At 45.1% G+C, this 288,358-nt stretch overlaps 3 protein-coding genes and 1 pseudogene across 9 annotated transcripts; all 4 read left to right on the top strand.

Moving 5' to 3' along the window:
* Window positions 1-18,255: 18,255 nt before the first annotated feature.
* Window positions 18,256-18,593, top strand: LOC125391541 (large ribosomal subunit protein P2 pseudogene; annotated as a pseudogene).
* Window positions 18,594-31,150: 12,557 nt separating this feature from the next.
* Window positions 31,151-51,619, top strand: Prxl2a (peroxiredoxin like 2A). Of its 6 annotated transcripts, none has more exons than XM_085687878.2 (7): window positions 31,169-31,304; window positions 36,610-36,859; window positions 41,494-41,656; window positions 43,393-43,484; window positions 46,741-46,881; window positions 47,752-47,916; window positions 50,799-51,619. In XM_085687878.2, the coding sequence occupies exons 2-7, from the start codon at window positions 36,857-36,859 to the stop codon at window positions 50,910-50,912; spliced, it is 678 nt and encodes a 225-aa protein (XP_085544004.1). In that variant the 5' UTR covers window positions 31,169-31,304; window positions 36,610-36,856; the 3' UTR covers window positions 50,913-51,619. The 6 variants fall into 6 exon arrangements, with proteins under 6 accessions (XP_048277032.1, XP_048277027.1, XP_085544004.1 ...); XM_048421073.3 differs by having other exon boundaries at window positions 31,174-31,304; window positions 41,477-41,656; XM_048421071.3 differs by lacking the exon at window positions 31,169-31,304 and adding an exon at window positions 33,028-33,143 and having other exon boundaries at window positions 41,477-41,656.
* A 28,366-nt stretch (window positions 51,620-79,985) lies between these two features.
* Tspan14 (tetraspanin 14) lies at window positions 79,986-137,153 on the top strand. 2 transcript variants are annotated; one of them, XM_085687876.2, is made up of 9 exons: window positions 79,986-80,122; window positions 106,814-106,911; window positions 124,614-124,664; window positions 126,413-126,559; window positions 127,845-128,015; window positions 130,296-130,421; window positions 131,972-132,016; window positions 134,127-134,246; window positions 135,545-137,153. In XM_085687876.2, exons 2-9 carry the CDS (start codon window positions 106,831-106,833, stop codon window positions 135,614-135,616), a joined length of 813 nt encoding a protein of 270 aa, XP_085544002.1. In that variant the 5' UTR covers window positions 79,986-80,122; window positions 106,814-106,830; the 3' UTR covers window positions 135,617-137,153. The 2 variants fall into 2 exon arrangements, with proteins under 2 accessions (XP_085544002.1, XP_048277010.1); XM_048421053.3 differs by lacking the exon at window positions 79,986-80,122 and adding an exon at window positions 105,252-105,368.
* A 13,622-nt stretch (window positions 137,154-150,775) lies between these two features.
* Window positions 150,776-233,610, top strand: Sh2d4b (SH2 domain containing 4B). Its single transcript, XM_087906278.1, has 8 exons — window positions 150,776-151,658; window positions 171,762-171,917; window positions 173,322-173,469; window positions 193,338-193,485; window positions 207,345-207,561; window positions 209,521-209,645; window positions 226,547-226,767; window positions 231,596-233,610. Exons 1-8 carry the CDS (start codon window positions 151,468-151,470, stop codon window positions 231,686-231,688), a joined length of 1,299 nt encoding a protein of 432 aa, XP_087762404.1. The 5' UTR covers window positions 150,776-151,467; the 3' UTR covers window positions 231,689-233,610.
* The last annotated feature ends 54,748 nt before the right edge of the window (window positions 233,611-288,358 follow it).

Raw genomic sequence — 288,358 nt, 5'->3', positions numbered from 1 at the left:
ATCGGAAGTAGCACTATTAGGAGGAACAGCTTTGCTGGAGTGTGTCACTGTGGGGATGGACTTTGAGGTTTACTATGCTCAGGATAGTTCCAAGCAAGTCAATTGACTTCCTGTCTCCTGCAAGCCAAGATATAGCCAGGAACATGTCTGCCTGCATGCTGCCATGCTCCCCATCAAGATGATAATGGACTAACCCTCTGAAACTATAAGCCAGCCTCCTTAACTAAATATTTTTCTTTTAAGAATTGCCATAGTCATGGTGTCTCCAAACTAAGATAATCCCTATCTGGGGTAGGTAGACAAATACATTGCATCTTCCCAGGGAAAACTTGGTCACACAAGCCCTCCCTCATTGTATAGCTTTTTCCTTCAATACCCAAGGTAGAAGGAAAAGACAAACTTAATTGGAGGTTGCTAACAACAACTTTGGTTGCCTCTCTCTACCACCAGGGGGCAGTCTAGAGTCATAAAGGAAGTGGTACTTACCTGATAACCATCCTCTGTAAGCATTTCAGGTTTCTAGTGGATTGAACTCTAGAATCTTGTTTTATATACCAGATTCTGACCCTCTTAGCATCCAGCCTTTTCTTAAAAGATCTGAGCATTTCCTTAAACAACCTCACAGAACAAAGGCAAAAATGCACAAATGTGAACTGAACAGATAGAGACCCATGTATAAAATAATAGTTTGACATGGCACTTAAGTTTCTTAAATATTTTAGGCATTTAGGTAGGTGGAACAGAATTCATCATAGAAATTTTCCACTAATGTAGATGAGAGAGTGATAAGTTGCTTATTGTCATACTGAATGCGTTATCTAAGAGCACAGAGAACAAACAAGAAAGATGGCCATTAGAGTGATAGGATTACTACTAAATTTGTGTTTTATCGGGCTTTTCTGCATCACCTCAAGTTCTCTATCATGATTCTGCAGCCTTTATAAAGTTCAAAACATATAAACAAAAATTTCATTTGCAGAAAATAATTTTAAGCAAACCTTGTTAATAAGAGAACGGACAACTTGGTTTCTTCTGTTGGGTCTCATGAGGCCCAGGCATGAGGCCCACTGTAACTTCCTGAGCCTACCTAGAGTTTGGAGACCTGTCTCTGGCTACCCAACCTAAGCCCACCTCTGCCCAGCCACTGCTAATGTGGCAGAATATTATTGGCCCTTGTTCCTTGCTCTGCCTTGGCCCATCCCAGGCTTCTCCACCCCCATCACAACCCTATATAAGTCCCTGCTTGATACTATTAAGTGAGATCCTGCTTTGACAGACTCCTGACTCAGTGGATGTGTTTCTCCCTGGTGCCAAGGGGAGGGGGCTGAGTCGCGACCCGCATCATCCCATTCAGGCCCAGAGAGAGTCCGGTGGGTTCAGCTCTGACCCTGCTCTTTCTGTCAGAGAGCCTGGCATTCTTCCTTTTCACCAGTGTGAATTCCCGTTTGCAGTTTAGCTCCATGGTGGCAGTTACATGGTGTAGTAGTTTGGATGAGAACGGTCCCCATGGGTTCATATGTTTGAATGCTTGGGTCCCCAGTTGGTGTAACTGTTTGGAAAAGATTTAAAGGTTTGTTCTTGCAGAAAAAGATACGTCACTGGGATCAGGTTTTGAGGTTTCAGAAACTGACACCAAACCCAGTTAGTTCCTTCCACACACACATCTCTGTGTCCCCTCATCCCCACCTCTCTGCCTCAGGACTGTGGATGAGAGAGACATGAGCTCTCACTTACTACTCCAGTTTTATGCCTTGCTGCCTGCTCCCATGCTCCCTGCCACGATGGCCATGTCTCCCCCTCTGCAACTGTAAACCCCCAGTAGGCTCTTTCTTCTATATGTTGCCTTGGTCATGGTGTTCCTCTGTTCGCAGCGATAGAAAACTCTCTAGTACGTGTCTGTCATGGGATAACCCACCTGACTGCTTCCCTTTCTGTCCTGCTCTCTGGATGCCTGGATTGGGAGAGATCTACAGTCCTGGGACCCTGTTCCTTCATGGGGCAGGACAGATGCTTTAATGCTGCACCGTAAGATTTGTCCCCTTTAGTCTTCTGAGTCTACTGGTCCTTAGCTGAGGCTCAACAGGTCTTTGGGAGCTTCATGAAGTCTTCCTACCCACAGTGCAACGGGAAAGTTAGGGTCAGAGACTGAGAGGTGAGGCTCATCATGATCATGTGATTATCCATCGTCTGAACAGGGAAGAAGCCACTGAAACGCCCCATCCCTAGCTTCTCTGTAAGTTATTCTGTGAAGAACACTTAGAAGGAGATGCCTGGATCACCAACAAGTGCCCGCAGCTGCTGGTGATGCCGTGGCTATTAACATCATGGTTATTGTGCTGGGCTCACATTTTTTGAAGTCCGTCTTGAACTGAACAACCCACCCTCCTTCCAGTGCGTCCTCGCTACGTTTTTCGTCTTGTAGCCACAAGGTGGCAGCAGTACCTCATTAACTTTAACTTTGTTCAGCTAAGCCTTTTGGGAGGGGAAGGGTGATGGTGTTTTGCTTCATTTTGTTTGGTCTTGTTTGTTTGGTGGGAGACTTATTTAACAAAAATTATATATATTTATAATATATAACATAATGATCCGAAATATGTATACATTGTGAAATGTCTAAAGAGAGATAACAAGCATATGTATTACTTATTCTTACTATTTTTCTTGTAGTGAGCTCACTTAAAATCTAGTTTCTTAGTGATTTTCCTACATGCAATACTTGATTAATGTCAAGTCCTTGGGGGTCGCGCAAGGATGGGGACAGACCACTGAAGTCTAATAAACCAGAAGCAAACTTTATTCAATAGATAGATAGATAGATAGATAGATAGATAGATAGATAGATAGATAGATAGATAAATCTCCATGGGGCTCAAAAAGTTTATCAGATACTTGAGACCACAGCCAGAGGTGGATTTGTACGGCTGTGGCAAAAGCCAGTTTTTGGACTCCTCCTTTTATAGCAAGCATTAGTCAATAACAAAAGAATTTTCACAATCTCAAGGTAAAACTCAGATACAAATTGCCCATCTTTGCAATTTTTATTAATAGGGCTTTTTTTTTTTCAGTTAAACTAGTGTTTGCATTTTGCCCACTGTTTCTCTCTAGTACTTGCTGATGGTGTTTATGGGACAATATAAAACCAAAAAGTCAAAAATCGCATACATCCCATCATTTAAAAGTTAACTCAGCTCACCTCACCTGCTGGTCATGAATGGCCGGGGGAGGGGGTTATCTCTCAGTTTGCAGAGCTGACCCTCAGTTTCTAGAGCGACTCTGAGTTTGCAGAGGGCCACTTCAGCCTCACAAATAGAGCTATGGGTTGTAAAGAGTAACTGTTAATCTCTAAGCTGCTGAGAAAGTTGCCTACAGCCTGCTTTCATTCTCCTAGGCTTACAACTTGGATTTCTTTATTTCTTCGTTCTTATTTCTGGAATCTACATTTCTATTTTCTCATTCATAGACTCTTCAATTAACTATAGTCTCCATACAGGACAACAGATCTCTTAAACTTATTCTTTCTGGCTAATGGAAATGTGTCTTTTGAGCAACTCCCTTATCTCCTACCCACCCCCTAAACTCTGGAAACTGTTCTTTGAAGTGGTTAGTTCTTAGCTCCAGAGACCAGTCAAAGGCAAGGTTCCTAGTATCAGTTCCATCCTCTTGGGCAATAGCAGAAGACAATGAACTCGTTCATGAGCTTCAAAGAGTGAGTAATTGTCTGTGGACTGCTCTGTTACAAAGGAGACATCTACAAGACACACACGCGCACACACACACACACACACACACACACATAAAGAGAGGGAGAGAGAGAGAGAGAGAGAGAGAGAGAGAGAGAGAGAGAGAGAGCCAAGGGATCGTCTCAGAAGAGAGGGTAGAAAGCTTGTAAGAGCCAGAAGTCCAGGAGGATGAATCTGCGCATTCTGGACACAGCAGGGAGATTGCATTTATAAATTCACAACTGTGGTTGTCTGCACAAGAGTAAACCAGTTTACACTCCATCATAAAGGAGGAAGAGGCTCAGGAGCCCCCACCCCTAGTTGAGTGCTAGCCACAGTCAGGACTTCTAGGAAAGAGGGTCAGATGTCTTTAAGGATAAGGCCCTGGTAAGTTGACCCCATGCTCTCCTGAATAGCCCCACGCCCATGACTATGTGGGCAACACAAACTGAACTCAATGTATTATTAAGACAAAATAAAACAGAAACAAACAACACAGGTGGACATGGGTCTGGAAGGAGTTAGGGGAGGAGTGGAGGAAAAATATGATCAAAATATATTGTGCGCATTTATGAAATCTCAGAGAATTAATAAAATGCTTTTTTGGGAGGGTTGGATTTTGTGAGACAGGATTTCTCTGTGTGTGGTCCTGCCTGTTCTAGAACTAACTCTGTAGACCAGGCTGGCCTTGAACTCACAGAAATCTGCTTGGCTCTGTCTCCCAAGTGCTGGGATTAAAGGTATGTGCCACCACACCCTACTTAAAATACATTTAAAGGTTAAAAAAAAGGGGGGGGCTTGTTGTAGGAGGCCACTTTTTTATTCCCAGTTGCTCAATCCTGAAATAACCATACAGAAACTGTATTAATTAAATCACTGATTGGCCTATTAGCTCTAGCTTCTTATTGGTTAGCTCTTACATCTTAATTTAACCCATTTCTACTAATCTGTGTATCACCACATGGCTGTGGTTTACTGGCAAGTTTTTATCCGGCATCTGTCTGTCTGGGCTGCATTTTCTTGATTCTGCCTTCTTTCTCTATAGATAGGTAGATAGATAGATAGATAGATAGATAGATAGATAGATAGATAGATAGATAGATAGATAGATATCTTCCAGCCTGGCTAAACTCTGCTAAGCCAATGGCCGAGAATAGCTTCTTTATTCATTAACCAATAAAAGCAACACATATACAGAAGGACTTCGCATACCAGGGGCTTCCTTTTGTGTTTATTTTCATGGAAATTTAATATACACACAATTTTGGGTAAAAAAAAAAATTCCCTGCTTTGGCTTCTGTAAGTCTCAGTGATTAGCTATATGAACCAAGGAACAACTCACAACTAATAGTGATTATTTATTGAGCACATACCAAGTTCAACCACGCCCTGCCATGCACTTTCCTCGTTACTGCTAAGTAATACCTTAAGAGTGTTAAGTGCTATCCGTGAAATAGAGGGCACAACGAGAAAGTCATGTTATTGTATGCTTAGTCCTGTCTGAATCCCTTTTCTATTTCTCTGATAAGAATGTTGAAGGTCACATGAATTATGGAAAGGGTTTTTGAGGTGGTGATGGTGGTGTTTTCTTTGTTTTTGGTTGGTTGTCTAGGATTTCTTTTGTTGTTCTGTTTGGGGGTAGGGGCTTGTCTATTTATTTTGGAGGCAGAGAAGAAATTTCAAGAGTGGGACATGTCCCTGGCATAAGGACATCATGCTGCATTACAACATGGTTGAAAAGCAAAAAGGGAATCAAGCATGGACAAAGTGGAGGCATGTGAGCCAGAGAAAGAACAGAGGACAGTGACTTATTTTGTACCAAACAGCTGCTGTGCAGCACTGTCCTCTGTGCAATCTGTCGCTGTCTTTATGTGGTCTTCTGTGCCTAGCGGCAAAAGACCAAGCTGGGCTTGTAGACCGTTGACTCTTCCTCATAGAAGGAGGGATTTGGGGAGTCTTTTGAGCCTCACTTGAGTATTCATCCAGACTTTCCACCTAGTCACTTGTGTACAATTCTGTCCTGATTTAATATGGCCTCGGGTTCTCAGAAGAGAGGCTAAAATATATTGTTCAAGAGGGAGTTTAGGAAGAAGGCTTCATCTGTGAGCCTATGGGAAGCCATCATTCATGCAGGGTGAAGGTTTTCCAGTGTGGCTACCTTGTGGTCACCACATTTCTATCAGTAAGACTAAAACCTCACCCATGCCCTGTAAATAAGCCCAATAAACCCACTGGTCCCCCAAGAGGAAGTTTGGTGGAATCCTACTGTGGTTTGTTATTGGAGCCTTAGAAGAAATGAGTATAGACATTGCCGAGACCCCTCCCCAACAAGGAGAAAAATTTCACACCAGCTGTCTTGGTTATCAGCCCGTTTCTTGGAGGCAGACTTAATCCTTTCCAGGGTGGTACTCTCATGACCTGATGATCCCTTTCCTCCTTTTAACGGTCCTACCACCTCATTGTTACATTAAGGACCAAGCTTTCAGCTTATAACCCATAGGGCAACTAACCACACTCAACCCACAGCCAGGCTTATGATTCATTGGAATCAACTCCTGTGGAAGGGTCAAGGTGTATATCTAGAGTTTTCTTTATTTCGTATATTCATCTGATAGTTCTAGCACAATTCATTGGAAAGACTGTCCCTTCTCCTATGAATCACCTGTGTGCATTTGTCAAAGATCAGTTGCCTGCATTTACCTGACTCTACTTCTAGCCTTCTCCACTGCACTAGCCACATGTACAGTTGTCTTAATCAGTGCCACTGTCTAGGAAGCTTTGAGATGGGGTAGTGAAAATACACCAGCACTAAATTAGTGATTCTAAATTCTTTGCATTCCATAGAAACTTAAATTCAACCTGTTGATCTCCACAAAATACCCTGCCAGAGTTTTACTGAGATTTCATTGACTCTGTAATTCAAGTTGGACACAGTTGGCATTTTAGCCATCTTGAATTTTTCAACCCATCAGCATAGAAAGGCACAGATAAGCATAAACTGATGTCACTGAGTCGCTGAAAGGCAGGCTAGGCTAGTGGCTCATTTACAACAATGATGGGTCCCAGGTTTCAGCACCAGATGAATGGGAAAAAGAAATAAAAAGAAAAGGAAGTGATGCTCCTGGGTATGGTGGAGGAGACGGTTTATTGTAGCTAAATGGAAGAGCATAGCCAGATGTAGGCACATGCGGAAGAGTTCAGAGTGGACATAACCAAACTGAGCCAGGCCATATGAGGAAGGTAGGAGGGAAAGGGAAAGAGGGGAGAGGAACTTCCAACCAAGAGGGGCAGCCTGGGCCAAGAGACTGACATAGCCAAAATTACTGGATTGTATAGGGAAGGACAGCCCAGCTCCTGGGCTGGAGAAATATAGGATACAGGGTGAGGTATATCTCCCAGAAGGGCCCTGTAGCAGGTAGAAACTGAGGGGTGCTGGGAGAATCTGGAGGCCAGTATCTACTTTGATGTGTTTAATAGGCACCTCTGCTGTTTGTCTTGGATTTGAAACCTAACACCTACCTGCATCTGATAAAGCCTTTCTTGCTGCTTCATGCCCTGGGGAAAAACAGAAGGGCAAGAAAATGAGCAGGGGTGGGAGGGACATTCTTTCATCAGAGTCCACTCCTACAATGACGAAGCTACCTGAAACTCTTCTTGATAACAGCATTCATTCACAGAGTGGAGCCTTCCTAATCTCATCCTATCTTAAATGTGTTTATCTAAGGAGCACGCACCAACAGGCTGTTAGTACTGAAGAGGGAACCTCAGGAGATTCCAACACTGCACAAAGTACAGGCCACTAAGCAATGCTGAGAGCCAGAAAAAACTGGTTATCGAACACCAACCGGTCGGTCCTGAAAACATAGATGTGCAAGTAATGTTACATTGACTGAGCAGGTTGTATTTCTGTATTTAGGAATCTCTCACAAATAAACACACACACATAGACACACATTCACATGTAACATCACTTAAAGAAAAGGCAGTCATAAGCAAAGGGAAGGGGGTTGTGAAGAGATGAAAGTGAAGGGGAATTATATAATTACATTTTTAATTAAAAATTATTTAAAATATTTTTTAATATCTCATCTAGCAATAGCGCCGGATAGTGTCTGTGTTTCTAACATGAACTTTGGGAAGAACACTTTCTACTCCAGCCCTGCAACTCTTGCCTTCTCATATGCACTTATTCCATACAAATACAAAGTCTAAACCTCTAGCACTGACTGAGGAGTTCAAAGTGCAAAGTTTCATCTGAATGAGTTCTGGGAGATGAATATGACATCTGGAAACGTTTTCTCCAGGTCTGAGCTGATGAAATGAGCAAACTAGCCAGTGTAGTGGTACACTCTGTATTCCTGACACTCCAGATGTTCAGAAGACGGAAGTCAGGGTCCTGGAGAAGTCGCACAAACGACCACTGTTAAGGTAAAAATAAAACACTGTGGGTCCCTGTGTGGCGGCAGCAGGCAACAGGCTATGGGCTGCAGGAGATGAGGGGCAGTGGGTCCCAGGCAGGGAAATGCAGGGGTGAGAGACCTCGGCGGATCAGCCAGTCTCTCACTGCTGCTGGTGAGAGATGGATAGGCACACCATGCAGAGTGAGGTTGGATATTTATTTAGTGAGTTATGGAAGGGAAGGGGAAAGGGAAAAGGGGAGAGAAGGGGGACCAGGAAAGAGAGGCACAGACAGATAGGGAAAGAGGGGAGGGAGAAGAAGAGGGGGAAGAGAGACAGAGCAGAAGTTACCTCTTCGGGAGAGAAATGGGAAAAGAAGGAGCTCAGGCTGGAAGCAGAAGGAAGATTTAGTTGGAGGAGGAGTGGATGGGGCTTGTCTCTTAAAGGGACAGGACAGACCAGTACACAGACCAGAAGCCCTGTAGTTCTGGGATCTTGGCTCCCTAATGCGGCTGTCTATGGTGGGGCACTTTTATTTAGATTACTTTTGGTATTTTCACTTCTGCTTGCATTGACCCAGCAATTAATAACGCATTTTGTTCATTTCTTCCCACTTAGGCCTTCAGAATCTTGGCCATAGTTATGTCGGAGTCCCTCACCTAGTCCAATACCTGCGTCACATCTGCTTCATCTTTTCAAATCTGCTTTGGCTTGTCCTTTAGCAGCTGTCTCGACTTTTATTGTGTGTTGTGTCAGGCCCACGGGAGCTGATCTAAGTAGACTTTGCTCTGAGGTATTCTCTCAGGAGGAGCTGTGCAGGTTTGGTGGGCACTGGTACCACAGGCGACTATCCCCAGGTCTATATTTCTGTCTCCCCTTCTATGACCATCCTCAGAAGGAGTCTGTGTCTTTGTCCATGGACACAGTAGACCTTTACAGCAATGTGCCAGTGTGTGTGTGTGTGTGTGTGTGTGTGTGTGTGTGTGTGTGTGTGTGTATGTTCTATAGGGTTGCTGTAAAAGTCTAAAGGAGTAAGGAGTTTCCAAGAGGCCTGAGAGGGGAAAACTGAGAGAATAACTGGGAAGTTAGAGACTGCAGGGGTGACATAGATGAGCCAGTCAGATTTCTCTGGAGAGCCACTGTCTGTGCTGTCACTGCTGCTACTGCCTCTGCCACCAGTAGTCACGGGTTGGAACAGAGCTGCAGCGCTGAGTCCAGCAGAAATGAGCGGGCAGGTCCAGGCCCAGACAAAGATGGAGGTAGAAGACAGACAGCAGAGGCAACTCAAGTAGCCTACGTCAGCAGCCAGAGCCAAGCTGAGCTGAAGTCCCTGTCTCAGTGAGAATCCTCTGCCTGTCTGCCCCTTGATACACTCCAGACAGATGGGGTTCACTGGCATTGCAGCGCTAGCTGTCCTCCTCTTTACGGGGTTCAGGTAAGGGATTTCTCTCCTTGTCAGCTTGCCCAGTGAGTTCTTGGGCCTGGTTTCCTTGATATAGTTTCCACATGTCTGTGTGTCATTACACCCAATTCACTGCACCCAGATGAATTTTCTGCTCCAAGGATTAAGTCATTTGTCAGCCTGTGGCACATGGGGGGGTTGGACAGACGGTGCCATTCATGTGTCCACCCAGGTGCAGCAGCATCCTCACCCTCAAAACAGGGCTAAAAGCTGCTCATGAAATAGTCTGCCGCAGCCAGGCGGTGTCTGGAAGGCCACTGTTTTACACAAGGTGGAGTAACTGAGAGCTGAGCACAGCGTGATCTCAACAATAACCGGAGATAGTGCCCATAAAGTGATGAGCATCATGCTAGGCAGATGGCAAGCATGTGGTAACTTGTAGTTATCATAATTATTAAAATAATCATATCAGCCCACAACTGTTGAGAACCTAACCGGTGCTGGCCTGTGGTGGTGCAGACCTTGAATTCCAGCACTCTGAAGGCAGAGGCAGAGGCAGATAGATCTACAGCCTAGCCAGCCTGAGCTACAGCATGAGTTCCAGACCAGCCAGGGCTACTCAGAGAAACCCTATTGGGAAGGTGGGGGTGGCGGGGAATGGGTGGGTTTAACCAGTGAGTACCAAAGCATGAGCCATGTATGCTTGACAGTTCACACCAAAGAAAAATTGGAGCCAAGAATGATAGTATACATCTGTAATCCTAGCACTTTGGAGGCTGTGCTGGGTAGATCACAGTTTGTTTAAGACCAACCTGGTCTACATAGTGACCTTTCTACAGAAACCTAAAAGAAAGAGAGATTGAGCTCGGTATGGTGAGGCAATCCTGTACACCTAGCTCTCAGGAGGCATTGCCACAACCCAAGACCTGCCTGGTCTGTATACGCATTTCCAGGCCAGTCAGTGCTATCCCAAAACAAAAAAGAAGAAAGAAAGAAAACGAAATCAGTCCAACCTAACTAACCCTTCTCACCTAGGAGAGGAGCAGTAACCACACCCATGGTGGAGGAAAGCCATACTTTAAGACAGGCACCACAGTACTGAGAGCATTTAAAGCAGGAACACTGGTTCTGGACAGCATGGGGAAGGAGGATTGTCCTGGACTTTGAGATAAAATGCAGGCAGGAAGTGTAACAGCAGAGGTCAGACCCGTTGACGCAAGAGGGAAATCAGCTACACTGTCGGAGTTTCATTTCCTGGGGTGAATTGAAACACAGTCTACAGCCCATAGAAGGGTCCAGGTGATAGTCTTCAGAGAGCCTTTTTAAGTCATGTGCTCCTCTAGGTCAAGGCTTACACTGGCCAGCAAGACTCCTGGATCATAATGGTAAAACTCTGGGGTTTCATAGACATCATTTGAAGGCAGGATCTGTGCTGTCTACACGTAGAATATTCTACCACACTCAGATGAAGCCTAAGCACTACCATGGTTTCTCCTACATTGCACAAGCACCTGTAAGGGCACTTAGCAAGACCTACCCATCCTCAGCGATTTCCTTAGAGCCCCATTACAGTCCAGTGATGCGATATTTCCTGGAGACCATAAATCAACAAAGGTGCTTCCCGTAAGGGGTGCATTAAAGCCTTCAGGAAGAAAATGGTGTTGATCTGGGCCTTGGTAGAAAGATGCTTATGTTGGGCAGAACAGAAGCAGAGGCTGGGACTAAGACTGTGTCTCAATCTAGGAAATAAGCCCATTTCTCGGTCAGCTGCATGGCTTTGGTTTTCAGGTGCTTTAAAGCATGCTCATAGCCCAGGATTCTAGGACTAAGACCTGGAAGCCAGTGTCTGCTCAGTCTCCTGAGCTATTAGTGTTCTCTGGTTTTCTTCCAAGGAAACACAGCCTTGGTGAGATAAATGACTCTCTGTGCTTACAAAGGTAAAACCTTTCATGTACAGAGGTCAGCTCTGACCCTGTGGACCGAAATTTAGTAGCTCTGTAATGCTGATTTCTAATGAGATAGGAATGGGAATGTGAATTAGCATAGAGGCAGGAAAATCATCACACCTCCAAGAGTTTGATATTCAGTGAAACCCCCCCTCCCCACTCTACAGGCAGAGCAATTCCAGGAAGGAGTCTCTAAAAGCAGGAATTCAAAGCTCAGTCCAGGCCAACTAGAAGAGCTAGAACACTGCTCTGAAATAGGGTGGTGTCTGCAGGGAATGAGACCCCTTATGCCAGGCTCAGAAAAGTCCCCAGGGGACTGCGTGTGCCTCATTCTGCCATTCTTTGGCAGCGCTCTGGGCTTCTGCCATCTTCAGAACAGAAGGCACTGCTGGATTGGCAAGTCAGTGAGATCCCAAAACCAAAACAAAAAGCAAGGAAGAAACAAAAGGAAATAAATTCATATATACATGTATATTCCAGTAAAATAAGAAGCTCAACATCATAGTAAAAAAAAAAAATGAAAACCACAAGACTAATGAGAATGTAGAGATTCTCTGACCTGTGTATATGTATGTTTATGCATACATGTGCTTATGAGTATGGGGTTGGGTAGTCACAGGTCTGTGTACATATTTATCTGTGTGTGTGTGTGTGTGTGTGTGTGTGTGTTACGATAGGGGCGTGCCCACAGAGATCAGAAGGGAGCCCAGAGTTACAAACTACAGACACTTGTGAGCCACCTCATGTGGGTGCAGGGATCTGGACTCTGGTTCTCTCACTGAGCAGTCAGTGCTTTGTTTTGTTTTTTCACCACTGACTGGGTTTCTCTGTATAACCTTGGCTGTCCTGGAATTTGCTTGTAGACCAGGCTGGCCTCGAACTCAGAAATCTGCCTGCCTCTGCCTCCTGAGTGCTAGGATTAAGCTTGGATCCACTTCTCCAGCCTGATTTTTGTTTACTTAAATGTTTTATTGTGATTTGTAGAAACCAGACCACACTTAGACAGTTCAGGAGCATAAGTATGTTTATTTACATTGCTGCACAAGACTTCCAGAAGCAGTTTGCCTTACAGAATTGAAACTCAATCCACATTAAATAACTCCCTGTTTTTCTCTTAACCCTCCAACACCGCTCTGCTTTTTGTCTGTGAATCTGACCTGATATTACACAGCCTTCATAAAAGCGGAATCCTGTAGTTATAGTTATCCCAGATAACTCAAGATATTTTGTTTTTAAAATGCCTGGAATTAATTAACTGGCTTAGGATTTTGCTTAGTGATAGAAACGTTGCCCTGCATGAGCAAGACTTCAATTCCCAGAACCACGAAAACAAGGCATTTTTACAATCATGTGAAATATTAATATATAATTTAATACGTATCAAGGACTGTTCTAAGTCTTTTTATGTGATATTCAATTAAATTCTTGTTACAGCCTTTAGAAGCATCGTTATTTATTCTACAGGGAATTTTTTTCAGGGATAATAATTTGCCTGAGTCACTGTCCTAGTTAGTTTTTTTGTCAACTAACACAAGCTAGAGTTATCCAGGAAGAAGAACCCCAACTAGGAAAATGCCTCCGTAAGATGCCTCCATAAGATTGTCTATAGGTAAGTCTGTGGGACATTTTCTTGATTAATGATTGATGTGGTATCCCATGCACGGGGGCAGTGCTATCACTGAGCAGGTGGTCCTGGGTGTATACTAAAGGAGGCTGAAATGCCTGGGCGAGCAAGCCAGTAAGCAATAGTCCTCCATGGTCTTTGTTTCTGCATTTGAATCCTTCATTCCTGCTTTGAGTTTCTGCCTTGGCTTTCCTTGATGATGGATTGTAAACCGTAAGATGAAATAAACCTTTTATTCCCCAACTTTATTTTGGTCATACTGTTTTATAACAAGGATGGAAACACAATGGAAGACAGTCACACAGATTGGGTCAAGAGCAACTCTCTTCTGGTTAGATTTCATGATGCCATGTGTTGTGAAGTACCTCACATCATGGCATACCATAGCATAGAAGGGTGGCAGAACATGAGGGATTTGTGCCCACAAGTATCTGCAAATACTGAAAAAAGATTCTATTTACTATTTTCACAAACAGTTGAAAATATTTATGTGGGGTCTATATTGATCCAGAGAGATGCAACAATTATATTAAGGAAGCCCAAAAATATTATTAAAGCTCTTAAAAGAGGATCAGATCAGACAGGAATGCATATCAGTTCTCAATGAAAAACTTGAATATTATGAAAATATTAAGCCTTTTACTTATTTATTTTATTTATCTATTTATTTATTATTTCTTCATTTTGAAACAGGGTTTTTCTTTTTTGAATATTCATTTATTTATTTACTTTGTATACAATATTCTGTCTGTGTGTATGCCTGCAGGGCAGAAGAAGGCACCAGTCCCCATTACAGATGGTTGCGAGCTACCATGTGGTTGCTAGGAATTGAACTCAGGACCTTTGGAAGAGCAGGCAGTGCTCTTAACCTCTGAGTCATCTCTCCAGCCCCCGAAACAGGGTTTTTCTGTAGCTTTGGAGTCTGTCCTGGAAGTAACTCTGTAAACCAGGCTGATCTCAAACTTACAGAGATCCACCTGTCTCTGCCTCCTAAATTCTTGGATTAAAGGAGTGAGCCACCACTGCCCAGCCAAATTTATTAAGCTTTTCAAAAGAGTTTTTCTAATGTGTTTTAAAATAAAAGCCTTAAAGTACCCTTTTTTGAAAAATAAAATATTCTTCAATGTAAAAATGCGCAGGAGCTACTGTCCACTTGGCTGTTATCCCCATGGTTTCTTTCTAATAGAACCACAGTTGGGCTCAGCAATGTGTAGACAGGACTTGTTTTCAGGAAGGTTGATTACTACTTCCCAATGAGTTATGTACTTGTTACACCAACCATACACTTCTTTGCAAGTGATTTGTCCAAGAATGGATGTGTCCCACTGGCCTGGAAAGATGTCTCAGTGGTTAAGAACATGCACTGTTTGTACAAAGGACCCAAGTTTAGTTCCCAGTGTTCATATTGGGTGGTTCACAACCACCTGTAACTACAGATCTACAGGGAACCATGCCTCTAGGAGCATCTGCATTCACATTCATCCCCACACAAAGACACTTGCATGTAATTTAAAATAAAATGCACCATTTAAAAAGGGGTCTGGTGGCTGGGGGTTTATGGAGGAATGGGTTTCATGGTCTGAGTTGATGAGGACAACTGACTAGGTCTCTTCTTCTTTGTGTGGTAGCCTTTAGCCAACCACCTGGACCTCTTGTCACCCACATACTAAATTCCCCAGGTTCCCCATACACAAGAAGAAGGACAAGCAGGACTGCTCAGATTACAGGGGTATTATTTGTTGTGCCATAGCAGCAAGATCTCCTCCTCCATTATCCTGTAAAAGATCAAGGGCAGAAGAGAGGAAATCCTAGCAGAGACAGATTTAGAGCTAAGAGGAGCATGATTGATCAGATCTTCACTTTGAGTCAACTGGCAGAAAAATCCGAAGAATTAGGAAAAGACTTATATGTCTGTTATGTCGACTTCAGAAAGGTATTCGATAGCATTTAGAGGAAAGCGCTTTGGGAAACAGTGAGGTTCTACAGGTACCCAGAGAAAATCATAAAATACTAGAAAATGCCGACAGTCAATACATCGATCTTCCTGCATATATTCCCCACTAAAAGTACACCAGCTACTCGACCCTCAAAGCTACTCAAAGGTTTAGTATACTTGGCCTATAGTGATTTGAATGAGGACTGTCCCCCCATGGGCTCATATATTTGAGAACTTGGTCACCAGCTGACAGCACTCTTTGGGGAAGTTACAGAACTTTTAGTCACTTGTCTCCAGAGAAGACCACATCCATTGGGCCAAGCAGCCCCATACAATTGGCTATGGGACTGAATTCCCACAACAAACAATGGTTATAGGGAGAGGCCAGTGCAGGAGTAAAAGATGAGGAACAGGTTCCCTTTGGATCTTAGAGATGTGGAGTTGCTGGAATTTAAGCTTAAGTATTAAAAGTAACGCACTGACAATACTAAAAACTAAAAGTGTCCTCACACTCCATATGCTGGGCATCTGGGCTCTGGAAGATGGCTCTCTCTATCTCTCATTTACTCATTAGTTATTATACAGAAATCATCTATACTGCCATTGAGACTGGAAGGGCTGGGAGCTCTGAGATGAAGAGAAGCCTTGTCTAGAAAGACCAGCGGTTCCATTCACAAGATGGGTGCTCTCAGCTTTAGTCTAGAAATGCTTCCAAGAAAGAGTCATGGGGGAAGAGTCTGCATGTGTAGTCCTTTTCCTCCATCCTGTTCAGTGAGACATGTCCGAGACAGAAGGGTCTCACTGGGATGAGGGAAAGCTCTGTCTTTCAGGCCATGGCCTGCTTTGGACAGTTGGTGCGGGAGAATTGTCTGTATTCTGTCAATCATGTTTTAAATAAATGCTGATTCGCCAGGCAGGAGGTATAGGCGGGAAAACCAGACAGGAAGTGGAAATGATGCAAAGAGAGCAGGAGAATTCTGGGAAGGAGGAAGCTGATTCCTCCCACTCCTGCCCGGATCACTGAAGCAGCAAGATGTGAGCTGCCCTGCTGAAAAAGGTACTGAGCCACATGGCTAAAATAGATCAGAAAAATGGGTTAATCAAGATGTGAGAGTTAGCTAATAAGTAGCCAGATCTAATGGGCCAATCAGCTTTATAACTTATAGAGATCTCAGTGTGGTTGATTTTCTCTGGGGCCTGCTGGTTGTGGGGTACCAGGCGGAGACATAAACCCCAACAAGCAGGCAACATGTTACAGACAGTAGTATACTGCTACCAGCTACTACCTGCCTCCAGCACCCTTGCTGGGGACTTTCTTCATGATATGTCAAAGTACCAGCTGTATTTTCTCACTGGCACAGAGACAGATACCTCAGGAGTTAATGTGGAAGCGGTAGATGTTGTTCTGCTTTCAAGGGACGCTCCTAAACTTCTAGTTAGAGGTGGTGTGACTAAGACTACTTCAGGGAGAGGCTAGCAGCGGGCATTTTGTGCTCATTCTGGTATAAGACATAAGTCATAAGACATCAGCTCAAAGCTTTTGCCTCCTAGGTCTTCTCTTTGGTGATTTGGAATTCCTGTCACCCTGTCAGCTGCACAGAAGTGATCCCTGTGTGGCCTGCATGCAAGCTTTTTTTCTTCTGGAGCTCAAAGTAGTAACTGTGACTTCTCTCTGGCCAAATGCTCTGGACACAAAGGATGGCAGCCAAGGGAATGAATCTAGCCAGGGCCCTCTTCAGAAGCACTCAGATCTCACTAAGAGACCCCTATAAATCTCAACACATAGACCTGCTTCTATTTAGACACATTGCCATTCTGCCTTGCCTCCAGATGCCCAGGTGCCTTTGAACACACACTATTTCTCTTAGACTGGATTGCCCTTCCTCATGCTTGTCTGCCTATGAAAGTCTTCCTACTTCAATGCCTAGGTGTGAGATCTATTATATTTCCCCCTTATACTTTTCTTGAGTTAGTTGCGTCCCTTGAGGTTCCTAAAGTTTGTTATTGATATCAGTACCACCTTCCTTACCTCTCTCAACCCTCTCTACTTTAGTCTCTCTATAAAGGCAGAGACTTGTACATCGTATCTGTTAGATCAGGATTGATTATGGTGACATAAAAATCAAGCAAAGATATCAACCTCCTTAGACACAGAATTCTCCTTGCCATAGGAACTAGGGGTCTTATAGGGCAGAAAACAAAACTCTTGGGTGGAAAGATTGTAGAGGCCCAAAAATGTGTGCCCATTTCCACCTTGTCTGATGATCAGAGAGTTTGGAGGTTGCTCAAAATGACTGACAAACATAGCTGCAGGTCCCAACTCAGGATGTGATTGCTTAATTCTTTTAACATTAAAATAGCTCGATCAAGTAGGTTTGTCCCAAACTGACAGGTGGTCAGGATATGCAAATGTACTTCTGCCCCTTCTTTTGTAACTTTGAGGTCACCTCGGGAGGGGGGGTCTTCAGAATACATGATCTATAGTAGCATCAATACCCAGACCACAGAATGCTAATGATTTGATGTCTCAAAGTATTAAAGTGATTGACTGTTTGAGTTGTCCTACCAATCATGTTAACAAAGTCTTTTGTTATCATCCCTGCCCCCATTTACATTGGGTATTAAAGCTATGGAAAAATAAATACAGGTGATTTCAGCATTCATTGAAATGCCCTCCCAGTACTTTTCTGTCTTGTTATTGTTATTATGGTTTCTGTCTTATTATTTTTTATGCATCTTCATATTCTTTACTTATATTCCTAAATTTCCATGCCCATACCCTGGCAAGAGGTATTTTTGAAGATTTTGTTCGGAGACTGATTTTTGGTGGGGGTTCTTATGTGAGCCTTAGCACCAGGAGTTTTCCTGACATTTTGACCCCTTGACAGGAGCTCCCAGCTCCTATGACAACTCTTCCTATGGGGAGTTTCTGAGACCACCTGAGGCCTTAGGTTATTAACCCTTCATTGTCCACATCCCAGGCAAGGAAATGATGGCTTTTAGGAAGAAGAATAACGTGGTTCTCCTCCTAGTGTCACGTCCCTTGTAAGAGAGGAGAGTCTACAAATACTTCATCTGCCGAAGAAAAGTGTCATTCTTCACAAGACATGGGAAAAATGTTCAAATCTAAAAGAAGGTTAGGACAGCTCATAAAAATGTCTCTGGTACTTTCGCCACCTGACACCACAAGGTCACACGCATGAGGCCAGTCCGCAGCAGCCGTCGTGTGCTATATGGCCTCTTGTTTGCTTGCCGCCCTTGGGGGCAGCATCCCTCCTAGCACCAAAGACATTAAGAAGATACTAGACAGTGTGGGCATCGAGGTGGACAATGCCAGCTCAACAAGATCATCAGTGAGCTGAATGGGAAAAACATTGAGGATGTCATCACCCAGGGTGTTGGGAAACTTGCCAGTGTGCCTGCTGGTGGAGTCGTGGCTGTTTCTGCTGCCCCTGGCTCTGTAGCTCCTGCTGCTGGTTCTGTCCCCGCTGCGGCAGAGGAGAAGAAGAAAGAGAAGAAGAAGTCCGAAGAGTCGAATGATGACATGGGAATTTGCTTGTTTGATTAAATCTCTGCTACCCTGCAAATAAAACCGTTTTATGTATCTTGAAAAAAAATGTCTCTGGTATGAAAAGGGGACAAATTCTTCAGTTTTGATGATTTCTTCTGCTTTCTTCTCTCCTGGCTCTTGTACCACAACTTCCTAATTTTTAATACTTTTTAAATTATAAACATTATTTATTGTGTGTGATGCATGTGTGAGCACAGATACATGCTTATCACAGCATGCACATGTGGGGGTCCAAGGACAATTTTGGGGAGTCAGTTCTCCCCCTCCATCGTGGCTTCCAAAGACCGATCTCAGCTCATCTGGCTTATACAGCGAGAACTTTAACTTGCTGAGTCATCTCGTTGACCTTGGTTTCCATGTTCCCCTAAGAAGAACTGTTTGAAACTGTATTATTTAGTGTTCTCTAGTAACAGAATGTATGAGTGACTATATGGAGTTTATTGGAATGACTTCTAGGTTGCAGTCCAGCTAGTCCAACAATGACTGGCTGTGAATGGAAAGTTCAAGAATCCAGTAGTTGCTCAGTCTGCAAGCCTGGATGTCTCAAGCTGATCTTTAGTATGTGTTAGAATGCCAATGAAGTAGGCTCCAATGCCAGTGAAAGAGTGGAGGTGCTAGCAAGGCAAAGGCAAGCAGACAAAGGGCAAAAGCTTTCTTCTCTTGTATCCTTATGTAGACTTCCAGCAGGAGGCATGTCCCATAATAAAGACATATCTTCCTGCCACAGAATCCAGATCAAACGTGTGTACTTTCCTCCTGCCTCCGAGGTCCAGGCCAGAAATGGATTCACCAACTTCAAACTAAGCAGAAAATCTTTTACACATGTGTCTTCCACTTCTGGATTGTAGCTCATTCCAGATATAGTCAAATTGGCAACTGATAATAGCCATCACATAAGTAAAACATGCTTCTTTCTATAGAAATGCAAAAGAGTACTATTAGCAAACAAGGAAAGAGGGCCCTGGTGAACGTGATGACACCCAGGTGTCTCACCAGTCACTCTCCCTTTCTTAGTGTCTTTGTTTGTGTTGTTTATTTTCAGCATTAAAAAAAAATTTATTTAAAAAAATAGAGTAACTGTTTGGCCAGGTGGTGGCGGCACATTCCTTTAATCCCAGCACTTGGGAGGCAGAGGTAGGTGGATCTCTGTGAGTTCGAGGCCAGCCTGGTCTACAAGAGCTAGTTCCAGGACAGGTTACAAAGCTACAAGGCTCTAAACCCTGTCTCAAAATAACCAAAAAAAAAAGAAGAAGAAGAAGAAGATAAAACAAGAATAACTGTTTTCTTGCTGTTGTATTTGGTATGAACCAATGTGCACAACTATATACTCAAAAATCTCCGACAAATAAGAAGCCACACTGACTACATACAACCTGCTAAAGGCATAAGAGTAAGATGAAATCTTTCACATAAAACAGATTTTATAGTTATTAGTTACTATTGACAATGGAAAATACGGGGGGCAGAAAGGATTTGGTTAAGGACATTTTTATATTCTGTATTAGAAGGGCGATATTTACTTCGTGTTGTAAGAAAGAATCTGCACATGCATCAATAGCCTAAAACACAATTAGTAGTAGTATGTTTTGAGTTAGCACTCTGTATCTTCGATGGCCCTTGAGAAGAAGCACCCAGAAAATGTGGTGGGAGGATAAAAATGAGGCATAGACGTCTCGTGTCTCAGCTATGTGGCTGATCACCTGACCAGAAAGACAAGACCAAACTGCGGAATAACTGATTGCTTTCATTTCCCCATCCCTGTATAATCTGCTGGACAGAGATGAGATGTAAGACAGTTTTATTTCAGGGAACTTATTTGCTGCCTTCTCAGACTGCTGACTCACTAACGCATCATTTAAAGATTCAGTTCTTGACTCGCACATTGGTGTTTGTCATGACAGGTACCACAAACTCTGTCATCCTAGCTACAATGCCATCCAAATGAAGCGGGCATTTAGATTATGGGCATGAACCTAGAAAGTGACTGTGGATCAACACAAGCTTTTCTATAGTTCCCTCTAAAGAAGGTTCTGCGGTTAGTGATTAGTTCTTTCTGTACTTCAATCAGCAGACACACCTACACTCAAATATCAATCATCTTAATCATCTAATAGTCCCTACCGCCCCACTGAGTCACCATACTGGAGGGGTAGATTCCAATATTTATGAACCTGCTTTCAAGCCTGATCTTGGGACAGACCTTTCAACCATGCTGCCCAGGACAGAAAACTTGATCTTTCTTTCTCTGGAGAATATATAGATTCTAAATCTTTGTCCTTCCCCTTAGAGGACCACATGCATGGATACATTTAGAGGATACTTTTCTGCATACCTGGCAAATCATCTCCAATATTTTCATCAAGTCAGTTCAGGACTTATTCAGCAAATGATTTACACTGATAATATCTTAGGTAGGGTTTTTATTGTTGTGAAGAGACACCATGACCATGGCAGCTCTTATAAAGGAAACATTTAATTGGGGCAGCTTGCTTACAGTTTCAGAGGTTCACTCCATTATCATCACGGCAGGGAGCATGATTGCATGCAGGCAGACATGGTGCTTGAGTTGACAGTCCTTACATCTTGACTGAAAGGCAGTAGGAAGTTGACTGGCTCTCACACTGAGTAGAGCTTGTGAAAAAGACTTCAAAGCCCACACCCACAGTGAAACACTTCCTCCAACAAGACCACACCTCTGAATAGTGCTACTTCCTTTCCAGGCCATTTTCTTTCCAACCACCACAGGTATACAGCCATTATCATAAGGTGATTTCTGTTAGGTCATTGTAACCACCACTGGCTGTAATTGTGCCACAGACAGGGCTGTCTTTGAAAGTATCAACTCTGGCTCCTTTTGATGGTATGACTTTAAGAGTTTCAGGTAGACCAAGGGTTAGTAATCAGGGATACAGCTGTACCATTAGCAAAAAGAGGTAGTCTTCTTGCCCGAAGTGTGCACTCATTATTTGCTTTTATTAAATTTGTTTATCTTCCATGATTATGGATGCACAGAACTAGCTCTTTATATAATTAAAATTAACATCATTCTATTTATAACATTTGCTTTTTGGTCTTCCTAAAGAATCTGTTTTCAGGACCTGGGGCTATAACTCAATTGCATAAAACCCTAAGTTTGAACTCCAGCAACATACAAACCTGGTACAGTGGTACATGCCTGAAATCATGACACTTGGAAGACAGAGGCAAGAGGATCAGAAGTTCAAGGTCATTCTTGGCTACTCAGTGAGTATGAGGCCATTCTAAGATATAAAAGATCCTACTGTAGTAAGGACACGTGTTTGTTCCTGGCTGCTCAGCCCCAAAATAACCAGACAGAAACTATATTATCTGCAATACTGTTTGCCCAATAGCTTAAGCATATTTCTGGCTAACTCTTATATTTAATTTAACACATTTCCATTAACCTGTGTATCACCATGAGGCTGTGGCTTACCGGCAAAGTTTCAGCATGTCTGTCTCTGGCGGCTCCATGGCTTCTCTCTGACTCCACCTTCTTCCTCACAGCATTCAGTTTAGTTTTCCCCGCCTAGCTCTGTTCTACCCTATCAGGCAAAGCCAGTTTCTTTATTAACCAATGATATTCACAGCATACAGAGGGGAATCCCACATCAAGATCTTTTCTCACAAACAAAGTATTTAAATGAATTACTTTTATTCTTGCTTCATTTAGGGATGTTATAGGGAAAAGTTGTGATTTTTATTTTTACTAAATCCTTTTGAGCACCTATTAACATGGTAAGCAGGTTTGCCACATTTAATGGGTCCACATAGACTGATGGACAGATCTGCTGGTACTGGCACGGTTTGTATTCTTATGCTCAATCCTGATTAGTTGTTATCCTACTTTTGTTTCCTGTTGCAGTGATAAAATACCCTGAAGAAAACAACTTAAGGGAGAAAGCACCACGTCTGCCTTCACACTGCCATGCTCTGCTTCATGATCATAACAGACTGAACCTCTAAAATTGTAAGTGACCCACCCTCAATTAAATGTTTTCTTTGTAAGGGTTGCCACGGCTATGGTGTCTCTTCACAGCAATAAAAACCTAACGAAGACACATGCTCAGTCTTTGCTCCCTTTTTTCTCTATTACACAGTTCAGAGCTCAAACCCAGGACAGTTTGCACAGACATGACCAGAGGCCAACCTAACCTAGACAGCTCTTTATTAAGCCTCCCTTCCCAAAAAAGGTATGGAAAGATGGTAAGAGCCAGAGGTGACGGATACTCCAAGGAAAGTGTCCTCCAGACACACCAGGACTGTTGCTCATATAAACTCAGAGACTGTGACAGCACTCACAAGAGTTACACAGGTTTAAGCCAGGTCCAATCCCAGCGCTGAGAAGGGGAAGTGAACCTGGAGCCCTACCACTAAGAGTGAAGCTACTAGCAATAGATATATCTTGATACCTTGTGGCAGAGGGAAATCAGTTGTCTCCAATTGGGTAGCAACCATACGCCAGGCAGGCTCAAGAGCGTTGACCAGCACAAAATGAACCCCATATTTTTGTTGTTTCGTTATGTTTTGGTAGACTTTTTGTTTAGTTTTATTTTGCTTTGAAATTTTTTGTCTTATGAATATTTTTGTTTGATTTTTGTTTTATGGGGTTTTTTAGAGAAAGAGAGAAAGAGAGGGAGGGAAGTAAAAAGGGATAGAGGGAAAAAGAGAGAGAACATTAAGTTGTGTGAGCAGGGAGGTAGGGGGAACTGGGAAGAGTTGGGTAAGGGAAAAACATGACCAAATTATATTGTATTTAAAAAAAATAAATTGAAAACAAAGAAAAATGCAACGACTCCCAGATGATTCTAGGCTGTGTCAAGTGGGCAATTAACAGGAACTGTCATGGGAGCCTAAGTGATGTTGTTGAAGCACATCATGATTCAGAATACAGGGGAGAAGACATTTTTTTAAAAGCCATTGTTATAGCTTTTCATTTCTAATTTTCAAAGCTTTCCATTTCTAATTTTCATACCTCTGAAACTTTGCCATGTATTTCAGCCAGTGCTATTGTACAATTACAATTGGCTGAAAAGCAGGCATGACCTTGCTTCCATCACCCAAACACCTGTCAATGTGGTCATAACTGCTGAGATCATAGACCCTTTTGAATTGTGTACATTGTGGGATTTTAAAAACTATATGTATATGGGTGCCAGGAGCGGGGGTAGCTGGAGAATACTCATATGTGAATGCAGCTGCTTGCAGAGCCCAGAAGAGGAATTCAACTCCTATGGAGCTACAGTTGCAGGCAGTTATGAGCTGCCAAGTGTAGGTGCTAGGAACTGAACCCAGACCCTCTGCAAGAGCAGTACACACTCTTAACAATAGAGTCTTTTCTCCATCCCCCATGTATACTGTTTATAATGGTATGAATTCCATCTCATAAATCCTAAAGCATTACACTGATATGTCACTGACCTGAAGAGGTCCTTCCACGTACTTGGAATCGGAGCAGCAAAAAAAAAAAAAAAAAAAAAAAAAATTGATAACAACGAAATAAATCTTGTCATCAAAGCTGATTTAACTCCCTTAGTTTCTTGCAGAACAGCTGAAAGACTTAGAGGACTGAGGAAGAAAGGAACTCAGAACACATAAGAGTGGTCCTTTATGTTCATTGTTTGGGCATTGAGCTACAAAACAAAGAACTGTAGTAGACTGTCAAAGTTGCTGAATCTGCTGAATCTCTTAAAACGTGGAAAGAATTTCAAAGAATGAGAGGTTACAATTAGCACGCACGTGGTTTACTTTTCATGTTTGCTAGTTTTGTTGTTATTTTGGGTTCATCCCCATATGTCCACGCCAGCCTTGAACTCCTGATTTCCCCACCACTTCCTACCAATGATGTGCTGGGATTCCTGAGATGCACCAGCACCCTCAGTTATCTCTTCTGTTTTGAAAGCTTATCATTAAGATGTGATACTTGAAGAGAGTTCCACGACAGCCAGGGCTGTCACACAGAGAAACCCTGTCTCAAAGAAACAAAAGCAAACAAACAAAAAAAGATGATGTGGCACTTGTCTTTATTTCATCTAATGTTTCCACGCAAACTTTGAACAGAAGAATGCAGCAGTGGGAGCATCTTTGAAGAGATACTGTGTCAGCTGGGCCAATACTGGCTGGTTGTGACTACAGCACTGAGGAAGTAGAGGAGAAGGACCACAAGTTTCAGGTCAACCTAGGATATAGCCTGACCTGTGACTCAAAAAACCAAAAACTCGAACAAGCAAAACACATGCACACAAAGAAAGAAGAGGACATACTGGAGAACTAATCTCCTGATGGCCAACTGACAATATTGTGTGCAAACCCAGGCATCAATGACTGAGACTAAAAATAGCAAAGAAGGGTTAACTTTGGCTACAAAAAAATGTAAGGAATGCCTTAACATGTTTATTCCATTTCTATTTTTCTTCTAGATCCACAATGATACTGACTGAGACCAATCATGTTACAGCTTTATTTAGGTCACAGGACTAGACAGCACAACAAAATTCCAGTTCATTCATTGCTTAGCATGTAGTTACCCTTTCTCCCTATGCTGGGTTCTAGAAGCCATTCCAGAATGACTACAGAAGAATCAGCCTTAGTATGAAGCCAACACATAGCTAATAGAGCAGAAAAACAAACCTGATTACTTCCATACAATTTGAGGTGTTTCTTTTTTCTAAAAAAAAAATTTAATAAATAAAAAAACTTTAATAAAAGCCCTAGCTAAACACAGGTTTAGTTAATAGTTAGGCTAATAGAAAGTACACTTTAGCAGTCTTGTTTAATCTGGGGAGAATGTTCCCACTACCCAGCCTCCAATCAGTCATTGGTTCACCAGATAATCCACTGGGAAGGCTCTAGAAACAAAGCTTTACTGACTTTGCTCTGAGGCACACCATGGAAGTATGGTATCCTCGTGCTTCAAGAAGTAAGAATTAAAAAAAACAGGTATGATGTTTCACTGGCAATCCCAGCATTCAGTAGGTGCATGTAGGAATGCAAGAATTTGAGATAAAAGAGCGGAATTACGGATATTGACAAGTCAAGTAGATGCGTAGAGCTGATAAGTACTTGCTTGTTTGGGGGGTTCATAGAAAATTTTTGGTCTTAATTTAATTTTTTACTCATGCAAAGGATAGGAATATGGACATGTAGCAGTAAAGTCAGGCAGCAATTGTTTCCTGTTTTGCATTTAATGCTAGCAGCTTCTTGAACTCTTCCCCCTTGAGCCCAAATGCTGCAGGGTCATCACTTCAGAGAAGCATGTCGTGGTGCCTGCTTGGGTCACTGCTGAGCAAGCAGATGAAGCCAGCTGAGTCTAAAGATGCTGGACACTGAGTAAAGAGTCTTTATCTAGATGTGATTCTTGTTCTTAGTGCTTGCTGTCTGATCTAATGGCACTGGTGGTACAAAAAAAAAATGTGACCTAGTCCATCAAGATGGGCAAACACATGTGTTATCTAAGCGGTCACAAGGCTCCTAGTCAGCTCTGACATTTATCTCCTTGGGTTCAAATTGTAAGGCTAGCTAGGCATGATCTAATCCCAGCACTCAGGAAACAAATGCAGGAAAATTATAAATTTGAGGCAGCATAGCAACATCCTACTCAAAACAAATATGTATCTTTTGATCTACACATGTCTAGAATTACATTTCTTTTTTAAATCTTGCAGGCTATTTGAAGTTTGGAGGGATTATTTCTGGTTTAATGGGGGTTTTGTTTTGTTTTGTTTTTGCTTACTTGTTTTATTTTGAGACAGACTCTCAACATATCCAAGGTTGGTTTTGAATGCCACTTATTAGCTTAAACTTCTGGTCCATCTGCCTCTATCTTTCAAGTTTCAATTTCTAAAATTACAAGCATGTACTACTTACAAACCTGGGATCTGAAAATGAACCCAAGACTTCATGTAACCACTCTGCCAACTGAGCTACATGCCCAGCCTATTATTCAAGGGTTTTGCTTTGATCTTTTAAAAATTGCTGAACTTTACAAATAAGTTTTCCTGAGTTGGCTTTCACATAACGTATTTTTCTGGTCTGCTGGCAGTTTAATGAGTTCAGCCTGTGACTTCTTGAACAAAAAGGAATTTAGGATTGTGGGTGCATATTAATGAGCTCTCAGATCTAGCCTTCTTTTTGAGGTCCAGAGATTTGGGATCTTAAAAAAATCATAAATAGAATCATGGTATTTTATATTTGAGTAGTATGTATATCTCAACAGACTCTTAGTGTCCCCAAACCCTAGAACTTTAATGTTCCTAACCGGAACAACACTATTATTAACCACCAGGTTCTGAGTGTCCACATCTCAAGGAAACGACTTTCTGTTTTACTCACAATAGCTTCCCCTGGGACTCTGCCTCACCTTTACCCAACATTCCTATTTCAGGACAGATACATAGTGAGAAGCTAGGTACATATAAGCAAAGTCTTCTGGGGGTGGTGGAGAATTGTTGTTTCATAAGTATAACCACGCTGTACAAGAAGTATACACTGTACTCTTCTCTGCAAGATCAGGTCTGTCAGGTCTAAGACACTTCTCAGTTTAGACTTTCTTCTTTCACAAACCTTCCCAGGTACATCTGGATGCTGTTCCAGGGCCAGATTGTGAGGGACCCAGCAATGAAACAAAGATATTTACAATATGACTCGGAAGAGATCCATGAACAGAATCTCTGGGCTGGATGTTGCCATAAATATATGGAATGTGAGATTGACTACGAAGTCAGGGATGCAAATCTGGAAAGCCTTTGGACATTGTACACCTTTAGGTGCTTTCCAGGCGAACAAGGTAGGGGGCACACTGCAGACAGATGACCATATCTTGGGTTTGGGATATGTGTCAGCAGCTAACAGCACTTTCTGCTCAAGCATGAGGACCTGATTTCAAACCCTTGTTATCAGTAAAAGGCCAGATGTGATCGCAGGGATGCAGGCTTGGAGCCCTAGCGCTGTGGCGGCCAGAGACCGGAGGCTCACTGGGGCTTGCTGGCCACCGTTCAAGCTCTAAGTTTCATGAGTGTAAGAAATACGTCATTATGATCCACTAGGAGGCACAGGGGCTGATTCTGTTCATTTAGAGCTGGCAGATAGCACCCATTTGTCTAGCTCTGTTTATCTTACGGTTTGAAAGTCGGTTTACTACTGTGCTGGCTAGTTTTATGTCAACCTGACGCAAGCTAGAGTCTTTGGAGAGCTGGAAGCTCAATTGAGAAAATTCCTCTCTCTCTTAGGGTTTTCAGTTCTGTGAAGAGACACCATGACCGTGGAAACGGTTTTAATTTTTAATTGGGGTGGCTCACTTAGAGTTTCAGAAGCTCAGTTCACGATCATCACGATGGGGAGTTGGTGTGTGGGGGCAGGCAGATGAGCTGGAGCAGAGGCTGTCACATCTTGCAGGTGACTGGAAGTCAACTGATTGTCACACTGAGGGAAGTTTGAGCAAAAGAGACCTCAAAGCCCACTCACAGTGGCACACTTCCTCTAACAAGGCCACACCTACTAATAGTGCCACTCCTTTGGGGGGGGACATTTTCTTTCAAACCACCGCAGCCTCCATAAAATAGGGCTGTAGGCAAGTCACTAAGCAGCACCTTTCTCTGATCTTTACATCAGCTTCTACCTCCATGTCCCTGCCCTGTTTGAGTTCTTGCCCTGGCTTCCTTCAATGATGGACTACAGTGTGGAAGTGTAAGACAAATAAACCCTTTCCTCCCAAGCTGACTTTAACTCATGATAGTTAATCCTAGCGATAGGAATCCTAATTAATAGTAATGCTATAGGTATCAGGATAGTGGAGTATTGTTGTGGCAGACCTGACCATGTTTTGGAGAGGATTGTGGAAGGACTTTGAAACTTTGGGCTGGAAAAGCCACTGAGTGTTCAAAGATTGCTGAGCTGCTCCGTGGGAGTGCGGAAGATAAGAATGTTGAGAGATATACAGAGGATGGAGGCCTGGACTGTGAAGTTCCAAAGGGATGCTTGACACTTAAGGAGTCTATGGTGGATATTGTATATTTTGAATTAAGAATCTGTGGTCCGGATCAACTGGGGCTGACGAATCAGCTGTGAGCAATAAGAGACCAGCATCACTGAAATAACATTGGAACATTAATGCTGGCTACCTGCACTTGAGGAGTTAGGAGGATGAGAAGAAGAGAGTCCATCACTGACATGAATCAGCACACAGAAGCTGTGTTCCAGAGGCAGCCAAGGCTGTACCTCACATGGGCAGCTGAGCTCACCACGATGGTACCAGTTTTGAAGCTGTGAAGGAATCATGGAGAGCAGCCGAGGCTTGGCACTGTGGCAGGACAGGAGAAGCCACTGGTAAAGGTACAGTGTAACATGAAGGGCTGGCTTATTTGGGTTTTCTGTCCTGCCCAGTTCCCCCAGCTGTATAGTCCCAGAGAAAAATCAACCACACAGAGGACTCTTTAAGTTATAATGCTGATTGATCCATTAGGTCAGGCTACTTATTAGCTAACTCTTACAATTTATCTGATCTATTTTAGCCATGTGGCTCAGTACCTTTTTCAGTGGGGCAGCTCACATCCTGCTGCTTCAGTGATCTGGGCAGGAGTGCGAGGAATCAACTTCCTCCTCCCAAGAATTCTCCTGCTCTCCTTGCATCATTTTCACTTCCTGTCTGGTTTTCCCACCTACACCTCCTGTCTGGCGAATCAGCGTTTATTTAAAACATGATTGACAGAATACAGACAATTCTCCCACACCACTGTGGCCTTAGTTAGCTATGGAAGCCCCAGGATTGAAGAGATCATGCAAAGAAGTTGGGACTTGGCACAAGGAAGAAAGCCCAGAAGAGGCTATTGGTGAAAGTGCAGCCCAGTTGCAGCAGGAGTTTTGGAGATGTCAATACCATGGGGCAACTGCCAATAGTAGCAGCAGGAATAGGGTTGGAGCTGGCCTGAACTTGGAGACAATCTGTGTAGGCTGCAGAGGGTGGAGTCTTAGAAACTAGCCAAGGCCTTGGATGAGCCCAGAAGATCAGGAGTGGATCCCAAACCTTGGACACTGAATTATTTACACAGTGGAGTTTGGTTTTGCTTTGTTGCTTGGTTCGAATTTTGCCTGTGGCCTAGTTCTTCCTTCTTGAAGTAAGAAAGCATTTAACTTGTTTTTATAGTGCCCACAGTTGAAAGACTTTTTTTTAAGAGACTGAACTTTTAAAACATCTGAATTTGTAAGATTATGGAACTTTTTAAGTTTTTAAAATATTTTACATAATATCAATATTAATGTGAAATCTTGGGGAGGAACAAGAAAGGAAAGGGTTGTGGCTTAATAGTAATGTGTTTGAGTGTCAAATTGACAAGGTGTCACAAGCTAGAGTAACTGGGGGAAGGGAGCCTCGATTGAGAAAACGCCTTCATCAGATCAGGCTATAAGCAAGGCACTAAGCTGCACCCCTCCGTGGTCTCTGCAGCAACTCCTTTCTCCAGGTTCCTGCCCTGTTTCCGTTCTTGCCCTGACTTCCTTCAGTGATGGACTATGATGTGGAAGAGTAAGCCAAATAAACCCTTTCCTGCCCAACTTGCTTTTGGTCACGGTGTTTCATCAAAGCAACAGTAACCCTAACTAGGACAGCTCCTGACTGAGCAACATATCAGGAAAGAATGGCAGGGTCTTCAGTTCTAGGGGGATGGGGAATTTGGGGTGAGTGCTATGCTAGATAAGTGGAAAAGACTATAACTCTCCAAAGTACCTAGCTCATGGGAAAGAGGGCAAAAATATTTATGATCAAGACTGTAAAACCACTGCTTGACACCAAACTGGCAGGCAAGCCATTCTTGCCTTTGTCTACAATAACACCCAGTTCCACAGGATAAAATAAAAACTGCCTTACTTTTCCTAGCCTCTTGAATTTGTTAGTATATAGCAAGAGTCTTGTTTCTCACAGGAAGAAACGTGAGAATAAGATAAAGAGTGATAAATCAGGACACCCTTGCTGGCCGGGTGCTCAGCTCTGCACACACGCGGACACACACCAACACATGTGGAAGATGTGGCCATTTCTATCAATGTGATTGCTTCAACACTTCTTTGAAAACTGCTGTGGCACCTCTCTCTGCTTCTGTCTCCTCCACCCCTGCATTTACCTCTTCTGTATGAGTCAGTTAATCCTGTCCCTGAAACTGCATGAACACTTACAACAAGACTGAGAAAAATGGGTGAAGGTCGGGCATGGCAGTGCACGCCTGTGATCCCAGCACCTGGGAGACCACGGCAGGAGAAGGAACAATTCCAGATCAGTCTGAACCACATTAAATAAACAAACACGAAGGAGTGAAAGACAAACCGGCTCTGGGGTTGCTCAGAAGCTGAAAGGAGCTGGTATTATCCTTAGAGCTAGTTCTTAGCTGCTTTTCTTTACTCTGATAATCAGTGTTTGGGGGTGAAGAAAAATATGGAAGGGAGAGCAGAGGAGAGCCGCGCAGAGGCGACCCCAGTTCTACTGAATCCCGGGCCCTGCCAGGCAGGGCGGGGGCATGTTCGTCACGTGGAAGTGGCGTGGCGGCGTTGGGGCCGTGCTGCGCAGGCGCGGGGAGCTCTGGGTCCCTCGGCCCCCAACGCTGAGCTCCAGCGGAGGAGAAGGCGGGCGGGAGACACCTATGTCCGCTGGCACAGCTCAGTGAGGCCCGTGACGTCCACGGAGGTGGGGTCCTCGGGGCTCAGGTGAGGATCCAGGCAGGCCCGCGACCGCGGAGAGTGGTGCGGTTGAATAGAGGATGCGGCTCCACCTTCCCCTGGGGCCGCTCTCCAAGGTGCCCTCCGCCCACCGCAGAGATATTGGGACAAACTCCATGCTTGGGGCCAAGAGACCCGGTCCCGAACTGGCACTGGTGGTACCCAACTGGGTGTCTGAATTGTTGGGGCAAAGGACTGAGAAAACGCTTGTCCAACGTCGCCGGGAGGAGTTCTGGAGGCTGCCCGGGGGTGGCAGTGGCTGTCCTGTCTCGGTTTGGGTGCCCTTTGAGGAAGTCTCAGAGGCACCTGTTCCCCATCTCTTCCAAAGGTTACCAACCTTTGACTTAGAAAGCCCAGTTGTAAATTTCAAAGTACAGCTGGGGTGTGGTGAAGAGGAGTTGAGCAGAGCACCTTGGCAGCCCATCCTCCGGGTTTTTTAGGCAGTGAAGGAGTTGGTGGAAACGCCCTAAGGGAAAGCAGTGAAAGTTAAGGTGCACCCTGACAGGTATACCGAGGCACATACCCAGAGTCCTGCTGGCACCGTGCCTCCTTATGTTTTCAAAGCCCTCTTACCTAGATAGCAGTTTAATTTGGGGGTTTATTTTTATTTCAACATTTTTTTTTTTCTTGGAGCCTCGTCGATGATCTATTTGAATAGAAAACAATCACTTAGGTTTTATTTTGAAAAGCGTTGTCATGGAACCTGCTTATAGTGTCTTATATGCTCCTGCTTTAGCCCAGCCCTGGAGACAAAATTGGGGTTCACACTGCACACCCTGATTCCTGAGAAGATACTCATAAGAAAATAGTCTGTTTCATTTATTTGGGGTAGTCGTTGACTAATCCAGAAATGAGTAAGAATTAAACATCTCTGGCAGTCTTTGTAAAGAGCTTATAGCATCTTCCATGTCTTTAATCCTGATTCATCTCTGTAGAAGGTGATTCAGGAATTGTTCCCGTTTTACTGAAGCAAAACAGTGCCTGGTCCAGGTTCGTACAACTTGGAGGAATTGGACCTAGGTGTTTGTTCTTGGTCTGGCCTTTCCAGTGGTCTCCTTCCTTATAAGGGAAGCCATTTACTTGGGACTCTTTGTGTTGTTCCTGAAGGGGTTCAAAACATTCATATTCTCTCTCTCTCTCTCTCTCTCTCTCTCTCTCTCTCTCTGTCTCTCTCTCTCTCTGTCTCTCTCTCTCTCTCTATCTCTCTGTGTGTGTGTGTGTCTGTCTGTCTGTCTGTCTGTCTGTCTTCCCTTTCTCCTTCCCTCCCTCCTCCCTCCTCTTTCTTTTCTTCTTCCAGACAGGGTCTTATTATGTTGTTCGGGGTGCCTTTTAATTTTGCAGAAGCTGTCTTTGGATTTATAATGTCCCTCTTTCAGCCTTCTGAGTGCTGGGATCGTCCCAAGTTTATGTAGCACCAGAAGGTTTTCTTAGGCCTGGAATCCTAAGGCTCATGCCCAGGCTTTGTTAGTATCTCAGGTTAAAGGTAACACTCTAGCCAATTGCTAATTGGTTGTCTGCCTCTGAAATGTTAAGAGTTGGTTTGGACGGAGGTTTGTCTGGCAGGAACTGTAGAAGGTACTGTAGAAGGAGCCGTGCTCACCTTTGCACTCAGTGGCCTCTGCCGAGGGAGATTGCAACTGAGTATTGCCCTTTGCCTTTGGCACCGCCAGTTGGCACAGCCAGTGCAAAAGGCAGTGCAAAAGGCAGTGTCAGGGACCCATAGTTAAGTCAGAGTGTGTGCTGCGGAGAAGGACTCCCCCAGACCTAGAACTTCCACCTAGCAAGCAGACTTGCAGCGACATAGCTGGAAAGGTTGTTCCATGTTCGGTATGTATTTTGCCCTACTAGGACAGTGAATGGATCCGAACCCTGGAAAAGATAAAGACAATAAGACAATGCTAAAGCCAATGGGGTGGTACATGCCTAAAACCCCAGCACAAAGGAGGCTGAGGTAGGAAGGTAGCAAGTACTGGGCCATCCTGGGCTATGGATCAAGAGTTCATCTTTCTAAAAAGCGCGGGGGGGGGGGAGCCCAATGTGAAACCTTTACAGAGTGCTGCCATGTTTCATGTTGTTCTTCTCACACATTCCTTATGATAGTCCTGCAGAATGATCTCCCTCACCTTTTCTGACCTCATCAGAAATCCTCCTGCTTCAGCCTCTTGAGTGCTAGGATTACAGACATGCGCCACCACTGAGAGATAAAATGGCCTCTTGCGACCAGACTGGAAGTTAGGACTTGTTTTCTCAATTCCAGTGCATTTTGGAGGCTTGCCCTTATCTTCCTGTTCATATGCATGCAACTTGAGAGAGCAGGTCTTCTAAGCCTAGGCAGGAGACTGAAAAGGCCAGATCTTTGGAGTGAGGGGGATCATTTCTGAGAGGAAAATACTTTCTCAATCAGCTATACCCCTTACTCTTTGCTGTGCCTGTGCCTCAGTTTCCAAGTTGCTGACAGTATTATCTTTTTCTCCTCTGAGTGCCTGCTCTCAGTTCCAACCCTAGTGTCTCAGTGGAGGGCTGGGATAGAGTCAGGCATTCACCCCAGTGAACAGAGCTGAAAGTTGAAGGTTTTGGCAAATAAATGACAGCTCACTGCAGGTCGCCAATTCCAGAAGGTGGTTGTGAAGGCTCTCCTGTTGCTCACTGTGTTTTCACCCTGCTAAGCTGGCATTTATGATGGCATCTAGAAATAGCATGGCCTTGTTACTGTGTATAGGAAAAAATGCAGACCTGCTTCTCAGCAGAGAATGGGCAGAGTGATCCTAAAGAAAACATTTGGCATTGTGTTGCAAGCTGCTTGCCAGGGATTAGGCCTGGGAGAGACTGGGGTTCTCTCCAACACCAGGCCCCATCCAGGAGTCTTGCTCTCAGCTTGCCTAAGGCCAATGATCCAGTTTCAGCACTAGCTGCACTTGACTCCGATGCATGGGCATACTCTTTAAGCTTTAGGGTTCGTGGCTGCGTGTGTGGAACCTTAGGAATCCAAAGCACGATAAGCTGGCTCGGATTGGGAGTTGGGAGACCCAGACCTGAGCCCCAGCATTGACACTGATGCCCTTCTTACCCATGTGGCTTTGGGCTAGTCCGCTCCTCGTTTACTCGGTAAAGGGGTTTCTAAAGTAGAACTTTAATAGCAGAGGATGGTGGAGGAGAAATGAGCTGGGAAAATCCTTCCAGTCTGTTCACTGAGAGCCCGAGGCAAGGAAACCACTGCCTCTTCTTTCCCGTGTCTTCCCTCTCTTTCCTTTCCTCATTCTCCTGGGTCTGCCTCAGGCCAGCTTTTCCTGAGGTGGAAAGAGTCCCTGGGTGAGGCTGGGCAGGGCAGTGTTCTCTTGATGTTTAGACTGTCTTGCTGTCCCTACACGTTTCAGACATGAGTTAACCCACCCAGTGCTGACGCTCTGTTTTGTTAAGACTTTTATCGGTTCCTGCCCAGAGGCAGCTCTTTGAACCAGCGGGAGAAAGTGAGAATGTGTGCACACAGCAGGCACTGGGTAGCGCTGGGTGCCCTCAAGGCTCTCCCTGTAGAAGTAGTCATTGGTGTTGTAGAGTCTGGCTGTGAGAGTGGGGACAGAGGATTTCTAGTTTCTTCTATCTGTTCAGTGACTATACTCGGGCTCGGATGTGTCAGCTCTCCCTGCCAGTGAGCAGCAGACCTGGGACTCGACGCACAATTAGTCCTGAGTGTGAGTGTCTTCTCTAAAGCCAGGTTAGCAGTGTGCAGAATTACCTTTCACACAGAGGCGAAATTAGGCAGCAACAGGCTAGCTCCAACTTTGCTCCACTGTGAAATTTCAGAAGTAAAATTCAGATCCTTTCATTACGAATTTGATAAATTGTACGTACCTTCCATTACCTATATTACATGTAGCAGAGCCTTGGTAAGCGCTATTGGTGTAATAGTGATGATCTCCCCGTGTCCTCTGTACTGGGAAGTCAGACAAATAACCAAAAGCACAACACATGAAGCCCATTTTTCCACAGTGCACAGGGGTGTGCATATGTTAACACATGTGTGGGCACTGTAACCAGATAGAGCATTCAGTTGGCAATGCTTTCAGGGAAGGGTTTTAGCAGGATGTATTGTTTATGCTGGGTTTTACCAGCAGGTAGGCATCCATCTAGTTGGTATGCAGGGCGAGGGAATTCTCGGTAAAGGAATGACATGAACAGTAAAGAGTGTGATCTTGCAAGCAGAGTAGTGTGGTGAGGGTGCTGGAGGAGCCGGGGATGAGACCAGAATGGTGGGCTGAAGTTAAACCCTGTCAGTTCTGGGGAGACGCTCACTGTAAGAGAAGCTGAAATGGAGAGTAGGGAGTGATAAGATCACTCTGGCTAGGGACTGGAGAGACGGCTCAGGAGTTAAGAGCACTGGCTAGGCTTCCAAACTCTCTGGGTTTGTGTTCCAGTACCTACCTGGCAACTCACAACCATCTGAAACTCCAGTCCCAGGGGATCTGAAGCCCTCTACTAGCCTCACTAGCGCTAGACAGGTCTGCACATGGTACACAGACATACATGCAGGCCAAACACCCGTACACATAAGTAAAATAATAAATAAGAAAGACTACTCTGGCTACAGCGTGGAGAGTGAAGTGTAAAGAACCAAAGTAGAGGCTGCCCAAGTTCATCCGCTTCTGAGCAGTTCAGAGTAATGGGGGGTTGGGCTTAGACTGTAGCCGTGAGGTCAGAGGAGACTAACAGGCCCATGAGAGATGTACAGAACTCTGACTGATAACATGTAGGCAGTGAGAGCCAAAGGAAGGAAAATTAACGTTATGTTCCTGGCTTGAGTAGCTGTCTGGATGCCTGTGTCATTGAGTCGGGAACCCTAGGAGAGAAATCAATAGTGTACAGAGGTCAGTTTGGGATGTACTGCAACAGATCCATATAAAACGTCCTACCTGGAAACTTTGAGTCAGTAAGAAGAATGGGAAGTCGGAGGCATTGCCAGGCTAGTGGGTGAGGTGCTGGCCTTAGATGAGGTCACCCAGGAAGGGTGTAGGGATTCTGTAAATGGCAGAGAAAGGGGAAAAGAGAGGTGATGGATAGATCCCAAAGCTCCTTGGTAGTCCAGTTGACTTCCTGGATGTAGACTTAAGACGTGGATACAGAGCAAGCCACACAAAGAACCATGGACCAAAGAACTTGTCCCTCTGATGCTGTGAGTGTGCCGTGTGGCCTGTGTTAGGAGACTGACTGAGGGTGCACCCATAGCAGAGGGGAGTCTGCTGGCACTTAGGAAATGTTACAGTCCGCGTGACTGCAAGTGACTCAAATCTTTCCTCAGTTTTTTGAAGGGCTAGGGGGCCTTGGCAGCCGGCCACTTCGATGTTTTCTGGAGATTAACCACTGGCAGCTGAAGGAGCCCTAGGGTTTCTGTGTGGCCCAGCCGTGCCTGTGGAGTGGCTAAGCTTAGGGGCCTAGGCAAGCCTCCAAAGCCCCACCTCCAGCTCTCCCTGAGCCTGCTCACCCTGCCTGCACACCCTGTGGGCCAGAACCTCTTGTCAGCAGAAGCGGAGGTGTGGACGCCGCAGATGGTAAGTGCAGCTCCAGGTTTAGCCTGCTGAACGACGGATATAGGGGAGGGGGGCACCAAGCTGGGTAAAGCCTGAACGAGCAGGTGGACCAAGGTGGGGTTAATGAAGAGCAAGAATGTTGGAGCTCCAAAGAGAGCTGTTTGTGTTGATATCAGAGAACGAATGTCCCTGTGCTCTGAGGAGCTGTGGCACACCTTCATTTTCGCATTTTCGAGTTGGGAAGACGGGCCTGGGGAAGATGGCAGCCTTTGGCGTGGGGATCCAGCTGGCTTCCCTCTCCCGACTCTGAAGCTTCTCCAGACCCGAGCTGCCACTTGAGCTCTGACAGCTGCTGCTTGTTTGCCGTCTTCTCCAGCTTCACCTTCTGGGAGACAAGGGGATCAGATAAACCCCACCCTAGGGAGCTGAGTCTTATAGCTGTCAGGTGGGGCAGGCCCTTCTGTAAACAATCTGCCAGTTGTCATTTACAGAGAGGCTGGCCCCCTCCTTAAGGAAAGAGACAGAGTGGGGAAAAGAGAAGGGACAGCTGGTGTATGGTAAATTTCCTTTAGACCAGACGTAGTGACACTGTATTTGATGGCTGAAGGCAATACACTGCCTGTTTGAAATTTTCCTGGAGATGGAGGTTCATGCCCTTGACCTGGGCCCACAGACCTACATCCCGAATGTGTGGAGAGAGTCCAGGTGTGGCTGCAGGGAACAGCTTTGGCGCAGCTTCTCCTGTGTGCTACCGATGGCAGTATTGCTACCTGCTGGCCCTGTGACGGTAGGGAAATCCCTGGACTCGGAACCTTAGTGTCGGCCCCTGCAGAAAGAATATTCTTTGCTTCACAAGACAGTTAAGAGAATGAACTTGAGCCAAGTATGTCAAGTGGCGCTCAGAGAATTCGGGATGACTGGCCTCTCTGCTTCTGTGCTCAGTGGTCTTGGAGGCACATATGGAAAAGCACTGTCTGCTCCATCTAGATAGGAAAATCTCTCCCTGTGGGAGTGGGATTAACTTACTCAGGGACTAAGTCTGTGCAGCAGGTTGTCACGGTATCCCTTCCAAGGCTTGCCCGGGAGAGAAATTACTTTAAGGTCCGGAAGCTAGGTGCTTCTCCCTGCTTATCACCAGCAGAAGAGCCGTAGCTAGGGTGGGAGCAGCTTGAGCCTGGTCACAGAGAAGTCTGCCTCCCCAGGGTACTGCTGATAAAGCAGAGCCTGCACGGGTGTTCTCCCCCAGAGCAGTGGACCACAGTAGGCGTGGGCCTAAGGGAAGAAAACATCACGCCTGGCGTAGCTTTGATGCCTACATCTTGAATCCAAGTTGAGGTAGGGAGAGAGGGGAGTCTCTGGGGTATGATCAATTCCTGCAGGGGAGAGTGGAGTCTATTAGGTGGCTGATTCCTATCCTATCCTTGACCTCTTCTAAGCACACAGAATGAAATGTGTCTTAGGGAGGCCTGAGAATAAATGAGATCCTAGGATGGCATGAGAGTCGCGTGGAAACACAGGTGCTTTAGGCGACTTTCAGCAGGTGGGCTGGGTTGGTGCTGTAGGGGTGGCGGCTTCTAGGTTTCCTCTCCCCTCTGGGAGTCAGTCTTCCATGCTAGGCTCAATTATTCGTGGCCCAGCCAAACTTTTACACTGTGAACTGTGTCCCACACCAATTCCAGAGCCGCTCCCTCTGTTTCTGTGGCTGCCCAGGTTGGCTCTCTTCCTTGTGACCCACAACCTGAGTGTTCTTACTCAGCCAAGCTGCCTAGCCTTTCTACTGACTTTCCCATTACTCTGTGAACTGAGCCTATGTCTTCATAGGGATTGTGTGTCATACTTAGTTCTCCCAAATTGCCATTTAGTCAACAGGTCGGTACTAAATAAATTATGAAAATAAGTGTTCAGTCTAGTTGAATTCCGTAGATGTGATCACTGAGCAAACAAGTCAAATGTTTGTCATTAGATGGTGGGGAAATGTACTCTGGGGGCCTCTAAGAGTTCAGTAGGGTTGTGTTGTTAGGAGAGGAGGTCCCTGGACTCCCCAAATGTACTGCTGGGTTCCAGGAGTCCATTTGTAGGGTAGGTGTGATATGGCCTGTGCCTCCTCTTACAGAAATGCTTAGCACATCTGTGCACAGATGACAGCGCTCATGTGCTCCTGCGTTCTATACACTGGCTTGTAATCCAAAGCTGCTGTAAAAGGCATCCAAGCACCAACATTTTTCCAGGCTGTGTGGATGCTCCTGTTTATAGCAGGTGTCTGGGAGCTGTGATTCCCTCCTAATTATTCTGCGAGCTATAATCCAGTAATGTGTAACTTTGCCAAAGAAATATTGGAAGCAAGCCTGTGGAGCATTCTTTCCGGCTTCGCCCAAGAGCTTGATTGTACATAAGTCATGTTCATCACTCAACTGCATTGAATTCATTTCAGCACTTGTCTGTGGTGAGCTATTGACCATAGACCACACTTCATGTGGTTCTAAGGAAGCCTTCCCTCCCACTTGAAATCCCTTCTTGCATCAGCGATACAGTGCCAGCCACCACTCCTTCAAACACCCACACTGGCCTCCTCTGCTTTCCCTTTTTCCAAGTGTATCAGTACCAGATTCCTCTTTTTTCTTAAAGGTCATATTTATTTGGCCATCCCTTACCTGGATTTATCTTTTAATTAATTAGTTGGTTGATTTAATTTTAATGGTACTGAGGATTAAGCCTAGGACCTTGTTCGTGCTAGACAAGTTTTTTTACCAAGAGCTAGTCCCATCCTCTTTTTACTTTGAGACAGCGACTCAATAAATTTCCCAGGATGACCATGACCTTGATAGTATCCTCCTGTCTCATCCTGCTGAAGAGCTGAGATACAGGCCTGTGCCACTAGACCTGGCCTCTCTTTTATTTCATAACTCAAATTTGAACTTTTGAAGCTGGCTTCAGTACTGGCCTGGTCTACCCTTTCCTTCCCAAAGTCACCACCATGGCTCAGTTCTGCCCTCCTTAAAGACCCTTCTCATTGCTGAGATGTGGATTTCCCAACCTTCACTTGGTCTTTGAGAAATTTCCAGGTCAAAATTTGCAGGGTAGAATAAGTGTTTGAGGGTGATTACTGTCCCTGTCCTGTCCCCAGTCATCCAAGCATACAGAGAGTCAAGCTGGGAGAAGAATGTGGGGAAGTATCGGGATAAGTGAGAACTTAGGGTGGTATGAGAGCCAGCAGAAACACTGGGGCTACAGGGAGTAGCCCCTGTCAGGAGAAGGCAGGCTGAATGGAGTCCTGCTGTTTCGGGATGGGATGTGTAGTCTGATTTTTCTTTGGGCTGCCAGCTCATGAGTAACAACATGGAGACTTACTATTAATTATGAAAGCTTGGCCTTAGTTTAGGCTTGTCCCACTAGCTCTTGTAACTTAAATTTGACCTACTTTTATTAATCTATATTTTATCATGTGGCTTTTTAGCTTTCTTTTATTCTGTATGTCCGACTCCCTCCACGTCTCCTTGGCGGCTCCTCTGTGCCTTGATCATCAGCTACTTCCTCTCTCTCTGCCCAGAAGTCCCGCCTGTACCTTCTGCCCTAATGGCTATTGGCCGTTCAGCTCTTTATTAAACCAATCACAGCAATTTATCTTCACACAGTGTACAAATATTCCACAACAGGGATGATTCTGGATTTGCCACCCAGAGACAAAAGGATACCCCGCTGCAGAGAGCCTTACTAGGCCCCAGCTGGGAATAAAGGCTAGATTCCGTAGGGTCCCCTTCTCTATGCAGACACCTTTGATTCAGCCTTCTCTGAAGAATTTTGCTCCTTCTAAGGTGACACAGACCCTACTCCCTGCTCTCCCATTCATTCAGCAAATATCACTGCAGTTATGGTCTCGTGCGTGTGCTTGGGGGCAGGGCTGTGGGAAGGGTGCCCTCTTAGATACCCGTGTTTTTAACAGTGGCCATCTCTAGCTGGTAGGCTTCGGGGAGTATTGACTTTCCCGTCTGCTGTGGTTTTTATGCACTGGTGCAGTTGAAACTGGTTTTTGTTTTGTTTTTAATGGAAGCCTGTTTCATTTCTATAATGAGTGAGAAAGCTATTCTCAGCTGGGAGAAATTGGCTGATATTATCTGTCTACCCTGAGTGAGGCCCTGCTGGGCAGTGGCTGGGGCTTTGATGAGTAGAATGTTGCCCTTGTTCCTGGGAGATTCTTAAACTCAAGAGGAAGACGGGGTAACAAAACAGGAATCCTCTGATCGCAGCTGAGAAAGCTGTCCCTACCCAGAGGGGTGACAGCTGCATCACTTACTACCCGGGCCGAGAAAGAGAATGAGGCTTGGTGAGGAGAAGACTATGGGACAGGCTCAGTGCGGCAGAGGTGCAGAGAGGCTCCTAGAAGGCTGTCATTTCTCTAATTACTCGTGACGCCTGAGTGAGCTTCTTGGGGCACAAACCTGCAGGTGTCTGTGGTTTTCCCACGCTCTTACAACGGGGCTGAGACAAGCGGCTGAGCAGTTCTGACCAGTCTCGTGTTTCCCTGCTTCAGGCCCTCCTCCGCTGGGCCCCTGGCTTGTTGCCCACTGGAGTGTTGGGCAGGAGGTCAGATTCCAGCTGTCCTGTGGGAGCAGTAACATCTTCCTTCTTCTCAATCTCCAGACATGTCTTTCCTCCAGGACGCAAGTTTCTTCACCATGGGCATGTGGTCCATTGGTGCCGGAGCCCTGGGGGCCGCTGGACTGGCACTACTCCTGGCCAACACGGATGTGTTTCTGTCCAAGCCCCGGAAAGCAGAGCTGGAATATCTGGAAGACATAGACCTGAAAACGCTGGGAAAGGGTAAGGAGTGACTGCCAGCCTCGGTACTTTTCCAGGGTGCTGGGATGCATGTTTAACCTCTTTAGTTTCTTTCCTAAAATTGTTCCTTCTTCTTAAAGCAATATTAGAGGAAAATCTAATAACAGTTTTTAAATTATCAATAGTTATACCACCCTAACGCAGTCATTTTTACTTTGCTGTATTCCTTTCCATGCTTACATATAGTCGCATAAATGTAACCTGGATATTATTGTCTAATTTATCTTTTTCTTATCAAAGTTATTTTTCACTCTCTATTACTGTTGCCTTAACTGCGATGATAAATTACTCCATAATATTTAGTAATATTTTACCATCACTTAATAAGCCAGAGAGTATTCTGAGGAATTCCAAGTCTTCTGATAATGTCATAAAGGATAAAATAAAATAAATAGGGTTGTCTGAGTTGAATGAGCTCAAGAAACACTGCTTATCCAGTTCTGTGCTCCTGATGCTTGACGCTGGGCCTGCTGCTGCGTAGTAAGGATTTGCACATTGTAAGTGCGGGATCTGGGGAGCCACTGGTACTTCGTGGTTATCCTGCCTGTGATGAAGCTGCAGACAGGGCCCTCTGTACTTGTCCTCAGGGGCCCACCTGGAATTCATGGCAAGAGCTGTGAGCCTCACTCCGCCACGCCAGCTCAAGCCCTGCCAGATGCATTCCACACAGAGCTAAGGCTCAGTGGGCTTCAGTTGTGTCCAGCTGTGGCAGGAATTTTTTGGTACACATGAGGGCTCACTGTTGGGTGGGCCTCTGTTTAGTACCCCCAGAGAGAAACCATCATGATTCTCTGTCAGTGAGGGAACTGGCCTCGGGAGGCAGGAGTGTGGAGGTTCTGACGTAGGTAACCTTAAGACAGGACAGAGAGACACCTGCAAGTTTTGTTCACTCTTTAAAACCTCACATGACTGCAGCCTCCCTCCTCCTGTTTTTGTTCACACTGCATCCCACAGGTGCTTGGGTACCTCTGGAGAATACTAGAACAATTAAGACTCACCCATAATGAGTCCTCACTAACCCCCCCCCCAAGCATCTCCTTGTTGGGTATCTTCTACTTTATTCTGTTTACAGTAGTGCAAGCATTGGAGTTAACATGTTTAGACTAATTTAAATTTTAAAAATGTTGATTTTGCTGGGTGATCATGGCTCACACTTTTGTTCGCAGCACTTAGGAGGCAGAGGCAGGCTGATCTCGAAGTTTGAGGCCAGCCTGGTGTATAGAATGAGTTCCAGGATAGCTGGGTCAACACAGAGAAACCCTGTCTTGAAAAATTATAAAAAGAAAGACAACAATTTTTAAAATATTGTTCATTTCTTTTAGTATGCTTTTAAGAGTACTTTTGGGAGGGGTATCAAAACATAAAACTTAGTTTGGGCTCCACAGAATTATTACAGAGTCTAATGCTACTAGCCACAAGTGGAATTTGCCAATTTTGCTAGAAATTAGTGCAATTTGGATGTTCTAGTTGAACACTGAATTTTGTGGGAGAGGTGCCTTAGGAGTGTACGGTGGGATCCTTAAGCCTTATTAGTGTTCTTTAGGAAGGTGAGTCTTTCCTTTCAGTGCTTGCCTTCTTCTTCTCCCAGGTGTAGAGTACTCGTCCTGGCCCCCTCTAGGCTGGGTTCTGGTGCGAGCTTGGCTCAGTGTAGTTCAGGAGCATCTAGGCCTTCTAGGCAGGCCTAGGAGGAGATAGTAACTCTCCTTCTTTTCCTTCAGAATCAAGGACATTCAAAGCAAAGGAGCTATGGGAGAAGAATGGGGCTGTAATTATGGCTGTGCGGAGGCCTGGCTGTTTCCTCTGTCGAGCGGTGAGTGCCTTTGAGGATCTCTTGGAAGGGAAGCATTCTGACAGTGGGGTCTGGAGTATTTCCAGCCAAGACCAAGCTTATGTGTGCTTCTGAGCCTTCTGTCGATTCTGGATGCTTCTGTTATTTGCTCTATGCATTTGTTTTGACATTTGCTCTGTTGGTTTTTTCCCCCTAAAAACTCTGTATATCCTGGTGGGGTTAGTAACAAATCTGCTTGCTTTCTTTGTCCTTCAGACGTTTTGCCCAGTATGGTAGCAGCCATGCCCTGCCCTGCCTTTTCATTAGATCCAAGACAGCAACAGGTGCAAATTTTGAGTTCCTATTGATCAGCATAGATGCACACTTGTCAAAATAATGGTCTGGAGAGCTGAGGAACCCTCAAGGTCAGCCATCAGCTGCTGCAAAGATGCTGCAGTATGCAGGGACCTCCTCAAGGGGGCACTGTAGGGCATTTCTGTATGTGAACCTCTTCTTGGGACCCACTGGAGTCCGTTTCCACTGGAGATCATGACAGCTCTTCCCTCTGTGCTCTCACACAGAGGAAATTGAGCAGGATTTCCGTCATACCATTAGTGTGGATGCCTTTGGCCTGTAGGCTTGAGTAAGGTTCAGGCTCCCTTACACGGTGGTTCCAGGTTGCCCAGTCAAATGGAAGCCATCCCAGTAATGGAGAACACATACCAGAAGCTACAATAATTGAGGCACAAAACGCTAGTGCAAGAAGGGATTTTGCAGTGGCCCAAGCCTGGCCTTGTCAGTCTATGAATGAGTAAAAAGAGGGCCAGGGTAGCTTTGGTGGCCTGCCTAGGTGGCACAACAAGCCCCAATTTCTTTGATAACTGCTTTAACTAGGAGAAAATGTACTGGGGTTCTCTTGCCCTTGAAACCACTTGGCTCCTCACATAGCCCCTTTGTCCCTGTCAGGGTCATCACTCTCGTTTCTCTGGAAGCCTGGCCCACCACTGTGAGATTCCTTTCTGTTGTGTATGTGTGATACAGAATCCACAGATGTTGCTGAGTACACAGCCTTTGCAGCTCCTTACCTGCAAGGCCCCTCTTTTCCAGTTTTTTAAAAGACAGGTTCTCATGTGGCCCAGACTGACTCCACTTGCTAGGTAGCCCGTGAATTTCTGGTCTTCCCATCTCCACCTCCCGAGTGCTGGGATTTCAGACATGTACCACCATGTCCAATTTTCTGTGATGCTGGGGATTGAATCCAGGGCTTCGTGCATGCTAGACAAGCACTCTACCAACTGAGCCACGTCCCCCAGCCTGTGCAGGGCTTCTCAAGAGCATCTTAGCAATGCAACCTGTTGTCACCATTCTCATTCTACAGAGGATCGTGGTACAGAGGTTGTCACAAAGCCAAGCTGCCTGCTTATTGTGTGTTCACTTATTGCTGCTGTAGCAAAATGCCACACATTTGGTGGCTTTCACAGCAGTTAGCTTACAGACTGGAGGTCAGAATTCCCAGAAGGAATCTGGTTGCATTCCCCTAGAAGCTGCAGTGGGAAGTCCATTTCCTTTCTTTCCTACCCTTCCAGAGCACACCACTTTTCTTCGCTTGTGATTTCTCCCTGTGTTTCTAACACTGTTGTTGTGTCAGCAACAGCTGCTTACCCTTTGTCGCATCACATCCCTAAATACCAACTTTCTTTCCCTCCTCCATCTAAGACCCCAGTGATGGCCTTGGCCCCATCCAGTTAGCATAGGACCTCCCTCCTTTAAGGCCAGGTGATAGGTTCCCAGTTCCTTCTGGCCATGTGACAGGTCACAGGCATTCAGAGCTGGCCATCTTTAAAGGTTCATTATTTTCTTTCATCTTGGAAGTGTAGGATAAACTCAGGGCTCTTGATTCCCAATCTGAGATGCCTCCAGACACCAGCAGAGAAGCTGTTCTGACATGATCTGTTGAAGCAGTGACATCGAGGGGGTCCCAGGAGCCGCAGCTCTTGGTCACTGCAGCCAGTTTTCCTGTGTTCTGCTCTGTGCCCTGGAAAAGCATTCAGTGGAAACTTCCAGTGTCCAGAATGTTGGGTGAATAGAAACGAGTGACTCAACAGACACATGGGCAGGAGTTACAGGACTCTGTTTCCTCTCAAGGGCTTTAGATGATGACATACGCAGAGGAAATAGCTAGGAAAAGCAGCGAACCTCATTTCCAACTGGTGGTCTTCAACCATATCAGAAACAACAGCCCCTCTTTTCTGCTCCAGTCAAAATTTGCTACTCAGTAGAGTTCCTGATGAAATTATGTTTTTATCAATCCTGTTTTGTCTAGCTATGCTTTCATTTCTTTCTTTTTTTCTTATTCTAGGATACATAGTTGCTTTCATGTTACATTGTATTTGTATCAGAGGTGGCTGAGCTACATTTAAAAGAACTTCCTGATGATTCTTTAATTACAGCATCTTTTGTGAAAAATGAAGTGGTTCTTCAGGTTGAAGCTTTTCCATAATTTATGCAGTATTGTTTATTCTTCCAGCACATGGTTCATGAGGGTCAAAGATGTGTGTACCAACTCAACTCTGCCACATCTTCCCATTGTCCATCTTCAGCTCTTCCTGCCATACATTCAGGACATTTGAACATCCAGGCATGTTCTAGACACTATGAAACAAAAGACAGAGTGTCTAACAGTGAGACATAGTTAGGAATCCAAGTGGTAGTGCATGATCATGACATGAAGGCTTAGCACAAATAAAAAACCACATATTCACACACACATACAAACAGAAGGCAGAGAACATGCTTGAGAAGTAGAGACAGGTCCAGGAGACCTGTCTAGAACAAGGATACCTTTCCAGTAGTTTACATTAGAGCTGGAAAGAGAAGGAATTATTTAGGAGGAAATGGGGGGCTTGCCTTGCATTGAAGCCTGGAGGCCACAGTCACATGGCCTTCACACATATGTCTGATGGGTCCTTGAGCTAGTATACAAGGTAAGAAAACTTGTCTTGGCTGAGCATAAAGGGCATGTTTGGGACAGCCACTGTTCCAGAAACTCCCTGGGCACATTTTACTTTCCCACTTTGGGAAGATAAGAAGCCTAGGCTGGGAGTCCACCTGAAACCCTGTCCTGAGACCTGGTGTCTAACACATGCTGGGCTACAAGGCCTGACTTGTCTCTGGGATTTTTGTCATCTTTCTTCCTCTGCTCAGTGTCATCCTTTCCCTGGATCGTGGTTTGTTTTTTGTTTGTTTGAACAGCACAGCTCCAAGTGCTCATGTCCCTGAACTTTGCTGTCTTCTATAGGAGGCAGCAGACCTGTCCTCCCTGAAGCCCAAGTTGGATGAACTAGGTGTCCCTCTCTATGCGGTGGTGAAGGAGCAGGTTAAGGCAGAAGTGACGGATTTCCAGCCTTACTTCAAAGGGGAAATCTTCCTGGATGAAAAGGTGAGTGTGTGTGGCTGGAGAGAAACCTCAGTGTGTAGAGTCCTTCCTGTTCTTCCAAAGGCCCCTCATTCCGTTTCCAGCACCACAGCCTGCAACGCCAGCTCCAGGGGGTCCAGTGCCCTCTTCTGGCCTCTGTGAGCACTGCACACACTCACACACAAATGCATGTATAAACCCAGTTAGAAATAAAATTCAGAAAGACAGAGTGTGTTACGGGCTTGTGGGCCCTAGGCTTGGAGGTATGGTACTTATCTGGGAGATGTCACTGGCCTGGGACTGGAGGAGGGCCTTCCCCTTCTGTTTGTCTCAACTGGCAGGGTCCCCCTGCTCTCTGAGCACAGCACAGGCAGAGTCAGGAAGGTTGTTCGCTGTTATTTCTAAAGCCTTTCTTTTTAATTGACCCAGGAAGGTGGAAATAGCAGCAAACTCCAGCCCCTTGGTATGAGCCCCTGCCCCTTAATTTATGCAGTTGTGCCTCCCTTCTCTTCTCTTGCACAGTGTTGTAAGGAGACAGTGGGGGCAGAGTTGTTTCCCTAGCTTGGAGCTACCTTGAGACCTAAAGTTGATCTCAGTGGTATAGTGCTTCACTGACAAATACAAGGCCCTGGGTTCTATCCCTGCATCACAAAAATAGCATAAAGTTTTTGTTGTTTTTTTTTCTTTTTTTTCTTTCTTCTTTCTTTTTTTTCCTTTTTTCCTTAAGTCAGAGCTGACCAATTTTTATTTCCCTAGGCTGTTTAGTATGTCCCCAAGTGGAGTGATGTGTTAGGCTGGAGAAAGAGCATATAGTTGCCGGCTCTGGGGCTTTGGCATCCTTCCTGGGGATGAAAGACATACAGACTGCTCACACAGGATCTTCTTGCTCCCTAGAAAAAATTCTACGGTCCAGAGAGGAGGAAGATGATGTTCATGGGCCTCATCCGTTTGGGTGTGTGGTACAACTCCTTCCGGGCCTGGATTGGAGGTTTCTCTGGAAACCTAGAAGGCGAAGGCTTCATCCTCGGAGGGGTTTTTGTGATAGGACCTGGAAAACAGGTATGATCTGTGTTTCGGAAGACCTGTGGAACTGAGGCCAGCCCCAGAGGGGGGCTGGCATTGGATGTGGGGTCTCCATGTCTAGAGTTTCCCATCCTTTCTCCTAGCAGTTGTCACAGTTGGTCACACGTCTACCGTATGCTGACCTCTCCTACACTTTCCAGTCATGCTAGGAGACAGTCACACTGCTCACACTGCAGATGGCGACTTGACTGAGAGGAAGTAAGCAGCTATACCAATGTGCTTGGTCCAGCGTGGCACTGCAGGGCTCTGAGCCCAGGTTTCCTCATTTCAAGTTGTGTTTCTATTCTCAGCCAGATATCTCGCTTTTGTTCTATTTGTGAATATACTCAGTTGGGATATTCCCAAACCATCCAGGATGAATAAAGAGAAAAGCAAAGAGGAGAAGGAATAAATAAAAGCTGTCTGGCTGAGCGGTGGCAGCACATGCCTTTAATCCCAGCACTTGGGAGGCAGGCAGTTCTCTGTGAGTTCGAGGCCAGTCTGGTCTACAGAGCTAGGGCCAGGACAGGCTCCAAAGCTACAGAAAAACCCTGTCTTGAAAAACAACAACCAAAAAAAGCAACCTGATGAGAGAGGGTGGCAAGGAGGTGTGAGAGAGACCACCACGCTTTTCCTGTGGAGATCTTAGCGCCAGGGCTGTGCCTAAAGAGAAAACCTATTCCTCTATGGATAGGGTGTTAGGAGTCCTGGTAGTGAGGACCCAGAATCAATGTGCGGACCCTGAGGAAGAGTAGGGAAAAGAGAGATGAGGACCCTGAAGGCCTGGGAGGCAGGTGGACACTCCACATTGGGTCTTGGGGCTTCCAGTGCACATATAACAGGCATGGGTCATAGAAGGAAGACCTGGTTATGACATGCACATGTGTATGGAGTTGTTGGATCTTTAGTGTTTTGTTTCTGTAGAAAAGGAGCCTTAGTCTGCATTGTTGGACCTCACAATATAAGAGAAATAAGAATGAGAACCGAAATCTTTGAGTGTTAATCTTTATTTCTAATCTTTTAAAAATGGCATTGGTAATTGTTCTTACTTACTCGTGTTAGAATTTAGTATTAAATAGTGTATAATTTGGCCTAGTTCTGTCTGTTGATTTCTAGTAAACATACCAACTGTCTTAATGACAACGGCTGCAAAGCACCTGCCTGTCGTGTCTTCCGTATGACCAGTCTGGGATGTTAGCTTTTCTCATTTCCATCTCCGTGTAAGGAAGTTGGCCTAGAGATAGCAAACGAGTCAGCCAGAGGCATGGCTGGTAAAGCAGCACAGAAGGTTACCGCCTACAGAAGGTCTACAATTGTCCTCAGCTGTGGTCCTCAGTGACCTGGCCCACATGACCTTCCACGATGCCCTCCCTGCCCACTCTGGGCCCTGTGGGGTTTCATTGTCCTCCCTCTGCCTCCTGTGGTGGCCTCTAGGGCAGGGTTTGGCACAGCTGCTAGCCTTTTCTTGCCTGGTGATGACTCACTTGGTACTCATAGCTGGGCTCGCACATTCCTGGTGTCCTTAGGTGGGGTGTTGGTTCTCCGTAGAGTTTCTGGAAAGGTGGAGGGTGAACCAGGATGGCGGGCAGCAGGGCTCACCTGGGTTCTTAGTGGAGGTGGCTGCTGCCTCCCTGTTATGCCAAGTGCCTCTAGGTATGGATATTTTTAAATAATGATTTGTGATTCCTACTTCAAAGAAATGCATATATCAGGCAGAGATTCTAAAAAGAATTAAACAGTGGAAGGTAGGTGGAGCCTTCCTGTCAGCTGCTGAAAACAACCCACGGGGACAGAACTGATGGCAGTGGGTTTGCTTCCCGCGCCATTATATATTCTTCCCCGAATTTTCACTGCCTGCATTTGGCTTATTGAGCAAGTAATTGCAATTTCCTCATTCACTTCCCAATAGTCAACTCAGCATGATGGGGTTTTAATTATTGTTTATTTGTTTGTTTGTGTCTGTGTGTGTGAACATGGTGCATATGTGGAGGTCAAAGGACAACTCTCAGGAGTCAGTTCTCACCTCCCTTTACAAGATCTGGGGACTAAACTGCATATTGCAAGTGCCTCTACTGGACAAGCCTTCTTCTGGACCCAACTTCTTTTTTTCTTTTTGCTTTGTTTTTGTTGTTATTGTTTTTATAATGATAGAACACCTTACAGATCATTTTAAATTTAAGGCTAGTGTCCAGATACAGTTAGTTAGAGAACTCTGAGAATTCCTGATATCATTTTCCTACTTCAGAGAAACTGGGATGTCCTATGTCCTATGTGTTATTGTGTTTGCTTCACAGTATTGGAAGTGTGACCCCAGTTTGATTTCTTTTCTTTTCTTTTTTTTGTGGTTGTTTTGTTTTGTTTTTGTTTTTCGGGACAGGGTTCCTCTATATAGCTTTGTTACCTATCCTGGAACTCATTCTGTAGAGCAGGGTGGCCTCTAACTCACAGAGATCTGCCTGCCTCTGCCTTTCGAGTGCTGGGGTTAAAGGTGTGCGCCACCACCACCCAGCTGTGACCCCAGTTTCAGAGGATTAAAGGAAGGAGTGGAGTCTGCCATCGCAGGTGGTCATTTAGCACCCATCAAAGACTCTGAGCTCTCCTTTGTAGGATTTTTCTGTTTTCATTCTCTTCTCTCCCAGTGTGATACACTTTTATCTGCCTGCCATCCAGGAAGTCTTACACACCCTGGCTTCATGTGTCCCAAATACTGGGGTGTAGATCCCTCAGTCCCTTCCTCAGAAGCCTGGCCTCCTCAAGGGCAGGTGTGGGTTTCCTTAAGCACTGGGCTCGGCTGCCCAATCACAGGACTTGATGGACAGCTGAAGTTCAGAGTCCGTGTCATGATTGAAAACTGACATCCCTTCCCGTTTCTGCTGTAGGGCGTCCTTCTTGAGCACCGAGAAAAAGAATTTGGAGACAAAGTGAACCCACTCTCTGTTCTGGAAGCTGTAAAGAAGATCAAGCCACAGACTCCAGCCTCGGGGAAAAGCTGATCATGTACAGCAGCTGACTGGGGGAGAACAGGGCCTTCACACTGAATTCTTCACACATTCTTCACTGAATGAGCTGTGCTTCCAAGAGCTAGGAACTGCTGTACCATATTCACTAGGGATTGGTGATATATTAGTATCGTCTTCTGTGTAGGCCCAGAGTAATTCCCAGAGAAAAGTGATTAAAATCTGGCAAATAAGTCTGAGTTTGTTTGAGGAAAGATCTAGAAAATCCAAGACTTACAGTTGACTGTTCCACCTCCTTTCAAATGATATAGCCTGATTGCTAGTATTTGAAGTGAATTTTATTATCATATATAAGAAAAAATCTGAAATCTAAGAAAAGTGGGGCTAAGAAACAGCTCAATGGTAGAACATTTACCTAACACGCACAAGGCACTTGGATTGGATACACACACACACACACACACACACACACACACACCTAAGAAAAGTTGGTGATTAACTTGACAATTAGAGAATATAAGGCTTTTGGTTTGGTGTGTTTTCTGTTAACAGCTTGCTATGTAATGCCAATGGACCACATACAGCAATTGTTGTGTTCCTGGATAGTTTGATAAAGGTAAATTACAAAGGGAAGTTTCTGTGATCTTCTCTTCTGAACTCAGAAATTTGTTTCAGTGGACAAACTGTCCACTGTCACCCTTGGCTCTAATAAAGCTTGCATCAGAAATCTCCTCTATACACAAGTTTTCCTTTTCCTTGTTCCTCTTGCTTCAGCTTCATGTTCTGGTCTTACAGACACAAGCCACCACAGCTATCAAGTCACAAGATTTTTCATTGATGAGTAACAAAAAAAAGTATCACCATATTGTTGGCTAACAGTGAAAACTCAGTATTCTCCTGGGAGAGAGTAAGGAAGGGCAGCTCACATAGCCGTGACCTAATGGGGTTGAAAATGGTCGGAAAGATGCATCCCACCATGCTTGCTAGTAGTTATGCTGTCTTCTCGGGAGGAATGAGCTCAGCAGTGAAATTTGACAACTCCCTTCATATTGTTCTTATGGCCTAATCTGGTAAACCAGAAAAAGAAGGACATCCTGAAGATGAAGTGTAACTCCACCCATTTGCTGTGTTTGACTTTTGTCTCAGAAGTATAAGGTCGGAGCCCGGCAGTAGTGGCATTTGCCTTTAATCCCGGCACTCAGAGGTAAAGGCAGACAGATCTCTGTGATTTCAAGGACAGCCTAGTCTACAGATTGTCCCAGGACAACCAGGGCTACATAGAGAAACCCTGTCTTGAAGCAAACAAACCAAAAGAAGTATAAGTTCAGCAAAGCCCCAAGGAGAGCCTTCCTGCCTTCCTCCACTAAGACACCAAGTGGTCCAGTGGCAGAGAGGTGGGTGTGGGAGTCAGAGGAGGACCAGGCTAGAATTTGCCTTCTAGGAAAATAGGGGAGCAGTCAGGCCAGCAGTCAAGGGAAGGAGACAAGGTGGGATTGCGTGTGCAGACTGAATGAGGGGGACGGCATAGGACCAAGATCAAACAGGGGTCTGACTTTGGTGGAGATGGCTACATGGAGTGTGCACAGCCCGTGCTGTTCAGGATTCTGAAGTCTGAGGCGACATCTTTCCAGTCCTTGCATGGGGTTGATATGACTTCTTTCCCAGAAGCTGTATTTCCTGGGCCTCTGGTACTTGATAAGATAAGTAAATAAGTTCTTTGGAGGCCCCAAAGACACCGGAGGGCTCAAAAACAGTTCTCTCTTGCACCCAAAAGCAAAAGGAAGACGGCTCGTGGGCAGAATGTTTGTTGTGCTTGCCTAAGGATCTAGATTCCCAGCACTCATGAGAAAAGCTGGGTGTGGCAGTGACTGCCCATAAATTAATGAAAGGTGGAACCTGGAGGGCTGGAGTAGGGGAGGGGGAGGGAGGGGAAGGCTCTTGGCCAGCCAGTCTACCCAGTAGGTGAGCTCTGCCTTCGATGAGTTTTGGGAGACCTGCTTGAAAAATAAGGTGAAAGCTGGGGGTGGTGGTGCATGCCTTTATTCCCAGCACTTGGGAGACAGGCAGATCTCTGTGAGTTCGAGGCCCTCCTGGTCTACAAAGTGAGTTCCAGGACAGTCAGAGCTGTTACACAGAGAAACCCTGTCTCAAAAAACAAACAAAAACAAAACAGCAGCAGAAAGAAAAAGAAGAAAGGAAGGAAGGAAGGAAGGAAGGAAGGAAGGAAGGAAGGAAGGAAGGAAAGAAGGAAGGAAGGAAGGAAAGTGGAGAGTGGTAGAGGAAGGCACCTAGCCTCCACCTTTAGCCTCTACACACACACAGTAATGCACACATCCACCAGCTGTGTGCTCTTGGTCCTCAGTTTCCACACAGTCCTCTCTCCAGTTAGTGTGGCCTTGTGAAAACCACCCGAGGATGAGTGGAGAGGGCCCTAGTCCTTGTTTGTGCCTTTAAGCAAAGCTGCATCCTCCACGCTGGTAAAGAGGGTGTGAAAATTGCACTTATCATTCGGAAGTATTTATGAAGAATCCCGGAGGCACTGGCGAGTAGGATGCCAGCACTCCACTGGAGCATCTCGTTGAGAGAGAGACGTGAAGCTAGATGCTTAGGCAGTAGAGGTCTATTTCCTTCTCCTTATAGGACAGTGAGCACAGTCACAGCTACAGACCCACATTCAACACTGATCTGCATAGACATTACTGGGAATTTTATTTACTCTGTGTGTGTGTGTGTGTGTGTGTGTGCAGGTATGTTGATGTGGTGTCTGATGTATGAAGAGGCCAGAAGAGAGTGTTGAATTCCTTGGAACTGAAGTTACAGGTGGTTATCAGCTACCACGTGGATGCTAGAAACTAAATTTAAGTCCTCTGGAAGAGCAGCAGGTGCTCTTAACCAATTAGCCACTTTTCCAGTCCCTTATTTTTTTAATTATTATTTTACATGTATGATTGTTTTACCTTCATGAATGTCTGTGTGCCATGTGTGTACAGTACCTAAGGAGGTCAGGAGACAGCATCAGATCCCCTGTCATTGTAATTACAAAAACTGGTCCCAGGTTAATGTGATCAGGCTATGTTTGGTGATGGGCATGTATTTGAAGCTAGACTTCTGGCCTCTCATGGGTCTAAGAATTAGCACACCTTTCTTGATAACTATACTTTGATTGTGTGGCTCTCAGGTCCTTACAGACACTTTGTAAGGTGTCTCAAAGAGATAAGGGACTGACAACTATAAATTTTAAGTGATTTTTTTTCTTGAGACCGGGTCTCATGTATTCTAGGCTAGCCTCAAACTCCCTATTGAATGATAAATTAGGACATAACGGCTTCTAGGTATGATGGAGGAGATGCCTTATTGTAGATATGAGAGGGAGAGCAGACCCAGAGTCAGCTGGGAGGGTCTAGACTGAACCAGGCCATGAGAGGAGAGAGAGTGTCGGGGGTGGGGAGCACGGGAGGAAGATACGAGAGAGTGGGGATGACAGGGCAAAAGAAGCCAAGAGTGAGGCAGGAGACCAAGACACCTCATATCTAAAATGGCTGGGTTGTCTGGGGATCAGGCTAGGAGAAGGGAAGGGAAGTGCAGCCCCTGGGAGGGAGAGGTTTAGGGAAGGGGGAGGGTGAGAAGTGCTGGGTGGAGACACAAGCAGATACTGGGTGGGACTTGTCCCCAGTTTCTTTGAGACCTAAAAACTGTGTAGCTGAAGATGACCTTAAGCTCCTGCTCTCCTCCTGCCTCTGCCTCCCAAGTGATGAGAGGCCTGTGCTACTATACCTAGTTTATTTGGTGCTAGGGTTGGAACCCAGTGTTTCATGTGTGCTAAGCAAACATGCTACTGACTGAGTTGCTTCACTCTACCCTAACAATTGTAAGTCTTATAAAAAATATTTTGCCTAGGGATATATAGTTCAGTAGTAGAGTCCTTGCTTAAAACAAATCTCCTATGAAAAGGGACTTTAGCTGCCTATAGTTAATGTGTTGGCGGGGACAAATGCTAAATTGTCTTGGCAACCTTGATCTCTCCCAGGTTGAGGGGAAATCCAGCTTTGAGCTGCAGGGGACTGCGTAGTGTTTGTTTAATTCTCTTGCTGGGCATTAAGTGACAGAACCCTTTGAGCTATTAAGATTTGGCACTGTTAAGATTTCTGTATAGCAAGGTAGGGCAGGCAGTTTTGAATAGTTAACAAGAGCAAGGTGATCTTGATGTTAAACTCTTCCATGGGCCACACTTGGAGCAGCAAGGCTCTAATGAAAACCATGGAAAAGTATTCACTTTCGTGGACGCCAAGCTGGAAGCTTCAGCAGTCCGTCCAAATGCCAACAGACTTCCCTTTCATTTATCTGATAAGTCAAGGAGAATCCACAGTGGAAATGGAGAGAGAATCCGACAACATCTCCTTGCTGTAAAACCAATGGAGATATTAATTTCCTTCCTTTTTCACTTTCTAAAACAACTTCGGATGCTGAAACTGCTGGTTACTCCAGAATCTCTGGGGTGGGACCCAGAAGACTTTCCCACCCCACTCCTGAGATAGAGGGTCTCTGTGTAACAGCCCCAGCTGTCCTGGAACTTGCCCTGTAGACCAGGCTGGCCTCAAACTCACAGAGATCTGCATGCCTCTGCCTCCCGGGTGCTGGGATTAAAGGCATGTGCTGCCTGGCAACATTTTTTAAACTTTTATTCTTCTCTCATATATTACATCCAAAACCCAGTTTCCCCTCCCTCCACTTCTTCCAGTCCCTCTGTCCCCCCTCCCTCCTTCTACCTTTCCTCTTCCTCAGATCAACTCCCCCTCTGTTTCCCTTTAAAAAAAAATATAAAGCAGGTCTCCCAGGAATATCCAATGAACATGGCCTATGAAGATACAATAAGATTGAACACAAACTCTCATTTCAAGACTGGATGAGGCAACTCAGGAGGAGGAAAAGGGTTCCAAGTGCCAGCAAAAGAATCAGAGACACCCTCCACTTCTATTTTTGGGAGTCCCACAAGAACCCCAAGCTACACAGTCATAAAGTATACGTAGAGAACCTAGCTCAGACCCATGCAGGGTCTATGCTTGTTGCTTCACTCTCTGTGAACCCCTAGGAGCCCCACTTAGTTGATCCTGTGGGTCATATTCTCGTAGTGTACTCAACACCTCTGGCTCCTGCAAGCCTTCTTCCCCCTCTTCTGCTGTGTTCCCCTAGCTCTGCCTAGTGTTTGGCTGTGGGTCTCTGCATCTTCTCCCATCAGTTTCTGGATGACACCCCTCTGATGACAATTGGGCTGGACACTGATCTATGAATAGCAGACTATCATTAGGAATCATTTCATTGACTTATTTACTTAGTTATTTGCCAGTCATGTTTGGTTCCATACTGGGACTCCGGGCTGTTCTGTCTCTGGCTCCTGGCCATCCAGGCAATGTCAGACATTCCTGTAGAATGGAGGGCACAGGAGGCACAAGAGATAGATTCCTGAACAGACTATCAGAGCACAGGCTCTAAGAACAGCAATGAATAAGTGGGACCTAGTGAAACTGAGAAGCTTCTGTAAGGCAAAGGACACCATCAACCAGACAAAAGGGCAGCAGACAGAATGGGAGAAAATTTTCACCAACTCCAAATCCAATAAACGGCTAATATCTAAAATATATTTTTAAAAAAACTCAGGAAACTAGACATCAACAAACCAAATAATCTTATTTTAAAAAAATAGGGTACAGATCTAAACAGAAAATTTTCAACAGAGGAATCTCAAATGGCTGGGAAACACTGAAAGAAATATTTGATGTCCTTAGCCATCAGGGAAATGTCAACCAAAACTACTTTGAGATTCCATCTCCACTTCTTTTATTGTTTAGGACAGTTTGTTATTCTCTCACTCTCTCTCTCTCTCTCTCTCTCTCTCTCTCTCTCTCTCTCTCTCTCTCGTGTGTGTGTGTGGCAAGCGTGTGGAAGATGTGGAGGTAAGAATATAAGCTTTGGGAGTGGATTTTCTCCTTCTGCCATGGGCTCTGGGAACCAGATCAAACTTGGGTTGTCATGTTTAGGTAAGAAGCACTTTTTCCTTCTGAACCATCTTGTTGGCTTCCAACTTGAGTGTTCTTGCGACCAAGATAGGAGTCTATGGCAGGATTCTAAGAAAAGGAGAGACAAGAGCCAACGTCCAGTATTCTGGCTGCTTGGATAGGACAGTCCATAGAAGCTAAAAAGCAGGCAGATCACTGGCGAATGGGGGTTGGGATCCAGGGACAGATTCTAGTGGCAGGAGCAACACGCAGACAGGACGGCACTGAAAACTGTCAGAAACCTAGAGGATCCTGGATGTGGGATCTGAGATCGAGGAATCATGGATGACCCCACAATTTTTCCTCAACAGCTAAAGCTTTGTGTGATTTGCAATAAGGAAGAGCAGAAGGCAGCAGAGCAGTGGAAATTTTTGATTTGCTGCCACAGTGACAAGGAATGAGTTAGAAGAGTAGCAACTTGTTCCCATTGTAACAACGCTAGTGATGCTTAGAAGAATGATAGCTAATAGGATTTCACTTACACACATAGTAAGACATATGTAAGCTCCATCCAGGAGCTCGGCCCTTTAAAATCCCGCTCCAGGCCTAGAGATGGCTCACAGGTAAGGATACTTGTGGTACAGGGATAAGGACTTGATCTCAGACCTCTAGTTGCACATAAAAGCCAGGTATAGCTATGTACACTTATAAACACTAGAGGGTGGGGATGGGGGAGACGAAGGATCTTTGGGACTTGCTGGCCATCCAGCCTAACCAAAGAAATGGCAAATGGTAAGTTCACTGAGAGATCGTGAAAGGCAGATAAGACACAGAGTGGTGGAGCCGTAAATCCTAACGTCCTGCTCTGACTTCTGAACACACACACACACACACACACACACACACACACACACATGCACGCACGCACACACTGTTGCTCAGAGAAGACCCTAGTCCAGTTAAACAAAATTAAACAAAGAACTTAGAATATATTTGGGCATTTGTATTTACAGAAACTCCTCTAGGGGATTCTAGTATGTAGCAAGGTGGAAAACCACTGATCTAAATTGAGAAACAATTGCAAAATCTTTGACAAACAAAGGAATTTTCCTCTTTGTAGCAAAACCTTTGTCAGTGTCTGTTTTGGATTTAGACAAGAGATGCCCATGTCCTAAATCCCATGATGTTCATCCAAGAAATCTGGGTAAACTTTGCTGGAGGCGGTTGGACCCAGACCGTGGCTTTGCAGTATTAGTCTCTACAAAAAAGGAACTCGTTGGGGAGGTGCCTGATGGCTGGTCACCAGAGAAGCTTGTCTTTTCAGATGTCAACCAGGCTCTCAAAGACTCTGAGGGCTGTGCAGGGGACAGACTCCAGAGGATCTCCCGTGGCAAAGACTGGATGATTTGAGTATCAATAAGCATAACTATGACTTGGATGGTGCTTAACACAGAAGCTCATGACTCGTCAATCAGTGTTAGTGAACTTCATCTATACCACATGCATTGCTCCTCCCTCAACTTCAGGGAGCATCGTGGAAGAAGGGGTTATAAAGATAGCAAGAGCCTGAGGTTGGGGAGGACCAAAGCCAAACAAGGGCTGCTGGAAAAGACAGAACTGCTACACTCATGAACTCAGAGCAGCCATGGTTACCCACATAAGATCAAGTCAGTCAACATTCTAGCATGGAGAATAAAGAGAGGTGCTCCTAACCTAACTGCTATGTGCAGTTGATAGCTTCTGGGGGGCATCTGTTTTATTTAGGGGTGTGTCTACTGGGTAGACCAAGCATGCTCCAGTAGGTGTCCCACACCCAGGAGTATGAGAAACACACGTACAACTGAGAATGGGCCACAGATCAAACATATCTGCTAGACTTTATTTTAGAGCAGGTGGGAGGAATGTCTGATAATGCTAACCTCGCTACGGCAACTCATAAACTCCCTGGGTACCACTGAGGTAGAAATGAAGGAGATACAGAGGCAGGTCTACCACAGTAGAAACCGCTGCAGGATTCTTTGCTTTCTTTGGCAGTGAGTGCTCTGAATTCCTGAGTCCGGGGCAATGGAACTGGACCATGTGAACAGGGCATTCGATGGTTATTCTCTTCCCGGACTTAGCGAGATAGATTCTAGTTAGATTCATGCCTTCATGCCCTCCATTGAGATGATATCAAGATGTCATAAAGCAAGTGACACGAAGTTCTGCCTCCACGTCCTTAGAGGTTGTTGTGCGTAGGAAGCAGATTAGCAGGCTAGGTAGATGGTTCTGTGATCCAACAACGTGCTGCCCAGTATAGGAGCCTGCCCATCTAACACCGATGGTGGCACACACCTGCAAGTCCAGTTCTCTTGTAGCAAAATAGGAAGCGGAAATATAATTCCCGGGAACACATGGAGCAGCTAGCCTGGCTTCTATGCAGCAGTCAAAAACAAAAGAAACACTGTCTCGAACAATCAGAAGAGAAAGGACTAACAGTGGAGAGAATCATTTGACCTCCACACAGTAGCTGCACTTACACGGCACATGCGTGTGTGCGTGCACACACATGTTTTCAAAAGATTTTGAAAAAGCTAGCTTTTCTAAGTGGGGGGCGGGAGGGTGTCATTCAGGTCAAGGAAAGAGGCTACAGAATAATTCTCCACGTGACTTTGAACACTCAGTTCCCTACTCTTTGTTTCTTTGGGCCTGCTGAGCATCTTGAGGTCTTGAAATAAGGAGGAATTGGGGAAAACAGATGGGGTCTCTTTTCCCGCTACACCTACAGGAAGGATATTAATGCTTTAGCCCAATTAGTCAGTCGTTTTGCTTTGAGACATAACACCCAGGGTTGACTAATTTCTAGGGTCTGTTGGCTGCAATGCAGGCAGGGCACAAAGAGACCAAACACTACCCACCCTCAGCCTTGCCAAGCCTTGTAGGACCTGTTCATAATTGATTCTAGGCTTCTATTGTTTCTCGCTACTTATCTGTAAATAATAAACCTGATTTACGTACTTGGTTTTGTGTATCCTATGTCAGGCAAGTTAGTGAGCAGGTCACAACGAACCTGCTTCCCAGAGAAGGAGTAAACCATTTAAACCTGCTGGAATCCTATCAAAGCCTCCCTGACAAAGTAGGGAGTGAAATGTCTATATTCAGCTGTTTTTACCATTCTTGTCCCACCAAAGGAGGAGGGAAAAGGAAACAGAAAAGGCCTTGTGAAGCTCACATTCCAGAAGTACAAGCTTCCTAGAATATTAAGGATTAGTCATGGACCTAAGAATGCCTCTTCTTTGTCCTATTACTGAATTTTATCACAAGATCACAACAGAGCAATTTATAGGAGCTTTCTTTATCTGCTACATTGTGCCCAACTATCAGGAAAAAAGACACGAGACACAGTAAAGCTCCAAAGGTACAGTCTGAGCACACAAAGTAAGCGTCACCACCAGATTCAGACATGGAGTGGGGCTGACACAATCAGACTGAGACGCTGAACACCTCTGGGGCTGGGAAATAACTCGCTTGAGAGAGCACTTGCCTAGTGTGAAAAAGCCCTGGGTTTGTTTCCCAGCACCACATAAACTAGCTATGTCTGAAATCCCAGGACTCAGGAGGTAGAGGCAGGAGGACCAAGGGTTGAAAGTCATCCTTGAGTAGGCAAGGTTTAAGTTCAGCTGGCAGTGCATGATGGAAAGACAAGTCTAGACAGACGGGTCTAGACAGACAGACAGATAGGGAGGTAGGAGGTAGGTGTGTATACATATTTAAATATGTAAATATCTAAACACAGGTAGATATTTAGATAGATAGACAGACAGAGTTAATAAATCAGTAAATTAAATAAAAAAAATCATTCTATGCTAAAACTCAACGACTAAAACAGACAAGCAGGAAATGTCAACTGATGGAAATTCCGAGAGAGAATGAACGACGGACTAGAGATGGAAAGTGTGAAGACGTAAGGAAACTGCTGAAACAGATAGGAAGGAAGGAAGGCTAGAAGATGAAAGAACATACTGGGAGACGACTATAAACAGGACAAACACTGAAGGACGAGAATAGGTAGTAACGGGAGACCCTCGAAGTAACAAGGAGTGTGAATTTACCCTAATTTATAAGGGTGATAAACTGTTGATCTGAGCTCAGAGAATGCCACACAGGACAGTGTTTGTGCATGCATACGCACACATGTAAACACACATGCAAGCACACACACACACACAAGCACACACACGTATATTATTATCATATGCACCCAGGCATATTATCATGTTACTTTTGTTTATGTTACTGTGACCAATTTGCCTGACAGAAATGACTACGGGAGGAAAGGTTATCGGGGCTCTGATTTTTGGAGGGATTTGGGCTCACCATCCTGGGAAAGATGTGATGGGGACAGTTCTAGCCATTATGGTGGGAGCATGTGGATTCCTCCAATGCTGCTAGACCAGCAAGTAGAGAATGGCTACAACCAGGTAATTGTCTTCAGATGCTTGTATTACTCTCACCAGCCAGGCCCAACTTGTAAGGGTCCCACATGCGTCTGTGGGGGGCATATTTCAAATCCATATCATTTTTAAAAAGATTTATTTATTATGTGTACAGCGTTCTGCCTTCATGTATGTCTACAGGCCAGAAGAGGGCACCAGATCTCACTACAGATGGGTGTGAGCCACCATGTGGTTGCTGGGAATTGAACTTAGGACCTCTTGAAGAACAGCCAGTGCTTTTAACTGCTGAGTCATCTCTCCAGCCCTCAAATTCATATCTTAACAGTACATCATTATCCAAACTGAAAAGAATCTTAAAAGAAATCACAGAGGGGAAAAACACTTTTAGAAAAGCAAATAATTGCATCCAGTTTTTCCTCAGAGAGCATGAAAGGAAGAAAGAAAAAGCTGTGCATAGTTGATGGCACATGCCATACTCTCCCTAATAGGGAGGCTGGGGCATTAACGTTTCAAGTTCAAGTCCAAACAGGCTGCATAGTGAGACAATGTCTCAAAAACACAAAACAAAGGCTAGCAAAATAGCTCAGAGACTGAAAATACTAGCCACACAAGCATTGCGATCTGAGTTCAATTCCAAGAATTCATATAAACTCAGGAGAGAACCAACTCTGCACAGTCTTCTGTACATGTGCACAGCACCCACCCCCCACCCCCCCACACACAAATACTAATAGTGAAATAATAAATACAATATTCTTAAATTATAGTTTCTGAGAATCTAAGGAAACTGTAGTAGGTACTTCAGAACAAGGCTATTTTTGTTAAAGTATTGGTATTAACCTCTTCATAAGTAATTGCACAAAATCTGTGACTTTTTTGTATCATTAGAGCTTGAATAAATACATCATTTAGCTTGATTTTTCTCATGAAAAGCTCTAACTTTTCAGATAGGATATTTGAAACTTCAGAAGTCATCTCTGAAAGGAGCTCTTTGTATCACCCCCTTTCAGAGTGTGCTCACGGATACAAACCGCAGCATCTGTGGCTTCCTAACACTCCATTCAGACTGTTTTTCAACTTCCAAATTGATGTTATAAAAAACTAATGATTTGTGTAATTTAATATTCACAAAGTCAAGCTGGAGAGATGGCTCAGTGGTTAAGAAAGAGCACTGGTTGCTCTCCCAGAGGTCCTGAGTTCAATTCCCAGCAACTACATGGTGGCTCACAACCATCTGGAATGAGATCTGGTGCCCTTTTCTGGCCTGCAGGAATGTATGAAGGCAGAATGATGTAAACATAATAAATAAATAAATCTTTTAAAAAATAAAGTTTGATTTAAAAAAATTCACAAAGTCGTGTCTAACATGGATGGGAAAACATATATCAGATATATATTTAACTGTGTATTGTTATGAAACTGTATAATTTAAAAATGTGCCCATATGTCTCTTTCTTTAGGTACACTAGTTCCTACTAGTAAGTGAATACTTATTGCAATGTACTTTTACAGTATGTTAAAACACAGCTAATTTGGTAATAGTTTGGTGTGTGAAATATGTTATAGGCTACCTTGTCTTTCACTTTTTCAATAAAAGTTTTAGAGGTCAAGACAGTAGAAGTTGCTTTTGTGGAGTTGATTCTTATAAAAATAAAACTGTACTTTAAAAGCCATGGCTTCTATTAGATGTCGTTCCCACTTACAATCCCAGTAACTAGGCAACAAAGGCAGGCGTATGACCACAATTTAGAGGCAAGGCTAGTGTATACAGGAAGTTCCAGCCAGCAAGGGCTTCACAGATATGTTTCAAAATAGCAACAGCATAGCAAAGCAAGATTCTGACTTCCTATAATTTGATAGATATGTTAATTAGGTTGATTATTTCAACAAGAGGGAAATAGTTCAAGTATTCCATACATCCTGTTACTATACATGGTTATCAATTTAAAAATGTTTAAAAAAGAATTTCAGTCTGAAAGATGCAAATAATTCTTAAAACTCTATCATAGCAAAATGAGTGCATGGATTCATATATGCATGTATTTTAAGATATTTTGTGTGGGTATGTGCATGCAGGTGTGAACGTGTGTGTGTATGTGTGTGTGTGTGTGTGTGTGTGTGTGTGTGTGTGACTTCCAGAGGACAGCTCAAGGCATGAACCTCAAGAATATCACCCACCTCTTTTGAGACAGCGTTTCCTATTGACTTGGGGCTCACTATATTAGTGGTTTTTATCTGCCAATAGAGGGTCATTAGTCGTAACAAACCTAGGCACAGGATATCAGCAATGGGTGGAGTTGTGCAGGTATGAAGTGGGGGATACAAAGAGAAGTCTTTTCCTTCCATTCTGTTTTATTGTGACCCTAAGACTGCTATAAGCCACAAAAATTTGGGGGTTTGTTCTGTTGTTGTTTGTTTTGTTTTGTTTTTGGCTAACAACTCAAATCAACTGGGCAGAGTTATGAACAGAACTCAAGAGAACAGGAAATAAAATTTAAGTCATAAAACTCCCTGATTTTATTCATAATTATTGCATGTTAATAAATTAGTCATTATATATATGAATGCATATATATTAGCACAAATATCTGCTGATGCCAAATAACATGTAGCCATCATTAAAGTGAAGGTTTTTGTTTGTTTGCTTGTTTTGTTTAGAAAGAGGGTCTCTCTCTACATAACCCTGGGTATACTGAAACACACTTTGTAAACTAGGCTGTCCTCAAACTCACAGAGATCTGCCTATCTTTTCTTCCCAAGTGCTGGGATTGAAGGCATGCTCTTCCATGCTCAGAAAAAGCAAAGAAAGAATGTTTCGTGGGTTTGGTAAATATGTCATATATTATATATCAATATATTTGAGGTGTGTTTTTGATGCAGGATCTTACACTGTTACTCAAGTTGGCCATGAACTCTTGGGCACAGGTAATCCTACTGCCTCAGTTTCCTAAGTAGCTGGGACTATGGGCATATACCACCATATTTAGCCTATCAGGTATTTGTAATATTAACTATGTTGACAAAACAAATTGGTACATGAAAAAACTGAAGGATATAGAATTCCACGTAATTTGTCTAGATTTACCTATATATTGTTATCTAAGGTTAAACACAGTTGGTATTTCTCTTGGATGTAATAATCTGTACATAAGCAACCCAGGCTGAGAAGGTCAGGGACCAGTTTTCTCTGTACTATCACTACACCATCCTAGGCTTGTGTCTTCTGTCTGAAAGATCCCCATGTTCACCAGAGCTGGTGTAGATGGGTACCTTTTCCTCTTAAGGCCTGCCTTAGAAATTGCACATCTCACTTTAGCTCACAGCCTACTGGCCAAGACTCAGGGATGTAGTTAACTGCAATAACAGCAAGAAAAGCCATCCTTCCTTCTTCCCTCCTTCCTCCCTCTTCCCTTTCTTTACCCCACCTCTGTGATTCTCTCTGGAGCCAGGGTCTCTAAGATTCGTCCCTAGTCCCAGAAATGTAGTCTTTCTCATAAATGGCTTTGGTCTTGTATACTTCAGTGGTTATCGCTGATCCCTTTGTGCCTCCCACTTCCTCTCAAAAGAATGAATTTCAGGTGAAATCAACTGTATGTGCCCTGATACATGCGCAGAAAAAACTAGATGAAAACCTGGTAATAGCATTTGTCTCTCAGACAAGGTGCTAGTAGTTGAGGGCATGGGTGGGAGGAGAACATTCCACTTAATACTCTTTTGTGCATTTAAAATTTTCCCCATATGGCTCTATTAACTAGCCACACATTTTAAACAAAGCTAGAGTGAATACTAGCAAATTTTGTGCTCAGTAAACTTTCTGCCTGGCTCACTGACAAGGAGTTGGCTTTTTTTTTTTTTCCACTTCAGCCCCCTCAGAGAGGGTTATAGATAGATGTGGTGTGAAACACGGGCCACATGAACTGCACAAAATCCATATGGTTCGAGGAGCCTGAAAACCCCTGTGGGCAGCATGGGCAGGGGCCTGGAAAACAACACAAGTCCCGATAAGGGTCTGGGAGAGCCAGGCTTCCTGAGCCAGTGGGCCCAAGTGGCCCCCGCCATTCTTCCAGATCATGATTAGCTTTAGCTTGTTAGAGAGACAGGAGGCCTGCTGTTGCGGAGCCCGCCTCCAGTGAAGCTCAAACCGAACACAGCTGGGGGATGCTGGAGTTCTTCAGGCAGGGTCAGGGGCACTGAGAGAGGGATCTGGAAACCAAGGTATACATTGAGGGAGGGGCCTGGAAACTGAGGCACAGCCAGTTCTTCGTAAGGCAGAGGGTGTTTCTTGCCCTTTGAGCCCAGAGCCTTTGAAGTCTCTGCCAGACTTCCCTTATCTGACTCTTGTTTCCTTTACAGCTTTTGTGGCTCATGAGAACATTGAGGCAAACCACTGGGCTGCACAGGGTGGGGCCTAAGAGACCCTAGTGCAGGAGGACATTCCTTCCCCCACCCCACTGGGCTGCGGAGAGATCACAGGACCCACTCCCCTCTCCCCAGGCGGGATGCTCAGGCCTGCTTTCTGGCCTGGTTCCCAGCACCTCTGAGGGTGTCCATGGGGTTGTGTGCACACTGAGAGGGACATAGCTCCCTCCACATTTTGCCTAACTTTCAGGGAAGGAAAACAGAAACAGTCCCTCCCACCGCCCCGTATCCACATACTACTACAGTGAATAGATTGGGGTTTTATAATTTGAACTCAATAGATTTCCCCAAACACTTAAGCATTAAATGTGATCATCTTCCAGATTCTAAATACCTTTTAAATATCGAAAACAACAGCACAAGTATTGCAAGACTGCATCAGCGCACACGCTAAATATGCTTACAAGTGCTAGCTAGCGTGCACTTCTATAGCAGCTTCATTATGTCTCGTCATCGGCAGTCTTAGGAGCAGGAGGCTCGCATGTTGCTCATCACTGCCCTCTCCCGGCAACACAACTATGTCACCCCCACTTAGATTGTTCATGATCTAATATGCCAGGGCTTCTTCTTTGTACTTGCAGCCCCTTCAACCTGAAAATATTTTAGAAGACCTCAGGCAAATTGCTATATAAAAATCAAATTGGGAGCTGACTAGATGGTTCGATGGGTGAAGATGTTTTCCACGTCTTAGGGTTTCTATTTCTGTGAAGAGACACCATGACCACGAGAATGCTTATAAAGGAAAACATTTAATTGAGGTCGTGGCATACAATTTCAGAGATTTAGTCCATTACCATCATGGTGGCGAGTATGGTGGTGTGCAGGCCGAGCTGGTGATGGAGAGGGAGCTGACACTCCCACATCTTGCATGCAACAGGAAGCAATCTGAGTTTCCTCCCAGCCTGAGCAGCAGGAGACCTCAAAGCCCACCCCCACAATGACACACTTCCTCCAACAAGGCCACACCTCCTAATAGTGCCCCTCCCCTTGGGGGCCATTTTCTTTCAAACCACCACACCATACAAGCCTGCCAACTTGAGTTTGCTCCCCAGAACCCACATACATAGCCTGATACAATAACACACTTCTTAGCCCAGCACTCCTGTAGCAAGATGGGAGGTGCCGTCTGAAGAGCCTCCCAGAGCTCATGGGTCTTCTAGCCTGGGGTATGCAGCATGGTGGAAACAAAAAAGACTCTGCCCCAACAGGGTGGAAGTTAAAAATAGACTCCGAAAAAGTGTCCTCTGACCACCACACACACACCCAAGTGTGCATTGCGCACTAATATACACACTAATACTGCATTTTTAAAAAGCAAGGTGGGCACTGGTAGGATGGTGCACCTGTCTATTTTTATGTAATTAACTGAATCTTGGCTGCAGGATGTAGAGCATCGTTGATGCTTTTCAAAGTTGATCAACACTGTGGTTTTATAGTCACCAATGCTGAGGACGGTTCAGCACATTTAGAGCCATTTCAGAAGTTGTTGGAAATTCTGTCCTAATCACAAACCAAAATTTACCTCGTGACTTACTTTATGAAATTCAAGTCACTAAATTCCAACAATTCTTCAAATCAAACAGTGAATCTTCCCCAGTCACAGGGTAACTCTATTTAAACTCCTTTTATTTATGTATATGTTTAGGAGATATATATATTAGGATGCTTCTAAGTGGTAGGTTTCCATATTGGAATGTCTTTAGTATTAATTAGCCTTCTCTGTTTACCCTCTTCTGCCCTGCCCTTTTACACTGACTCCATTTAACCCTTCCTGTTCGTGGTTCTCATTTTCCTTCTTATATCACTGCATGTTGTCTCGCTGCCACTAAAAGACACCTCGTAGCCCCTTACTAGCTTCCTCATCTCTGTGTATTCCAAATGAAACATGCATATTCTAAAAATCCAAATCAGCATCCACATATGATTTTAAAAAATGTGTTATTTGTCTTTCTGGGTCTGACTTACTACACTCAGGATAATTCTTTCCAGTTCCATTTAGCTCCAAATTTTATAGTTTAATCTTTCTTGTTTCTTTTATAATTTTTTAATTATTTGAGAATTTGATACAATATATTTTGATCATATTCATCCCCAACTTATTTTGTTGATTCCTCCCCATTTCCCTTCTCCCCCAGTTTTGTACCCTCTTTTTATAATGTTAATAAACTACTCCTCTGTTATACTATAAGCTAGCTAATAAGAAGTCCAGTGCCATGAATGGGCTACTTCCTTTGATCTTCGTGGGCAGTGGGGTCCCAAAGACACCCCCAGACACTGTAGACTATTGCCATTGCTCTTGGTTACCCTCTGGAACTTGACAATAGGGCCCTGTTACTGAAGATGCCATATCCTTGAGTCATAGAATGTAGAGAAATCAAGCTGGTGCTGGCCTGGTCGCTTCTTCCCTACTGCTTAGCTTTCATAGTACTGGAAGATGCAAGGCATATTACCAGAGTTAACCATCAGGGGCAGCGGACCCTGTGAGCCACAGTGATGGCTGCCTTGCCCAGATAATGCCTACTGGTGCAGTAATAGCACAGGTATCATGGGAGTAATTCAAACACTTTGCGATTGGTTTTAAGGTCCAATCTACAATACGGAATTCCATATTTGATATTGGTATCAGGGCCAAGAGCCTGTGGCGAGCTGGTTATAGGCCCTAGGGGAGAATCTACTTTGTCATTCTTCCTCCAGCACCTCTTATACCTACCCAAACAGCAGGACCAACTGAGGAACAAGCGTCCAAAAGCTGGAGACTGTGGAGTATATCTCATTCAAACCACCAGAGATCTTGGAAAGCAAGTTGACAACAACTGAAGAAGACACTGAATGTTGACCTCTAGCCTACACACACACACAAACACACACATACACACACATACACCACACAAACACACTACACACACATACATACACACACATATACACACATGCACCACACACATACACAAACACACACACACCACACACACATAAACACACACAAACACACATACACCACACACACAAACACATACACACATACATACACACCATGCACACATTCACACACATACACACACATACATACACATACAAACACCACACACATACACCACACAACATACACACACACCACATTCACACACATACACACACAGCATACTCACACTCATACACATACATACATACTCAAACATCCACACACTCATACACACACATACATACTCAAACATACACACACATACGCCATACATACACATACACTCACACACACATACAAACACACCACACACACCCATACACACACATACACCACACACACAAACACACACAGATAAATTCCGAGATTCAGAGAATGACCCCTAGGTGGCAGTGTGCACTAGAGAAATCTGCTACTACCATCTATTGCTCCCAAGAGGATTGTCCTAAGAGACCCTAAGAGACCCTAAGAGACCAGCTATGCCCCACTCCCTAACTGTGAGAGGAACCGAGAAGGACACCTGTGATGCCTAGAACATCTGTTTATGCCCCTCTTTGGGGGATTCAAGGTGAGCCTCCTCTGCCTCTAAGGTGGGAGCTGGGTCTCTCCTTCTGGCAGGGTCTGAACATGGAGATCTTTAAATCCTTGAGCAGGAGATGGAGGGGATTTCATTCCAGACCTAAAGTTGGCATCCTGGTTCTGCCACTTGTGGGCTGGGTGAGTCCTCAGAGCCTCCTATCCACATTTAACTTACTGATGCAGAGCTTTGGAAAGTCATAACATATGAGACTGTCCAGTGGCTTTCACATCTGAGCGTATCCCATAGTTCCGTTGACTCAAGCTAGAATGAGCACAGCCTTTTAGAATCACAACTGGAACTTAGCCAGGAAGTCTGACTCCTAGGCCCTTCTTTTTAACCTTTACGACTTATCTCCCTACGGTGTTTTATAAGATCATATCTGTCATTTTGTTGTTGTTTGTTTGTTTGTTTTATTTGTTTTTTTAACCATATTCTCCCATTTGAAGTAGCTATGATTGGGTCAAAGAGAGGGCTGGAAGGATACTGAGAGACAGCCTAATAAACAAGCTCTATTTCCCCTGCCCATAGTTTGTAGATGGGATAAGAAGTGATGGACTACTTGTTACCAATCTGCTAGCCTTCCAGCCTCTACCATTACATCGCATTCCCACTATGCTCAGGTACGGTCTCCTATCACAGACACCGTGTCTGTCTTGTACGGACACCTACAAGACACCTTCCCTGAGAGAGCAGAAGTCTCATGGCTAAGTTTGCAGTTATCCATCAGAGTAAGAGGTGCTTAGATTAGCTGGGTGGTGTGGCTCACACCTTTAATCCCAGCTGTACTCAGGAGGTAGAGGCAGATGGATGTCTGTGAGTTTGAGGCCAGCCTGATTTACAAAGCAAGTTCCAGGACAGCCAGGGCTGTTACACAGAAACCCTGCCTCAAAAAACATAAACAAACAAACAAAAAAGGTACTCGGATATTTGAAGTTTTTATTTATTTATTCATTTATTTATTTTTTGGATCATTCTAGAATAAATGGGGTAGAGACTGTATGACAGAATGACAGGTTAAAATAAATTTCTCTTTTTTTCTCATTTTCTTCAGGTACTCTTATTTTAAGAATGGCTGCACCAATTCAAAACTGATCTCGGAGTGAAAGATCTATCAAAGCTGTTGACCCTTGGCAACTGCCATTTGCATCCATTGGTAAGGTAGCTCTCACTCGTCCTCAAACTGGCCTCTTGGCCTCTCCGCATTCTCCGACCACTGACCTCCTCCTCCTGCTCTTCTTGGTCACCCACTCCTATGGATTCAAGCCTCTGCCTGACCAAGGCCTCAAGTCACCCCTTTTGACGTTTTCACATACCGCAGCCTCCAGCCCCACCCAACTCTAGCAGCCCCTACTGCGGATCCTTCTCCCCACTAGCCAATACTCATTACACGGGCTGGTTAGTGTGAGGATAGCTAAGTTGGTAAAGGGCTTGGCATCTAACTGTGAGCACCTGAGTTTAATCCCAAGGACCATACTGGGAATGTTGCTAGTCCTGTACTTTTGGTTTTTCTATCACGCCCTTTTGGCACAAACCCAAACCTTGGCTACTGTCTGCTCTCCACGCTCCCTGCAGTTGTACTGACACCAGCTGCTGAGGGCCGGTGGAGCAGGCCACACGTTCTGGGATGGACACCACTCTGGGTCCAAGTATCCATCTCAGTCAGGCTCACAGTCCTTCCGGAAACATTTTTGCCTGCCTATTCTCACAAGCGTATCTCTTTTGTGCCTCCGTTTCTCTGATATGCTTGGAGTTTTGTCGACTGCCTTCTGTGGACCTTTCCTCCTTGGCCTTCCAGGAGCCTAAACATTGACATCTGCATCCTCATCCCGTCTCACCTTCTTCCAGGCGGCATGAACGTCCAGCCCTCTTCCAGTCTGTGGTTAAAACTACCCCTCCCACCTGTCCCAGAAGCGTCCTCTGGGGCTTCCTTCCCCATGCTCTTTACTCTTTTGCCTCTTCCTGTCATCATTTATGCATATCCATGACCTTCTTTTGAAGCAGATTATCCCACAGCAGGGGCTCCCTTCCAGACCCAAGATTAGGTACAAATCACCCAAACACCCATTTCACAGAAAGAGCCTTTATTAAGGGGAGGGGAGAAATGTTAAAGTGGCTGCTTTCTGACTCAGGCAGATAAACAGCAGCAAATGACCTAGAAGGTGTCAGTCATTCTTAAGAAGAGAAAAAGGGGAGGTCTGTTGACTGAGGTTTCTGTTCTGCCCAGTCCTACAGTCATTAAGTCCCAAACAATCACACAGAGGTCTACATTAGTTATAAACTGATTGGCCCATTAGCTCAGGTTACTTATTAACTCTTATAACTTATATTAGCCCATTATTCTTGTCCATGTTAGCCACATGGCTTGGTACCTTTTTTGGCGAGGCAAACACATCTTGCTCCCTCTGAGGCTGGGTCACAACTGTGGACTGCAGAATCCTCCTCCCAGAATTCTCTTGTTCTCATTGCCCCACCTCTACTTCTTGCATGGTCTCCCTGCTTATACTTCCTGCCTGGCTACTGGCCAATCAGACTTTATTTAAAATATAAGTGACATGGTACAGACCATTGTCCCACAACAGAGGTCTGTGTTATAATAGGCTGGGTGCGGTGGTAAAGGAGATAGGGGACAAGGGAGAGGGGCTGAGATATTGGTCCCGGAGAGACAAAGGACTACCTTTGGATAGAGAGGAGACAGATGGGGCACACAGGCAAATGGTGGTTTATAAGGGTAAAGGGGTAAACCCTGTGATAGGATGAGGTGTTTGATTATAAGTGGGCATGTTAATTAGGTGAACCAAAGGGGGCTTCTGATTGTTGGACCTTGGTAGTCAACCTCAGGAAAAATAAGTGGTCAAATAAGGAAATAGACCTTGATGGCTAGCTTTAGGAATTGAATATAACAGGTTGTTTGTTTGTTTGTTTTTTGTTTTGTTTTTTGTGTTTTGGTGTTTTTTTTTTGTTTTTTGTTTTTGGTTTTTTGTTTTGTTTTGTTTTTTGGCAAGGCAGAGGGATTGGGGCAAAGGACAGGGCCTGCCAATGCCACATGTTCAAATGGGCTAGTGTCCCTTTATTTTTCAAGACATATTTTCCCTTCATCATTTTCCAGCTAATGTCTCTTGTATTGCCCACTGTCAACTGGCTTTGGATCACTGACTCCATTGAAACAGATCTCCCACCCACCCCAGCCATCATGTCCTTTTCAGCCTGTCTTACTGGCTCCTCTGGACTCAATCTCACCTCCCCCAAACCTCATTTCCTCTTGCCTTTCATACAGACCATTTTCCTGGCTCCCTTCCTACCTCAATTGCCACTCTTCCTTTTTCTCTGGGTCACTCTTATTTCTCTAGATTTTGTCATTGAACCTTCTTCCTTTTTCACGGCCGTCTGTTGTGTTTTGAGACAGGCTCTTGCCACATAACCAGTCTTGGCCAATGACCCACAAGTCTGTAGGGCTTTCTGGGGGAAGTACTGCTTTCCTGAGATAGATCGGAGCAGCCTTGTCTTTTCTCTTTCTCTTCTTAGTAGAGAAACTGAAGCCAGCATAACCAGTTTATCACCACAAGCCAACTCTGAGGATGAAGTCTGCCTATTGTCCAGGACCAGAATAGACCAGCCCAGCTGATCTGTAACCAGAGTAACATTGCAGAGATGTCAAACAGCTCCGTTTTGTTTACCTTTAAATGTCTTACTGTGTCATGAAAGAGTCGTTTTTAACAACTGTAGTGACCACCAGCAACAAAAACCATTTAGTTAGTTGCTGAGTCATTGTTACAAAAAGGAAGGCTAATTCTGGGGCTGAAGAGAGGGCTCAGTCTGGAAGTCTGAGTTTTACCCCCCAGAATCCATGATTTAAAAATAAAAAAGCTAGACAAGGTGGCATGGGTTTTTAATTCCACTGCTAGGGAGACAGAGACAAGTTAATATCTGGGGCTTGCCTAATCAGAGAGCCAAAGTCAATGAAAGAGCCCCTATCAAAAAAAAAAAAGGTGGATGACATCTGAATAAAAATAATACATAGGGTTGTCCTCTGGCATGAACATAACACATAGACATACATGCGTATCCTTGCACACATGCATATAAACACATGGTGTGGTGATTTGAAAGAAAATGGCCCCTAAAGGGAGTGGAAGTTATTAGGAGGTGTGACCTTGTTGGAGAAAGTGTGTCATTGTGGGGGCAGGTTTTGAGATCTCTTTTGCTCAAACTTCTTTCAATGTGACAGTCAGTTGCCTTCCTGCCATCTCTGAGTCAAGATGTAAGGACTGTCTTCTCCAGCACCATGTCTGCCTGCATGCCTCCATGCTCCCTGCCATGATGATAACGGACTGAACCTCTGAAACTGTAAGCAAGCCACGCTGATTAGATGTTTTCTTTAAATCATTGCCATGGTCATGGTGTTTTCACAGCAATGAAAACCCTAAGATACAACTACACAAAAAAGGGAGCACAATTCCCCAACTGACACAAAATTCCCAAAGTTAGAGATTCTGTTGAGGTATCAATTCTAAACTCTATAGAGCAATGGACTACTTTCCTCTGTTCAAGGAGCACTTCAAATGGAAGAAGGCTAAGCCACCACTTCTCATCATACACACACACACACACACACACGCACACACACACACACACACACAGAGAGAGAGAGAGAGACAGAGAGAGAGAGAGAGAGAGAGAGAGAGAGAGAGAGAGAGAGAGAGAGGGAGGGAGAGGAGGCATACACAGCCACTTAGTGACTAATGCTACTATCATGCAGTATAATATAGCATCTCCTTTTTCCTCACTTTCCTATCCAAATGGTCCCTATCAGTTCTGTCTCCTAAATGTATTCTGTGTCTGCTCTCTTCTTTCCACTTCCTCCTCATCTTCTTCCTAAACCACTGCAGTAGTTTCCTTCATAACCAACCACATGTAGTTTTGCTTCTTTGTGAACCGCTCTTCTTACTTCAGCCATAGAGAGCTTCTGAAAGCACAAATGTGTCACTATGCCATCTAAAACTTTTCAGCCAGTGTCCAGGACCTCAGGACATCTGGTAGATCAGACTGTATCAGGAATTACGATGAGAGTCTTGTATACACTATTCCTTTCCATGACATAGCCCGGTGCCAGGAACCATTGGCTTGGACACAGGACAAGGACATGTGTAAATTCAGCAGCCTATCCTTCACAGTGATTGGTTCGAGAGTGGGCATGTGACCTGAGCTGGACCAATTATAATTCTCTCTTGGATTTATTCACACCAGCCCCATTTCTGGCTTCAAGCTCTTTCAGCACTGTCAGTGATCCGAATGTAGCATCTTCCATCTGTATTTGTATAAAGCAGTTTAAGTGGGGTCCCTGTGTTTGCCACCAAAATGTCCTCAGTATTGTGGAAAGAGCTGGGAATTTGGTCCTAAGAAGACATAATTTATAGTCAAAGGATTTCTTTATAGCTTTCCCAATGTTTTTCAAAGCTTTGTAAACTTCGTTTGTGGTAGTGTTAGGGATTGAACTAAAGGTTTTACACATGGTAGACAAGTATTCTACCACTGGAGTAGGTGGGCCTTCTGTCCATGTGTTACTTTCATTGGTTAATAAAGGAACTGTCTTGGCTTTTTGACAGGACAGAATTCAGATAGGTGGAGTAGACTGAACAGAATGCTGGAAGAAAGAAAGCAGAGTCAGGCAGATGCCATGATTCCCCTTCCAGAGAAGGACATTGGCTAGACTCATGCCAGTAAGCCACGACCTCGTGGTGGCATACAGATTATTAGATATAGGTTAGTTAAGATGTGAGAGTTAGCCAATAAGAGGCTAGAACTAATGGGCCAGGCAGTGTTTAAATGAATACAGTTTCCATGCAATTATTTCGGGTGTAAATTAGCCAGGGAGCTGGGATCCTGGTGGGAATACAGCCCACCCCTCCTTTTGCCACATACCACTGAACTATTCCTTCATCTGTGGTCACTTTGTATTATGAGATTATAAAATAGACATGTTTATGGTCTTGACCTTATAGGGAAGAACACTAGTATTCAGAGATGTGACACAGTTTGCTTAAGGTTAAGAAGGAATGAATGGCCTGGTAGTGCTGGCGCACGCCTTTAATCCCAGCGCTCAGGAGGCAGAGGCAGGCGGATCTCTGAGGGTTCAAGACCAGCCTGGTCTACAAGAGCTAGCTCCAGGACAGGCTCCAAAGCTACAGAGAAACCCTGTGTCAAAAAACTAAAACAAAACAAAAAGTTATGAATAAGCAGAGCTAGTCACCAAATGTCTCTTTAACCCAAGGCACCACCAGCTCATTCCTGCTTCTGTACACAGAGGTTCTGTAAAGTAAGCCCAGGATGACCACAGCAGCCTCAGGACAGGCCACTGCAGATAAGGACAGAGGAAGACAAAGACCAACTTCTACCCAAAGCTTTATTTATAGCAAGGACAAAAGAGGAAACCTCTCAGCTTCTTTGCTTTCTTCTTTCCACTCCTGTTTCCTGTTCCTGTAATCCATGTCAAGCTTGTAGGCTACACTATAATTCAGTCATATTCTAGGCAATTACAGATTGAAGAGCTAGCTTGCAAAGTAAATCACTATATAACTCTTTCACCAGACACAAATTGTACAACCCTTTTACAACATAGGGCCACCTTCATTCTAATTCCTTTTACTTTTTTTAATAAGTGAAAACAAAACAGATATATACCCCCATGCTATGTTACTATAAAAAATCTCATGAGGTACCTGAGGCTAGCAGGTACGTGTTAGTTACCCCTGTCCATTGAAGCCTACTGAGGGTGGGCTGAGCTATGTTGGCTTTGTGAACATCCCACCCTCTTTACATCTAGCAGCACTGTGGCCCAGTGGCCCAGAGAGAAATGTCCCTAGAGGCTGCTCAGTCTGCAGGACCTAACATTACCCAGTCCTTGATTCACAGCGCTGGTTTTACTTTCTTCCCATCTGATCCTACGTCCACAACCTTCTTCACCAGCAGGAAATCATCAGGAGAGAAGAACATCCCCGCTCCCCGGAAACATCTTCGTGGCCTCCCACCCTCTCCTTCCAGGGGTGGAGATAACTTCATTCCTCCAACAGAGGGGCCGCTATCCCCACCTCTGATCATCTGCTGCTCAGAATCATCACTCCGCCCCCCATCAATCAATCTCATCCCTGTACAAACCTGTGGCTTTCCCATAGTCTAACCTGCCCTCCCCATAGGCTAACACAAAGGAAAGAAAGAGTGGGCTGCACGTATCTTTAACCCTAGCACTGGGTGAGCAGAGACAGGCAAATCTCTGTTGAGTTTGAGGCCAGTCTGATCTGCATATCAAGTTTAAGGCCAGCCAGGGCTACAGAGACGTTGCCTCTAAATTAATTAAAATGGATATCGTTACAAGCAGTAGAAAGTTGAAAGTAAGTGTGAACAATATAATTTTCTTCCTTTCATGCTCCTAGTAAATAGGTAGATAGCTTAGAATGGGTGACTCCCTAGACCTTGGGAATCCAGTTATCCTAATTTGTTTCATCAACATGCTATGGACACGCATGGCTACTGGAGCCATGGTCTTCAGCACATTCCTGCAAAGAATGCTGGTGAATGAAAAGTACATTTCTTCCCTATAAAGCCAGTTTAGAATTGCACACTTTCACTTCTTACCGGCTGGGACTGAGTCACATGATCACATGTAGTAGGCCACTGAAGCCTCCAGTGTGCCCCATTCTTAGTGCGGTCACCATGGTTCTCTGTTCCCTATTGGGTTACTTGCTTGCAATAGGTCTAATGCCATCTGGTGTAGTGAGGGGCTGTGGGCAGGCCTGCTTTTCGCCTCACCCGGCTCCCGCATGGCTAGCTTAGTCCCAGAAATAACAACACACAAATTGTATTCATTTAAGCACTGCCTGGCCCATTATCTCTAGAGAGTTAGTTACTGACTAACTCTCATATCTTGATATTAACCCATTTCTAATAATCTGTGTAGCACCACGAGGTGGTGGCTTACCGGGAAAGATTCAGCATGTCTGACCTGGTGGCTGGCTCCATGGCTTCTGCCTCATAGCCCTCTTCCCAGCATTTTGTTCTGTTTACTCCGCCTACCTAATTTCCTGTCCTATCAAGGGGCCAAGGCAGTCTCTTTATTGACCAATGAAAATAACACAATAGACAGATAACCCTCCTCCATCAATCTGGCTTCCATCCCACTGTCCCAGGAACACTGCCCTTAGCATGTTTAGCAATGGTTTCATGCTGCTAAGTGCAAGGGACACTTCTCTGTCCTTACCTTACCTGAGCCCCGAGCAGCATCTAACACAGCTAACAGGTTTCTCAATCTTGGGCACAGGCATATTGACTCCTTTGTTCTCCTCTGGACTCCAGGCTGTCTCTCACTGTTCTTTCCTGCCTCCTATCCAGTCTCATTCCCTGGGTCCCACTAAACCTTCTCTTTTGCATCTGCCTTTCCTCCCTTTAAGTGTTCTCAGCGCCTATGGTCTTTACCACCGGAATGCACCTCAGAATGCACCTTCACTCCAGACCTTTCTCCTGTGCTCTTAGTGATTGAGCAACCCTGCGTATCTAACAGGCATCTTCAAGTCAGTATGGCTAGAACAAGATTGTTGATGGTTCTCGTGGCAGCAGTTGTTATCCTCCAGGCCACACCACCCTATAAATGAGGCACTGTACCCCTTCATTTCTACATTTCGTTCTCTCACATGCATCTTCCTGGTCTTAAATCCAAAACAGTTTCTCTCAAGTACTCGTCTTAACACATCTACCTCGTTAGTTCAAACTCTCCACATACTTGGCTCAGATTAGGGCAAAGTTTAATTGGGTCCCTGCTTTGCACTTTTGCCCGACAACTGCTACACCTACTCTTCCCACGGCAGCAAATCAGAATGTTAGTGTTTTCCAAAAACCCTTCGATGGAACAAAACAGAAAGGCTCGATCCTTTGGCACGATCCGTAAGGCCCTCTTCTTCCTGGTCTCTACTTTGTCCCCAAACTTTTACAAACCAGGCTCCAAATGATAGCCATCCAATTCTCCTTCAGTTCCTTGACAGCTCCAGAGTGTGCCCCTTTCAAGGCCTTGGCACCTTCTGCCCTCAACCTGCACTTTCTGTATTACCCACCGCTTTTCCAGAAGGCTAACTCTACATTCTTTGGCTTTCAGTTTCGACATCACCTTCTCAGCTCTCCTGACCATGCCCACTTTTATTCTCTATCCCAGGCCCTTGTCTTTGTCTCAGCATTGACTTCAACTTGAAATTTGTCTCTTCTACTAAAAGTCACTGCATGAGCCGGGCTGTGGTGGTGCATGCCTTTGATTCCAGCACTCGGGAGGCAGAGGCAGACTGATCTCTGTGAGTTCAAGGCCAGCCTGGTCTATAAGAGCTAGCTCCAGGGCAGGCACCAAAACTACAGAGAAACTTTGCCAAAAAAAAAAAAGTCACTGTGTGGAGGGAGAGGTTTCCGTTGCACCATCCCCACCATAAACACAAGGCCCACTCACACATTGGACACCCAATCACACATTTTGGCCAAATAGAGGTGACAATGTGGACAGGTTTCCTTGCCAGGGACAGTTCCTTGTGCTGTCTGGGGTATTTTAGAGACAGGCAGCCTCCCCCTTGTTAATAACCACAACAAGCAGTGCAAAGGAATACAGTCCATTTCTAGATTTTTCTCTTTACAATGAACTTAACCTGTTGGCTACGTGTGTAAAAACATGGTTCCAGTCTCATGCCACTTTTGTGGCATGAGGAGCAGACCTGGCCCTCAGCTTTCCCAAACCCACTAGAGTTTACCAAGAAGGAACAAGGTTGTGCTTTGCTCTACAGGCACGCAGGCAGAGGCAGGGACCAGGTCGCCTTTTTCATCACAGCCATGTGGATACCATTGTACATCTACCTGACTGTCCTTGTGGCCTTCCACTTCCAAGAATTATCCCAGCCAACTCCTCAGCATAAAGGAGATGTACAAATCACAGCAGGCTATCCAAAGGAAGCTTGGTATTTTTAGCCCCGAGACTGGAAGGGGAGAGTCTCTAAAGACAGGCCACCTCTTTCTAGAGGACTACCCCCACCTCTGGCTCCCAAGGCTAGGCAGGAACGCCTTCCATCTTAAAACTAGCCTTTTTTTTCCCCCAATCTTTTTCCACCTCCAAGTCACCCCGAGCCATCCCTTGAGACAAGGAATCTCGCAACTCGCATTTCTTCCCGGCTCAGCTCCCGCCGGGTCAGGGGCTCAGGCCGGAGGAGCATTTGCATAGCTTAACTCGGCCAAGCGCTCAACTGGCCGCCACAAGTGACTGGCCGGAATCCAATCTCCGCCAGCGTCGTGCTGCCACCGAGAGGGAGGATCCGGGTAAATACCGTTTGGGGCACCGCCCAGAGCCGGACAAAGGGGCGGGCCAGCGATCCGCTCCACTACCCAAGGCAAGCAGCTTTCAGGGTGGGGTGAGCAGTGGGGGCGGGGTGAGCAGTGGGGGCGGGGCACAGGCGGGGCGTGGAGAGGGCGGGGAGCTCAAGGTGGGAGGGGTAGCCGGCGGTGGGAGTGCGGGTTGATGGCCGAGGGGGCGGGGCGAGCGGCGGGAGCCCCGCCCGGTCGCGGGGGAGGAGCGAGTGATGGGGCGGTGTCTGTGTGTGGGCGGAGCAAGCGTGGGGGCGGGGCCCGGGTGGGCAGGACGCGTGGGGCGGCAGAGCTGCTCAGGGAAGCGGCGCCTCTTTCTCCGCCGCGGCCCCGCCCCTCCGCGCCCCGCCCCCGCCGCTCGGACGGCCCGAGTCGCGCCCTCCCGCTCGGCGCCGCCGAACTTGGTCTAACTTCCTCGGCCGACCGGGCCGTGCCGCCGCCGCCGCCGCCACCGCTGCCGCCGCCGCTGCCGCGCCCGGGTAAGTAGACCGCGCGGCCCCGCTGCTGCGTCGGGCCTGTCCTCATTGTCTCGGGCTGGTCCTCGTGAGCGTCCCCTCGGGACGGCGGCGGCTGCTCCCTGCGTCTCCGCTCGGCCCCGGGACTCTCTTGCCTGGCGGGGGGCGGCCCGGCAGGCGGCGCGGGCTTTGTCTGCTAAGACCGCCCGCGAGCTTTGGAGGCCGCCGCCGGGACCCTGCTGAGCCCAACTCGGGCGCTGTGTGGAGTGGGAGGCTCGGCGGGCGCCCCGGAAGGTGTGGCTGCACCCTGCTGCCGCCTGGACTCTGCCGCTCCTCACCTGTGAGCCCAGCGGAGGGCGCCTTCTTCAGCTCGGGTCCCGGGTGAGGGGGACGGTCGCCCAGCCCCCACCCACCCTGAGTGTGCTCCCAGCCTCCGGGTCCCACGCTGTCCTGCCGGAGTTTGAGGAGGTGGCGACCCCGGCATTTCGGTGCTGGTGGCTAGAGGCTGTGTTTGGAAGTAGAGCCCGATCCCTGACCGAACCCGAGCTTTGGACAAGTTTTGGTTCTAGCTGTACCTTTGCACGGCCCAGGTTGCAACCCCTATTCCTTCCCTGTTAGGCTTGTAGTGCAGAGGGTGGGGAAAGTGTGCGAATGGGGACTTCGGTTCTTGAACCCCAGAAACTGCTGTCTAGAGGAGTGAAACTCGTTCTCCGGTGAGAGGCGGTCAGTATTCCCAAAACTCAGTGTCTTAAGCCAGTGCTTGTCTGGAACTGGTTGCAGAGCCGTGGTGAACATTTAATGGCTGTATAAGGACGGTGGTGTTTGGGGACATCTAGATGTATTGGGCAGCCTGTGCAGGACGCTGGGTTGGAGCCTGTAGCAGGTGTGTTCCCAGCTCTCTAGGAGGTTGCCCCTAGGATTGGTGGTTGTGGGTCAGTTGCCTGCCAAATATTGGACAGTTTCTACACAGCCCCTTGACTTCTAAGTAGAAGTTGATGCCTGCGAGTGCTTCCTTCTTTCTGGGGAAATCTGGGGCCCCACATTCTAACAGCTCAGAGGTTGCAAGGAGACACCCTTCCTTTCAAAACTCCTGGGTTCTGGAACCCTTAGAATGAAGCGTAGACTTCTGCTGTCCCCAAGCCTTGTAGCCTATTCTGAGAATGTTTTTCTTTTTGGAGTCAAGGTCTTGTGTAAGCCAGGGTTGCCTTGAATTCATAATTCTTCTGCCCTGCTTTCCTCATTTGTACATTCTGCAACCTTTCTACATTTTTGAACCTTCTTTGGACCACCTAATGTGTTTCAGAGACTGGGGTGTCCTGTGCTATAGCGGGACACTCCTGGGCTCATACCTCCTGACCAGTAGGTGGTCAGTGGTGTTTATTGATATGAGCTTGACCTAGGCTTCGTTGCTTCATTCAGTCAAACCATCTGAGCCACTGATCCTCCAAAGGTTTTGGTTGCTTCCAAGAAGAAAAGGCACCAAAGGGGAAGGGTTGTGTGCCCTGGGAAGACTTTCCCCTTGCCCTCTTCTTTAGGGCAACTGGCAACTGTGCTTGCTTGTCTCTGAGAACAGGTGAGGGCATCTCCCTTGCTGTGTTTCTGATGGAGGCTGAAACTCATGCCTTCTGTGGGTGGGGAGGAGCCTGCCCTGCAGGTTATAGAAATGAGACAAAATTACAAAGAGGCCAGGGTGCAGGGAAGCCCTGGGTTCTTTAACCACTTCCGGGGCCTTACCCTGGGCCACCATGTGCCTAGGGATTTGACCTTGTTTAACTTTAGCAGAGAAGTTAAACAGCATTATTTTTTACAACACCTAAAAATGCCAGTATGCCAGTCCTGAGAACTCTTGGCTTGTTTAAAATCTAGTGAACTTATGATCAAATGTACAGCTTTTACATGGCATAACAGTGAGATTGTTAAGGCTTAGTAGTTATGGAGACTTATATTAAGCCACTGTCTCAGCCTTCCTTTAATTGTTTAATCCCTGAAACAACTCAATGTGGTAGACATTAACTACCTGATTTTACAAATGAGCAAACTATGGTCCAGAAAAGTCGGAGTGATTTCCTTGTGGTCTCTACCTGAGACCGGGAGCCTCTCATTAAGAGATGCCTTCCTCCTGGAGTTGCTTAAACGTAATGCGAAAGCCTGGCCCAAGGCGGAACCACTGAGTCCTTCAGTACAGGTTCCCTTAAGGCCCAGCGTCCATGTATCTCAACTGTCTACCAAGATTAGTTAGTATATACCACCTCTAAATCCCTGATGGTTTGCCTTACTGTAGTGTCCACCCTATGAGGCCAGAGCATTGCAAGCATGGCGGGAGAGTCAGTGCCTTCTGTAGAGATCAGGGTTTAATGTGCTTATTTAATGTGCTTAATACCAAAGTCTTTTTTTTCCGTCTCCACATTTACATCACATCACTTTTCTGCTTTATGATGCCGTTATTGTAGACCAGTTCCCAGTTCATAGCCCCAGCCTCTTAGATATAGCCCAATGAGTCTTGACTCATATAGTTTCTGCCCATTTGTGGCAGATGTGGTAGAATGAAGTGGCCTTTCATTGGCTGCACCAAGTAACACGTCCGTAGTCACCCTTAGTGTGGGGGTGGGGTTGGGGGTTGAAGTCAGAAACAATGAATGGCAGGAAGCCTATACTTGGCTGCCACTTGTTTCTCCTCAAGCTCTGGGTCCTAGTTTCGTTCTTTGTCTCTGTGCCACCAAGAACGCTCTTGTAAACTAGGCAAAGAAATGCTTTTTAAAGATGGGCTTGCCCCATTTGAAAGGTAGACGCTTAATCAACACGACTGAACCCTTGGGATGGAGAGACAGTCTTTAAAGGCCTTGCGTTCTTCTTTCCTCTGACCCTTCGGAAGCTACTGGAGCGCCTGCAGTGAGTGCCCTTTTCCTCATTACCTAATTCCTACACTTATTCTAAAGCAGGAAGTCCCAGCCTAGAGACTGCAATGGAGGTGACAATCCCTGTTTCCTGCTGCTGGCTGTTAGTGTCTGTAGAGAGATAATCCTGCCTGTGGCCTGTGGGCAGGAAAACAGGCTTGGCCGCCCTTCTCTTGTGGCCAGTGACTGTTGAGTGTGTTGTACTTCCCATCCTTGCCTGGATGTGAAGTTACTTTTCCTAGAAGCCAAGCAGGTAGAGGTGCCCTTCGTTTCCATGCTCTAAGATTTGCCCATGTGACTGGGGCCACGCTTGGGAGGGTGCCTGGAGGGAAGTTTCCGCAGAAGGACAGGATAGAGACCTGTTGGATGCTTTTCTCTAGTGACACTGGTTTTTGCTATGTGTCCTGTCACCTGTCCGCCAATCCAGTCAGGGGCCATGAGTAGAAGTGGGAGACCTTGGGTTATTCTTTGTGAAGGTTGGTTCGCCATTGGTTCTTAGGCATGGGTACTGCTTTTTCGGGGCCTCTGTTTCCCCTCTGTGCAATGGCAGGAGACATAAAGGCCTGTTGCAGCTCCTGGTTGGTCACCGGTGACCAGAATAGACTGTGCTTGGTTGTTTTCGGAGTCTGGCCTGGTGAATGGGCAGTGTTTCCATTTGCCTTTTCCGGCAGTATAGCAGTGCCGCCTCCATCTATAAATTACTTCGGGTTTCATGGTCTCCTGGCCACTTTCTTCCATCTCTCTGCTTTGATTCAGGTTCAGGACAGGACCTGGCCTGTGTGCAACAGTTGATGCATCTGCCGGCTCAGCATGAAGATGCCCAGCATAGTCCAGCTTGCAGACGGGCAGTCAGGAGGCCAGCCTTTGGCTGATGTCTCATTTCTCATTGCTAGCTGTGTAACCTAGACTGGGGTTGCTTCTTTTCTCCTCCTTGAAGGGAGCTGAATCAGACCTGCCCTGCCTGTCTTGGCTGCTGAGAACCCAGTACACACTTCAGGTTTGAGGAACCACAGTCTTAGGCTTCTGGGTTGGGCCTGACACTGTTTGGGGACAGCTGCTATCTTTCTGGCAGTTCCCAGCAAGTGCTTACCAACAGCTGATTCTGGGAACTCTGCTTCCTCCACCCTTGAGGGTTGGGTGGGGCTGGGTGGGGCTGGGTAGGGCTGTGGGTTTTCTCTTTGGAAGTAGTAGGTCTGGTAATCAGTGTACTTGGGCTTGGACGGACTGCAGGTGACATCTTCATCTCATCTGTTCTGCCTCCCTCTTTAAGCAGTCAGAGCCCACATCTGTCAGCTAGATAGACTCCTTCTTGGGGTCTCCTGGTCTGTATACTGTGTCTAAGGACCAGAATAAATGTCTAAAGTGGCTGTTAGCATACTGGTAGGCGGTAAGCTAATGGTGTTCTCTAGACTCTTGAGTTCTCATTCATCTTGCAGAGCTGAGGTGGTGGGTAAGATTTGGGAAAGACCCAGGTCAAAGGCTGGAAAACCTCTCTCTGGGTTTTTTTCTGGCTGTGTGCCGCAGCCATTGGGTCTGTGATCTTGTATGTTACAGAGCCCAACAAACACTCAAAAACAGGGACTTTGAGGATGTTGTAGCTCTGACATCCAACCAGGGTCCTTACAGCAACTAGAAGGGAATGAGTGTCCCCTGAGATAAATCTCTTTTGTCTGTTTCTGAAGTTGGTGTGGTGGGGGAACAGGGAGTCCTCAGCAGGGTCTCCTTCAAAGTTTCAGAGGACAAGGAAAATACCTACCTCAGCTTTAGTGCCCAAACCCGCTGCACTGCTCTTGCTGTGTGGGACTCCAGCATTGGCACTGTGTAGTCTCAATATGGTTGATGTCCAGCTTTGCTTCTCTGCTTCCCAGGCTGACCACAAACACCCTCTCCGTGGCTTCTCTGTTTCTTGACCAGCCTGTACTCCTGGGCCTCGTGGAACCTGTCTTCTGAGGCTTGTAGGAGGTGACCAACTCTATACCCAAGTGTTGGTGATACTCTGGGTGAGGGTTGGGGCCTTGAGTCCTGGAGCACTGAGGGACTCCATGTTTAAAGAAGAAAATCATTCTGGCACTTGTTAACGTGGGAAGGTGAACTATTCAAGACGGCTGCAACAGGGTTTTTAAGTAGGGGAGAGGGACTGGGCTCAATTCCAGAACCCTAGGAAAGTCGGAGCTTACAGCCAGGGAGCAGTATGCCAGGATCCTAGAGAATTTTTGAGGGTAGGAGACACTTTCAGCTGAATGGACCTCACGGGATTCTTCCTCAAGGCGAGCCAAGTGGCCAGATATTATGTGGGGGCTAAAGAAGGATGAGGAATTTGATAATAAGTTGGGGGATAAATTGACTTAGCAGGATTCATGAGAGAACGGGCCCCCACAAATCTGAGATGGGACAGAGCTGATTGAACAGAGGGTTCAGAGCACTTGGCTAAAGTTTGGTGACCAGGCCTGAATCCTTTCAGTATCCTTTGTTCCGTTTTGTGAGCTTTTACACCGGCTAGGCCCATGATCACCCACATTTGTTTCTCAGGAGTGACATTTTCTCCCGTGGGGGCTTCCTGACCAGTATCATTCCCTCTAACACTGTCAGTAAGGCTCCAGAACTAAAGGTGGTCACCACTGAAACCTTAGTCTTTTTGTTGCAGCATGTACTGGTTCCTTGTGTCTCAGTCTCCTTCCCCTCTGCAACAGGACCTCGTGTTTCTGCAGCCCCCATCTCCAAACTTTGGGCTTCTGGGTCTCTTGGTTATCCGATCACGGGCATTCTCTTTTCTGAAATCCTCTACAGCTGCAGAGGGGCTTCTGTCTTGTGCTTTCCACGGCCTACACAAACCAGTAGAACCACTCTGCAGTCGCTACCAGCCTAGGACTTTCTTCTTTTCTCTGCTCTGGGTCCTGGAGGGGCCATGGGTGGTCCCTTCCATTCCCTGGGTCCACACAGTAGAGGGACCATATTTGGTCCCTTCCATTCCCAGGGTCTGCACAATGGAGGGGCCATAGGTGCCCCCTTCCATTCCCTGGGTCTACCCAGTTGTCTTTCTGATTTGCATGTTTTTCCCTTCTCGAAGAGGGAGGCTTCTCTGGTTTTCTGTCTGTCCCCTCTTTCATTGGTCATCCCTGTGTCCCTGGTGCAGGTGACCTACTGATTTGTCTGCCTGAAGCTCTTCTCATCTCAGCCATCTAGGAGCGAGGCTCCCTTCTGCCCTGAGGAAACTTGCGGGGGAGGGGGGGCAGGTAGGGCTTACTCACTTCTCCAAAGGGAAGGCCCCATGGCCCAGTAGCCGTTCCTGCAGAGGCAGACTGGAAAGCCTGCCTGTTCTCTGCAGTCACCCTGCCTCTCCACAGGCATTGCCTCTTGCTGTCCTAGTTGCTTCCTGTGGAATACAAGCCGTGGTGTAAACAGGATAAGTTGCGGGGGGGGGGGGGGGTTGCCAAGAAAAGAGTCTGTGGTAGTGAAAAGTGTTTGTGTCCCTGACTGGCCACAAGCATAGGAAAAGGTCTAGGTACCAAGGTGATGGCAGGTTCTCCACAGAACCCCCTCTGAATTCTGAAGTTTTCCCCCTGAGAAGACCAGTATGGTGAAACAGGATATGCCCTGGAGACTCAGAGCCTCCCTGAGGTGGGGAACCTTGAAGAAATAATAAAAGGTTGTGGGGTTCCTGGTAGGAGTGCCTTGACCTTGCACTGGGCCCTGTCAAGGGAGCAGGAAGTGTTTCCAGCTTTTAGGTTTGTTGCTAGTGTGGTCCTAGTAGCTTTGAGATCCCATTTGTGCTTGTTTTGGGGAGAGTCATTTGTTGACTACTTCACAGTCAGGAAAGCATTTGAGAGAGAGGGGCACCAAGCATACTTGTCCCCTCCCTGGTCTCGTTCTCTGAGCACTGGGCAGTTGTGAGCTCGAGGCCATTATGAAACAGCCAGCTGTATTGTTCCTGAGGTTGAAGTTGTCTGCAGCCAGGGCTGTGCTCATGGACCACTCCCTGTTGTTCAGGTCTCTCCCTATACGGGGCCCTCACTTGCTCTAATGGCCATTGTGTCATCCCCTAGGCAGCAAGAGAGACTGGGATGGTTTTTGAATTATTCCTTAGGGGCAAAATCACGTGAAGGAAGTACATCAGTGCTTTTTAGTGCAGAGTACTTATTGACACGCCCATTAAAGGGGGGCTTTTAGACCATATGTGTAACCCTTTAGCAAGAATAGACACAGGAATGCATCTCTCAACCCTATGCTATGGTTCCGTTTCTTGAAAGGTACGTGTGGCTTCGTGGCTAAGGGTTGGGGTTTTAAGCTGAGATTTTGGAGAAACTGTTTTTTAGCTTGTCCTTGGAGTGGGGCCAGGCCTAGAAATCTGTTGAAATAGCTTTCTTTAGCTGCTAAAATGGGGATGGGCTCATAACGCTAAGACTTGGAGCCTTGCTGGCGACTGGGGAGGCCCCTGGAGAAGGATCTGCAGGATGCCTTGCTTTCAGCCTCCCTTGGACAGACAGACAGACGCTGTTAGACAGACAAACACCTTGGATCTTGGAATCTTGTAGGTGGCCGTTGGTGTTGGGTAGCCTAGTTTCCTTCCTGCCACTGTCAGAATCTGTTTGCTTTTCTTCGATAGGAAAACTTTCTGCTTGTGGGCTTAGGGTGAGTGAAGTTAGCAGGGAGTGGAGTGGGCTCCCAGGCCTGTACTCCCTCCCTGGCTGACTTAGTGTCTTCTCCTTCACCTCCCCCACAGCATCTTGTCTTAGGGAGATGCCAGATGCTGCCTAAAGAGAGCTATTCATGAAATATTTTCCCTCCCCCTCTGCCCGCTCCTCTCTCTCTTTGTTTCTTTCTTTTTCTTAGACAAAATCTTCCTACATAGCCTAGGCTGACTCTTAAATTGTTCTCTTGCCTCAGTCCTCTGAGTATTGGGATTATAGGTATATGCAAGTACACGTGGCTATGGTACCTTTAGCCACAAATCTTAGGCAAACACATTGAATTGAGTTTCACCTTTTTTTTTTATCATAAAACAACACAGAAGAAATAATAGAAATGCATACTTTTGACTTCTTTAGCTGCATCACCCCCAAGCCCAAAGCCTCTACCACCAGATGTTCAGAGCCAAGTCAATTGTGACAACCCCCATGCACACACCCCTCTCTCTTTCTCTCTTGCTTATTCCCACAGTGGCATGTAGCTGACATTGCTCTGTCCTTACTGAGGCTCCCTGAGGTTTATCCTGGGATTGTCCCATTTTAGCACACATACATGAAAAGACTGTACTCCATTCTTGTTAGCAGCAGCAGGTCATCCTGCTGCAGAGCGAGCCTTGACTGACTTACTCTTCCAGCCCCCTTGATGGACATTGAGGTTGCTTTCAGTGTTTGCTTTCACAAGCCTGGTTGTCAGGTGCCTTGAACATACAGGTGGGTCTGAGGTACCTGCTGTGGAGTTGAAGCATTGAGGGGATTGTTAGAAACATGGCTGCTTTGATTCCAAGAGGAAGGGAAGTTTCTAAGGAGTGAAGCTGAGGGGGATCTTCTATTTTTGCTGTCGGGGGCTGAGTTGGCAGGAGGCTGCGTGTGCTGCTTTCCTTCCTTTTCTTCTTATGGCTCAGCTCAGACCATGCTCTTTCCATGAGCACGTGCAGAGCTCTTGGCTGTGTTGTGACCACGAGGCCTATGCACCCACAAGTGTGCCATGGAGGCTGAGGAGGAGGCTGGTGAGGTGAGGTGTGCAGGGAGGTCGCTTCTCACAGTGTGCGCTTAGTTGGAGCTGCCTACGCTCTGGGTAGTGTGAAAGCAAGCTGGAACTGGTCGGTCTCAGACAAGCTAGAGGGACTGATCAGGTCTCCCAACGCTGCTGTGGGAGCCCTGATGTCTTGCCTGTTTTGCAGCTGGGTCTGACTGGCTTGGTGTAAAACTCCCTATGCAGACCTCCAGGTAAATGGTAGATGGTTTTTCTGTTTTGAGTGGGTCCTTCCTGAGTAGAGAGGAGGGGTTGGGGTGGGAGAGGGGATTGTGGGAGAGGGCACAGGCTTCCTAAAGTTTTCTTGTTTACTGAAGCCTGTGTCCCCCGGAAATAGCCAACCATAGCTGTCTCCCCGTGTAGCTGTGGCTGCTCCATACAAGGTCATTGCAAGACAAGAAACAGGGAGATCTTAGGGGGACTCCTTTCTATGCCCCAACCTAGTGATTTTGTGAACTGTGCCCTACTAACCTCCCATACAGAGGACTCCTAACCACTGCAGTCACATGCAGTCCCCATGAGGAGCCCAGACCTATCAATGCTGGAGGCTCTGCTGTTGGAAGCTTTGGCCCTTTGTAGCACAGAGGTTTCTATTGTGGCCTAGTGACAGCTAGGCCTGACCTGTGAGGCTAAGGAGGCGGGGCCTAGTGATGACAGTGGAGCCATTCATGGTCTCTGCCCTGGTTTTCCTGCTGCCTCCCAGCGTGGATTTGTGTGTGGGAGGGGAGTGGGGGGGTGGAGAAGGAGGGGCCAGGGCTGCTATTGTTAATGACTGCTGGAGGCCATTGTGCTTAGTGGAGGTCTGCTGACAGCCCTGAGTCACTGGCCTTACCATTCTCAGATTCCAGCTCTGCCTTCTCTCTCCCTGTGACTTTTGTGGGCACCTGTGTGAAGATCCCTGTCTTCTTTCATGTCATGTGATCTGCTTGGCGCTCCTTGAGTTGTAATCAAAACAGCTGGGAAGGAGCAGGATGCCCAGGCTGGCTCGTCAGCCGCCTGCCCACCACCTTGGGAAGCTTGTCCACAGAGCTCTCGATGCCCAGCTGCACCCTTGGGTGGGGGCCAGGCACGTGCCCCAGCTGCTGTTAGTCTTGTAGGCGCCCCCATCTGCCTTTGTGCTCACCCTGTATCATGTCCCTCAACCCTCCTTGAGCTCTCAGCTACAGAAAAGCCTGCTTTCCAGCAACCCAGCCAGCAACCACCCCCGCTGCCGAGCACAGCTCTTCTCCTTTGTTTAGCCATCTCTGCGTTCTTGAAGGCCGGCACAGAACCAGTGGAAGCTTTCATGGTGCAAGTCTACCTACTGGGCCAAAGGCTTGGTGACTCCCTAGATGTACCTCTATCTCCCAGGAAGGCCAAGCATTCCCTTTGTTCTGTCTTCCCTCTTACCAGATTGTGTAGTGACTCTTAGAGCCAAGACAGGGGTGCTCAGTAGGTTTCGGCCATTGCTCTGTGTGTGTGTGTCTGCGTGCACATGCATGGTCATGAGAAAGGGTGGGAACTGGCCACTTGGTCCTAAGAAGAAGCACCTTCTGACAGTATAGTAAGCTTGCCTTTGAAGGCCTGTCAGAACAGCTCCTGCTTATCAGTGTCTGGGTGCCGGAGAAACGGAGGAATCATTTATTTTGCTTTTATGGTGGTAATGATTTTTCTCCAACCTAAGGGAAGCAGTCCCTGCTCTGTCACTCTCAATGTCTCTCTTTTTCCCCATTCCCAGTTTTGTTGGTCACAAGAAGCATTCTCTTTGGAGGATGACTTTCACTGCAGGGTTAGGTATTTCTCCCTGGGGGTGGATCTGCCCCAGCCATTTCTGTCTCCTGTCTAAACCACACCAGGAGCCGTTACCCTTTGAAATGTAAGGGTAGGTTTTTTGTCCAGAAAAAACTGATTCTTTCAGAAGTCACTATCTTGTCTTCTTGTCAGCAAATGTAGAATACTCAGATCAGAAAGGGCTGGAGTTCACTGTTACACGTGTAAAATATGGACCCCATTTTGGAGTTATCCAAGTGATCTGCGGAACACAGGGTCACAGTGCAGGCTGCTCGGTTGTCCTGGCTAGTGTCTTACCAACTTAACACGTTAGGGCATGTGGCAGAGGGAACCGCAGCTGAGAAAAATGCCTCCATCAAAGTGTTCTGTGGGGGCATTTTCTTGGTTAGTGATTGACATGGAAGGGTCCAGCCCCCCTGTGGGTGGTGCTCTCCCTGGGCTGGTGGTTCTAGGCTGTATGGGAAAGCAAGCTGAGCAAACCGTGAAGGTAAGCTGGTAAGAGCGTAAGCCTCTGCTTCAGTTCCTGCCCCAACTTCCCTGTGTGGTGGACAAATGCATGGAAGTGTAAGATGGAACAAACCCCTTTCTCCCCAAGTTGCTTCCGTCATGGTGTTGTGTCACAGCAGTAGAAACCGTACTGTTGCTGTGCTCAGGATAAAGCACAGGGATGGGAGGCAGGGGCTGGAGTCCTGGAGGTGCACTTTCTGGCCACTGACATTTCTCTTCCTTGAATGTAGGCCTTTGACTGGATAATGGAGGGAGGGGTTGTTTGGACAAACCTGGGCAAGGTTCTAGCTGTAACCTTTATAGTTTTGTTGAGTCTTAACTCCCAAAGAGTGGGTCACTATCTTAAAGGCTCCTTGTTCTTTTAGGATCTTGTGGAAGAAAATGACTTTAGATAGGTATGTTGGATAAAGGGTTTTTCTCTTCAGGCCGTTTCTCCTCTTCCGGGTTGGTGGCCCTAATGAGTGTCTGTGGTTCCCCATTGGAGCTGCACTGCCCTGTGCCCCAATGTGCACTGCCACCCTGACTGGTCGTGGGGACTCTTCAGAGCACAGGGCCAGTGACTCCTGGTGAGGTCCTGAGTGGACATGGACGTGGTTCCTCCCCTGTACTGGTCTAGTTCCTCTCTTGTTGGATCTGGGGAGAAGAAATAAAGCTTTCTTTGTGTTTTACCTCTCCTGAAAGTGAGGTCATACCAGGAAAGTTAAATCCGAAAATGTAGAGATACAACTCATATATCCTCCCCCCAACTTCTCAGCTTCTTACTCTGTGTGTGTGTGTGTGTGTGTGTTTAAATTTTGTGTCTATTTTATTAAGAAGAGGCAAAATATTCTTTCCTTGGCATCTTTTCAGGGTGGGATTGTGGCCCTTTATCTGCCTTTGACCACCCAGCCTCACCGCTTGGTCCTTGTGCCCAATCAACCCTGGCTTCTCCCTGTCCCATCTCCTGTCCTGCTGTCTCCTTCCTTGAGGACAGGAGAGGTACAGATTGTCACTGGACTTTCTCATGTATCTCCCCAAATAACAGCTCCCCAACCCTGGAAGAAGTCTAAAGGCCTCACAGGAGGCAGGCTTCGCTCATTTGCTTAGAGTAGCTCTCACAGCTGTGAAATGGAGGGCTGGGTGGGGCCCAGTGGAAAAGGGCTTACCCACTGCTCAGGAGTCTATCTAGCTTCTCTCAGTGCACAAAAACAAAGAAAAATCCCATGATCATCAGGTGGGCTACACTAAAATACCAATTAATTCCACAGTGGAAGCGTTTCTCCAGGAAAGTGGAGCAGATCCCTGCAAGTTCCTAGGCAGTGAGGATGCGGGTCCCCCATGGTGACTTGCCCTCCAGGCACCTCTGTTTGACTGACCTGCCCACTCTGGCTGCTCAGCCTCCCTTTTGAGCAGCATCAGCATCACCTGGGAGCCTTTGAGATGCAGAGCCTTGTGGGAGAAGGTTGACCTCAGAGCAGCCAATCAGAGCTGTCTTCTCAGAGATTCCCAGGCTCTGTGTGCACTTTCAAGTCTGAGAGGCGCTGACCCTGACGCCTGCCCTGTTATTTTCACACCTCGCCAGTGTTTTGTGGTTTTGCTGTCTACCCTCTGGTCTCCTGTAAAGTTGTGTAGTACTTTTAATCGACCTGAAACTCCGGCTTTGTGTCCCCCTTCTCAGGTGTGCAGTGTGTTGCAGGTGTGCTGGTTGTCTGGAGGTTCAGCTGAGACCTGGTGAGCCCCTTTAGTCTGCTGGTGAGGTCATCTGTAGGGCAGGGAGCTGAGTGGGTAATTGGAGCCTCCGTGGACCATCTGGTACCATTTACCCCACCCCATCTGTCTGTCTCAGCTTTTACCAGCTGGAGGACAGAGTCAGAATCAGGCTGTAGATGTGGTTTGCATTTTGGGGGAAACACAAAGCATTCTGAACGAAGATCCTTTAGTATATATTGGTGTTCAAGTAAATAGCTCAGGAGAGCGACTACAAATCGATATTTTCTCTTTATTTTTTAAAGGGATAGTAATAAAATAAACAAAAACTAATACATCAGAATTGGACAAAACTGATAGAGAGTCCAAGAGAAGACACAAGAAACTGAGACCCACTCCATTTGCACACTCAGGAATCCCATAGAAACACTAAACTGGAAGCCATAAAATATATGCAAAGGACATGTAGGGTAAAAAGACAAATAAAAGATGAATAATAAAAAAATTAAAAAAAAAGGAAAAGCCCCAATGTGACATTGTGAGACAAGAGCCTCCAATGCCATTGAGTTTGTTTTCTGTTGGCCATGTACTGCCGGGCATGCAGCCTGTCTTTAAGAGTAGTGTGTTTCTCCAGGGAGACTCCCTTTGGAAGAAATAAATTTTCATTTGCAAGTGGTTATACATTGGAGATTGCTTCTGGGTTAGGGATTGAGGCACATGGCCACATCTCGTCTCGCTTCAGCTCTAGGAACCCGTTGGTGCAGACCTGCGCAGGCCCTGGGAACGCCGCCTCCGTCTCTGAGGGGTCATGTGTAGACTAGTCACATGATTTAGAGGGCTTTCTTTCCTTGGTGTCCTCCATCCCCTCTCGCTCTTACACTCTTTCTGTCTCCTCTGCTTTGGGGTTTCTTGAGCCCTGAGGAGAGGGATTTGATGGAGACCTCCTGTTTAGGACTCAGTGTTTCAATGTCCTTTTACTCTCTGCATAAATGTGTGACTGCGGGTCTCTGTGTTTGTCCACATCTGCTGCAGGAGGGTGGCTGAGCAGGGCACTGACCTGATTCCCTGGCTGAAGTTCTGTTTTCCAAGAGCATGTTTGAGGTGGCTCTGCACCACTTGCTAGCTTCTGTGTTCTGGTCTCGGGCTTTGGGGAAAGAGTTCATCTTTATCCCACCTGCCCCACTGCTGCCTGCAACCTCCCACCCCTTCTGCTAACCCTGCCCACAGTTTCCCACCCTTGAGTCTCAGTTTTTCAAGGAGCTCCTCTTTATTCCTCTTCTCATTTGATAGTCTTGAGTACTTACCTTTATTTAGTTTTCCCCAGCAAGCTTCTTGTCTCCAAGCTTCTGCAAGGCTTTGTTACTTGTTTTGTCCTTAGTCTTATTTGTTGCTTCCCTCAGTAGCTTTGCTTTGCTTGAGGAAGGCCCAGACTCAGGCCTTTCTCTGGGCTGAAAGTGAATCAACTCAGCTCTCTCAGAAAGCAGGAAAAGGTTGGAGGAGTTGTCCAGAATACCGTATTGGAGAGGGGATAGTGGGGTTATGTCTCAAAACATAGTATTCTGTACATACCATGCAGTTTTGGATGCACCAAGGTTTAAACATCTCAGAACCATAATCGTTCTGCCTTTTAGGCAAGAAGGAAATGGAGATAAGGAGTAAATATATGTCATTCAGAATTCTCTCATGTAGCTTCCTTGTGTTAGAGAAACAGGGTGGGGTGGGGGGGTGGGAGCAGCCCAGACAAAAGAGAACATTTCATATCCCCATTAGGCATGCAGGTCGAGTTCTGGCAGCTCTGCAGAGCTCTGGACTGGCCAGCAGAAATCTCATTATTGGAGCAAAGTCCTCTTTTCCAGAGTTGGCTCTTTCTTCATTGGGAGTAACTGTAGAGTTTAAGAGTGACTCTCACCCTAGTGTTGGTCTTTCCAAGGTGGTCGTGTGGTTCTGTCTTGATATTGTCCACAGTACCCAGCCTATAGCTGGGGGTTTACAGGGAGCTCTGCTGATAAAATGCATTTGAGGGTACGTCTGGTTCGATGGTTTGTCTGCTACTAGCTTAGTTGCTGCATGTCAGCATGTATGCATGAGTCAGTACTGTTGCTCTCACGGCTGTGTGCCTGTAGAACTTGTGTCCTCACCCACCTGACACCTAAACCAGCTGCTCTGGGAGCACGTTCAGGTCCACATTCTGCCTTCCAGTGCTGGCTTGCTGTCTTCAGGAGCTGGAATCTGAGTCCCCGTGTCATGCCCAGCTCTGCATTGGAGTTATTTGCGCTGTGCCCTTATGAGGCAGAAGCAAGTCATGAAGTGTCCTCTCCCACAGCAAAGGGGTCACTTACTGAGCTAGCCTGTGCAACGAGGGGATACCAAGCAGGCTGTCTTCAGCCCTGTTGGTCTGGAAACCATTGGTCGTATGGCTCCCACTGGAGAATGTCTGAATTGGCACAGGGCCTGGTCTATGTCTCCAGAGTTCTGGGGATACAACTAGCCTCCTGAGTTCTTATCACCCTCCTCCAAGTGCAGTGAGCTGGCCCAGATACTCCACATTGTGTGCAACTGACCAGTGCTCTTGCCAGAGTAGATTCTCTGTCAGGACTTAACATTTTCAGATTATCAGGTATACAACACTGTGACAGTGTCAACCCTGCGTCATGTGTGTGGGTGGCTTTGCCTTTGATTGCAGAGGGGAAAATGCCATGGGAAATGAACTACAGGGTTTCTCTGTAGCTCTGGCTGTCCTGGAACTTGCTCTGTAGACCAGGCTGACCTCAGACTCACAGAGATCCACCTGCCTCTGCCTCTCAAGTGCTGGGATGAAAGGCGTGTGCCACTATTGACTGGCTGAAACGTGAACTTTCAGCCAGGGAGGTAGGCCATGGCAGCTGTGGGCGTCTGGGCCTGCCGCACCTGGGCCTGCAGATACTGCACCGAAGCTTTGATTGCAGTTGTATGAGGTGTGGGATGAATCATTCTGAAAACCTCTGCTTGGCCGGCAGTCTCATTGCCTTAATGTTTTGTCTGCTGGTGCTTCCCCTCCCCCCTTACTCCGTCCCTCTTCCTCCTTTCTTAAGAGAAAAAGATACAGACTGTGTTTTGACTTGAGGCCCCTTATTTTTTGGAACCACTTGTAATTTGCGTTCGGTTGATGTTTCTGCACAGTTAGAGTCAGGTCATGCACCTTCCTCAGGAACACCTCCTACAGAAGCAGTGTGGCCTAGGCGCCTCTGCTGGGGACCCACACAAGGTGCCAGGTGCATTTGACTCAGTTTGACTCATTGCTGGTGCTGTGAGCAGCAGTGTGCTGTCAGCTGGTTTCTCCACAGCTAAGTTACTAGGCTGCCCTATGTAATTAGTCAGTGCCCGTGGGGAGGTGCTTGGAGACCTACATTTGAAAATGTCGGAATCCTGACAGGATGGGTTATTCCAGTCACGGTTACTGAATGGCGATAATCTAATTTCACAATTCCCTCCATTTTTCCTTTGGCATTTTCCTGTAAGGAGCTCTTTTCTCTTTTGTTTATCTTTTTTTCCTTTCTTTTTTTCTATTTTTAATAAGTGGGTTTCCAGATCTATCCTAGTCTTTTCTATTGAAGGAACCTCTGGACACATCTGGACTAATCTGCATGTTGTGTGTGTGGGTTCAGCTGGACCAAGCTCAACATTTTCCTTCCCAGTGGGCACCCCATGGAGCCAGCTAACTGCAGAGAAAAGTGACCCACTCTGCTTGCCACCATGCAGGATTTCTGGGTCAGAGCTTTTTTGAGCAAAGACTCCTGTAGCTTTAAAAAAAGTCATAAAAAGAATAAATCTAAAAATCACTCAATTAGGTGACCTCCATTTCACACCCCGTAGTGCCCCTTCCCTGACGCATACACACCCTCCTTTAGCACCTCTCCCTATGCGGCAGCCGCTGGCACCAAAGCAGACAAAAGCTGACTCTCTGAATTAGCCAGGAGGCCTGTTGATGTTCCTGACACTCAGCCGGTTTGGGGTTGTGAGTTGTTGGTAGAAACTCTGTGTTTAATTTGTTATCTTCAGTGGTTTAACAGTAAGCCAGGCACATAGAACACTATGCCCACTGGAAAGCCTGGCAGGGTTCAGAACTGGCTGGCTAGATTCCCAGGCTATGGTGGCGAGGTCCCCACAGACTTGGGGCCTTCATCTCCTCCTGCCACAACCATCCTTTAGGGTAGTTCTTGTAATAAAGGAAGCGGCTTCCTCTAAAGCTTTATAGCTTTTTGATCCTAGTTAGTGGCTGGTAGGCCTTGGCTGTGGGGTGTTAGATAGCTAGGGACTGGGTCACCAGAGGCCATAGACATGTCTGACTTTCAGGTCTGACTCTTGAGTCAGAGAGCCAAGCCCCTTCTTCTGCTTATAGGGTGGCAGTGCCTTGGGCTAAGGCCTAAAATGGTTGCTTTGTGAGATTCCTGTGGGTAGTGAGGCAGCTCTTTTGGCATGTTATTACATGCTTCTCTTCTACTAGAACTCTTGCCCCTTCTGTACCCACTTGCATTTACCTCTCCCTAGCCTGCTCTCCAGGGCCTCCCTGTTCCTCAGTCTGTGAATGAATGTTCCTACTACCCTGTTAGCTCTAAAGCCTCTTAGTGGGAACATCCAGGGCCCAAGAGTGCTACATGGAGGCTCAGAAGGGTCCTAGCACTATGAAACAGGGCCTCCTTTGGGAAAGGCCTGGCATCAGTGCATAGGAGTCTTGGAAGCTTTGTGAAAAGGTAGATTGTTGGTTAATGGCCTGCTCTGGAGAATGAGAGGGAGGAGAGATGTCCGGGATCATTAGCTGTGTGTGCAGGGGGCCGGCAGTTGCAGTCTGGGAGTGGTAGTGAAGTCACTGAGATAGGTAGGGGGTTCAGAACAGACAGGGCGAGTGGGAGAGGGAAAGTGGATGGAGAGACCTTCAGCACTTAATGAGGGAGGAAGAGCTGAGCTCTGGTCCCCTGGAGGAAAGGAGAGGATGAGGATCAGCTGTCTCAGAGCCTGGCTGTGTACTGACTCTTAGGGACCTAGGTGAGGTGGACCTTGGCCTATTTTTTTTTCTTGAGGCTTAAGGGTCAGGCTTGAACAACAAAGCAGGAATAGAGAGAGGCTCTGAGGTTTGGAGCTACCTTACAGGAGGGCGGTAAACACACAGAGCACAGCCTACCCTAAACTGGCAAGGCCGCTGCTGCTGTATGGTTAGTCAGGTTCTGCAAGAACACTTGTAGCCACGCCTTCCCAACCCTGGTTTCCCTGTTTACTGTCCCCGGCTTCCTTTTCTCTTGGTCACATCTTCCTGCCTGTCTGTCTCTCTTGCTCTCTTCTGTCATGATTTGTCATCTGCAGCAGAGAGAGCTGTTGCTATCAGGGCCTCTCACGATTAATCTTACTAAAGTACTGATTGAGTTGAGTGGGTCGGAGATCTGCATTTCTGGCAAAGTTGAGTTCCTGGTGCTGTTATCTGATTCACGGTGTCAGTGCCTAGTGTTAAACCACACACGGTCCAAAGATGGCTAGTAAGAACGAGGAGAGAGTTGATAGCTGCTGAGAATGGAGGCCCTAGGAATGCCTGAAGGAGACTGGCCTCCCTTGTCTGTTGGGTGAACGAGGACTTGACTTCTTTGGGTGTGGCACCACCAAACACCAAACAGCATGCTCTAGACAGCTAACTCTGAGTCCCAGAGGTTAAGAACTGAAGGCAGATATGGAAATGAGTGGAGGAGACAGTGAACTTTACCCCAGATTTTTGCTTTAACGATCTGTAGCAGAATCTTCTCCTTGCTGCTTTGGGACAGAGATCCCTGTCTCATTGTTGACCGTCAGCTGGGGCTGTGCACATGTGTAACTCCTGCCGTCTCTGGTCACACGTGCCTCCCTCAAACCAGCAAGAGTAAAACAGAACCGCTTATGCTTGGTACCTGTGCATTCTGCTTTTGCCTTCAGCCGGGAAAGAGCTTTGCTTTTAAGGGCTTATGTAATTACAGGAAGACCTGCATACCCACAGGTTCTGAATCTACGTATTCAACCAACCGCAGAATAAAAATACTCAAGGAAAAGGGTGTCTGTCTGCACAGATATTTTGCCTGGACATCATTCCTTCAACAATACAGCAAGCAACAACTTACATAGTATTTATAGTGCATACAGGATTGTAAGTGATCTGGAGATGATTTAAATTTTGAGAAAATGTACGTAAGCTGCACCGTAAAGAATACCTCTTTAAAACCACATACTTCCTGTGCACGTTTGTACATGTGTATGTATGTCTGTCTATTTATATCTGTCTGTCTGTGACTGCTTGAGGCAGTTCTCTCTTTCCACCATGGGGATTCTAGAGATAGAATTCTGTCATCAGGCTTGGCGGCAGATGCCTTTACCTGCTCAGCCATCTGGCTGGCCCTACATTCTTTTGAAAGGAACTGCCTGGGTTTTGACTTCCATGCCATCCCTACAGGTGTCCAGAGACAACTGTGTGTTGTACCCACTCTTCTTCCATGTTAAGACCAGTTGATTAGTAACTGTAGTTACAGAATTTCTGTTGCTCTTCATAGTAGATTATGATTCCTGATGTTTTTACCTCACTAAATAAAAAGCGGCATCCAAAACTCCTTCCTCAGAGCGTAATGGGGGAACATGTGAATCGAGCAGACACATCTAACTTTACTTTCTCTTAAAATATCATATAAATTAAAGGAAATTTAATAAAGAAATCAGTGTGCCAGTTTGGGCATCAGTGAGTGGGTAATAGGAAGAGAAATGTAAATTATGAGTAAGTGACTGAGTGATCTGGTGTAAGAATTGATGACACCGGCTTATTCTGGGAAGAAAAAGAGGAGAGGGACACTTGTATGGAATCCTCAGATAGTGCTTTAGGAGGGAAGAGGAAGGTGGGATGAGGTCAGTAAACATGAGCGTGGGGGATGTTTTATCCTCGACTCCTTCCGCCCTCCATGATACTGCTCTGTCGCCCCCTCCCATGATAATAGAACTTTGGAAGTCATTCTCCAGTGAGCAGACCTGAGCCTAGGAGACTCAGGGATTCTTGGGGGTTCATGTCGATACCACACTGTTTCAACTCTCCAGCCCAGTTGTTTTTTAGAACACGGGTGGCTTGGTTGGGGAAACCTCACTAAATAAAAGCCAAAGGCAAACAGATAAACATTTCTAAACCCAATAATATTTGCAACATGAATTTAGCAAATGGCTCAGCCAGATCATCCTGGACAGAAATCTTCCTGCTCAAGGACACATTTTATTTGTTCTTAATTAAATATTACTGGACATATGGAAAGTACCTACCATGAGTGACAGCAGTAAAAAAAAAATCTTGAGAGAACCAGCTTATTTAGAAAGAACTATTTTGAGGAAGGCTGTTCAGACATTTCGTTTGGAGGAAGAGAAATGCAATGGTGTGAAATAAGAACAAGATTATAGCTTTAAAGGCAAATATAGAATGCAAAAAGTAATTAAAAAAACAAGAGCTGAGCAAAAATATCATAGAACTATTAAGAAACAGTAGGAGGTAATGTTAAAGTGGTCTTTGGGAGCTAGAGCTCAGAGGTGGGTGGTGGTAATAGGGTGGAAAATGTCAGGGATCTGAAGTGTTAGCTCAGGTTCCCATGTCAACTAAAAGGGGCTTCAGAGGGTGGTGGCCTCGTGGAGGGAGACACTTCATAGAAAAGAAATTGTCTTCGTGTTGGAAGCTCCTTTGCCCGTGGAACCACCTGCATGAAGGTAGACCAGTGTCAAAGTCTCAGTGTGTGTGTAGACAACCCCATAAGTTTACAGAAAGAACTTGAAGAACAAAGATTCAGGATCAAATAGATTTAGGCTTCTCCGGAATATAGACAATTGAAGAAGGGACAAATTCACTTTCTGTATGAAATTGACTCCCAGTCTAAACTTCTACTTACAGGTAAAGGTACCCCTGTACCCTATCTAGAATCTCAGGATTTCTCACAACACTAAGTATAGGCAGGACCTCCTGGGGGCAGTACCCAAAGAGAATTGTGTGTTCATCTGTCCAGTACCTTGGAAAACTCTGCTCTGAGGACAGGAATAGAATATCCAATGCATAAGAACTTACTGAGAGCAGATTTCAGCAGCTCTCATTTGAATTTGAGGTTTTTGATAAATTCACAAGATGCTAAGTCAACAAAAATAATCATTCTAGAGGGAAAAAAATTACCAGAAAAGGAAAACAGTCCTGGTTTGTGTGGCTCATTCTGCTAGCTCACATGCTCAACATAATACCAACTCTGAAAATGATCGCAGCCAGCTCTACTGCATCACTATAATTAGATGGAGATAGAACAAGCATGAGGGAGTAGCTTAGGGAAAGATGGGGTTGGTAGGGAATAGAGTTAAATCATCATCTTCCAGAGTGGGGCCTGAACAAGTAATGCTCTAAAGTAAGAGCCAGGTAGCACTAATGGAAGCATATAGAGTCATTCCAAGAGGTACTCAGATGTCAAAGATGAGAGTCAATGTCTTAGAGTTTCTGTTGCTGCCATGAAACACCATGACCAGAAAGTAAGTTGGAGAGGAGAGGGCATGCATATTTGACTTACACTTCAATAGTGTTTATCCTTGAAGAAAGCCAGGACAGAAACCTGGAGACAGGAGCTGATGCAGAGGCCACGGAGGAGTGGTGCTTACTAGCTTGCTCCTGCATGTCTTGCTCAGCCTGCTTTCTTATAGCACCCAGGACCACCAGCTAAGGGATGAAACCACATATAATGGGCTAGGCCCTCCCCCGTCAATACTAATTAAGAAAATGCTTTACAGCCGGGTCTCACTGATGCATTTTCTCAATTAAGGTTCCTCCTTTCAGATAACTCTAGTTTGTGTGTCAAGTTGACATAAGATTAGCTGGCATAGTCAGCTATAAGTTAATGCAATCTAAGTGGGAATGGCCTGAGCCCAGGGGCAAGGCTGGAGTCTTCCATTTTTCTCAACATGATTGTTGGACTCTCACGTTTTGTGACGGTTGATTCTTACATCGTATGTAGGTAAAATTAAACATTCAAAACGACAGGGAATAAGGAATGCACAGCATGTGATAAGGAGCAGAATTTCAAGAAAGTGTAAATGCAAGTGTGCACACTGCATCCATCCATCTATCCATCTATCCATCACAGCAGTACTGGAGATTGAGCCTAGGGTCATGTATGCTAGGGAAGTGCTGCCCCTATGTCTCTAGTCCCTGAAATGTCATCGCAGTGGACCATAATCAAAGAATTGGTGCATTTGTTCTCATGTTTGTGACCAAAATACCTAAGAGAAGCAACTTAATTTTCTGGGTTTATTTTGACTTATATACAGTTCAGGGAGGTCCAGTCCATCATAACAAAAAAGGTATTATTTAACTTTCTGGTAGTAGGAGCATATGCAAACAAGGAAGCTAGGTGGGATTGTAATCTTCAAACACCAATTCATAATGACCTACTCTTACCAGCCAGGCCCACCTCCTACAGACCCACAGCCTTCTCAACTGATGCTGTCCTCCAAGGGCCTGCAGGAGACATTCCAGGGTCAAATCATGCCAGTTGAAAAACCGTGGTCTACTGATCTGTCAGTTCACTTTCATTCTTCTGAATTGGAAATTTTTTTTATGAATTGGAAATATTTTATAGTTGAACAGGTGCTAATTTTTTAAATTAAGGGAAGTCAGTGGGGAAGATTGCTGCAGCATTAATATGATGGTCAGATCTGGGAGCCCTGCTAATGACGACTGTGGGCTCCCCACTCCACTCCCCCACAGTGGCCTCCATCAGTGTTTATAATGCCAAGATGGTAATGGCAAGTGTGATGGTGGAAACCGTTGTGGAAAATCACTCACAGACCCACGCCATGCAACCCTCTCGCGTGCCCTGCTTTTCCATTTGGCCTTTCTCCACATGCCTACAAATTGTTCCGTAATTGCAAACCACAATGTTCATGTTTCATACTTAATGCATGTTCATTTTCTTCTGCTGGCTTATTTTCATGAAGCAATTCTTAGTCATGAGTTTATTGGATTAGGATGTGACCAGATTTAATTTCTGTGACTGTTTGTTGACTTTCCTGAGTGTAACATCCGTCTGCTGCCTGCAGTGTGCAGACATTCTTGCCTCTAGAAGTGGTGGTGTTCTCTTAAATTTGAAAGTAGGAGCTAGTGCCCTGGATAGTCTGTAGATTTTATTTTCACTGATAGGGATGTTCGCATCTGTAAAGTATGCTGCCCTTCCATTCTGCGTACCATCCACTGTTTACTGTGAGCTTGAGTCTTTTGTTTTGTTGGGTGTGAGTCATCACCACAAACATTTACCTGCTATCAGTGCTGCACCTCCAGAAAACTTTCAAGATTTATGTTTCCATTACTATTTTAATGGGACTTAATCATATGGAAATTTGCTGCAATCTTACACTTTCCTGCACCCCACTTCCTGGATGCCTAACAAGAAAAGATGATTAAGGGGGAGATGGTTATGAACACCCTGCTCTCCAGAGTGTGTGTGCATGTGTGCTTGCATGCTAGTGTCTGAATAATTTATTGACTTTTAGGAAGCCAAAATTAGTCAGTCTCTGTCTGTCTATCCTTCCATCCATGTGTGTGTGTGTGTGTGTGTGTGTGTGTGTGTTAAGGTAAAGAGTATTGGTGTCAGCTGAATAGGGTTAGTACTTAATGTGGTATGCTCCTCTGTATGTGTGAATATGTTTTATTGCCATTGGTTAATAAAGAAGCTGACTTGGCCAATAGCCAGACAGAATGGAGCCAGATGGGAAATCTAAGCAGAGAGACAGGGATAAAGAAGGTGGAGTCAGGGAGATGCCAACACCCACTGGAGAAGCAAGATGTGAGGTAACAAGCCACGAGCCTTGGGGCAGAATGTAGAATAATAGAAATAGTTTAATTTAAGTTGTAAGAGCTAGTTAATAATAAACCTGAGCTAGTAGGCCAAACAATTTGTAATTAATATTAAGCCTCAGAGTAGTTATTTTCAAAGTGGCTATGGGACCAGGTGGGACGAGAAACCTCCAGTTATAGATACTTGGCTAAGGTCTGCCTTCACTCTTGTGTTTGCCCATGAGGTGAGATGTCAGGGACCCTGGAGACTTTGGAGTCGTTGGGGGTCAGGTCTAGTTTCTAGTGTCCTCACAGCCATGAGTGTGGGAAGAGTATGGGCAGCTGGTACATGAGTACTCGGTCCTTTTTCTGCCCCTGAAGTTTTGAGTTGCTGATTCTTAGCTTTGCTGAAGACCATTGTGCCCTGTTGTAGAGGACAAGTTTAGACTGGGCTGGAAAAGAAGTATACCTGTTGTTCTACAGTGTAAGCTGTAAAATATGTCTTTGGATTTCTCGCCAGCAGGAGACAACAGGACCCCAAAGGAGAGCCCAAGGCCACCACCATTTTTCCCTTCCTGAGACTCGTGGCAGAAAGTTGGAAAGTAGGGTGGAGAAAGGTTGAGGTTTTTATTGCCGTTGAAACGGTTTTCCTTTCTGTGAGCTGGGGATGGGGAAATAAGTACCATCAGGAGGACCCCCTACCCCAGGGTCTGAGTTGTCATTTCAGAGGAAGTGAAATGATGCTTATGCATGTTCTTGGTTTGTAAGTAGCAGGCGGGGCATGGGTGTGATACCTTGTGCCCTGGACAGTTAGGGAGTGTGTGGTCACTGCTGGCCAGACTTGCTCATCGTGAGGTGCCAAGTGTTGGGAAGTCACTGCATGCGGGGGTTTTTAATTAGGTCTCGACTTGCAGTTCTTTGATGAGGGTTTGGACCCCAGTGTTTGGTTTGTGCAGACGGAGTTGCTTCCTGTTTGGTTGTGGGGCTTGTGGGTGGAGGAGGGTGAACCAGATGGGGAGAGAAGACATCACCCTGAATAGGGAGAATGCACTACACTCCAGAATGCTATTTCCCCGTGGGGTGGTCTTCTGTGTGAGTCTGTGTTGTCCACATTGAACTGGCTAGAACTGAAGGAGACTTGAGATTTGTAATGTGATGGTCATCATGGGATAATCATGGAGGCCTGGAGCTGGGACACAGGGTGAGTCAATATTGCCAGGCCAAGCAGACAGTGTTTGCTGGTGAGAAGATAGAGGGGCTTAGAGTTATTATCCTTACTGGGCCAAACGGTGGCCATTGAGTACCGTCTAGGAGTTGTGAACACCTGGGTGCTTGTGTGACCTGTTTCCCCCGGCCTCTCCATGAGCCCTGGAAGAAGGGGTGTGGGGTGTCTTTGGTGCTCTGAGGACAGGACAGTCTTGTCTCTAAGGGACAGAGTTCCTAGCACTTGGGACATTTTGCTGTCTGAACAGCACATTTCAGTAGCTAAGTGGGTTAGAGTTAATGAACTCTAGGTTGAATTTTTTAACTCCTACAGAGGACCATCCAGTTGTCTCTGATTATCTTTCCTTCCACACAAATGCCCTCAAATGAAACAGACAACGCTGTGTTGAACGTCTTCTCTGGTTAGGTGTCTGCAGGGCTCGTTACAGCCGGCCAAGGTGCTGCACCCACACAGCCGGGCTCTTCTGTCTTCCCAGGCTCCCACAGAGACAGCGGCCCTCTGGTGTGTAATAGCTGCTCCACCAGGCGTGCATCTGGCCTCATGGCCTAGTCACCCAAGAAGCTTAATACATATTCAGAGCCCAACCAAACCTACACAGCTGGTGGGGAGGCTGGAGCCTGTAGAATGTGAGGCGGACTCCGATGATCTCAGGTGAGGCCCTCCCTCATGGTAGCACTAGGGACTGGTCACATATTCCCTGTTTCAGTTAAGGTCCCCAAGGCCTCCATGGGGCAGGGACTTGATTGGTCAGGCCATGCTGTGACGATTGGTGCCTGGGCCCTTTTCTGAAGGAGTTTGAGCTTCCCTATGTTGTTGCTTGTGTGGTTCTGTGGCCCGTGTGCCTACAACACTCGGTAGAGTGTGTTCCCACCCATCCTTAGAGGGTGGTGTCACAGAAGTGTCCTCGTAGAGGGGTGATGATGGGGTAGATGTCAGGCTGCTGTGTGCCTGTCTGCATGTATGTATGGGGTAGTGTTGAGTATGCGGAGATTGTGGTACCCCCTTATAGTCTGGTGCCTTAGATCCTGCAAACCTCCCCGCCCCCGCTTTCAGCTTGAGTACCCCACCCTGTCCCACCGTTCATCCGTGCTTTCTTCCTGAGGGTGGTGGATAAATGGAAGTAACACTGGCGGCCTGGCTCTGTGTTTTGAGCAGGCAGATAAGAAACAACATACATTGTTCACAGCTCCAAGAGTGCTCCTACAGGGACAGTATAGTCCGGATTGTTTGTCTTTGGCCAGGAGGGCAAAGTTGTGGTCATGGAGGATAGCGTAGGAGGTAGGAAGAAGGATGGAATGATGGTGAATGCTGGTTGCTGTGGGCCTCAGTGACCTCACTACTGAGACGGGGCCTTCTCACTTCTCCACACACTGAGAATGGGAGCTTGTCTTAGGCAACAGGCAAATGAACGTGGAACCTTAATTGTCTTTCTGTGCTGGCCCCATGGTTGGATCTGGCATAAGCCTGCCCATCTTTCAGCTTTCTTCCCTCTGTGCCTCCTGTGATCCAACTCTTTATTTCCTTGTTGGCTATGGTGGATAAAATATGGACAGTGGAATCTTCTATGGTACAGATTCTGGGCTCTGCCCTTTCCCTCGTATTTATGAATTTATTTTTATAGGTGGGTCTCACTGTGTAGCCTAAGTTGGCCTGATACAGCAGCCCTCATATCTCAGTTTCCCAAAGGTTAGGATTACAGTGCGAGCCACTGTGTTTATCCCCCTTGTCTTGGGACAGTCACATGGCCTTTCTGTACTCCACTGTCCTTGGCCTGGAGTGGAATAATCAATATGGGCTGAGAAGATGATGAGGTAAATGGTTGAGAAGGCTCCAAGCAGAGTTTCTGGTACTTTGAAGACACTTCAAAGTTCTCATCTTCCTTTTTTTCAGATTTCTCCATTGTTTTTTGTTTTTAAATGGAAGCTAACTTAGCCGCTTGTTGTCTAGCTTCTGATCAGCACTATTAGTACATTTGTGTTTGGATGAACAAGTGGATATGAGGGAGCAGTGGAGGTTTCTGGAAGTTGAATGGGAGCCTTTGCGCTTGGGGAGCAGGTGTAAAGCTGACTGTGCCTCATCAGTCACTGTCCCCGCAGGTCCCGCCTCTCAGAAGATGCACTATTATAGATACTCGAACGCCGAGGTCAGCTGCTGGTACAAGTACCTGCTCTTCAGCTACAACATCGTCTTCTGGGTAAGTCTAGGGGCGCGGCCATGCAGTCGGAACCTTCATCACCAAATCCTGATTCTCCCTGTACTTCTGATGACCAGACTCCAGGGAGGCCTTGGGAAGATGTGGTGGGCAGGTTCCATGGTCCCTGTCCTCTTAGAACCAGCCAGGAGAAATGTCATGGGTGCACCATGGTGACTAAAAGTCAGACTAAGGGCTCCAACCAACCACCACCACCACCCACCCACCCTCACCCTACCCCCTACCCCCTACCCTCTACCCTGGGTCTGGAGGATTCAGGAAGCCTTTGGACACGGTCTTGGAGTGACGATGCTATCTTCCTAACCCAGCAATGCCTTGGCAAGACATGAACAGCCAAGTACTTTGTGGGCCAGGCTCTCTCTGTATCCTGGGAGGGGATAGTTGAGGAGGGCCAAAAAGTTATTTCCTAAGAGTGGTATTAGCAGGCTGAGCATCGGAGGGTAGGCAGGATAGCTCCTTGCTGTTGTGTATGTGTTTGGCAGAGTACGCTGAGCCGAGGGTGCAGAAAGTAACCTCGGGCGCCAAGACCCGAGTATTAATGAAGAGGCAGCCCAGTCAGTTTGAAGAGGAAAGACCCCGTCAGAATAGTAGTTGCAAAGGCTGTCTGGCTGCCTGTGTGGAGGCAGAGGTGAACTGAGCAAAGGACAGCAGGCAGCCGTGAGGCTGGAGGAAGGTGACACAGGCCAGGACAGGTATTTAGAAGCTCAGGCTGCACAGGTCTCAAGGGTTTTGAGTTATTATTTACCTCTTTTCTTCTTTTACAGTGCTGGGATTTGAGCCCAGGGCCTAATGCATGTTGGGCAAGCACTCTACCACTAAGCTACACCCCAGCCCCCTTTAGTTTTTATTTTTCAGATAATCTTAATAGTTGTCCTGGCTAGTTTAATGTTTGATACAAGCTAGAGTCCTTTGGGAAGAGCAACTGTCAGTTGAGAAAAATGCCTCCATAAGATTTGCCTGTAGGTGGCAAATCTATAGTGATTTGGAAGGCTCAGTCCATTATAGGCGGTGCCACCTTTGGCTGGTGGTCCTGGGTGCTGTAAGAAAGCAATCTGGAAAAGCAACGAGAAGCGAGGTTCCAGTAGGCAGCATTCCTCCATAGCTCCTGCTTCAGTTCCCATCTCCAGGTTCCCATCTGCTTGAGTTTCTGCCCTGACTTCCCTCAGAAGTGAAGTCTGTAATCTTCAAGGTAAAAGAAATCTTTTTCTCCCCAAGTTACATTTGGTCATGGTGTTTCATTACAGCAATAGAGACCCTGTTTAAGATAGTTACCAAGGATGACTTTGATCCCCCTGCCGCAGCGTTCTGATTAGCTAGGATTATGATCATATGCTACCATCCCTGGCTTTCTATTCCTTTAACTTTTGGAAGGTTTTGTTTGTGTTGGGTGGTGTGATCTGGCTTCTGAGTGGCTGCAGAGGGAGGGAGAAGGCTGTTTGAGCCATGTCTGAGGTGGAACTTTGGCAGGGTGTGTGTGGAGAGCTTGAGGTTTTCCCTGACTGGCCTTATGGAAATGCCAGTGACGTCCTGGAGATGCATCTTCGGAAGGTGTGGGTGGGGAGACAGCATCAACATGAGACTGCATACTGTCTGAGGAGAGCCTCAAGTGTTTCCTGAGATGCTGAGGCTAGGTGGAAGACAAGCCTGAGGTAAAAAGGAAGTTCCATGTTGTAGAAGCTTCTCTGGTCAGAAAGAGTGGTCAGCTGTATTCCAGCAGATGGCCTTGGTTATCGAGGCTGGCTGGAGATGGGAGGGGACGGGCTACCCTGCAGAGGCTGGTCAGTGCACCCATGGAGAGTGGAGAAGTGAAATGATGGATGGCAGTTCTTTCACGTACTCTGTCCTTAAAAAGAAGCAAAGCTGGACAGTTGCTGGAGCTGGTCAGGTGTTTGGAGTTCCCGCGTGTGTGTGTCTTGTCATCAGGACTGGGCAGGCAGACCCTGGTTCTGTGTGGGAAGGTGAGGGGCAGTGATCGTGTGTAGAACCTCTTCTGTCAGCAAGCACACTGCTCCCTGTGGTCAAGTGGAGAAGGGGTGCAGAGCAGGTAGTCATTCTTTTGCTTCTAGTGTGGATTTGGTGTTTACTATCAGTGAGCTGGACAGCTGGGCGAGTTCCTTAAGTCTCTGTTCCATCCCTCTCCCGCCTTTCCCCTCTCTCCTTTCTGCCCCCTCTGCTCCCCCTTCTTTGCCGTAGTATTGGGGATAGAAACCTGGGGCCCATGGGTGCTCTACTACTAAACTCTGCACCCCTCCAATTCCTGCCTTTTCAACTTCAGCCTTACGACGTCATGTCCTGGCAATTTATCTGTGTAATTAGGATTTTCTGTCCCAGAGAAATAGGGTGGAATGCAGTGGTATGGCCGTCCAGCTCAGACATCCCTGTGCTCAGACAGTGTTTCACTAACATCTTCAGCTTGGTTCCCAACTAGGGGGGCGCTGGATATCAGTGTGTGTGCTTGCTTTCTGCCGCTGTGACAAAACACTGGATGTGGCCAACTTAAAAACAGAGAGGTTGGTTTAAGAGGCTCGGTGGTCACCTGGACTGTTGATTCCAGTCTCTGGTTGTGGTGTCAGGTGGCACTGATGTAGAGTGTGTGGCACCAAATTGCTGTCCTCATGGCCAGGATGCATAAGAGGCGAGGAGTAGATAGCCACAGTCCCCTTCATAAGCACGCGTGCTACAGTTCTCAGTCACAGAGGCCTGCACTCCATTCTTGCCATGTATTCAGGGCTTCTTAGACTGCACTTCGCTCTTTCTCTGGAGAGCCTGTGCTCCCTCTTTTCCCAAGCAAGCAAGTGCCCTGACCTTGCCTGCTTGGCTTTTGACCTGACCTTTGACTCACCCTAATTGCTGCAGGTGGCACAGTGCCCTCATTGTCAAGGCCCAGTCCCTGGTCACCTCTGTTCTTCAGATCTTTGTGACAGATCCAGGGAACACTGCACCAGCAGCACCAAACTCCAACAGGGGAGTTCACTGAGTCCAGAACTGTGACAAGCCTGCTGGGGTGAAGTATGTAGTAGTGTTTTAAGAGTTTTTGCAGACTGGGCAGTTAGTGTCTGTGGTCGAGAGTTAATCATTTTTGTTAGCGAGCAGCACTGGGGCAAAAGAGTAGGGAACAAACAGGAATACTTAGAAAATGTCCTTATGGATGGGAGTGGAAGAGGGAGGCTGGGCCCCTTGGTGTTGGCCACTGTCCCCTGTGTTCCTGGCAGGGATTCACTTACCCTGGGCAGGATGCAGCAACATGGAGGGAGGCCCAAACACTGAAACTCACAGAGACCTGGGAAGCTCCCAGTTCAGTGAGGAGAGTAAGCCAGCCTACTGTGGACACCTGGATACAGTCTGGCCTCCCTCCTGAACCTAGTGACCTCGAAAAGCCTGGTGTTGTCATTGAGAGTTGATCTCAGCTGCCTGTTGTGTCTCCCTTACGAAGTTTCAGAAAAAGTAGAAAATGGCATGCTAAGTCCACATGGCTTCCGCGTTTTCTTTTTTAGATGGAGAAAATAGAGAAATGTAACAAGCCTGGTGCTTCCATCCTCCGGCTTCAGAAATGAACTTCTTACAGCTGGGTTTGTGTCGTCTTCACCCCCACCCTCTCTTGGATTTCTTTGAATCAAAGCCTGGATCATTTTCCACATGGAGCAATTGTGTTTGCTTTGTTGTGGTGGGGAAGGACTGCTCAGTAGGCCAGCTGGAGTGTGCAGATGGCAGCCTGATGTTCCTGTGACCAGGTTGAGGTCTAGGACAGAGTAGCTGTACTGAGCCGTCGGGATAGACCTTCGTGGCACTCCCATGATGTTGTCAGTTTGCTTTTTCCCGACTTTGAGACTGGGATTCCCAGAGCCCGTCCCCCACTTGGTAAGAAGTGGGTGCTGCTCTCTGCAGGCAGAGGAGAATTGGGCTTCATGAGGTTCTTTACACGGGGTGATGCGGAAAGTAGCTTCTAGCCAGCCTACCACTTTGAGAATATTAGTACTGTTTTACTCCCTTCCCCCGCTCCCCACACACAAACTTTTCTGCTTGTGCTATACCTGTTTCTAGTTTAGAGTCTCAGTTCAACTCAAGGAAACGCATATCAAAACCACAGTATGGCGCTACCTCACACTCACTAAGGTGTGATGTGTTTTCTTTTCCTTCCTTTCTTTTTCTTTTTCTTTTTTAATCAGAAAATAAATGTTGATGTGGATGTGCAGAAATCTGTGGCCTTGTACATTGTTGTCATGGAAACACGTAATGATATATGATGGCAGTCTGATGTTACTTCAGGTTAACAATGAAATTACCATGTGCTCCAGCAACCCCACTTCTGGATATATACTCAGGAGAACTGAAAGCAGAATGTCAGATGTCTGTTCTCCAGTATGGATAAGGATATGTTCCATATACATGTCAGGAGAGCCATGGTCACTCTAGGACACATGCTATAGTGGATGAACCTTTAGAACATTATATTAAGTAAAATAACCCAGATACAAAAATAACAGTCAGCTTCCACTTCAGGGTAGATACTGACTGGATGGCTCCTCCACTCAGTATCAGGCAGACACAGAGTGGAATTCGGTTGCCAGGTGATGAGCAAATGGGAGGGTCATAGTCCATCTGTGCCACTTGTTCAGATCACCTCCAGCTGGGTCACCTCTAACCAGTAGAAGTTGATTTGGCAAATGGTTCTAGAGCAAAAGCTCCCAACTTATGTGGGTTGTGACCTCTGGGGGCTAAGCAGCCCCTTGACAGGGGTTGCCGAAGACCTTTGGAAAACACGAGTATTTACATTACAATTTATAACAGTAGCAAAATTACAGGTATCAAATAGCAGTGTAAATAAGTTTATAGTTGGGGATCACCATAACGTGAGTTGTATTAAAGGGTAGCAGTGTTTTTAGGAGGGTTGAGGACTGCTCTGGAGACTGAGAAGGGCAAGATTGGGGAAGCTGTAGCCTGGTGGAAGGATGAAAGAGTGCAAAGGGAGGCCAAATTCAGCCACTGCGCCCCCACCCCCCCAGTGCTGGGCATGAGCATGGGGCTGCGTATGTGCTGGGTATGCGCTTCGCTACTGTGCTCTATCTGCATTCTTCAAACGCAGTTTTATACCAGGCCCACTCCAGCAGTAATGAATTCATCCATTCATCCTCACGACCTACTGTCCTCCGGAAAGCCCCACTTCTCAACACTGTTGCAATGGGGACAAAGTCTCCCGCACTTGAATCTTGGGGAACGCAATCAACCCATAGCAAGGAATTATTGTTTAAGGGGTCTGGTTTCCGTTTTGTAATATAAAAAGAGCGACTGACCCTGATGTACTTTATTTCACTGAGCTGTACACTTGAACATGGTTAAAATAAATTTTATGTCATGTGTGTTTCATAGCGATTTAAGAAGAAATGTCTCATTTTAGCAGACAGAGGAAGAGAAACTGGGGGAAGCAAGGCAGGAGGAGCTGTGGACTGCCCTGTCTTTGTTCATACACAGCTCAGTTCTGTAAAGAAGGCACCCTGTCCTGGATTTGCTTCTTGAATGTTCTCCAGGAGTATGATCCACAAGTCGAAATTGCTTGCTCCCATAAGCATTGACTGTAATCTCCCCAAATTCAGATAAAGCACCTGCCTGGATCTGTTTCAGAGGCAGATTAAAAGTGGAGAGCCATCCCTTCTAAGTGCAGACATCAGGCCTGTGCTACACCACTAGGAGAACCTTCAGCATGTCTTTACTTTCAGAAAGAGCTGGAAAACACCAACACCCTGCCATTGACAACCTTAGTGAGTTTAAGTCCTAGCTTTCTAGCTTGTCAATTTTGTGAGTTTGTATCTGGTTGTAAATGGGCAACCTTCCTTCTGAGTGAGACAGTGGGGCAGGAAACTCGAACATCTCAGCCCACTCCTTCCCAGTAACTGATACCTCCTATGGGTAGGGTGAACATAATGTATAATCTGAGTCAAGAATCTCAACAAGGGAGAAGTTACTGATAGTTTTACCAGATGAGCCCCAGTCTACTCTGGCACACCTGGACTGGCGGTTGCCCTAATCCAGAGAGAGAGAGAGTAAGAAGACTTGGGGAGCAATCCCAACCCACCCCCAGTTCACGGAGAATTGGCCTTTTCTCGGTGAGCTCTGACTATGTTATATGAGACCCTGGCCTGACTGCAGTTTGTTTCCCAGCTTCCATCACCTATGTTCTCTGTCTCCCGCGTCCCCCTGCCCTTTTCCTCCCCTAAGATAAGGTCTCATGTAGCTGTAGATGACTTTGCATATCTGATGGTCCTTCCGGCTCGGACTGCTGTCTTGCCTGTTTAAGTAGTGCTGGGGTTTGAACCTAGGCCTTCATATGCATGCAAGGCAAGCGTTCTATCAGCTGAACTGCATTCTCAGCTCCTTTTTTTCCATCTTTTAAATGATGCATATGAAAAGTCTGTTTTAAGAATTAAACAATGTAGTTTTCACTGCTGAGATATGCTATCTCTTCTTTCAGTAATTATTGAGGGGCTGGAAAGATGGCTCAGCCGTTAAGGACACTGGCTGCTTTTCCAGAGGACTTGAGTTCAATTCTCAGCATCCATATGACCATCACACCTGACTGTAACTTCAGTTCCAGGGGATTTGTCACCCTCACAGACTTATATGCAGGCTGAACACCAGTGTACGAGAAGAAGGGAGGAAGGAGGGGGAGTGGGATAAAATATTTAGCTCAATAAAAACAATAAGAAAAATAAAATAAAATAACCATAAAAGTATTATTGAATGCACCTTTGCAATTGCCTGAATTCCAGAAGACTCAACAACGCATCCCTGAATAACATGCATCCCTCTCCATGCTGCAGCCGCCTGTCTGTAGATGTGTGTAGTTTAATGTACTCAGGGGCAGTATCTTCAAAACGTGGGGGCTACATATCATACCAACACACAGGCGGAGAATGTTTGGGTTGCCACACGGTCTTTCTGGTTGTATTTTTGTAGGATTCCCACATGAGGCATTTAGGTTGCTTCAGCTTTTCCCTGTCCTAGATAAGGTTGTAGAGACTGGTACAGATTTATTCAGTACGGGTTCTTCCCTGTAGGAAAGGAAGGGAGCTATTGCTCGGGTAGATTCCCAGGAGTAAGATTAGTGGGTCAGAAGGTGTGTGCATTGATTTGACCTGGCTGACACACTTACCCACTTACAGTCACAGGAAGCGAGGCTCCTTATCTCTTGGCATAAGCAGGAGTGCATGTGTTCTCAGAGTCAGCCTTGCCAAGGCAGAGGGCAAGGACTGCCATGTCAGGGACTCCCCTCGAACTAAGGTGTGGCTAGGAGTATTCACCTCCGGATGCCTCAGCCATGTGCGAAGCGAGACCACTAAGGAAGTTAAGGAGAAAGGCTGTCCTTTGTGCATGGTGGCTAGTGCCTGGCGTATGATTGTTATATATCCACAGGATGCTTGCCAAGACAAGGTGTGTGTGTGTGTGTGTGTGTGTGTGTGTGTGTGTGCGCGCGCGCGCACGTGCGAGCCAGTAGATTACTGGCATGGCAGTTCTATCAGAGAGGTCTGCCTGCCCTGTGGGATTGCCTCAGTTCCATCTTGTTTGTACTGCTTTGTTTTTTGCCTTCTTTCTTCAGAAATCGCTTTTCAAATTTCTGTTGAGCAGTGGGGGCCAGAGCTCAGTGGATAAATTGCTTCCTTGCCAAAGTGAAGACTGGAATTTAGATCCCCAGAGTCCACATAAGACCTGGGCGGGCACTCAGAAGACAGATGCCTGGGTCAAGGTGGCTGGCAAGGCTCGTTGAGTCTGTGAGCTCTGGGTTCAACAGGAGACCCTGACTCAGTAACTAAGGTGGAGAACAAAGAAAGTAACCATGACAACTTGTGGCCTCCACACTGGTACTCTTCACTGCTGTTTCCTGCAGTCTTCGTGTTGGTTTAGCCTGTGCCCTCACTCCCTTCCTTCCCGTCCCCGCCTTATCCTTCCACTCCCAGTGTCCCACTTCCCTTCATGTCACCACCCCACACCCCTTCCTTTTATTCCATCTCACCGGCCCTCTAGTTTCCTGGCCTGCATCCACACGAGATTGTGAAACCTCCACAATGATTTTCATTGTGACTGAATAGATTATACCCCACGAGCATTGTGTAAGGGCCCCTATTTCCCCAAACCCTTATCAGTCAGCGCTTGCCTTCTTCACATCTCAAAGTAGTTTTAATTTTAATTTGCATTTCTCTGATGTTGAGCACTCAAAAAAAAAAAAAAGCAAAAACCTAAAACAAAAACAAACAAAAATCCAAAAGTATTTCCTGGGGGGCAGAGGGAAGGCACATGTGTTAGTGTGTGCCTTTAATTCCAGAACTGAGGAGCCAGAGGCTTCTTGAGTTTGAGGACAGTGTGATCTACATGGTTAATTCTAGGCCAGCCAGAGCTCCACGGTGAGACTCTGTATTCTGTTCATTCGGTTCATGGTCCTATTGATTGATTGGCACTTTGAGTACTTATTTTTCTTCCTCTTCTTTTTTTGTTTGTTTTTTAGTGTTTAATTTTTGCAACTCTACATATTAACCTAAACCCCTTAGTCTAATGTAGCTGGCAAGATTTCTCTTCCATTCTGTAGGGTGTGTCTGTTCATTTAAACTGCTGCTTCCTCGAGTGTGTGTGTGTGTGATTTCTTTTTCTTGGGCCTGTTTTTTGTGCTCTTAGGGTTCTGTTGAGAAAATTCTCACCTTATTTGTGTTTCAAAGTGCACTCCCATGTTTCCTTTTTTCCATGTGAACTGTGTTTTGTGCAGAGCAAGACAAGGGGTTCCGCTATGGCCTCAGACTGCCTCCTGAGTTCTGGGGTTGGGTGCCTGCACCGTGATCCCCGCCCACAGGAGTCTTTTTGTTGTGTCTTTTGCTCCTTTCTGCATTGCCACCAGTGTTTTCCTCAGCGTGCATGGTGTCTTCAAGTCTTTGTTAATTTGCCATTATTCCTTTGTCCCTAATTTTTTTATTTCTGCCACCTTGTTACAGGGCCTCTTTTTTTTTTAAAAGAAATTTTTACCTCGGTACCAGGTAGTTTTTGATGAGAATGTTTTTCCATAACAGTATGGTGTTGTGGAGCACTTTATTATAGGCCTGTGTCGATTGGTTCTTTACGGTTGTAAGCTGTTCACATCTGCTAAAATAATACAAAAACATACCAGAGTTAGAGATACCCAGAGTTTACGTGGCTGAATTAAAGGAAATCCTGTCTTCATCCATAAGTCCAAACGGTTTTAATGTGATAGTTTAGTGCTGGGCTTGGCCGCCTGTGGCCGGCAGGTCAGACCTGGTTCTGCTTGTTTTGCACGTAATTTTCACTGGAACGCCGCCACATCTATCCATTGTCTAGCAGTTCTGGCTTCTCCCAGTGTTCACAGCCTGTGGGACAGTTGCAGCAGAGCTCAGGGAACACATAGAACTCAGAATGTTGACTGTTTGCCCTGGTATAGTAACCTGGATGTCACCCTATGTAATCTGGGACAGTGAAGGCAGAGACGGTCATGCTGAGGTGCTGTCCAGAGCCTCCCTGCGATAACTTGGTTCCTCCCTTGTCTTTCCTTAACCTTTGCTAGGTGGGGCTTAGGTTATCAGTGTCTTGGCTGAAGCTGCCCCTGGAGCAGTCCTTGCCCCTGCTCCCGGCCCCTGGCTGGGTCCCCTGCAGTGCTGCAGGACACAGCTGCTTCTCATTCACAGCAGCCTCCCGTCCGGAGAGAGGAAAAGCTGGCCTGTGATAGCTCTGTGACTCCGGGCTTGGTGCCTCCTGCCTCCGACCCATTTCCCCTGTAATGAGGAAGCTGAGGAAGCAGGCCAGCCTCCCCGTGGCTCTTCGACCTTTCAAACTTCCCTTGAGAGGTTGTTCTTTTCAGACTTTTAAAATGGGTGTTTATTTTATTTACTAGCATTGTGTGCATTGTGCGCGCGCACGTGCGTCCCATAGTGTGGAGATCAGAGGACAGTTTTCGGGAGTCTGCTTTCTCCTTCCACTGTGGGATCTGGGGATCAAATCATGTCATCAGTTTTCCATGCCTTTTCTCTTTGAGCCGTTTGATCAACCCTCAGCTAAGACTTTTGATATGGAATTGTTTGGAAAGAGATTCCCTGCCCTGTTCAGTACTTCCAGGGTCCCTATTCATAGTCGACAGGGCTGCGTAACCCCAATGGCTGTACTATGACCCAGGTGGGGCTCAGCCCACTGAGTGGACTTTCAAGACCAGGTTGGGTTAAGGGCAGCAGTTCTTAACCTGGGGTGGGGGGGGCAAATGACTTTCTCATAGGGGTAGCCTAAAACCATTGGAAAACACAGGTGTTTACATTACAATTCATAACTAGCAAAATTAGTTAATGGTGTAACAATGGAAATAATTATATGGTTGGGAATCAGTGCAACACGAGGAACTGTATGTATTAAAGGGTCGAAGCATAACGAAGGTTGAGTACTGCTGTTTTAGGGTCTGTGCCTCCTGGAGGTCAATATGACCTCAGATTTAGTTGAATCATAGGCAGTTGAAGGAGTCACAGGTATTTCCAATATTCTGTGAACCCACCCTGGGATAGTATATGACTATGATTTTGCGTCCTGCTGGCAGGACTTAGGTGTCAAAGCATAGCCATGAAGTACTTGGTTGTCAGATGGAGCCCCAGAGATGGGTGACTGCTCAGAGCCTTAGGATGTGTGAAGAACAAACTTGATAGTACAATTTCTTCAGGCTCTTGTTCTCTACCCTGCTGTCTATCTGCATCCTTCCTGGCTTGTTCTCCTGAACTCTGCATCTCTTGTTTTCTCTAGAAAAACTCTGGAGCCTCTGGAAAAGGGGCCTTTTCTTAGGACACTAGTTCTTTTGGGAAGTGCCTGGGGTAAGACTGTAATAGCTACTTTCTCCATGCTGGGACAAGAGCCCTGATGAAAGCCACTGAAGAAGAAGAAGGGAATTTTATTTCCGCTCTTGGTTTGAGGGTGCAGTTCATTGCGGTGGCGGGAGCGTTAGATGGCTGCTTACCGTCAGGATGCAGAGAGGTGAAAGCTGGTGCTTCCCTCATTTTATGTTTTTCAGTCTAGGGCCCTGGTCTGTGGAATGGTGGTCTTACCCCTCAGTTAAACCTCTTAGGAAACATCCACAGATATGTCCTTCAGTTTGGTTCTAAATTACACAAGCTGGAGATTACGCTTAACCACCACTAGGGGCATGCAATGTCTTCAGTGCAGCAGGTAGTGATGTATGAGGGTCACCTGGTGGCCCTTCAGGCTTCAGCTCTGCCTGAACCCAGGAGAGCAGGGCTCCTTGCTGTAAGCAGATTCCATTAAGAGTCTTTCCCCAGTCCTTTCAACCTAACTGTGAGTAGGGCCATCTGTGTTGAGAAGGTCCGGACTTGCAGGAGATCGACCCTGGACCCTGGACTGCATGGATTTTTAGTGTGTTCCCTTATGCTTACCTCAGATATCTATAAGGAGGCCCATGGAACTGGTTCTGAGCACCTGAGTCAGTGTAAATAGATTTACCCTGAACCAGAGGTCAGCAGTGCAGATTCTGGAAGTGTGGCCTTGCTAAGATGTGTGGAGCCTGCAAGAATTGCCTAAGCATTACACATGTGATTAGAGCAATTATGCAAGGGGCCAAGGCCATTGAGTCCTGGGTGGATGCTCTTAATTTGCCATTTAGCAGAGTTTAGATGTCCACACTTTTATTGCCACTTGATCTACTTGGGTAAAGTGTAGCAAGCTTACCCTTATGGTGAGGGGATTTTTTTTTATTAAAAAAATTTATTCATACTTTTATCATATTCTTTACTATACCTCAACTCTTCCCAGATCCTCCACTCCATACCCACCCAAGTTCATGTTCTTTCTCTCTTTAAAAAAAAAAAAAAGAAAAAAAGGTCTGGGGGTGGTAGCTCATGTCTTTGATCCCAACACTTGGGGGCAGAGGCAGAGGATCTCTGTTGTGAGTTTGTGGCCAGTCTGATCTACAGAGCAAGTTCCAGGAAAACCAGGGCTACACAGAGAAACGCTGTCTCGAAAGAAACCCAGCCAACCACACAAACAAGCAAGCAAAGAAACAAACAAGAAAAAGAAACGAGAAAGACAGTAAATAAATACATAGAGCTGTTTCCTTCTTTGGTTTGGGATTTCCCTCTGGCTTGAACTTGTGCAGGTCTCGTTAATGCAGTCACAGTCTCCATGAGTCTAGACAATATTGTTTCCTTACAATTGTTCACTACCTCTGGCTCTTACAATCTTTCTGCCCTGGGTTAGGCATTTTTTTTTAATTTAACATTTTCCTTTTCATTTATTTTACGTATCAACCAGCTCCCCCCTCCTCTCTTCCTGGCCCCTCCCCTTTTCTATCTACCCCCCTCCCCATCCACTCCTCCTCCATCTCCATTCAGAAAGGGGCGGACCTCCCATGGGCTTGCTCAAAGCCTAGTACATCAACCTCTTCTCTTTACATTCAGGTGGGGCCAGGTAATCCAGCATGGGTTAGCAAAAGCCAGCTAAGCTTCAGGGAGAGGTCCTGCTCCCACTGTTAGAAGCCTTCCTAAGAGACCAGGCTACACAACTGTTACACACATGCAGATCCGTCTGATGCAGGCTCCCTAACTGTGTCCAGTGTACATGAACTCTCACAAGTTCAGATCTGCCGTCTCCGAAGGTGGCTCATACAATCCCCCCTCCCTTTCTTCTGCAAGACTCTCAGAGCTCAGTGCAATGCTTGTTTGAGGATTGGGGAGAACATTCTTGCAGCTTCCAGAATAAGGGAAACCCGTGCCAACTTAGGATGCTCCAGTAGGGCATCTTGTTTTTGTTTTTGGAGGGTATGATGGCTGTTCTTGGTATCAACTTGACTACATCTGGAACTAAGACCTAAGCGTCTGGGCACACTTGTCAGGATTATTTTCTTAATTAAATAATTTGAGATGGGAAGGCACACTTTTAATCCAGATCTTTTGATGTGGGAAGATCTACCTTTAATCTGGGCCACACATGGAAGAAATTGTCCATTTGTTCTCGCTGGTAAGTCCATTCCTTCCCTGGCATTAAAGCCTGCCTCTTTGGGATTATAGTGTATACTGAAGGCCAGCTGAAACATTCGGCCTTGTGGACTGAGCAACTATTGGATTCTTGGACCTTCTGTTGGTAGACAGTCATTGTTGGAGCAGCTGGGCCACAGCCTATATGACATTCTAATAAATTTCCTTTTTATGTATCTACTTATTCATCCTACCAGTTCTGTTCCCCTCCAGAGGAACCCTGACTAATGCAGTGTAGAAGGAACAGCGGGCCACTTCCCACCGCCCGCCCGTCTAACTTTACCTGAAATAATTACATGGAAACTGTATTCATTTAAACACTACCTGGCCCATTATCTGTAGCATCTTATTGGCTAACTCTCACATCTTGCTTTAACCCAAATTTAGTAATCTGTGTAGCACCACGAGGTGGTGGTTTACAGGGAAAGATGCCTCATTGCCTTCTTCCCAGCATTGTGTTCTGTCCACTCCGCCTACCTATGTTCTGACCTATCAGGCCACGCAGTTTCTTTATTAATTAACCAATGAAAGCAACAAATAGAAAGAAGACCCACCTACATCAATGCAGAGGGGGTTGTTATGTGTGGTGTATGGGGTGTGGTATAGGAGGGTATAGGGGGTGGGAGGGTTGTGGGGGGTATGGGTGTGTGCATGTGTGTGTGCATGTGTATGTAGGGGTATGGGTGTATGTGTGCATGAATGTGTATGTGGGTGTGTCTGGGGCCTTTCTGATCAATTAGCTGTAGGGAAGGTAGCCCAGAGATTTTTATTTAATAACCTTGGTCCTGGGGTTCTTGGATTGTATGCTGTGAACTTCTTTAACCCATTGTTGTAATGGAACCTCTTGCTTCTGTAATTGCTTCTGAATCTTTACAGAGACTCTCAGAGAGTCTTCTGCTCTGACAGGGTTGTAGACTCCTAGAATGTTCCTTCTTAACACAGTCATGTTGTTTGAGGGTTGTGCAGCCTAAGAACTCCTCTGTGGAGCCCTGTCTCATTGGGTCAGTCTTCTGTCAGTGCACTGTAGGGCCCATGACTCAGAGTGCTGCCCACTCTTCTGTCCCTGTGGGTAGTGAGATAATATGCTGTCAGGGATCGAGACACCCAGATGGGGTACTTAAGGCTGTCATCAGCTTGCTGTGTGACCTCGGACATGGTTGCACATTCGTTCTCTTTCTGTGGGAGTTCTGGGTAGGAAATGACAGGTCTACCATTCACTCCTGGAGCTGGTATGTGATTCAGAGGCCGATCACTTCCCTTGTCTGGTCCTCTCTCAGGTTCTTGACCATAATTGGTCTCCAAAGTTCCTGCCTCGGGCAGTATTCACTGAACCCTTGAGCAGACATGTGGTGTTAAGTTCCTGTCTTTTGGGTCTGAGTTTACTTCAGTTCTTTCTATAAGACGACAGGAGGAGGAGCCCTTCTTAGTCATTGTAAGAGAAAACGTTGTATGACTGTAACAGATCCAGCAAGCAATGTCCTTCCTGTCTTGAAGGAGGGTGCGTGCCCGTTTGTGACATGAATTGGACCCTGCCTACATCTGCACAACTTTGTAGACTTGCTTTGGCAGAGCCAACATCTTTCTTTCTGTTTAGTTACTCCAGGGAAAAATTAAAGCAGCACCTCAAAGCCGGATGTGGTGGTGCACGCTTTTCATCCCAGTGCTCTGGAGGCAGAGGCAAGAGGAGCGCTGTCACTTTAAGGCTAACCTGGTCTACATAGCAAGTTCCAGGACAACCAGGCCTATATAGAGAGACCATGTCTTAAATGAACCAAACACCTCAGCATGGGTTCAGTAACATCTCAGTGTATGTGGAGTTAAGGCTGATTTAATGTGGGGAGAAAAAAAGGGGTACTGTGGGGGAGGGAAGGGGAGTCTGAGAACCACCGATTGAGTGTTTCAATATAACCTTCTTTTTCACCTGTGCCTAGATCCCCAGAGGGCGGACTGTCTAAATGGTCAGGCAGGCCTAGTTTTGAATGGGAACACTGGACGGCAGTAGTGTCAAGATACCTTCCAGTCTTCCTGCACTAATTCTGTGTGTGTAGTGTGATTGGTCCCTCAGGAGTACGTGAGACCAGAAGTAAACCCAGAAGCATGTGTCGAGGAGAGTGTGAAGAACCCCAGGCTTGGGGCCTTCTGGTCTTGAAGCCTTGGTGGGGTTCTCACAGGGCCCAGTCTGCACCATCCTTCTCTACACGAGTGAGTTACAGCCCCGAGCAGACAGATGAGAGCACGGCTGAAGGGAGGCACCGTCCACTTGGGTTAGGATCAGGGCTGCAATGAGAACCAAGCCAGTAGGGACTAGGTTCATGTAGGGTGGCAAAGGTAGACATCTCGGGAAGATCTGGATAATGTGAAGGAGGCGGCAAGGAACTGATGCCAGGCAGTGGCAGACGGTGGTAGAATCATAATTTCACCCTAGGTGTTAGGGGAAGTGACTGCAGAGTTTTGAAGTGTGAAGTGACCTGGTCATAGTCGTGTTCCACAAGTGATAATTCTGCATCTCAATTCTCCATGATGGAAGACACTATAAAACTGCACAGAAGACTGTTTTCTCACTGTTCCCTAAACAATACAGTATAACAGCGATGTGCACGGTGCTTGCATTCCATTCAGTGTACTAAATAGTCTACCTGAGGGAGGGTGTGTAGCTTACTCCAGGGACTTTGAGGACCTGAGAATTCTGGTATGAACTGGGGGCATTCAGGCCAGTCCTTTGGATACCAAATGACAGTGGAGTTTTAAATGATGGTTCCAGTTTATTGCAGGCCTGGAAAGAGGTAGATTATGGTCAGAGGGGAGCTGAGAATCAGGAAGAAAACTGGCCACGCACACTCTTAAGTTTTGAAGGTAAAACGAGCAGAGGGTCCCAGTTGGTGAGTATGAGGCCTCTTTCAGTGAACAGATGTAGTGGTGTTTAATGAGGAAAGGAGCTGGGGAAGAAGGGCCCTGGAGTCCACAAGGAGGTGGAAGACATGAGCTGCGAGGTTGCTGGTCATGGATGTGGTAGTATTTAAAGCCATGTGAATCCTGGGTCATCATGCCCCCACCCCCAGTGCTCCAGGGGCCTTTGACTGAACCATTAGATTTACCATCATTTAGTGGGATCTGTAAGGGAAGGATGAGCAGCAGGAAAGGGAGGAAGACAGCCCCAAGCTATGTAGGTTTGATGTCTCTGAATCTGATTGAAGGAGGAGGAGGAATGACCAACAGTGACCTTACTTCTGATGAGGTCAGATGAGAAAAAGGCCTCCACTCTGCTGAACGACAAGTCAGTCACTGGTTACCTTAAGGAGTGGTAGGGTGGCCTGTTGCTTTATTTCCCATGCCCTTGTGAAACTGATGGAGAGAGGGGATACAGTGTCCCCTAAAACAAAGACCTTATTTGCTAAGAACCCAGTGTGGTGTGGGATGGCTCAGGGAACTAGTCTTCTAGCTTCAGAATGCTCACCCCGTATCTGCTTCTAAGAAGAAATAATGAACAGATGAACCAAGGCTTGGGAGGAGCTCTTTCCTCTGCCATGTCTTTTGGCCTTAGCTTTCTCTGGGTACCAGAGTTATGCTTTGTAAAATGAAAATGTTGGGGTCCTGGCCTGACTTCATCTGTGAATGCCAACTGAACCAACTGTGGTAAGCTGTGAGCCCTCAGAGAGCCACAACCAGATATTAGGCCTATGTGCCTTCCGTGACAGTGAGCTGTGATTCAGTGAGCACCGAAAGCTCCCAGGGTTTTCATCACAGGGCTTTTCCTTCCCGTTCCAGCTATATGGGTCTGGTATTGAATAAGATAGGCAGAAGCTGAATAAAATAGGCAGAAGCCACTTAAAGCTTGAAAAGTTGAGTCATAGAGAAACCTCGCACTTACTTACTGTGAGGTCCCAATAAATGGCATTGAAATGCCAGCATACTGTAAAGTAGAGAATAGGGAAAAAACAGCAACAGAACAGGCAGCTCCATTTGCAGAGCATGGGGCATCTACCTTTATATGGTAAAAGCCACTCTGCTTTAGGAGTGTGTGGTGTATTTGCATCACTGACCTATGGTAGCGGGGAGGTTGAGGTGCCTTTCTTCTGCTTAATGTGGCTTACCTTAATTTATCAGCTAAGACCCTATTTCCTGAGCACATGTGTATCTGTCTCATGCCATGTACAGTTGTGGTGAGGAGACTCCGCTCTGACCAGTGAACACGTTGAGTACCCGCTTGTCAGTGTTTGGAGTCTGAATCCTGGGCTGTGGCACTGAGATGGGGCAACAGGTGGCCTTGGGTTATGCTTTTCCTCTTAGCCTTGCCGTGCAGCTGGCCTGAGCCATGCAGACCTCAGCCGGGCCAGAGGCCTCTGATAACCCTGGCAATCGTCGGGAGTACAGGGTCTTGCACACTGAAGTGAGTTGAGGGTGAGGGTGAACAGGAAGAAGAAACAGTCTCTTGTCAGCATGAGGCCATCTCTCCAGGACTGCTTCAGCATCTTTTCCTCGCAGCCATGTCGCAGCCATGCCAGGTAGAACCCAGCCACCAGCCGTGCTGTCTGCAGTCTCCATGGCTCTTTTGTCTGCGAGATTCAGATGCCACTCTGGACAAGAGACAGCTCACCCAACTAGAATGTAGACTTTGTTCCTAGTGCTGGTTTCTGACCTCTCTCTTCTCCTCTTTCCCTCTCTCTACCCCTGCAGTTGGCTGGCGTTGTCTTCCTTGGAGTCGGGCTGTGGGCATGGAGCGAAAAGGTAGGTGGAACCCTGGTTACCAGGCAGCCAGACCTAGGGCCATTGGACTTGATTTGTTCCCTCCTCTAGCCTTACTCAGTAGGCACTAACTGTGCAGTGAAAGGTTTGTAGCATTTTAACCCTCAGAAAGAACTTGCCTCTAAAAGTTGGCTCTGCTCCTGGAGGTCATGGATAGTTAGGCCAATACTGGAAGAGTAACTGCCGGGCTTGGCAGCTGTACCCAAGGCAGGCCTAGGGCTGCCTGCTAACCCTTTCTGTTATTTCTGGGAACAAGTGAGCAGGTCCCTGAGCAGAGTCATGTTTACTCCTTAAGTGCTTGTCCTGCCTCCAGAACAAAGGGAGCAGATAGAGCCTGGCTCTATGCTCCTGAATTTCTAGGGAGGATGTCAAGAACCTGTGTACCTCTTGCTGGTATGTGAGGAAGGAAAAGCCAAGCTCTCAGTGTGTAGCTAGACAAGGGGACACTTGGTACTCTAGGGGGTCAGAGCTCCAGGGGCAAGGTGGAGTCCTGGTGCTGACCTTACCCTATGAAAGGTTGGTGCTTGTAGCTCATAGGTGGGAAAGCTAGAATTCTTCCAGGAAGGGGGAGCAAGCAGGACCCAAAGCTGAAGCACCCCTGTTCTTCTGGTGGAACCTGCTGTTGCTTCCAGAAAAAGGAAGCAGAGCACTTTGGTCTATGAGATTTCATAAGAGCAGAATTGGGCATTTCCGAATTTCAAGGAGGCCTGTGAACCCCTGGTGGCAAAAGCTGCTGTATAATACAAGGTCTCTGTCCTAGTGACCTGCAGGCGGTAACCCATGCCTAACAGCGCCACCATGTGGCCATGTTTGGAATTGCAATGGCCTTGACCTGTATGAGCCATGATCCTGGTGCTCCCTACATAGCTGTCCATTTTGACAGCTTCCCCCACTGCCCCTGCTTTGAATATCATAGAATCTGTCCATTGTGGTTGCCACTAGTTATATATAATGATTTTTAAATATTGCATAAATACATATATCTTTTTAAAATTTTTACTGCTTTTTTTGGGTGTGTGTATGTATGTACGTGTATGTGTGATGTATATGCATGGGTAGAGGTCAAAAAACAACCTACGGGAGTAGGTTCGGTGCTCTTCCTTCTACCATGTGGGTCCTAGAGATTTAACTCTTGCCAGGCAAGGTAGCAAGTGCCTTTACCTGTTGAGCCATCTCAGTAGTCCCTGACTATATGTATTTGAATAAAAATGATAAACCAATTCTTATTTGTCCCTAGCCTCCTTCCATGTGTTTATTGCAAGAACAACCAGTGGCTCTCTTTGAACCATGCTAATAGGATGGCTCTGTCATAGAAAGCTCTGCAGGCAACACCAGTCCTTCATCTCTCCTTGCTGGGTGTGTTTCCTCAAAAATGTTCATTTTGAGGCTGCTTTGTGGCCTTGACCATAGGCCACAGGACTCCACTTCTCTGAGGCCTGGCCAAGGTACCCTACGGGCCATGGAGGAATCTGGGTCTGGACTCACAGGAGCCCCTATCTTCAGTGTGGACCAGGAACTTCATGGGAAAGGTGTCTGGAGGCTGAGGTGAACAAGGATGCTAACTAGACTGGGGCCTCTTGGAAGTGTTTAGAGCACCCTCTGGCCTGGCTCTTGATGGCAGGTCTGAGCCTTGAGAAGCAGGCCCCTGTCATAGCTGCTGACAGAGTTTGCCCCAGGGCCTTGATCCCATTCTAAGGGCATTGCTACCTTGTATTCTCTGCCTCTTCCAGGGTGTGCTGTCCGACCTTACCAAGGTGACCCGGTTGCATGGAATTGACCCTGTGGTGCTGGTCTTGATGGTGGGCGTGGTGATGTTCACGCTGGGCTTCGCAGGCTGTGTGGGGGCTCTCCGGGAGAACATCTGCCTGCTCAAGTTTGTGAGTGGTCCTGGAGTTGAGGGTGGGAGATGGGAGATGTGCAGGGCTCACATCTTTTCTGACCCAGGCAGTAGAAGCAGGGAGGAGGCCTTTGAACCTCTGTCTCACTGGAGGGAAGATTTTGGGAGAAAAGCCCAGAAGATGGTTCCTCACCCTAGGAGAATGGGGTTTGCTGTGCCCCCCCATAGGATAGCCAGCTGATGCAGGGGTTCTACCTGCCTCCTTTGCCTTATAGCTCCCCTAAAGGGATTGTTTGTTGGCTGCTTGCCTTTGCCCTTCCTGGCTAAGATCAAACAATGTCGCCAGTAGCATTAAGAAACCATTTCCTTCCTCCTGGGTGTGAATCTGTTCGATGTAATGTAGAGTTCTTAATTTTCTGGCAGAATTCTGAATTACTAAGAGTTTAGTTTTATATTTAGATACGACTTCATTTTTAAATGTATTCAGTTAAAATTAAATAGCACCTGGTGAGGCAAGCACTTTTATTTTCTTCATGAGTTATTATTTGTTGAGTTTATTAGGTCAAGCTTTTTTCATCTGAAAAGCAAAGCACACATTTTTCTAGATCTCGTCCCCCTTCCAAACACTGTGTTTTGCACCTCATGTCCACGTGAACAGACTGTGTGCACATGTTTGTGCACGCTTGCGATTCCTCTCCAGTTTTCCTGGGAAGGCTCCTTCCCGTTTCCTAGATGTGACAAAGCTTCTTAGTGTCGTTTATGGCTGTAAGTCCACAGATAGCTTCATCTGTGTCCTAGTGGCTGCATGGGTCCCAGTAGAATGTCACTACTGCCTGCCTGCGCAGCCATGCTTCTAGAGAGGCCTGCATGTGGCTGGAGATCCTGCTTGCACATGCAGAGCGGGTCTTAATCATACTCTACCTCTAGAATGGTAGGGAACTCAGGTGTCCTCTGTAAGTTATGTCCTCCCAGACAAGCTCTGTGTCTTAGTCTCAGTTTTTTCATTCCTAAAAGGCAATGGAGGATTAGGATGTCTGTGTGGAGGGATGGGAGCAGATAAAGCTCCTTATGGAAGCAACTGACAAGGCTTCTTTTTCCCAGGGCGGGGGAGGGGAGTGAGGGCTGCCTCCCAGGAAATGGTGGTTTGGACTTTCCCTCCCTCTGCTCATCAAAGTTACCAGCCCAGCCGTCTGAGGCATGAGTAGTGGTGAACCCCATTTATGGAGATGAAGTGCTGTGCAGCAGGCGGTGGCTCTGGGTCTAGTGGGGTGCATGGGTTTGCCAGGCTGACGACGGCTGACTCCCTCTCTCTTGTGCCCATGCAGTTCTGTGGGGCCATTGTGCTCATTTTCTTCCTGGAACTGGCCGTGGCTGTGCTGGCCTTTCTGTTCCAGGACTGGGTGAGGGATCGGTTCCGGGAATTCTTCGAGAGCAACATCCGATCCTACCGGGACGACATTGACCTACAGAACCTCATCGACTCCCTTCAGAAAGCTGTAAGCTCTGCTCCTCACAGGCCTCCTGCTCAAGAATGCCCTTTGCCACCTCTGGTCACTCTGGGGTGCCCTGCAGCTGAGATGGGAATGAGGCCTTCCCTGCTCAGTGCCTTTTCTGCCACAGCAGGGCAGGGTGGTATGGAGCATCCCCTCTACCTCTGGTCAGCTCAGTCACAATTCTCCCCAGGACCTTGGGTCCTCTGCGTGGAGAGGGGATGTAGAGGATAGAGCTCCTCCCCCAGGCTTGTGACTCACCACAGGGAGCTATTCCTGTCCCCTTCCTCTCTGGGACCTTTTCTCCTTCCTGTTCAAGAAGGGCAAACTGCCTGGAGGAAGCCTTCTCAGATGGAGGGCTGTGACCTCTCAGAAACTTTCCCCAGGGGGTTGAATAAGCAGGGCTGTGTCCCTCAGTCTTCCTGCCCCTTCCCCTTGTCTGCAGCTGCACCTGGAAGCTTGGGTCACTGGCTGCTCCAGCCCCTGGGATGAACCCATTGCCTGCCACAGTGGCCTGCCACAGTGCCTCTCCCAGAAGCTTGGCTTCCAAAATGTCTTTACTGTGGAACACTTGGTTCCAAAGAGAAACCAGAAAGCACTAAAAATAACTGACCCACTGTTATTAACCAAAACTTGTTTACCCTGCTGCATGCGGCCTGGGTGCCAGCAAAACCCGTTTATGCAAACAGAGAGGCTCCCGTGCCTTCCGACTGATGTGGGAGGATCCTGTGTTATAGCCCCCTACAGATGGCCCTGCTGCCCTCTCTTTGTTCCGTTTCTTTCTTTTTTGTTCATAAGGCGTGGCCTGCTAGTTTCTAGCACTTTCCCCTGCGCTTTCCTAAGTGATGTCTTCCTGCTGCCTGTCTGTCTCCGTCTCTTTTGAGACAGGTGGGACAGGATCTTGCAGTGTAGCCCAGGCTACTCTCAAGCTTACCCCCTGATTATTGAAATTAGAGGAACGTTTGTGCTTCTAGAAATAAGGAAGGATCCAGTAAGTTTTAGGCCTTGGGATGAAAAATTAGGTGGTCATTTGGAGCACTGGACTGAGCTCCCAAGGTCGAAATGGGGAGCAGAAGAAGGGAGAACGTGAGCAAGGAAGTCAGGATTACGAGGGAACCTTCATCCGGTGATGGATGGAGATAGAGACAGAGACCCACATTGGAGCACTGGACTGAGCCCCCAAGGTCCAAATGAGGAGCAGAAGGAGGGAGAACATGAATAAGGAAGTCAGGACCGCAAGGGGTGAGTTCACCCACTGAGACAACGGGACTGATCTAATGAGAGCTCACCAAGGCCAGCTGGACTGGGACTGAACGAGCATGTGATCCAACCGGAATCTCTGAATGTGGCTGACATGGGGGCTGACTGAGAAGCCATTGATAATGGCACTGGGACTTGTTTCTACTGCATGTACTGGCTTTTTGGGATCCTAGTCTGTTTGGATGCTCACCTTCCTAGACCTGGAGGGAGAGGGGAGGAACTTGGACTTCCCACAGGGCAGGAAACCCTGACTGCTCTTAGGACTGGAGAGGGAGGAGAAGGAGTGGGGGAAGCGGGAAGGTATTAGGAGAAGGGGAGGAAGTGGAAATTTGTATAAATAAATAAATAAATGAAAAAAAAAAGAAAAATTAGGTGGTCACTAAGTCATTAAAGCTTCTTGTATCGTGGAGGAACATGGATGGGGAAGATGGGATTTTCACTAGAAAAGTAGGATGTGAAGGAGGGAGAGATTACTCTTGGCCTTTTGGCTACTGCTGTCGCCAGGCCAGCCTCAAAGGTTAGTGTAGGAAGGGACTGGTTGAGACTGGGCCACTCCCTTCACGGGCTGCACCTCAGTAGGCTGATGAGGACTCTTTGTCAGCCGCATGCACCGTGTCTTGGGGAGTGGAGGGCGGCCCCAGGTCAAGGCAGGAGTTTAATGAGTTACTGTTGATGCTCACCCTACATATTCAGCAACTGTGACTGTTTACCAGGGAGGAAGGCGTGTCTCACAGTGCTCTCTAGATTAGGAGAGGGGTACATCATTTAAAGGGGAGGGAGTGTAGCTTGGGTGGGTCTGGCAAGTGGCCTGACTGGACGTTAGCATGCTGTGAGCTGCACAGAGGACACGGCATGGCTGCTGCTCCTTCTTAGCGGGTTGTCATTTGTTGGTGTATTCAGTGTCTCTGTGGGCCTTGGTGTCTCTCTGTCTGGTTAATGGGAACATGCTCTGCCATCCAGAGACACCTTGTGTTAGCTGAGTGACCCTGGCCCTCCTCATGTGGTTCTTGGCTTTTGCGATTTCAGAATCAGTGCTGTGGGGCCTATGGCCCTGAAGACTGGGACCTCAATGTCTACTTCAACTGCAGTGGTGCCAGCTACAGCCGAGAGAAATGTGGAGTGCCCTTCTCTTGCTGCGTACCAGATCCTGCGGTGAGTGTATGTCCCTTCCCTAGCCCAGCAGCTCCTGCCACTGCCAGAGCCCTCCAGGCTGCTGATTCCCAACACACTGGTGGAGTGTGGTGCATTCCCTCCGCTCCCTCCATCCACCTCCGGTCCTTGCAACTCTGAAATCCTGTGCACGCATTCGTGGAAACCTCTTACTGGTGCACCTTGGCTCTGTGTGGGGTAAAGGAGGAGGAAAGCTCACCGTTTCCAGGTGGTGCTCCCGGCCCTTACTGTGAAGGTGCTGTGCTCTGGTCTGCCCCCTTTTGTACTTCCTCTGCAGAGTGTACTCTGTGCCCAGAAGCCCACGGATTGTAAAGTTATATATACACCTCCCATGTGGAGGACAGCCACTTCATGGTTAATTATTTTCTAGCCTCTTCTTCACCTACTTTCATTCCTAGTCTAAGGCTTAAGTGCTCGGGGTTCTGGAAATTGAGCACTTTGGTTAACGTGTGAAGAAGGACTATGTTTTGCTGGAGTAGAAATCAGCCCTGCACAAGCTTCTGCACAGCCCTGTGATGCCTAGCCGTAGCCCCTGAGAAGCACGCCTTCACTCTGTTACTACCTGGGCAGGATCCTGGATGTGGGAGAGGCCTGTTTGCTAAGGTTGCACAGTGGCGTCAGAGGTGTCCAGGAATGTTTGAAATCCAGCAGCACAGCAAGCGCTGTGTAGCAGGTGTAATCACCGCCTCTGGCCCAAAGGTGGCCAACCGTGGCCCAAGGCCGAAATTTGCCTGGTTGCTTTGTATGACCTGTGAGCCAAGGATGCATTGCTTTTCAGTGGTTGTTGTAAGCTTTCCATCACTATAACCAGCCCTCTGAGGAAAGGTTTGTGGGATTCAGTGGTAGGGAGTATACTTATTATTCAAGAGGCCCAAAATTTAATCCCTAGAATTTAAGGAGAAAGTTACGCTGACTGACAGTGTTGGAGGTGGTCCTGATGCTTTCGGATCTGTGGTACGTGGTGGAGATGGCAAGGAGCACGTAGCAGAGGAGGCTGCCCACTACATAGCTAAAGAGCAGAACAGAATCCCCTGTCCCCTTACAGGACACAGTCCTAGAGACCTAAGGGCTTCCTTCCAGGCTCCATCTCCTAAAGACTCTACTGTCTTCCAATAGCAGCACCCTTTGGGGCGATATTCTGCATCTAACCTCAAACGTGAGTGAAGAAAAGAAATATTTTGTAATGTATAAGAATTTGTATGAAATTCCGAGCCCATTGCTCTTTGTTTCCTGAAAGTATAGCCAAGCTGATTGTTTATGTGCTGTCCGGGTCTGTACTCTTGCTGATGAGACAGATTAAGTCCTGGTTCTGCACCCCAAATCTATAAAATTCACTGCTGAACCACCATAGAGGCAGCTCACTGACCCCTCTGCTAGCGTGGAAGGGGAGCTGGCAGTTGGCTGCAGGGTGTGAGCAGTGATGGAATCTCCACAGGTGCTTCCTGGTGTTGGGCTGTGATTTCCTCGTGCCTCCCACCACACCAGGTTTTTGACAGGACAAGAGTAACTTAAGTTTTCTGCTTCTCCTACAGCAAAAAGTTGTGAACACGCAGTGTGGCTATGACGTCAGGATTCAGGTAAGATTATCAACACAGAGCTTCAAAGGGCTCTGGGGGACTGTTTCCTAGGTTTCAGTTTGTGGCCTAACCTCCTGCTTCAGCAAAAGTGCAAACTGGAGTGGGGAAACAGGAAGATTCACTTGGGTCCTATCTAAACCTGCAGTGAGCTGAGTCTGACCGAGCGCACACACAGACTTAAAGCCTTGTGACTATAAAACCCTTGTTTTGCTAACCCTCTGACTGCATTAGAAGTAGTATGGAATTGGGAACAGAAACTATGCAAGAGTTATCTACTGTACAGGAACTGAGGAGAAGGCTGGCTTGTGGGGTGTGTGACTTGCTCCAGCTTCTACATGCAGACAAGAGAAAGAGGGAGATGCCTGGATTAGGGCGGATTAAAACCCAGTGCTTCTTTCAGAACACAGGGAGTGAGGGCTTGGATGTGTTAAGATAGCCAGAAAGGCATACCCTCCCCACTGTGGTCTGTTCTCTGGCGGGTTTTGGTGATATAGATGGCTGCTGTTGTGAAAGAGGGGATGTCTGGGAATGTAGAAATCCATCTTCTTGGATACTAGGGCAGTTGATCTGCATTTTGGAAATCTGTTGACCTTACTTTCATAGGAACAGGCTGTTTGGTGGGTGTTTTATCTCCCAGAATTCACAAGGCGAAGCCAAGTCTCCAGTGAAGAGATTTCTGACCTTATTAAAAGACCCTGTATGGCCTGGAGAGATGGCTTAGACATAAGGAGCACTGCTGTTCTTGCAGAACCCAGGTTTGGTTCCTAGCACACACGTAGTGTCTCACAACCATCTGTAACTCCAGTTCCGGAGGGTAGATGCTGCCTTCTGTATACACAGGGTGCGAAGACATAGATGCAGCCAGAATGCTTACACACATAAGTAAATCTGAAAAAAGAAAAAAAAATCCCAAGAGCCTTTCGCCTCTTCAGCATGTGAGAATTCAGTGAGAAGACACTGTTTAACTGGAACGCAGCCCCAGACTGTGAGTCTGCTGGTGCCTTGGTGTTAGGCTGCAGCCTCTGCAGTGGGGCAGAAGGAACTTCCGTTGCTGCTTTGTTTTGGCATCCCGAATGGGCACAGCCAGAGAGAGGCACCTGTATGAAGCCTAGCTTTCGTGTTAAGATCTCATCTCTATGTGAAGACAGGGAGCTCAATGATAGACAGACATTTATTGTCTCATGATTCTGGAGCCTAGAAGTCCAAGATGAAGCTGTCAGCTGGGTCGACTTTTGGGGCTACATGGGAAGGAGTTGTTCCAGGCCTATCTTCTGGGTTTTCACATCCTTCCCCCTCTTCACGTGGTCTGCCTCTGTGCACACCTGTGTCCTGGTCTCATGTATGGACAGCAGTCAGTGGATCAGACCTCATTCTGACGACCTAGGCCACCTGCAAAGACCCGTTTTCAAATACAGTCATAATCTAAGGTTTGGGGAGGGGAGTCAAGTATAGCACAGTGTATTCCATAGTGCCCCTGGCATGAGTTGATGTTTCATCCATGTTGACATGGAGGGAGTTGACAGGGAGGAAACTGGGGCTGATTGCCACTCACTTATGAGGTAGTACGAGTGGGGTGTGTGCTGTTACAGGGTCCCCACACACTGATTTTCCAGGAGGATTGACTGTCAACCTAGCTGACTCTGTCTTCCAGAGCCAAGCTTACCAGTGGAAGACACAATCTAAAGAGCCCCTAACCTTTCTTCTGCCAACTTCTTTAACTGAGAAAGCTTGGGATCCCCCTTCCTCATCTGTACCTTATATTTCCTTACTAAATGTCAGCACACAGTAGCTAGAATTCAGGGACTTGAGCCTGGGTCCATCCTTCTGTCTGTCGTGTCCTTGTTGTCTCCAGGCTGGAGATGTAGACTGAGTTCCCAGAGGAGAGCTATCGTTTAGGTCAGTGATAGATAGGATAGCAGCTGGCCCTGAGAGAGGTCTAGACTGAAGCTGGAGTGTGTTTCTCGTGCAAGATTTCTCTTGTGTCTTCATTCAACCCCCCAAGACCATCATCCACTTGCGGTGCTGCCCTGCCCATCCGGAGCCAGGCTCTCTGGGGACAGGCAGGGAATGTGTATGCTCAGGCTGAGGCCACTGTGCTGTTTCTCTGCAGTTGAAGAGCAAGTGGGACGAGTTCATCTTTACAAAAGGATGCATTCAAGCCCTGGAAGGCTGGCTCCCCAGGAACATCTACATTGTGGCTGGTGTCTTTATTGCCATCTCACTACTGCAGGTATGGTTCAGGAATAGTGTCCAAGGCTAGTTGCATGTGCATGTATATGTATAGCATGGTGGCACCTGTACATGTGTGTTGGAGGGTGGACCCAGGATGGGCTGTGGCTCATCTGTCCCCACAGTCTGCTTCCTGAAGGGAGAACTTCTTTAGTTAGGGCGGGCAGACGAGACAACTGTGACCCTCTCTGGAGGGCCCAGTAAGCTTAGTATGGATTGCCTGTGTGGTAGTCAGGGTACTTGGAGTACATGGCCAGTAACTGTTGCCTCTTTGGGATCCTTCCCTTCTGGTTGATTGAAATAGCAGCATTTAAGGTGTCAGGGGCTCTAGTGAGGGAGGTGACTCTTCCTTCTAGCTGGGACAATCATCCCAGAACTATTTTGTCCTTGTGCCCTGGCTGGGCTTCCTAGAGTCATCTTCTCATCACAGAGGCCCCTTTTGTGACTTAAAGCTCTACCTGTTCACAAATATCTCATGTGAACAGACATAGGTAGCCCAGTGGTGAATGGGGTGGCTGGTGCCCAAAAGAAAATCTAGAAAAAGTCAATAACCCAGTTCTTTCGGGAAAACTCAGTTTTATTAGGGCCTGTGAGTAAGAGGCACTGGCAGACTTCAAACAGCCTCTGAGGTAGTGGAGGCTCTGTTTATGTGTCGGGTGGTTCTGCCTTGAAGAGGTGACTGGAGTGGACTTGGCTGCAGCCACACAACACTTCTTTACTCTTCTCTGTGTCGTTGAGGGACTACAGAAGAAGGCTAGAGAGAAGCTTGTGGAAAAGGAAAGAAAAAGGTTGTGAAGTGAGCAGAAAAACAACTTCAGACACTGCCTTCAGTTATGAAATGTAGAACTTAGAAGCAGGAGAAAGCAAGCACATCTCCCAAGTGTTTGTCTGTTTAGGTAGAAAAACCTCCCCCTTCCCACCCTACATTCCTGCCTGCAGATATCAGGGGCATGGCTGTGAGACTGTTCTCCTGGGAGTCAGGCCGACAGGGTGGCTGATTTGAACAGTTGGTGTGACTTTTCAGTTTGACCTAGCACTCAAATATGTGGGTCCCGCCTATGGTATGTGGCGTGTTCACTCCCTGGAGGCAGTCTGAGCATCTGTTCTGGTCTGTGGCTCCTGCTCTGACTTCTTCCATGCTTGAGGGATGCAGCAGCCTATCCTGGGCTACTTCAAGCTCTGTTGTCACTTTGCGCTTTGACCCGGTAGGGTAGGTGAGGGGAGTCCACACAGACAGTCCCCACCAGCTCCTCTGCCCCTGCCCTTGTTTACACCGCTGACCTTTGGCTTTGGTTTCAGATCTTCGGCATCTTCCTCGCGAGGACCCTGATCTCCGACATCGAGGCAGTGAAGGCAGGTCATCACTTCTGAGCAGCAGAGGCAGCAAGTGGAGCTGAGCCACATGTGGAGGTGAAGCCACCCACAGTCAGACCCCAGTCTTCGGCAGCAGTGTGATGTGACCTCTCAGTTTCTTCTTGCTGGTGCTGAAGACGATGGCCCCTTCTCATCTGCCCACGCTTGACATGGCATCTCTGAAGGGGTTTGCCCAGAGACAGAGAACGTGGGCTTCATGTGGAGTAATAACTCTGAGGACTGATGAATCCCATGGCTTCAAGGGGGGCTTGATGGCACGCTTGGAGCCCAAGAGCATCTACAGGCCCTACCCACTCAGTAAGCTTAGGTATATGCTCAACTATTACCTTCTGTGGGTGGAGTATTTGTGTTGGACCAGCAGATTGAGGACAACTTCTGGCTCCATCAGATCAAGAAGCATGCGGGCGGGGGGAGGATAAGTGGTCCAGTAGGTTCCCGAGTGCCAACAGGGTTCATGGTGGTGTAAACATGCCACGGATTTGCAGGATCCTCAGCCATGTCCAAGTGAAGTAAGCCTGAGCCAGCCATAACCAGTCCCAGGGAAGCACCTTGCCACTGCCTTCCAAGCCTACACTGCTCTCCCAGGGTAGAACAGCCTCGTGTCTCCATAGCATTAAGCCCTGCTGAGAGCCAGCTCTCCTGTTCTTAAAGCATGTAAATAGTTTATTTATAGGGGTAAGAGTGTTCCGCCATCATGTCTTCATTGCCTCTTCTCTCCAGCATTCTTTTCTCAGCAGCCTTACCCAGTGTCTGTTGCCAAGCTGTCCTTCTCCGTTCCCTGAGTATCTCAAGAACCAACTGTGACAGCCCCCCCACCCCACCCCCACACTCCCTCCATGCACCCTTGCTTGGCTTCACTGTCTTCTGGTCTCGGTGCTACTAAAACTGCCACCAGGACTTGAATCCTGATTGACCTTTCTCCCCGCTGCCCTCCGGGAAGCCCAAGTTCCTGACTGTTAGCTGGAAACCAGGTTCCTCTCACGACCACATACAGCTAGCGGCCCAAAGTCTGCTGTCCCTGGAGGGCCCTTGCAAACGGCAGACACCAGGTGCTGTACAGAAGCTCAGCGCGTCTTACTTCTAACTTCCGTGATGCCATTTTTCTGCCATTGTGTTCACTGTCAGTGCTGTTCTGGGCTGCTCTTGAAAATGATGTGTGTCTTAAGTACTGGGTACTCCTGAGGCACGCTGGGTGTCTGTCCCCCTTGGGCGGGCTCCTCTTTAATGCTTCTCTGTAGCTCACTGTCCTCACCATTCAGGGGTTGAGTGCCTACCTTCAGTTACTTGCCGGGGTGTACATTCTAGTGTGGTGTATACTGGTGATACTGGTGGGTGTGTGTTCATGATGATGATGACGTTATAGTTTTTTAAATAATTCTCTATAGACTAGAGGAAAAAGAATGCTTGTGTTTTTAGGAAGTGTGATGCTTCTCTTTGACCTGCCAAACTCTTTTATGGAATATATCTTTATATTAATGCTGTTGTTTGGGTCATTTTTTGTTTGGAATCACTATTAAAAAAACCACTTCAAGCATTTTGGTGATAAATTGAGCCACTGAGCTGACCTGAGACGTCGGGTGGGACAGTAATTAAGGCACATCCTAACAGAGTACCCATATCCTTCACGTGCACCCAACAGTTGAAACTGCGTGGCTGATGCTTTGCCACCCTCAGCTATAAGCATGAACTGTAAAAACTTCCTTTCCAGGACTTGAAGAGGCATTATTCTCAGTTCTCTCAAATCTAACCCTGGTAATGCGGCCCATACGGACAAAAGTGCGCAGAGACCATGGTTCCAGCAAGGACACTACTGTGTGAGCTTTTGGATGGTTTTCTGTGCTAGACAGTGCAGAATCAGATGCTCTCTTTTCCAAAGAGAGGCACTTTGGAGGGTCCCCAGGCAGCATGTGGGCTGCTGTCCTTGGAGGGCTCAGCAGAGGGAAGAAGCTGCAGCCTCGGCATGGGGAGCCCCTTGGTAGCTTCCTGGGGCATAGCTTCAGAGGTGAAAGAACTGTTAGGAATTCCTCCACTGACCAGTGAGGGGTAGAGAACGTGTATGCCCATGGGTGGGCCTTTGTCCCAACTGCAGCACAAAGAATAAAAACCCAGAGACAAAAATTGGGGTTCAACCCGAAAACCAGAAAAGCAAAACAGCCAAGCCACTAGAGAAGTCTTACCTCTACCAAGGCTGGGTGACCACAAACTAAACAGACTAAGCCTCTCCCTCCTCTCATTTTAGATTTTCTTCCCAAGTACTGGGATTAAAGGAGGGAGCACCACCACCTGGGTTTGTTTCTGCATTGATCTTGTGTAGCCCAGAACTACAGAGATCCACCTGTCTCTGTCTCCCGAATGCTGCTGGGATTAAATAAAGGTGTGTGCCACCATTACCTGACCTCTAGTGACTTTAGCTTTGCCTCTGGTCTTCAGGAAACATTATTAAAATACAAATAATAGACCACTATGCCCAGGGTTACATTTCTCTGTGTCCTTGAAAATCATGGGTACCACATTGTCAGCCTTGAACTGTGGGGTACCTTACCTCCCATCATGATCTTAGTTGAGATGCTTGTGTTATGTCCAGAAGGAAGCTGTCCAGCCTTTTGAGCTGAGCTTATTTGGTGGGCAGGAGCTGCCCTTCATCCTCATAAAAGGACTGTCCCTTTAGTCAGTCACTTTCAGTGTCTCCAAGAATCCTCTGGAAAATGTGAAATGAGCATTATAAAACTGGGGCCAGGGACAGGAAAGATGATGTAGCGATTAAGAGCATTTGTTGCCCTTCTAGAGGACCCAGGTGTGGTTCTCAGTACCCACATGGTAGCTTGCAACCACCTGTAACGCCAGTTCCAAGGAATCCAGCACCCTCTTCTATCTGTGGACACCAGTACACATGTGGTGCACATACGTCCAAGCAGACAAGCTGATCGTATATATAAAATAAATCTTAAAAAAGCGACAAAAAGCCCTGGGACTAAGGTGTAACTGGGGGAGAAGGAATTAAAGAATGCCCTTAAGTGGATGCTGTCTGTGTTTTGGGGACCCTTACCAGCGGTGGGGGTGCTTTCTTTAGAGTGACAGGATACAAACACTCCTGCAGAGCTCGGAGACAAAATCTTCTTCACTTGGTTTTCTTCTGTATTCTGTACCTCACATCCCAGCAGGGGCTTCAGAAACATAGCTTAATGAATACCAAACTAAATTATCACCTTAGACCATCATTTTTGTCACCTCAGACTTTTAAATTTCATTTTTAAAATTTTTAAAAATCATAAGTAAAAGCTGTCTAAATAGAGTGTGAAGTGAGAGGCATGCTTTCTATTGCCTGAAGACACCCACTCCTGTGGATCCTTCCAGAAAATGTTCTGGATCATCATCCAAATGGGGATCATTTTTTTTTTTTTTTTTTTTTTGCGGCTTTGTGTGGTTCCTTTTACTTAGGGTATTGATCCATGGTGCATTCACTTGGCCAAGCTAGCCACTGTATGATATGCCACAAGCAAGTGGATGTTGGTCTTCAGGGGATTATGTTAGCAGTCCCAGGTAACAGAAAACCCTGCTAAAGCAACCTGAACAATGAGCGGAGGGTTTTGGCTCCTGAAACTGGAAAGTCCAGAGGTGGAGTGAGTTCCAGGGTTGGCGTGATCCAAGCGACTCAGTGACATCAGCGGGATCTGGTTTCCTTTTCTCTGTCTGCCACAGGGTCTCCATTGTTGGAGGCTGAGGCAGGGCCTGCTTCCCTCGAGACAGCCTCTAGCCTCCATGATGGGAATTTGTGGTGGAGTCAAGGAGGGATGGTCCTCCTCTCCCCGTGACTGCTCACGGGGCTTCAACCACATGTTAGGAAATAACTGTCAGATGGGGCGTGAGGGGTGGGAATGCCTTTCATTTCCCTTCATCCTCCTGTGGGTATGTTTTGCTCTTAAACTGTTCATTAAAACAAAAAATTGCAGAATGGCTGGGGAGATGCTGCTGTGAGCAGAGGGGCTATTTTGTAAGCATAGAGAGCCTGTGTTTGCACACCAGCCCCTGCCAGGACATATGTGGTACAGACAGGCAAATCCACAGGAAGCTGTGAGTCAGCTCGGCTGGCCTAATCAGTAGAACAACAGAGAACCCCTGTCTGAAGAGGGAAGTCAAGGACCAACACCAGGACTTGTCCTCTGACCTCCATATATGGGATGTGCCATCCCCGCCCACATCTACAGTCACGCATAGGCATGTGTCGTGTACCTAGATACTCACACATCATGCACAAAGAGGGGGGGGGGGAACTTCAGTACTTGTTATTCAAATAACTTAATAGGATTTAAAAAATATTTTTAAGGGACTTCAGGTGTGCCTGTGTTACAACGTTCTAGGGGCTGACTGTGCCAGGTCAGGTTTGTGGATGAATGTCTCCAGCTGCCATGCCACATTCCTTCTGTTGTAACATGGGAATGGTAACTCCTTCCCTTGTGGTTAAACTTCAAGGGTTAAATGAGATGAGGTGGGGGAAGGCTTTAACATTTAACCTTGGGATGTTTCTCTGGAGCTAATTTTCCACCAGCTGAGCCCTGAGGAGTGTCCTACAGCTTGAGTTCTGTGGTAAGCTGAAAGGCAGCAGACACATGCCAAGACACTCTAGGAACGAGTCTTTGAGGTTTGCTGGGAACTTCAGCAGGACTCTGGAGCTCAAGGTCCGTTTGTTTTGTGTGCTGTAAGGATAGTGGGGGGGGGGGTGTCGGTGCTGGTTCCTACAGGAGTATGGATCCTGCCAGAAAGCCACTCAAGTAAAGGAGTTGCCCCTGGGTCCCAGAACCTTATTAGCAGTGCTTTGGGACCCAGGGTGAGAAGGTGGCAAGGACATGCTTTCTCTCTGGAGGTCAGGAGCATGGGGTCTTGGGAACCCCAGCACTCGCCCTCTCCAGGGGCTTAGAGTGCTCAGTGGGAAGAGCTGGAATGTTGGTGTAGTTGTGGAGCCTAGTGCTAGCTGATGTGTTTTGAATGCCAGGTCATCATGTTTGCATGTTTGGGAGACCCCCATCTGATCCCCGTCCTGGTAGAGAGGACAGGCCCTGGGAAGTTCTGGGTTCCAAGGAAGAGAAGGCTCCTCAACTCCAATGGGAAAACATGCTCATCCCAGCTTCCATGAATAACCAGGCTCACTGTCAAACCATGGAGTGGGTTACTCTGCACTTCCCTGGGTGCCAAGAAAAACTGGTATGAACGTATAGGGGAAAATTTACAGAGAGCCAGGAAAAGTCAGGTCAAATGGGCCACTTGTGATTGTGTTTGTCTAGAAGCAATGGGAGTGGGACATCTTCTCAAGTGTCACTTCTCCGCAGCCTCATTTCTGGGCCTGCATCCCCATCCTCCATGCCCAGCCCCTTCAGCCTTGTGCTCTTGTAAAAAAAAAAGTCTGGGTTACATGTTTATAGATTCCCTTTGTCCTAAACAGCAAGATGAATCACTGTGATGTTATCCCCATTGAGATTGTGTTTGTTACGTAAAATTAGCACAGCCGTGGGCCACATGGGACGTGTTGCAGTGGCTCTTTGAGGGCCTTAGTACCACGTCCCTGAACATGCATGAAAAGGCATGGACGCCTATCTAAGGCATGGGATTGACAGATGGTAGGGTTTTATATTTCATGGACTCAGATGAGTCTTTTCACTTCCAAGAGTCAGTGGTACTTCCCATGCCAAGGACGGTATTTTTAAAGGATTCATACATGTATGTAGATAAGCACCTGTGAAGATTGGTTTAAATTTCAGTTCATTAACTGAGGGAGGTAGAAAGCTTAACAACCAGTTCAAAGGAGGACCACAATGAAGCATCAGTCATTATGGAGTAAAGCAATACCCAAACGGTTCTTCAATAGAAAAGGTATCAGCTGAATCCCGTCTGGATGTATTATATGCACATCTATCTACAAGAATAAGTCTGCAGTAGCTCTACAGCATAGTTGTAAAATGCCTCAAAGATAATGAAAGTCTAGAGACTTGGAAAGTTGTTGAATTGTGTCCTAAATGACATAGGTTTTTATTGGTAACAGCCAGAATATTTTGCTTGTTCCAATGCGGACAGTAAGCTAATCTTGCAGAGCTCACTTTCAAATAGGACCCAGGCAGGTTATCCAAAAGGAGCTGTTGATTCATGGTGAAAAGTGAACCCTGGGTGGTTGGTGTCCCTAGCCATCCCAGGTAAATGACCATGGAAGGTGTCCGGGTGCTGGTGGTCCTGTGTATATGGATGGTTCAGGCCATGAGTGACATTCAGTGCCTGGATGTTTGCAGACACCTCGCTTGCTGCATGCCTAGCTGCTGAACTCACCTTCCCTAACCCCAAAGCCAACCCTCCATTTACCAGTGGCCAGATCCAGGAATCAGGTTTATATGACGTTGACTGAGAAGTGGTTCTGTTGGAGAACTATGGTGGTCTTGAGAACTAGGGCTCTCCAGCCGCCTAGTCTGAGAGTTCCCTCCAGAGATGTGGACACTTCTCTCTGATACCCATCAGGACACTCGAACATCCTCTGCCTGGCCCTTCTGCACCTCTTCCTGACAATTCTTCAGGATTCTTTGCACTACCCATGTTGCAATTGCTTTTTGAACATAGCTGCATTTTGAGGTGTGTTTACCTCATTTCTCTGTAGATGACAAGAATTCCTGGCCACTGTGGGCATGTAAAGACTTCGGTAGAACAGAATAGAACCTATAGTGAATGTTCTAAGAATCTGTGATGTGGGGGTTGCCAGCCCCTGGCTGGTGAACCCTCTTCCTTCCCTGCAATGTAATTCTTACAGCCAGCAAAGACTCTTATTTTAAAATATATCTTTATTCTTTGATGATTTCCTACAGTGTGTTTTGATCATATCCACCCACTCCTTCTCTTCAATCCTCCTGGATCCCCCCCACACACACACTTCTTTTAAACCCATCAAGTCTAGTTTGTGCTGCTTGTAATTCTCACGAATGTGGGGCCACCCCAATGGAGAGTGGTCAACATAGCAGGAGTGAACCCCTCCAAGAAAGCTGACCCTGGAAGGAAGAAGTCTTTAGCTGTCAGTAGTGCTTGGGTAAGGGGTGGTGCTATGCACCCCTCCCACCATGCTAGAGTGTTGATTGGCTTGATCTTGTGTAGGTGGTGTCCAGCTGCTTTGAGTTCATGAGTATGGTGGTTCAGTCATATTCAGAAGGCAATTTGCCACTCTGATCCTTCCTGACCTTTGGATCTCAGAGCCTTTATACAACCTCCCCCTCTTCCGTGATTGTTCTTGAGTTTTGAGGGAACAGGTGGAAGAGGGCACTGACATGAGACCCTCCATTTTATATAAGAGGAAGCAGATTTAGATTATGTAACTTGTGGATGTTATGACTGGAAAGTGTCATAAATGGCTTTACAGCCAGGATTTCCTCTCTAAGGAATGTCCTCTCTCCCTGTTGGTGACAGTGACTCCCAGGTCACCATCAGTGATCAAAGGGCCTCAGCAGGTGTTGGAGGGCCATGTTGACACAGCATAGAGAGTACCTTGTCCTTTGCAAAGAGGGAGGAAGTGCTGGAATTCCAAGATGGTTCTCTCAGTGTGGTTCCATTGCTAGTCACTTGAAAATTACAGACTTAGCAGTCCCCCAGGTTTATGGAATCAGATACTCTGGGGGAGCTCAGGTCTCAGGTGACAGAAAGTTTGGGAAGTTTGGAAACTGTCATATAAGATTTGAGTCAGGCCGGGAGGTGGTGGTGCACGTCTTTAATCCAGCACTCGGGAAGCAGAAGCAGGTGGATCTCCGGGAGTTCGAGGCCAGCCTGGTCTACAAGAGCTAGTTCCGGGACAGGCACCGAGAAGCCTTGTCTCAATAATAATAATAATAATAATAATAATAATAATAATAATAATAATAATAATAATAATAATAATAATAATAAAGATTTGAGTCAGAAGATTAGCCACTAAACAAACACTTCCCAAAATCAGAATGGATTTGAAGAAGTTTGTGTACTTCCTGCTGTTTTCACAGGTCCTAGTTGCTTCTCCGGGATCAGCTTGTAAATGCTGTGTTCCACTGGCTCCCAAGGACCCAGGCTCCTCTTTTGTGGCTTCACCTCCTGTATCACCTTGTTGCTGGTTAGAAACAGTGGGGGTCAGAAAGGACTAGGTTCACGTTTCACCACTTAGAGAGTCGACTTCAGGTGTGGCAGAAGTCTGACTCTGTGCAGAAAAGGAAGGGCGAGAGGCAAACATTGAATGCAGGTGGTCTGTCTTCAACTCCTGTGGTTCAAGGAAGTGAAGAAGTAGATTCCCCAAGTCCCTTTGTGAGGAACTGGAGACCCAAGCTGTTGGGGCCTCTGACCCAGCCTGGAGGCCACAAGTAGCCTCTTCACATACCGCTCAGGGCTGTGGGCTGTGTCCAGGTTGGGACAGATGGTTCACTGGCTGCAGATATGACTGAAGGGTACTGAACTCAGCGGCAGCTCTGGGGGTCTGGAAAGACTACACAGTTAAGAAGCAGAGCTGGGAATGGGAAGAGATGGGAGGGCATAGGTAGTGCCAAATCATGACTCCAGGAGACCTAGGGTTTAGTAGTGGATCCACCATTCACTTCTGCGGCCTCAAATATAAACATGAGATGATTTTTAAAAGGAAAAAGATCAGCTAGGTTGAGGACACTGGTAGCTCTTTCCTGGTTGCTGTATCCAGCAGGACCTAGATTGTGACTTCCTAACCTGAACAGGAGGGTTAGGCTGACTGTAATTCCTAGCTACTCCGAGGCAAGGACAGAGCTTGTCACTTCTGGCCAGAGTGCCCTGGATCTGGTGGGGTCTGAATTGTGCCTGTGAATCTTCTATACAGGAAAGAGCTATAGGAAGGACAGAATACTGCCTGGGCTTCAGTGAGTGCTAGGGACCAGGAAGAGCCCTGTGAAAGGCTGTCTCTAGAGCAGCCTGCTGGCTACCTAGGGCTGCTGCTAAGCCACCTCAGTTGAGGGGAGATGGGAGGGACTAGAGGTTTCTGATGAGCAGGGTTGGGGCTGCAGGAGCGGTTTATGGAGCATGGATGCAGTGGTGGCCATGTCTGTCAGACGTCAGGTAGAAAGGTGACAGCCAACTCAGTGATGCCTCTACATCGAGAACCCAGGGTTTCCTATCCCATGAGCTGGGTGCAGGCACAGAGATCACCTAGGAGCAGGTGATGTGCCTCTAAAATGAATGAATGATTCTTTCACAGTGTCTCTGGTGTCCCCCGGTAAGGAAAAGGAAAAGGACCTGGAGTACTATGTATCTCCAGTAGAACCCACATCTAGCGAGTGTGTGTATGACTGAGTTCAGGGACCTGGGGAGTGGATTTCTTGTGGGGAACGGCATCAGGAAAGGCCCAAGTTCCTGCTTCTTTGTGTCATTTCCTGCCCTTACCGGCAGCACCCATGACAAGATAATTGGATTTCCAATATCCAGCTAGGGATAGTGGTGGGGAACTGGGGTAGGGACACACTGATTGCCCAGGGCAAACTCCTGGTTAAACAAACAAAAAAATGGTTTACAGGCTTCCAATGTAGGGAAGAATAGTGGGGAGTAGGAATCTGAGGAGCCAGTGAGGGTCTTGATGTTGCTAAGGTGATCAGTTGGAATCTCTGTCTCTGCAGTGGGCCAGACTCTTTGCCTAGTGAACACAGGCCTTTGTCCTGCAAGAAAGGCTGAAGGCCATCAGCCACAGTTAGCAACCAGCAAAACAGCAACAACAAAACAAGACAGCCAACTTTCCCTAATGTTTGTAGATGAACCCCAGGCTGAAACCACAGCTAGCACACAGACTTTGGAGGACTGTGTGGAGCTTGCTTGGCAGAGAGAATTGGTCACCTCAGTCCATGGTGATTTTGATTCAGCGTGTCAAAGAGCCAGGCCCTCCATGGAGAATCAGAGGAACTGAGCTCTCGAAGTCACTATGTGTGCCTGACTTACCCACACTCTCTGTCACCAGTTAATGAGAACGAAAATGACTTGACTGTTTATGGAAACTGAGTCATGAGAGAGAGAGGACTCCCTGGACCTGTGGGCTCTGCAGCTGCATGCAAGTCTGGTTGGCTACAACTCTGAGCTTTGCTGCTGGAATCTCTCTCTCCCTTTTCCTCTCTCTCGTGTGTGTGTGTGGGGGAGGGGCAGGCGGTACACACTACAAAGTGTATATGGCTTCAAAGGATGACTTTTGGGAGTTGGCTCTCTCCTTCCACCATATGGGCACTGGGATTGAACTCAGGTAGTAAGGACTGGGCACAAATGGACAAATGCCTTTACCCACTAAGCCATCATCCCCAGTCCCAACACAGACCTTGTTTTTGAGATCTAGTGTTCCACTGGCATGGAACTCGGCAAGACAGCTAGACTGGTCAGTAAATCTCAGGGATCTGCTTGTCTCTGCCTAAAACCGGAATTACAAGTGTATCATACCTCCTTTTTTATTGTTACTTTTAATAATGTGGATTCTGGGGGGCTGGAGAGATAGCTCAGAGGTTAAGAGCGCTGACTGCTCTTCCAGAGGTCCTGAGTTCAATTCCCAGCAACCGCATGGTGGCTAACAACCATCTGTAATGAGATTTAGTGCCCTCTTCTGGCCAGAAATCAGACAGACAGACAGAGCACTATACTTAATAAATAAATCTTTAAAAAAAATAATGTGGATTCTGGGGTGTTGAGCTCAGGTCCTCATGCTTACAAGACAAACACTTTACTGACTATTCCATCTCCCCGTGGGGTAGGAGTTCCCTCTGTTTGTGTGTTGCTTTCATTGGATAATGAATAAAGAAACTGCTTTGGCCTAGTTGATAGGGCAGAACTTTGGTAGGCAAAGAAGACAACTGAGAAAGAGACCAGAGTCAGAGAGCCGCACATTCCAGCATGGTGGAGCTGCCTGAGTCTCTGAGCCATGCACACCGACCAACTTCCAGGCACACAGCTGGTCCGAGTTGCCATCAAGCAAGCCGCATGCAGCACGGTGCTCACAACCCCCATCCAAGTGCTTGGTCTCCCGAAAGAGACAGAGGTCACGCTAGCAGCATAGCCCAGTTTTTTCCTGTTGCGGCTGATGAATCAGGAAAATCTCTCCGCGGCAGGTGCCAGCAAACAGCAAAAAGCTGTGTTAAACTCTATATTTGTGTCTAGAATTCCTTTCCAAGCCCTCTTAGGTTTTATGTGGAGTTAGTTGACCACGTTGAAGCGCCAAGTATTGACGTAAGTCACAAAACAATCCCACACCAGTTTGGAATTATGATCAATAAAAGGGTTATTTATTTAAGGGGGAAACTTACAGATCGCTGTCCTAGACAACACCCCTCTGTGCGACCAGGAACAGAGTCTAGTAGCCGGAAGCAAGAGAGAGAACAGGGCTACTTATAAAGCAAAAGAGACCACGCCAAGATGGGCTGGTATCTTAAAGGCTATTGGCTGAAGGAGCTTCTGCAGCACCCACAGACCATTATTGGGTCTTACTGATAGTGAATGTGGCATATTCCCAGGCCACCTTAAAGCATAGATAGGTATCCTCCCATCAAAGAAGTCTACGTTTTGTTGCTTACCCACCCCAAGAAGTTAAATTTGTTCCTAGAGTTTTGTGTTGTATGCCTGGTTCCTATGCTGGGCAGGATCTGCTTTTTACATAGGATGTTCTAAGTGTCTACTGCCCATCCATGCAGGGACACTAATGATTTTCCTGCCTCCCCCACCTGCTGGAGACAAGGTCTTTTATGTAACCTAACTTTTGGCTCTCCGTTTCAGCCTCCTGAGTGCTGGGATTATAGTCACGTGCCCTGTTTCCTGCCTATGTTCCTCATTATTATTTTTAGTGGTAATGAGACAGAAATTGCTGTTAACTTCCACAGTTGAACCATACAACTGTGATTCCCAGTGTGCTCCTTGTCTTCCTTAAGTGAGAGTATGCTGAGGCAGGTGGATGGTATATAAGGAGAACTTGCCTATAGCTACTCTTTCAATGGTTGCTGTCATAGGCTTGGCTGTGGCTAGAATGATGGAGTCCTCTGGCCATCACTGCCTGTTGGGGACCATATGGTCAGGGATAACTGGGAAGCCTGAGCAAGTAGCTTAGGGCCGGGCCATTCATTCACCTACCGAAGCCCATCTGCCCATGACTGCTGGGTCCAAGTGGCTAGCAGCTGGACTATACAGCTCTGGTCAGTTCTTGCCTCATTATCTTTTCCCCCCTTGTTTTGAGACAGGGCCTCACGTCATTCAGGCTGGTATCAAAATTGCTAATAGCTGAGGATGACTCTGAAGTCCTGACTTTTGCTGCTCAAGGTCAGGGATGACAGCCACACACCACCACTCCTGGTACATATGGTGCTGAGGACCAAACCCAGGGTTTTCTGCGCATTAAGGAATTACAGCAGAACTGTCTCAGTCTCATTTCCGTGGGTGTTTATCCAGCATCACTTTGCAGGGTTCGTTCTTCCTGTGAAGCAGGTGAAAGCACCTGCCGCTGGTTGCTTATTACCTACCAGAGAGGCAGACAAAACACATAGTAACAAATCAGTAAGTAACATAGTCATTTACAAAGTTAAATGCCAAGGAAACACACAAGTTCAGGGGAAGGGACTGAAAGGATCAGGTGTGCAGGGAGGGAACAGATGGAGGTGGTCAGAGAAGGTGGCTCCATAGCACATCCCAGAAAGTGTAAAGCCCTGGGTTTGGTTTCCGGGATTGCAAAGAGAGGATTTGTATGAACCAAGATGGGGGGGGGGGGGGATTAGGTGAGCAGCCAAGTGGATCCTAGGCAGACTGATCAACCAGTGTTGAGGTCCTAGGAGAGGGGATTGGTGTTTCCTGAGCCCTCATGCAGTGATTGGCCCAGGCCAGCAGGCTAAAGCCACTGATACTGAGACTGGTGGGAGGGGCCATTAGTGCAGATCCGGCTATTAAGGGACTTGGGAGGACTTGAGTTTAGATCTTTGGGGCTCTTTCTAGTCGTGAGCCTCATGGGGGCTGATGTCCAGGGGTGGTGCTTGTGGAGCACATTTTAGGAATTTTGAAATACATTTAATTTTAGTCGTGAATTATATAAGACAATCTCACTCATAACAATCAACCCCTACTTTCTAAGAAGAAACCATGTAAAAAAAAAAAAAAGAAGAAGAAACCATGTAGCTGGGCTAAACAATTAGGTGTGAAAGCTTCCGTGTAATCCACTTCACACGATTCCAGACACATTTTTAAAACAAACCAGACTGTGGGCAGTATCCCACGTTTTTGCCTTTTCACTTTATTTGCCCTGGATGTTTCCCCTCCTCCAGACAGCTGATGTCTTCGTTCTTTGTGACAGGAATAATGTTGCCCAGTTGCGTGACATCCAGGTGGTTTCCAGAAACTTGCACAACAGACTTACTCCACAAGGAACTGTGTCCGTGTGCAACAGGAAACGCACCACTTGGCTACTGAAAAAATAAAACCAAATCGCAACCTGTCGGAAGATGCTCCTGCACCCTTACCACGGGATCCAAGCCTGTACTGTAGTCCAGGGCTGCGTACAGGGGACGTGCCAGGCTGGACCCTACCTGCTGGACAGGTGAATGCGGGTGCAGGTGGCACCCAGTGTGGCGGAACCGACCCCTTAGTGTTCCAGAAACCTGACCCAGTGGCTGGGTCATGTCCATAGATTTGGTGTCAATTGACCTCCTGCCCCACTGACCTAGGATTGCCAGGAAGCACCCCTCCCCCGCAGAGAGAGCCTCTGTAGCACTAGCCGGGGTCATTCTTCCTGGTCTTCGACCCTTAGAGTCCCCAACACTTTCAAAGGACTGGAACCCTGGACCTTCAAGACGGCTGGCCGATTCCACTGCTCTTAACAGTGTGTTCTGTTGCCCTCTATCCCGGGTTGGCAGGAATCTGGGGACGCAGAAAGAGGCTGGGTGCTTTTGTGTCCTTCCTGCCTTCAGTTCACCGTTGTCCTGGTTTGCTTTCGATTGCTGCAATAAAACACTGACCAAAACCAACTTGAGGGCGGGAAAGGTTTATTTCTTCTTATACCTTACATTCTATCGCCAAGGGAAGCCAACGCGGAGACTGAAGCGGAGATCCGCCAGGAAGGCTGCTTGCTGGCTGCTTGCTGGCTTTCTTCCTCGGGCTTGCTCAAGGATCTTTCTTACACAGATCAGGGCCACCTGCCTAGGGAAAATGTACCTACAGACGTGCCCAGAGCCTTGTCTGCTGGAGGCAGCTCCTCACGTGTGGTTTCTTCTTTCCAGGTGACTCTAGTTTGTGAACGTTGACCAAAAACTAATCAACGCACTCAGGGAGAAAGACAAAAATAACCACATCAGAGGCAGGGGTAGGCTGGGGAAGACGTGGGGGGGGGGGGCAGGGGGAGTGGGGTCAGTCAGGAGAAGTTGTGGTGAGGAAGAAGGGTATGTCCTGGCAGCAGTTCCTACGCGGAGGTTTCAGCTCTGAGTCACACTGCGACTCTGGGATTGACCTGAGCGAGAAGGGTGCCTTTTGGACCCTGTGGGCTTAGCTGGTAATCTGCTTTGCCCTATTTCCTTCCTTTCCGTCTTGCAGAGGGAGACTGATTCTCACTCCGTAGCCCTTCCCATCACTCTCGGTTGCCGGATCTACTACCTTAAAAACTCAAGAAAGGAGGAAACACAAAGGTCACCAATCCGACCGGCTCAGTGTCAAATCCTACTTACCTGCCTGTTTTCCCTGACAGGGTTGCAACTTTCCACTACCAACAGTATGTCCAGTTTGAACTGTGGTTGGAAAGCTGATGCAGCCACCAGCTGGATAGCTCTGGCCTGTGCACTACCTCCCCTGACTTTTCCTGTAAAGGGCCCCGGGGAGTAGCTCAGTAGGCAAGTGTAGTGGGGGAGCCTCTGGTCTCTGCAGCTCCTGCTCCTCTCTGAGCCAATCAGAGGTGGCTCCCTCAAAGAAGAAGCCAGGATGCGCCTAGTAAGGCACAAAGGCAATTTTGCTTGTGGTAATAAGGACGTGACAACAAAGATATCAACAACAACCCCCAAACAGCCCCCTATAGAGGCAGGTCTGTAAGTGTAAGCAGAACTTCAGAATTTGCTCTAGGGAAAGTGGAAATGATGTCAGCTTTACGGGCTTGAACTCTAAGATAACAACCCTTCCATTGCCTCTACTGAATGTCATTTTGTTCTCTATCTTGGAGCCAAAACAGACAGGAGGGAATTTTGTTTGTTTGTTTGTTTCTGTTTCCTTTTGTTTTTCCTTCCACAAGGCACTTTAAAAAGGAGTGTCTGAGTCTTCCAGGTGTCCTCACATGAGGAGAAAGGCCCTCTACAGTGAAGCAGAGGCAGTGTGGAGTTGGACAGCGCAGAAGCTTCTGAAAGTTCCAGAGGTCTCTGTTTGACACTGGCTCAAGCATGGAATTAGTAGGCAAAGCCCCTCCCCTCCCCCTCTGCTTATCTGCAGGGGAGGGATCAACTCTCAGCTGGCCAGGCCAGTGTCACTGATACAGCTGGTGTCATCGTTACCTTCCACTAACAGATCACTCGACACCTACTGGCCCAGGCAGGGTTGGGTCTGAGTAGAGGTAAGGACCCTTATTGTCCCAGAACCTCAGATGAAGCCACTCAGCAAGGCATGGCAGAAATGCAATGACCAGCAAGCAACCTAGGACTAGATTGCTTCCTGCCTCCAGTTCCTCTCTCAGTGCCTCAGTTATCGCTGCTTAGTTCTATATTGCTGTCCCAGCAAAGATGCTATATAAGGAAAGGACACCTGGAGTGGCCCCAAAGTGAGGACCCAGAACAGAAGTTTGACTCAGGCATCGGCCTGGATTGGGAAATCTACCTGGCCTTGCAGTTTTGACTGGCGGTGCTCCCGTGTGCATCCCCTCCAGCAGCATGCTGCAGCAGATCCTGCATGACATGTACATCGACCCGGAGCTTCTGGCTGAGCTCAGTGATGTGCAAAAGCACATCCTCTTCTACAAGATGAGAGAGGAGCAGCTTCGGCGCTGGAGGGAGCGGGAGGCATGGGACACCCTGGCCCAGGCAGAAGGCCTCAGGCCTGCAAAGGTCAAGCGAGGTATGTGGTTTGGAGTCACCCAGGAGGTAAAACTGTTAATGAGTTCAGGCTGAGTTCTTTTATATGGTCACTAATGTTATAAAAGACGAGGGATTTGAAACTCTTAAGCTGGGGGCTCTGATTCCACTTAGCTTGGGTTTTTATCTTCCAACCAGGAGTATAGATGAATGATGTGGCCAGGATTATGCCGGACCCAGATGGGCTGGGGAAATGGGAACTTGTTTTGTCTTGTTGTATACGGCTCACATTCTGAGACAACACCACTGAAACCATGCTCAGATAGTTGGCAATTACATGACAGATAATAAACAACAGTCTTTCTGTCATTCTTTTTCTGATTCTAGACATTGAATCTAAGACCTTCTGCATGCTAAGTAGACACTCTGCCATTAAGATGCATGCCCAGACCAAGGACGTATTCTGCCTCGCTACCAGTTTTAGGCATAGTGCTTTGAAGATATGTATGTCCTTCTTCCCTGCCATGTAGACTCTGGATCTCACTTCAGGCCTGTGCTCTGCATCCTGCCTCTCTGTGCATGTTAAAGGATGCTGTGGTTATATTTGGAGGTTCATTGCTCATCTGGCAGAAGGATTTAAGGAAATTTCCTTGGACGACTATTCATCATCTCCAAATGGCATTAGTAACTTCAGGCAAGAAGCAAGGGCCCAACCTATCTTCCAGGTGATTTATATTCCAAGTCATTTGTCAGTCAAAGCCATAGACAGATGCTGAATGACCTGCTTGTGACCTCTAGCTAGCCTCAGACAGGATGTAGGATCCTGTTGTGGAGAGTACCTTTTGTGTATGTTGCACTTGCTTTGCGGTCAGTTTGGATGCATTACTAGCAAATTCTGAGTTACCAATAAAATGTTGGTGTTGCACGCATTAAGGACAGCAATTTTCCTTGGTGTCATTTGATCAAGACTAAGCCCAGATTCAATGTGCTACTTCAGTCTCACTATAGCTTCCATCGTCTTCTGTCTGTTGGATGAGTCTGTATATGTGCCTGATAAGGCTGTCTTGTGAATCTGTCTGTCCCTGTCTCACCCCCTCTGTCCCTAACAAGGGGTTTTCCTCTCTCCTTTATTGAACAGTACAGAAAGCATCATTTGGGGGGAAGGGATGAAGGGTACTTTACAGAAATCTTTAACACAGTTTTATGAGAGATTAAATCACTGATCACCACTGACCCCAAGTAACCCAGATAATAAAGAGTACTATAAACACCATTGTTTACCAAGCAATATTTGTATGCTTCATTCAATATTTATGGCAGATAGTCCTTTTCTAGGATTGTTTTCATTTAATATTTGCTGGTTTGCAAGTGATTATTATGACACATGTACCAAACACATGCATTACTCTTGAGTGAGAGGCATGGGAGCTACCTTGTATGACCTTGCTTGGCTCCTGGCCCTTGCCTCAACAGTATTCCCCATGCTGATACTTGGGTCAACTGTCTGCCCTATGGTCCTTTTATTCAAAGTCTCCAAGGCTAAAACTTGGTACAGTCCACTAAAGCCAGGTGGTTTAAGATTTTGGCTGTGCATTAGTTTAGGCAGGAAAAGTTGATTACATGGGAACGCAAGGCAATTAATGTTGGTTGTTAGACTGTCTTCTTAAAGACAGATTTAACACACAGGCTGAGTCCACAGTAGGATAGCAATCTTAAGTCTTTGTAATATCTCAAGGTGTATTATTAACTCTGGCTGTGAGGTACAGTAAAAGTTCCAGTCTTTAAAAATGTAAAGGCTATTTTATCATAACACATTGCCACAACTCTACTTTGCAACACAAATATACTTGCTTTCTTTTTTGCTCCCATGACCCTCACTTGGCCTCTATTTATTCATCAAATGAAGTGTATAGCTTTGATCTGTTCAAAGTGTTCAATCCAGGCCAAATCCTGTTCCAGGGCTGGGCATATAGGCCTGTTGGTGACCTAGCTTCTGCCTTCCAATCCAGCCTCACTGTTGGTCTGCCCCAATACATACCAATTGGAATGATGGCACCACCATATTAAGTCCATGTTTTTCTTACTGTTGGCAAATGTTCCTTTGTTTTATGAGTGCCTGCCCTGCTCCTGGAGACTTGGAGGATGCCCTTGGTGTAGGAAGGACTTGTTCCTCTGTAGCTTCCTGGCACTAGGACCAACCCCAGCTGTAGTGTCTGTCACCCTGGCATTGTTATTCATCATTCACTTGTCTGGCTCTCCTAGTAGATCCCAAACTGCTAAACCTTGGAGCTTTACTTCACTGTGATCTCCTCTCTTGGGGCCCAGCATAGAACTGGGACAATGTTGAATACCTGTTTTGAACAAGAACTAGCAGAAACACCCTCCACCTGCCCCCACCCTTCCTGTAGGGTGATTGTTCCAGAGCTCTGATGTGACTGCGGGGGACCGGTGCTAAGTCTGGGCTCCATGCTCTGGCAACTGAATCGCTAGCTGGGGTCCACAGTCAAAGCTTTCCAGCCCCCCTCTGCCTGAGTCCTAAGGCCTCACACCTGTCTGGTAGCTCCTCTGGGAGAACGATAGATGCTTACAAATTTAACTGCAAAAATATTTATGTGGCGATTTATCACATGCTGACACCTACATTTTCATATATAAATTATACATTATACTCATTTGGGTTTCTGGTGCAGAAGATTCTTTTTCTGGGTAATTAGATTTGTATTTATAAAGAATAGAAAAGAGGAGGAGATTACTGAGGAATGTATGCCTCCTAGGCCAAAGTCCCATTCCGTTTTCAGTCCATGATCTCCTCAGTGCTGCCCCCTGGGAAGTGCTTGGGCCTGACTCTGGAGAATTCTTGACAAGGGACTGGCTGTGCCCCAGGAACCAAAAACTTTTTGCTGGAGGGTTGAGAGTGCATAGTGCCTGATTCCTGTCCTGGAATCGTGACAAGGGGTCTTGAAGACCCTACACCCTGTGTGTCAACTTTGTTCAGGTACAATCCTGAAGGCTCCCTATGGTCCTACTTCAGGTGAGAGTGCTGAGCCTTACAGAACAGATGCAATATAGCCAATGGTACCCAGCTACTGAGAAATGAAGTAGAAAATGCATCCCATGACTTTGACTTAGAGTCTCATGGCCGAACTTTTCCTATGCAATTCCTTCTGATCTTGGAAATCCAGTTAAATGAATAATCTATCATTTGTTCTCGTGTCTAGCCACTCACCCATACATTCACTTACCCTAAGTGCTGACTTCCATGGGGTTGTATAGTTTTAGCCTTTGAAACTTTGAATAGAAGGATCACAGGGTACACAGTTACACAAGTGCTAGGATCCAGGTATCATGCAAGGCATCTGTATGGTGGCTCAAGGTAGGAACATCCTTCCATTTTTCTTCCCTGCATGCTTGCCTTCCCTTCTCCTAACTTGTTCTGAAGGACACATCTACCGTGCCCCTATTGAGTGGTCTGCTGGCTTTTTGGGATTTCTCTACAACATTGCTCAAGCATGCTCATCCTGAAATGATCTCATGTTCTTCTGGCCATTGTCCCTACCCTTTTTATTTTTTGACCCTCTTCTTTTACTGGGAAAATTTTCCAGCTTATAGTAGACCGAGTTCACCTCCTGGGAGCTCAGGTCACACTGATAGCACTTTGAGTCAAGCTAGGGCAAAATGTCCTGGCCTATCTCTAGTTATGTCTGACAGGGCTGTGAGTAAACTCAGGGATCATGAATCATTCTAGTTCACAAACTTGGCTGACATTCTCAACTCTGGGACACATATGTGAGATCACAGAAACAAGCTAGAATGATAGCTTAGACCTCTGTTACACAGGGGAAGGACAGGACATTGGAATCAGGGATGAGCACACATTGTTTCTCTCATTATGAGACACTTCTGTCTCCACCCTGCTCTTTGGTGCAGTATCCTCACCATTACAGCAAATGGAGACACGCTGCTTGAAAATCTGCTTGTGTACCATCACGTTGACTGTTGATACTTCTGATCCTTTGTTGTTCAATGGAAAATCATATTGTCACATTGAGATAGTGTGACTCTGAGATAGTGTGGCTTAAATATGCACCTGCAAGATTTCATGCAGTTACTCCCACATTCTAAGGTCTGTGCAGATTCCTCTTCCTCTTCATTTCTCTTCGTAACACCAAGTTGGGACTCTTGCTCATGTGCACTTTCCTGGGGGCTAGCATTAAATTCTTAAAGTGTTCAATGGTAAGGAGTAACAGCATCTTAGTTCCTCTATTCTTGAGTTGAGTTGGGTTGATGCTGTTTTTTAGGGGGGAGGGTTAGAGACAGGGTTTCTCTGTGTAACAGCACTGTCTACCCTGAAACGTGCTTTGTAGACCAGGCTGTCCTTGAACTCACAGAGACCCACCTGCCTCTGCCTCCCAAGTGCTTAGGATTAAAGGCGTGTGCCACCACACTCGGCTGTTGATACAATTATAAAAATGTGTATGGCCTGGTGAATGGAACTAGATCACTTGGATTTTATCACCTGGTGGTATAACCTTGGAAATTCATCTTACAATAGGAGTAACAAAGTTTTTCTAACAATAATGGGTGGAATTCAAAAAATGTCTTCCTTTTAGAAACCTTTAACCACTCTGAGGGCACATAGCATAAGAGGCTGGTCACATTCAACTCCTCCTTTTCCTGGTACGGGAGAATTGTCTGTATTCTGTCAATCATGTTTTAAATAAACGCTGATTGTCCAGGCAGGAGGTGTAGGCAGGAAAACCAGACAGAAAGTGGAAATGATGCAAGGAGAGCAGGAATTCTAGGGAGGAGGATGTTGATTCTTCCCTCTCCTGCCCAGATCACCAAAGCAGCAGAATGTAATCTGCCCCACTGAAAAAAGGTACTGAGCCACATGGCTAACATAGATCAGAAAAATGGGTTAATCAAGATGTGAGAGTTAGCCAGTAAGAGGCCTGACCTAACGGGCCAATCAGCATTATAACTTATGGAGTCCTCTGTGTTATTTTCTTTGGGGCTAAACAGCTGGGGGTACCAGGCAGAACATAAACCCCAACCAAGCCAGCCCTACATGTTACATTTTCCTGGTGTGGTGATTTGGGAGTAGCACATCTCTGCTTGGCCTACCTCAGTTTTTCTAGATTCTGGGTGATGGAGGATAGTACAGCTTAGAGGGTGGAGCCTTTTTCTGCATCTTTCAAGTCAGCACTGCTGGTATGATTTGCAAGTTTATTTTCAATGTGTGGAATAAATGAGAGGAAATTCATTAATCCCAGAAGACTTCATTTGTTTTGGAGATGTTGATAAACATTCTTATGGGTGAAACGAAGACCTAGTTTTATGATGGGCATGGGAGATATCTACTGAGAACTGCTGAGATCTACTGACAATGGGAGACATAGCTTATAGCCTGGAATGAAGCCTAGCATGTGTCTAGGCATTTGGCTGATAGTCTGTGGCATCAAGAGAAGATCTCATGCCAGTCTCATCTGGTGTGCCCACCTATTTTGTGTGATCTAGTGAACCTTCCATCAGGTTGGCGTTCCATCTAGTTGACGTTCCATCAGGTTCATGGCCTTGAATTTAATAGAGATTGAGTTTGTGGCTCATAGTCTATCCTGAAACTAAAGGTAAGTTCCAACTCTCTGCCCTTTGGTCAGTGTGAAAATAGGCTCACATTTCCGGGCCTCCACACAGAAGTATGCATGAATATCCTGAGCATTGGTCAGGGTAGAGTGGATCTACCTGGACGTGCCATCTTAATGTCAGAAGGACCAAGTAACCACACCCTAGCTCAGGATGTGTAGCCCTGGTTGTTGTCAACAATTTTGAGAAACATCAAACTCTCTGACCTTCACACACGGTGGAAAGAGGCTCATATTTTGGGTCTCCCCACAGTCTGGCCCACATTAACCCTTTTTAACCTTGCCCTCTTAGAGACCTAGAAGCTGCACCTGTGTGCATTTTGTGAATTAAATCATGACACACTGTTGATTGTAAGACACATCCTGATTGCAGAAATGTTAAAATGTGTGTCTTTGAATTGATGAAGTGGGGAATAAGCTCTGTTTTAATTGGGCAGATGAAAAGTCTCAGGCAGGCTTAGCAACATATACTTGGAAACAAGGAGGTGAAGTAGGGTCTGAGCTTTGACCTGACTGCTAGGATTCAAGTTTCTATTCTTCCCACCTCAATATACAGCCTTCTCTTACAGTTATTTAATGATTTTTATTTACCTATTTAATATTTTTGAGATGTTACTTGTAATGGATTATTAAAAATTACTGTGGATCCCTGAGTAGCTTGCTGTGGGATCACCAGCTGCAGCGGCAGGTAGTGGGCAGGGAGTCCTGAGAGCAGCCAGTCCCAGGCAGGGACACTACACGAGACCATGCGGCAGGTCTCCAAAGGTGTCTGGTCCCCCGTGACGTTACCTGCAGCAAGCCTTGTGGCAGTGGGCAAGCGACAGATGGATAGACACACCATACAGAGTGAGGTTGAATATTTATTTAGTGGTTATGGAAGGGAGGGGAGAAAGGGAGAAGAACAGAGAGACAGAGAGAGAGAGAGAGAGAGAGAGAGAGAGAGAGAGAGAGATGGAAAAAAGAGAGAGACTAAGGCTGCAAGCAGGAAGGAAGCCGTGCCTGCCTCAGCAGATGGGGGAGGGACTGGGAGTGGCTTGTCTCTTAAAGAGACAGAACAATCATTACAGTACTTATTTTTATTTTATGTAAATGAGCATTAGTCTGAATGTATGTCTGCAGTACCATGTTGGTGTAGTATGCTTGGAGATCTGAAGAGTCACAGATGGTTGTGAGCTACCTTGTAGGAACTAAACCCAGGTCCAGCCAGTGCTTTTAATTGCTGAAGTATTTCTCCAGCCCCTAAAAAGACTTATTAAGAACAATTGAAAGCCAGAATACAAAAGAAGCAAAAGTGGTGCGGGAGAATTGTCTGTATTCTGTCAATCATGTATTTTAATAAAACGCTGATTGGCCAGGCAGGAAGTATAGGTGGGTCAACCAGACAGGAAGTAGAGGCGGGGTGATGAGAACAGGAATATTCTGGGAAGCAGGACGCTCCCTCGCCATTCCTGCGCAGACCACTGAAGAGGCAACATGTAAACTGACAGCTGAAAAAGGTACCAAGCCATATGGCTACCATAGATAATAATAATGGGTTAATATAAGTTACAAGGGTTAACATGATGCCTGAGCTAATGGGCCAATCAGTTTATAACCTAATGTAGACTCTGCGTTATTTTCTTTGGGAATTGCCGGTTGTGGGGTACCGGGCGGGACAGAAACCCCAACAAGCCGGCCCTCATGTTACATATGGTGCCCAGACGTGGATAACTGAATCCACAGAAAGCTTGAGAAAGCTTGGGAAAGAATAGAGTAAATCATGGCTTCTTGGTAGCAGCAATTTCTTGGTTCTGCTCTGCTTGCTAGAGGCAAGCAAATGCTCTCATCTAAGAGAGGCTTCCTAACTCAGCTTTAGTTGCAAAACTTTGCAGCTCATTAAGAGATCCTGCCATGAAACACTTAAACAGTGTTGATGAAAAGCTGAATGCATGCTTTTCGGGTTTTCAGCAGTAGCAGGAAAAAAGCTGTGCTGTTTTAAAATGCTGGCTTTCTGGGCCGTCCTTCCAGGGCAAACTCTGACTCTTTCAGGCAGGCAGTCCGACTGAGTGTGGTCTGTGAGCAGAATGCTGCAGCTTGCTGGCAAAGACCTTGAAATGTCATAGAGTTGTGGCAGTGAACACAGCTCTGGCTGGTATCTCAGCCATGAGGCTGGAAAGCTAAGGAATGGGCTGGATCTAACTGTCAAAGCTATGGCTTTAGTCCTACCCATTAAAGACTTGTGTGGTCAAAAAAAGAGAGATATACAGTAAAGATAGATTCAAAGATGAAGAAAACCTCTAAATGGTTTACAATGTGTTAAAAATATATGCAGGCTAAAAGTTAAAGTTCTTAAAGTAAAAAAAGAAAGAGAATAGTTGGGTGTGGTGGTATACACCTTTAATCCCAACAGTTGGGAGGCAGAGGTAAATTGACCTCTGTGACTTCAAGGTGTGATAGTACATGCCTTTAATCCCAATGCCTGGGAGGCAGAGACAGACAGATCTCTGAGTTCAAGGTGTGGTAACACACACCTTTAATCCCAGCACTGGGGAGGCAGAGACAGTGGGACTCTGTGAGTTCAAGGACAGCCTGGTCTACAGAGTTATTCCAGGACAAAGATATACAGAGAACCTGTCTCAAAAAGTAAAAGTAAAAATAAAAGAAATAGAAGTTAAAATAAAGACGCACAAAGATGGAAAATACACAGAGAATCATGATACTGTATGTTATTATGCTCTCTTTGAATTGTTTGATTGCTGAGGAAGTAGCAACAGCTGCTAAAAGATATTTGCTTATAAATGCTGCTTAATTAATCCAAGATAGATATTTTGAAAATACCTTGGCTTCAAAACTGAAGTCAAAAGGTATGTTACTTTGGAGAAGAGATTTTACTTTTGTTTCCACAGAAAATGAGAGGCTCTGGATTTATTCAGAGTTAAGAAAAATCATCTTTGACCAAGGGAGACCACCTGAAAAATCTCCAGTAGGAACAGATGGCCTGGATACAGAGTTCTACATCCAAAACAGATTCAGGATTGCTGCCTGCAGTGATCAAGACTCACAGAATACTCCAGTCAGGACTTGATGATAATTTTCTTTAGTTCCCCATAAGATTATCAGCGCCCCCAACCAGCAGGAAGTTGCCTGAAATACTATGCCCACATTCCCAACGAATGGACTATGGGTATTTTCCTATTTTTTTTTTTTAAAAAAAAGGGAAATGGTGCGGGAGAATTGTCTGTATTCTGTCAATCATGTATTTTAATAAAACGCTGATTGGCCAGGCAGGAAGTATAGGTGGGTCAACCAGACAGGAAGTAGAGGCGAGGCGATGAGAACAGGAATATTCTGGGAAGCAGGACGCTCCCTCGCCATTCCTGCGCAGACCACTGAAGAGGCAACATGTAAACTGACAGCTGAAAAAGGTACCAAGCCATATGGCTACCATAGAAAATAATAATGGGTTAATATAAGTTACAAGGGTTAGCAAGATGCCTGAGCTAATGGGCCAATCAGTTTATAACCTAATGTAGACTCTGTGTTATTTTCTTTGGGAATTGCCGGTTGTGGGGTACCGGGCAGGACAGAAACCCCAACAAGCCGGCCCTCATGTTACACAAAAGTGTAAAAAGAATTATTAGAGGAATAAAAGAGAATGCAAAGTAGAGGCATTTAAAACATAGAACAAGGAAAATAAAAACATTATTAGATAAAACACAATCTTCTTAATAAATACTTTTGTAAATGACAAAGGTCATCAAGATGGTTCAGTGGGTAAAGGGTCTTGTACAAGCCTGATGACTTGAATTTAATCACTAGGATGCACATTAAAAAGTCAGGTGCAGCAGCTTGCATGTGTAGTACATTACTCATTACTCTGCATCCAGATGGGAAACTGAGATAGGAGATTTGTCGAGAAGTTCGTGGCCAGCTGGCCTGTAGTATGCAACATGGCAGAACCATACCTCAAAGCATAGTAGGAGAGAATCAACCACCAGAAGCTGTCCTCTCTCCTTCACGCTCATGCTATGGCACATACATACATACACCTGCTCTCACATGTAAATTATACATATATGCAAGCACATGCACGCACAATAATACATTTTTTAAGGATGAAATAGGAGATAAATGGGAGGAAAAAATTTATAATATATAAAACAAACTGTTATTATTCAGCAAATATAAACAAGTTTTCCAAATCAATTTTGAAAAGACAATTAAAAGAAAAATTGAGGAAATGTCTGTACAAGCAATTTACAAGAGAGTTACTTTTTTTTTTACATCCCAGCCACAATTTCCCCTTCCTTCTCTCTTCCCAGTCCCCCCTCCTCATCCCTGTTGTTGGTCCAGTCTCTGTGTGCCCCTATGAGCTCAAGTTAGTTGATTTTGTGGGTTTTCTTATGGTGTCCTTGACCCCTCTGGCTCCTATATTCCTTTCTCCCAGTCTTCAGCAGGACTCCCTGAGCTTTGCCTAATGATTGCCTAGGGTCTCTGCGTCTGTTTCTATAAGCCACTGGATGAAGCTGTGGGGGCCAGCCATAATAAGCTAAGTATGGGCAGGTCACCCAAAGGAAGTCCTTTACTTCCAACCATTATCACCTGCCAGAGTAGAATGTGGCCATCGATAAATTTAATAGGAGGCCCGAGTCTCAGTAGTTTACCCTGAGGCAATACCTCATTTCAGAAAGAACCACAAACGGAGTTTACCTAGTACCACCCCAAAACAGACCATCCAAAGGAAATGCCCAACATTTCAACCGCTGTAGATAAAACCACCTGCCAGCACACACTCACCAGGACACCCCTAGACAAATGTCTGTCAATCAGGGGTCCTAAATCTCAAAAGCCCTCACCCCCACCTTTACTACTATAAAAATTCAACTCTAACTGAGCTCAGGGCTCTCCGTTTATTCCAATACACTGGACAGGCTGAGAGACTGAGTGTGCAAACTTGATTAAAATAAAGGCTCTTTGCTTTTACATACAGGACTTGATCTCTTTGTTGGCTTTTGCGAGGACTTCATGGATTTGGGCATAACAGAGCCTCTCTGATGACAATTGGAATACACACCAGTCTATGAGTATAGCAAAATATCATTAACAATCATTACATTGACATTATCTTTTTGTTCCAGTTGTGTTTGGTTCTATCCTTGGTCTCTGAGTCATCCAGCCCCTGGGTCCTGGTGATCCAGTCAGTGCCAGGGATGGGTTTACTCTCCTGCCTGGGTTTTAGTCTAGACCAGTCATTGATTGGCCACTCCCTCAATCTCTAGGTCACCCTTACTCCAGCGCATTCCATAGACGGGACAGACTGTGGGTCAAGGTTATGTGATTGGGTTGGTGTCTCACTCCCTCCATTAGAAGTCCCTCCTGGTCACAGGAGATGACCGGGTCAGGCTTCATATCCCCAGTTGCTAGGGGTCTTAGCTAGGATCATCCCTGTGATTCCTTGGAGATTCCCAGGTTTTAACCTGACCCGGAAATGCACCCCTTTCCAGTCATCTCTTTCAGTACGCTCTTCCACTGCCCCCCAACACCTGCTCACTCATGTTCCCATTCCGCCTCCCACAGTCCACCCATGAAATTTTAAATCACAGTTAAGATGTAAAGAGGCACTCCAGCTCACTGGTTCTGATGGCTAATCTTGATGTCGGCTTGACAGGATTCCTATCCACTTAAGAGACAAACCTCTGGGTATTTCTGTGAGGCTGATCTCACAGGGGTTTTTGCTTGTTTGTTTTGAGGTGGGAATACCACCCTGAATGTGGATAGCACCATTCCGTGGCCTGGGATCCCAGACTAAAGAAAAAAGAAAGCATGGGTCTGGAGAGATGACTCAGGTTAGGAGGACACTGTTCTTGCAGAGCGCTAGAGTTGGGTCACCTGCATGGAGGCAGGTGCCTTTCCCACTGGTACAGGGCTCCAGTGGAAGATGCTGGACTGAACTACCCAGATTTAATTTCTCTTTTCTTGTGTCAGAGACTTGTGCGCGTCACCTCCTGCTTCCCCCTCCAGCCTGGAGGTCAGCAGGGACAGTCCCTGAAAAAGGAACTAGCTATCTTGCCTTGTAATCTGATCGCAGGTCTCAGCTCCAGCTCTGCAGATGTAGCAGCTTGCAGATGGTTTCATGGCTTCTCTGTCTCAGAGCTGTGAACACGATTGCTTTCTAGTTTCTTCTCACCTAAGAATTAGCGATGCTTCTCTCTGCACACGGTTCGAACTGAAAAACTCCTCATGCTGTTTGTTTGCAAACAATGTCTCCCTAGTGCTATCCAGTATCTCCCTGTTATCTAGTCTCTTTTCCGAGTTATTCACTGTTTCCCCCATGCTATCCAGGGTCTCTGCCATGCTATCCAATTGCACTAATGTTCTCATTCCTTAACAGCTTGAATGTGGACAGGTGTGTGATGTTTGGTGGGAGTCAAAAATTCTTTTTTACATGAGTGTTCGTTTCTTGGTATTGTTTGTTGAAAAAAAAAGTCATTTTCAATTTCATTATCTTGGCACTATTGTTGAAAAACAATTGATCAATAAGTACATATGACTCTATTTCTGGACTCTATCTACTTGTCAACCAATGTGTGTATCTACCCTTACATAAATATTACTGTGGTTGTGGCTTTCTATTAAATATTGAATATGTAACTTTCTAATAAATTTAAAACTAGAACTATGTAGGTTATTCACCTTTTTGAAGATTTATTTTGTTTATTATAGCTCTTTTGTTATGCAAATATTAGAATCAGCTTTCATGCTGGGAATTTAAGGTAGCATTGAATAATTGGGTCAGTTTGTTGATCATATTAAGAACAGTCCTGGGTAGGTAGTTCAGGCTGGCATATAATGACCCTTCTGCTTCAACGTCTCAAGTAATTTTAGGTACGTGCTCCCCATCCCGCACCCCCTACCTTATGGTCATCTTTGTTTACTACTTCTTTTTATAGTGAACCTATGGTTCATTTTCTCTTTTTAGGCTATGGTGAGCAATGCTTCTAATGAATATTCATGCACAAGGATTTTTGTTTTTTAACTACTGGTTGGTTGTTTTTTGTTTGTTTGTTTGTTTTTGTTTTTGAGACGGGTTTAATATCTAGCATAGGCTGACCTCAATCTCACAGGGATCCTCCTGCCTCATCCTTCTACGTGCTGACATGTGTATGGTACTGTGCCTAGTTTCATATGTACATTTCTGTATGGAAGCGTGTTTTTCTTTCTCTTGGTTGTGATCACTAGGTTATCTTGTAACCCTACATTCCAAGCAACAGTTGCAGGGGAATTTATTTTTTCCCATATTTTTTGCCAGTTCTTATTATCAACTGTCTTGCTAATGCCTAGTGACTATGGCAAGTTGTGGTATTATGGTATTATTAATTTATGTGTGTGTGTATGGTGTGTACACGTGCCATCACATGTGTGTGGAGGTCAGTTTTCTCATTTTAATATGTGACTCTCCAGGATTGAACTCAGGTTATCAGGTTTGGTGGCAAGCACTTTTACCTACTAAGCCATTGTGCCAGCCCACATATCATGTCTTTAAAAATAATATTTTAAAAATTTTCTCATTATAATCATGTGAGTCTATAGGAATAATAAAAATAATATAAATTTCCATGGCTTTAAATACCTTTGTCCAAAGTCTATGTTTGTACTTTTTCTTTAATCTATTCTGATGTATTTCAGAGCCATTTTGATGGAATTCTAGAGTCTATAATCTTATTCTTTGATCCTCACAATATATTCAACTGTTACTCACATTCAGTGTGTATCATACTTATGTCTGTCCCTTATTTTAATATGTGCTTTGGGTCCGTAAACAATATGCTGTATAATCTGTATATAAATGGCACAATTCTATCATACAGTAACCTGAGCTGAATTTCATGGGTCTTTATTTTTTTTTAGAGATACAGTTATGTTGTTTAGCCTCTTTTTCTTGCCACACACTATGGTATCATAAAATACAGTATCATTTTCCTCTATTATTTATGTAATTTTCAATTTTTCACATTTTGAGTAACACCTCCAGGAATGATCTTGCACAGGTCTCTCTGAACACACATGCAAGACAGCTGTCAGGTTGTTTACTGGGAAGCATTACTTTCTCATCATAATGGGGACCATTTCAACTTTATTTTAAATATTGCTAATTATCTTCAAAATGGTTGTGCCTGTGTCTTCACCCTGGTGTTCTGCTGTTACACTTTTCCATGCTTTCCAGTGTCGTATGAGCGAAATGACGGTTGGTTGTTGTTTGCATTTCTTTACCTTTAATTGGTGGTGAAGTTAAGTATTTTTGGTATTTATCAGCCATTTACAGGAATTCTTTGTGTGTTCCAGGTATTAATCCTTCCCCCCCAATCAACATAATATAAGAAAATTAAGTTATAGCATTATGAAATGATCTTCAAAGTGTGGTTCCTGGATCCCTAGGACATTTTGAGACCCTTCTGGGATGGTCAGTTTATGAGGTTAAAACTGTTCTCCTTTTAACCGTATTTGTTCCAAGGCTGTAAAATCTTCAGTGGGTTCCATGGTTAGTATCTGTAATGTGTCCTAAAGCCCCACATATTGAAGGCTTGGTCTTCAGTCTGATGCTATTTGGAGGTGCTGGGACTGGTGGTCTAGTAGAAAGCCTCCTGGTCATTGGGGATATGTTCTCAGAAGGGATTGTGCGATTTCATTCTTTTCCTCTCCTGGTTAGGATGTGACCCATCTGCTCTGGTGTGTGACTCCACCATAGTGCGATATCCCTCACTAGGTAGGCCAGATCATGTTCTGAAATCCCCAAACTTTAAGCCCTGTAAAAAGGTTTAAAATAACCATTTTTTTCCTTATTGGTTGACTAGCTCAGATATTTGTCATAATGATGGAAAGCCAACTCATGCAGTGAGGAAGTCTGGTACCATACTGGTAGTGGTCAATGTATATTTCATACAAGAGACTGATGACCTCTCCACAGTGAAACAGTAAACATTTTATTGTGTGAGAAATGAGAGGGCAACGGAAAGCATTACTACAGCAGGATGCAGGAGTATTTTGAGAAAAAAAAATTCTGTGCTTTTTTCAATAATTTGATAAACCAATTTCTTTCATGGTTCTTTGTTTTTACTTAAGAGACAATTGCCAGGCATTGATTTATATTTTTCATAGGTAAGAATTTAAAATGCATAAAGAGAATCTGTTACTTCAAGAAAAGTAACTGACAGAATTTACACCAATGATAAAATTTCTGCTTTCAAGCAAAAAAGCAAGACCTTTTGGAAAATGTCTATCCATCACAAGGAGCTTACAGATCGCGGAACGTGTAACACTTTTTCTTGTAAGATCATGATTGCATTTAAAATGCATCTTTTCTGATACTGTTAAGGTAAAACCCATGTTTAGAAGATCTGTGTGCTATCTTGATCCAATGAGCAAAGTAGCAAAGTCATGCATAAGTACAAGGTCTGTTCAAAGTACAATATGAGCCAGTGGAGTTCTATTCTTAAATTAAAGTGTGTGTGTGTGTGTGTGTGTGTGTGTGTGCGTGTGTGTGTGTGTGTGTTGAGACAAGGTCTTGTTCTGTAGCCACACTGGCCTCAAGTGCTGATTCTTCCATTACTGCTTGCTCAGTAGCTGGGATCATGGACACGTACAAAATCATGCTTTCTATCCCAGCAAATGTAGGCAGACCTCTGTGAGTTCGAGGATAGCCTCATCTATACAGTAAGTTCCAGTACAAAAGACTGGGGCTAGAGAGATGGCTCAGTTCTGCTCTTCTTAAGGACCAAGGTTCGGTTCCTAGCACCCATATCAGGCCAGTCTTAACCCCCTGTAACCACAGCTGCAGGAGATCAGTGCCCTTGTTCATTACACACACACACAATACACACACTCACACACAATGCACATACTCATGCATGTGTGCATGCACACACATACACACCAAAACAAATCAAAAATAGAGTCTTACAAAAACATCGTTAGACCTTTTATTTTGAAGTAATTCAGATTTATTTCAGAAGAATTTCAAGAGTTTGGAGAATTCCTACAGCATTCCCATCAAACTTCCCCTAATGTGTAGCACCCTTATGTCATCACAATCAATGACTTTTAATGTCAAAATCTCAATGGCCTTATTGGTATGGTTTAGATTTCTATGTTGTAACTAACCTTTAGCAACCTATAACTAGCTGGACATGGTGGCGCGTGCCTACAGTCAAGCACTGGGGAGACCAAAGTGGGAGAACTATCATACATTCAAGACCACTTGGGGCCTAAGCTACATAGCAAGATTCTATCTCTAAATAAGTAAGTAAACAAAAAGAGTATCCGTTACTTATTGAATCTTACGTCAGTATCTAAGACTACCTGGGGAAAAGCTGAAATGTCTTCTCTTTCTTCCAAAACATGTTGATAATTTTTTAATGTACATCAACCAAAATTATCTACCATAAAGGGTAAAGTCGGAAGACACAAGAACCCTTTTTCCTTTTAATTAGGCTTGATAATCAATAGATTTGCAAAAGTGTAAAACAATACCCAATTTTTAAATAATAAATCATAAAGAAATATATTTTAAAACAAGTCTTGGGTATAATGTTTTTTATCATTTCTAAGGATAAGATAAAATTTGTATACTAATGTGATAAATGTACTTTATATATTTTTATTTTTGAGATTTCATTTATGCAATGGAATATTATCTTCTGTCCCTTTTTTCTCCTCCAATTCCTCCTATTGCCCAAACTTTTGTTTGTTTGTTTGTTTAAATAACCCATTGAGTCCAGTTAGTGCTGCCCATATATGCAGCTAGAGATACATGTGTTTATCCCACCATCTCTCTAATCCCGTTCCTCATTCTCTGATAACTGTAGCAAAAAGGGTTGCTTGTTGGTTCCCAGTACCTGACTAGCTTAGACTCAAAATAATCACACAGAAACTGTATTAATTAAATCACTGCGTGGCCCGTTAGCTCTAGCTTCTTATTGGCTAACTCTTAAATTAATTTAATTCATTTCTATGAATCTGTATAACGCCACATGGCTGTGGCTTACTGGCTAAAGTTCCAGAATCTGTCTCTGACTGGCGACTACATGGTGTCTGTCTGACTCCGCCCTTCTTCTTCCCAGCATTCAGCCTAACATTCCCTGTCTACCTAAGTTCTGCCCTATCAACAAGCCAAGGCAGTTTCTTTATTAATTTACCAATAAAAGCAACACATAGAAAGAAGGCACTCCCACACCAGATAACCACTTTACATTCACATATGTGTCAGTTCATATGACATTAACATTTTTGTGCCTTGCTTTTTTTACTTCACACAGTGTCCCCTCCTCCTACGTTCACCTATATGATTGAAAATAATATGAATTCCTACTTTTCCAGGCTCAAATAGTATATTCTACTGTAATATGGTATTAAATTTTCATTATTCATTCCTTTTTAATTTTTTAATTTTTATTTATTTATTTGTTTGTTTGTTTGTTTGTTTGTTTGTTTTTCGTGACCAGGATTTCTCTGTAGCTTTGGAACCTGTCCTGGAACTAGCTCTTGTAGACCAGGTTAGCCTCAAACTCACAGAGATCTGCCTGCCTCTGCCTCCTGAGTGCTGGGATTAAAGGCATGTGCCACCACGGCCCAGCTCATTCCTTAATTTTTAAAATTGTTTTTATGTGTTCATGACTCTTGGTGGACACAGGTTGACCCCGTGTCAGTTGTGCACAGTGCCATAATAAATATGTGTGTGCGCAGGTGTCTCTGTCATAACAACTTAATTTCTTTTGGATACATGTGTGTGTGTGTGTGTGTGTGTGTGTGTGTGTGTGTGTGTGTACATGTTGACCCTTTAGTCATGGTTTTCAGAGAAATTTCTGTACTGTTTTTTTTTTTTTTTTTTATAATGACTGCGTTAATTCACATTCTTACACCAGGATACAAATGTTCCTTTCTCTCTATGCTCTCCCAAGCTTTTATTTAAAACAAAAAAAGTTTTGGGCGCTGGTGGCACATGCCTTTAATCTCAGCACTTGGGAAACAGAGGCAGGCAGATCTCAGTGTGTTCAAGGTCAGCCTGGTCTACAGAGCAAATGTGAGAACAGTCAGAACTACACAGGAAAACCCTGTCTTGAAAAATAGTAAACAAAACAAAACAAAAAAACCAAATAAATAAAATGTTTTATGTGTATGGGTGTTTTGCCTGCATGTGTATCTGTGCCCACATGCATTCTGTATCCACTAGGGCAGAATAGGGTGTTGGGTCTCCTGGAACTAGAGTTCCAGGTAGTCATGAGCTGCCATCTGGGTGCTGGGAATGGAACCGAGGTCCTCTACAGGAGCAACAAGTAATGGCTGAGCATCTCTCCAGCCCAGTGGTTCTCAATCTTCCTAATGCTCCGACCCTTTAACACAGTTAGTTCCTCATGTTGTAGTGACCCCCAACCATAAAAGTATATTTGTTGCTACTTCATAACTGTAAATTTGCTACTGTTATGAATCATAATGTAAATATATGACATGTAGGATATCTGATATGCAACCCCTGAGAAAGGATTGTTTGGCCTTCCCAAAGGGATCTCGGCCCACAGGTTGAGAGCACTGCTCTAGCTCCTTCTGCCAAGAATTTCAGCTTTATATATTTGCTGCTTACCCTTCCAACAAGTGTGGAGTGATATCCCACAGTGCTTTGACTTGAGCTTCTCTGATGATTAATGAGGCTGAATGTTTTCTCTCACAGCCGGCCATTTGTATGTTTTCTTCTGAGAGGTGTCTATTCAAGTCCTGTGCCCATTTTAAAACAGAATCATTTGTTTTATTGATACTGTGTTGCTTGAGTTCCGTGTGTATTTGGATGCTAGCCCTTAATGAGGTGTATGTTTGCAAGAATTTTTTCTCTCCCCATAGGTTGCCTTTTCACTCTGATCATTGTTCTATCAACTATGCATCCAGAAGAAAGGCAGACAATGGAGCCTGGAGGGCAGTGGCTCGTTGATTGTAGCCCTAATGATAATTCTGCTGTCTTACAAATATTGATTTTTTTATGAAACAATTTTGTACAATTATGTAATGAGTTTGTCACTATTTAAAATAAATAAATATTTAAAATTTTCTCACTTGACCTTGAGTAAAGGAGAGAGGGAGGCTGGGGGCCTTACTGTAATGCAAGGAAGTTTTGGCCAGGAGTCAGATGCCTCAGTCATGAGCCTGGAATGTCAGTCAGAGAGTGGGGCAGCCTCTGGGAAATAACTGTGAGCAAACACCAGGTCCTGGAGGCTGGCGGTTTCATTTAGTGGCATCTGCTGTAGTGGAGTTAGAGAGCCCATGAGCACAGCCTCTGTGCTTTGTGTCCCAGGGCATCTCATTCACAGAGACAGCTAACTGAGTTCTGTCAGGCAAAACTCTTCAGAATTTAATCTTTTGCATTTCTCTCTCTCTCTCTCTCTCTCTCTCTCTCTCTCTCTCTCTCTCTCTCTCTGTGTGTGTGTGTGTGTGTGTGTGTGTGTGTGTGTGTGTGTGTGAGAGAGAGAGAGAGAGAGAGAGAGAGATTATCTTACCACATTGCCCTAGAATTCATAATCCTCCTGCCTCAATCTGCAGAGCACCAAGATCACAGACATTCACCACCATGGCCAGTAGTACATCTCTTACAATTTGAAACCTAGTATTTTCCCCAAATTTCTCTATTCTCTCCCTTCTCTTTCACTTCTCCCTGCAAAACACTTGATTCCTGCTTGAATTCTAGGGTTTCCCCCCCCCCCCCTCTTAACACCATGTCGAATGCTTCTAATACACACTGCTTCATTTTTTCCCCCAACTCAGAAAACAGGGTCTGCCTTTTAAGCCCTAATGAGTCTGTGGCACATTTACCCGCTGTTTTGTTCCTGCATGCCTGCATCTCCAGCTGTTTGACCTGCTAGATATCACTCACCACCCAGATGTTAAAGCCAGACGCAGGCTTTCTGTTGCTGTGGCCGCCCTGTCACTGAGGAACCTCACTGATCTAGTTAAGACAGCAGTGGAACCTGTTGTTATTGGCAGACTAAGGGCTCTCGGTGGCCGCATCCAGCAAAGGTTCATTTCTTGCTCAAACTGCAGCATGATGTGTATCACAGAGACACGAGGCTCCAGGCTGCTTCCTCTTGCAATGCTGTCATTTCTGATTCCTTCTTTCTAGTCAGTGGCTAGGCAAACAAGAGGGCAGAGGAGACTCGCTGACACCTGGTTGCCTCAGCCCGGGAGCAGCGCAAGTTGTTTCTTACCTAGCATCACACTAGCCCTCCGTATTTTTGCTGATGTAGACCTCATTAGAGCTCATTTCTGACGCTCGCCTCCGGTGCTGGCTTGGCTGTTATGTTCCTCCTCAGAGGGGATGGTGTAAGGGAATGCCTTGAATCTGCACCAGAATCTGTACTGAAGCCACTGCTGGTCTGTCGAGTTGTATGATGGCTATAATAATGTGTGCTGTGCTCCGGCTCAGCTTGTTCCTTAACTGGAAACTATGTGTTTCTTCTTTTCTCTCTCTTCTTCCTTCCACTGTGAGGCAGCAAGCAACAAGCACATCCAGTGGCTGTTGGGAGCAGATGGCGAGGTCTGGGTGTGGGTCATGGGTGAAGGCCCTGGCGACAAGCCCTATGAGGAGATCTCCGAGGAGCTGATTGCAGAGAGAGCACGCCTGCAAGCCCAGAGAGAGGCTGAGGAGCTCTGGTGAGAGGTGCTGGCTGGGAGGGTACTGGGTAGGGCCTGAGCCTAGAGCCCTGGGTATATCTAAGCTGTGGGTGGAAAGATGAGGTGCTGGTCAGCGGCTGGCTGTGCTGAGCTGACAAGATCAACTAACCAACGCACCAGAGACTCCCATCGGTAAACCTTGTGAGTTCAAGTGTTAGACCCACCAGTTAGCTAATCTGGAACCTCAGTTTTCTTTTGTTGGTGATATGACCTAAAGACCGAACACCTCTTCCTATAACCTCAAGTTTGGATTTACCTGGACAGTGTGGACTGCATGTTGTATGTGTGTGGCACTTGCTCATGTGCTCATGTGCCTATGTTTGTGTGTGCTGGTATGTGTAAAAGCCAGAGATGTGTAAATGTCAGATGTCTCCTTCTGTCACTCTCCTTGCTAGTTTTTGAGGCAGGGTCTCTCAGGGAACCGGTTAGCTCACCAATGCAGCCAGACTAGGTGGCCAGGGAATTTTAGGGTTATCCTTCTGTTTCTGTCGCCCCAGTGCTGGGATTATATTGCATCCAGATTTATATGAGAGCTCTAGAGATCTGAATTCATTTCTTGTGCTCACATGGTAAGTATTTTACCAACTGAACCATTTCTACAGCCGCAGGCACTGTGGGAACTTCTCACAGGGATGGTTTAGCAATAGTGCTTCATTGTGGCTCCCTGTTGTTCCTCTGAATATTATTTATGTGTTCACCATAGGATGGCTGAGCCCTCAGGAAAGTTTGGAGTTAGACTCTCTTCATCAATAACTTTTAACATTTTTCCAAATTAGAAACTTTGCCAAACTTAGAAATTCATACGATGGTGTTTTTAGCATCTTCCACCATCAAGTCGGAATGATGGTGTTTTAGTTATGAAGTTGTAACAATGTAAACAAGTCTAAGACTATACTGAAATAAAGAACACCCACCACCCAAGCTAACCATGAAGAATATTTAAGAGATAAAAAATATTTATTTGTATCTTGATAGATCCCATCAGTTCAAATCCTGAGGCTATTGAAGATTCTCATGTAGTAGTCTATTATAAGGAATAATAAGGAATAAGGAATGTAACTTATTTATGTTTTTGGTAGACATCTGAATTGATTTTCATTTCTTTTCCTGAAACTTCTCTGCTGACTACTATATACAGCTTTGGCTACTTGAATGATGAATGGGATTTTCATGTCTTGTTTCTTACCTTCCAGAGTGGGCCTTCTGGTTTCCCTTCCCTTCCCTATCTCTCCCTTCCTTTGCTGTCATGAATTATGTTAATCTTTGTGTTTGCTGTTCTGTGTACTAAGGCACGGTTGCTCATTGCTTTGACTTGAAGTTGCACTGTGATATGATCTTCTAGTTTTTCACCCAAGCTCACCCATGCTGCTGATCTCTTGGAAGGAAACAGAAGGAAGCAGAGATCACCAAGAAGTTCCGGGATGCCTTGGCCAATGAGAAAGCCCGGATCCTGGCAGAGAGGTGGAAAGTGGAGATGGAGGATCGTAAGGCTGCCAAAATCCTGGAGGAACGTATACATGAGGAATTCAAGGTGGGACAATGCATGGGGCACCTGTGAGGGGCACCTGGTCCAGCCTCCAAGTTTGGTGTGGCCACTGTTTGGTTTGAATCTCTTCCTGGCCATCGATCTTAGGTGTCTTATAAGACAGAAATCTGGCATGCTTGAGAAGGAAGGAAGTTGACACACCTTGGCTCATTTCTTGTTGTATAGATGAGGGAAATGAGGACCAGACAAAGGAATTGTCAAGGCCACACATAATAGTGTTTGTGTACAGATTCAGGAAAAGACTTTTGGCCTTCTTCATCCCAAATAGAGTGTCTTGTAAAATGAGGCCCCAGGAACTGGGCTTTGGACCAGATCAGCTGGTAGTGTGATGGTTGAACTGTCTGGTCACTTGGCGTTATTAACTAGGTCTAGAGCATTTTGGAATTGGTAAATGGGTTTCCCTGCTCTCTGGTAGTATGATGATTGGCTTTAATTGTCAGCTTGACACAATGCAGGCTCACCTCAGAAATGAGTCCTTCGTGAGGAACTGCCTAAATGAGTTGGCTCTCGTGGGCCTGTCTATGGGAGAGTATCTTGAGTACATTAATTGATATTGAAGACTTAGCCTACGAAAGGGAACACTATGCCCTGGGCTTGAACCCTGGACTAGAAAAGAGAAGGCGAGCTGAGTCTAAGCAGAAAGGCATCTACTTTCTCTGCTTGTGACAAGCTGCTTGAGTTCCCACTACCATGACTTCTCTTTGTGATGAACTGTAACTTGTAATTGTGAGCTGAAATCATCCCTTTCCCCGTGTTGCTGTTGTCACAGTGTTTTATCACAGCAACAACAGGTAGGAAGTTTAAATCACCTGAAAGCAATTTTTTCCATTATAGGTGAAACGCATTTATTTAATGGAAAACACACACACACACACACACACACACACACACACACACACACACAAATAAGCAGAACACAAACCAAAAAAAATCATAATCAATACCTACACTGTATTGTTTTGTAAGTTGCATTGTTGAAATCAAACACAGCTGAACTTTAGTCAAGGCAAGAAAACAGAGTTTGGGTCTGGGAGTTTAGCATGCACAGAAATATGGGTTTCATATTCAACATTTGCCAAAAACAAGGCACAAAATCAAAAAGTTTTTTTGTTGTTGTTGGTGGTGTTTTTTTTTTTTTTTTTGGTGACTCTTGACAGTGGGGGAGAGAGCTGCGATTCCTCAGCAGTGGCTGAGGTGATTTGTGGAAATGAGCACTCAGCAACAGGGCAAGGGAGAGCCTGTTCTCAGCAGAGGTAGAGGGGTGAAGAAGCTAGAAGCAGGTCAGCCTCTTATTAGTTGGTGAAGTGGGCATCTGTCCTGCATCAGAAACTGGGCGAAGGAGCCCTTCCTTGATTACAGTGCCAAGGAACAGCTCTCCAGGCATCCAGACACATGCTTCGGAGTTGAAAGAGATGTCTGCCCAACTTTAAGTTCCTTGTAGGGAGCGCCGTAAGAACAGAAAACCTCGTTGGGTGCAGGCTAGACCACATTGCACATTTTTCTGGCATTACTGAGCTTTCTGCGGGAGTCAATTTTATGGGTCTGGATTCATCCCAGGGACATGGTCTTACGAGCCGGAAGCTAAACTGGAGTTAGGTCCCATCTCCCTAGGCGCAGCTTTGGAAGGAGTTAGTTAGCCTTTGAGTTTTGTTTGACAGCATCTGCCCATTTTAAAGCCTCTTCCTTCCTCCCTAGCCACTGCAGAGTGACGTTGATACATGCTCCTCAGCAGCCATTGCTTCTCTCCCTTATGCTCATTGTGTTTTCAGATGTACAGAAGCTCAAACCACTCCTGAGCCAAGTGCATCCACCTTTTTCTTTGTCATTTCTTTTAGGCCCAGAACGCTCTCCTACACTTGTTTCTATACCTTTGATGCACTGATTTCTCAGTGCTTAATTTTCCTCCATGCTCTTGACAGTTTTCCCCCCAGCTACTCAGGCCTTACAGGAGTGGTGGAGCCTCCCCCTTTCCCTTTCTCTGTTATCTTGACTAAAGTTTACTCTTTTCTTAGCCTAGATTTCCTCAGTTTTCCTCTATGATTTATTATTCCCAAACCAGACTAATTGTTTAATTATTATAGCTTTAAAATAAGTTTTAGCATCTTCTAGGTATTTTTAGCACTGTTGAAGTAAGAGCCCCATCATTTTGCTTCATTTTCAAAATGTTTGTGACTAATAATCTCACCTATTTTTTTTTCTACCAGCAAAACTTTTAAATGATTTCCTTACTGTTCTTCCCCTCAAACAATAATTCATGTTGATTTTTTACTGGGATTGCAACATTCTGTAGCTGCGTTTGTGAAAATAGACATTTAAAAAACTATTCAATCAGCCAGGCGGTGGTGGTGCACGCCTTTAATCCCAGCACTCAGGAGGCAGAGACAGGTGGATCTCTGTGAGTTCGAGGCCAGCCTGGTATATAAGAGTTAGTTCCAGGACAGGCTCTAAAACTACAGTGAAACCCTGTCTCAGCTCTAAAACTACAGCGAAACCCTGTCTTGAAAAACCAAAACCAAACCAAACCAAAACAAAGCTATTCAATCTCGGTGTGTTCTTTGGGAATGTATTGTTTCTTTTGTTATTCAAAGCCACATTCATCTTCATGTCTTTGTTAACTTTTTATTACACACTTGTAAAAGTAAGGGTTTCCTAATTCCAAACAGTCTCAGTGACTTCCATAAACCCATAAGCTTTTCTGAACCCTGGTAAAAGATTCAAATATCTCACACTTTCTTTTTAGTTAAACCACAGGCTGAGTAATTTTTGCTGTTTTGAGTGAGGTTACTCCAGTGTGTATGTACACACACACACACACACACACACACACACACACACACACACTTTTTCTTCTGATACGGATTCTTACTATGTAGTTCAGGGTGACCTTAAACACAGACTAATCTTACCACTTCCATCTCCCAAGTATTGGAATTACAAACATCGGCTCAAACAGTATTTTTAAATCTATTGTAGTTACTGTTAGGTTTTAATTTTTGAGAATGGTATTTTAAATTTTTAAATGAAGTAATATTCACTGTCGATTTTATCAATAGGCAAAACAGTTGGAGAAAAACATGAACATTTGTACATTTTCACTTAAACTCATTAATGAATATTTGCCAAATTTTCTCTGCTTCTTTCACAAATATATGCATACATATGGATATATACATACATATACATGTCTCTACACATCTATCTGTGCATGTCTATATACTTATGTATACACATATATAAACACACATGTATAAACAGACATACATGTGTATGTGCATATATATATATACACAGATACAGATACATGTCTTTATATGTACACGTGTGCATCTTTTACCATTGTTTTGTTGAACAACTTAAAAGGTTGCATAGATTCTGACACTCTAGCCCCTGTCAGCTAAGTACTTGCTGAACATTCCCATGTAGTATTTTTAGGCTATAGGAACCTATGCCATTTATGCCACACTGCGCAGTTTGAATTGTAGTTTATTTATTTATTTATTTATTTATTTATTTTTTTTTTGAGACAGGGTTTCCCTTTAGCTTTGGAGCCTGTCCTGGAACTAGCACTTGTAGACCAGGCTGGCCTTGAACTCACAGATATCTGCCTGCCTCTGCCTCCCAAGTGCTGGGATTAAAGGCGTGTGCCACCACCTCCCGGCAGTTGTAGTATAATAGTCACTGTACACCACATGCACAAGGCTATGTTTCAAGAAGACTTCAGTTTCCGAGATAGATGGAGGTTAGTTTCCCTTATGGCCTGATAGCACTCTATGTCTTTTGGCATGCTCCTCCTCTGAGCAAGGACACTGCCCTTGAAAACCAGAGCAATTGTTATACCTATTGCACTTAAGAGCAAGACTATAAGGCATGTCCTATCTGTCAGGTCCAAAAGAAACTTGGGACAAATGGCTAACTGTGGTGACTATTAGCATACCAAAATGTCTGCTGGCTCCAGGTTCACTCGGTACCTCTGTTCTTTTTAGCTCTTCTCATCCCCCACCGCAAACTAAGCTTCCCCAGCTCCCGGGTTTCTCTTCTGCCAGCTTCTCATTCCTATGTAAACCTGCTGTTTTAGCATTGACTCTCTTGGCTCTCTCCTTGTTCTTTCCCTCTTGGTTCCCTTCTTCTCCCCAACCCCCTCATGGCCCAGTTCATTCTGCCAGCCATGTTCCGTCTACTACATTTTCTCTCTGCTCTAGATCCTTCCAGATGCCTCTGACTGTACTCTCCTTCATATCCACAATAAAAAAAACTTCTCTTTATTTATATGTTGGAGTGGTCCTGCCCTCACTTTGTACAGGTGCCAACCCCCGCACTTTATACAATATCCGACCCAAGATTGGAGAGAGGTTTGTGCAGTTCAGGTTTATATATGATTTAGCTTTAAGCTGATTGAGGAAGGAAGTATTTCTTTTTCCGTGTCTCTAACAGTGATCATGATAGGATCCGTTTGCCTCTTTTTTCCATACCGGGGGCTGAATCTAGGTGAGGTGAGAGGGGTGAGCAAGAACTGGGTCTTGGGTTCACTGCACAGAGAGATCACAGAGGGGTCATGTTTCTGGTAGAGATTCTCTGGTTGATGGTCTCCTTGAAAGCCTCGGTGATGGAAGGGTGACATTGTGGGGTGCTCTGCCAGGGCTCACAGTAATATCAGTGAGGCCACCTGGCCAGGCCTTTAGGTCACCGAAGGACTCAAAAAAGTATCTGGTGTTATATCCAAAGAAGGTTCTAGTTCTGCAGTGTGTGTCCTTGATTTAGACTTCAACTTGCTAAACATGTGTGTTTGAACTTTAATAGAAGTAGGCACCTTGTTATAGCATGGTTTTGCTTTGAGAAGCCTCAGAAATGGGAGACTATAGGAGAGGCGCTGTTTCAGGCAGTGCCCTATCAGGAACTTCAAAACGGGACACTTGGTGGCTTGTTCTAGGCTGGAGAGTTGTGTGTGTGTGTGTGTGTGTGTGTGTGTGTGTGTGTGTGTGTGGTCTTTCACACACCACTCTTCATTGTGGATTTTTTCCTTGTTAATTTGTTCTATTTTACAAATGATCCAATTGAATAAAGAGGAATTATCTTTTATCATTGGGTTTCACTACTAAAAGTAACTGATTTCTGAATAATTTTAGTAGTTTCATTTAATATTTTAAGTGCCATACTATAACATGGGGGCCTGGTTGTTGGGGTTTCTGTCTTCCCACCAGGTCCCACAGCCATTTGGCCTCAAAGAAAAATCACACAGAGAGTCTGTATTAGGTTATAAACTGATTGCTCCATTAGCTCAGGCTTCTTATTAACTCTCATGACTTATATTAACCCATTATTTTTATCTATGTTAGCCATATGGCTCAGTACCTTTTTCAGAGGGGCAGGTCACATCCTGCTTCTTTGGTGTCTGCACAGGACTGTGGAGGGAGCTTCCTGCTTCCCAGAATTCTCCTATTCTCATTGCCCCACCTCTACTTCCCATCTGGTTGTCTCACTTATACTTCCTGCCTGGCTACTGGTCAATCAGTGCTGATTCATAACATAATTGACAGAATACAGAATTGTTCCATACCACCATACAAATTGCTTGGTTTTAAAAGTTTACTTATTTTGCCATACTGCCATCCAACACAAAATCTCCATACCTTTGGATAAGAGTGCATGTGTGTGTATGCTCATATGCTTTGAATTATCTAAATTTTTAATGTTAACATGTACTAATACCATAAATTATCCTAAATCTGTAAATTAATAAAACCAGATATATACCTATGTTTTGTGTTCACTAAAAGCTTATATCCACATTTTCAACTGCTTTGTTTTAAATGTTTTATCTAGAGGCACACATTAATCCAGAGCGCTGCGCTTATTGTTATTGTGGACTTCTTCTTCTCTTCTTCTTCTTCTTCTTCTTCTTCTTCTTCTTCTTCTTCTTCTTCTTCTTCTTCTTCTTCTTCTTCCTCCTCCTCCTCTTCCTCCTTCTCCTCATCCTCCTCCTTCTTCTTTTCTCCCAGGAAGTAGTGAAGATATGCTGAAATGTTGTCTCAAAAGGGTTTACTGATGGGTTACATTTGGTTGGCAGCAAATTCTTTGCCAATTTTCCTTTTCGGGGTAGGGCATTTCTATCCCTCAAAGTCTACATTAGTTTTGAGAAAAGCTTTGATGTGTGAAACACACTAGAAACAATTCTGTATAGCTTCAATTTAAAACCCTTTTGGTAAGTAGTTGATTTAACTGATTATTTATTCTATGACATAGTCTCACTGTGTAGTCCAGGTTAGCCTAAAACTTGCTGTGTAGCCCAGCTGGCCTCAGACTCAAAAATCCTTCTACCTTAGTCTCCGCACGTACATAGAGATTATGGCTGTATAAAAACCAAGTATTGTTTTTTAAGCAAAGCATTTAAATATACAAACAAATTTAACTCAGAAGTGCAACCAACAGTATTTTCTATTTTTGCTTTGTATTTAAAGCATACCAATATTTATAAAACTACTAAGGTCCCACTTGTTCATATTGTTTCCCTTTTATTTAAAAAAAAGATTTGTTTGTATATTGTGCATTTACACCATGTGTGCAGGTACCTGCAAAGGTCAAAGGGCATCTGATCCCCTGTAACTGGATTGACAGGTGGTTGTGAACCATCATGTGGGTGCTGAAACTGAACCCAGGTTTTCTGCGAGAACAGAAAACCCTTTAACCAGCTGGGCATAGTAGCATATATCTTTAATCCTAGCTCTCAGGAGGCCTCTGTGTGTTTGAGGCAAGCCTGGTCTACATAGTGAGTTCTAGGATAGCTAGGACTACATAAAGAGACCCAGTTTCAAACAAACAAACAAACTCCATCCCCTTAGTTCCTGGGCCATCTCTGTAACCCCTCCTTTTACTTTTATTCTTTTTTTAAATTTATTTATTAAAAATTTCCACCTCTTCCCCGCCTCCCTTTTCCCTCCCCCTTCCCACCTCCCCCTCCCCACCTTCTCCTCCCTCTCTAGTCTTAAGAGCAGTCAGGGTTCCCTGCCCCATGGGAAGTCCAAGGTCCTCCCCCCTCCATACAGGTCTTTAAAGGTGAACATCCAAACAAACCAGGCTCCCACAAAGTTAGTTCATGAGTAGAATTAAATCCCAATGCCATTGTCCTTGGGTTCTCAGTCAGCCTTCATTGCCAGCCACGTTCAGAGTGTCCGTTTTGATCATATGCTCCATCACTCCCAGTCCAGTTGGCCTTGGTGAGCTCCCATTAGATCAGTCCCACCGTCTCAGTGGGTGGACGTACCCCTTGTGATCCTGATTTCCTTGCTCACATTCTCCCTCCTTCTGCTCTTCATTTGGACCTAGGGAGCTAAGTCCAGTGCTTCAATGTGGGACTCTGTCTCTATCTCCATCCATCGCCAAATGAAGATTCTATGGTGATATGCAAAATATTCATCAGTATGGTTATGGGACGAGGCCAGTTCATGCACCCTCTCCTCTGCTGCCCAGGGAACAATCTGGGGACCTCTCCTTGGACCTGGGACCCCCTCTAGAATCAAGTCTCTTACAAACCCTAAAATGGCTCCCTTAGTTGAGATATTTACTTCTCTGCTCCCATATCCATCCTTCCTCTATCCCACCCATCCCATTCCCCCAAACTATCCCGAATCCTCCCCTTCTCCCTTCTCTATACCCAACTCCCCTTACAGGGTCTTCTGTGTTCCACTCAACCCTACCCTGCCTTCATGGTTGCCCTATTGTCTCCTTTTACTTTTTACAGATTATGTTATGATCTATATAAATTGCTTAATTTGGTGCTCAATTGCTTAAAACACATTGATGGATTTATAAGTTTGAGTAGGCAGATTATATTTTAGTATTTCTTAATTTTTCCTTGTTGAATCAAGGGTATTTTCAGTTTGGGTTAGGATAAAATGAAAAGTGAGTATCTTTGGACAGCTTTTGGGTCTCTTCCATCCATGCGCCTCTTCAGGCCAGCCTGCAGTTGGTTTTCTCATAGTTTATTTGCAACAGTAGAGAACCCAAACCAGGGGTTTATGTATCTGGCTAAGGACTGGCTTGCGTTATTTTTATTGTATCTTTTGATGTTATGATTCTAATGTTCATAATGTAGAAATGCAATAACCACCTTTATTATATATATATATATATATATATATATATATATATATATATATATATATATATAAATTTCTTTTTTCTGGGAACCCAAGTATGGGTTGGATTTTGGGAAGTGAGGAAGCAGGGATAAACTCCTTTCTCTCAAAAAACCTACGGTAAGGAAGAGAATGTGAGTAACTCTTGCTTCAACCGCACCCAGACGACTGGGACAGAATGGTACATTTAGGAGTCTGGTGTGAGCAAGAGTAGAGAACAGAGGAGGGACGAGGAAGGAAGAAAAGTCAGCTGGTGCAAGTGATAAAAAGCCCATCAGAGGTGGAATCAGACATAAGCCCAGAAGGGTAGGTTGTGGAGTCTTTGGGTGCTAACAACAGTCTGTAATCCCAGTCATAGGAGGGTCTTCTGACCTCTGTGGATGCTGCCATACATGTGATACACAAACATACATGCAGGCCAAGCAAATATGCACATATAATAAGGATAATGGGAGAAAGGCACATAAAAAACCCTAAAACAAAACAACCCCATACCAATCCATTGTCTTGTGGCTGATGAGATTAGAATGCAATATACATGCATGTAAGATACTTCTTTAGTAAAAGAGAGAGGCTGGGGTCAGATACTATTTGATCCCTGCTACTCCTCAATTGTAAGGCCACTTCTAGTTGCTTCTCCTCAATATCATGGAACTTCTAGTTGCTTCTCCTGCTTCTTCTCAAGATCATGGAACTGAGAATGTGCTCTCTTCCTCTGTTTCCGTTAGTTTCCTTCTTCTTCTTCTTTTTTTTTAAAGATTTATTTATTTATTATGTCTACAGTATTTTCAGTACTCTGCCTGCAGACCAGAAGAGGGCACCAGATCTCATTACAGATGGTTGTGAGCCACCATGTGGGTGCTGGGAATTGAACTCAGGACCTTTGGAAGAGCAGACAGTGCTGTTAACCACTGAGCCATCTCTCCAGCCCCGTTAGTTTCCTTCTTGACTTCCAAATTCTTTGTCAATCCCCAACCTTATCCCATTTCCTTGATTTGAGGCTACTCTGCTTTTATTCCCCTTGTCCTTTACTTTTAGGTTAGAGTTCATTTTAGTGACACCCTTGCCAAACATCAGTACCTTGGTACCAATAAGATTATAAATGGTGGCCAACCTTCCCATTTCTCAGTTCTTTTGCCTCTTGAAAATTGTGAGCTCAGGGCTGAGACACGGTTGAGTGATTAAGAATATTGGCTCAGCCGGGCAATAATGCTGAATGCTTTTAATTCTAGGACTTAGGAGGCAGAGGCAGGTGGACCTCTGAGTTTGAGGTCAGGCTGGTCTATAGAATGAGTTCCGGGATAGCCAGGGATACACAGAGGAGAAACCTTAATTTGAACCATCACCCTTACCCCCCTCCCCACCCAGTAACAAACAAACAAACAAACAAACAAACAAACAAGTGAAAGAATTCTGACTGCTCTTACAGATCCAGGGAATTCAACCCCTTCTTCTGGCTTCTTCAGGCCCTGAACCCAAGTGATACAAAAATGTACAAGAAGACAAAATACCTATAGACATAAAATAAAAAAAAAATAAAAGTGTCAAAAACACTGTAGGCCCTTCACAAGGCTGTCAGGGATGTGTCAGCATGACCTGGCTCACCTTCTCCCTCTCATGGACCATCATAATCCCTGTTGTCTTTATTATTCTTTAATCCACTTGGAATTTAAGGACCACCTATTGCCATGCCCTGCCCTGTGACATAGAGAGGGCGGAGTGAATAACATGGCTCCCACCCTGTTTTTCTGGAATGTAGCATCTCACAGGGTGCAGTAGCACATAGGAACAGAAATACAGCAAAAACGTTGATTTCTTCCAGAAAAAGCATTTGTCTCTATGCCCTTTTCTGCTAGGGTTAGGCAGAACCAAGTCTTAGCAGTATGCTGTTACTGACAGGTTATCAGGAGAAGGGAGATTGACTAATTTCTGAGGGCCTTGGGCAGCCAGCACAAGGCAGTGTCCTACCTGGGTGGAATGTGAGTGTTTATGCAGCTGCCTCTTGACTGGGTTGGCCTTTGGCTGCTCAGCTTAGTGAGATGGACTTTTCCTCAGTGATCTTGGACTGGCCCAACAGTTCCGATGGAATGAGTATATTTTAGTGATTTTTGCTGTGAGGTGGAGTCATTTTAGTGAGTCCTCGAGGAGCAAGATGCAATCTTGTGGATTTGTGGTGGCAAACTGTTTTCTTTTGTTGTCTCGGTCTTTGAGAAGAGGTTTGCCTTTGTCACAGTGAATGGCCAGTCATTTTCCTTTGAGAAGGGAGGTTGCTATAGACCACTGGCTCCCTGCTACAGTCGCACTCTCAAGAGGGGAAGTAGCTGAACAATGACACTGTTGTTTAATGTTCTGCCTCCTGTCACCCATAGCTGGCTTGTGTAGAAATTTCACACTGTAGTTCCTATCCACATTGTAATGTGGGAAAATTAGCACACCAGTCCTGATCTTTCTCTAGAGGTCAGTCTCCTCACTTTGGGCTCGCTTGCCCCTACCCCCTTCATCTACATCTTGAAACTTCCAGTACTTCAGGACATAATTGTATTTGAAGGCAAAGTCCTTACAAAGGCAGTTTTAGCTAAAATGCAATCTTTAGTGTTGGTTAGGCTTGAATACAACATCACTGGTATCCTTCTGTCAGGATAATTTATGGTGCTAGCCCGGACCATAAATTATTTTTCTAGACCAGACCCCAACATAAACTCTCTCTCTTGACCGGTGTGGAGGAGATGGAAATAAAGACACAACTCACATGGCTTAATTGGGAGGGAGATTCTCAGTGGTCCCTCATAAAGTCCTGAGTTCACATCCAGAAGAATTCCTCTTGTTTATTCTCCGAACAGTTTTTATACCAACACACAAACTGAGTGGGAAAATACACCAGACCTGTCTCCTAGGTAACCAGGTGAATGGTGTTTTGTCACGTCCACATCTACCTGTCTGCTGTGTATGCTAGCTGTCACATAGGCTTGAATCAGCATCTCTATAAGGCATCCTCTAAATTACGAAGAAAGGAGCAACAACATCCTGACCTTTTGTTGGGGCAGTGACAACTTGTCTGCAGGGCTACGTGACCACCTCAGGTGGGCCCTGTGGCTTCAGAGCCTGGCTGACACACCATATAGAAATATGGGCCTACATCCTTCTAAGAAGAATAAATGGGACACAGTGTAAAACAGCAGGAAGGTGACCACCTGAGGGCTGAGGAGACTCTTCAGGATGAATCAACCCTGCTGATGTGTTAGGACTGGCCACCTGCAGAACTGCGAGGAAGCGCGTGCTTGTTCAAGCCATATAGGCAGTGCTACTTTATAACGGTGACACTTCATACAGTTTGGATCTGAGACTCCTGGCTCTGACAGGAGTCAGCTGTCTGCCTGGAAGGCCCTATGGGTGGGTGAAGTAACTGAAGTGCCTGTGGTCAGGTTGCTTTGGCTGGAATCTTGTGGACTCAGTGACACAGTGACTGTTGTCAGAATTCAGGGAGCCCAAAGGGAGGAAAAGGAAATGAGCTAGGTAAAGAATGGAGGGTTGTGCCAACATGAGGAGGGATACCCATTCTGCTAAGATTGTGGTGCAGGTGAAGTAGGGCTTTTGGTCAAAGCAGCTTACTATGCATTAGAGTTGGAAACATGGCTTACGATTTCCGATCAGTCAGGAACTGCCTTAGGATTTCCTGTGGCAAAGCTGCCCTTCCCATGTCTGTCTATCTCTGAGGGATCTTAGCAAAAAAGCTGAGAAGCCACTCTGTGTTGTCTACTGTAACCCCACATTTCTCTCATCTTGGATGTTCTGATGGTCATCGTTACTTCCTCCCTTAGATGACTGTCCCTCTGTTCCATGAGGGCTGCTCTTGTCACATTCTCCAGGCACCTCCAATGATCATGCCCAGCTGGCTTTAGCTTTCTGACCTTTGTGATGTCTCATTAGGCTTCATCTCGGCTCACTACTCTCTTTGCCTTAAATGCTCCCTCTTCCTGATTGTTCACAGGCATCCTTCCTTCTAGTTTATTATCCTAACCTTGGCTTTCTTTATTAGTCTTGTTTTCTGATTCCAACTCTTTGAGTTGTAAATGATAGTGTGTAATGATCTGTCCTGTCCCTTTAAGAGACAAGCCATGCCCACTCCCTCCCCCCACCCAAGGCAGGCTGATCTTCAGCTTCCAGCCTGAGTCCCTTCCTTTTTCATTTCCCTCTCAAAGAGTTAGCTTCTGTCTCTTGTCTCTCCCCACTTCTCCCCTTCCCCCACTTTGTTTTTTTCTCTCTCTCTCTCTCACTCTCTGCTCTTCTCCTTTTTCCCCTCCATAACTCACTAGATAAATATCCAACCTCACTCTGCGTGGCGTGCCTATCCATGTCTCTGTCTCTCACCCACCATGTGGTTCCCTGCCCAGGACCAGCCGCTTTTGGAGACCTGTGGCATGGTCTCATGGCATGCCCATCTGTCTGTCTTTTCTCTTGGGATTCGCTGCCCCTCATATGGCAGCCACTTGGGAACTGTGCCGTCCTTGCCTGGGACTGGCTGCTCTTGGGACCTGCTGTCCACTGTTGCCGCTTGGGGATCTGCAGCATTTCTGTCACTACAGCCACTTAAGGATCTTGCAGCATTTTTACTTAATCAATTACAGAGTGACCTGAGATGCCCTCTAAATCTGGTGTCTTTCAGTCATACCCCTAGGTCCTGTCTCTCTGTATGTAGAGGTCCCCTCAGTCAGTAAGCATGCTTGAGCTTTGCCCTAAAGCCCTGTGCTCCCTTAATCTCAGCATCTTATTGCAGCAGTCTCCTGTGTGACAGAAGGTCTCTCAAGCATATTCACTGTAGAATTCTGACTTTTCCACTCCAACCACAATGAGTTATAGGCTGATGTGTTCTGTAACACATGAACTTTTTCCTAGGCCATTCTGCTGTCTGGAAAATTTCTTCCCCTGAACTCGTTTGGTTATGTTCTGCTTGTAACTTGGGAGTCAGACCACATGCCCTCCCCTATGACAATTCTTCTGGTCACATAGCTATGGTAGTCTCCCAAACATGCTCATACACACTAGTCATTCTTTTGTGAAATTAATTGAACTTTAACTTATTTGTTTGGTTTTATCACCACGAGAAGGTAAACTCTTGAGTGAACGGGGACCCTGCTTCTCATACTACACCCACAGTAGGCCTGTGAGTCTCACAGATGCTCAGTAATTTTAATAAAGTCAGTTAGCTTATGTCTCTAAATTCTTAAAGAATGGATCACATGATGTTTTTAGATGTACAAATTGTTTACTGGAGAAAAGTTCTCAATCCAAACCATTTCAGAAGCAACAGCAGCAACAAAATGTCAGTAATTTTTTATTTTATTTTGTTTTGTTGTTTTGTTTTTCAAGACCGGGTGTCTCTGTGTAGCCTTGGCTGTCCTGGAACTTGCTCTGTATATCAGGCTGGCCTCAGAATTCAGAACCCAGAGATCCACCTGCCTTGTTTAGCAAGGTGTGGGTCACCACTACCCATTGTTATTTTATGTGTATGAGTATTTTATCTGCATGTGTATTTGTGTACCATGTGACTGTAATGCCCATGGAATCCAGAAGAGGGCATTGGGTTCCTCAGAGTTAGAGTTAAAGACTATTGTGAGCTTCCATGGAAGTTCTGGGAGTTGAACCCTGGTCCTCTGGAAGCCAGTTCTCTTATCTCTTAAGTCATTTCTCCAGCCCCCCAAAATGCTATTTTTTTTAAATAAAGGATTAAGAATTACAGTTATATTACCTTTTTCTTTTTAAGTCATTAATATAGTACCTAAACCTAGAAAAAATTTGCATACCATATGAACAGAAAAAAATGAGAGAGGAGAGAAAATATGAGAAAATCTCAAGACAGAGGCAAGACATTCAAAAATTCAGTGGAGGTGTAGGAAGGGTGCAGGCAGTGAGTGGGCCCAGTCCGGAACCCCAGAGGTCCAGGATTTGGAGGCACCAAATACTACAGAAATGGTATTAAAGACGTGAGGTTGCCTGCAGGTTCTTCTTGTGGAGCAGCTGAACCTGTCTACCATCATTTCATCTGCTTTGTCCTCATGATATTGAATCTATTCCTCCTTTCGACCAGAAGGAAGTGGGAAGTAAAAAGGGAAAGGCCTGAGCTGCCAGGCATAATGGAGAGAGATGTGTAGGAAGGAAAGATATCAAGTCAAGGTCTGAACCTGGAGCAGTGGGACGATAGATAGGGCTGCCTCCCGGGTGTGCAGGGAAGGTGAACAATCGTTTTGTCTCTATTAATAATTATAGCCACCTAAAACCAGCCTTTTAGCTCTGTCCCAGCAACTGAATCTCTTGTGAACTAGTGAAAAAAATACTATATTGGCCAGTAGTATGTCTGTTATCAGACTACTACCTTCTTGGAACCAGAGCTAAGCCACTGGGCTGCAGGCTAATCTGACTCCATGAAAATGAATTCTGGAGTTACTGGGACATCTGCTTAACCTTCTTGTCACTAATGAGCTGTGTAAGAAACATAGTGAACTTGTTTGTATCCTTCCACAAACCCACAATTTATTGAATAACAATTAATTTCAAAAGCTACATCAATTTTGTTCACTTTAATTCACCAACTACTACTATTACCAGAATTATTAAGATCAGAGCCTGGGGTCTGGCAGCTCTACCAAGTTGAACTTGGCCACTCATCCTCAATAGGCTGATTAAACAGACAACTAATAGTAATAAATAGAGACAGGAGATTTGTCTGATGTGGCTACACTGGGAAGAGGAGCAAATACAGAGTTTAGTGAAATGGTCCCCAGTCCATTCTCAGAGCCCTGACATGAGGTTTAGGTTTAATCAGAGGGTCAAGGGTATGCATAGCTAAGTAGTCCTGGTTAAGGTGTGATTTACCTGTTATTGACCCATCATTGTTGCCTTTACTCTGGTTTTTCATGCAAGGAGGTCTGACATGTTGTCAGAACTGTGTGATGGCAGACCAGTTCCTCAGTGTTTCATACCAGACTCCTTCTCCTAGTGTGAGATTCCTGACAATTCCAGTTTCTTGGGGACCATTGTTCTAAGTCTTGTAGTCAAAGGGGAGGAGCACAAATGTTTCTTCATTCCTTCAGAGAGCTCTATATATTGATTTCACTTGATAGACATGGCCAATAGCAACCCCTGGTTCTTTTGTTTTAATATTATTACTATTAACACATTGCATTTCACAAGGCAGAGTAGTAAGCATATTCTAAGACTGGCTTTGAGGAGGTCAAAGAGGCTATGTAGATGTAAGGGAAAGTTTCAGTAAAGGACCTGACTAGTAGTTTTACAAGCCCCAGCTGTAGAGCTGTTCAAAGCACAGAGTAGTCAGGTGTCAGGTAGCAGGCACTTTTGAACGTTCTTTTACAGTTGGGCACATGTCCTAGGAAAGAGAAACTGCTTTAGCTGTTCAGCCTGTGGACAAAGGCAGAAGAAGTCCTTTGCTGTAGCAATTTTTTAGGATGAAACTTGTGATAAGTGACTGGTTGGTGATCTTTATGCATCTACATCTTGGTCTTCTATACTCCTCTTTATAGTCGAAGGTGAAAGACTTACATCTGGTGTGATTAATAAACTCATGTATGGTGTTTCCAATATGATTCCACATATATACATGTGTGATAACTTATTGGTACAAATACATTATTTATCAGTTTGTGTCTCACAATGGTGGTTGTTTACTTGAATAAACAAGTTATAATGTTATTAATGTCATTGTGATAGTTTGAAAGAAAATGGCTCCCAAAGGGAGTGGCACCATTAGGAGGCGTGGCCTTGTTGAAGGAGGTGTGTCACTGTGGGGGCAGACTTTGAGGTCTCTTTTGCTCTAGCTTTCCTGTTGGAATATTATCTTAACTAGATAATTAACGTGGTGTGTTTGTTTATGTTGTGGGATATTACTTTAGTTGTGTAAAGGTGTGTTATATTTGTATATGCTGCATTTGTTTAATGATGTAAGGATGTGTTACATTTGTTTTTGCTGCATTTGTTTAATTATGTAAAGGTGCATTGCCTAAGGCACCTCATTGGTCTAATAAAAAGCTGAATGGCCAATAGCTAGGCAGGATAGGGATAGGTGGGGCTGATAGGCAGAGAGAATAAGTAGTAAGAGAAATCTAGAGAAACTCTCAAAAGAGAAGAAGGAGAAGGGAACTAGGGAGAAAGAGAGGGGCATGCTTGGGGCCAGAAGCCAGCCAGCCAAACAGGAGAAGCAGGAAAGTAGGACAAATAGAAATAAAAGCAAAAATACCTGAAGCAAAAACATAGATAAAAAGAAACAGATTAAAATAAGAGCTAAGCTAAGGCCGAGCATTTATAACATATAGTAAGTCTCCGTGTCATGATCTGGGAGCTGGTTGGTGACCCAAAAGAAAAAGCCTGGTGCACTTCCCTCAGTGTGACAGTCAGTTGACTTTTGTTGCTTACAAGACGGAGCACTCTCAGCTCCCAGCACGACATCTGGCAGCATGCGGCCATGCTCCCCACCATGCTGATAAAGGACTGAACCTCTGAACTATAAGCTGCCACGCCAAGTGTCTTCTCTGTAATATAGAGTTGCTGTGGTCATGGTGTCTCTTCCAGCTATAGCAACTCTAAGACAGTGGTCTTATCCTACCACTTAGGCTTAGGCTAGAGTAACTCAGGTCAAAACCAGTCCTTTGGGAATGGTGCGAGAGCTTAGCCCTCTGTCTACTTAGTCTAAGGAACTGAATCCCATCCCTGGGATCCACCTTGCGGAACAAGAGAATCATCTCCCACTAACAGTTCTCTGATCGCTACCTAAGTGCCATGTCATGCATGTGCCCCCCCATATAAACATGCATACAAATTAAGCTTTAAAGATGTAATAAGAAACTCTTGTGTGGAATATTATGTTAAGGTGTATTACATTCGTTTATGCTGTGGAACATGTGTTTAATGATGCAACAATGTGTTGTACTCTTTTATCTTGTAATTGTTGAACTCCATGAAGCTATGTGACTTTGCCTGTCCAAAACACCTGATAGGTCTGATAAAGAGCTGGACGGCCAATAGCCAGGCAGGAGAAAGGGTAGGCGGGGACGGCAGGCAGAGAGAATAAATAGGAGACATCTGGGAAGAGAAGACCAAGGGAGCAAGAAAAGAAGGAGAAGAGGAGGACATTAGCAGCCAGCTACACAGCCAGCTACAGAGTAAGAAGTAAAAAAAAGGTATATAGAATATATATATATACCTTTATGTAGTATATAGAAAGATTAAAAACCCAGAGGCGAAAAGTAGACAAGATATTTTTAAAAATGCTGGCTAGAAACAAGCCAAGCTAAGGCCAAGCATTCATAAGTAAGAATAAGTCTCAGTGTGATTTATTTGGGAGCTGAGTGGTGGGCCCCCCAAAAATAAAAAGAACAAAAAGCAAAGATTAAAGAAACAACCACCAACACCCTTGCTTTAGAAAACGCAGTATTTCAAGGCTAGCACAGCCTGAAAGCTGCTGTTCCACACAGTTGAGGACACAGACTGTGTCCTCACTCATATAATAGAGAGAGAAACAGAGAACATGAAAAACAAATTAAAAGGGACCAGAGTTCATACAGGACCTTGTCTGGCCTTGGAAGAAAGGGCTGCCCCTCTCCTATCCGCTGGGAAAGGAACCGGAGGAAGAAATTGACAAATAAGTCACTTCAAACCATGACTTCGCATAAAGCATGAGGCTTAGGTCAGGGGATTTAAGGACAATTCTGTCTGCAGCCTGCTCACTGTTGGCTCCTGGTCAGATACCACTCAGGGACAATAGGAGATTCTGGATAATCTTACAGAAAGGAGCCCCAAAACCTTCCACCTGCTCGTTCTTCAAAGAAATGGTTGGTTCCTTATGTAATAGCTACAGAGTGAAACTCGTCTCTCAGTGAGGTTGGCTATATACTCAACTTCCCATTCAAGTCTGACTTTCTTCTTCACTGTGAACAGACAGGGAAAGACTATCTGAAGAAAGCCTTCCTTTTCTAGAAGTGGCAGGCACAAAGTCAAATAAATGCAACCGAACACAAAAGAAATAGGTCTCAGCCAGAGCAGGGAGAAAGACAAAGGCCTCAATCTTCAGAGAGCTAGGCTCTCACACTTCTGAAATAAATACAGGATGCAGCCACATGAAGGAGGCAGTGAGCAAATAAGAATGGGGGCTTAAAAAAATCACACATACTACAACGGAAAGAAAACAGCTCACAACTGGTGAAGCAGTTGGAAGAGAGAATCAGCGACTTCAACAAGGAGGCAGAACAAGAAAAGACAAGACGTGGAAAGTAAGAGAGAAAAGATGGAGTCTTTACGAGGCTGACTCAGGCTGCCTGGTACTAGACAATGGGAGTCCCATAGAAAGAGAAGTGAGAAAACTCATCCAGGCAGAGGGGAAGTACTGTACTGGGCAGACACGGGACTCTAGCCTGCAGACAACCCTCAGCACATCATTGAGAATGCTGTAGAATCGACAACCAAACATGACAAAACAAGATAGTATAAGACAAAGTATCACTGAGGCCAGTCTGGTCTATAAAAGTGAGTTTCAGAACAGCCAAGACTGTTGTTATACAGAGACACCCGCCCCTCTCAAAAAATAATAAAAAGGCAAAAGCCCTCATATAGAGGCTGGACAAGGCAACTCAATAAGAGAAAAAGAGTCCCAAGAACATACCGAAGAGTCAGAGATAAAGCTGCTCCCAATGTTAGGAGTACCACAGAAGCACCATGCTAACAGCTTTATCACATACACAGAGGATTTCGTGCAGAGCCATGCAGGTCCCGTGCTTGCCTCTTCAGTCTCTGAACCCATATAAGCCCTGCTTAATAGATTCAGTGGGCCATGTTTTGCTTCTTTCTGAAGGAAATGGAAGGGGAGTGGAGGGAGGGGAAACTGTGGTTGGGTTATATTGGAAAAGAGAAGAGTCTATTTTCAATAAAAACAAGAACAAAAAAAGGGGGAAAGGAAAGAAAAGAAAATTCTTTAGAATACCCATGGTAAGAAGACTCTGCAGATATCCAGGGAGAAAACAAGTCCCCTATGCAGCGGATGAAGAAGTGCCAGCAATGCTGGAAGACAAGGTAGCAATGTTTTTTAATTAATCAGGTTCTGTGCTCAGCTAAATTAGTAGCTGAGTGAGAGGCTGGCATAGCAATATTTTCAGGCAAACACTCAGAAAGTGGCTCAGTGTATCCTGAGATAAGTGACTACAGAGGGAAAGCAGCTACCGGTGAAACAGGGCTCTGTCTCAGAGAAGGTTCAGAGGAGGGTCCTGGAGTATGGGCGGAGAGGTATCTAGGAAGCAGCCTACACCACCCATAGAAGAATGGAAAATGACTCCCAAAAGGGTGTCCCTCTGAAAAAGAAGTAATACTGTGTTTATAAGAACTCATATGTGGGTTAATCTAGAGAATGTTTACTGTACTTGATAGGAGTTTGAGAAATTTCAGTATTCTTCTTTAAGATAAAGCAATTATTAAGCCAGAAAAAAAAATAAGGCTCTAGGCTCAATCCCATGTGCTGCAAAACAGCAAATAAAATTTACTTCAATCTGCCAATCCATTTGATTCTTACCAAGTGTGATGATCACATTTCAGTTGTGTAAGGACCAGGAGTAGAATGGTGGCTGCTGGTCATTCTCCTCCAGACAGCTCAGCTTGACTAGCTACAGAATCCCCCAGGCGGTTAGTTCCCCATTCGAATGCCATTCTGTCTCAATAATTTTGCAGAGGAAAGAGGAAGAAGAGAGGAGGCGAGGAGAAGAACAGATTCGCCTCCAGGAGGAGCAGCGAGCCAAAGAACTCTACTGGACCCTGAAGCAGGCCCAGCTGCACTGCCAAGCCAGTGAGAAGGAAGAGCGCGAGTGGGAAGAGCAGTGTGAGTTGAGCCATGTCCCGGGCCTGCCCCACTTTCCCCACCCAGATCTCCCCCCTGTGCTTGTGCCTCACCATCATTTCAGCCCCCCCCCAAGGCTTTACCCATGTGCATGGCCCCACTGGGCTAAGGGCTGCACACTCAAGGAGTTTACGCACCGGCCCTGGAGATGTCTCCCATGAAAGAATGAAACGTTACATTTATTCAATGGGCAATAATTTCCTGACTCTTTGCTGTTGTTTGACTCACCCTTCTATTGCTATGAAGAAGCACCCTGACCAAGGCAACTCCTATAAAAGAAAGCATTTAATTGAGGACTTGCTTACAGTTTCAAAGTGTTAGTCCATGACCATCACGACAGGAAGCAAACAGGTACGGTGCTAGAATAGTAGCTGAGAGCTTTAAATCCTTACCGGTAGGAAGCAGGAAGAAGTGGGGGCAGAGCAGAGACAGACAGAGACAGACAGAGATAGGCAGATATAGAGACAGATCCACAGATCCACAAAGAAAAATGAGTCAGGGAGACAGGAGGAGACAGAGAGAGACACAGACAGAAAGAAAGACAGACGTGGTCAGAGGAGAAAGAGAGACAGACATATACACATGCACAAACACATGCACACACACATGCACACACACACACACACACACACACACACACACACACACATATATATATATAAAATGTGTATATGTGGGCCTGGCATGGACTTTTGAAATCTCAAAACACACTCCCAGTGACACACCTTCTCCAACAAGACCACACCTCCTGTGGTTGAAAGAAATTGGCCCCCATAGGCCCAGAGGGAGTGGCACTATTAGGCCTTGTTGGAGTAGGTGTGGCTTAGTTAGAGGAGGTCACTTTGAGGTCTCAGATGCCAATGGCTCAAGCCATTGTCTCTTGCTGTTGCCTGTGGATCCTGATGTAGAACTCTCAAATACCCCCTGCATCATGTCTGCCTGCACACCACTATGGTTGCTACCATGATGATAACTGACCAAACCTCTGAACTGTAAGCCAGCCCCAGTGAAATGATTTCTTTTATAAGAGCTGCCACGGTCATGGTGTCTTTTCACTGGAGCTCTAACCAATAAAACTCTAAGACATGCCCCAATCCTTCCTAAGCAGTTCCACTAACTATGGACCAATCACTCCAACATAAGAGCCCATGGAGGCATTCTCATTTAAACCACCACAGCTGTGTTCTGGGGACTTCAGATATTGGTTTTTTTTTTTATTAAATTATAAAAGTTTCCATTTCAGCCCCTCCTCCCAACACCCTCCCACTCCCCCCACTCCCTCTCCTCCTCCCTTTCCATTCCCTAGAGCAGTCAGGGTTTCCTGCCCTGTGGGAAGTTCAAGTTCCTCCCCCCTCCCTCCATGTCCAGGGAAGGTGAGAGTCCAAACAGACTGGAGCGCCAAAATCCAGTATATGCAGAGGAAGCAAGTCCCAGTGTCATTGTCAATGGCTTTTCAGAAAGGCTCTGGGCCAGCCACATTCAGAGAATCCGGCCACATTCAGAGAATCTGGTGGGATCACTTCCTCGTTCAATCCCAGTCCAACAGGCCTTGGTGAACTCTCATTATATCAGTCCCCTTGTATCAGTGGGTGCTCGCATCCCTCGCAGTCCTGATTACTTTTTTATTTTCTTTATCCTTCTGCTCCTCATTTGGACCGTGGAGTGCTCAGTTCGGTGTTCCAATATGGGTCTCCGTCTGTATCGCCATCCAACGTCGGATGAAGGTTCCCTCTGATCTTGCCTTCCTTGCTCACGTTCTCTTTCCTTCTGCCTCTCATTTGGACCTAGGGAGCTAGGTCCAGTGTTCCAACGTGGGTCTCCGCCTCCATCTCCATCCATCGCCAGATGAGGGTTCTATGGTGACATGCAAAATATTCATCAGTATGGTTGTGGGCCAAGGCCGGTTCAGGCACCCTCTCCTCTGTCCAGAGAATGATCTGGGGATCTCTCCTTGGACCTGGGATCCCCTTTATAATCAAGTCTCTTGTAAACCCTAAAATGATTCCCTTAGTTGAGGTATATACTTGCCTGATCCCATATCCATCCTTCTTTCCTTCCCCCCACCCCAGTTCCCCGATCTTTCCCCATTCCTCCCCTACTCCCTTCTCTCTAACCCTCTCCCCTTCCAACAACCCTCCCACCCCCCCATGCACCCGAGGTTACCTGGGACTCTTGTCTATTTCCTACCTCCTGGCGGATAGCTAAATAATCTTCATCAGGTTCATCTTCTTATTTAGCTTCTCTAGGATCACGAATAATAGGCTCAAAGACCTTTAATTATGGTTAGAATCCACTTATGAGTGAATACATACCGTGTTCCTCTTTTTGGGTCTGGCTTACCTCACTCAGTAAAGCGTTTTCTATTTCCATCCATTTGCATGCAAAATTCAAGATGTCATTGTTTTTTACCGCTGAGTAAAACTCTAATGTGTATATGTTCCACACCTTTTTTAACCATTCTTCTATTGAGGGGCACCTAGGCTGTTTCCAGGTTCTGGCTATTACAAATAGTGCTGCTATGAACATAGTAGAACAAATGCTTTTGTAGTATGTTAGGGAATCTCTAGGGTATATTCCCAAGAGTGGAATTGCTGGGTCCTGAGGGAGGTTGACTCCCAGTTTCCTGAGAAACCGCCACACTGATTTCCACAGTGGCTGCACAAGTTTGCATTCCCACCAACAACGGATGAGTGTTCCCCTCATTCCACATCCTCTCCAGCATAGGCTATCATTGGTGTTTTTGACATTGGCTATTCTGACAGGTGTAAGATGATATCTCAAAGTTGCTTTGATGGGACTTCAGATATTGATACTTACAGGCCGTATGTTAGAGGTACTTCCAGTCAGCACAGAGAGATACATGAATTTGAAGGAGAAATGTGGCAAGTACTGGTGGAACACAGAATTGACTGTCCTGGTGGGCTCCGAGGGGGTGTATGAAGTGAACCCTGTTGGTACCTTAGGAATAATTGTAGCAAAAAGTACTCTGATGATTTTTATTTTTATGTGTATGCATGTGTGTATGTGTGTCTGTGTATGTATATGTGCATGTGGGTACCTATGGAGGTCAAAAAGATGTCAGATGCTCTGAAGCTGGTATTATAGGTAGCTGTGAATGTTCTAGCATGGGTGCTGAGAACCAAGCTATGGTCCCTTTCAAGAACAGCAAGCATTCTTAACCATAGAGTTGTTTCTATATCTCCAAAGAGAGCCCTTTTAGATGGAGGCCAGCATGTGCGAAGGCACAGTGACAACGGGGCACTGCAAGCTAAGACACATCGTGTATGGAAACTCTAGGGAGTATCTGATGCAAGCAGTCAAGCAGGAAAAACAAAGAGGAGCCAGGTTTGAAGGGTAACATTTTAACAGTGCCTAGGAGTTGCTGAGCCCAAGTATGTGTGCCATGTGGACACAATACGACTCTTAAGATGTCTTTTCTTACAGAGCCTAGACACCAAGGAGTAACACACAAGGCATGGTCACATAGGAGGCATCAGGGTCAGTGAGGTGTTGGAGTGAGGGTAAGGCTCAGGCAGGAATATTTATTTGTTGTGACTGCAGGAAAAGTAAGATGCACAGCCTTGGGATTGGCTGATGTGAATGGTTCCAATGGGTTGTTGAATGTCAGCACTGACTCCAGTTGTCTGGCCTCTAAGGTAACTAGGACAGATGGATGTTGGTCCAGGTGTCATGACCTGGTGTAAAAGCTTCTCACTGGAGGCAGTGGCTTCTGTTCGGATGGTTTGCTTATGAAAGGTAGAACCTTTCCTACAGCTAGTATCTGGCTGGCCTTGGGAGGGAGGGACAGCCCTCCAACAGCAACAAGTGTGACATGTCAAAGCATCAGTAAAAACAAAGTAGTAAACATGCTTGACCAGTGCCAGAGAGCAGGACCCTTGCAGCATTGTGTGTGAATCTGTTAGGTCAGGAAGACGATGAACAGGGGCTGCATGGGGGTGTGGGTGTTTTTAGTCTGCATTACATATTGTACTGCAATGAAAGCCTGCAGTAGGATGGAGAGGTGGGAGACCTCTGGCTAGGCAGCGCTCTGCTTCTCAGTACTTCTTGACCATATGACTATATGCCAGTTTCATTAAATGGATCTTTTCGGAAAATTAATTTGCATATCACCAAATTCATCATTTTAGAGTTTACAATTAAGCATTTTTTTTTTTAGTACACTCACAAAACTGCAGTTCTCCCACTATCTAAGCATATAAAATCTTATCACCTCAGAAAGAAAATGTAAGCATAGGGCATACTTGTATATGTGTGTGTGCACATGTACACGTAGAAGGTGAATATTAATGTCTGATGGTGGGTGTCCACCTCTATTCTTCTTGCTTCTCTTTTGAGACAGGGTCTCCATGAACCTGGAGCTCACTGATTGGCTAGTCTGACTGGTCAGTGAACCCTTCGATCTTGACTGTACCCCTCAGGCCATGTGCTGGGATGACAGGTACATGCCACCATGCCTACCTTTTCCATAGACACCAGGAATCTAAGCTGGTGTCCTATATTTCCACACCAGGCATGTGCCATCTCAGTCAATGCCACAGTCCTGGTGTGAAGAAGCTTTCTGAGGGTTTTTGTATCGATATTCATGACAGATGTTATTCTGTGCTTTTCTTATGGTGTTAACAGTCTAGTTTGGGTTTTAGGGTAGTCTGAATGTCAGTGAATGAGTTAGAGAGCATCTACTTTCACCGTCTTTTGGGAGGGACTTGTGAAAATGTGTAATTCGTGCTTAAACATTCAGTAGAATTTACTAGTGAGCCCATCTAGTTCTGGGGGTTGTTTGTGGAAATTTAGTATCTTCACTTGGGTTGAACCCTTGTTTTTTGAATAAATGCTTCCTGGAGTTTTTTTCAAGCTTTTATTAACTTTCAATAATATTGTGAGAAAGTCCATTCTGAACATTTGGCAGTGTTCTTATTGCCTGTAGAAGAGAGAACGGTCAGAGGTTCTTTTCAAAATATTTCTCTCTCTCTCTCTCTTTATCTCTCTCTCTCTTTATCTCTCTCTCTTTCTCTCTCTCTCTCTCTCTCTCTCTCTCTCTCTCTCTCTCTGTGTGTGTGTGTGTGTGTGTGTCTGCAGAAGTTGTTGGATCCCCTTCATCTGAAGTTATAGATGGCTGTTTGTCACCTGATGTGTGCTGGGAACCAAACTCCAGTCTTCTACAAGAACAGTACATGTTATTAACCTCTGAGCCATCTCTTCAGCCCCATCTTTAGAGGTTCTTAATTCACCTTTATTCTTGATACCCTTTATATTTATCCTACCTCTGTCTCTATCTTTCTTTTTCTTTCTTTCTGTCATAAATTCAGCCCTGAGACACTTTGTTTCTGAGGTGTATCTATAGTTGACAAAGTATGCATAAGTCACAATGTAGCCACGTCCTGGACCATAATGAAAAACAAGGCTGGAAAGATGAGTTACAGAGGAAGCTAAAGGGGAAAGTTAGAGAGGATGCCATTCATCTAAATTCAGAATAGAGGAAGAGGCAAGTGGAAGAAGGAGGAAAGGCAACATTTATGTTAAAAACATAGTATGTCATTGCGGGGAGCACTGGCTGGATAGCTTGACCTCTGAACAATGACTTCAAGCACATTCTGTGAGGTTGATTATTCCTGTCCTATGAAGAGAAAGGACTCAGGCTGGAGTGCTTCTTCAGAGCACTTGGGGTGGAGACTGGAACCCTTGTCCTCTGAGAACGGCCTGATTGTAGCTCGGTGTGCTGTGTAGTAGCTGAAATACCTCTGGGAAGCTGGAAATATGTGACAATTCAGGCTCTCTGGTTGCGGGCTCTCATTTCATATTTTCCTAAAGAATGAGGAACTGAACTTAGAGCATGTCATTCAAATCTAGCAATCCATTCTGCACTCAATTAACTTAATCTGAAAGATATAGTGGGCCATTAATCTCTCAGGAGCAGCAGTTTTGATAAAACAGTCAAATTAAATTCTCCAACTGAGAAAAAAGGGAAGGGTGGCTCTCGGTATCACTCGAGCGGAGCGTTAGTTACTCAGCTCAAATCTTGGAGGTCTGGCTTCTGAAACCCTCTAGATAGGTCAGCCAGGGCAGTGTGTATAATGATTTCAACTGTGAGCTTGTAGGGGCGTGGAGTTGGAGATCATTTAGTTGGTCAGAGACTTTGAGAGGATCCAGCAAATGAAATTATTCATAGAACCCAGACATTTAGTATTGCTTCTGTGAGGTTAAAATGTAATGAGGTTTGGCCACCTTGAGTAGGAGTTGTGGTCACTCTGGGGCCTCTGACTGTGTACTTTGGATTATGGCCCCAAATCAACCTCCTACGTGCCTCACTCCATGCCTGGTTGCCAAGAGAGCGGCCTGAGGAAAGTGTTCATAAAGCCTGGCACAAGGGCCCGGTGATGTTGGTTCCATTTCCTTCCCTCTTACAAAGAAGTGGGTCTGGGTCCTCGGTTGGACGTTGGCGATTCTAAATTGTGAGAGGCTTGGGGCAAGCTGAACCAAGAGGAGCTGGTGAGGACGCTGCTGGACCAGAGGTGGGCTGGAGCATAGAAGACTGTGGACTAGAATTTAAGGGGGAGAAGGAAAAAAGACAACTTGGTATCCTCTGCATGGAGTGTCTAAGTGTGATGGTTGATTCCTGCAGGGAAGCTTGATTTTTCAAAGAAGATTAACTGAAAGACCCATGTAGTTGGAGGCTTTTCTACCGCCTGCCGATTCTCAAATAACCACTCTGAGGGTTAATATTAATTACCAGATGCTCAGGCTTTTTACTGGATAGCTCCACATATAAATCAACCCATTTCTAATAATCTGCGCATCGCCATGTGCCCCGTTGACTTACCGGTAATGCTCTGGCTTCTTACTCCTCCAGCGGCTGCTGGTGTCTCCCTGACTCCGCCTTCTTTCTCCCCATATCTCTGAATTTCCTGCCTAGCTATATTCTGCCCTGCCATAGGCCAAAGCAGCTTCTTTTTAAACCAATGGTAATAAAACATATTCACAGCATACAGAGGGGCATCGCACATCAGATCCATGGTGAATGTAAGTGGTACCTGGCTGAGGAACAGAGGAAAGAGAAAGTCAGCAGAGTGGGAGCCATTTCTCTGCTTCCTAACTGCAAGATGCAGTGAGTGCAGCTGCCTAGGCTCCCTCCACCATCTAATCCACTAGGATGAACCGTGTCCTCAAACTCAACTAAGTCACCTCTTAGGAGGATGTTGGTCCCAGTGACAAGAGTAATTACCAATACCTTGTTATTCCTTGGATATAGCCACAGCTGAAACTCATTTTATAAGAAAGTTATGTCTCTGAAGCTTGAAGTTGGAATCTTGACCTCAATCCTAACCCTAAACTACAGAGCGTCCTGGCTCATCAGCACAGCCCACCGAGGGCTGCCAGTTGTGGTCTGCTTGGATCTGGCTAGGCGGGAGCTGCGGTTCACTGCCACTCACCAGTGTCAGCACAGCACATGCTGTGCAGGTTTGCATGCATGGATGCATGCAGGTGTATGTGCATATAGCTAGCCTGGGAAGAGATTGGGAGTCAAAATTCGAAGTGCAGTTTTGACTGGATTTTTATTACATTTGTAAAAACGTCATAAATCGGACCACCATAAAGCAGAGACCATCCCAACTCTGGGTTCTTTTTCAGTATTAAAACTCTGACTAGTGTTCATCTAAACTTTTGAACACCCAATGTAGACTCTCTTTGGGCTTCCCCCTCCTATGTAGCTGGCCACCAATCCCTGGGCTTTATTTAACTTTCCCCAGGCAAGCCATTGCTCTATCCACATAGCCTGAGAGCTTGGATCATGAAAGGATCCAGGAGTCAGCCTTGGTCTCCACATGGTTCTGTTGTCAGGGGTGAAGCTGTGCTAGAGGGAAGAAGGAAGTTGTTGGGTTGAGGCTGAGAAAGTCCCTTTCATTAGACCCCCTGAACTGTGGGCGCATCTCACTTGCTTTCCCAGACTTGAATGCTTGCCTTTCAGTCTTCATAATATTTATTGTGAAAGGCACAGGTTTAGGCAGGTGTCATGGCTCCAGCAGTCTGAGTCACAGGACATCTTTGAAAATGGATACCCTTGGCAGGGTGGTGGTGGTACAAGCCTTTAATCCCAGCACTCGGGAGGTAGAGGCAGGTGGATCGTTGTGAGTTTGAGGTCAGCCTGGTCGATAAGAGCTAGTTCTAGGACAGGCTCCAAAACTACAGAGATACCCTGTCTCTACCCCCCCCCCCAAAAAAAAGGGATACCCTTGATATAGCCTCTCCAGAGGCAAAGGAGTTTAGTCTTTCTACAGGTTCATTTTTTATTTCCCTGCTGGGAACTCCTGATTCTACCAAGGCGTTACCCTCCTCTCCACTAATCAGTCCTCTTTCCACCCCAAGAAATGGAATCTTTCCTAATGGTGTGCTCAGTCCCCAGAATACACAGTCTATCCAGTAGGCATTCTGGACACATTTAATGCGTAGCTCTATGCCAGGTTCTGAGCAAACCCCTTCTGTTTGCTCCCTCATTGTGATCTCAAGGCAACCACATGAAGCCCTCATTTTCTAGGCAGGAAAATAATTATAGACAGTTAATTCTGTACTTAAAATCACAGAGAGATGCTGGGTATGATGGCATACACCATTAATCCCAGCACTTGGGGGGGGCAGAGGCAGGTGGATGTCTATGAGTTTGAGGTCACCCTGGTCTACATGGCCAGTTCCAGGCTGTCCAGGGCAAACTAGAAAGACCCTATCTCAAAGAGACTAATATATATATATATATATATATATATATATATATATATATATATTAATATATATATTAGTATATATGTATATTATTGTATATATACTAATATATATATATACCCACTCACATGCACACACATCATACACATGGATATACACACAAAATTAAGTCACTCACTCACTCAACCAACCAACCAACCAACCAATCAATCAATAACGTAATTTCCAAAAGGACTGGAACCTGGCCATCAGATCTCTTCCTTCTTCCCACTCTCAGCATGAAAACTGACCCAGAGAATTTATGATTGACTCAGCGGGTACAGGCAATTGCTGTCAAGGCCGAAGATCCCAAGTCCTGGGATCCATAAGGAAAAAAGAGAGAACTTACCTCCCACAAGTCCTCTGACTTCTACACGCACACTCCACTCTGCCACCCCATAACTAAAGCCAAGCTAACACTACTACTACTAATCCAACATAATTGTACAGATTCTGCCTTTTTATTTCTCTGAATTTATATGCTGTTGCTTCAGCCATTCTCCTTGCTCCGTGCCTTCCTGTTTTCCTGCCTCTTCTAAAGCAATCTCTTTAGCGTGCAGACAGAACTCTGCCCGCTAGTGGCTTTCAGTTATCTTTCAAGACATAAGAACACATAAGCCAGGAGTTACTGGCCATCTAAGTGGTCTTTTCTGGTACTTCTGCCTTGCAGGGATGCTGCACGCCTACTCCCTCTGGCCTCTGAGCCCACTCTGTTAAAATTTCCCTTCCATTGGCCACTGTTGCTTGAATCCTGTGAATCCACCAGGCATCAGCTTAGACCTCTCCTTGCTTCCCGAGACTACCCATGTCTGGGGTCGCTGGTGACCAATGCACACCCCACCACAGCTCCACTATTTAGTGCCCACTGGGCTGTAAGCTCTCTGAGAGCCAAACATTACAGCTGGGTCTCCTGAAGTTGTACGGTGTGTGACTTGCTTAGTATTAAGCGCTAGCCCTGTGCAACACTTAGATCTGGCACAAGTAGATAACTAAATATATTTGTCTGACTATGCCATTTGTTCATTCATTCATTCATTCATTCATTCATTCATTCAGGGTTTTGAAGCAGAGTCTCGCAATAGAGCTAGGCTGCCCCAAAGCTTGCAATCCTCTGGGCTCAGCCTCCAGGGTCCTAGAAGTATAGGAGGGTATCGCCACACCTGGCCAGCACGTTATTTGAGGTAGTGGAACCCCTTTAGTTCTTGCCTCTTTGCACTTCTGGAGCTGTGTGGCCACTTGCACACAGTCTACCAAGAGGGAAAAGAGACACATTTTGTATTTCTTCAATGTTGGAGAACTGAATGGGAGCCCTGAATGCCATCAGGATGATTCTGGAATAGCCTGGTGGGGTGGCAGTCCTCAGACTAACGGTGGCACTGTCTGTTGTTCAGGGGAAAAGAACTAAAGAATCATAGTGTTACATACAAGACAGGGATTCAGAAGCAAAACTTCTGTCTGTCTGTCTGTCTGTCTGTCTCTACCGCCTGCTCTTAGGGACTGTAAATTCTGTGAAGTTACTTGTTTGTGTATTAATGACCCTGAAGTCAGTCCTGGGCTTTCTGACTCTGTCTGATCCTCTGCTCACAGTAAAAGCAGAATTCACAGAATTCTTGCTCCCTGAGGCCTACAGATGAGTCTCTGGGTCACTGAAACCCACAGTTGTTTCCTGGAATGAGCTCCCTTCTCCGTTTCTCTTGAAAGGCTTTGATCTCTCCATACTGTCTTGTTCATTTTTTCTCACTGTAATTCACAAGACTTGGCAGTTCACAAAGAAACCAAATTTATTCTCTGCCTGAGAGCAAGAAGAAACAGAGAGGGAACAAAGGAGGGGGTGATCTGTTTTAACCATTTGTTTCCCAAAAACTCATCCATTGATGAGAAAATTAATCAAGGCTTACAAAAGTTACTGCAGTCTCTCTTAAAGGTCCCACATCTAGCTTGAGTTCTGGTAGAAACAGACCCCCCCTCCACAACACAGTTCCGATGGGAGCAGACCCCCCCACATCACAGTTCCAGTGGGAACAGACCCCTCCACAGCACAGTTCTGGTGGGAACAGATCCCTCCACAGCACAGTTCCGGTGGGAACAGACCCCTCCACAGCACAGTTGCAGGCTTATTCTCCTTTAACAGCCCTTGTTCCTGTACATTATGGACATTGTGGACCTGGAACTCTCATAGTAATTTATTTATTGCTGCTGCTACTCCTTTCTTCTCTTCCTCCTTCTCTTTCTTCTTCCTCCTTCTTTTCTTCTTCTAAGGACACTCATGACCTTTTTCATTAGGATTGGTGATATTAATCTGTCCTTTCTCCAGCTTGGTCAGAGTGATTGAAAGGAAGGTCTGCTTCCATGTCTTCTCTTTATCCAGCCCAGAGCCAAATGCAGAGCCAAACCATGAAATGCTTTTTAAAGTCATTAAATATTCTGTATGTGTATGTGAGGGCATACATGACTCTGTGTGTGTGCATGTGTGCGCGTGCACTGAGGCCAGAGGTTTACTTTGAATGTCTTCCATTTTACACTTTGTTTTTAAAGACAGGCTCTCTCCTTGAACCTGGGGCTTACAGATTCAGTAAGTCTGGCTGGCCAGTGAACTTCAGGGATCCTTCTGTCTCTGCATCCCCAGAGCTGGATTTCTGGCACATGCCACCATACCAACATTTTACAGGATGTTGAGCATGAACCTCACAGCTTCATGCGCGGATGGCAAGCACTTTACCCAGGACCAATCTACCCAGCATACTGGATCCATAATGACTTGGAAAGTATCCTGTCTGCCAACTCTGTTCTGGAGTTTGGCAATGAGTGGGTCAAAGAACCTGGCCCTGTGGAGCTCAAAATGCAGAAGATCTTCTGGGCATGACACCACTCTGTAAATGCCTCTGTAGGTATAGACAGTGTGCTTGGACCTGAATGATGCCACTTTCTCCAAAAAGCCTCCTGATCACCTGTGGAGGCAAAACTGTCTTTGAGGAGTAGAGCAACTTACCTGTGCCCTCCAAATATTGACAAGGTGCAGTTTCTAGAATGCTGTAGGAGCTGGCTATGAATGGGTGAAGTAAGATTTTAATTCCTGGAGAGGGAAGTGGTCTGACAGAGCCAGAGTAATCATTACTCTTTCACAATTTGAACTCCAGGACCAGTTTCCAGAGCTCTCTAGTGAGAATGCTTGGATTTTAGCGGCAGGTAGAGGTCTGACAAGAAGCAATCGGACTCCAGGATGACCGATTTTGGCAGAAGCCCTTGACTTCAGTAGGCTTTGTTCAGACTTGTCTTTATTCTTTTCTTTTCCTTTCCTTTCTTTTCCTTTCTTATCTTTGTGGGTACAATGAACTTTATTGATGGTATTCAAGAGAATAGGGCTCCCTAAGCCCCTCCTATTATTCTGGGGGTCTGTGATGGAAACTGTGAGGGGGCTGAGTTGTGACAGGGACTGCTCAGCAGGTGAGAGCCTCTCTCTTGCTCTCATCTCCTTGCCGGGGTGGGTTGTCCAGGGCTTCTTATTCCTTGAAGCCCATGTAGGCCATGAGGTCCACCACCCTGTTGCTGTAGCTGAATTTGTTGTCATACCACGAAATGAGCTTTACAAAGTTGTCATTGAGAGCAATGCCAGCCCCAGCATCAAAGTGGAAAAGTGGCCATCACTGTAGAAGTCACAGGGGACAACCTGGTCCTCATTGTAGCCCAGGATACCCTTTTGTGAGTCTTGCAGAGATGATGTCCTGGGTAGCCCCATAAAGCCACAACATCCCAGAGGGGTCATCTAGTCTTCTGGGTGGCAGTAATGGCATAGATTGTTTGTCCACAATGACAAAAATGTTATGGATGACCTTGGCCAAGGTGGCTAAGCGGTTGGTGGCAGGAAGCATTGCTGACAATCTTGAGGGAGTTGTCATACCTCTCATGGTTCACACTTATCACAATCGTGGGGGCATCAGCAGAAGGGGTGGAGATGATGACCCTTTTGGCTCCGTCCTTCAGTTGGGTCCTATCCTTCTCCATGGTGGTGAAGATACCAGTATACTTTACAAACTACTTAGCACCAGCAGCACCACATTTGATGTTGGCGGGGATTCCACTCTTGGAAGAAGGCAATGGATGGTCTTCCCGTTGATGTCAAGTTTCCCATTCTTAGCCTTGCCTGTGCCATTGAACTTGCCATGGGTCGAGTCATATTAGAATATGTAGACCTTGTTGTTAAGGTCAATGAAGGGGTCATTGATGGTAAAAATATCCATTTTACCAGACATAAAGGCAGCCTTGGTAACCAGAAGCCCAGCACGGCCATATCTGTTCACTCTGATCTTCACCATCCTGTCTCAGGAGCAAGGCTGGCACTGCATAATAAGATGAGGCTGTCTCTGAAGCAGAGAGGAGAGAGTCATGCTTCATTTTCTTAACCCCAAATGTATCTTATGGGTTTTAGGATACATACACACACACTTTCACACACACACATACACACACACACATTCACACAGAGACATGAACACACATACACAGAAACACACATACAGATGGACATGCACATACACACAAACACACAAATAATCCGCATGCATACATACATACATATATACACAGACATGCATAGACACAGAGACACATACACACACACATACACAGATACATACATACACAGACATGCACATACACACACACACAAAGATACACAGAAGCACACACAGTCAGACACAGACACACCACACACACATACAGACACACACATGCACACACAGACACAGTAGCTTTCTCAAGCCTACTTGGCTGTGTCAAAGCCCCACTGAGGGACGTGGAAAGCAGAATGCTGGGGAGAGGATAGTGTCTTGGAGTTTTATAGCCCATGGAGTGTCAGTTATAAAAAGACCCTTGTACCCCCACAATCTGGGGGCTGGGCATGCTTTGCCATTCCTACAGAAGCCAAGCCTCCTGTAGTCTATGGTGTTGTGGGTGGTCAGCTTTCAGGAAATGGTGGAATTCCAAGTAAGTTGTGTACAGCGCTGTCTGTGTTTTCCCAGTGTACAGCTTGGGCTGTGGGTCAAGACCAGCCATACTGTTCTCTTTCCCAGTGCGTAGATCCAAGGCGGCTGATGAAGAGAGGAGCCGTCGTGCCCAGCGAGCCCGGGATGAGTACCGGCGCCACTCACTCCGAGCCATCCAGAAGGGCACAGTCGCAGGCCTAAGCACCATGTTTCAAGAACTTGGTCAGAACCATGAGCAGGAGGCAAGACTCTGCCATCAACTTCCATGCACCAGTCAATCATCGCCCCTTACAGGAACTGACAGGTGTGTTGGGATGGGCCGTGGACCCATGCAGCAAGCTCCATGGGTTCTGGTCCAGGCTCCCTTTCTTACTTGTTTATCATTTGCCCTTCCTGGGCCTTAGTGTTCCAATCTATGTAATGGGACAGAACACAGAAATAGGGTGGGACCTTTCTAACAACTTTGCTGTTCTGGGGTTAGTCTTTCAGTGGTTAAGGATTCTCATAATCTTTGATAATCTGAAGAAAATTATACATCCTATTCCCCTCATAATCTGCATATCCAGATATTTCAAATGTTTTCATAGTTAGATTCCTTGGTCTTGGCCAAAACCTTGCAATGAAAGGCCTAAGATGGGATAAATATAGCCCAGTAGCTGGGAAGCAAGGTTACAGCTTTTTCTAATTCTGGATGGAGCTGCTTTGCTCTTTGTTTGAACAGCGGGTTTGCAGATTAGTGTGGGCACATTTGTGTCCATAGAGGGGTTGTTTGCCAAGGATACTTAAGCAACAACCTTTGATTGACAAGTCAAAGGCACAGGGTTACCTGAAGCCTCTGCACGTTCTGTCTGTCTGTCTGGACTGACCCAGAGATTGGCTCTTATCTCAGGGCCCCTCAGCAATCCTGGCAGCACAATTTTCTTCCCTGGGGTGGGGAGCTATGGGCTTGAGCACCTGTGGCTCCCTCATCTCCAGGGATTGTTCAAGAGTCAGTTTACCCTTCAGATAGTGTGCTTTATCCAATTTTGTACTGATTTGAGTTTGGGGTTGTTGGTGACCTCCCACTCCTCTTGCCTAGAGTCTAATAAGAGCTGCCTCTGGCTTCACATTTCTCCTCCCCCTTCCCCCGTTCCCCCTTCTTTCCTCATGATGTACTAGAAGGCCTGAGAAGAGATAGTGTTCATAGAGAACTCTGATTCCTCCCTGGTGTACCATCTCACAGCACCTTCGTAGACATTTGTTGTTCTTCTCTTCTTACCTTACCATACCCCAAGCCCTGGGCTTCTTTGAGTTCTGGCCAACATTAAAAAACAAAACAAAACAAAAAGCAAACAAACCCATACCACCTTATTTCTCCTCTTTTTTTTTTTTAAAAAAAAAACTGTCTGGGTTCTGCTGTGTGGATTTGCTATTAGTTAACAGAGACTCTGTCAGTGGGCATTGCTATTTAAAATTTTCTGCAGTCACTAACCAGGCCCTGCGTGTATAATCTTGAGGAAGTTAATTTTATATTGGGAAGCCAAAATCTGCAAAGATATCATCCCAAGTAGGGTCATTGTTCACAGGCTGTGTACTTTTGAAATTCACTGGTCCTGCACAGGCTGTGACCCATGTTTAGATCTTCACATCCTTTAGCCTGACCCACGGTGCTGCCAGCCTTGTTTCATGTAAGGAAACATGTCTTGAAGTAAGTTTAAATACTCACACATGACTATGGAGCAGACTAAGCATTTCACATATGATGAAAGACCACGGTATTTTCTTCTCTTCTGCTGTCCAGTCCACCCTTTCGCTGTGTGATCCGTGTCCCCTTTACCAGTCTCTAGGAACTCCCCAAGTTAGGGGAAACTTATGGCAAAATCCATTTCTCAGTTTGTCACTTATTTGATTTTTTGAGGTGGAGTTTTCTAGGGTGCAGAAATGATTGATATTTATGAGCTAAAACTCCTATGTGCTTTCCAAATCTGGGAGTATAGTCAGAAATGACTCCCCTTCTATGCTTTGAAAACTTATTTATTTATTATTTATACATTCACATAGTAGATCATGCATACAGAGGCCAGAGAACAACCTGTGAGAGTTAATTCTCTGCATGTGGGTCCCTGGCATCAAACTCACATGGTGTGACTTGGTAGTCAGTGTCCTCATCTGCCAAGCCATCTCTTCCCACGCAACTTCTTCCCTTTCTTCTCCCTATCCCTGTTCTTTATTCTCTTTCACTCCTCTGATTCGTGCCCTCCCTTACTCTCTTTCTTCCCATCAGGACCTGGGAGCGTCCTCTGCGTCCACTCTCAAGAGAAGTCATCGTGCGCTGGTTCAAGGAGGAACAGCTGCCTCGCCGAGCTGGCTTTGAGAGGAACACCAAGTCCATCGCTCCCTGGTTTCATGGTATTACCCTTTCTAGGCCCCATGGCAGGTGATGTTCGCATGTCCAACTCTTTCTCAGATGGAAGGAGTCTTGGATGGCTGTAATCGGGGGTGTAATGGAGGACTTTGGGGTCCACGCCGCCTCAATTCTGCCCCAGTATTTTTGAGTCCTTGAGTCCAGGATCACTGGGATTCTAGAAATGCATCCCCACTGCCTTCTGGGAAGGTGTGAACTTGAGTCCCATCCACTGCTGGCATCACTTAGTCTCCTTGGCTGTCAAGTCGCCCACAAGGTTCTGTCCTTGTACTCATAAGACAGTGAACCGCTGGGGTCCCTGACTGCTGGTGAGCAGGGTCATCATCTTGGTTGTACTTGATTCTGCGACTCTGTTCTTAGCCATAGCCACAACAGGCTGCTGGCTCTGAAAAGAATCCTTTTTGGTTAGATTATAGATTGATGAACGAAGAGTTCAGCATCACTCAACTGCATTAGACCAGGAGGCTCTTTAGAAATCTTCCAATTCCTTCATTACAGAGGAGGAATGAAGGCTCAAAGACAGGAGGGAGTTTTCCAAAGATACTAGATGATCTGTGCAGTTAGCTCCAAAAATGAATCTCAAGGACCATAGCTTCAATCTAGTGATCTGCATACACAATGGCTTCAAGTAGGGCAACACACAGAACCGTGGCTTCACCAGAGACTTGCTAAAGAGAAGCTGGGGTTTGGTGTCTTTGCTGGTTGTTCAGAGGTGCTCTTGGCAGTCAGTGAAGAAGGTAAGTTGAGGTGATCAAATTCATCTCTTTTTGGAAAGGTCTTAGTGCTTTTTAATTTTTATTTTTATGTACAAAGACTGGCATGGTCTCTTTCACTGGGTAGACTCTCTTGAATAATCCATTCAAGAATGGTCACTTGGTTCAACCTAATGAAGCCCATGCCATTTGCATATTGATGGAGACACTGCCGGTACATGCTCCGCAGTGACTCCCATAGAGCTACTGGCCACCCATGTTGCCTTCAGATTTCTAGCTAGGGAAAAAGGAATTTAGTTTTACTTTCTATTTCAATGGAGAAAAGAGTAAGCTCTATATTGTCACAGAACAAATAGAACCTAGATTTGTGTAATTGACTTCATGTTCTGCTGACAGTTTCTACCATAAAGCATGTAGGGACATTGTTAACACACGGAACAGAACTATTTAGTGACCAAGTTTTCATCCTGTGACAGAATGAAAGAAATGGCTCATATATGGAACATGGCCAACTGCCTTTGAAGGGCTATAGTTATATTCTAGGATTATGTTTCTTTTCACTTTTAGTGTTAAAATGCCCCATTTTTTATGAATGGATGGTGATAGCTAACAGTGGTTATTTTAATATATTGCCCTTTTGGGGAAAACCAGAGCATCAGCAGCCCAATTTTGGCTCCTGAGATGTGTGTGTGTGTGTGTGTGTGTGTGTGTGTGTGTGTAACTTTGTTCATTCTAAAATGTTGAAGTCAGGAAAAGCTGGAAGGTCCCAACTTCCTTCCCAACATGGAGATTTCCTGAAAGGCAGGAGGGACTTCTGTACCATTTTCTAGAGAGAGAGAGAGAGAGAGAGAGAGAGAGAGAGAGGAGAGAGAGCGCTAATCAGTCCACTGGTAGCCTGTACCAATTTGTTAACCCCGCTAGCATTTGGTGGCTGGGTATCTTAGTGGGGGAAGTCCTACTTCATGTAGGTCTCATCTTCTGGGAGCACTGGGTCTACTTAGATAAGCTCTTGTCATAGATGATGAGCTCTTGTCATAGGTGGAAGAGAATGATGGGCAGCATCAGTTTCTTAGAGTCTAGGCTTAGGACCAGTTATGCTGTTGATTCTGCTCCATACTGCTAGCCACACTTTGCCACCATCTTTTTCTTCCTCTTCTTCCTCCTCCTCTTCTTCTTTCTTGTAGAAGACTTAAACATCATATATCAAATGATATAGACATAGTGAGTTAGGAAGAATTTGAGGCAACAGTGAAATATATTACAACTGAGGCATAATTATTCTCTTTCCCTGAGCGAGGCATTCCTAGTCATTTCAGCAGGATTTTGATGCAGGTTGAGAATGATGATTGTGATTTATAGTTCACTTGTTTTCTCAGACATTTAAATGTATTGTAGTGAAATCCAAACAGCAGGACACTCAGGGATCTCAAGATACAGGGCCCTTCTCTGATCTTAGCTGTGTCATTAAACTCTGGGAAATTGACATTATAAATGCGCTTCACAGGGTACCTATGCAAATCAAACCAACAAAGATGCCTAGTCCCCCAAAGGAGCCACATGGGAGTGCCAGTACTAGTGTGTCTTGGAGTATAGGATCAGCTATTAGAAGGGATTCCACCACGCCAAGGAAATACAGTGTAGAGAAATGAGCCCAGAGCACAGATGGGAGGACAAGTGGAATGGAGATTGTCACCACCCTGGGATCCACCAGGGAGCTTAATCAATCCTCTGTGAAAAAGAGTAGCAGGAAAGCAATCCCCTTTTCCTTTGCTCATTGCCGTGTCCCAAGAATTATGAGAGCCTTGAAGTTTTTTTCCTGAGAAGTTGCCAGCACATAAGCTTGGCTCTGGGAAAGAAGCTATTTTTGGACTTCAGTGTGCGTCTGACATTATTGAGTGTTCTCTGTCTGAACATCGGCTCATTCGGAACACATCCCTCTTTCTTAGCTTTACTTCTAGAAAAGGCTTAAAATACGTTCCATGGTTTGTTGTCTCGGCAATGATGCATAGCGGCCTGGCTACTGCCCCTGCGGCTTGGCGCAGAAGAGGGCAATGTGGTTGATGATGAGCGAGGCATTGGTAAGTGAGTCCTGTTGAGTTCTGCTCAGATCTGGGAGTGTGTCCCAAGTGTGGACTCACCCTAGTTTAAACAGGGATAATTTCACTCAGGTAATATGTTACTGGCATGGAGCTTATTCGTACAAGCACAAAGTATGGAGCTGGCATTCCCCATCTTTGTAGACAGTGCGGTCTCCAGGGAGCCTGGAAGTTAGGATGGCTTTCCTTTGCCCACTCTTCTAATGCTCCACCTCCATGGAGTCCCTACTGTTTTACTTACACTGTGTAGTTTGTTGTACATCATGTCACACCACTGTCAATGATTCCTGAACTGGACATGGACATCCCTTTACAGGTGACCACCAAGAGGCCCAGAAAGCTGGAGAAACCGACCCAATCTTTCCCCAACAGTAATCCCGGGATTTTATTTAGTCTTTTCTGAATATTTTGTTCCTCCTTGAATTCTCTGCTACCTAGGTATGGGTATTGGGATTATAGAGATTGTCCTCTTTGGGTTTATAAACCCTTACAGAGATTTGCTTTTGGTACAACCTGCCTTTCACTCTACCTGATCTATGACCTTGCAGAGCAGAACTGTTATGGATCCCTTAGCAGAGTTTGATCAGCTCTGTGGGAATGCCCAGCTTGTGCTGAGACCGGACCGAGAGGTGCTTGCCTTTAGTTTCCAAGACTGGTGGGAAAGAACCTGGAGTGAGGCGTTGGGGGAAAATTTCTGCTCCCGAATAGAGCCAGGAAGGCTTGCTGAGGTCTAAGAACTCAGAATGAGAAGAAACAGAAAGGAAAGGAACCATGATTGGTCCCGGATTTTGGCACCAGATGAATGAAAAAAAAAAAAAGGAGTTAAAAAGGAAGGACACGGCTGCTCTTAGGTCTGATGCAGGAGAAAGTTTACTGTGGATATGTGGGAGAGGATAGCCAGAGTCAAAGTTTATTACAGACGAGTGGGAAGGTCCAGCATGGACGTGATCAGACTGAGCTAGACCATGTGGGAGAAAGGTGGGGGCAGGGAGAGGGGAGAGAGGGGAACCAGGTACAGTAACCTGGAGGCCCAGAAAAGTAGTTGAAATGACTGGATTATACAGAGAAGGGCAGCCTTTGGGCTGAAGAAGCTTAGGGTTGGGGGTGGGGTATGCCAACCTGGAGGATCCCTGTAACAGGGAGGATCTGAGGGTTGCTGGGAAAACCAGGTCAGCTTTGATATGTTAAATAGACACCTTGACCTTTTGCTCAGGGTTTGAAACTTAATAAGCTCAAACACTTAAAATTTACACGAAGCAATCAGCTGGAGCTGGGGACAATAACAACATCTGGTTGGTTCGAAGGCTACAAGTATTAAGTTTTGCAAATCAGTGCTACTGCTTGTAGGTAATAAACGTGGTGGCCTTTGGAATGGAGCAAGGGGACTTGAAGGCTGCACACTGAAAACCAGCCTCATCACTCAGATAAGAAGTAAACGATGACATCATGTGACTACACCAAAGGAAGATGCTACTAATTTCGCCTTCCTTCTCAAAAACAGACAAAATAAAACAAACAAAAAACCCACAACAAACCAAAGCTTTTTTTTGTTATGATCATCATTTTGAAGTCTTTTCTGAAAGCCATGGTATAACACAGGTCGTTTAGAGAGCTGGCATGCATGTCAAAGGGCTTCCCTCTCTTGAGCAGAATTTGAAAAAGAAAAATCTTCCACCAGTTCTTACCCCAAATGCAAAACTTTTAAAGGCAGCAAGAGCGGGTCACATGACCCATTTTCTTTGTTTTTGTAGTTCTGGAGATTGAATCTGAGGCCTTGCGCAGGCTAGGCAAACATTCTGCCACTGAGCTGTGCTCTCAGCTTCTTCTAACATTTTTGTTTGAGGTGTTCCCACTGAGGAAGAAAGGACTTGTTTTCATTCCTTCCCTGAAAGTCTGCATTGGTTAGATAGCCCCAAAAGGGATTACAAAACACAATATTATTTCTGCTTAAGCAAAGCAGATTGGACTGGCGTCCCTAAGGCTTTGACTTTCCTTTTAGCTGTCTATAATTCTAGTGCCGGCTCTGCTCCCAAGCCCTGCATAGGATATGGGGCTATGGACCTGAAAGACAAAGAAGCATTATTTAGTTCAGTGACTTCCAAGGTCAGTGGATGTGTGACCCCTTGTTCTCAAGCATGCACTGGACTGTATCTCCGGGACTGTGTCTAGGCGCATGTGTGGGAGTATGATGACTTTTATGTTTCAATAGTTTTCTGAATATTTACTTTGAGCACTGTATCAAATATACATTGGCTATCCAATACTTCATTTATTCCTCATATGGCTGTAGGGAGTAGGTAATAATGTTAGGAGTATTTACTAGCGTGAGCTCCCTGCTGATGCAAAATTCCCAATCAAGCCAAATCAAAACAAGTCAATTTAAGAAATATCCAGGTTTAATGGGAGTTCTGTGCTCTCGGGTGGCCCCGAGGGGGAACCAGGAAGCCACACGAAAGCGCCCACCAGGAGGAAGGAAAAGGGACCATGTGTTCCTCTTTTGGGAACTCATTTAAAAACCCTGGCCTGCTGGGATTTGGAGTCCAGACCAGGCCTGGGGGCTCGGGCTTACATTCCCAACTTGACATTCCAGATTCTTTGTATATAGGGATGACAGAAAATTGGAGTGTTAATTATGACAAACATTTAGGCTCTCTTTGGAAAAAAGGGTGTAGACTCAAACTTGGCTACTTCCTGTGGGCATGGGGCAACATGGAGAAGGGGAGAGCTAGGTGTTCACATTCAGCGAGAGGTGTGGCTGGAGAGGCATCCCATGAACTGTCATCCCGGAGATGGCAAGCATCTGTTCCTTGGGGGAGATGAGAAGGCAGGTGTCTAGGAAAAAAAAATTGTTATTATTAAAGATGAGTGTGCCAGAATGAGGAGCAGGTAGGACATTGTGGCATCCTGGAAAACAGGAGGGTGGAAGGTCCTGTCTGCTGGACAGACCAAGTGTCTTGAGTAGGTGCCCATTGAGCCTGGAGATATGGTACCAGCATGGGTGTCCCAAGAATTTGGCAGCCGAAGGGGTGGTGAGGATTACTGTGTGAGGTCCTGTCCATTGAGGTTTGAGAGACCTAGGAGTTAGTTGTTTGAGGAGAACTCTGTCCCCTGGAAGAGTGGGGCAGGTTTAGGGGCTTTAGGGTCCACTGGTGTGGGGGCAGGAAGACAACTGTCAGCGTGTGAACAGAGAAGGGACGATAAAAGGGAGAGGTAGGGTAGGTACCCAGCCAGCGGAGGAGTTTGAACTGGGAGGTGATGGTTAAGGAGAAAGGGCCTGCTGTAAAGTAATTCAAAAGGGCTCAGGCCCATAGGGGAACGTGGGGTGGCCCTGAGGTGAGGGCCAAGATAACCTGAGTTCAATGGAGAGCTTGGTTAGTTGTTGTTTGATGAGTCCCATTGTCCAGGAGATGTTGAGAGCTTCTGACATGAGCTCCATGACCCTGAGCCATCACATCTGCTGTTTCCCTGGAGACCGGAAATACTTCTATCCATCCTGTAAAAGTGTCCACAAGTGTTAAGAGATAACGGAGTTTTTTATAAGTAGGCTTATGGGTGAAATTAACCTGCCCATCTTTGTCCAGTTGGTATCTGTGAAGCTGACATATGTAGAGAACCTCTTGTGGGTTGGCCTGGGCACACGTCTGGCAGGAGGAGTGAACCTGCAAAATAGAATCTTGGAGATGGGTGGGGTTAAAAGGGGCTCCAAGAAGCGGAACAACGCTTTGGGGAAGCGGCTAAGGATATCTCGATCCAGTGAAGGTGCTGGGCAAGCAGGTATCACTAGGAAAGAATGAGAGAAAAATTGTCCTGCAAGAATGCAGGGCAGTGACAAAGTTTAAAGTTGGGAGGAACAGGTTCCATCTACCCCCATAGCTGAAATTGGTGAGGGAAACCTAAGGCCCGAGTAAGAATACTTACCCACTACCTGCAGCTACACTTTAGGCTTGGTTAGGCAGGGCTATGGAATATACCAAGTCTGGGCAGTGTCAATCCTCTGCAAGGCTGAGACCTTTGAAGGCTGGCATAGTTTCACTTGCTGATGTTGATGAGGCCAGCCCTCCGTGGCTTGGCATAGAGGACAAGCCTGCATGGGGGCATTGTGATTTCCAGTGTCCACGTTGCTGGCAGATAGGGTACAACCTCGGAGCAGGTGTAGTGCAATATTGTGCCATGTGACCATTTAGGCCACATTTGATAGAGCTCTGTGGTCCCCCTTCCTGTGACCTTAGGACAGCTGCTAAGGCCTGGGCCTGTAGATTGTTGTAGCTTTGTCTGTCGGGAAGACTCAACTGATTTCTCTCGGGCATTAAAAACTTTAAAGGCCATTTTCACCAATTTTCATATAGGAGTTTGGGGACCCTCCTCAACCTTTCTTAACTCTTTCCTAATATCTGGTACTGACTGAGAGATAAAATGGGTAAGCAGAAGGATTAATAGAAAAGGAACCTAGCCACTTTTCTATCTGAGAGAGATTTGGAAGAGACAATGGAGAATGGGAGTGGCTAGCCCAGTACACAGAAGTCCAGAAGAGCAGTGAGGTAAGATAGGGGGTGGGGGGGGGAAGGTGGAAGTTGACCTTGAACCTCAGAATTGGAAAAGGGAGGGGAAAGAATGTTGCTCCACAGGAGGGGGTTGGGAAGTGTGGGCTTAAGGGAGTGGGGGAGGGGCCAGTGCCTCTGGCAGCATGGTGCTGTGTGACACTGGCTACTAATGGAGGCGGGTGAGAGCACAGAGACCAAAAACCATGGACATTTGTATGCTCTGTTTATCTGTTTCAGACAGGCTCCATTTAAAAAGATTTTTGTAAGAGGCCTTACAGGAGCAACAGCAGACCTGTCTTTGAACTGTAGGTGCCCATTTTAGAGTCTATGCCCAAGCACATGGCCTAAGTCCACTTCAGCATGTCCGTCAAAATGGCTCTTAGGTCCAAAAGGGGCCGCGGAGATTGAATGCCCCGCGTCCCAAGGCAAACAGATCTCCACCTCAGCCAAGCCTGGTCCCACGGGTTTGACTGCCCCTGGGAATCGAATTCCTGGCGTGAGCTCACTCCTTCAGCAGGAATCTAAAGACAACAAAAATAAGTATGAATGGGTTCCCAAAAACCCTATAGCATAGACAAAAAAGGGGACCCACCAAGACGCAGCCGCTGTAGTCCAGAAGCTGATTTTAAGCGTGACATGGAGAACTCAAGATTGTAGACTAGGGGCCTTTTAACATGTGGCCTGCCACATGGAAAGGGCCTGTCCTCTCTCAGTGGGACCTCCAAAATGTTAGGAATATTTCCTAACACAAGCTTCCTGCTTATGCAAAATTCCCAATCAAGCCAAATCAAAACAAGCCAATTTAAGAAATATCCAGGTTTAATGGAAGTTCTGTGCTCTCGGGTGGCCCCGAGTGGGAACCGGGAAGCCGCTTGAAAGTGCCCACCAGGAGAAAGGAAAAGGGACCATGTGTTCCTTTTTTGGGAACTCATTTAAATACTCCAGAGAGTGGCCTGCTGGGATTTGGAGTTCAGACCAGGCCTGGGGGCTGGGAAAGATGCGAGGGACTGGGGCCTATGCTCCCAACTTGACAAATAATACTAACCATTTGGTACCTAGAGCTCACAGTACGCCATTCTTTAAGCTCCACATACATTCATTTAGTCCATGTTTGTAACATCACCATGTGCTGGCCATGCTATTGCATAGATGAAGAAATGGAAGTCCAAAGAATTGAAGTCACTGGCCTCAAGCTACCCTGATGGTAAATGAACCTGGAGGGGTTCCCACTCAGGGGATCTCGTTTCAGTCTCTGAGGAACTTTTCACCATGTTGCTGTTCATTCGACCATGTTACCATCTCATCAGTGAGGAAACAGACTCTGAAGTCTCCTCAAGAAACACAGTGATAAGGATCAGTTCCTTATAGGTTCTGGACATCTTGAGGTAGAAGAGATACATTGTTGGTTGTTATTTTTACTCTTTTTGCTCTTTTATTCTTTGGGTGTCTGCCACCCAGCTCCTGAATAAACACACACAGAGACTTATTACTTATGAGTGCCTGGCCTTAGCTTGGCTTGTTTCTAGCCAGCTTTCCATAACTTAAATTATACCATCTACCTTTTGCCTCTGGGCTTTTATCTTTCTTTGGTCTATGTATCTTTCTTTCTTGCTCCGTGACTGGTTATGTAGCTGGACAGCTGGCCCCTTGCCTCTTCTTCTCCTCCTTTGCTAATTCCTCCATCTTCTCCTCCCAGATTTCTGTTCCTTTTCTGCCTTGCCAAGCCCACCTATCTTTTCTCCTGCCTTGCTATTGGCTGTTCAGGTGTTTTAGACAGGCAAAGTAGCACAGCTTCACAGACCTCAACAAATGAAACATAAAATAATTCAGAAAACTTTTCATCATTAAACAGTATGTTCCACAGCATAAACAAGTGTAACACAAATGTAGCTAGTACTCCACAGCAGAGATGGTTGTGTCTTTAGGGGGCCATCAGTTGTACTGGGCTGGGGGACTGCCTTGGTTGTCATGCTCTTTTCTGCCTGGGGCAGGTGGGTTCTTTTGAGGTTGATGCTTCCCCTCTCCCTTAGAGAACTTCTGAAGTGTGTTGAGTTTTATGCAGTCAGCAAAGTTCTTAGGTAAAAATCACAGTAAAACTCATAAAACACAGTAAAGCTAGTGCTTGGGGTTGTTGAGTTGCGTGAACAGGGACATTGGGAAGCAGGCTCCCTGTGTTAGGGCATTTATAGAAATAAAAACAAACAAGCAAAAACAAGACAAAAAACATAAAGTTGGGTGGGAAAAGTGGTGGGGATAGGGGAAGAATTGGAAAAGGGAGAACTGGGGAGCCATTTGATCAGCCCACATCATCAGACAATAAATTAAGATATAGCAGGCTTATAACAGCAAGTGGTTATAAAAGTCAGAGACACAGGGCTCTGTCCAGGTTATAACAAGTGTAGCAGAGGCTGCACAGTACAGTGCTGGGGCCCTGGCCTCTACTGTGTCAGTATTCATCAGGGAAAGAGCCGGGAAAGGGGGAAGTTTTGTGCATAGCCCTCAGGAGGGAGGTGTGTAGTACTCAGAGAACTAGCAAGGCTGGCTCCCACCCCAGGCATCCTGCCTTGTCTTGTGATCTCATGTGCATGTACAAATTTGACTTCTGTTCTTCTGCCATGCTGTTTCCCAGCAGAGGGCATTCACTAGAAGTGCAGCTGATAAAACTCTAGACTTTTCGTCCTTAAACTTTGTGCCAAATTAGTCTGTCTGAAAGCAAAGAAATAAACAACTACTTGGTTACTCGTGTTACCCATAAGTAGTAAGCAAAAGGGCTCACCCTCCCCAGAATCCTCATGAGACTTATGTTCAGTTGCAGGTGATACACAGCAACATACCCCCCACCTCAAAAAAAAATTCAGCTCACATGACTGCGAAGCCCACACACAGCTGGGTCCAGTTTCAGCCTGAACCTGATATATATGCTGATAAGTATGCTTCAACCACTGGCCCCACTCTGCCACTGAGCCCCATTGTTCACCATTGCTTTCATTCCGAAGCAGCCATTGTTTAAGGTGCCAGGCCTACATTCTTCCAAGTTTAAAGGCAGCAGCAGAGAGGCGTGCTTTCATTCAGCATTCCCAGTATTGTTCCCAGATGACTACTTTGTAGTCTTCAGTTTATTTATATGATCACACCTAAACCAATCACTGTGGGCTGGTAAATGGAGTACTGGACTGGACTGTCTTAGAACTGGCCAGGGCAGGTGTAGACATAATCTACACTGTTGAAATTGCATAGAGAGAAAGCAAAGGAAGGTCCCCGTTTCTTTGCCAGCAGATTCGAGGCAGGACTGCCTGCTCTCTGCTTTTGGAAGCCGTTAGGTGGGTTACAAGACTAACAGGACACACGTACTCACGCCTTCCACCGATCTATCCTGTTGGCATAAGTGCTACACAGAATACATAGCCAGCCTCAGAAATCATTTGGGTAAGTGGTGGCTGTCACTCTTTGTCATGTTCAAAAATTTGGATGTGCATTGTCTCCAAGATCCGTGTGATAAAGGCCATTAACTTGGTCACCACCCGGTGCTTAGAAGGTGGATGAATCTAAAGAGGCTATTGGGAGTGTGACTTTAAACCGGGTTATGGGTGGGGGCCTGTCACTTGTCTTTGGATTCCTCCCCAGGAGATGAGCATGTTCCTCCACCCCATACCATCTTTTTTTATTGCTGATTATCCTACTTTATTACCTCTCTACTAGATAAATCAAAATACTGTTTTGAATATTCACATGAGGTATTTACTGTTTCTTATATTCTCTTGTATTAACCATTTTAACACCAACGTTATTAAATTGTGTTGACAAACCATCACACATTCAGAGTACATGTCTACCTTTGGAATTGAACTCAAGAGGCTGACATGAGGATTATGAGTTCAAAAGTATGCATGCCTGAACAATTGCTGACGTCCAAGTCAGGCTGAAGAACAAGCAACGAAATCTCAAGGGAATTTGTGAAAGTACGAAAAAATGAAATCAGGGACAACTTGAAAGTTCATGAGGAAAATGCCCTATGAATTTAAATGATAATGCGACCCTGTGCCATTCTTAAGGTCCTTAATGCAACCCTGTGCCATTTTTAGCTCCTCCTCCAGAGGCCTAAAGTTAGTCTGCTTGACCATAAGCAAACCTTGTCCTTTTCTGTGTTGACCACCTAAGGTGCTTTTTGCAGAGACAGAACACTAACCTGCACAGTGACCTCAGTGATTAGAACCTGGCACATCAGCTGTGAACAGTCACGGACAATATTCCCTCTTGAGCATAAATATAGCTAGAGCCAGAAAGGCTGTCCGCCGAAACCCTTGTCTCAGCAGTTAGCCGTGGTTCAGTTTCATTGGGAGGTTAAAAAAAACTGAAGGCATTTGAACACATTCATCACAATCTCTGTGGCTTTCAGATGCTTTGAGAAACCGTTGAGAATGAAGAGCTTAATAACGCCAGCCTCCTTAATGATATTGTCTGCAAAGTGTGGCAATAAGAAAGGAAAGGCACAAAAATGAATGAGAAATAGCTGAGCAGTAATAGGGGAGTTGTCAGCCGGTGAGGCGAAGCCGCAGCAAAAGCTTTAGGAAATATGCACGTTAGATAAATGGAGACTCATAAAACGGGAACCAGGGCAGCCGGCCTGCCTGCACGTCTTTCTTTCTCAGAGCGAAGCACTGACAGAAATAAAAAGAGCTCATTTGGTTACTTGGGTGGCTTCAGTTCCCAGCTAATGATTTCCAAGGATGGAATTGGGGTTGAGGAAGAGATGGAGACCTGAGTTGGGTTTGAGACTGTGTTAGCTGTCAGATTTATGGGTCTATCCGAGCATGTCAAGTTTTGGGACTAAGACGTGCTCTCCTTTTGCTGAGCAAATATGTTGGTAGTGGACAATTTACACATGGTGTTTGAGAGCATCCAGATGGGATTTGGGGCAAGAGTTGATGGTGTCAGACTGTGTTCACTTAAGGTCTGTATTGAGATGCGGCAATAGAGGAAGGTGGATGCTGCTGGCCCCCTTCACTGGCGTGCTAACTGCAAATACCAGCCTTGGGACAGAAAGGCATTGCTGGTGGGAAGGCGGAGTGAACTTGGCTTGTTTTTGAACTCAGCACACACCCCTGCTCTTACAATGTCCTTCTGCAGCAGTCAGTAACCCTGGGCAGAGAGGCGACTCCAAGGAAGGGCTTGTTGTCCTATAGTGTCCCTATCATTTTCCAGCGATGCCCAATAAAGGGCGCTGTAGTTGTTGGACTCTGCTTTACCTGCGGGGAGATTCAGGCGAACCCCTTCTCTGTCATTCCCGTTAACAGTTCATGTAGGTACGGAGGCTGCTTGCTTTAGTTTATTACTGTAGCCGTGGCATTTGAACTGTGTAAATGAGAACAGGATCAGCTGGGTTTGTGTCGCACTTGGTAGCAACAGCACTCCTCTTCCTGCTGTGATCACAGCCTTCATGAGCCCCTGATACTTTTTCACTTAATATGTCCTGTATGATCTCCATGTCTGTGGGTTCTGGATCCATGGATTCAATCAACTGAGGATGGAAATGTAGTTATTCTACAAAGGTTTCATCTATATAAAACATGTACAGACTTATTGTTGTCATTGTTGCCTAATATGCCATTGTGTCAGATAGTATGAGCCACCTAGAGATGACTTAAAACACCCATTGCAGAGGGATTTCGCAGGTTATATGCACATACCGAGCTATGTTATATAAAGGATATGGATCTTGGAATACCCTTTCTCAAATACATGGGTGTTACTGAACTTAACCTCCCGGTCGAAGGTAGTGAGTCTATCTGTTCTGGAAAAACTTCAAAGATGGATACAGTTTCTTATTTGTAGATTCTCGTTGCTGTCTCTTCTCCACATTACACCCTCAGGGCATTGTGTCTTCAAGGGTGGTTAGCCTTCCTATCAGACTGTGCCTAGAGACCTGGGCCTGACTCGAGTTGAACTCAGCCAGCTGAGAGGCCTCATGTACTTCCTGGTTGGGTCTTCATGGGGTAGGAACTGGTCATGCTATGGTAATCCACACTTTGCTCAACAATCTTCCAGTTTTCTGTTTGGGAGGCTCTGGGTTATACCTGGGGAGAATAGATTGACTGACAGACAGACTGTTCCTCTGTCCTACCTCTGCCACTCACTAGCTGTGAGACCTTGGCACATAACTCAGTCTCTTTCTGCTTTCCTCGTGTCCAGGAATGTGTCTGGAACTTGGACCATCAGTAAGCAGCACAGAATAAATGACTAGCTGGAATTGGAATCCCATGACTGGTTCCATGGTCTAAAGGCTGGAGTTATAGACTTGTGACTTATGCCATCAAATCCAGTGTGTGTGGTGCTAGGGATGGAGCCCACTGGTTTCTTTCTCTCTGTGTGTATGTATGTGTGTATGTATGTATGTATGTGTGTATGTATGTATGTGTGTATGTATGTATGTGTGTATGTATGTATGTGTGTATGGATGCCCAGGGAGGAGAGCATTGGATCCCTCTGGAACTGGAGTTTAAGGCAGTGTGAGTCACTGGGAAACAGTCTCTAGTAATCCGCAGGAGCAGAAAGCACTCTTGACTGCTGAGTCATCTTACTATCCCCTAACTTGAACGTTTTGATAAACAATCTCATCTTACTTTCCTATTAATGACTAAATAAACTCACATAATCTTCTTACCAGTGACACTTTCATATAAAGATGTCACATAACCCCATGGTACCCTGTAAATAGGCATACTCTTTATGTTCTAGTTTAAACTAGTAATTAGCAGGTCGTGAGATGGCTCAGCAGGTAAGGGAATTTACTTGCCACATCTGATCACAGCCTGCCCTGTGTTGGGACCTTCCTGGATAGCCCTGACGGGGCTTTCTATTTGGCAACTTGTGGCTTCTTGGAGGAGCATTATCCCTTATGTAGGGTAGTTCCAATTAAACTCATTTATGTGTGTGTGCTTGCGTGTGTGTGTGTGTGTGTATTTGTGTGTGTAGTAAGAAATACAAAATAGGTTTTCTTATGTCCTTTTAAAACATCATTAGTGTTAGTTAGCTCTCCACCACTTCCCTCTTTGCCCTACCCTAACATCTCTTTACTCACCTAAAATTCCCTCCCCATTATTTCACGTTATACCTTGATATCGTTTGCCGTTTGTGTTCTAATATACCCCTGTCCTGGTTAGTTGTTTTGTTTTATTATTATTTTTTTTTGCAACTTGACACTAGTTCTAGTTATCTGTGAGGAGGATTTTCAATTGAGAAGATGTTTCCGTCAGATTGCCAGGTAAGCAAATTTATAGAACAAGGTCCAACCATCCATGGTTAGGTGGTTCTTGGTGGTATAAGAAAGCAGGCTGAGCAAATCGCAGGGACCGAGCCAGTGCGTAGCACCTGTCCATGCCTCCTTGTTGGCTTTCTGCCTCTGGGTTCTTGCCTTGAGTTCCCGTCCTGGCTTCCCTCAGTGATGGACTGTAGCTAAGCCAAAAAAGACATCTTCCTTCTCAAGTTACAGTGTTTATCACAGAAGCAGAGACCATAACAGGATACCTCCTGCCTTAGGATCTTTTTTTCCTCCTCCTCACCAATAGCCCCCTTCTAGTTTGCCTGTTTTGGGAGAGCTAGGCAGCTTGATTGCTCTTTGTTCTGAATCCTGCTTGAGGATGTGAACAGTAGCTCTCAAGCATGTTGACTGCCTTTAAAAGGGGTATTTGGCAGTGTGAGCCCACGTCCCCTACCTCAGGCACAGGGGACCTAAAGGGTGTGACCCTTGTCAAGTAGGCAAGTAGGTGTGCAGAGGGGGATGTGTTACATATAATTCACTGTTATTTTAAAACAGCAGGAGACCCACCAAACGCACAACTATTGCTAGGATCAGAAAACAACCAATCTACCAAAAAAAACATCTGGAACTTTTTATTGGATTTGGAAGCCATAATGTACCTGTGGAATAGATCTGGGTTATAATCACATAAATATCAAAGAGTGATGTGGGATTCCCCTCTTTATGCTGTGAATACCATTGGTTAGTAAAGAAACTGTCTTGGGCCTGCGCAGAGCAGAATAGAGGTAGGTGGGGAAAACTAAACTGAAAGCTGGGAGAAAGGAGGTGGAGTGAGGGAGAAGCCATGGTGCCGCCACCAGAGACAGACGTGCTGAAACTTTGCTGGCAGGACACGACCTTGTGGTGATGCACAGATTAATGGAGATGGGTTAAATTAAGATGTAAGAGTTAGCAAATAAGAAGCTAGAGCTAATGGCCCAAGCAGTGATCTAAATAATATAGTTTCTGTGTGATTATTTCGGGAGCCAGGATGGCCCAGGAAAGGACCAAGTGACCTCATACAACAAAAGAGCATTGGAGACGTTAAGGCTTTGTCAGAAGATCCTTTAGAGTGGGGACAAATCTTCTTCTGGCTCTCTCTCCTTTTCCTATCTCCCTGATTGCTAGAGTTTGATCCACCAAATACTTGGTTTTTCCTTCCTTCCTTCCTCCCTCCCTCCCTCCCTCCCTCCCTCCCTCCCTCCCTCCCTCCCTCCCTCCCTCCCTCCCTCCTTTCTTTCTTTCTTTCTTTCTTTCTTCCTTCCTTTCTTTCCTTCCTTCTTTCTTTTTTTCTTTTCTTTTCCTTTTTTTTTTGAGACAGGGTTTCTCTATGTAGCTTTGGAGTCTGTCCTGGTGTACGCTCTGCAGACCAGGCTGGGCCTAAACTCACAGAGATTCACTTGCCTCTGCCTCCCAAGTGCTGGGATTAAAGGCGTGCACCACCACCACCTGGCTTTTATGAAAGCATTTCTATGATGTCAATGCATAAGTAATTCCAAGTAACTTCATACAGTGACAGTACCACGTGGCATAGGTTGAAGCACCTTAGGAAGTTCTGGTTCTGGTGTGAAGTGGCATTTCATTACTTGTCCCACTAAGGAAGCGTGCACTCAGTGTGCATAGGCGTTCAGTGGATGCTTCTTTCATGCATAGAGGCTGCACATGCCCCAGGACAGCTGTGGAGAAATTTGTAAGCATACTCAAAGCATAATGCTTGTGCATTATTTTAGGGTAAGCTTTTTTGAGGACAGTGTTGTGTTCCAATGTCACAAGGTTGGATCCTTGTTCCCTATGGGTTTCATCTACTGTACCAGGTCATTGTGACATGATCCTCCATCATTCTGGCTAGTCATTAACTCTGGTCTTTAAGGCCCTCTAGTATTTGTAATCAATAGATGCTATAATTCCAGTTCATTAGTAATTCCTTGCTTACCTAATTAATCCAAATTAGTGTGCTTTAATTTGGAGGAAAGCACGCTCCAGTCTGGTTCCTGCAGGAATGCTGTCCTCAGTCTCATGGCTGATTGTTCTGGGTCAGTATATTTCTACCACAGCAGGCAGAGACCAGTCAACCCTTAAGGCCTTTCTCTTCCCTTCCCATACTCCAGACAACATGGTTGGCCTGTGAACTGAACCAGAAAGAATGGTGTGGAAGATGACTTGGCAGTGGACTAGGAAGTACAGAGCCTACAAAGGCCTTTTTAACCTTTTTCCTTTCTGTTTTTTTTTCTTTATTAGGAATTATTAGCCGAGAGAATGCAGAAGACCTTTTGGAGAATATGACCGAGGGAGCATTTCTGGTCCGGGTCAGTGAGAAGATCTGGGGTTACACCCTGTCCTACCGCCTACAGAAAGGCTTCAAACACTTTCTTGTGGATGCCTCTGGGGACTTCTACAGCTTTCTGGGAGTGGACCCTAATCGCCATGCCACCCTCACGGACCTCATTGATTTCCACAAGGTATCCCTCTTGGAAGTGTTGGTAGAGCATGGGATTGGCAGAAACTTGGGCGGAAGAGAGCCTGGTACAAGTGCAGCAGGTGCAAGCTCTAAGCCTAAGGCTGCAGGATCTCAGAACTATGGGACATTCAGGTGGAAGAGGCCAGAAGTTGTCCGGGGCAGGCTCTGGGGTCCATGGTTTCTCCTCAGCCTCATGTCTCACGCTTCGACCCCTTGTGCATCTGTAACCCCAGGCCTCTCTCCTTTGAGTACCTGTTGTCAGCATGGGAGCTGACAGCTGGCTCTCTGTCCAAGTCCTTGTCTTAGTCTCTCACCTCTCTGAAGCTTTGAAGGTAGCACCCGTGTGGCTGTCACAACTTATCTCTACCGTAAAATCAGCACTTTTCTTGTCTGAACTTGCTTTTCCATTTGGAACATGTGTGACCTTAACCAGGTCACTTACTGTTACTGAGCTTCCGTGTCGTCTGCTTTCCTTGCCATTACAATGGAGCAAAACATATTGAGAAATTTGTAAGGAAATGAAACTCTTCTTTTCAGTTTCTGGATCTGAGAAGACCAAGACAGAGGGACTGTCGCTCAAGGAGGGTTTTTTTTGTTTGTTTGTTTGTTTGTTTTGCTTCATCACCTTCTGGCAAAATGTGAAAAAGCAATGGAGGAAGAGAGAACAAGAGAATGGGCCAGTGCAAGGGGCCAAATATGAGAGATGGCTCCGTGGGTAGAGCGCTTGCTGTGTGACCATGAGACCTGACCTCAGATCCCCAACACCCACACGGAAGCCAGTCATGGCGGTATACACCTGTACTCCTGTGCTAGGGTCAGAGTGAGATGCTAGAGACAGGCAGATCCAGCCATGGTAGCAAAAATGGCAAGTTCCAGGCTCACGGGAGAGGCTCTGTCTTGAAAATTAAGTTGGAGAGTCACCCCTGGCCTCCACACTTGCCTGTGTGTACAGGCAAGACCACTCTCATCTCTCATATATACATACAGACACATGCATCTCCTCTCTCTCTCTCTCTCTCTCTCTCTCTCTCTCTCTCTCTCTCTCTCTCTCTCCTCGCACACACACGCACATCCATTGCTCAGGGGCATACTCACCTTATAACAAGGAACTCATTCCTGAGATAGTGGCTTTGATCTAGTTGGGGAGGCAGAGCCCTTTGACCTGATTGCCTCTTCTAGCTTCTATCCCTTAACACCATTACATTGCAATTACGCCTGGAACCCATGCTTTTGGGGAGCACATTCAAAGCATAAGATCAACCACATGAATACACACTGTACTTTGAGATCTTGTGGATTTTGACAAGATTGTATCCACAACTGCATTCTATGACTGTCCATCGAGTATGGAGGTCCTGTGTCCAGGACTCTGCTTTTTGTCCCATCGTTGACCCACACCAGGAAAGATGCTGTCTTGCAAGTGTCTCACAGATAGTGAGAAGCAGCCTTTGTGTTAATGCAGATGATGGCAGCTGTCATAACTAAGAGGACATTCATACCTCATCAATAAGAAGGGAAGGTCTGAGGCATTCTGCGATAGGTTATAAGAACTCCAGGTCTGAAACCTACCTGAGTTTCACAGGTGTAGAAGATGTCACAGCGATTGCTTGCACTGAGATTTTTCTGTAATAGCATCTGTTGGGTTGTGTATTGCTTTTAGATTTTTTTTTACCATCCACAGATGATTCCAGGCCTTGAGAAATACCGCCTCACCTGGCCTTATAAATAAAACACATAGAAAATCACCTGTTTTAGCTAAGCATGTTGAAAAACATCTGTCATCCCAGCACTGTGGATGCCGAGGCAGGAGAATCACCAGTTCAAGGGAAGCTTGGGTTACATAGCTAGAAACAGCAAGAATAAAACCCTCAAACAACAGTAACAACAGCAGGAGCAGTAACACTACACCAAAAACAGAGAGAGAGAGAGACAGACAGACAGAAAGAGGAACACAAGAGAGATAGAAGGTGTCATTCAGCGACACCTGGGCTCAGAGCACTACTGTGGAACTAGACTTGGTCAGAGTGGATTTCTACTTGTGTTTGGAAAGACCACCTAACAGCATAAGGAGAAGGAAGGGAGTGTGTGGATTCTAAGCATGCATGCCCTCATAATCACTGTGAACCCCATGTTAATGATCACCTTAGCACTCTTCATAGATCAGGAAATCAAGATCTGGGAGATCAAGGCACTTGGCTAAGTTCTCATGGCTGGTACCAGCTGCAATCCAGAGTTAAACCTCCGGCTGCCTTCCTCTTCAGCTGGTACTTCCCACTGAGCCCCAGTGTTTGTTTGTTTGTTTTTCTCATATTCAAAATAAGCTACGTCATCAGCTCTGGCTCCTTATCTCCACCAATGTTTCAATCAAAGTGTCAGTGTCCTTCTGTCTGGGCAGATTCTATACAGGAAGGCCAGATCAGATGTCTCACAAGGGCTTTATTTATTTCAAATTTAAATTCTGGAAATCAACAATTTTACTTCTAGCCCCATACAGAGATATTATCCAGGCCCATATGGAGATCTGTTGGTCAGTTTTGAAAAATTAAATTTTGTTTTGTTTTTTGCTTTTATTTTTTTATTTGTTTTTCTCTGTAGCTTTGGAACCTGTCCTGGAACTTGCTCTTGTAGACCAGGCTGGTCTTGAACTCACAGAGATCCACCTGCCTCTGCCTCCCGAGTTCTGGGATTAAAAGCTTGCACCACCACCGCCCAGCAATATATTAAATTTTAATTATACCTCTAGTTCATGGTTGCATTAATATGTCAGCTTCATTCATTTCAGGCCCCCAATTCCATGTTTTGCCTTGAATTACTAGCGTGCCATGTGCTATTTGATGGGCAGTGATAGTAAAATTTATTCACATAAGAGAATACATAGCTTTATGATTTTTTTTCTTTGAGATAGGGTTTCTCTGTTTAACTAACTGGCTGTCCTGGAACTCGCTTTGTAGGCCAAGTTTGCCTCAAACCCAAATAGATCCATCTGCTTCCACCTCCCGAGTGCTAGGACTAAAGGCATGTGCCACCATGCTTGGCTAGTAGTTTCATAACTTTTGCAGCATGTAACCCAGCAATTTAACTTCCAACCCCATGTTTAAGAAACTGCAGAAGGTAGCGTTTAAAGGCATGGTTCCCAGAGCCAGAATGTCAAGTTTAAATTCTAACGTCATTGTTATGCATGGCTTTGGGTTACTACTCAGACTTTTGTGACTCAGTTTCCTCTTTAGTAGGGTGGATTCGGTGACATTCCAGTGAGATGTCAATGAGATATCATTGTGTAGAGTGACGAAAAAATACTGTAACATCATCAGTAGGTGCTATCCGTTATTAAAATGTACTTAGAGGGGTTGGCAGTGATGGTCGGTTATTAAAGCACTTGTCTAGCATAGAGTCCTGGGTTTGATCCCCAGCACTGCATAAACTGGGTGTGTAGGTGTGTAAGTGAGTCTGTGATCTCAGCACTCAAGAGGGAGAGAAAGGAGGATAAAATATTTAAGGTCATCATTAGCTACATAGTGAGTTTAAGGCCAACCTGTGACTCCTGAGAACCTGTCTCAAAAATATGTCTGGCAGATCTTTCCATGTTAATTTATGTACCAGGACTTGTCAATGTTCCAGGGATTCCCTGGTATGGGTGTAGAGTGCAGCTTAATTACTTATTCTCCTCTTGTGCCCATCTCTCCACCTTCCAGTTTCCTGGTCATGAACAGTGTTTCGGAGACTTCTGTACTACGTACATGCCACTTTGTCACTATGGATACATATGTGGCATTTTCCAGGATCAGTTCCTTGAACTGAAATTGCTGGAAAGAAAAGTATTCACGTTTTAATTATAGAAGACCTGCCAGATTGCCATATAAAAACATGACACCGATTCATGTTCCGTGAGAGCTATGTAAGACCGTTTTTCCCATCACAAGGACAGACACTGTAGCTCAGTTTTGCCCAAGCTTGTGTTTCTCTCATGACCACTGACACTGAGGTGTTTTTTCATATACTTAAAGACTACTTCCAGTTAATTACTTGTAAATTATCTTTTCTTATTCACAGTCCATTTTCTATTTTGAGCATCTTTCTCTTGATGTTATAATTCCTGTGTCTACCAAATTGCTCTTTAGTTGCATCTATTCTGCTGAGAATATTTTAAATTTAAGCAGCCATGGTTTTCAATTGCATGCTCATTTTTTTCTTACAACAGCCCTCTCTTGTTTCCTGGATGACTTATTCTGTTGCGAAAGATATTGTAGATCTCTTAAAGCATCTCTCTGTTTCCTTTATAAACCTTCTTAGAAATCTGTTGAACTATTGAGTTTAGCATTTTTCTGCTATGCTTGAGGTGGTCCTTAAATGCTTCAAGAATAAGACAGTCTTCCAATGTTCAATCTTAAGTTTATCAGTGAGTAGACAATTTCTGTTTCTCAAATCTAGTGTCTTCTGGTGTAGGCTTGGGACCAACAATGAGTAGGCCTTTCAAGGGTATGGAAATGTCTGTATTTTGAGTCTCTCCAGTTTCACCAAGAATGGGGGCAAACATTAATTGGGGGCTGTGTCACCAATCTGTTCACAGCTTGCATTTCTTCTCAGACAATCTGGTTTTCAACAATCATTTCAGAATTTTACTTGTTGGTGCTCTTGCTTATTTTCTCATATAGCACTGATGCATTTCTTCTTAAAAGATTTTTCCTTTTATTTCTGGTAAGTTGAGTGAGGGGAGCTAGATGCATGACTGGCCTTAGTCTTTCTGTCTCCAGTTCACTAGCTGATTCCCCATGAGTATTTATATCTCTTCTTGATCCTAATTGGATTTCCTTTCTTCTTTTTCCCTTTAGGAGGAAATAATCACTGTCTCCGGAGGAGAGCTGCTGCAGGAGCCCTGCGGACAGAGGGATAGCCCACCAGATTATCACCTGCTGTTTGAATGATGGTTTTCCTCCTCTTTGGACTCCTTTGAGTATCCCGATTTTGAACTGAGCTTAAGAATATCCCAACTCAAAGCCTCATGGTCCTCTAGAAGATACATCATTCTTCAGATGGTAGTAGGGAGTCTCCAGAATGTGACCTACAAAATGTGACTGCATTTGTGAGACTGGCCCCATTCCAAAGCTCAAGACAGAAACCCTAAATAATGGATGCTCCCTGAGGCCTGTCTGTCATGGCTGTTCTCAGCTGAACTCGTAGACTGAATGGATCATGTTTCATAATGCAAAGCAATCTAGTGCCGAACCTTACAATTCATATAGAGTCAACACCCAATAAGTATTTGCTGAGTGAATGCCATTCTGAAAAATCTCCCAATACCAGTGTGTGATGGTTTCTAGCAAATTATTTTCTCTACCACTTCATAAAGTCACCGAGATCACAAGCAGGCTTGTGACTAACTTACATGGGAGACATGGATGTTGCATCTTTCCTAGTGTTCATGAGCTTGTTGATACTATCATGAGAGAATTACCTAAGGTTTCTAAGCTCAGCATTCAGAATAGGAGATTGACTTTGGGCTGTCTTCCTTGATAAGTCCCTTCTACCTTTTCTCATATCTCGACTCCTGTTTTGCAGTATCGTGGTAATGGTTTCATGTGAATATGCACAAGATCTGGGATAGATTATAAATCCAAGGATGGATTTTAGGTACTTGATGAGGTCTTTGCTGTCTAGGATGCTCTCACTTAAAGACTTAGCTCTGTTTTCACTTTAATTCTTCTGTCTCCTTAACCTGAAAATGTTCTTCATATCAATGAGAGTACACTCCCAATAACTCAATAACTCTCACGGATGGTATCTAATTTGGGCACAATCATTTTGTCCCCTTACAGCCACAGGCAAGGAGATAGCAGATGTGACAGCAGAACTGCAGGCTCAGAAATCTGCAATGCTTGGGTGCTAATGCAGCACCCTGCAACATTTACTGATACCATAATGCATGGAGCACTGGGTTTGTGTTGCAGTTAAAGAATAGATGCACTCTGGAAATACCAAGGAACTGTTGCGCCTGCTTTGAGAGCTGTGTCAGGCATCTCTCATTTTCCACCATTCTCTCCCTGATCTCTTGGCTCTTCCGTTTTGCTCCTCTTTGGCTACTTGTGCCATCACCCACTTCCGTGGCTATCGTTGTAGTCAGTTTCAATGACTGATTCTGCGTTTGCTCATTCTCTGTGTTCTTCAGCCTCATGTGTACATCTGTTAATGCCACACTTGGTATTTAGGGGACCTTTATTCATTTATCTTTTAAACAGTTTTTCTTTATTCTTGAGAATTTCATGCATCTATGCAATGAAAAAATGATAACATTGACTGTCCCCTGCCCCATCCTTCCCACCATATCACCCCAGTATACTCCCAATATCATGTATTTATAAAATATAACTCACAAAGTACAATTAGTGATGCCCATATGTGCATGGGCATGGCCTTTCATTGCATAGTGGAAATCTTACTAGGGCCACGTCTTCAAAGAGGAGTGATCGTCTTCCCTAGCAACTGTCAACTATCAATACTTCTTCAGTAAGGTCTAGGACCAGAAAGCGTCCTTTATAGTTCCTTCTGTTAGAATCTGGACAAGATTTACATGTAGCATCTGGTATTCTCTTAAGTCTCAGATAACACCCTTCTCCCTTTATTCGACCCCCTGATTTGTTGTATACTTTGGGCGGTTCTGCAAAATAACCTGTGTTTTGTACTTGTCTTATTGTGTCCTGCTGTTATTTTTGTATTGACTCTATCTCATATTTCCTGACTTGATGAGATTAAGATTGAATTTTTGGGCAAGAAAGCATTTTTAGTATATCGTATCTTCATCAGTGGACTTAGAACATCTCAATCTAATTACTCCAGTTGTTTGTCATCACCCTTGTGTTTGTTTTTATTTTTTTTTGGGGGGGGCGGATGCCTCATGACCTAAATTCACTCCTGATTTGAACTCCTGATTTTCCCGTCTCCACCTCCTATGTGCTGGGATTATAAGTATGTACCTCTATGCTTGGGTCCCTTTTTAGCCCTGCCCCCTTTTAGTGGAAAAAAAAAGCTCATCATTTATTTACTCCCTGTTGCTGCAGTGAGCTTTTGGTTCATGCTCATATAGGTCAAGCACATCTTTTTTCTTCATCCTCCTGGAGGAACTGTTCTGTGGTCTCTGAGGAGACAGTCATGCAATATGGAGTAGCTAAGACACCCTTGTTGTCTCTCATCCTCTGCCTCTTACCTCTCTGGGATGTTCTTCTGGGATGCCACCCCTGAGATAAGTGGGTGTCTCACTTAGTTTTTACCTTTTGGGAACCCAAGTTAAGTACCTACCATACAAATACCTATTTTTATTTTTATTTTTTTGTAGACTGAGTCAGGGTCTTACCAGGTAGTGGAAGAGGCTTGGAAATTATTATGTAGCTCAGGTTTGGTCCCGAATTCCTGATCTTCCTGTGGTAGCCTCCTATGTGCTGGGATGGCACACGCGTGACTCCATAACCATCCTCAGTCTATTAAGTAATACCAGTTTTAGGTTATTAAAGCTCCATAGCTTCCCTCCAGTCAGCCTGCACCACTGTATGAACAAAATGAAATGTTGGTGGAGGGATCCTGCTTTCTGAATCCTATGGTATTGCCAAACTATAGCCAAGTTCTATCTCAATTAGGTTATTCCTACTAGCACTCAGAAGACCCGCTTTTGTTCTGATCTTGCTACTTACCAGCTAAGTAAACTTGTTTAGGTCACTGAATCTCACTGACTCTTCTTGTAAGTGGGAGAATCTTACTAAACCTCCATATAACTGGCAGAATCTCACTAAACCTCCACATAACTAACAGAATCTCAGTAAACCTCATATAACTGGAAGGATCTCCCTGAACCTCTGTATAACTGTATAACAACTGTATAACTGTATAACTGGGATAAGGAATTTTTGTGTGTGGTCATTATTAGTTTCTCCTGGCCAATCAAGTACGTGATAAATAGGGTATCTCTGTCCAGATGAAAGACCTTGCTATCCACAACTGCACAGAGGCAGCTTCCTGCCAGAGTAGTGCTGTGTCAGGGGATTCCACGGATGAGTTCCCCCACACTGGAAGAAAGTTCCCGCAGCATCTTTGAAAGGAGTCCAGGATGGCTTGAAAACCTGACGTCCTGGCTGTGGTTCCTGTCGACTGCTAATTAATATGTGAGAGATAACAGCTGAATTTTCCATCGCTAACCCATGTATTTCATTTTATTTGGGGTCTGCACTTTCTGCATGTCTCATATATTTTAGGTTTTACCTGGCTTTCAAATAAATTCCTTGTAAGTTGTCCTGCAAATGAAATTACTGTCTGGAAAACTGCAATTTCATCTAGAGAGTTTTATTATGCTAATAAATGTCAGAATTCTCAAATAAAGGAATGGCCTCCCCCCCTTTTCCCTGAGCCTTACAAATATAATGAAAAACAGTCAGTCGGTTCCAAGACTCAGCAGAAGGAAAATTTACAGTCTATAACTAGAAAGAGAAGCTGTAAGAAACAATATGCATCTTAATGGAAGATAAATTTCGGGGAATTAAAGGGCAAATTGGGGTACAGATTCTTGAAGGTTTCTGTGTGGCAGGTATTCTTAGGGGATATTTAAGGGTTTATGAGCTAAAGAGGGGCTAGGGAGAGAGCCGATCTTTGGAAGGATATGTGGTGGTGACCTGGGCCCTGGGGGACTTTGTAATCCTCTGTCCATTTGAACCTAACCTTTCTTTCAAGACCCACATGCAATCTTGGGTGAGTTTCTCCATTTTCCTCTACTATTTTGGTAAACATATTGCTTGTTTTGAAGGATCGGTATGAAAACCACATACAGTTTTGTAATGATAACAATTCATATTTTCATCGATGTATGTGTACTTGAATGAGTGAGGATTCTCACAACATGCCTGTGGGAGATTATAGATAATGCATGTGGGAAAACTGAGGCACAGAGAGGTTCGGATTTTCTCAGGTCGTCTCTCTGTCCAGGTATGGTCCATAGGTTGATTACAGCCTGGCCTGTGGGGCTCTGTGGACTTTATGTCAGTGCTTCTCGAGGTAGAACATGTAGATGGCACCCCACTGAGTCTTCCTTACGTGTTTCTTGGAGATGCTGATGGTTGGTGAACTGTGGACTGAATTTTGAGAAATCAGTTTTCTAAGGCAGGAAGTGGGGATGGGGATGGGATGTAACTCAGTTTATAGAGTGCTTGTTGAGCATGCATGACATCCTGGTATTAATTCTCAGTACCACATAAATCAAACATGGTGATGCATACCTATAATCTCATCACTTGGGAGGATTAGAAGTTCAAGGCCAGTCTCAGTTATCTAGAAAATTCAAAGCCAGCATTGTCTACATAGGAAGTTCAAGGCCAGTTTGGAATATATGAGACTATGTCTCCAAAAGTAAAATAAAAAATATAAAGCAAGAGGTAGATGATTAGAATTGTAAACCAGATTTGGCTATTTGCAGGGATTGCCCCAGGCTGTGAGGTAAGAAAGGCTTTTGTATTGGAAAGAATTAAAATAAACAATATTTTATGGCCTGTGAAAATTACATTAAACTCAGATTTCAATGTTCACCTCTAAGGTTTTATTGTCATATAGCCACACTCATCTGTTTATATATATTTTTGGTCATTCATGACTTACGAGGCTAAGATGTTTATTAGCCCACCCTTTTAAGGAAAAGTTAGCTGACTCCTGCTTTGAATTATAGTGCATATATTACGAATCATTTTGCTTCCTTTTGCTGCTTCATCAAGTGCTACTCTTGGTGTTCAAGTTGGCTTTCCATCACGGTGACAAAATATCCAAGAGCGACAACGTAGAAGGAGGGAAGTGCTTTGGCTTGTGTTCTCAGACCATGGGCCTGTGTGACACAGTACAGAATGGCAGGCTTGCTTAACTCAGCGTAGCCAGGAAATGAAGAGAGAGACAAGAGTGGCCAGGATCCCAGTAACTCCCCTCTCACCAACGCATACCTGCACTTACCTACCTTTTTTCACTAGTGCCTACCTCTTCAAGGGCTGCCTCCTTCTGCAGCGCTGTAGACTAGGGACCAAGTCTTTGTAGTCTAGGGTTCTTTCTAACACTGCAGTTTATGCTTCGGAGAAAGCTAAGCGAATGCATTCGATTTTGCAATAATCTTTCCACCTTCATTTTGGATTGTAATTCATTTCTAGTTTTCACGAAGGGGATTATTTTCCTCTCTGGAAATTCTAATCAAATGTAAGCAAGTAGTGTCACAATCATGTAGGCACCTTGCTTTGTCATATGGTCATTTAGGACATAGGTTACTGCTTGGTGGGTTTTGTCCTCCAATCTGTGGGGCCTGGGGAATCAGGAACTGTCATGCGTGTCTGTGTATTTTAGGGTACCTGGAACGGTCGGTGTAGAATTACATTTTTTTAGTGGACTAAAGACAACAGGTTGTGAAGATTTCAGAGACCTACTTGAAGCTTTAGGGGACCCCTGTGACAGAAAGCCTCAGGTCGGGGATGCTTGCTGCCCTGGGTTAGAATCCCAAGGTTACGCTTTATACCAGTAGGACAAACAACAAGCAAGAGAACAGATGAGACGAGAGTCAGAAGCAGTGTTGTTAACAAGCCGAGGTGGGGAAACTGAACATTGAAACAGAAGTCATATCTTGGGAGTAAGGCCTGTGTGAAGCCCTAGCATGCATGGGAACTGGAGCTTATGCTACCAGCTCATTCACACCCATGTCTTCACAGAACTTCAGACTAGCCAGTAGTAATCCCACATGACTCTCTAAATAATTGAGGTAGCATGTATTTAGTGTTTACCACTTACCCCCATCCTCCACATGTATGCAGAGGTCAGAGAAAGTGTCTTCCTTGATGGCTGTCTGCCTCGTTGTCCTGAATCAAGGTCACTCACCGGACCAGAAGTTCACCATTTTGGCTAGGCTGGCTGACCATCGAGCCCTCAGGATTCATTTCCAAGTCCCAATGTTGGGGTTACAGGCCTGATGTTTTAGGTTGGCGCTAGGAATTTAAACTCAGATCCTTATCCTTGCAAGCAAGCGCTTTCTCTCACTGAGTCATGTCCCGGTTCCTGTCATCTATTCTATTTCAGTGGCATTAAATGCATTCCTATTGTGGCTGTGGACACTAGTATAGAACTGTATTCACTTTGCAACATTGAAACTCTGGATGTATCCAACAATGACCCTCTCTCAATCTCTCCTAGCCCTTGGAACCTTCCATTCTACTTCTTGTCCTTACAAGTTTACTTGTGTCTATAAGTGAAATCATGCACCCTTTGTAGTTTCCTGAGTTACCATAGTTCACTTAGCACTATGCGTTCAAGGCTCACTATATGTAGATATGTCAGAATGTCCTCTTGAGCGTTACAGCATCCTGTCTGATGCGTTCAGCTCCTTTTATTTACCCATTCATCTGTTGATGGCCATTTGGACTCCTTACATATTTAGGCTTTTGTGGATAATGGTAATTTGAATATGGGGATTGATATTTTGACACCTGTCATAATAATTCTTTATTTTTTTAATACAATGTTTTTGGATCATATTATCTCCTCTTCCGCAGCTTCTCCTAGATCCTGGCCACTCCTCAATACCAACATCTTGGTTTTTTTGTCCCCACTTTTCACTCTCTCTTAAAAACCCAACAAAAACATCAAAAATAAATATTTAAAACGTACACACACACACACACACACACACATGAAAATCAGTAAGACAAAACAAAACACACACATAAAGCCATGGAGTCTGTTTTGATTGGTCAGCTCCTCCTGGGCATAGACCTACCCTAGAGTCTACCTGACATGCACAGTGACAGTTCATGGGAACAAACGGATTTCCCTTTGCCCGTCCACACTGGTTGAGAAAAGCTTCTTGGTTAGAGGTGGGGCTTTCTGTCTGCTTCCCCTTCTCAGTGCTAAGGTTTTTGTCTTAACATGATTATTCTAACACCTCCACAGTGTACGAACCCTGGCCGCTTTTTACTGGGTCCGTCTTAACTCCAGCTCTCCAGTCTCAGGGAGTGCATTTCCCTCATTTTCCCCTCTCAACGGCCTTATGACCCCTCTGTTAAGGGCCCCTTCTTGCTGCAGGGTTTGCCTACTTGACTTTGGCTATTTAAGTTTTCCTGGTAATCTTGAGCTGATGGGACATAGGGTGACTTGCTGCAGCTATCTATGGCAGACACCAGGCAAGGCACAGCGCTGTGGTTTGCAGTTCCCTGGTGATTGGTGATGCTGACTGTACTAGTTACCTTCCCATTGCTGTAAAAATGCCCTGACCAAGGCAACTTACAGAGGGAAACACAGCCTTGGGAGCTATACTAACCTACAGGCTTGGTTTGCATGAGCATCTAGCTGATTGAGTTAAAAGGAATCTCTTCTGGGGACCCTGCTTTTGACTCCAACAAGGTGCCCAGGTGAGAATTTTTCTCTCCGAAGCTGGTTTTAGTGACTCAGGCCTTTTTCCTGTATAAACAGTCAATTTCTTGGCTTTTGATCCTATGTTAGTTGAAACTAAGGTAAAGGGTAAATATAGAATATTAGTAGCCTGTTAAGTCAGAGCAGAAGACCAGGAGATTACACCTTCCTCGGTCTGCTGTTAGAGCAGACACATTACCTCCTGTAAGGGGCTCTTTTCTTATCAGCGACTACAATCAATAAAGAAAGGCTGGGGGTGGACTATTTTTGTGTGGATTTTGGTTATGAGAACAAGGACTTGACTGAATCCTTTTCACACCGAGGCTTCATGGTGTGGAGGCAGATATCCGTTGCCCTACAGGAAAAGTCAGGTTTATATAACTGCTGGGATGCTATAGAAGGGAGAAATAACATGATTTCACCAGTAGAATTGACAGTAACTTATCCAAAACACAGGTGTACCCATTGCTCTGCAAAATAAGTTGGTCCAAGTGGGTGTGTACATATACATTTCCCGTGGATAGCCCAATAGATGTCAGCTGTACATTTACTGTAAAATACTTGTGGGCTCACCGCACAAATAGTGCCAGAAACCTGGGGTCAAATATTCAGATGCCTGAAGTTATAAGGTACATCTCAGTCAAACTACTACTCTTATCATTTTTCATATATTTGTTAGACACTCGTAAGTATTTTCTTTTGAGAGACACCTGCTCATTTATTCATTCAACAAATCAGATTATTTACTTTTTTCTTGTCACTGTGTGCTTTTTTTCTGTTCTAGATATTTACAGCATTGGCGACTTGGTTGCTATTGTCATTTTTCATTCTGATTGCTGTCTCTTCATCATTCTGGTGGTTTTCTTTGTTCAAGAAACTTCTTAGCTTGACACAATCCTGTGTGGGTAGCTTCGCTTTTATGCCTAGGCTATTGATGCTGAAAACCACTGCTTATATTGACATCTTGAAATGGTTCCCCTGTGTTATCACCATGGAAATGCAAATCAGAATCCTGATGAGATCTGAGCACACCCCAGTCAGAATGGTTACCTGTCCCAAAGTGAAAGGTCAGGGATGTTGAAAGTGTGCAGAGGAAGGGGATCCCTTATTGGCTGGTGGAAGAGCACCCACCCATCTTTTCCTTCTTAAGGTGCTGGGGATTGTACCTGGAACCAGAGAGCTAAGAAAGCCCTATACTACTATGTCATCTTCTAACCCTTAGCATTACAAAACAGAGTCAGTGTTCTCCAAAAAGTAAAGGTGGAACAGTTGTATGATCCAAACATCCCACTTCTGGGTACACAACCAAAGAAATGATTAATATACCAAAGATACCTTCACACTGTTTCCAATAGCTTGGAAATGGAATCTAGTGAGTTAGCTACCAAAGGTTTATTAAGTGAAACGAGCCAGGCACAGACAGACAGATGATGTGTGTTTTCCCTTTTATACACAGATATACATAGCTAAAGTTGCCTAGGAAACAGAGAAGTGATTACTAGAAGCCGGGAAGGATAGGGAAGAAAGAATTAAGAAGATTTGGATTATGGGCTCCAAATTATAGTCTGGACATGTAGTCTACAGCATAGCAGGGTGACAACAGTTTATAAAGATTACATATTTAGTGAATAATTAGAAGATAGGTCATTTGAAGCTACAAGTATAAAGAGATTTCCAATGTCTAAGGCAGTGGTTCTCAAGCTTCCGAATGCTGCAACCCTTTAATACGGTTCCTCACACCATGGTGCCCCACAATTGTAAAATTCTTTTCATTGCTGCTTTCTAACTGTAATTTTGATACTGTTATAAATTGTAATGTAAATATCTGGTATTCAGGATATCTGATATACAATCCCTGTGAAAGGGTTGTTCAACCCCTAAAGAGGTTGTGACCCACAGGTTCAGAACCTCCTTGCCTCAAGGAGACAGGGATTCTAAATATCCTGATTTGTGTATGCCCCACATATACCGAATAATCATACTGTATCCTATAAATATGTCCAACAAGTCAGTCAACATAAATTTCAAAAAGACTCAATGCTTCTGAAAAGTTTTTCTTAAGCCTGACAGGCCTCTCAGTCAAGGCAATAATCCAAATCAAACCAAATCAAACCGAATTAGAAAAGGCACAGGTTTAAAGGATACCAGCAATCCCAGGTGGCCTTTCAGGCCCTCAGAGAGGAGATGGGGAAGGAAAGCCAGGAAACCATGTGTTTGTTCCCTGTGGAAGTGGCCTTGAGCATCTCTGAGGAGGGGTTGTCATTTGGTGGACTTTTTCAGGGGTGGAGTTTGGTCTGAGGCAACTTCCAGGGGAGGGGACCCGAGATGGAACTTTCCACCCAAACATTCTAGACTCTTTGGATACAGGGATACCAGGGGCTGAGGTGAAGTCTTAAACATTTTCCTTTGTTTGTCCTGAGAAACACTGTGACTCTGCTGTGTTTGTATCTCTGTCTATACTCATCTTTGAGGATGAACCCAGAGACTGCTGAGCTGTAAGTTCTTCTGCCAGGAGACCATTAAATGAGGATGGAAAAAAGACAGAGCCAGAAGAAGACTCAGAACTACCTCTTCCAGGTGCTCCTCTGAAGGACACTTCCTCAACATGGGTGGAGTCGAGTATCAGAGGCAAGATGTCACAAGGGCCTCCGAGAAGGAAGGCGGAGGAGAAGAGATCCGGGAATGTCCCTCTGACGATGGGTCTGTACTCCCCAGAGACACCTGCACATCCTTGGACATCTCCTTTCTTATTCTTTACCCAAAGGTAGGAGGAGGCAGGAGAGAACAGAAAAAAGAGTGATTTCTTAGGGGTGACTAATAAAATCTGAGTTTAATGGCAAGATAAAAGTGGATGAAGTGTCCAGGAAAACTATCAGCATAAATGAAGATCTAGTGGCAGGAGTGAGTATGTGCCGGTCTTGGGCTTGTTAGCATTCTTGTTTCTTATTCCACACTTATCATATAAACTAAACATCTGCACAATGAACTTTTTCTAAAGAGAATATTTTGTTCAGATTCTGAGCCAGGAGCCAAGGGCCTTAGATAATTCTGCAAACTTTTACAGTTAATAGCAATTTGGCCAGGGTATTGGCAAAGCACTTAGCCCAGTCTTGCCATGACTTGGTTGGTTCCTCACCAGTACTGCCCTTTCACCATTGCTCTGTAAAGTAGCCACCTTCTCTGTCCACATCCTGGTGTGCCTCTCATTCGCACATCGTGATAAGGTCTTACATTTGGTTTATTCTGGCTGGTTGCAATTCTTGCTTCTTACCTGGGCCTTTTGACTATAGGCAATATGGTAAGCAGGAAAAGCCGATGCACCCAGTGGACACATTGTTTTCAATTCTTTATTTCTACTGGCAGCTGGCAGTTGCCCAGGACTGGAGGAATTCTTTGGGATAATTAAGCTTCTTTGTCTCTTTTCAGTTTCTGAGGACTTATAGCTAGTAAAGCTCTCATGTTGAGCACAAACAAACAGAAGTATCAAATAATTCACAAGAAAAAAAGCAATAGTATTCTAATAAATAACCAAATTCCTTAAACCATCTGGAAGCTTGTAATGCAGAGACTGGTTCTCCTTTAATAGTTTCTGGATCAGAGGCCTTCCTGAAGGCTTTCTCACAAAATGCTACTTTCTATTAACAATCTAGTAATCTACGAGGCAAGGAGTCCCGGAGTAAGTTGGTCACCAGAAAACTGAGGACTGCTTTGGATCCTCTCTCAAGTTTAAAGACATGTAACATTCTCTTAGGAACACCTTAACTTTTATTGCATAGTACACACAAAGGGAGGAAAATCGGCTGTTAGCGTCGTTCACCTGGCACTTATACAGCAACAATAAGGCCCAGGCACCTTGTCCTTAAGAACAATGGAGATTTATGTCCCCCATTAGGTAATTCCATCATTGGGTCTCTCCCAACAACTTTAGAAGTCCCTGGAACACTACTTTAATCAATTGTACTCAAGAGGACGATGATGACTCAAAGAGGAGAAAAAGCGATGCACTCAGACTCATCAGCGTTTTCTCCATCTCCAGCGCTTCCTCAGGTAGAGCCCTCCTTCTGTCCCGCTGAACATGCAGTTTGTCCTCTACAGATACCTGAGAATGGCGGGGGAAGCAGATTCATGCGCTGTTGGTGTTAGCATTTGTTAGGGATCTTATAGGAAGGAAGAAGAAACTAATAAACAAACAAACAAATAAACAGACGAAGGAATAATTAAGTAAAAAGAGGGACTTTGGAGCTGGACCTGGCTGTGGAGACCTCCTGGAAACCCACCTACAACAGAAAAAGACCTGGGTTTGTAGCACAGTGGTAGAGTGTGTGCCTGTCATGTGTGACAGCCTGGGCTCAATATTCAGTACAACAACATTTCAAAAAAAGGGAGTCTACAAAGTCAGTTCATGCATTAGAGTTAGATCCTGGTCCCACTGCCATTGTCACCTGTATTCAGGGGCCTAGTTTGAGCCTATGCAGGTAGAGCCCATTCTTTATGTAGAGATACCTTGCTCAGCCTAGGCACGGGTTGGGGGAAGAACCTTAGTCCTGCTTCAATGAGGGGACAGGACAGTCTTAGTTGACTTCCCAGGGAAAGCCTTAACCTTTCTGAGGAGCAGATGGGAGGTGGGATGGGAGAAGCAGAGAGTGGGAGGAGAGGAGGGAGGGGGAACTGGGATTGGTATGTAATTAATTTTAAAAAGTACAAAAAAGGAGTCAACTGATGAGGGCTCATTCATAAAGGTGGGGTTCAGGGGGCCAAGGTATAGAATGCAGTGCACTCGCTTAGCAGGTTCCCAGTCCTATTAACCTAGGCCAGAAGGACAAGATGGGAGCAGATGGACTTACAACTGGCTACTTTTGAAGAGAGGGGTGGTACCAAGGACAGAGCCCGTATACAGTAAATGTGTGGATTAAGCGATAATGGCCACAAAAGTGCATATGTTTAAATGCTTGGTCCCAGAAAGTGGAACTATTTGGGACGGATTAGGAGGTGTGGTCTTGTTGGAGAAGGTGTGTCAATGGGGATGGACTTTGAGGTTTCAAAAGCCTTTGCCAGGCCCCGTATTGCTCCTTTTCTATCTCTGTCTCTCTCTGTAGCCCCCCTCTCTGTGCGTGTGTGTGTGCGTGTGTGCGTGTGTGTGTGTGCGTGTGTGTGTGTGTGTGTGTGTGTGTGTGTCTGTCTGTCTGTCTGTCTGTCTGTCTGTCTCTCGCCTTTGGATCAGGGTATAAGCTTTTGACTACTGCACCAGCACCATGCTTGCTTGCTTACCTGTCTGCCATTAGGCTCCTCACCATTATGGTCATTGACTAACCCTCTGAAACTGTGAACAAGCCCCCAAATAAATGCTTTCTTCTATAAGTTGCCTTGGTCATTGTTGTATTTTAGAAAAAGTGGCACAAGAGAGAAAGATACCTTCTGACAGAGCTCAGGTGGAGGGTTTTTTTTTAAATGGGGGGAAAGCGAATAGGAAAAGGGGAAGTGTGGAGACCAGCCTCTGTGGACAGGAGTAGCAGGAGAGGAGAGAGAGGTGGGGACAGACAGACAGATGGAGACAGAGAGAGAAAGAGAGAGGAATGGGAGGTGAGCAGGGTCCTTAAAGGAAACGTAGTAAACATGCAGCTTTTAGTGGCTACAGCTGAGGACATATATCCCAAGGTCAGGCCAATACAGATGCTTGAATACTAACATGCCTCCTTTTTGTTTATTATAAAAAGATGAGGCATTACAAAGGGGTAGCAGGTAAGGTGGGGATGAGGATGCTGTGTTCTCAAGACTACTTCCTGCTGATTTGGGGGCACTATTCCTCTTTGCGGGGCCTGGGAAATCTGGGGTGCTGACCATGTCCTGGAGTAGCTGACGGTTTCACTTCACTGTCCAGGCTCTGTGGAACAATCAGGTGCTGCTTAGGCCTTGCAAAATGATGTTTGAAGTGGGTCTAAGTTGACTCTTTAGGGTTTAAAGTACCTGATCTTTGCCCATCACCACAGCGTTACCCAGGCATGTTTGATGGTCTTGTGCCTCAAGCTCTATGGCCAATAACTGAAAGTCCTGTAGCAATAACTAACTAGAAATGGTCAGTGGGTCACCAACAAGCATCCTAATGGGAGCAAGGAGTTTGCTTGAATAAGGCAGAGAAGACCCAAGGGTCTACAGTTCCTAGCATTCCAGGAATGCAGAGAGGGTAAATTTTGAGACAGGCACAGGCTGTACAGTGGGTTATCACACAAAGGGTGTGGGGCCATGGGCTCTGAGTCCAAGAGAGACATAGTTACCTGGCACCAGGACTTCGAGAAAAGTCAGAAGGTGAGGAGAAGGCTGTGCTCAAAAAATGAAGCCTCACATCAGAGGAATGGTCAGAGGTGATAGTCTGTGGTATTTCTTTTTATAAAGTTAAAACCTTGTAAAATATCACACCAAATATACTTATTGTTCAGTCACCAAAATGCATCGGGATTTCTTTCCACCAACTTAGACCAGATGTGTCTTATCATTTAACTCAATTCTGACACCATCTATCTGGATTCAGAGTTAGATCCCGCTGGCTGACATTTCAGCCCCACAAGGTGGCCCCTCTTTTCAAACGCCACTCACCAGCTGCAGGCATGGTTCTGAGTGGATACACAGTAATATTTCCACAGCTATTCCTCATGTTTCTGGGGCTCTTCACAAAACTCAGAAATGCACCCACATACTCATTATGAAGGATACAGATGAACAGTCCAAGAGAGAGAGAGAGGGGTGTTGTAGATTATGCTCTGGGGGAGAACCACTCAGGTCCTAGATATCTTCATGGGATGTGCGACTTTACAGCCATTCCTACATGTTTAGCAATCCAGAAATCCTCTTAAGCCTGTCCTTTTGGGTTTTTGTAGAAGTTTGAGTTTGTGTTGTGGTGTGTGTGTGGTATGTGTGTGTGTGTGTGTGTGTGTGTGTGTGTTACACCATCGGACTTTGATGGTCAGCTCAACTTTCACCTACCTTCCCCAGAGATTGAAGACAAGGCTGCATATTCAAGCTCACTAATCTAATCCTTTCCTGTTATTCTAGAGGCACCCATAGAACAATAACAATGTTCTAATTATCCTGGAATTTTCAAAAGTCTGTGTCAAGGACCCATATCAAAGAACAAATATTAAATCAAAATTTTTACATACTATCTCCATCTACAAGGATTTAGGAACCAAGAACAGAAAGCACACACACACACACACACACACACACACACACACACACACACATTTTATAACAATTATGTAAGTTCCCAGATATTTGGGGAGTGTTTCTTCTCCACCTCCTCAGATGTCCTTTCTGGCTTTCCAGTCCTATGTATCTCTGATTTTCCTTAAAGCTCCAAGCCACTTTATAGCAGCCGTGCGTCCAAACTTTGATGTGGTGTTTTAGTGCCCTCAGCACAGTGTAGACCTCACTCTTCCCCCGGAAGAGAAAGGCAAGAGCAGCAACCATGGCAGTTCAGGGCAGGTTGCTCATCCTTTATCCACCAGCGTTCCTCGGAGGTGGTGCTTTTAACAACTTTCCCAGAACCCACTTGGTTTCACTTTGGGGACAGTTTCTAGTTAAGGATTAACTCCACACATTTTCAACTTCTCCTTTCTCCCATGGGCTAGAGTCTCCCTTTTTTTGGAGTTCCCTAGGAACATGCAACAACAGGAGACAGTATTCATCAGAAAAGGTTACAGTTGGAGACAGTACACTCTTTCTTCATGGCCTCCCTTGAGGTTCTTAATCTGAAAGACCTCCTCCCCCTCCCCTTCACCAGACAATTTCATTCAGTTGTTTTGTGGTTTCTATAGAACTAGGGGTCATTCAAAATGGTGACTGTCATTTCCTCATTGATCTACACATGCAATAAAATTTCTAGGGTGTTTCTTGCAATAAGACGGGAGAGGTAACTTTTAACAGTAGTTGAGATTTTGGGATGAGTTTGACAAGACTGCAGGTCGACAGGAAGGAGGAGAAAACCATCTGGAGTGGCAAATGATCTATCTGCTTATGTCTGAGAGCTACTTACCTGCCAAACAGGAACAGGACTCCATTTGTGCTTCTGTTAGATTAGAATAATTCAGGTGTTCCTAAACACACCAACAGCAGGATTTTTACCACACAGATGCTAACATCATTGGCCGGGCACAGAGCTTCCCTGTGAGTAAAGGACAATGGTTAATCTTCATCATCGTCATCATGATTGGGTTTAGAATCAACATGGGAACACACCCTTGGGCGTGTCTGTGGAAGTGTTTCAGGAAGGTTTAACTGAGGAGAGGATGTGCACTGTCCCTTGGCTGTTCTCCACGCCTCCCTCTGAGCACCAGCATTCATTCATCTCCCTCCACGTCCTAACTCAGTGTGGCCAGTGGTGCACGCCCCCGCCGTCATGCCTTCCCCTCCGTCATGCCTTCCCCTCCGTGGTGGAGTGCACCTGCAAACTGTGAGCCCCAATAAGCCCGTCAGCTTGCTTCTGGCAGGCCTTAAGTTACAGCGCTGGGGATGTAACCAATGCATATAACTCGAAGGAAATTATTTTCCAGCTCTGTGCCCACTGACACGGGTGCAGTGCACAGGGCAGGGTGGGTACATTTCTGTGGGGGCGAAGGTATCTAATCTTCATGTTGAAGCAGTGCAGTAAATCCACCTCTGCTTTTCTACGATTGGTTTACAGCTTTCAGACCGCTGAGAATAAAACTGGAGTACTTCAAGTCAAAACCTTCCTTCCGGACTGGATTCGGGGGTTTCTTACTCTTCCTGATAGATTACAAGGGTGACTGTTGTCTCAAGAGTTACTTCATTGTCTTCATCACTCACTCATCTTTGGTGTTTGTCCCGACTCTGTGGTGGTGGGTCCTGGGTCTCAGCTAAGCTCTCACATGATGCCAGCTGGGAGTTCTGCCTCAGTTTTGAAGCATTTCCAGTTCTGCTATCAGTCACACAGGAAACGTACTTTCTGTGTTCTCTCTTCCTGGGAATGTAGCATGACAGGCTGGCTTGTTGGGGTTTCTGTCCCGCCTGGTACCCTACAACCGGCAACTCCCCAGGAAAATCACACACAAGACTCCATAAGATTATAAACTGATTGGCCCATTAGCTCAGGCTTCTTGTTAACTCTTATAGCTTATATTAACCCATTATTCTCATCTATGTTAGCCCCATGGCTCAGTACCTTTTCCAGCAGGACAGGTTACATCTTGCTTCTCTGTGGTCTGGGCAGGAATGGAGGAATGGGCTTTCTCCTTCATAGTCTTCTCCTGTTCTCATTGCCCCACCTCTACTTCCTGTCTGGTTTACCCACATATACTTCCTGCCTGGCCAATCAGCGCTTTATTAAAATACATGATTGACAGAATACAGATAACTCTCCCACACCATTTCCCTCTTTTTTTTTTTAAACAAAAGAAAATACCCATAGTCCATTTGTTGGGAATGTGGGCATAGTATTTCAGGCTACTTCCTGTTGGTTGGGAGTGCTGATAATCTTATGGGGACCTAAAGAAAATTTAGAGTTATAATCAAGTCCTGACTGGAGTATCCTGTGAGTCTTGATCATCTCAGGCAGCAGTCTTGAACCTGTTCTGGATGAAGAACTCTGTCATCTGGGCCATCTGTTCCTATCAGACATTTCTCAGGTGGTCTTCCTTTATTGAACCTGATTTTTCTTAACTCAGAATGAATCCACAGCCTCTCATTTTCTGTGGAAACAAAAGCAAAATCTCTTCTCCAAAGTAACATACCTTTTGACTTCATTTTTGAAGCCAAGGTATTTTCAAAATGCCTATCTTGGGTTAGTTCAGCAGCATTTATAAACAAAAGTCTTTTAGCAGCTGTTGCTCCTTCCTCAGCATTCAAACAATTCAAAGAGAGCATAATAGCATACAGTATCAAGATTCTCTGTGTATTTTCCATCTTTATGAGGCTTTATTTTAACCTCAATTTCTTTAATTTTTACTTTTACTTTTTGAGACAGGCTCTTTGTATATCTTTGTCCTGGAATAACTCTGTTGACCAGGCTGTCCTTGAACTCACAGAGATCCCTCTGTCTCTGTCTCCCCAGTGCTACAATTAAAGGTGTGTGCTACCACACCTTGAACTCAGAGATCTGTCTGTCTCTGCCTCCCAGGCATTGGGTTTAAAGGTGTGTGCTACCACACCTTGGAGTCACAGAGCTAAGTCTACTTCTGCCTCCCAGGCATTGGGATTAAAGGTGTGTACCACCACACCCAACTACTCTCTTTCTTTTTAACTTTAAGAACGTTAACTTTTAGCCTGCATATATTTTTAACACATAGTAAACCATTTAGAGGTTTTCTTCCTCTTTGAATCTCTCTTTACTGTATATCTCTCTTTTTCTGACCACATGAGCCTTTAATTTACAAAGCAATATGGAAAGCCGTGGCTTTGACGGCTAGATCCAGCCCATTCCTTAGGTTTCCGGCCTCATGGCAGAGGTACCGCCAGAACCATTTTTACCGTCACAACTCTACAGTGTTTCAAGGTCCCTGCCAGCAAGTAAGCTGCATCATTCTGCTCACAGACCACACTCAGCCGGACTGCCTGCCTGAAAGAGTCAGAGATTGCCCTGGCAGGACAGCCCAGAAAGCCGGCATTTTAAAGCAGCTCAGCTTTTTTCCTGCTATGGCTGAAAACTGAAAAGCATGCGTTCAGCTTTTGATCAACACCATTTAAGTGTTTCGTGGCAGGACCTCTTAAAAGAGCTGCAGGGTTTTGCAGCTAAAGCTGAGTCAGGAAGCCTCTCTTAGATGAGAGTGCTTGCTTGCCTCTAGCAAGCAGCGCAGACCTGAGAAATTGCTGCTACCAAGAAGCCATGTTTTACTATATTCTTTTCCAAACTTTCTCAGGCTTTCTGTGGATGCAGTTATCCACGTGGACGCCATCTGTAGTCATGTTAGTTAGATTTTCTAGGTATAGAGATATATTTTAGTTAGATAGGCATTCTTCATATCTTTCAAAGACTACAGAACATGGCATTTAATGTTTTAATAACTTAGGGATTTTCATGACAATGAGACACATCTGCTCCTAGCAGCACCAATCTACTTCAAGAGGAAGATGGGCATCGAAGAGGCTCCTAATGGAGTTGGTTAGCCATTTGGGCAAGAAACTGCTCTTGCCTGGACTGTTGTATAAACTGGACACAAAGAACCCACAGAGAGAGTACTGCTGGACTTGCCTAAAGGTGAGATGATCTTTCGGGGTTCCTGATTCATGAAAGAGTCTGCGAGACATTCTGCAGGACACAGCAGATAGTGACTGAACTGCCTTTGAAGTTTCCTGCTTCATGGAAAAGTTTACTGGATACTATGGCCCTGTAGGCTGAAGATGGATGCCCCAATGGAACAGAGGAACTTTGGGTGACTGTCCAGGCAGCAAGATGTCTCTGTCATTTCTAGAGTTTTGGAAGTTGCTTACTTCTTGTTCACTTAGGTAATATTATATCCTTCTGGAGTCTTTGATGGAGTTGAAGAATGGTTAGTTACAGTTATAGTTTTCCTTAGTTATGATAAAAGATAAAATAGATATAGATATTATAACTGTAATTCTTGCTTTATAACTTTTGTTATATGTAATTTTACTATGTTAAAGTTAAAGCCTTTCTTTTTTGTTTAAATAGAAAAAGGGGAAATGATGTAGATGGGCCTTCTGTCTATGTGCTATTTTCATTGGTTAATAAAGAGACTGCCTTGGCCCTTTGATAGGACAGAAAATTAGGTAGGTGGAGTAAACAGAACAGAATGCTGGGAAGAGGGCAATGAGGCAGATACCATGGAGCCAGCCACCAGGTCAGACATGCTGAATCTTTCCTGGTGAGCCACCACCTCGTGGTGCTACACAGATTATTAGAAATGGGTTAATCAAGAAGTGAGAGTTAGCCAGTAACTAACTCTCTAGAGATAATGGGCCAGGCAGTGTTTAAATGAATATAATTTGTGTGTTGTTATTTCCGGGGCTAAGCTAGCCATGCAGGAGCCGGGCAGGATGAAAAGCAGGCCTGCCCGCAGCTCCTCACAACATGAGAAGCGCCTTTCAAGCCTGTTTTTCTGAGTCTGGTGATGTGGTGGACCATGGGAAGTCTAATTGTGGATTTTGAGACCCCAGCCATGGCCAGCATGCCTTGCTTGGCTCTGCTGCCTATCTGCAGGGCTTCAAAGATAAAACTTCTTTAGGGATTGCTTGTCAGGCATAGCTATTTTGTTCTCTCCACTTTCTTTTTCCTTCCTGATTTGGAGGGGTCTTCTCTAGTCCAAGGGCTTCAGGGAGCAAGGCTGTGCTGTGTGGGTCTAACCTGTGTCTTCCAATTTGTTCACTTTCGCTTGGGCTGCAGTCTCCCTACTGATATCTGAACTGCATTGATAACCACGGGACTGCCTAATAAGCACCTGGGAAGTGGTGAGTCTATTATTTTCATCTGGGGACATGGTTGAAATTTTTATGGTTAAAAACATGGTAGAGTTTTAATTTTCAAAATGCAAATAACTGACATCGATTCTCAGGTTGCTCTCTGTAAACAGCCCCAAAGGGTGATTTGGGTCGAAAATTTTGAAAGGGCCAAGGTTCCAGGGGCAATAAATATCTGTCTGTGTGTCAGTGTGTTCCTCTAGCTCTCTGTCTCTATCTTTGTTTCTCTGTGTGTGTGCGCATGGATGGTGCCCGTGTATGTGTGTGCTTATGAGAGCATCTGGGGTACCACACTGCTTCTTCACTTCAATATGGGAGAGGGAACTGCCCTCAGCTTTGCTCTTTCTCAAAAGCATAGGATTAAAAATCACCTGGCTGCTGGAATGAGTCCTTCAGCACTCTCCTGGGAATGTTCATCTGTCAGGGGCTTCTCAACTTGTTCAGTCCCGCCTTCCACTTGCTGAAGAGAAGCGAGCTGCTGTGGCAAATTGCCTGTGTCCTTTGTGTATTTCATGTCAATTCTGGATGCTGGGGCTTCTTTGCTCTTCCCTGGGGGATGGTAAGCTGCATTCCTGTAGCAATTCAGAGCTTCCAGAGATAGTGTCCCTTCCCTAGAGACAGTGTCCACCGAACAGAAGAAGCGCCATTGTATCTTTTGGGAACGACACAACTTTTTTTCCCCCTTCATGCAAGTGGCCAGGACTTGCAAGACCAAAAATACTATAAATCTGGGTTGGAAGCCCTTGACCTTTGCCTATGTTCTTCGTGTTTGTGTCTGCATACTCCCTGTTTCTCCATTTTTACATTCCTTAGATCTTGTGTACTGTCTGACCAGTGTCTATTCATGCCTTTTCTGCAATTTTGCAAACCTCCTGCCCTGTGCTGGGTGCTGGGAACACAGGGACAAATCGGTCTGAGGCAGCACTGGTGGATCTGTAGGATTCTCATGGAGCCATGATTCCAGAGCTCTGCCCCTGCAAACTCCATTCACCATCTGTTACTGTTAACATCCTGCTCTCAGTCATCCCTCCCTGCAGTTCTTCCTCGACGGTCAGTTCCGGGGCAGCTGGACTGAATGCTTCTACTGTCCATCCCCAACCCTGGCTATTACTCTCAAGACCCACTGACTAAGAGGGTGGAATCCCAGTTGATTGTCTTGGGTTGGGACAATTCTGAGTTGCAGAATTGTCTATGGTTACCTTCAAGAGGTTCTTTGGAGTGGAATGTGTCAGCTGGAAGCTGTCCTCTGCTTTTCTTTTGCCTGGGATCTGTCCCTTGCTGGTTTGGCGTTCTGTTCCCCTTTCCCTCCTGCTTGCAGATCTGCTCTGGGAATGCTTCACAAATCACCCATGAATGATGCTTCTCTGATGGTCAGATTTTGTAGCTTTTACTAAGGTAGTCATAGGATTCTGGTCAGAACAGTGCAAGATGAGATTATTAAGTTTAGGGGTCTTGGGGGTTACAGTTCTAGGGTTGTGTGTTAATTGGTGTGTATATGTGATTTGTAGAAGGAATGTATCAGAGAAGGTCTTTTCTACCATGTGTATAGCCACACTTGGCGGCAGACATGTGGTCTCTGTCCTGTTTTGTCCTAGAATCTTGGCTGTAGTTCTGTTTTGCATTATTTTTATCTGTGATGGTTAATCTTGTCAACTTGGTGGAATTAAGAATCAACATTGAAACGTAAACATGCTTATAAAGGGGCTTCTAGATCAGATTAACTGAGGTGAGACTATTCACCCTAAAGTGGGGATACAATCCCATTGACTAGAGTCCCAGATGGAACGAAACCCTGAAAGTGACCTGATCACCATCTCTCTGCTGTCCTGGGTGCAATGCGACCAGGTGCCTCAAGCTCCTTGCTGCTGTGCCTTGATCTTCACACTCTGATTTTCCCTAGGTTGCTATTTGTAGGCATCCTGGAGGTCTTTGTGCTCACAGATAAGCCTTGGGGAACTTGAAATGCTAGGGCACAGGGCTGTTTCTTCAAGGAAAGGAATGCAGTACCTGGAAGGCTGGGAGTGGATACAACTTAATCTGGCGACCTTTGCCCAATCATTGTGGCCAGAGAGTACCCTGGACGCACCCACAGACTTTCATCATAAACTTGTTTTTGTCAGTCTGTAGACCCTGTCTTTGTAGAAGGTGTCACGTGTAGCCGATCCATAGAATCCTTCTTTTTGGGAGATGTCACATGGACGTGGTATAGTCATGTCCAATCTTTATTTTGCTTAATTTGTTCCTCAAGGAGATTTATGTTCGCTTTATCGTGCACACAGGATTGAATTAATTACCACCAGAAACGTTTTCACTGAATTGTGCTGTGCTTAAAATGTTCAAAACACTTGGAGCCAGGCGGCAGCAGTTTGAACGAACAGGGGCTACGGAGTCTTACTGAATCAAACTGCCTTCTTGCCTCCCGCAGATCATCACTCTGCTGGCTGTGGAGGTCACAGAGTTCCCGCAGCTTTTGTTATATATTTTGTGGCGGCAGCGAGACAAATAACTAGTCTACTGCGCATCTGTATAGATGCTTCTGCAGCCTTGCTGGTGGGCCTGTGAGTCCCTGCTGTTCTCGTCTTCTGCAATCAGAACTCTGGTCCTTGGGTCAGAAGTTTGGGGAACATTGAAAAAAATAGAAAAAGAGAGTCATGTGATCAGGTCTAGAGCAGTGTAAAAGGGAATGCTTGTGAAGCTGAAGGCGTGGGTTTAATGAAGATGGTGCCAGCGACCAGCTAGGGCCAGAAGGCAGAGCAGAGGGCCATAGAGGGAATTTCAGTCACTCTACCTCAAGGTGCGGCCCAGGTGAGGAGACAGGCCATGTACCCTTCCTGACCAGAAGTATTTAATGATGAAATAAATCACCATCTGTTTGATTTTCAGATGTACACTTCTACATCAGCTATTGTTTTTAATATCCTAGGGGGGTCCAGAGGAGACAGCAGAGAAGAACTCCAGTGTCTCTTCAGTTCTAAGCCCTCCCATTTAAGAGACACCAAGGCAAAGAGAGACAGCGATTTTTGAAGTTCTACGTTGAAGGGACACTAGCCCACCTGAACATGTGACTCTCGCAGGCCTGGCCCTTCTCCCCCACCCCTTCCCTCTGCCTTACTAAAAACTGTTAGGTTGGATTCCTAAAGCTAGTCGCCTTATTTGACCACTCTTCATGAGTCTGACTACCAACGTCCAGATTCACCTAATTAACATGCCCAATTAAAATTCAACTTCTCATCCTGACACAGGGTGTTTACTTTTATAAACCACCATTTACCTCTGTGCCACGCATATCTCTCTCTTACCAGAGGTAGTGCCACGCACGCCTCCTCCTATCCAGAGGTAGTCCTTTGTCTCTCTGGGCAAACAGTCCAGCTCCCTTCCCCTGTTCCCTCTCCCTTCTCCCTCATCCTCTATCTCCTTTACCGTCACACCCTATTCTAACCCAGACCTCCCTTTTCTCTTCTTTAGAATGACACCTGTGAATGGTTAAGCTCTGCAATGCCCAGGAGAGCTGTCGCTGTCCTAAAGGGACTTCCTGTTCCCTTGGATAATTTGTTTTTCTGTACCTTTGTCTTTTGACAAGGGTATGTACTTGTCCAATTGGTGAGCTTTTGCTTTGAAGACGTCTTATATACCCAATGTTTCCTCAGTCTGAGACATGCAGCCTCCAAGATGTATCAGATGAAAGCACTGCTGCCCATACTTTCCTCACTGCTGTGCGAACTCTGGAGTTTTCTTCTTCATGCAACCTACGGCCTTTAATCTTCTCTTTTAGTTCTTTCAAGATATATGAGTAAGAAAAAAAATGATTTCTATATGATTCCTATTGTTTATAAAAAATAAAATTTTGTTTAAGTCATAGTTTAAAATTGTGCTAAAAAGATGTCCAAACAGAGAGTGGGATTAGAAAACTCTTTGAGAAATATCTGGGTGCCTCTAGAAAAGCTAAACTAGGTTGCTAGAAGATTCACTTTCCTTAAGTGGTTTTTAATGACTTAGGAGCCTATCTGTAAAGACCTCATGAGGTGATTTATAAATAACAAGAATATTAATTTAAAACTCAGTTTAAAAAATACTCATATTTTTTCTAGAATATACCTTTTGTTCTGACTAAAAGATTCATTTTCCTTCAATTAAATGTATATTCAAATAAAAACTTTTAATATGCAAAGTCAAAGTTAGCCCTTAAATTTTCATCTACTTCTGATAATAGTTATGTCACACAAATGCACGTGTGTTCCTGTATGTCAGAAAGGACACAAAAAGAAGTCTCTGTTGCTGTTTCTGCCATTTATGACTAAAAATAAAATCGAGAATTTAAAAGAAAAGAGTGACACCTGCGAGGTCATTTGCTGCTGCTTTTCTGCCGAGTCAGAAAGCAGCCACTTTGACTTTTCTTCCCTGACTAATAAAGGATCTCTATGAGAAGAGGTGTTCGGGTGTGGTTTGTGCCTACTCTGGGGTCTGGAAGGGAGCCGGCTCTGTGCAGGAGTCCCCTTAATACATACTCTCTGCAGATGTCACACATACTATAATCATTATGTCATGTTACTGCTGAGGAAGCCGAGGCTGCTCTAGCTTGTAAGAATCTCTGGGGCCCCTTGTTGCTGAGAAATGATTCTAGTCTACGAATACAGACCCTCTAGCTGCACAACACCATGCTTCTCCCTCTGTGGTCACAGACATTTTACCTGCAGGTCACGTTCTGGTGTCTGCTCAGAGCACGTGTGAAATACAGCTCACCTCCAGAGTGGCCATGAGGCATCAATCTTAGTTCTTTTGTGTCTTTCTGGCTTGGATGTGAGAGAAGAGGCACATTTATCAGGGTCGGCTGAGACCACGATTAAGTGAACGAACTGTAAGCCTTGGGTTTACAGATGTAGGTGGCTCTAACCTTGGCGGTAAGGGGGCTCATAAATGAAACCGTGGCATCCATAACTTTGAGATGCTGTGATTTAAATCCCAATGTAAATTAGAGCCCCTTTTCCTATACTATGCATAGGCAGCAAGTGGTTGAAGACACGAGCCTACTGGTTGGAAATCAATGTGATGATAAGGGCTACGTGTCTACTCACTATGTGCTGGACACCACTCAGATGTTCATATGTCACCTCTACGTGGCACAGAAGAGCACCGTGAAGTACGTGTTTGTGTGCCTGTTTTCAATACATGGAGGTAAACGTTGGAGATCCTTTTGATGAGATCTCATAGCTAGTAAGTGGAAATATTGACTCATGCATTTGGATTTGATGCCCAAGTCTGTGTGCTTTCACCTAGAATTTAGTTACTCATAATATTCTCCTATATGGGCAGCCTCATCTTGTGAAAAATGCAGGGTCCCAGGTTGTACCCTAAACCAGTTGAAGGGCATCTGCATCTTAACCAGGTTTCCAGGTGATTCTTGGGCACGTGAAATTTTACGGGATTGATCTGAGTTACATTATCTCAATTTTTTTTTCCCGCTCAGGATCTTGATTGAATTGTGAGTGCCACTGAGCATGACCAGAGGGAGCAGTCTTGGAGAACACCTCCATTCCCCTGATAGAGAATTCTTCCATCATTTTAGATGCATCTTTTTAGATGACCTACTTCAGGCACTGCTGGACCGGTGATGCTCTATTTGTCCAGCAGGCGGCACTGGTCGCATCTCTCCCAGCATCTTTGGCAGAGACCTCTTTAAAGCTGTGAAGGCAGGAAGCTTAGACCTTGGCCACAAGGAGCGCCCAAGGCATGTTTTAAAATGTCACTATGGCGGGGAGGGGGGGGGCGCGGTATTTTGCTTTGTAGCGCTGTGGCACAGAGGAAAGGGGGCTTTCAATGTGTGTGTGTGTGTGTGTGTGTGTGTGTGTGTTTCCCAATCCAGTGGCTGCCACTTAAGTAACTGCTGTCTTAATCCACACCTGCCACTCTGCTGCTACCAGCAGCAGTTCAGCCCCAAGGGTCACTGCAGGCAGGAATTCTGTTCCCTCATGCACTAAGGAGAGCTTTATCTAGATCTCTACCCCTCTCTAGAACTCAGGATTCAAAGGTTGAGGTGAAATTCTGTTAGCTCAGAGCGGCTGAATCTCCTGTAGCTAAGCTTCTCTCCTTGCTCTCGGAAAAAACCCAAGAGACCACCTGCTCAGCTCTCACTGAAGAACACTGGACACACCAGGTTCCTCCCTAGTACTTACTGTCAGCTAGTTGCTGACTCAACCCCCTGACCACAGGATAGTTTTATTTAAGCAAACAAATGGAGCGTGTTTTTGCATTGTAAACAAAAGCAGTACGAAGAAATGTAACACACCTTAGAATCCAAGAAAAGTGGTGTAAAACGTACCAAAAAGAAACTGAGATGCCGAGCTATGCTGAAGCCCGGTACCCAGGCTCAGGAGGGCAGCGTTCCCATTGAGTGACATTTTTCATTGATCCCCCTATTTGTGTGTCTTATTTTGATAGTTGGGATTTGTAAGCTGTGGGATTTTAGATGTACTCTCACTGTTGGTAGCATTACAGAAGACTGTTTCTCAAACCTGAAATCTGCAACACCGTATTTCAACCTGTTCCCACCAACAAAGCGCAGCCACGGTGTGTTTGTAACATTGTGGTCTATATTATTGAGTGTGTTCCTGAGAGAACTCCGATTTCGACTAAACATCAGTGAAAATTCTGGTCCCTGCTACTACTTGTATATATTTTATGATGTGAAGGCTTTCCCCCAGGTGAAATGCTTCATGTATTGCAAACCTACTTTCTCCACTCCTCATTGAACTCTGGGGGGCAGCTGAATGGAAGCACGTTCCTAGGCAGACAGAACTGGTGGCCCTCCACAGCCACAACAGATTGTGACCAGAGTCAGGGCCTGGTGTGTTACTAGACGTCATTCCCATTGCTGCTCACTTGTCTTCTGTGTCTGAAATCAGGGATGTCCTTTCTGGGGAAGGATTCTCAGTGGCAGGGGGCAGTGCAGGGCACGAGCAGAGCCTCACAAGGCTTGTAAGTTTTCCTGAGAGGGATTATGGGTAAGCAGAAAGCTGTTTTCACAGCTTACATTTTTCTCCACCTCTCTTGATCTGCTTCAAAACAGTAACCAGTGTGACTTGCCTCCTTTGTTCTCAGCACGACTTTCCCCACCATAATCCTGAAGCCTGGAACATTCTCAAAGTGGGTTTGGAATAGGAACAGGTAAACAGCACATTTCCCTCTAACTTCTAAGCAAAAATTGAGACTTTAGTTCTTTGGGGTTTTTTTTTTGTTTGTTTGTTTGTTTGTTTGTTTTTTAAAAAAGGAATGCTTCACCCAGAGAAACATTTCTTAGCTAGGTTTGGTCTCTTCCTGGTGCTGGTGATTTTCTGACCCTGTCCTTCCCATGACTTTGGAATGGTTTATAGCTCACACAAGGATGTATAAAGTCAGATGAAGAATGAGGCCAACTCAAACAATGTAATTTTGAGGAGTCTATTTGTGCAAGCAATTCATGAATGAGGCAGCTACAACCAGAAGGAGTTCAGGAACATCACGGCGAAAACCCAAAGGGCATCTCTGTAGAATGAACATGGATGTGAGGTAAAGGAAGTAGATGATTGGGTTATGCTACACAGCCGGCTTATTCGTCTAGCCCACTGGAATATTCCTAGTTAGATAATTATACATCTGTTGACTGCTTCTGATTGATTGAGCTCAAAATCTGTTTCCCTCTAATAGGGATTTACAAGAAATAGTTGAGAACCTTTGCTTATGTTTGCAAATCAAGCAGCTGAAGTAGCTTTGGGGAGGGTATTAGTTATCTCTGCAGCATGGCCACAAATAACTGAGATAATTAGCTGCATGGGGAGAAGGCTTCTAGTGGCTGGGTTTTGGAGGCTTCAGGTGTCTCTGATGGTGATGCTGAAGATGGGAAAGTCTGCCCTAGCTAGAGTGCATGGCAACACAGTCACTGTCCCCTAGGATGGAATGTGAAAAGAAAACAAGAAGAGATGAGATTGGACCTTACCATGCACCATGCTTTTTCAGGACACACCCCAATAACTGTAAGGTTCCCCACTAATCCCCATCTCATAAAGATTCAAATATTTTTCAGTGCTTCCATTCTGGGGGTTCAGTGTTCAATGATGAGCCTTTGGGAGACATTTTAAAGATAGATTCTAACAGGACTTATGGACTTTGGCTGATTAGAGACTCTGTCTTCCTCTCATTTTAATTTACTTTAATAATTTTATAGAGCCAATGACTTAATTTTTTAATTAAAAAATTATTTTCAATTGTGCAAGCCTACCCTAGTCCCCCCTTCCCCTTCTTCTGTCCCTCACCTCCCTCCCCTTTCCTGTCCCCATCTACTCCTCAGAGTGGGTAAGGCTTTCATTGTGGAGTCCACAACGTGTAGCATGCCAAGTTGAGGCAAGACCAAGTCCTCCCCGCTGTATCAAGACTGAAAAAGGTATCCCGTCATGGGAATGGGCTCCAAAAAGTCAGTTTATGCCCCTGGGTTAGGTCCTGGTGCCACTGCGAGGACCCCTCCGAAACATATCAAGTCAATGACAACTGACTTGATATCAAACTGACTTGATATCAAAGACAACTGTCACCCACATTAGAGGGTTTAGTTTGGTCCCATGCAGGTTCCCCAGCTGTCAGTCCATAGGCTGTGAGCTCCCACTAGTTTGGGTCAGCTGTCTCTGTGCTTTTCCCCATCATGTTCTTGACCTACCTTGATCATATGATCCCTTCTTTCTCCCTTCAAATGAACTCCAAGAGCTCAGCCCAGTGCTTGACTGTGGGTCACTGCACCTGCTACTATCAGTTACTGGATGTAGGTTATGATGGCAATTAGGGAAGTCACTAATCTGATTATAGGGGAAGGCCCATTCAGACACCTTCTCCATTATTGCTAGGAGTTTTAGCTGGGGTCATCCTTGTGGATTCCTGAGAATTTTCCTAGCACCAGGTTTCTCCCTAACAGACACATGGTTTAATGGAATAGAATGAAAGATCCTGATATCCACACACCTGTGAACATCCGATTTTTGACAAAGAATCCAACATCGTACAATGGAAAAAAAGAAGACATTTTCAATAAATATTGCTGACAAAACTGGATGTCGACATGTTGAAGAATGCAAATAGATCCATATCTATCTCCATGCAAAAAAACTCAAGTCCAAATGAATCAAAGACCTCAACATAAATCCAGGTACACTGAACCTGATAGAAAAAAAAAGTGGGAAGTAGCCTTGAATACATGAGCACATTAGACCACTTCCTAAAGATAACAGCAGTAGCACAGACTTTTGATAGCAACAATAAATAAATAAAACCTCCAGAAACTGAAAAGCTTCTGTAAGGCAAAGGATACGGTATGAAGGATCCTCAATAAAACAAAATGGCAGCCTACAGAATGGGAAAAGATCTTCACCAACCCCACATCTGACAGAGGGCTCATCTCCAAAATATATAAAGATCTCAAGAAACTAGACACCAAAATACAAAATAATCCAATTAAAAAATGAGGTACAGATCTAAGCAGAGAATTCTCAACAGAAGAAACTCAAAAGGCTGAAAGACATCCTTAGTCATCAGTCATCAGGGAAATGCAACTCAGAATGACTCTGAGATAGCATCTTACACCAGTCAGAATGACTAAGTTCAATAACACTGATGATAGCTTATGCTGGAGAGGATGTGGAGTAAGGGTAACACTCTTCCATTGCTTGTGAAAGTGCAAACTGGTCCAGCCACTTTGGAAATGATTAACGTCTCAGTTATTTTATGAACCCCAATTTGAACTGGCTACAGAAAAGGACACTTGCGGCACACATAGAGAGTTGTTAAACGGGGCGTGAGAATTAGTTGCTACCCAGGAATCTTTTGTCAGTGTGGTTGAAACGGTTGGATGTGATCTGGTGATCAGATTCAGTAAACAACTATTACTCTAAAATTCCACTTCCCCAGCAATAGGGGATGTACAGGAAGAGACAGGGCAGGGTAATGTGCCCAAGAAGAGATGACAGGGTCCTAGTAAAGACGGAGACCACATGCCATGTTTCTCTTTTCATCTTCCTGTCCACACCTTCTCATTGTTACCCCATTTATTTCCCATGCTCTTTCCCTAAACCCTTTCTTAGAAGCACTCCTTGACTCTTTTCTGATCACTATGTTTCAGCATTCCTTGCTCTTGGCAAGACTCAGATATTATTCGTCTTTTCCACGAACACCCACTGGACTCCCCCTGAGTGTGCAGGTTATTACTGCTTACAGGTCAGCAGTTGGCCCCACATTCATCACTCCAGCCGGACAAACTAAGACTAAGGTCTGTTGCCTGCTTCATCCTTTATGCTCAGGAGAAGCTAACAGACTGAAAAGCACATCAGAGCCCTCTGTCCTCCCCTAAAGACTTATTCTGAAAATTCTGTTTGTGAAGACAGGTCTGGTCCCAGCAGAGCCTGTATCACTAGAGGAACCAGTAGACAGAGGGAGGACAGGCAGGGATCCTGGAGGATCTGTAGGCAGAGATCATGAAGGATAATGATCAGTGAAACTTTGTTGAATCATGTCTCACCTCTTCTGAGATGCTTGGATGTTGCAGTAGGACTCTGAAAGGAAGCTGTGAAAAGAGAAAGCAGACAGGAGGAGAGGGAAGGAGAGGAAAAGAAGGGGGAAAGAAAGGAGAGGGGTAGGAAAAAGGGCAGGATGGGAGGAGAAAGGATGGGGTTATTATTTTTTATGTCACATTAGAATTTCTTGGGGTGGGTGTAGGAAGAGCAACAGCCAACTGAGTCGCCTCCTAAAAACTAATTGAAACAAACCCTCTGTGGAATGGGTTATGAAGCTTTTTCTACCCTTTCTAGGATCCATCCAGATGATGACAGCCACAGCCAAAGCCAGGAAGCACTGGGCTGTGACTCTCTTTGCCTCCAGAACTGGGGTTCCATGAAGCCATTTACAAAGCTGCCACCTGCTTCCTGTTGACTGTGCCAACCAAAGAACACACTTGTAGGTTTTTACTTCTGTAAAATACAGTCCGTAGTTCCAACAGTGAGCAAAGGGAGAGTCGTAAAGCTGTATTCTTGGGTTGAAAAATTAGGGTCTGGGCATCATTTCCCAGGGGGAAATTAAGAGGCCTCGATAAAGGCTCCCTGAAGAAGGAAAGGGTCTAGGTAATCAAGTCAAATTGCTCGGGAAGGGGCAAAGAATGTGGATGAGGTGGATTGGAGGTCAGGGTGAGTGAGCAGGGGAACAAGAAAGAGAGAAGGGAAGGAACCCCAGGTTGTGTAACCACCCGTGGGATTCATAGTGAGAAGAGTAGCTGCCGAAGGTCCTCACCCACCCTTCCCTCCACTGCAGGACGAAGTGCCCTCTCCTTGGCAGCACAGAAGAAGCTCTCATTCAGAGGGTGTGACTTGATGGGTATGTCTGAGAGTGAAGCGGGCAGATGTGGGTAGCTTAAGGTGCCTATGAGAAGAAAGGTGGCAGAGTGGGGACCCCTTTTATATTTCTGCGTCAAGGGTTTTCCTCCGCATGTGAACACTTTTGGCTCTAAGTGACCAGAAGCTGGGAAAAATTTCTTACATGACATTTATGGTACATAAAATGATATGTATCTTTATTTTTCTTCCTAATAGTCGTTCTGTTCGGAGGCTCAGCTCAGGAAGAAGCTAGGACTATTTCTGATCTTTCCATAGATAAAGAGTCCTGAGTCTTGTAGGCTCCATGACCTCTGACTGCTTCTTTTCCCTTTGGCTCTGCCTGCTTGAAATGCCCTGGCCTGTTTAGGAGGCCACTGGGATGACTGTTACAGTGCTTTTGCCTCTATCTGCAGCATGGGCCTTCCGTTAGGTATTCTGTCTCATCCATTGCCTCGCTCTTCTTGGAGAGTTGGGTTGGAGACAGGATGTGGTGCCTACTAAGAACAGAAATCCAACCCATATTTCATTCTTTAGCTGCCTGGGATGGACTAGGGTAAATCTTTCTTCACTAGTTGGAGCTGAAGCTTCCACGTCCTCATTCTTGGCCTCCTACTTGTATCAGATTTCCTTTGAAGCACAGTGATTGGCTCTGAGCTCAGAATTCTAGTTTAATTGGGCTGGATAAAGGCTGGGTATCCAGACTTAAAAGTTCCAGGTGATTCTTTCTGAAGCCAAGGTTGAGAACTACTGCCAACCCAATTCCTCTTCATTACGCACAGAGAAGTTTCACAGCCCAGCTGCCTATAGAGAGCGAGCAGTTAGTTAGCATCGAGAGAGGATGCCAAGCTCCCCACCTGGCCAGATCCAAGTCTTCAAAAACTCATGCATAATGAAAGCAGTAGGTAAGTGTACCCTTCTAGGAGTTTGAAAACAAAAATATACTCCCTTCACAGCAAAGAAAGCCCAAGTCTTCAGGATCACAAATCCTGGATGGTTTTTTGATGGAGGAGGGTCATCGGTCTATGTGTTACTCTCATTGGTTAATTAATAAAGAAAACTGCTTGGCCTGATAGGTCAGAATATAGGTAGGTGGGGAAGACAGAACAAAATGCTGGGAGGAAGAAGGCAGTGAGACAGTCGTCATGACTCTCCTCTCCGAGACAGACACAGGTTAGGATCTTTCCTGGTAAGTCACCACCTCGTGGTGCTACACAGATTACTAAATATGGGTTAAAAGAATATGTAAGAGTTAGCCAATAAAAGGCTACAGATAACGGGCCAGACAATGTTTAAAAAAATACAGTTTCCATGTAATTATTTCAGGTAAAGCTAGCCGGGAGGCAGGCTCCAAGAAGCGGCCCGCCATTCCTTCTACAGTCTTTGGGGGTTACACATCAAGGCTGTTTCTAAAGGAAGAATGGCAGATTTATAAAGAAGCTTTCTGCTGTGTTGATTGGTGCCCACTCCACAAGAGCAGGTATTTTTTTCTTGAGTTTCCTGCTATATACCCTATTTATGGGATAGAGCACAGGACACGGTGAATTGTTGGAAGAGCTGTGAATGCATAGATGGATGGGTCAGTTGGTAAATGTGAATGAACGTGTGGGTGGATAAACGGTGGGGTTGGGGAGATGAATGGTGAATAGGTGGGTGGGCAGATAGGTAGGTGGATGAACATGCGGGTGAACGATAGGTAGGTGGATGGACATGTGGGTGGATGGGTGGATGAGTCCATAATAGGTGAGTAAGTGGCTGGCTGGGTGGGCAGATAGTTAGATGGAGGATGAGTCAGAATCACTGCCTCCTGAGCCATTCTGGAAAATCAGCCTCATTGGTTCCTTCTGAAAGTCAGCATTGGTAAGGGATACAAGAGAGCAGAAGAACTCACAAGTTTAAAGGACTTTTACAAGGACTACAATCAGGAGCCTCGTTACTGCAGTAAGGAGTGTGTCAGTTTCATGAAAAGGGTAGAATCTCAGGGCACATGTAAGTTTTACTTTACCTATTCATGTGGTCACAATTTAAGATTTTATGAGTGCCTGCCATATCAGCCTCTTCATCTTGTGACTCTCGGACTCTATAAGTAAAAACCAGAAAGGAGGTGCATTCTTCAGAAAGCCATCAGCCTCAAAGTGTGACCTTTTAGACACAATGGTTTATAAGAGAAGAAATAAGTGCTGTAATAAAAAGGATAAGGTTTTTCTTTCATTCCTTTGCAGCTAGCTGTCTTTATTCCTAGAGGGAATACCTTGAGCGGCCTTTTATCTATCCATTGTACAGGCCTTCCACTGCAAGCTGTACAGACAGGTCCTCTAGGAGAGAGACTTCTGAGAAGGTTTGGGTGGGATATATGGGTGGGAGGCCTTGAGATTGCTGTGGTCGGCGGTCCTGACTTGGTTTCATTCCTGTTGCCTCTGTGTTCTTATCTGACCTCCTCGGTGGTGAGCAAGCTGTTCATGTTGGAAAAGCACTGCCCTCTGTTCCCCAGTAGGACTGCTGTGTCCACATATGTCTGCAGGGATCGTGTCTTGGGAGGTGTCAAGTTCTTTTTGTTGTCCTGTGGAAGGTGAGGTTTCACATCTTTTTAGTAGATAGAGGGATGAAGGACTCCAAAGAGCTCTCATGGCATGTCTATTCCACAAGCCTGCACTGCTTTTATTCTAGCCCTCCCACTTACTGTGTGGAAGCCAACCCTCTAGAACCATGCCTGTAGACTTTGTCATGAACTGTAAGCTGTCTGTGATTCCTTTATTGCAATAAAATATTTGTGAAAATTCAACTTACGAAGAGAAATGGTTCACTTTAGCTCACAGTTGAAAGATTTTGACTGAGGAGATTAGATCCATTGCTTTTAGGCCACCATGGGAAGGCTGGAAAAGCACCTCATAGTGGATATGGTATAGTAAAGTCATACATCTCATGGTCACAATACAAAAGAGAAGGAAAAGAGACTGGGTTACTGTCATCCTTTCTCAGGGCACATTCACTGTGACCTAAACCCTTCTAGGAGGCTCCAGCTTTTAAAGGTTCCACCAATTCCCAATAGTACCAAGCTGGGAACTCAGTTTTCAATGTATAGGCCTTTGGGGGTGATATTTAAGATCCAAACTATAGAACCACCGTCTGGAGGAAATAGCCCCTTCCTTGATTGAGACAGTGCACATGAGGTGATTGGTGAGCTGTGTATGCTCTTCTGTCTGCTCAAAAGGATAGGTGATAACCGTAAAGGACTTGGTGACCCAACAAAGAATGTGTTGTCTGAAGGTGTCAGTTTTCCTTGTTGGAGGCCTGCTCCTGCCGGCATGCCTTTCCAAATGTTAGTAATATTATCCTGAAAGCCAAGAGCAAAGCCAGACTTCTTGTAGGACAAAGTTAAATTCACTACTAAGTAACATCCACAGAGATGCTGTGTAACTGTTGGCTGGATGAGTCTGGGGATCAATGGAAATATCCAACGTGGAGCTATTGTGTCTGGAAGGCCGTGATGGAGGGCTGTAGCAAATGGCAGGGGAAGGTAAACTTAGGACAAAGACCATCTGAACAGGTGTGTAGAGGTCCTGATCTGCACAGGGCACTGAGCAGCATGAGCCAGTGTGGCAGAAGGGAGCTAGACCTTCTGGGAGTCCAGTGCACGTCTCATCCTGATACACATATGGGATTGACTAAAGCTTTCAGAACATTAACATAAGGGTTTGAAGGGGAAAAGAGTTTTCAGCATTCAGTGGAGCACACAGTGTGTGTTAGACTTACCTCTGTGTTGCCCGTAGAGCATTAGGAATTATGATGATCTTCTCTCTTGTCTGCATGTTGTCAAATTGCCAACATTAGTGAGCATTTAATATAAATTAGGGTCGGTGCTTATATTGTGCAAAACACTTCATAAAGCATTTTTTAATTAAATTCTCCATATTACAGAAGAGACATTCAATCTTTAATTTGTGAGTGTATGTGTGTGTAGTATGCATATGTATATGTTTGAACATGAGTAGATGCACATGTGTGCAAGGGTACATGTGCATGTATATGTGTGCTCTGAGTATGAGTATGTGGACAGCAGAGCTTGGTTTGGTGTCCTCTTGATTGTTCTCCACTTTCTTTTACAGAGGCAAAGTCTCTACTTCACTCTTTAGCTTCCCGAATTGCTTAGTCCCGTTAGCCAACTTATTTGCTGGAGCCTCTCGCTTTGCCTCCTGGGTGCTGTGACTATAAGCAGGTTGTCATGACCACCCCATGGTTATGTGAGCACTGGAGATCTCAACTCCAGTCTTTTTGCTTGTGTGGTAAGTGCTTTGATCCATGCAGCCATTTCCCAAACCTAGGCATTAAGTGTTAAGAGGGTAATGCAACTGGATCAGGTTGACCTGGATTCAGTTCACATTTACCCAACTCCAGTGTTGAGTTTAAGTTCTAGGCAACATTATGTCTCTGGGAGCTGGACACTTAGAAAGGAGCAAGGGGTCCTTAGTGGAGACCAGAGGTACCATTTCAAAACAGATATAGCTCTTTCTGTGTAGCAGCAGAGATCAGACTGAGGATCATGGTGAGGGTTAACGAAAAGGTCATTTCATTTGACACAGGGATGCCTTTCAATAACCAGGGTCACCTACAACTCCTGGTGGTATAGATCTAAGACAGGGCTAGTCAGCCATGGCTGTCAAGGTTTGGACTGTGCCTTCTTTCCAGTTCATCCTGTTGTCCTGGTATATGACAGGCTGCAGCTGGGGGTGGGGTTCTTTTCCTTTGTGCTCTCTCTTTTTATTTTTTCATTGAACTTCTGTGTTTATTTTGAAATGTTTAGTTCAAAAGTCCTTTTTTTGGCCTGTTTTTTTAAATTTATTTATTTATTTGTTTATAAAAATTTCCACTTCCTCCCCTCCTCCCCATATCCTGCCATTCCCCCACTCCCTCTCCTCCTCCCCCCACTCCCTCTCCTTCTCCCTCTCCAGTCCTAAGAGCAGTCAGGGTTTCCTGCCCTGTGGGAAGTCCAAGTTCCTCCCCTCTCCCTCCAGGTCTAGGAAGGTGAGCATCCAAACAGACTAGGATCCCAAAAAACCAGTACATGCAGACCAAACAAGACCCAGTGCCATTGTCAATGGCTTCTCAGTCAGTCCCCATGTCAGCCACATTCAGAGACTCCAGTTTGATCATGTGCTCGTTCAGTCCCAGTACAGCTGGCCTTGGTGAGCTCTCATTAGATCAGTCCTCTTGTATCAGAGGGTGAACGCACCCCTCGCGGTCCTGATTTCCTTTTTCATGTTCTCCCTCCTTCTGCTCCTCATTTGGACCTTGGAGGCTCAGTCCAGTGCTCCAAGGTGAGTCTCCGTCTCTATCTCCATCTATTGTCAGATGAAGGTTCCCTCTGGTCCAGCCTTTCATGCTCACGTTCTCCCTCCTTCTGCTTCTCATTTGGACCTAGGGAGTTAAGTCCAGTGTTCCAATATATGTCTCTGCCTCTATCTCCATCCACTGCCAGATGAAGGTTCTATGGTGATATGCAAAATATTCATCAGTATGGTTATGAGCCAAGACCAGTTCAGGCACCCTCTTCTCTGCTGAACAATCTGGGGACCTCTCCTTGAGCCTGGGAACCCCTCCAGAATCAAGTCTCTTGCAAACCCTAGAATGGCTCCCTTAGTTGAGATATATACTTCCCTTCTCCCATATCCATCCTTCCTCCCTCCCCCCATCCCATTCCCCCAAGCCATCCCCAATCCTCCTCCTCTCCCTTCTCTCTAACCATCTCCCCTTACTTCCACTCCCCACTCCCCGTGCACCCAAGTTTGCCTGGCAATATTGTCTACTTCCAATATCCAGGAGGATAACTGTATGACTTTCTTCAGGTTCACCTTCTTATTTAGTATCTCTAGGATCACGAATTATAGGTTCAAAGACCTTTAACTATGGCTAGAATCCACTTATGAGTGAGTACATACCATATTCCTCTTTTTGGGTCTGGGTTACCTCACTCAGTAAGGCGTTTTCAATTTCCATCCATTTGCATGCAAAAATCAAGATGTCATTGTTTTTAACCATTGAGTAAAACTCTAATGTGTATATGTTCCACACCTTTTTTAACCATTCTTCTATTGAGGGGCACCTAGGTTGTTTCCATGTTCTGGCTATTACAAATAGTGCTGCTATGAACATAGTTGAACAAATGCTTTTGTAGTATGTTAGGGAATCTCTTGGGTATATTCCCAAGAGTGGAATTGCTGGGTCCTGAGGGAGGTTGACTCCCAGTTTTCTGAGAAACCACCACACTGATTTCCACAGTGGCTGCACAAGTTTGCATTCCCACCAACAATGGATGAGTGTTCCCCTTACTCCACATTCTCTCCAGCATAGGGTTTCATTGGTGTTTTTGAGTTTAGCTATTCTGACAGGTGTAAGATGGTATCTCAAAGTTGTTTTGATTTGCATTTCCCTGATTGCTAAGGAGATTGAGCATGACCTTAAGTGTCTTTTGGCCATTCGAAGTTCATCTGTTGTGAATTCTCTGTTCAGTTCAGTACCCCCATTTTTTAATTGGATTAATTAGAGTTTTAGTACCTAGTTTCTTGAGTTCTTTGTATGTTTTGGAGATCAGACCTTTGTCTGATGAGGGGTTGGTGAAGATCTTCTCCCAGTATGAAGGTAGCCTTTTGGTCTTACTGACAGTGTCCTTTGCTTTACAGAAGCTTCTCAGTTTCAGTAGGTCCCATTTATTCATTGATTCTCTTATTGGCTGTGCTACTGGGGTTCTAGTTAGGAAGTGGCCTCCAGTGCCTATATCTTGTAGACTACTTCCCACTTTCTCTTCTATCAGGTTCAAAGTGGTCGGGTTAATGTTGATGTCTTTAATCCATTTGGACTTGAATTTTGTGCATGGTGATAGATATGGATCTACTTTCATTCTTCTACAGGTTGACATCCAGTTATGCCAGCACCATTTGTTAAAGATGCTATCCTTCTTCCATTGTATACCTTTAGCTCCCTTGTCGAAAATCAGGTGTTCATAGGTTTGTGGGTTAATATCTGGGTCTTCTATTCGATTCCATAGGTTGACTTCTCTGTTGTTATGCCAATACCAAGCTGTTTTCAATACTATAGCTCTGTAATAGAGTTTGAAGTCAGGGATGGTAATGCCTCCAGAAGTTCCTTTATTGTATAAGATTGTTTTGGCTATCCTGGGTTTTTTGTTTTGCCATATAAACTTGATTATTGTTCTCTCAAGGTCTGTGAAGAATTTTGATGGGATTTTGATGGGGATTGCATTGAATCTATAGATTGCTTTTGGTAGAATTGCCATTTTTACTATGTTGATTCTCCCAATCCTAGAGCAGGGGAGGTCTTTCCATTTTCTGGTATCCTCCTCAATTTCTTTCTTCAAAGACTTAATGTTCTTGTCAAATAGGTCTTTCACTTCCTTGGTTAGAGTTACCCCAAGATATTTTATGCTATTTGTGGCTATCGTGAAAGGTAATGTTTCTCTGATTTCCCACTCTACTTCTTTGTCCTTTGTGTATAGGAGGGCAACCGATTTTTTGGAGTTGATCTTGTATCCTGCCACATTACTAAAGGTGTTTATCAGCTGTAGGAATTCTTTGGTAGAGTTTTTGGGGTCGCTTATGTACACTATCATATCGTCTGCAAATAATGAAAGTTTAACTTCATCCTTTCCAATTTGAATCCCCTTGATCACCTTATGTTGTCTCATTGCTCTTGCTAGAACTTCAAGCACTATATTGAAGAGGTATGGAGAGAGTGGACAGCCTTGTCATGTTCCTGATTTTAGTGGAATGGCTTTGAGTTTCTCTCCATTCAATTTGATGTTAGCTGTCGGCTTGCTATATATTGCTTTTATTATATTTAGGTATGATCCTCGTATCCCCAATCTCTCCAACACCTTTATCATAAATGGTTGTTGAATTTTGTCAAATGCTTTTTCAGCATCCAATGAAATGATCATATGGTTTTTTTCTTTAAGTTTATTTATATGATGGATTACATTGATAGATTTGCGTATGTTGAACCAGCCCTGCCTCTCTGGGATGAAACCCACTTGATCATAATGGATAATTTTTCTAATGTGTTCCTGGATTCGGTTTGCCGGTATTTTATTGAGAATTTTGTGTCAATGTTCATGAGTGAGATTGGCCTATAATTCTCTTTTTTGTTGTGTCTTTGTGTGCTTTTGGTATCAAGGTAACTGTAAGTTCATAAAAAGAGTTTGGCAATGACTATTCTGTTTCTATATTGTGAAATACATTAAGGAGCATAGGTATTAGCTCTTCCTGGAAGTTCTGGTAAAATTCTGCATTGAAACCATGTGGTCCTGGCCTTTTTTTGGTAGGGAGAGTTTTGATAACAGCTTCTAATTCTTCACGACTGACAGGTCTATTTAGATTGTTCAACTGGTCTTGGTTTAACTTTAATATATGGTACTTATCTAAAAAAATGTCCATTTCTTTTACATTTTCCAATTTTGTGGCATACAGGCATTTGTAGTAAGATCTAATGATTCTCTGAATTTCTTCTGTGTCTGTGGTTATGTCCCCCTTTTCATTTCTGATCTTATTAATTTGCATGTTCTCTCTCTGCCATTTGATTAGTTTGGATAGGGGTTTGTCAATCTTGTTGATTTTCTCCAAGAACCAGCTTTTTGTTTCATTGATTCTTTGGATTGTTTTCTGTGTTTCTATTTTGTTGATTTCAGCTCTCAGTTTAATTATTTCCAGTCTTCTACTCCTCCTGGATGAATCAACTTCTTTTTTTTTCTAGAGCTTTCAAGTGTGCTGTTAAGTCTCCAATGTGTGCTTTCTCTGTTTTCTTTAATTGGGCACTTAGTGCTATGAACTTTCCTCTTAGCACTGCTTTCATAGTGTCCCATAGGTTTGAGTATGTTGTGTCTTTATTTTCATTAAATTCAAGGAAGACTTTAATTTCTTTCTTTATTTTTTCCTTGACCCAGGGGTGATTTAATAGTTGATTATTCAACTTCCATGAGTTTGTTGGCTTCCTGGGGGTAGCACTGTTGTTGAATTCTAACTTTAATCCATGGTGATCTGACAAGACACAGGTGGTTACTAATATTTTTTTGTATCTGTGGAAGTTTGCTTTGTTACCGAGTATGTGGTCAATTTTTGAGAAGGTTCCATGAGCTGCAGAGAAGAAGGTATATTCTTTCCTATTTGGGTGGAATGTTCTATAGATATCTGTTAAGTCCATTTGATTCATTACCTCTATTAATTCTCTTATTTCTCTGTTGGGTTTCTGTCTGATTGACCTGTCCATTGGTGAGAGAGGTGTGTTGAAGTCTCCTACTATTAGTGTGTGTGTTTTGATGACTGCCTTGAGTTCTAAAAGTTTTTCTTTTACATAAGTGGGTGCTTTTATATTAGGGGCATAGATATTCAGGATTGAGACTTCCTCCTGATGAATTGTTCCTGTTATGAGTAAAAAATGTCCGTCTCCATCTCTTCTGATTGATTTTAGTTTTAAGTCAATTTTGTTGGAAATTAGAATGGCCATACCCACTTGTTTCTTAGGTCTGTTTGCTTGGAAAACATTTTCCCAGCCCTTACTCTGAGTAGATGTCTGTCTTTGTGGTTGAGATGTGTTTCTTGTAAACAGCAGAATGTTGGATCCTGTTTTTGTATCCAATCTCTTAGTCTGTGCCTTTTTATAGGTGAGTTGAGTCCATAAATATTAAGTGATATTAATGACCAGTGGTTGTTGACTCCGGTTATTATTTTTTTATTTTTATTTTTTTGTGTGTAGTAGAGTTTGTGTGTTTCCCTTCTTTGAGTTGTGGTTGTGAAGGGTCACTAGATGTCTGAGTTATTATAGGTAGTGTTGGCTTCCTTGGGTTGCCATTTTTCTTCTATTACTTTTTGTAAGGCTGGATTTGTGGCTATGAATTTTTTAGATTTGTTTTTTATCCTGGAATATTTTGTTTTCTCCATTGGTAGTGAATGATAGCTTGGCTGGGTATGGTAGTCTGGGTTTGCATCCATGGTCTCTTAGTTTCTGCAGTACATCTATCCAGGACCTTCTGGTTTTCATGGTTTCCATAGAGAAGTCCGATGTCAGTCTGATAGGTTTACCTTTATAAGTTACTTGACCTTTTTCCTTTGCAGCTCTTAATATTCTTTCTTTTATCTTAACATTTTGTGTTTTGATTATTATATGGCGAGGGGATGTTGTTTTTTGATCAAGTGTATTTGGTGTTCTGTATGCTTCTTGAACCTTCATAGGAATATCATTCTTTAGGTTGGGAAAGTTTTCTTCTATAATTTTGTTGAATATATTTTCTGGACCTTTGATCTGCAATTCTTCTCCTTCTTCAATCCCTATTATTCTTAGATTTGGTTTTTTTTATTATGTCCCAGATTTCTTGAATGTTTTTTGATGAGAATTTGTTGGATTTGCCATTTTCTTTGATCAGAGCGTTTATTTTCTCTATGGTGTCTTTAGACTCTGAGATTCGTTCTTCTATCTCTTGTATTCTATTGGTTATGCTTGATTCTGTATTCTCTGTTTGTTTACCTAGATTTTTCATATCCAGCTGGCCCTCGGTTTGTGTTTTCTTCATTGCCTCCATTTCAGTTTTCAATTCTTGAACTGTTTCCATTACCTGTTTGATTGTTTTTTCTTGGTTTCCCAGGGTATCATTCACAGATTTACTCATTTCTTCGATCTTTTTGTTATACTTCTCATCCATTTCTTTACTCATTTCTTCAAACTTTTTGTTATACTTCTCATCCAATTCTTTAAGGGAGTTATTCATATCCTGTTTAGGGGACTCTATTGCTTTCATAAAGGCACTTTTTTTCGACTTCTTCTGGATTAAGGTTTTCAAGTCCTTCTACTGTAGGGTCTTTGGGGTCTGGTGTTTTCATGTTGTTTTTCAGATTGTTGGAGGAGTTCTTGCCTTGGCGTCTGCCTATCTCTTCCTTCAAATGCTGTCTATTGGATCTTCTGATATTGGGTCAGGTTCCCTTGTTGGGCAGAGACTTCACTGACAAAAGGCCTACCTGTTCTCAGGCAGGCTATTGAAACCCAAGAACTGCCTCCTGCTGGGTTGTGCTTCCCGCCTCCTCTGTGCTCTCTTGTTGTGGAATATTATTTTAAGTATGTAAAGAGGCGTTACATTTGTTTATGCTGAGGAATGTTACTTTAACTGTGTAAAGGTGTGTCACATTTGTTTCTGTTACTTTTGTTGATGATGTAAAAATGTGTTACTTTTGTTTCACCTTGCCTGCCTAAGGCATCTGATTGGTCACATAAAAAGCTGAACGGCCAATAGCTAGCCAGGAGAGGGATAGGAAGGGTTGGTGGGCAGAAAGAATAAGTAGGAGGAGGTGAATGGAGAGAAAAAAATGAGGGTGAAGGAGAAAGACGCTCCTGGGGCCAGAAGCCAGGCAGCTACCAGTCAGCTAGACACAAAGTAAGATATACAGAAGAAAAGAAGGGTAAGAAGTCCCAAGGCAAAATGCAGAGGAAGAGAAACAGGTTAAGAGCTGCAAGAAATGAGCCCAAGTTAAGGCCAAACATTCATAGCTAATGATAAGTCTCTGTGTCGTGATTTGGGAGCTGGCTGGTAACCCCCAAAAGAAAGCCTGTTACCCTTTCTGGGTCACAAGATATGATAGAAACATTGAAGTCCCCAATCCCTCCCCGACCCAGTAAGATCTTTCCAAGTTTTCAGTTTCCTCAAAGGCCAATCAGAAAGTCAATAAACTGCATTGTGGTGTATGTATCATGGCTGAGGCCCCTTAGAGTTCTGTTTAGCTATGATTACATACCATGTATGGCAGTAGGCATAGCCCAACAGCTCTGTGACACAGGTAGCTATCCCCATTCCCTTTTTGAGACAGGGAAACCAGAAATTTGAGGCTGTAGATCCAGGCTTCATCCAACATGGTGAAAGAGTTACTATGTAACTCCTGTATATGACTGTGATCAGACCCTAATGTCACTGTTTTTTTTTCTTAACTGTTTAGTTTCATGTGAAAAGTGTCTTATCACCTGTGTAGCTCACCCATGGGATTGTACAGGTCTTTCTGCAATCTATTGCAAATAATGACTCTGTATTGATGCTATGGTGAAGACCTAATGGCAGACACGAGGAACGCCATGGTTTTTTGCCAAAGCAGTGCAAAGTAGCGATGGAATCCCACCCATGTCTATTGAAGGGACATGGTTGATCGATAATTAACCAGGCCAACTCAATACAAAAAGATTTAGCTTTTAATAATTTGGAAAAAGGGGAAAACTTACACGACCAGAGATCCCACGAACACCAGGTGAGCAGGGAACCAAAGAGAGAGAGAGAGGAAATGGCAAGGCACTTCGATCTTTTATTTGTTTTGTGTGGCCCCAGAGGGACACACCTTAAGCAGAATGTGATTGGCTGAGATTCCCCATCATCCTATAACTACTAGTGTTTATGCAGAACCTGGCACAGCCAGGGCTCAGCCGGCAAGGCACACATCGGGTTGAGTATAAGAGCTCATAATAACGTGAGAGTTCATCTTCAAGCTAATTAATTAGTTTTGGCTAATGAGACATTGTCTGGGACCAACTCCCTGTTTGTTTGCCTGCTGTGTCTTCCCTAATCCTGTATGACGCCATGCTTGGGAATTTCAGAGGCAAATACTATTAGTCCTGTTTTGTAGATGAGAAAACAAAGACCCAGAAAGTTAAGCCAAATGTCTAGAGTGACAAAATCAATTTGCAGTACATCAGAGTCCCCTTTGTGCACTCTGCTGCTTTTCCCAGAGCCTGGCTCTATAAATCAGCACAGTGACTATGGGTCCAGAGAGGGGGCTCTGGCTCCCTTCTCCTGGAGTGAGAAGGATGAGTGTTGGAGGAGAAAAAAATTGGACCAGAAGCTATTGAGTTTCTTAATGTGCAATCCTGTACAAAAATGATTATCCTAAGATTCTAAGCCAAGCATGGCACCTTCTTCTTGCCCGTGCATAGAGGAAAATGGGGCATTGAAAGCGTATAAGTTGTTACTGCTGTACAAAGGCAGGAGCTTGGAATGATTGTGCTGTGAAATTTACTGGCAGCTCAGTAGTGAAATTGCAGCTAATTAATTTTGCCTGACTGTATGGAACACTCTTCCTCCCTAATCCTCTCCCTGCTCGCTGCCAGATGAGTGAGGGGGCTGCGGATGGAAATGACATCTGTTACTTTCGAAGTAGCTTCTATGTGTGGCTGCTTGGCATTTACCCCACGGGCCAGCCCAGGTTTCCAAGCATTTGCTTCATATGTGGCCTGGTATATGTTTCCAGGTATTTGCTTCATATGTGGCCTGGAGCAAGCTGGAGGCTCCTGAGGGAGTTCCATTCACTTCTAGCAAAACTGCAGAGAACTGAAAATCAAGTGTCTGCAGGAGGAAGGATATGGGGATTTTAAGAGTCTGGCTGTGCAGCCTTGATGGAGAAATTCCTTAGAACTGGACAGATCTTTAAAAGCTGTTTATTTTGTTTTATTTTGGTGCTTTCTTATACAATGAGGCAATATATTCTTTTGACTTTAACTGTTATTGATTGTTTGGGGATTTCACATCATGCACCCCAATCCCATTCATCTACCCTTTCCCTCACTTCTACCCTCTGCCCTTGCACCCTCAGCCCCCCAAAAATAAAATTTAAAGGTAAAACAAACAAAAATCACACACACACACACACACACACACACACACACACACACACACACACAAAACCGACCAACCAACCAAACTAAACTAAACCAAATGAATGCAAGCTGTAGTGCTGCCCAGTGAGTCACATGGAACACCCTTTCGTCCGTGCATCTTTATTTGTAAATGTTCGTTGTAATGAGTCACTGGTCTGGTTCAAGGTCTCTGGCTTTTGCTACACCCTTGATACTGGGCCCTCACTGAGACTTCTCTTGGATATCTTCTTGTTGCCCTGTGTCATGGAGATTCTGTAACTTTGGATCTGCAAGTTTGACCTGTTCACATGCTCCAGCAGATCATAGATGAGGTAGGTATTGGGGTGGGTTACCTCATAGCCTGGGTTCCAGGAGCTGAACTCAGGACCTCTGGAAGAGCAGCCAGTGCTCTTAATCACTGAGCCATCTCTCCAACCCAGCAATATTTTATTCAGTTTAGACAGTGCCGTGGCAGCCTGACCTGAAAGAGGGAGCTCGGGCAAGGACCCAAGGGGCTATTGTCCAGTTCTTGCTAAAAACTTAGGGCTGACTACTAAGAATGACCTGTGTCTATAGGGAGTCAGCATAGCATCCAATCCAACCTATTTAGTGTCAAAACAACCCCACCTGACGCTCTGACTCATGGAGGAGTTCCCATCACCGCTATGCTGGGATATAAACCTTGTTGCTTGAACTTGGATTGTAAGGCTTTCAAGGCAAACACCTATATCTATTGAGCCATCTCATTGGCCCAAACCCTCTGATATTAATACAAGAGGAAATACCTCTTTGATCTGGGTACCTGGCACAGGTTTTTAGAATCCTTGGCACTCCATAAATAATTTGGGTGAAAGAAATATTTAATGTAAGTCCCATTCAAACATCCCTGATGCTAATGTGATGACAACGGCCAACGATTTATTCAATTGTGCCTGACATGTTAAGAGTTCCACCAAACCCTAGACAGTGGTGTAGGGAGAGCTTCCAGGTTGGCTAACACATTGAGTAGAACCTATCTTGGGAGGAATGTGAGGTCTCCATCCCTTCTCTCTTACCTTGCCCATGTATCTCTTCTATTCAGTTGCTCCCGAGTTGTGTTCTTTTCAATGTAAAAGCTGTGTGTGTGTGTGTGTGTGTGTGTACATATGCAGGTATGTGATGTGTGTATGTCCGTGTGTGGTTGAAAGCACAAACATGCCAGAGTGGACATGTGGAGACCAGAGCAAACTTGTCAAAGTCCTTAGCTTCCACTTCATTTGAGCCAGTCTTGTTGCTCATTCCTACACATTCTAAGTTATCTGGCCCATGCGCTTATGTTAGCTTAGTTGGTCCCTGTATTTCCAGGGATTTTTCTGTCTCCACTTCTCATTTGGCTATAGGAATGCTAGGGTCACATATCTGTGCTAACATATTTGACTTTATGGGGTTCTGGAGATCTGAACATGATTGTGTGGCTAGTGCTTTACCCACAGAGCCACCCTTCATGCCAATAGGTTGTATTCTTTATAATAAACTGGTAACATCAAGCACAGGGTTATTCTGAGTTCTATGAACCATTCCAAGAAATTATGGAACCTAAGCAGGAGGTAATGGGAACCCCTCCCTGAACTTCAAATTACATGTGGCCTTGGCATCTGAACAGTATCAGAAACTAGGATGGGCTTGTGGGGCTGACCCTTTGTCTCGGTCTATAAAATTTGTGCTAATTTAGGAATGAAATTGTAGTATAATCAGTTAGTATATGAAGAATTGCAGAATTGGATTATATGAGAAAAGCAACCACAGCAAAATATCACACCTATAACAAATCAATCAATCAATTAATCAATCAATCAGTCAGTCAATCCACATCAAACAAATAATGAACCACAGACAACAACTCTTCATATACTTGCTAGTAGAAGCATTTCAAAGGTAGGAAGCTTTCACAGTAGTCTCGCCTATTTTCCTCATCTTAATGTGTTACATGTCTGGATATATATTTAGCATAACTGATAACCCAGTATCAACATGTTCTCTGCTGTGCACACTACATTCCATCCTCCGTAGTCTTACTGAAATGAATCCCTTTTATTCCAGAATTTTATCTGGAATGCTGACCACAGGTTCCTTTTTCCATTTGTAACAGTTCTTCAGGTCCATGGAAGAAAGTAATGTGGTCAAGATGTAAGGCTTGGACTATTCTGAGACCTGAGAGCTGTAGGATGGGTGTCTTCACAGAGATGAGGTGGGCATGAGAATGGAAGAATGACAGGTGAGCTTGCCTCTGCCTGAACTGAGATCCTTTGTCAGGGTGACAGGAGTGGGGGTTGGGGTAGCAGATGCTCCCTCTTTTAAATCTATGTTTTCTCCTTGCCAAAAGTTGTTATTTTATTTAGAATTTCAAATCTATTTACATATAGGGACTGTATTTATTATCTTTTCTTTGATATTGTGTCTATAGATACTTTCTATTCCATTCTGTAGTTAGCTGATTTTTTATTTTTATCCCTACCAGCTTTTTCAGAAAGGAACAACTTTGTTAAGTTTTTCAAACAACTGGTTTTTATTTTTATAAAAATGCTAAATTTTAAAACATTGGTTTCATTTATTTTTTGCCATTGACAACAATATTTCTTTTTTCTTTGTCCTGTTATATCTCTCACAACTTATTTTTGTTTATAATATTTTCCAGTTTATGGTCTTATAATTTCACACATGTATACAATGTTTTGTGATCATAACCACCCCAAGCTGTCCCTTCCCCATGACCTCCCGAAGCATGTTCCTTTCCCGCCTTCATGTCCTTTTCTTTAAAAACATGCCAGATCTTACTGAATCCAATTCATGTTGTCCCCAGTCTGAGCAACCTACAGGGGCCATATTCCCAATGAAAACTGACTTTGTGCCACTGGAAGCCATCAATTGCTAGTACCTCCTCAGTGAGGGGCAAGTTGTCACAAGCTCCTTCCCATCCACACAGAAATTATTGTCTGACTGTGTCTTGTGCAGGTAACCACAGCTTCGGGGAGTTTATCGATGCATCAGCCGAATCATGATCTGAAGACAGAATTTTGCACCGCTCTTCCTAATCCTCTTGCTCTTCCTTTCTCTCTATCTCTACTTTAAGGATGTTTCCTGGGCCTTGGGAGCCAGAGAGACTAATATAGATGTCTCATTAGGGCTGAGTACTCAACAGTTACTTATTCTCAGCACTTTGATGGCTATGAATCTCTCCATCAACCACACTACCCACTGTAAAAAAAAAGTTGAGAACAGCACTAATTTATGAGTGCAAATACAAATATTTAAAGACAGTTTGATAACATATCCATTTATCAAGACAGTAGTAGTAGATAGAGTATCGCTCAGGTCCAAGATTTTCTGAGCCATGGAACTTTGGACAAGTTTATAGTGTAGGCTTAAATCGGAGAAGTCCTCAGATCCAAGCATAAAATAAAATGGTTGGTGATCTCCATAACTGTCATGCCACTATTGTACCAGTGAGCGCATTTTACCCGGGAAGTTGATACTGTTGTAAGCTAAGTCAACCTCTGCTGAAAACTGTTGATGGATTTTTAACTTTCCACTGGGCTCCATGGCATCTTGTAACAAGGTGTTATTCTAAAAGCTAAGTAGTAGGGAAGAAGGTTATAGGTCAATTCAACTTGATTTCTCTGGGTTCTGCAATAAAGTGTTATTACAGCTGCTTGAATGACATGTTTGTGTGTAATACTATATTCTAATAAATGTACAGACAGATAGACTCTCTGTTTTAACTGTTTCCGTAAAATTTTGAAGAAGAGTGTTTTAATTGTTACTGAATTTTAAGTGCAAATTTCATCTCTGGTTTTGTTAAACCAAATGTTACTAGTAATGTGTAATCTTGTTTCACAATTCATTTGATTTTAAAACTAACTTTTTGCTGTTAAATTCTAATGTCATATATTATGGGAAGAGAATATATACTTCACGAGTGCTTAGAATTTATTGACAATTCCAGGATGGCCTATCTTTGATTTATGTTTAATATTTAATCAAAATATATATTCTATAATTGCTGGACACAGAGTCCTCTGTTTTCAAAAACTTAGTCACTTAGATATCTTATGGTTTATTGCTTAGTAACTGAGAGAATATTAAGGCTTCAAGTATAATAACTGATTCACTATTTTTCTGGAAGTCAGTCATTGCTTTATACACTGTGAATTTAAAATGTAATATCATAAATATTCATGATTATGTTTTTGTACTCTGCTGTTTGTTTTGATAAATATATTATCTTTCTCTTTTGTTTTGAATTTCATATTGTCAAATATTGCTCTTCTAACTTTCTTTGGCTTCCTATTCATCTGGATATCTTTTAAAGAGATTTTACCTCTGTTCTTTGGCTTTCAAGTTTGCATGTATCAGGTAACTGCTAGTGGCTATTCATTTGTCTAATATAATGTGGGAGTTTTATTTTTAACTGTAAGTTTAACACACTTGGGTTCTTTTTGTTATTATCATTAAATTAAAACTTGTTGTAAGATGCCATCCTTAAAGCTACACAGCAGGGAAGAAGCTTACAGGTCACGTCAACTTGAGTTCTCTAGGTTCTGCATTGAAAGTGGTGTTACAATTGCTTGAATTGAGTGTTTCTGTGCAATACTATATTTTAATAAATTTACAGACAGCTGAACTGTTTTAACTGTTGTTTCCGCAAAATTTTGAAAGAGTATTTTAATGGTTACTTAGTTTTAGGTATAAATTAAGTTCAGATCTGGATGAATATCCCCCCGGCAGTTATTTGATATTTGTAAAACTCAAAAAAAAAAAAAAACAGAGAGAAAAAATCTATTTAAATGATATCCAGGTGAATAGGATGCAAAAGAAAGTTAGAAGAACAATATTTGACACAATGAAATCCAAAACACAAAGAGGAAGATAACATTATACTGTATGTAAGGTTTTCCATTTATGGTATCATTTTCTGTTTTTACCATTTCCCCATTATGTTCTTTTGTGATCCTGTGGTTTCCTGCTTTTGTCTGACAGCCTTGGCTTTTATCTCTAGGGTGTGAAGTAGGGTACTGGTAGTGTACATCCTTGTGTTTGACTTATTGAGAATGCATCAAGCGCTTCTACGTTACATAGAATATGTGCTATAAATTGTACATGATTTCCACTATCATACCTAAGTGGAATTCACTCGTTACTACCTCCACACTGGACCCTAGTGGATGAGGAATTTAATAGTCATTTCCTTTCATGCTTTCTAGGATTCTCAGTATAGCTGGAGTGCATTTGAATGAGCATACCATCAGTATATGCATGCATGCATTTTCCTTTTTAAAAACATACTTATTTTTATTGGCGTGCGTGTGTGTGTGCATATGTGTGTGTGTGTCTGTGTGCATGTACATGAACATTCTGGTGCCTATTTAGGACAGAGGAGGGTGTTGGATACTCTAGGACTGGAACTATAGGTAGTTGGGAGACACCTGATGTGTGTGCTGAGAACCAAACTGGAGTCCAGCAAGTGCTCTTAATTGTCTAACCATCTCTCCAGTCCCACATTTTCTTCTATAAAAAGAGTGATTTATTTACCTCATCACTTTGAAAAACTTTGTTCTAATACTGGCAGGGTACTTAATATTAAGCATTATGTCAGAGACACACAGTTTATTGGGGCACATTGCTACCTGGAATGAAGATTTCATTTCCTGTTTTACTTTGCTGTTGGGCAAGCCATATGTGGTGGTTTAATGAGAATGTCTCCCAGAGTCTCAGGCATTTGAATGTGCGGTCCCTAGTTGGTGACACTGTTTGGGATTTGAAGGTGTGGTCTTGCTGGAATAAGGATATCACTAGAGTGGGACCCCAGCTAAGACTCTAAGCAATAGAGGATAGGGTGTCCAAACTGGTCTTGCGCTGTAGTCAGACTGATGAATATCTTAAATGTCACCATAGAACCTTCATCCAGCAACTGATGGAAACAGAGGCAGAGACGCTCAGCACTGGACTGAGTTCTCAAAGTCCAGCTGAAGAGTGGGAGGAGTGAGAATGTGGGCAAATCATGATGGGGACACCCACTGAGACAGTTCATCTGAGCTAATGGGAGCTCACCAACTCCATCCAGACAGAAGGAACCAGCACAGGACCAAAATAGACCCTCTGAATGTGGGTGACAGTTTTATGGCTGGGGCAGACTGCAAAGCCACTGGCAGTGTTACCAGAATTCATTCCTACTGCTTGTACTGACTTTGAGGGAACCCATTCTCATTGAATGGATACCTTGCTCAGCCTAGATATAGTAAGGAGGGCCTTGGACCTTCCTCCAAAGCAATGTGCCTTGCCCTCTCTGAGGAGTGGATGCGGGAAGAACTAGGGGAGATAGGTGGAGGAAATGGGAAGAGGGGAGAAAGTGGGAACTGGGATTGGTATGTAAAATGAAAAAAGATACTTTTCTTTTTTAGGAAAATAAAAAAGTTTAAAAACTCACATACATTTTGAGTTTGCTCTTTCTTTTTTTTTTTTGCTTGTAGTTGGAGATATACGCTCTGAACTTGCTATTCCCACTGCCTTCATGGACTCTGACTCCCTGGAGCCATAAGCCCAAACGGACTCTTTCTTCTGTAAGCTGCCTTGGTCATGGCATTTTATTCCAGCAATAAATAAGTAATTAATACACTGTGTGACTACACTCCAGGTAACAGGAGCAAGTGGTTTTGATGCACAAGATCTTCAGGGATGCTTGCCTCTTTTAGCACTCTCCTTCCTCATTGCTGTAATAGGAATGCGCTGGAGATTGTGCCCCTAGGAATAGTGATAGGCCATTATTCTGCAGATACTAGCGGGCAACCTGCTGACCAGCTGGCCTTCAGATTTTTAAACAACACAACTATACACCTCTATCTGTCTTGAGCTACTTCATTTTGTGTTAGTTGTAGCAGAACCTAATTCCTCCCTCTCCCCATTTCCTCCCTTCAAACCCACCTATATAACTCCTCACCTTGCTTGCTTTCAAATTTAAATTTAATTTTTAGATTTAATTTTTGTTATATGTATATATTGTTCCTAAGCATATATTTAAAGCCTGCTCAGTTTGAATGATGTTATACAATAAAATGAAGACTTTTAAAAACCTAAAAGGGAATGAATGAAGTTATTTTTCTTAAAAGTTTCCTACAATCAGAAAGTTGAGCTGAATTGTGCTCACTTCACAGAGTGGGCTGCACTTCAGAAAGGCAGCAAAGTTTCTGTCTTGAGCAGATTTGTGAGAGACCAGCTATTAAATCTGAAAAACGTGACACCTCCAGGCTACGTGGCAAGACTTCAAACCCTAGGCTTCCCTGGAGGAGTTTGAGTGGGGCATAGTGTTTCTGAGTACGTGATTGGAAGTGCTCTAGGTAGGCATGGGAGGGACACGGTGGGCCTGGAAGGAGAACAGCGTTCTGTGAGGATGTGGGCACTATTATCCTCGCATGGCTTACCCATGTGCCACGCTGAAGCTCTGTGTGGCGTAGCACAGCAGAGAATGTCCATAGTCTGAGTGGAGTCCTGGGTAGGACAGACGGAAGGCAGCAGGCAGGAAGCAGGAAGTGTTTCCAGAGGCTAGAGTCTGAGTTTCCGGAAGGGTGATGGGGTATCCATAGGGAAGGAGAAGTGGCTTGTTAGGGGAAACTGTAGCCAAGTAGACTGGTTAGGGAGCCACTGCAATCACCTTGTGAGAGAGGACAAGAACTGGAATCAGCTGCCACAAGCGCAGGGCAGAGTGAAAGGGGCGTGTCTGAGATATGGAGGTAAAATTGGCAGCACTTGGCTGCTGATTGTTTGTAGAATTTCAGGCTGACTCTTTTTGGAGTGGACAAAGGAATAAATGACGAGTCCTTGAACCAGTACAGAGCACCCAGGGACTGGGAGCGGGGACGGGAAGGGGGCGAGGTGGAGGGGGGAGCTCAAATTTCAAAAGGATACTGCCTTTCCAAAACCCTTCTCACCTCTCAGATATTTTCTTTCTTTCTTTCTTTCTTTCTTTCTTTCTTTCTTTCTTTCTTTCTTTCTTTCTTTCTTTCTTTCTTTCTTTCCTTCCTTCCTTCCTTCCTTTCTTTTTTTAATAGGGTGCTGCTTGAAACCAGCCAATCGCTCATCCGCTACCCTGTGGGACATAAGAGCAGCCCACCTCACACCTATGGTTTTAAAAATGAGGAAGATCCCCAGCGGCCCGCATAGTAGCTAGTCCCAGGCAGAAATGGCTGTTGGATCTGCAAGATCCCCGCCAGTCCCAGCGAGGCGGGCCGGTGTGAGCAGGCGACAGGTAGAAGGCACTTGGGCAGATACATCGTACAGATTAGAATTGGATATTTATTACTTAGAGGAGAGAGAGAGTGGAGGGGGTGAAGAAGGAGAAGAGAAGAAGAGGAGAGAGACAGAGAAGAGCCAGAGAGAGAGAGAGAGAGAGAGAGAGAGAGAGAGAGAGACGCGCATGTGCCAAAAGGGGACAGTGAGAGGCAGGGGTCTTCAGGAGTGGGTGTGGCTTGTCTCTTGAAGAGATGAAAACCGTAACATATGGTATTAACAGAAGAATGCTTTTGCTATGTAAGAAGGCCTAGGTTAGAGCAGGAGGGAGGAGAGGCAGTTGAGTTGGACAAGGCCTTAGAGATGGGCCTCCTGCTTGTGCAGGTCCTCTACAGACTCCTTCTAGGAGAACTATGGCCGTTTCAGTGGGCAGGCTGGAAGAATCCCTACTGTATGGAAAGTCAGTGGACAGATGGAAAGAGCAGCCCACAGCAGCACGTGCAGGAGAAAACCTTCCACGAGGCAGTCGGACCTGGAACTTGCCAATAAGGCTAGCTGTCTGACTAGTGAGTCCCAGGGATTCGCTTGCCTCTCCCTTATCAGCACCGGGATTCCAAGTGGGTACCAACCTTCTCAGCTTTTTATGTGGATGCTGGGGATTGAACTCAGACCACCATGAATGCACAGCACATACTCTCCCTACTGCGCTGTCTCCACAGCCCCCAACCTCCTTTTCTGATGTTCATGCCGAGGTACATCTAAGGCATGTTCGAACAAATCCAGGAAAGATGAAGCAAGCCTCAACTCACTACAGCTTGGGGGTTGAGTATGTAGACACGTACATGCTTAAGATGGGGTTGGGAAGACATGACCAGGGTCAGGAGAGATGGTCAGCACAAAGGGCATCTTCAAAGGGGGAGGGGCAGCGCTTGGCCAAAGGCATCAAAGCAGGGTGAGATTTGGGGTGAATATCGTGGGCTGGGCAGGATCTGAAGCTGAGAGTCATTCAGACACCGGCTCTGAATCCACAGAGGCTAACCAAACTGCCATTCTTCAATGTCACATGTTCATGCTGTGCCTCTCAACTGCGGAGTCATGAGGGACATTGCTGTAAGGACCATCCCACCACACAAGTGTTAGAGAGGTATCCTCGGACCCTTGCATTGGGCTCTCATTTCATAGTCTCTATGGCGAGTTGCTGGTATGGCTTCTCCAGAGGCACCAGATAATCTCCCAGAAGCATGACTGTATTTAGGTCATGCCCCACTCAAAAGCTTTCTGTTACCCTGAGGCACCTCGGCAAAGCTTATCAAATAGCCCTCTGAAGAGAATCCCTGTTGTATCTGCCTCCCCTGTTTAAACTGTTGCATCTAGGCTAGGCTGCAACAATCTCTGTTTTTAACAGGCACCTCCAGGTAGTTGTCAAACTTAAGCAAATTAGAGAAACTGGAAATCCTGGAGAATTGAATGAAGCCATCTCTAGAGGAGGGTAAGAGGAAAATGGATGTTCAGGGAGAGGAAGAGCTGCAAGGAAGGGAGATGGATTCAGCTCTCTCTAAGAGAGAGAATATGATTTGTACTTCTTAAAAAACTCAGGCTTAATTTAATTGTCAATGTAATGGTGCTGAAAAGGGCTAGGTTCGCTAAGAGTTGGCTGTGTTGAGGGGATCTGTATATCCTCATGAATGGATTAATATTGATGCCATTATTGTGGGAGTGGGTTGCTTCTTTTCTCTTTCTTTTTCCTTGCTTTTGGTTCATTAAGACAGGGTCTGAAATAGGCCAGGCTAGACTGGAATGCTTTATATTGCTGAGACTGGCCTTGAATTCTTAAGTCTCCTACCTCTGCTTCCAAGATTTGCAGACATGTATCACTATACTCATCTCTGGGGTGGATTATTCTCTAATAGAGTGGGTTATGACTGATCAGGTTTATGATCCTGAGAATGGATTGTTATGTAGGACATCTGTCCCTGAAACACTCTTTCTCCCAGATGCAGTAACTTCCCTTTTCTACCCCTTTGTCATGGGTGAACTAGAACAAGGTCTTCCCCAGGAATCAAGACATCTGGGTAATGTACACGAACTTCCCTGTCTCTGTTCTGCAACCCTGAGCCAAAAGAATCCTGTTATAAAGAACCCAGAAGGTGAACCAGGATGTCAATTTTCTAGTTTCCTTCTGAGACCGGGTCTCACTACGAAGGCCAGTTTGGACTTGAACTCTTAATACTCCTGGGTCAGCATCCGGTGTGTACAGATCATAAGTGCACTCCAACACATCTGGCCCCAGGTTCTTATGAAAACACTAAGCAAACACACCTTCTCATATTTGTATGTTATGCTTGAAAATATACAGTCAGCAACATGCCACTGAGGACTCATAATTAATACAGGATCTCAAAAGGTGGTCACAGATCACAGCCTGACAAGCCTACTGCCACCTCCTCTGACGGGCCTCTACAGAGTAGCTTGGTTCCCACGCCCTTTCCCACTTTCTCTCTTCGCCCTTCACTCCGAACATTAGCAAAGGGAGTTTAGAGTCACCCGGATGTAGAAGCAACTTGATCTTGTTCAATCGTGTCTCTGCTGCCTGAGTTTCCTTTAGATCTCACTCAGCAAGACCTCTACTGTCCGCTACCTCCGCCTTGAGGCTGGAAAGGATGAGCTCGTGGCTTCCCAAGACCGTCTTCCAATTTCGAGAGTTCGGGTGTTTAAAATGTGCTTTGTGCTCTTGCTGTTGAAGTCAGATCTACTCATAACAATAATAAATGAACCCTGTTCCCTTCTCCACATTTTGTTTTTCAGCTAGTCAAGTTCAGCTGTAATGTATGTTTAGTCTTCTCTTCTATAAGCAAAATTTCTCTTGGGCTTCTACATACAATTTCTCATGTTATTTTGAGTCAGAGGGTATGGTTTGCTTTCCTTTGTGTATGTTCTGGCTTGTCAATTTTCTTAAAGTGAATGCACCTCTCCACACGGGGCCTGGTGAGGAGAGGGGAACATCTCTCTTATTTTGACACAGAAAAGTTTGTTAAGCTTAATGTGCATGTCTTTGTACATGTGCAATAGATATATATCATGTTAATTAGTCAGTGACTCACATCTTAGTCCATTTTAGACTGCTATAGCAGGATACCTTACACTGAACAATTTATAATTAGAGTTTACTTGGCTCACACTCCTGCAGGTCGGGGAGCCTAAGATGGTATCAGTTGGAAAAGGCCTTCTCCTTACATCTGAATGCTTTAGAAGGTGTCATATTGCCAGTGAGAGCAAATGAAGGAGCAAACTTGTTCTAAGAGCCCAACTTCTGCGAGAGGGACACCAACCAATTCATGAGGGGTCTTCCTGATCCCCTCTTCAAGGCACAATCCTTAAGACTCTTTCTGTAACGTACGTTTCCAATATGTAAACTCTGGGGCACACAGTCAAAGCCTTTGGTTCCACAAAGGGAAATGTTAT

This window comes from Myodes glareolus, chromosome 5, assembly GCF_982192425.1.
Source record: "Myodes glareolus chromosome 5, mMyoGla1.1, whole genome shotgun sequence".
Taxonomy (NCBI): Eukaryota; Metazoa; Chordata; class Mammalia; order Rodentia; family Cricetidae; genus Myodes; species Myodes glareolus.
This window is presented reverse-complemented; position numbering and strand designations above follow the sequence as displayed.

Excerpts from the sequence above, each read along its gene's own strand:
- Prxl2a (XM_048421069.3), top strand. Across the intron at positions 41,657-43,392 it reads CCTGAAAACGCTGGGAAAGG|AATCAAGGACATTCAAAGCA; the intron begins GTAAGGAGTGAC and ends CTTTTCCTTCAG. Across the intron at positions 47,917-50,798 it reads TGATAGGACCTGGAAAACAG|GGCGTCCTTCTTGAGCACCG; the intron begins GTATGATCTGTG and ends TTTCTGCTGTAG.
- Tspan14 (XM_048421053.3), top strand. Across the intron at positions 106,912-124,613 it reads GCTACAACATCGTCTTCTGG|TTGGCTGGCGTTGTCTTCCT; the intron begins GTAAGTCTAGGG and ends CTACCCCTGCAG. Across the intron at positions 126,560-127,844 it reads ACATCTGCCTGCTCAAGTTT|TTCTGTGGGGCCATTGTGCT; the intron begins GTGAGTGGTCCT and ends GTGCCCATGCAG.
- Sh2d4b (XM_087906278.1), top strand. The coding sequence starts at position 151,468 with ATGCTGCAGCAGATCCTGCATGACATGTACATCGACCCGGAGCTTCTG. Across the intron at positions 193,486-207,344 it reads GCGCGAGTGGGAAGAGCAGT|TGCGTAGATCCAAGGCGGCT; the intron begins GTGAGTTGAGCC and ends TCTCTTTCCCAG. Across the intron at positions 209,646-226,546 it reads CATCGCTCCCTGGTTTCATG|GAATTATTAGCCGAGAGAAT; the intron begins GTATTACCCTTT and ends TTTCTTTATTAG.